The 223129-nt window shown below is 38.0% G+C and overlaps 2 protein-coding genes across 5 annotated transcripts; one reads left to right on the forward strand and one right to left on the reverse strand.

The window, feature by feature from the left end:
* Nucleotides 1-235: 235 nt before the first annotated feature.
* SIPA1L2 (signal induced proliferation associated 1 like 2) lies at nucleotides 236-141334 on the reverse strand. Of its 4 annotated transcripts, none has more exons than XM_052702196.1 (23): nucleotides 141105-141334; nucleotides 108744-108816; nucleotides 81820-83527; nucleotides 75987-76120; nucleotides 73634-73822; nucleotides 67892-68066; nucleotides 65147-65250; nucleotides 59036-59193; nucleotides 56991-57567; nucleotides 50542-50816; nucleotides 35214-35471; nucleotides 32089-32172; nucleotides 30465-30565; nucleotides 29960-30063; nucleotides 28021-28409; nucleotides 24006-24230; nucleotides 21458-21611; nucleotides 18375-18594; nucleotides 12478-12609; nucleotides 6004-6057; nucleotides 4942-5065; nucleotides 2323-2404; nucleotides 236-1478 (listed from the first exon to the last, which is right to left on the reverse strand). In XM_052702196.1, the coding sequence occupies exons 3-23, from the start codon at nucleotides 83282-83284 to the stop codon at nucleotides 1332-1334; spliced, it is 5151 nt and encodes a 1716-aa protein (XP_052558156.1). In that variant the 5' UTR covers nucleotides 83285-83527; nucleotides 108744-108816; nucleotides 141105-141334; the 3' UTR covers nucleotides 236-1331. The 4 variants fall into 4 exon arrangements, with proteins under 4 accessions (XP_052558156.1, XP_052558238.1, XP_052558304.1 ...); XM_052702278.1 differs by lacking the exon at nucleotides 141105-141334 and adding an exon at nucleotides 125070-125104; XM_052702344.1 differs by lacking the exon at nucleotides 6004-6057 and having other exon boundaries at nucleotides 141105-141333.
* A 64986-nt stretch (nucleotides 141335-206320) lies between these two features.
* On the forward strand, nucleotides 206321-209331 carry MAP10 (microtubule associated protein 10). Its single transcript, XM_052686528.1, is given in 3 exon segments — nucleotides 206321-206689; nucleotides 206691-206778; nucleotides 206781-209331. Coding segments are annotated over 3 exon segments (2766 nt in total). The 5' UTR covers nucleotides 206321-206516; the 3' UTR covers nucleotides 209286-209331.
* The last annotated feature ends 13798 nt before the right edge of the window (nucleotides 209332-223129 follow it).

Below are 223129 nucleotides of genomic sequence, written 5' to 3' on the forward strand. Positions count from 1 at the left end.
CAGTCAATACAACTTTTACTCCTTGACCTATGAAGCTACCTGCTTAGTTATAGGATAGGATACACCAAATCAACTCTCATAATGGTGACAATCCCTCATCAGTAATAAGAGACCGTAAGAGCTATGGGAGCTTGGAGTGATTCCAGATTGAGAACGTAGACTGAGCTGAACAGAAACCTGAACTATTTGTGATGACAGTAGTTGTAGATGATACAAGATAAAGTAATTTTTCAGGTTTAGATTTTGAACATTTATTAAAAAAGCAGGATGTATGTTCATTTCAAATTAAACAGTTAAAAATGTTAAAGCATACAAACAAATCAATTGTGTACTAGCAGCATCCAATTGTTAGAATTTTCTAGAACTCCTCAGTACAGTCTTGGCAAGCTAAAAATATTACAACTTGCAACCAACTGACCTCACCATAGTGCAGATAAAACAAACTTTATAAAATCAACAATTTAAGGTTAAATAAGCTTAAATAAAGGTGTTAAATACAAGACACTTGATCAAAGCTTCTGTACAAAGATAAACAAATTTGGCATTATACAATTGATTGGCTGGCTCACACCATACATGTTTCCAATAGTTAAGCAGTATAACTGTTTAGCTGAACATCAACTATACAAAAGTAATAGAAGTTGGGAGTGGGCTAACCCCTGTGAGCCATTTACAAGGCATGTGTATCTTTAGAAAATCAAAACACTGTTTATATTCAGGCACCATTTGTTCCTGCAAATAAATAATCTCTAATGTATCTGCATCCAAACTAGTGTTAAACACATCAGTGCTAACATTTTATAAACACAGCTTTTTGACTATTCACTATACCTCCATTCTTATTGCTATGACGATGTGGACTGGGGAAATAAAACTACTGTACATACAAAAAAATAGAGCACCTTTTAAACATTAAAGTATATGTCTGGTTATTCTTTTTATCTTACAATACTGAAGCCCAAGCTAATGTAAATTGCTTTAACATCTTCACCAGTGCACCTGAAACGCAGGAACTAAAACCCCAAATATTCCTTTTCAGGCAAGCCCTAGCCAGCACATCCTCTAAAAATGTCTAAAATGACACTAGGAATTTTTTTACATTCATCTTCACACAAACAAATATCTGCTATTCTCTCCTTTCTTCATACGAGCTTAAAGACAAGTTACCACAGGTCTCTCTCCTTTTCAAATGAATAAAACTGGATAGAGAATGTAGCAGAAACACCTACAATGGATTGTGAACACAGTGAAATTATTACCCCGTTAATTCAAAAAAATACAGCTGCTACATTACAGCTGTTACAAGTAAGTATTTTCCAAGGGTTCAGCCATTAGGATTTTTTGTCGATCGTATTGAAGAACCATTCTGTAAATTTCCTCAGTTGAGCAGCTGCTGTTTGAGACTCCTCTTGAAGCCTCATGTTATCTTGCCTCAGATGCTGTACCTCTGCTTGGAGAACTGCTTTGTCCTGTTTTTCCTGGTTAACAGAGATACAAGTTGAAGAAAGCAAGCAATTGAGATTCAAGGACCTATATAGTGTTACTGTTAATATTTCCATGCAAACCATTCAGCTATATTCTGTTGAGCACTCTAATGTATTTTGACAACTGCTAACGGTAAGTTGATTCCCAAAATGTGTTTCAAGTGCCTCATTCCTTCTCAGTACATTGTTATGAAGATAAAATGATGCAAGCTAAAAAGAAAGCTAGACCCTATTTCAATATCAAAATCATAGAAATTCACTCAATTCAACAAAAATTCAAGGAGTAAAAAATAAGCAGATTTTGAGTATTATAAATGATATGTGAAAGTCCAGGAAGAAAGAAAATTATCTACTTTCAAAATCTTCCCCATAATAATTATTTTCTGACAAAAAGCAGACTCATTTCCACCAGTCCTTGGCATTGTTCCCAGCTCAGGAATTACAGCAAATGAGATAAATCAAGTCATTGTTACATGATTGAGGCACACATGAGGCAAGAAGGGTGACAAATCTAGAGTGCTAACTTCTTAGTAGCGCTTGTGTGCATAGCCCTATGCTTTGTTAAATCTCAAACATCACAAGATAGGGATTAAGTACATTATTTATTCTAGAGTAGTATATATAGGATAATTAATTCTGCAGTAGTCAGCGACCTGCAAACTTGTTAGCCTTGCAGCAATTTGTTTGTGTAGCCACTCCCACACTTATCACTAGACCCTAATGACCCTATGACCCATAAGCGTCATTATGTTACCTATTTTAACTTACCTTAATGACCTTCACACAAAAATCTATCTATTAAAATTAGAGAGCAATAATACCAATAGCATACTCTTACCTTTCTCAGGTCAGTCTGTAGTTGCCGAAGGATCACTTCCAGCTGGTTAACTTTTCCAGTCAGAGTAGTTGGAGCATGCTCCCTGTAAACAAAACCACTACATTCAATTTGGGTTACTTAAAAACATTTCAACCCCTGTTTTCTCCACCCACTTTTGCAAAATAATACTTCTAGTGATAGCAGGGGAAGCAAATCGCTTTAGGGACAGTTGGGAAAACCAAGATAAAAGCAGCAACAGTGGAAGACTACTTACTATCAGTACACAAACCCACTGCTATGTTATTTGAATTATGACACTGTGTCTCATTCAGGTCTCTCAGGAATCAAAATGATTTTAAGGAGGAATGTTTCAGGTTTTATTTGCACACACCTTCCCACTGCAAGTCAAACTTGCTGGTAAATGGTATGCTGAGCACATTTGTTAACAAGCTACTTTCAGATAAGGACTGTACTAATCTGAAGCAAGCTGCAGCAGTAATTTTTGCAAATTAAAGGATCCATTTGAATTCTTTTGTCTGGTTTGCAGTTGTGTCATTTCCAGCAAAAGATAAACCTACAGCTTCGTGGAGACAAATATTTTGTTTAAAGGTCAAAACATATGAAATATTGCTACAGGTTAATCAAATGCATGACTGGAGGAAAATATTGAGAATAGCTACTGTTCCCTGTATGACACTGAACACTGGCAGAGTTTCATAATATGTTATAGATGAAATTAGCCATAATGTGAACTATTATCTAGAAAATCTGAAGAGAGAGCAATTTTTTTTTAATACAAAGCTGAATCAGTTTCTTCAAGCAAGTGCAAAAATCAGTCATTTTCCAATGCTTAAAGATGAACATTTTAAAATCTTTTTGCAGTCCTTACTGATCACTAGCTGGTGAAGGATGTGGACTTCGAAGTAATGGAAATAAACATATTCAATCATGTAAGTTAATTTGTTTAAAATGTGTTCAAAATTAAATGGGACATTCTAACAAGCAAGAAGACTAAACCCTTTCTTATCCCTCCATTTCCTCTTATCCATTCCTGTTGCTGAAGAGCAAAACTAATCAAAGACGTGTTTCCTTTCTAACATGAGCTAATGGACAGAATCTACTCCCCACAACAGAGAAGACAGGAGCACACTTAGATTACTGGGGGTGAAGAATTTGGGCAGTTTTGGCACAGAAGTTTCCCGCAGCCCCCAGTTATAGGTTCTCTTGATTTATTTCTCTCCTCATAAATGAAAAAGTAGCAATTTTTCCTTGAATGTGAACAGCTGCAAAAAATAAATAGGAACACCTGCTCCAAGAGTTGAAATGTTTGCTGCAGATAAGAGTCTTGCATCCTACTGAGCTGAGCTCCTTTTACCAGTTCAGATGAAAACAGAAATGAATGTAACACAAACTACTGTTGCAAAGGAGGAACACAGTGAAAAATGCGGCTTTGAGGTGCAATAGATCAGTTCAGGTTAATTGGTTAAACTCTGCATATACCTTTACTGTTCTAATGAGAGAGTTTTTCCTGGCTATGCTACAAATTTCCCAGATGAAAATGCTCTGAGTTTGATTCACACTGAAACAACATTTCAAAAGTAAAGTGAAGATGTGATCTGTCAAGGCAACAGTTCAGCTATGAAATAATGAAACATTCATGTAGACAGTTAGACATCACATGTTTTGAAGTAAAACCCTAAGAGCCATTTTCACTGATAGTTCATATACTTGGCAAAAATACTATTGCAAAGACAAAGGCAATGTTCACACAAGCAAAACTGTGTGCACTATATACAGATTGCTTTGATAGATTGAAACTCAGAGAAGCAGTCCTTGTTCAGTAAATTCATGATCTAAATTAAGACTGTAAGGAACTGTTAGGATTTTAATTCTTTATGGCAACTATTATGCAAGGCAGTGCCATTGAGAGGACTTCCGAAGTTAAAAATTGTGTCATTTTCCTATGGTTAAAATCTGTCAGCTGAAGAGCAGTAAGAAAACATTCTTAACTTTCACAAAACAGAAGCTGGACGAAGATAATTCCATACAATGTCATATTTTCTTCCTCAGATCTTATAATGTGTTAATTTCTGAATAGTTTAAACAAAATGCTAAAGTGCCCATAGCCAAAAGGTAGGTAACATCAGGATTACAGCATTCATTCCAGAACACTGACCTCAAAGCAAATATCCAAATGTATCTCCTACCCTTTTCTCTCTCTTTTTTAAAAAATTTAATAATAAAATACTAAATTTAATTTTGAAACTTGCATATTTTCAGAGTACAGGAGCTCTGCTTCCTATACTCCTCTGGTTTCTTTTTTTCACATTTAATCACATGATCAAAGAATGGTTTGCATTGGAAAGGATCTTAGCTATCCACTAGTCCTAAACCAACTGCCGTGGGCAGGGCTGACACCCACTACATGACATCCTGACTCTTATTTTCCTTCTTTACTTTTTGGCTCACAAATTATTCATTTTGTCAAGTTTTTTCTTTGCATCTCCTTCCATGTCCCCTTCCCCTTTACAGCATTTAAGTTAAGGAAAAGGATATGTAACAAGCAACACTAGGAGAAAAAAGAAAGCAACTTTTTTGTTTTGCTTTGTTTTAAGGAAATGTGCTGTAGTTTTGACATACCCAGCAGCATCAAGAAAATCTTTTCCATCTGTGGGACTCTCATCCAAAGGTAATTCTTGTGCTCCTTCCAAACCCTGAGCATGCTGCATATCATCCAAGGTGCAAAAAGATGCTACTCTCTGATCTGTAAAAAAAAGTAACGTAAGGTTATGTTTAAAGATGTATATTCATATATATAAAATAAAAGGCTCTATTACAGCCATTGTTCTTGCTCAGTTCAACAAAAGGATGTAGATTTCTACATCATAGCTTCGAAGATAGTCAGCAGATGTAAAGTATGTTCTAATTAGTTGGCTTCCCCACATCTGCATCCAAAGGCAACCTCAAAGCAAATTTTTTGCACCTCAGATCTGTTTGGACTAGTTAAAACTGATATGATCAGTAAATTGGTCTTGATGAAATCCACAGAAAACTGCTTGAGAACTCAGGGCCACAACCAGTGTCAATATGAATTCAATGAAAAAGTTTGTATTTTCTATAGACTTAGAGCCCTTGGATTCCTCAGAAATCTTTACTGCCAATTTTGTACTTTTTTGCAGTTTACTATCATCTCAAGCATTTGCAGAACCTTCTGGTAATCTGCAGACTGGAAAAAACAAATTCATGCTAGTTTTATCAGTTGAGGTTTTTGTTATACATATTACAAAGGCACACTATTACCTATGTTGGATTGCACTAGAGTGTAATCTAACAAGCACAGGTTTTACCTATGGATATACAGTGTGGTTGCCAAAATACATCAGTTATCACGTAATAGAACTATGCCATGCAGATCATAATTGCACAGAATGGGAGTAAATTATGCATTCATTAGGATTTAATTTGTCTTCTATAAAAATATAATCCATATTCTGTGGAGATTCATTTAACTTATTTCTCTTAAGCAAAATCCAAGTCCTTAGGTTTGTTTAAATTCTGGTGACAACATGCCTGCCTCGCCTTTTCTCCCCTTGCTCTACCACCCCAGAGACCCAAAGCTTGCATTATCATGCAAACGTGCAAACACAGGAAATATTAAAGAAAGTTTACAAAATATAAAAGTCATCAATCCCAGATCATCACCTAGAAACGGCGTATGATGACAGAACGGCCCAAGTTCTTCATCTGAGTCAAAACCTGGAATAAGATTTAGAATGTTCCTATAAACAAGACAATCCATCTCCACTAAAGTAGCTGTGGCCCTTATGTAAAGTTCACAAAATGGGATACTCCCAGTGCAACTCATGCTGGCTCTCACTGCCAGCCTTACAAAACCATTTTTGTACACCAACATTACAGTAAAGCATGCGATGTCATGCACAGTGTCTCTAACAGCAATATCCAATGTTGTGCATGGCAACTTGGCACGACACAAAAAAGACAATCCTCCAAACTCTAAGCACCAAACAGCAAAAACAGGTCAGAACGCTTTAAATAGGCAGAAAAACTTGTTTTACAACTTGTCCCAAATAAAAATAGGAAATCATTCAAAAGCCATTTTAAAGGCATTTCTAAATGAACTTTTTTTTTTTTTTTTCAGAATAGCAAATATTAACCATTCATTTATTATATGAAAAGAGAAATCGGATGTCATATTTTTATCCAATTTTAAAGACCACAGCTCATTTAATTTGATTTTAACCTCATTTCTAACTTATGATAGACCTCAGCAAATTTGAACACGATGCTTTCACATGTGTTGAAAATAAGGTAACAATATAATTTCAAACACTAAATCAATTTGAAACGTATTAAGTGGATAGATTTAATAAGTACAGATAAAAAACCAAAAGGAGTTTCCCAACTCAAAAGCAGTATGTAGGCCAGAAACAAAACTGAATAAACAATCAGACTGACAATGGATTGGGTCAGAAGTTTGAAGTACATATCTAATTATCAATTTCACTTTTATACTGTTTACATTTTCATTGTCTCTTGACAGAAGAAACCAAAGTCAGCAACAAATGTTATTCTATGCTATTGCTATTTTTTCTATGGTCACTAACATGTGATGCGTGACATTGCATCTCAGAGGCCATACTGTCTGTAAGATAAAAACCTGTGTTTTTCTTCCACTGCAAAGTAAGCTTAATTAAAGAGAATGGCCACTCATTCATCATGTTTTGTCAGCTGAGAACATGTTTTGTCAGTTTGTTCTCTCTAACAGTGTTTTGAAGTAGCTTTCTCTTGATGTGTAAAAGCAGCTGTAAAAGTAGATGCATGCAGCTGTTAATGAAATCACATGATACAAGTTTTAAGCCCAATATTTTAAAATATCTTCATAATACGTCAACACACAACAAAACAAAAATACAAAAAAAACCCACAAAAAACAACACAAAAACAGGTGCTTGCAATTTAGTATAATTTGTGGATTGACTTTTTTTTCCTAGTATATTCCATAATAAATTTCAAATGCATGTCATTAAAAATAATAACACTTAGAGTAGGAAATAAATTATGAACCCTTTTCTGTTTACATAGTATAACTTTAAAATATTTTTGAAACATTCCTATATTCATAAAATATGAAAACATCTCCCATTCCTTAGATGAGGAACAAAGTCACTGCATGGCCATTAATAACCAGAAGTCTCCAGTTATATAGCATACTATGAAAACTCCTGCATTGCTCTTCAAAATAGGCAATTTTCAAAACCCTGGTTGGTGTCAAAATCATTCTCTGAACAAGTTACTGACACAATAAACTACTATATCAACAAGATCCCTGAGTACTAAAATATTTTGATTTTGAATACTTTTCAAGTACTTTTAAGGATGCATTTTTATATTCAATAACTCCTACCAAGCCTCATTGATCTCTCTGAAAGCATTCACGCTTCACAATAGTTTCACCAACTTACTATTTAAATCAAGATGGCTTTTAAATCTGAACTATGGTTAAAATTGAACTTGTGTTTCAAATACTAAAATTTTCCTACTGATTTTGTTTCTATTTATTCCCAACAGAACTGACTTGACTGTACTCACAAAAATGAAATCAGTGCCACCTTTGTTGATCTTGACTTTTCAACAGAACAATCAAGCATATTTCTGACTATTATACTGCAGGTACTGCTTCCTCAAAATTATGAGGACATCCCTAACTGCTAAAATATCAGAATTTTAGGTTTTAGCTGGGACATTCTTGCCAAACTATACAAGGACCCAAGTGCATAAACAATTTGAGAAAATACTGCAATGACAGGCTGAGAGAGTTGGGATTGTTCAGTCTGAAGAGAGAAGGCTCCAGGTAGACTTCATAGCAGCCTTCTGGTACCCAACCAGGGACCACAGGAAATATGGGTAAGACTGTTTATCAGGCAGTATAGTAATAGCATACGGGGAAATGACTTTAAAGTAAAAGAGGGAAGATTTAGGTCATTAGGTCATTAGGAAGAAATTTTTCACTGTGGGTGATGAGGCAGTGGCACAAGCTGCAGAAAGAAGCTGAGAATGCCACATCCCTGGAGGCACTCAAGGTCAGGTTGGACAAGGCCTTGGGCAGCTGAGCTGGTAGAAGGTTGGAACTACATCATCTTTAAGGTACCTTCCAGTTCAAACCACTCTACAATTCTACAGTGTATCAGTGTTTGTACAAAAGTTTAAAATTCTCAAAACAACTTTTACTTATTGGAGAGCAGAAAAGACTAAAATAAGCATGGAGCATGAAACAGCCCTTTCATTACAAAGTAAAGGCTACCTACAAACATGCAATGAGATTCTCATGGAAGCAAAACAGAGCTACACATGCATGCATTAGAAATGACCAAATCGTCGCTGAATATTTTCAGCTTTTATCAATCTAACAGTTTAATTTACTAATTTGATTTGAATAATTTTCTCTTGTTGAATGCTTCACTTCATTCTCATTATGTTGTGAGTAGCATTATTTGCACTAAGCCAAAAAGATTTTAAATGGAAATATTAAAATTATATTAATTATAGTAGCACAGATGTTTCTGCAAAGATAAGTTGGCATTAAGAAACACTACATTCTGATTGGCATGGCTAGTAGATGATCACAAAAATAACCTGGGAAATAATCAGAAGCTGAAACCACCTATTTAAATGAACTAAATTAAAGACATCACAGAAATGACTTCTAGGTTGTTAGTCCCATAATATTATTTATAAAACACTAACCTTTCTAAAGCAGACTACAATAAGTTTAAACAAACAAAAATAGAACAAAGATCTATTAATAATAATAGTGTTTATGTTTGGGCCAAACCTTTTCTATAATGGCACTAGCAGTTATGGACATCTTGAAAGACTTTACCTTTTATTCCACAAGTTCTCTAATGAATACAAAATGAAATATCAACTACATAACACATATTGAAAATCTGTCCTTCTTTCCTTACTTGGAGATCTATCAAAAGGATAATAAAATAATAATAAAAGAAAGAGAATTTAAAAAACAAAACAGAACAAAAAACACATTCTCTCATTTATTTATTTATTTTGGATTTCTTTGTTCTCCTTTTTCTTGTTCATCTCTCAACTTTATTCTTTAAATCTCCTCAAAAAGTTGCTTTACTTCTCTTTTCTTCTTTAACCTCATTTTTCTCTCTTTTGCTGCACAGTCATATGCAGTTCTGTCTATTTTTTTATGTTTTATTTCAGGTGTAGATACAACAGTATAGATACAAAGATACAGCCACAATGAACTTCCAACATGTCAGCTGTCTTACCTATAGCTATATCTTAGCTCTAGAGCTGTCTCTCTATACCTTCTACCAAAATAATACACGGGAAGTGGAAGTAGTGAATCTACATATGGAAGACATTGAATTATACTCCTTGCAACTGACTACATGAATGCTAAAAATGATCTCTGGATAAAAAAGTCAAATCTATGTCCTGCAGTGGAAGGTAGTGCAAATACTTAAAATAATGTTGCACTGAACTTTTTAGATATTAACCCTCAACACAAACAGCTCCAACAAAACCTATTACAGATGCAGCTTCTGGAGCTTGTGGAGGTAAACCCTGCGCAGCTCTTCATTGCACTGTGGAGACTTGTCCACGTAAAACTGGATTTTCCAGCAAAGTCTGAAGTAAATATTCAGCTTCTCGCAAAAGTTCTTGCCAAGCAAAAGTATCAGAAATGAAACTCTCACAAACTAAAAAAAAAAAAAGCCCTATCATGATAATTTTAATTTAACAAGTTATGACTTCCTCATACTCTTCTTCTCAACCATTTCCTCCACCCTCATTAGACTATAGATGAGAAACTGCTGCATTAATCAGAATACAACTGCATTTGCATATGGACAGGTAAAGGATTGTGGGGCCCACAGGATGTATGGATTTTTAACAGAGAAGAATGTATGTTCTTAGCATACAGTCTAGAAAAATAACTGAGGAAAAACTATGACCTTGTAATCAGTTTGGTCATTCTAATCAAAGAATACTAAAAGACCTTCACAAAGAAAAAAAAACCCTCAAATGAAGACTTGCATCTAGGTTCTAGAAAGGAACATAACTTTTAAATATCAGGTTGATAAAGTCAAACTAGAAGTCAACTCTAACATCAATTTCCCATCTTTGACCCTTTTTCATTGGTCTTTTTTGATCGTCCTATTTAAAATGTGATCTTATTTCCATTCCACTGAAAGAAAAGATCAAAAGAGTTTTATATTCATCAGTTTATGATTTTTAGAATTATCCACTCTCTCTTTTTCACTATGAAGAATGCAGAAAAGTAGTTCCAAGTTATTTTTGAATACTTAGATGAAGCAACTCCCCAGTTATCAACATTAAAACACATAAGGAAAAAACATCTGTCAATTCATATCCAACTCCCTCCCTCCTAATGAATTTTTTTTTTATGATATCCCTATCAGTTATTCTTTTTAAAAATGGTTTTCCAATTGCAGGAGATAGAATAGAGGAAGATGAACAAGTCAAAATTTTTAAGTTGCAGTATTATGAGTAAAGTCCAAATATATTACAAATCATCTTGCACATATGTGAATGTATCTACTGCAGAGTTCTAAACATGAAGAATTACATTCATTCACCAAATTGTATACATATATATATATATGTATATAATTTTCTGCCTCAAATTCTTCTAAAAAATCAGACTTAAAAACTTTCCATCTTGCAATTCAGCCAATCAATTCTTCACCTTAATTACCTACTAAGCTATTTGCAATTAAAATCCAGCAATATTTGCCCTCCCTAGAACAGGGCACTGTGGATAGCTGTGCTTCTTCTACATTTATCTCTTAAATGGAAATGGCAATTGCACTTATGTAACACTTAGCAAAATGAAGTTATTTTCACCAAAATATTAAGCAGTAAAAGTAAAGAAAATTGATTCCAGTTTTCAAAGAAATAAAAAAATGTAGAAGCATAGCCTATATGAACAAGCTTTTAGATAGCTGAACTCAAATGTTGTATTAGTATTAGCATTTAAAAATATTCTTAGAGAACCAAGTTATCAAATATATAATTCACTGTTGTTTCAGTTATTTACTAAAAGAAAATACTAGGATGTTTCCTGAGTGTAGATAAAATAAACAATACAGTTCTCTTGGATGCTGATCATCATTGTTGATCTGATTATTTATTTATTTTTTTTAATACTGTTTGTTTTCCGAAATTTTAATTATGCCAACTAAATTAGTAAAGTACTTCTGAAGAGCTTTTGAAATTTAATCACTTCATACTCAGGGAGGAAATCAGTACCTGAAGTCTTATTACCATGGTTGCTTTTACCAAAAAAAAAAAAAAACCACAACAAGAGCCAAACAAACCAGCACCTTATTACTAACTTAACCCATTCAGCTGATAAAAATGGGACCTACACATCATCCTTACTGATATCTCTGATTCATACATTCACCAGTGAGAATAATACCAGATAAAAAATGTTGCATGTTTTAGGACAGTCTTGTGACCCAACCAAAACTGGAAACCAAGAAACACAAATGTACAAATGGATAGATGATTAGACTCAAACACACATCCATCTTTCTGTGTTTATACATTACGAGTATGCTTGGCTGCCACAGAGGTGAATGAGGTTTTTCTTCATTAACCCAGTCTTATAATTTAATAACGCAAACCTAGTTTATATCCCATGCTTCAAATTCTGGTACTGGAAAGTACACCATACATTTTTGCTGTTTTCAAGAGCTTGTAACATCTCTTTGATACAAAGTTTTTGAAGACAACACAATAAATCCAGAGAAATTGTTACTCCCAATCACTTTTTAAGCATCTAACTCAAGTGCTTTGAATCTCTCCTTCAAAGCACCTGCTTTTTCCAATAGATTACAGAGAGCACTGTGTCCCTAAGAGATGAATGTTATCTAAGACAAGTACTGAGAGTATTTTAGAGAATACTCCAAATTTTCAGTGACAATCTTCATCACTGAGAAAGCACACCACTAAAAGAACAAAGGGGCTTCAAAGGTAAACACTGGATTTTTGTTAATTCAAAATGTGTCTGTATGTGTATGTACATATAAATATATATTCTTTTTCCCCCAAAAATGTTTGAGTAGTGAACAGTGATCTTTATTCAACTTTTCCTGTTACCTTCAAACGCTCGTGCAGCATCTACCAGGTGGGACCAGTCTAGCCCTGTGGCAGTGTCTGGCAGGGGCATCAGGCCAGGATCATTGAATTTGGCTTTATCAGATAAGGACCCATCTGAGAACCAGAATTCATCTAAACAATAAACACAATAATTAGTCTTCCTATAACAATGAAGTGCAATTAATTTTGAACCTGTTATAATGAACTGTAAATATATATATAAAATTAATGACTGCTACCTTTGTTTTTCTTTTTCCTGTTGTTTCTTGTTCAATACTCAATAAAGATGGACACAACTATTAACTCGAGAAAAATGAGCTGGCAAGGGTTTCTAGAGGTTTTTTTGTCCCTCCATACAACACGTGGTCTTTGCACTTTCCTGTAAATTCTGTGAGTAGGCAGCACTGATTCTTAAAGCATACTATATTAAACCTGGGCACTGAGCAGAAAAGTTGCTAGATGAACAAAGGTATGTTTTAAATAAAGCTGGGAATCAACATATGAAATATTTGCACACAGGGTTTTATTCTGGAATGTAAACATTTCAATTTCAAAAACATCACCTACTTCTATTGCATTTGTAAGTTCTAGCCTGTATCCAAGACTCACTTTCACACTGAAAATATTACCTATTAATACTTGTGTATCTGAGAATGCAAGATTTGCATGTCAATACCTGAGCTCCAGATTAAGGTGTAACATGCTGTACACTGAAGATTAGTGTATGCATTTCAATTAATCTACAATGTTAGTTCGTGCAGTTATGCGGTCTTTTAGAAAGATACCGTGAACATACAACATAGTAGAGGAGATGTTAATTTTCATAACTATCTTAAATAGTTTAATATTTTCCTTATCTTTCTATAGCAATCTTCACTGTGAATGAATATTGTAGAATAGACACAAAGATGATTTAAAACTACATTAAAAACAAATTTTAAACTGAATTTCATCTAAAGATACTGATGCAATCACTTTTATTAAACAGTACAGTCAAAAGAAAAATGATTTTTGCTTTTAAGATGTGTCAAAATACCTATTTTTTTCATTGAACACTTCAGAAGTAGAGGTCTCTACCATCTAACTATTCTAGTGCTTTAGATTACAATATTTAAAGTGATGTTTTTTCTAGCACAATACCATACATAAAAATCACTGAAGGAAAAAATGCACACGCACACATGGAAGATTATTCTAGTGTAAGGAAGTGGCACATTGTCATTGTCCAGAACCATAACAAAGAATACTGAAGTCTATTTGAATTAAATATTTGACGTAAAAATCCCAATGCAGAACCCTTATTCAGAACCCTTTACAGAACATTCCACTGCACAAAGCAATGATTTGAGCATGTAAAATTAGAGCTTTGTAAAAAAAAACCTGGGGCTTTTTTTGTTTTTATATCTGGAACATCAGAGGAAACGAGTTTTGCAATTCTCTATCAAGAACTGGAAGTCCCATGAATCAAAATCAATGCCTGTGAAGTAGAAATCCTATTTACTACGGACTTCATCTTGTTCTATGACTTACATGAAAATATTGTTCTACTACAAATGGAAAAGATTTGACAATTCTCTGTAGAAATGTATTCCACAGTAACCATTTTTGGGATGCCAAAGTAGATGATATATGAAGTGAAACTACTCATACATCTGTAATAATATAATATTATATTTTCAATTTCTTATAAACACAAAATCTTATCTAAGGTTATCTTGGAGTAAAAGTGCTTTGTAAGCTCAACAGTAGAGAATACTCTAAACTTCTGTATATGATTTGGGAATTGTAAGAGCCATATTTGTGCTAGTAGAAATGTTTTATATATTGCTGTTGGGGAAAACAGAGAGAAAATCTTATTTGAAGGCTGGCAAGCCAGCTTTTGGTTCTAGACCAGCAGGCAGGCCCTAAAGGGCAGCCCTTGCTTTTACACAATCAAGCCTACAAAGGCTGGTTGTGAAACCTGTCAGAAAGATGCCTGTACTCCTTACATTCTGCTGACTTTCCAAAGTGAAGTGTAGGAGTGATATATTCACCAGCAGTCAACATTCATTACACGCTGTCTTGTGAGAACCTCAGTTCACCTTAGGGTGGATTCTATTTGGTCCCTGACAGAGCAGCTTAACTGCTGAAAGCCTCCTGGAGTAGGAGATTTGAATATAGATAGTTCTGAAAACTCAAGTGCTCATGTTGATGGCTGATACTATAAGCAGGATAACTGAACAGGCATCAGTGTGCCACTGCAGAATAAGGAACTCTAAAGACATAGGCCTTTTTGTGCATCTGAACCTCAGAGAATACTATACTTTAGGAACCCTCTGGCTAGGAAGAATTATTTCTAGAGCAGTGCATTTGCATTGCCTTCCAGTTTCTCTTACCATCCTGTTGCCTACACATTTTCTTTGTATGAATACAATACCAGCAGCATGCAGGCTGCTTGCTGTTTTCATTTTTGACTTATGCAAATGTGACATGCACACCTTTGCATTTCCCGGAAGGCATGCAGAACCTCAAAGGTCATCATCTTCATTGCACGCAAGTTTGGTTTTGAACCAATGCAGACTTATTCCTTTATTTCCTTGAGGAAATAATGCATGTTATCTTTCAGTTTTAAAGATTACTTTATTTGCTCTACTCCAATTTGGCACAAAATCATTGATCTCCTGGCTTCTGGTCCTTTCATTCATGCCCCTTACTTCCTGTACTACAAATTTTCTTTATTTTTATTATTGCTACATTAAAGTAAAAGCATTTTCAAGAGTTCTTATTTTCACCAGAATAATATGGTAAACTCAGTTTGCAATAGAGATCTCCTGAAATTGACTGTTGTCAGTCCCACCCCTCCTGTATTCAAAGAGTAACTAGAAGGAGAAATTAAAAAAAGATTCACCTGGCTTAACCCTTTTTACTTCTAAGATAAGTATCTTGCTTCAGTCAAAACTGCTACTTTTATGTAGAGATTGTAGGCAGTGGAAGAATATCTGCTATGTACTTACTGTGTTCATAAACTAACACATTATTTAATAAGCAGATTATACTCAAAGGATGTTACAAGTGAAGGAACATAGAAAGTCATATGTGGACAAAAATCCCAGTGCCTCTTCCAGTTCTTTTTTCCTGCAATTAGTAACTATCTGCCTAGCATCTCCCCCCTCTGCATCATTGCCTAGGGTTGACAAAAGTCTCCCTTCAAAGATGCCAGCTTGCTAGTAGACTTTCTCATGGAATTATGTTTATATTACTGTTAAAACAGTGGGCATGTGCCCCAATAACTACCTTTATGCTGAACTTCTCACAGGCGTTTCCTACAATATGGAGGAAAACATTCAGAATTTGCTAGTGTCTTATTACAAAATATTCCCTTCTTAACGACCCTCATCAGTGAAAGTATCCTGCACCTTGCTCCTTTTCTCAAAGCACACCATCCTTCCTTCCATTTTTTTTTTCATTATAGGAGTGGACCACGGTCTCAGTCTGACTGCCTCTGTATGTCTTCCTGGATTTCTCTCACTTACTTTTGTATACTAATTCTGTATCTGTGGTTCTTGTTGTTTTCACTCCTTCACTGCTAGTTCAGCCACCATGAATTGACAAGACAGGGATACATTTGTACCTGCAACTGTGCAGGGTATGTGAGAATCACTCAACATGAAAAGCACTGTGTCAGGGAATCTTCAATGTCCCCAAGGTAAAATTTAAGAGTTCTCAGCTACAAAAGTTCTGCTTTTTGGTTTAAGTTAAAAACTAAGATAAAACAAATCTTTCTGGAGTTGAGTACTGTGTGCAATCCACAGTACTCATTTCAAGCTCTACTGAAAGCAACATTTTTTTTCAGTTCACTTCCTCCAGTGATAAAATGATAAAAAAGTCCTACAGCTTTATTTTCTCATCTCCTTCCCACAGTGAACATCACACAGTTTAAGTTCCTGTTTCCATATTTGCACAGTCATTTTGTCTGATTTTCTAGTAATCTGAAACCCTTCAGGTTGCCCATTATGCTCTGCTTTTGCTGTGGCTTTGCTTCGCTATTAATCACAGTCTATTTCTTGCTAGAGGGGTCTCACGAGACTTGGTGCTGCCACAATATTTCATGGAACACATGCTGGGTAATAACATGCAAGAGCATATCTAAAAATGAATTCTGGTCAAAACCACAGTATTTTTACTGATTTCTGTTAACATTAAATATCAGTAAAATTAAAATGTTTTAAGATCACAAATGGATTCATTTTATGGAAGATAGTACTATCAGAGCTCGGAGTCCAGGTATCTGAAACTGAAGCCTCCAACTATTATTATAAATGCAATAGAATGGAAATATCTGACACATGCTAATTATAAAATCCTCCCTAACAAGATTCAAGATTAGTTTCTTATAACTAGATACTGACTAGTAGTATTTTGAAAATAATGGTGGGCAAGTCATTATGTGTTTGTCTTCAGATGGCAATTACAGATAAACGATTATAGCTTCCTTAAGACAGTCATCATAACAGATCTTTTATCACTGGCTTTGAAAGGTACTTTTAAAATACAGAACCAGAAGCAGAAAATAGGACCTGTGTATGAAAATAACAGGAACTCTCTTGGCTATTAACAATCAGCTTCACACTGACTGACAGGATACTAATTTCATATTTTTTCCCCACTATGCACATAAGTGTCTGTATCTAAGATGCACCAAGAAGGGAAAATAATGTAAGACAGTACCAATACACAAAACACTGAAATTCCACAGCTGGAAGAGCAGTATAAAGCCTGAATGTGCACCATTAGTTGCTGTGTACCAGCCTCCAGAATGCTGAAGCCTCCAGCCTGATGAAGGTTTGATCGCTTTGCAGATTAACCATCCTAACAAATTGCTCTACAAGTACAGGTCTAACAGAAAAAAAAAAATGCAATCAGGAAGCCATTTTAAAGCCCTTAACACACTACAAAATTTCGTATTAGTCTCAAACGAAAGAAAATGGAGCTTCCTATTCTGAATTTATGCTAAAGAGTTTCATGCTGATGGAAGAGGAATAGTTTGAAGTTTGGCAAAAGGTACATAAAGCTTGCATTTCCAGCTGAAGCAGGAGTTTAGAAGTTTGTAATAGTTTAAAATGAAGCTCAGTGTGATGCACCTCAGTGTTACAGGAAAGTGTTTTTTCATATAACTTCATACTGAAAGCAAGTGATTGCTAGTGCCTTAAAGACATGATGAATGACAGAAGCCTATCATTATTACTTCAGTTATTTGTCCATATTCTCTCTGGACATGGGTTTACAAGCATCCTCAACATTTTCAGGAAATCCACCCACAGCTTTTCAACTATCAATTTCAGACTTCACAATTGTTCTATTTTTGTAAGCTGCAGTCAGTTGTGATACAATATTAAGGTAGCTAAGTATTTCTTTATTTCTAGATTTCATGTCTCCTATGGCCGGAGTGAAATAATTGAGCAGCATTTAAAAAAATAATAAAATTACCCTTATTAAATATATAAAGATGTGGCCTACATATATGCATCTGTGTGTGCAGATTTGGGCTGTGGTATATAAGCATTCATGTATTATATGATGAATGTAGCATTAATTTGAACGTACACAAAGACTGAAACAAAGCAGGCCAGTTTGCCTTGATTGGGGCACTCCTGGAAAATAAAATTATAACTAGAAATATCTTCAGACAATTGTTTGTTGTCGATTACTGATCATCTGAAAACTTCATAGGAAGTAAACACCATCTCCAAACATAATAAACCTGAACTGATCACCAAGGTAAGCATAAGCATGTACTGATGACCAAATATGCTTTTACCAGGATACCCAGAAGGCTGATGCGACATTTCACAATTTCCCCTCAAAAGTAAATTCCAACATATATTCCGAACTCAGCAACAACAATGACAATCACTTACTCCTCAGATTTCCCATTCCAGGTGTCAGGCTCATTCTGGGAGGCAACGTGCTGTGATATGGTGGAGTAGTGCTGAATAAGATATCATTTGGGAGAGCCTGGTCTAGCATTGAACTTCGAGAGCTGGCATATGAAGATCCTCTTCGATTGCTACATATACTTTCATCTGACAGGGTACGATAAAGTGTCCTCCGTGGAGAAAGGTTTCCATAAAATGAAAACTAAACATCAAAATATGGAGATATAAGAACATATATTACAGGTTAAAATAATTTCCACTAGCATATCCCATCATCAGACTGCTGGGAGTATTCTTCTGGGCAGGCATTCTGAAATTGTTGAGCTAACACAGATCAGAGATTTGTTCCATCACATCAGCTCTGTACTGAGGCCTCAGAAAGTTGAATTGGATTTTCATACTTCTTCCTCTCGATATTTTGGAACAAATTTCCATGAATTAATCAGATTTTGTGCAGCTTTATTAATTCTAAATGTTAAATGAAATCCCCATAGCATTATGACAGCAATTTTTTTTCCAGAAATATATGTATCTAAGACTACCAGCTTTTGGTAAAATTTATTGAGGACTGTACTCTTTGATTTTAATTTGAAATGGCTATGCTTTAATATTTAACATTCTGAACTGATACATGGTGCAATATAATTCATTGAACAGTAAGAGTGATTTTAGAGACTGCATTTCTACAAATATCATGAAATAGGCTTAGTGAATTGGATAATAGAGGTTAGTGGAAACTGTTACGTATTTCAAAAAGTTATTTAACCAAAACCCAAACATCTACAGCAGAACAAGATGTTACTGTAGTGTAAAACTGGGCCATTCCACTTCATAAGTCATTCTTCAGCACTGCAAATCCTGTTACTTCTCACATGTACAAAGGTCAGTTATTTTAATTATTTTAACTGGTTTCTCTTGCATGTAACAATTTAATATCTAGCCCTATTTGCCATGTAGCTAACTAGGAAAAGCATACTCTCTATGAAGAAAGTAAGCTCAGGACCAGTAACTCTTCAAAACAGTCAATCTAGCATAGAGTTAAAAATATCTACATTGTTATATTTCTGAACAAAATTCACTCACTGATGAATGCGTCTAAAAAGAATAGACAGAAACGCTCAATCATGCCACAAAGAACAGTCTTTGCAGAACAGTTAAATGTATTTCATATCTTTAGTTCAGGAAAGCATCTATCTTGAGGACAATACAGAAAATGCTGAATTCTTAGAATGTTTAACTATGTCCCAAAGAAGATTAAGGCAGATTCTCAGATTCTAATCTAGGAAAGCATCATAATATCAGCAAGGGGAAAAAAGAAAGGGGGGATGATCAGTTCTAAAGGTTGGAAACAACCTATATGATCATCCAGTCTAACCATCATAGGAATAAACATCAGGCCAAATCCTTATTTTAACACATGTAAAATAGTGGTATCAACAGTCATGAGCAGCAGTACTGGATAAAAGACATACACAACATCCATAAGTATATGGACATTAAGTATATGGTATCCTTTTATAAACAGTGGTTAAAGAACACCAAGAGCTGCTGAGTCTTAATAGGCACCACACTGGGCAAAAGATTAAATACCTTCTTTCTGTGAATTAAAAGCATCTCCAATCCTCTTTAACACACCTGAGATTCAGCAAGCATTCTGCTACAACTCTTCTATGTCTCTGAAGTCTCCCAACATCACATTACATTTTTATCTAAAAAGATTGGCCAGTAGCTCTTCAAATATGTTAAACTTTAATTGTCGAAGCTTTACAGAGTTTCAGAGCATGACAAAAATTAAACACTACACATTCTAGAGAGTTCACTATTCCCTGCTCTTTGAAGAAGGTGAGATAAAATGAAACCGAAGATGTGATTCAATTCTGTTCAATTTTACATACTCAGAAAAATTACTTTCTGGTTTGCTGTCAAAAGCAACTGACTAAGCTACAGCAAGATAACTACTCTCTACGAGGACATCATCAAAGACTGGATAGTGCTAATTCCTGTGGCTTCCTGTGGGGGTCTCTTGCAAATCAGAGCCCGTGGTCTCTCTTACTTAGATATCTTGAGGGGAGAAGGGGACAGTAGTAATAGATCTCAGAACGGCCACACCACCTCACTCCTTATGTAGGCAGCCTTGAAATGACAGAAACGTTGGCAATTCTTGAAATTGTCACACAAAGCCAAATTTTGCACTAATCATAATTCATAAAAACCTCTAGGACATTATTCATAAGAATTCAACTACATACTTAATGTACTTAACATACTTAACATATTGCACTTTAAAAATACATATAATCTGAATTCTAAACTCTGCACTTAGAGGATTCCCATGCGTTTCTTTTGTTCAGACGTGATTACGTTATTTAGCACACTGTATCAACACCAGGGGTTAAGAGGGCATTCAATTTATATCTAAGTGTGACAATTACTCAAGCAATTCAATTGTTTTGTGCTTTACTGCAAATTAAGCCCAAAAAATCAGAATCGTGTATACATGAAACCTACAAAATATTGAATTCCCTATACTCTTCTTGTGAACTTTTTAATATTCCTGATTGTCTTCATTCGGTATAGAGTTACGCTCTCCTCCAACACCATCAACTATGTACTTCCAGCTACTGGTTGGAGTACTTCCAACCACTGCCTATGTAAAATTGTGATTCGGACAGAATTGTCTGTACTGAGTAGCACAAGACAGGGGAAAAGCAGGCTTACTTTTATTCCTCTGCCTAAATATAATTTGAGGTGAATAAATGTAACCATCCAACCTTGAAAATGTTACTCTTAACCTTTGAAATTATAATTAACTTACTCAACCTTTACAGTTAAGCAGAGTCATACTTAGACAAACGCTGTATTTCATACATAATCATGAAGTAGGTATGATTTTCTTGATGTGGGAGCTGATGTTTTGGGATTTATGCTGAGTATTTAAAGCGTTCCCAAAGAATATACTTCGTTTACACAAAATGTTGCTGCCTTTCCTATAGACATTTTCGGAATGCCAGAAGATCATTTCTACCATAACTGTGTCTGAATTATATACAAAGAAAGTAGCTAACCTTTCTTCTCCCCTCCTCCGCAGAGATGTTTTCTGGAAGCATCAACTTCAGAAAATCTTCTTTGGACAACACTTGCTGGCTTTCAACAATGGCATTCCTCACAGCAGTTTGAAGTGGACTTGATGCAGACACAGCATCTATATCATCATATACTCTGTTGAAACAATTGCAAAATAAGCAAGAGTGCTCTTGGATTTATTTTTAGTCACAAAATAAAACTTGTTAGACTTATCTCCTGCTACAGCATGCTTTTATTCATAACATTTTCCAGGCATTTTATATTAAACTGTTTGTGGGTTTTATGGGTCCAAGATGAAATTCTTAAGTCACTGAAAGATCTGAAGAGGGAAAAAAAAAAAAACAACCAACAAACAAACAAACAAAAAAAGAGCATAATGCTAGTTCCTCCCAACTCGCCTCTCTCCTTTTCACACACAAGATTTCTGTATTGTTGAGGTTTTACTCATATCAACATTTTCAATAGCTCCTCACAAATCAAAACAATTTTTAATTCCTTAGCAAATAAGACAATCTAGATTTTTTAGTGTGATATTGTATCCAAACTGAAAAAATTACTATGGTCATCAACAGCAACATTTGAGGTATATTTGTAATCAATTGTGCCATGTGCCAAGTGTGTTTCATTATCAGCAATTTCATACAGCTATTTAGACAAATAAACAGCTGTCTTCTTTAATTATCAGTATATAAAAATGTATTTACAGTCAACAAAGAACTGTCAAGCTGAATTATTATTTTTCACCCTCCTTCCAGTGAGAAAGGAGAGAATTTTAGCAGATTTACTCTTGAAATGCAATCTAAGGAACCAGAGATTCCCAGTCACATAGAACATGCATTTGAATCCATTACTTACTGTCAAGTGCAGCATAATCAGTGACTCTGTCCTCAGCGGAGAGAAAACAAGCTTTGCTATGGTAAAGTGTAATTCTCAGTGAATTATATCCTATAGTGGCACAACATTCAGCAATTGACCTGATTTCCAACATCATTGCTAATTAGAGATGTTATTTTATTTCAACATAATTATCCTCAGAGGGATATTTCCTCTCTGTGATGTATAGAAAGCTTTCCTAGAAAGAAAGAGGTGAAGAAGTGCTCTAAACCATGGAAAAACCTGAAAATGTTTTCTGGTATAAGAAGTGCTGCCATATTCAATTAATATTTCATAAATTGAACTAGCTCTTGAAGATGCTTTTCAAAATAGCTGTGGTTTCATTCTAAATGCCATGCCTCATTATGCAATTTTGTTTTAAGGGTTCTATTTGAAATAAAAAGAAATTATTTCAGAGGTTCATTAATTTCAAAATACAAAAACTTGTAGGAATCAATGAAGCTACTACTTTCCAAATGCAAGTACTGCTATGACTGAGCAATTTAATATTTGAAAGCCTAAAATAAATAAGCAAACAAATAAACAGATCACCTGTACAGTACCACAGAGAAACGTAAATAACAAGGACAGGAAGGTAGTAAAGTTGTATTTTTAAATTTTGAAAATTAAAAATGTTAGCAATATCATCAAGCTTTTATCTTACAAATTTGTACACACATCCACTACAAAGTATTAGATGGAAATATCCCATTCCTATTAAATGGAGTAATCCTGTTTTAGGCATTTGAAAATCAGGGGCTGCATGCCATATTGTAAATTTATCAATATATGTAGGGCCAAGTATGATTTATTGAGATATAGAACTAAACAAATTATGCACAGAAAGATATCAAAGAGGTTATCAGACAAGATGATTCTCACAGTAACAGAAATTTGAACATTTGTTCTAAACAGCTGATTCAAGTATTAGTTATTGCTGCAGTACTTGGAAAGTTTCATGTCTATTTGAACTGCTGCATCTTTTCCTTTGAATGCAAGTGTTTTCCTTCCACCTAAGAGTAACACTTTCTTAATGAACTATTCCTACATTAAGTTGTACATGCAGCTGTTGACTAGAATTGATAAGATTATCTTTGTCTAAATGTTATTTGCTAAAATAAATTTAAAATGCACTGCTAATGAATCCTGCACATTGTGCTTAATCTCTTGAGCATCAGAGATTGGGATTAGAGACACCTGATCTCTGTCTTGTGAAGTCCTATCCACCAGTTCCCATCTATTTGTTAAAATACATCAGAAAAAAGTATATGGAAACCATTCAAATATCTCAAGTGGCATTATTTTTCCTAGTTACCCACATAGATGTGTGCTAAATTCATAGTCACCTCTCTCAAACTCTAATGTATTAGTTGACAAAATATGCAACAAGATAGAAAGGTTTAATACAGAAACATTAAGAAGCAAGCTATTTTCAAGTAACTGTAATGTTACTGAAGATTTCTAGAAAAGGCCTTTAGACATAATACAATTGTGGCTTTCCAATTGTTTCCCAGAGATTTGAAAAGGTCATACATAAAGACACAGGAATAAACCAAACATTTGAAATGGAATCTGTAATTTTTCATCTTTCTATCCTATTTTAAAATATATTTTCCTTGCCCTTCTGCCCCAAACATAGTTGAAAAGAATTCTTACTCGTGGCATTCAGAAATTTCAGATTCTTCAGGTGTAGGACTTCCTTCTGATTTCTTCCATCCAATCACGTATTTACTCACTGCTCCTTGTCTGTGGTATGGTTTTGAAACTGACCCAGAAATCTGTTGACTACTATTCTGCGACACTATATAGACTTTGGAGGTATCTAGAGAGCCACTCTTTTTAGAGCAATGTGTTGATGGGCTTCCTGAATGATGTGACCCACTGAAAAAGCAAAGGAAACACAGAAAACACCAAATCAAAAATTCTTCCCCATGTACTCAGATATAATTCTCAGTGTTCACTTTTACTCAAGTTAAAATCAAGGCAGCAGCATCAGTACAATAATTTTCTACATACTGCTTATATATGCGTATATATATCAAATGTCTTTGATGATAATAAAATAATAATGAGTTTTTAAAGCAAATAATGTCCAATTTAACATGCTGAAATGCCAACACAAACCATGATGTGAGCCAAAATTAAAGACACAGGCTTAATACAAATACATGGATTTCCATTTGCTTTTTTCAGTAAATATGTACATACACAAACATTATTCATAGTATAATTCAATTTATGTCAAGGCTCTATATAGGGAATTATCCCAAATATCTAAGAATTCTATGTCTCTTCCACTTCACACTGATTTTTCAAGCTTATGACAGTTTAAATTCAGTCCTTCATCCAGTACCAATCTGGATGATTTTAATAGTTTCTTTCACTACAAATAATAGCATCTAACCGACAACTCTCAAAATGATTCAAAACGAGCTAAATCAAACACTTCCTCGACGAGTAAAGTTGTTCTTTTCACCTTGGATGCGAAGCAACCAACGCATTCACAAACCAAGAGTCTGAGCTTAAATTAGAGACTGGAAACTGAAGCAGCAGCTCCTAACATTCATTGTTGATTTGCAAATACTAAACACATTGCTACTTTTTAATGTACAGGATTCATTCACAAAGGACCAGAAGAGGTTGTTGAGTCAAACACAAGCAGTGCACATGCACAGATGTCATTATATCTGATTAAACTGCATGATATGGAAGAAGCTTCAAACATCTCTCTTTTTCCCCACAAATGCAGAAACAAGATCAGGAGTTTTTGAGGAAGACAATAAATGAGGTGGTGTTAATAGCAGCATGATTGCTCTCATGCTTGTTATCCTTGCAAAAGTGTAAAGAAATTATATCAAGACATTTATATAAAGGCATAATCAGAATAATTCAGTTACAAAAAACTGAAGTCTAAAGGTGAAGAAAGTATTGAAGCATAACGTAAAAAACATATCAGACTGACAACAAGGACACTATCCAGAGTATTTTAGATTTTTCTATGTAACTGAACTCCAGAAAAACTGAACATCCAGCTTCATTCTGTACTTTTTAAATAAAAGGACATTTTTCTAAGAAATGAAATACTTATAGAAAGTTGCTTTTAAATGAGTTCAAAGCAATGGTTAGAATAAAAACTGTATATTCTCAGCGTCCAAATGGTACTGATGGTCTATGCGAGGAAAAAAAAACCTAAAGGCAACGGAGCTGTTTCAGCAACAGTAACCTAAAGGCATTTGATAATTCATGTGTGTACTTAATATAAAATAGGAGAGAGAAAGCCATTAACAACATAGCTGCAAGACATAGTGTTGTGCATAGCTCAAGTCAATCTTGTAGTTTGAAATAGTGTTTCACACAGCAGACTTAATTCTCAGAAATCAGTTAGTTTTAAGTGGTTCTTTATCTGATCATGTTAGAGAATCAAACCAACTGATGGCCAATTGAACTTAATTTATTCATAGAATCATCACAGAGTCATATAATCATGTTTTTTGCTCAATAAATTCAATTTTAATAAGGAAATAAGGAAAAAGCATTTATAGATCTGTGACTTTCCACTAGTCTGTGGACTTGCTTTTCAGTTTTATGCTGTTTAGCCATTGTAAAACAAGCTCACTGTTCAACATTTATAAACTAATTTTGAGTAAAAGTCTTGTTTAAGGTAGAGCTTCATCATTGCAAATTATGAACAATTAAGAACTCAATGTCAGACCAGTTGGAAAATATACATGGGATGTGGCAGTAGATAGCACATAAATATTAACATTCTTGCTTCTCTTTGAATGTTACAGTATTGCAACATCACAGTTATATAAAGAGATTTTTTTAAAAATAATATAAGCCTGCAGGTGCCATATAGGGGATGTCAGCTTTTAAAATGAACTGTAAAATCATTTATCACTCCAGGATAATTTGAAGGATGCTGAAGAAAAGTTTGAACAATACAGATGGGTTACATAATGCAAGTCTGACATTTTCTTGTGGTGAAAGGATTTGGAACACAGATTAGAAGCTGAACATCACTGTTGCAAAGTGGAATTGGTCAGTCCTAACAGGAGTTGCCACCTCAACTATAATTGCTACTTTGTAAATCCCTGGATAAACTCACAATCTATTTAATCTATGTATTTTTAATTGCTTTTTGAAGGAATCTATGGCATATTTATTCCAAATAAGTGATCAGCATAATACTTAATAGTTGCATGGAACCTTAATTATGAAAACAGTCACACAAGTGCTGAAAATACATATTTTAGCCATCAGAAAACAATTACAGCCCTCTATGATGAAGTCGCAGAAAAGAGCATATTTCTTCCTAATCTGTAAAACTAAATTTCAACACATACAAAGCAGAGTAAATCTGAAGCTTCTACATTATCACAGATGTGGTAAAAGCTTAGTGTGAAACTATGTACCTACTTTTCACAAAAAGAACTATTGTACCAGTCAAAGCTATTCCCCATAAATTATAAAGAAAAATTCTAACACTCAAAGTAAGCTTTGAAGACTAATTCAATCAAGCATATGAAGAAATAAGAATATTATTTTGTTATTTTCCTGTCCTAATTGACATTCAGAAGAAAAACGAGATGAAAAGAAGAACAATTTCCTTCCATTACTTTACAGAATAAAAACTTCCACACATAGACCAAAGTCTCAAATTTAAAGTCATCATTCAATGGGAAATGGGAGATAAAGACAACCAGCTGAAAAGTGTACTTTCACAGTTTCCTTTTAACAGGTGTACCATACATACATTCACTCCATTGGTAACAAAAAGAAGAGCGCAAACACAGCTAGAAATACAGCTCAAGATACAAAAGCGTAAAGTATACACCACAACAAGGCAAATTAGAGTTGATGGTATACAATGCAGTTTCACTTTATGTAAAAATTGCCAATTTTAATTTCTTTGATTCTCTTCATCATTTATCTGATGTAATTTGTTGCCCTGTACTAAATAAGTCTGTGAAATAAGTTCTAGGGGAAAAAAATATAGGGGAAATATAGGGGAAAGTCTGATGTCAAAGTAACATGACTGGGGTGTTTGGACCTACAACCCTCCTTACAACCAAGAAAGATGAGGAAAGACTAATTTTAAATTCACATGAATGACACAAAGTATCATGAAAGCACCTTATGTTTCCTTCGTCATCAACGAAAGTAAAATTGTTTTCTAACATTCTAGCTCTCAATCACTTGTAGAATATCATGGGATTGTCAAAGATTAAATCCAAGAAATTTCAGTAAACTTCTCAGTAATAGCACATGGTGAATTCCCAAATAGAAGTGAAATTACTGTCAAAACATATCCTAGAAATACATTGAGAGAATGACCTTCACAAATACTACAAAAACAAATACAACTGAAGAATTCAATTTATTATACCACTTCATTTTTAATCAGATTTTTCTCAGCTTTGAAAACCTAAGCAATTTGTACAAAGCTACACACACATTCTTGATCAGATCTGAAAGAAGGACTAGTCATGCTCCTTAAGCAGACTCATCAAAAATTACCTCCTCACAGGTATTTGAATACAACAAAAATCAATACCAGGTATGTTTTCAAAGAAAAGTGAGGGAAAAAAAATTCAATAACAACAACAACAAAAAATTATCTGAACATCAATCTATAAACCCAAATCCCTAATTTATAAGAAATACATACCTGGAATGAGAAGAGATTTCACTGAGGTCTCCCATACTTCCTTCAGCCGTATGACTGGCAGAAATAGCAGAGGCATAGCTATGAACAGCATATATCTTAGCTGGATCCTCATCTAGCCCAGCAGTTTCAGAAGACTCAGTCCATTGCTCAGTACGACAATGTACTCCAGACCTGCTGCCAGCAAGATGCAGAGGGGCCAGAAGAGGTGCAGATATACAAGGAGCTGTATCAATTCCACTGTCAGTTGAAGCTCCTTTTATATATGTTAATCCAAGCAGCTCAGGATCCATAAGATCTCCAGAACCAAAGTGCTTTTCATCACTGTTGCTGGATGTATTGCTAGATAGGGTATTGCTGCTTGAGTGGCTTGAACAGCTTTTATCTCCAATCTTAACAGCAAGAGGAAAACAAAAAAGAACCACCTCAATTTAATTATAAAATCTTAATGTAAATTACTGAATTTGTGCCATTCAAAGATTACTTTATTATTTTTTTATGGAATGCTATAATTGCAAAGTATGAAAAAACAAATTATACCACTAGTTTCTATTAAATAATTGCATAATTGCTAAACAGACTAGGATAGGACTAGAAGGAATGGCCTCAAGTAGTGTCAAGGGAGATTCAGGTTGGATATTAGGAAAAATTTATTCTCAGAAAGAGTGATCAGGTGCTTGAATGGGTTCCCCAGGGAGGTAGTTGAGTTATCGTCCTACATTTAGATGTGATACTAAGGGACACAGTTTAATTGGGAAATATTGGTGGTAGGTGGACAGTTGGACTAGATGATTTTGGAGGTCTTTGCCAACCTTGGTGTTAAATTGAGGCAGCAAATAAAAGTGAATACTAGGCTCTATTTCCATCTTATATTGCAAATCATAAGATCTCACTTGAATTTTTTGATTATAGGACTTGCTTAACATCCATAAAATTGAATTTCTAGAGAGTTGAAACAAGCATTTGCTACAGCTAGCAGCATTCACAATTATTTGTTTAAACAATTTCTGCTGCAAATCTGAAGATCACAGGAGAATGAATTACCCTTGGCTTTTTCTCTGTGTGGGTGAAATACACTGTTTATTGAATCAAATCCAATTGGACGTATGGCCGCTTGAATTCCAGCCAAGTGCAATGTATGTGTACCAGATGAAAGTAACTTAAGTAATACGCCTCCAAACTAAGTATGGCAACTGAAGTGGAAGAATTATGTCATGCGTTTGTGTCAATAAAGTTTTTGTGTTTTGCTTTGCTTTCCTAAATAGAGATTTTATAGAAAGCTGAATTAACTTATCTTTGTAACATCTCTGAGTAGCCAGAACAAAGGCAGATGGGCTTCTACTAGGCAGAATATAAATGGGAAGGGAGACCCTTATTTTTTCAATCTTTTATTTTTTAATGAGATTTCCCTCCTAGCAGATGTATATACACATAGTTGTTACTAATACAGTAAAGCAGTTTGAAAAACCAGACTCCAGAAATAACATTCCCATTCCATATAGGAATTAACGTGCCTCAGAATTTGAGAAAATTATTTAAAAAAAAAAGTAGGGGTTGTATTTGCATTTCTTCTATCCCTTACAAAATGGCCATGACCTTAAAAACAACAGACCAACTGATAAAAATACAAATGAGCAGTTTTCCCAAGGAGCTACTTTGGTAAGTGTCCAGCAAAAAGGACTCTTTTTCTATTGTAAATGTAAAACAGAACCAAAGTGGAAAGGAACAGGAAAAGAAAAGGTCAAATAAATAAATAAATAAAATAAACTACAGGATAGACATTTTCTATAATACTTAAAGAATCCACAGAGTATTGTATGTTTACAGTGTGAATTTCACTGGCTATCCCAAAGCTAATAGCTATTTGGCAAATCGAGTTGAATAAACAGGGAATGCACAGAAGAATGTTAAGGTTCCTTTGCAAAGTGAGGTAAAGACTTACATGAGAAAGTTTGTTTGGCGACTCCTTGCCACTGCCATCTTTTTGTAAAGCCCGGTCTTTGTAGGAGCTGAGGATTTTGGTCGATGGTGCATGCCACTTGGTTTCTGCCATAAATAATTGTGTTTTAATTTCTGAATGCTAAAAAGATGAGTATACTGTACAAAGAAAAGAGCACATGGCTTAGCATCAGGTTTCAAACCTGTACACTCTTTGGAATCAGAGATGTGCAACTTTGCAGAATCATTAAAATCTAATTTTTCAAACATAATTAAGTGAAATTCAACCTGTTTTCCATCATTCATGATGCTTTCTGATGTTCAGGAGCTCATTTGGATATCCAGATATCCCACACCATATTCTATTAGACTGTCTGTAACAGCTCCGGCTTTCACTGTCATACAACCACTTTTTGGCTATAAAACTGTTACATCAGAAAGTGGCTGCACTTCTGCAAGTATTACAGTGGAAAGAGCACTTATTTTTGAGATTTGGTATTTGTTATTACCAGAATGTCTAGTTCCTTCCAAAGTTTCATCTCGTTCTCTGCCACCTTCAATCTCCAGTGAGCCTGAACCTTGGTGTTCATGAAGCAAAGGGGATTGGCACCTTTTAACACAAGCAGAAAATCAAGCCATTTGTTTTTTTTTTCTAGAAAAATATTTACATGATAAACAACACTTTCTACTCTTCAAAGAAAATATTTTGTAAAGCGATTTGTTTAAACAGTCATTATTTCTCCCACCAAGCAAGTATAGTAACATTTCCAAACACTGAATAGACATATTTACATACAATTTTCTCAACAGCACACTTATGTCCTTCAGTGTGAATAGACCACTATGACTTTGAGCTTTAAAAAGAAATGCATTCTTGGAGCTACAGTAGCCAAAGGGTTTTGCAGAGGATAACTATGGTAATGCATACTTAACTGCTTAATAAACTAAGCCCCACAGAAAATAATGGTATTTTTGCAAGGTTTCACACTCAGAACGTGTTTGCTAGATAAAATGCTTTATATTTTGTAAACTTTGTTCCTTCACTTTAACATAACATTATGAATGATTGTCTGCACTCATTTTAGAATTAAATCTATTTGAGATTGCAATCTGAAATACAAATTCTACTGTAAAAATTGCAGAAATTAAGTTATTTCACAAAGCAACATAACAAAAATAAAATCGCAGTTAGTAATCTCTATGCCAGTAAAAAGACACCAGATAGATTTTTATGCATATACTGTGGAGAAAAAAAAAAAAAAAGTTTTGTTTTAAATATTTGCACATATTTAGCTGTCAGAGATTTCAGTGAACAATCTCCAAGATACAGCATTTACATCTGCACACACAAACAGCTATGCCAAAGGAATTTTTTGCATAGGCAAGACGATGCTTTCAATATTTACATTTTTTTCTTACAGTTTCCAAAAGCCAAATGCTTTTTCATTACACTGTCTAAATGCTGCCACATCCCAACATTTTATAAGCATTTCAGCTAACCTTGTACAACAAAGTGATTCATTTAAAGTAATGAACAGATTTTTTCATGAAATATTTTTAAAACTTGAACAGCATGTTGGTTTTTTTATTCATGGATAACTAATTTCTAAAACTTTCAGCACCAAGGGATTAACAGGCACGCAAACATAACACCTACATATTGCAATAGCCTTAAAGGGAGATGATACTTATGAAATACTGTTACTTTTTTGAGGAGAGATACTAGGGAATGGATACCACTGGAACAAGAACAGTAGGAAATAAAACCTTACAAGTCTATAAAGATCATTTGTAAATTAAATACTCCCCCGGTGAAACTAAAGGAGGAGAAATCACTATATGGTCTCAGTTCTGAGTTACCAGCTGATTTCTGTCCTGTCCTGGGAAAGCAGAACTAAGAACTGTTTGTTATTTACCAAAATTGTAAAATAATAGTTTGGTCCTAAAGAATTAAGTAGTATGAGTAAAATTTTATTAGCATACAGATTAAACTACAAAACTCAGGAGTCCTAAAAGTTTACTAATAGATTTCCCAAATAAATCTATGACATGGAACATCCATATGAAATTTGTTTCAGAAAAAAGATGCATGGGAGATTCAGAAAGATTAGAAAAATAAAATAAAATCAATACCCATCATATCCCACTTGCTGTCTCCATTGGCTGCTACCACTGGGACCTGGGTCACTGGAGGAAGACTGGTTGCTTGGAGAACTTCTGTAATGTTGACTAGAGTCATTAACAGTGCACTGAAATATTCATAAAGTTTCAGACTTGAACTATTGGTTTTTTTTTGTTTTTTTTAAATATACATTCACTTTTAGAAACAAAACAGATAAAATATACTTCATGTACATTCTTTTTCAGAATTTTCTAAATACATCACTTATTTCATGATTAATCACAAATTTTCATTTTTTCCTCTGAACAAGTGGGATTACATACAAGTCTGAGCAGGTGGATTAGACCTCTAAATTCATGCATAGGAACCTCTGCCTTTCTGGGCAGCTGAAATGCACTGCTGAAATTTGTTTTTGATCAGTCTCCAACTCTTCACTTCTGTACATATCAATCCATAACTCTGCAATTTCACTCAGCTACATTATCTCAAGTTTTTTTCAAGATAATATCTAGGAATGAATTTATATACTCATGAAAGTAGAGTTGGAAGTTGGAAAAAGGTTGTTTTAGATTTAAGCACCACAATTTCCCAAGGACATGAAGTTCAATATGCAACTTCAGAGTTCAGCTTGAAAATTTCAAAGACATTTGCTTTATATTTTGTCTAACCATCAAACACACGTATGATAAACATGTAGACGGTTGAGTGCCTAATTCTTCAGCATATCCCATTCTGATAAGCACTGACAGGATTAAGCCTTTCACAATCAAGCAAATTATTCTGTAGGCTACAGTTGAGTTTCAATTGTGTGTTCTTTCCTCTTATTGCCAAGAATGCAGCACTTCTTGCTTAAATGAACCAGCTTTAAAGAAATGCTAAATTATCATCCCACACATTTCGAGCCTTCAAACTAATATTTAGGACATTATCCTCAAACCTTGGATATTGTCAACCTATTTCCCAGACAAGTGCCTACTTATTAGCCTGCTACACAAAAAGTAGCAACAAAATCAGGACCACAGAAGTGTATTCTGAGGATGCCTCACTGCTCGTTCACAGAACAGTTGCATCTGTCTGATACTTGGAATGGATTCTGGACTCCAGGTGAAAGAACGTGCTCATCTACCACTGTGACTCAAAGACTAAAGTATACAGAATCTTCTTGGTGTGAAAAGCCAAAAAAGTGAGTCCAACTGAAGCTTCACTTTTAGACACTAATTAGGAGAAGCTGTCACAGAACTAGGCGAATTGTAAAAGAAGTAGATTTCAAACATATCTGTGTATTTCTCAAGGACAAATTACAGGCAAAACTTTGCTCAACACAAAGACATTTAAATTGCCTTCTCAAAGAACTCTCCCCAGGAGGAGATCTAGGAGTACAGGCATTCAGCTCCCAGTTTTTAATTTCATCTTTGGTCTGGGCACCTAACTTGTCACATGTCACAGTAGTTAAACTGTGTTTAACTGTAGTTGCTGCTGATGCCTTTTGCTATATCTAGCCTTTTAAAGCTTTTTGCTGTATCTATAAACATTTCTGTTGTTTCTTCCTCTTTTTATCTGTAAAAAGAACCTCTTTACCACAGACTTCAACGTTAGCTCATTTTCAGATTATCTGCGATAACTTCCTTTTTTTTTTAATCAACCTACTTTTCCCTGCCTTCACTCCTCTTCAGTTTGACTAAAATGGTATTGCAGCTCAACCCTCTAAAAACTCTTCATCATTTTCCTAGTCTGAGTACACATTTTCACATTTACAAGACTATAAGTACTAATCAACCTCACTTCATATTCTTGTTTTAATCACATCTCTCTGTCAAGCTATTAGCTATGCCTCTTGCTATGTGGAAACGACCTTGCCGATTAGAAACATTTCATGTTTCAGGACCCACATATCATAATTGATCGTTTCTCTCCTTTTTCATTATTTATATTCTGTATCATGCCTTCCCCAGAATAGCACTCATGCACTGCACTTGATTTGTTTAAGTAATCTAGAGATTGCTTCATGAGAAGAGAGAGCCTCTGTATTCCAAGCTTTTTATGTGCTTCATGGAGAGTAAGAATTGAAATTTATGTTTGTGAACATTTTTTGGAAATGAGTATTTGGAAACAAAATTTGGAAATTTGGAAATTTCAGAAATTTTTCATTCTTTCCCTATTCATTCACATTTAGTATGCCTAACAAATACTCATCAAACCTGATATATTTGAGGAACATTCAATGTATTTTTTCCTTATGTTAGATTTTACCAAAAATATCTGTAATGAGATGTCAGAGCTCTTCTACTAAATAAGGTAGACAGTATAGCAGTAACAGCATTTAATGATTTCAGCCAGAAATTTTAAGGATGTACAAGAATCGTACTTCAGATTTTTATATAATTTAGCTATTCCAAACATGCAATATTATATCCTTGAAGATGAGAACTACATCACTCCAGAGAGAAGGACATTAAGCAGAAATAATGCGAACAATAAGGGACAGAGAGCACAAGACCTAAAGTTTTCCTAAATAATTAAAGATGTATGTATTTACAATTTTTAAAAAGAAATTCTTTTGTTATGATTACAATTGAATTAGAACAGAGCTAAGATTTAAAGATACCATCCCATACTCTAACATACATTATATATTCAAATCACAAGCTCTGCTTTGTTTAATTAAAAGCAGGGGAAAGCATAAGGACTAGTAATGAGTTACACAATCCTTTGAAACTATGCAAATAGTGTGGTAATGAGATTAAATCATTCATTTTTAGAGGGATGGGTTCATTTTATTTACACTCTTAATTGCTTAAATAGGATCCCAAAAGGTGGAGGACAGGACATTGTTTAGATCAAAAAGTAACAAGGGTTTCCTACTTTATTGATTTGGGACTAAAGGGGAATGTTGGTGTCCTCATCAGTAGGATCCTCTTAGAGTACACTCTTATCACGAACAACAGAAGTCACTTGTTTCATATAGAATGAACTGTAATCAATTAATTCCCTCTGATACAATCTCAGAATTACTGTTGAAACTCAACAAAATAGCATGAATCTTCAAAAGTTGTTTAAAATCAAGTACACCAGAGTTCTACAGAACAGAGATATCTAAGGCATACTAGGAAAATGATGGACATTAAAGGTATACTACCTTGCACCATCTGGCAGTTTCCTATCAAAAGAAGTGCTGCGAGGAATGGCTGTCTGAGCCTGCTGGAGAAGCTGCTGGCACTGCAGTCTGTCAGATGTTCCTAGGATTGGAGAGGCACGAGAGAGAGGCTGCCCAGCGGGAGTCGGCACCCGATGCCAAGTGGTATTTCTTCTGAAAGGGGTTTTATACTCACATGGGGTGCCTTCACTGTCAAGTTTGTATTCCACCATGGGTATACGACAAAGTTCTGAACAACCCCTGTTGGATGAACAAAAATCATGATCAGCCTCACTGGAGAGAACAGAAAAAACAATCTTGTAGTCAGATGTACAGGCATTTTTTTTCTGGGTGCTTAGAGGCGTTCATATAGCGTTAAGCTGTCCTTTGCATGCTGCAAAGCTATCATGCCAAGCAGGTGGGAAACGTCAAAATAGAGGACTCGCTCTCCTGTGCTCAAAAGTTTTGATCTCTCTCATTTCTCTTCAAAAAGACGAAAATATTAAGCTTTAATTTATATATTAATGTGAAGAACACTTCTCCTATGAAGACAGGCTGAGGGAGCTGGGATTTTTCAGCCTGGGGAGGAGAAGGCTCTGGGGAGACATCATTGCGCCTTTTCAGTACTTGAGGGGAGCTTGTAAAAAGCAGGGAGAGATCAACTTTTTTCAGAGTGTGATAGTGATATGGCAAGAGCGAATGGCTTCAAACGAAAAGAAGGGAGATTTAGGCTAGATTTGAGGAGGAAATTCTTTACTCAAAGGCTGGTGAGGTGCTGGCACAGACTGTTCAGCGAAGCTGTGGATGCCCTATACCTGGAGGCATCCAAGGCCAGATTGGGTGGGCCCCGGGCAGCCTGAGCTGGTGGGTGGCAGCCCTGCCTACAGCAGGGGGTTGGAACTAGATGATCTTTAAGGTCCCTTCCAACCCAAGTTATTCTATGATTCTATGACCAGAGTTTCACATAATAAGAACTAGTAGACATAAGGCATTTAGAAATCAGCAAACATCAAGTTCTTCAATCAAAGTTTGTTTGTTTAAATTTGGTTTGTTGGTTTGTTTAAATTTCATAAATTCAAACAATTTCTTAATGTAAAATTTACATATCTGAAACTACAAAACATGTTTGATGCTTTCCAGCAATCCAGACAATCCTTAGTGATATTGAGAAACAGCCTTTATAATCTGTCCTGTTCCCACTGACTACACTGTGATGTCAGTGATTAACTTGTAAATAAATATGTTTTTCCATTTATTTCTAAATAGTACTTCCTAATATTCCTCTGGGAGTCTCCATGCTGTGAAGACAAATTGTGACGCAGAAGAAAGAGACAAGCTGGAAAGCTTACAACTTTGGTTTGAATCTTACAGCATCATTAAATACTACTAGCATTCCCAGAAAGCTCAGATAACATTAGTGACACTGTTGCCCAAAAGATCAGTCTGCCTCTAGGGTATTTTCTGCAGACTCAAGCTGGACTTGTGTTAACAATAATTGTTTCACCAATTCATTAACAGAGATTACCAATGATTACCACTGCATTTATATTTCACATTCTCACAATAGTACCTATTGTTTCTCTGCTTGATAGATAGTATGTACTAATTTAATTCTGTGAACAGCCTAAAAAATTCTATTGATGCACACCAAGTTAAAGCAAGAAACAGTCAAATTTCACTACTCTGTCCTTGAGCTCAGTCCTAATCAAAATTTGCTTTTGTTGAAAACTCAACATTCATAATTTCTGACTAAATTAAAAACGCTTAGAGAAATTGTTATAAAGTTGCATAAAATGTTTATAAAGCGTGTACAGTCCTAACCTTGAAAATACTTTGGGACAAATGACTTAACACAAATACACAGTGCATATTCGTATAGATACTATCCCTCAAGGCTTCTCAACAAAACCTTAAAGTAATACCTTCACTCCCAGTGTTTCAGTAAGCAGATCAAAATTAGGTATTATAAAAATGTTAACAATGCTATTCAAGGTTGCTGAAAAGAAGACGTGTATAACTTTAACAACTGCACTCCACATATTCTGTACCTACCCAGTGTAAACCACCAAATGCTTCTGGCTGCTGAATTTTATGGTACTTGAATAGGAACAGTGTTTATCATGTAGCATAAAAACCTCAGACCCCAAAAGAGGTAAAGAAAGAATTAAAGCCATAATACAGAGGATAAGCATTGTGGGTGCATATTCGTAGCTAGTGCAGGGCATATCGTGATAAAGATGAGATAAAGAAGGGTCACGGGAGTACTCTAAAACAGAACTCAGAATTCCTGATTTTTCAAGCTTATTCTATGGCTAAAGCAAACAAACGAAACAACAACAAAAAAAAGCCAACAACCAAGCACAACAGAACAAAAACCAACAACAAAACAAACCAACAAACAAAGGACAAAAAACTCAACAGTAAAATCTAATGAGTAAACTCTGATGATGTAGTTGGACATAGAATTTCTTGTGTTATTTTAAACAAAATCTAAGGAATCATGCTAACACTGTAAAAGAACATTATTTCTGCAAACTTAAGAACTCAGAAGGTAAGAAATCTCAAAATTAATTCTGCATACAACTTCATTTTACTTTCTTTCTGTCAGTGGAGTGAAACAACATATTTAGTATTTTGCTTTTAGCAGAGTTCTTTATCTCATTCCATGCATATAAAGATCAGAGTTCGCTGGAGAGATGCTGCTTAATATGAAATTATCATTATGATTGAATATGTTAGATATTAAGTTGTATTTCTGTACTGATTTACGATGAGAAATTATTTGATAGGTGCATAATTTCACTGGGTATAAAACTCATTTCCTTCCAGTTCCTCTTATCACAAAGCATCAGAGAATGGCTTTCTGTTTTAGCATACCTACAGAGGTAAGAAGACCTTAACGGTCTCCTATCACAGAAAAAAAATGGAGCTACAGAAAAACCAATATTATAAAATTATCAATTAATTTCAGAAGATCAATTTGGTCTCTCCCACCTCCCCTGCATGAATGTCACATTTATTCAGACTGCCACTTCAAACCAGTTCATTTATGAATATTTCTAACATTGTTTCACCCTTCTGAAAAGTCATGGAGCACACATATTGGATTCCTAGAATGAGGAATCATGTGGCAAAGGCAAGTTAAGCAAATTGCACTGAATTGCACGAACATTTATACTGGAGAAGCCTAAATAGAAAGAACTTCTCCAGTGCAACATTCCACTTCTTATAAGACCATCTTTCTCTTCATAAGATTCCACATATTATTCACTATGTGCAACAAATGAGACCAATGTCTAAGGCACAATAGCCTCTAGCAGTGCAACCTTGATTCATTTCCAAAGCAGGCGATAACATTATGTGAACACAGAAGGTTCTCAGAGGAAAAAAAAAAAAAACAACCATAAGATTGATTATTCAATTAAAGATTTTCATAAAACCTTATATACAAAACAAACAGAACAAAGAGTGTGTAGTTGATAAAGCAACGTTAATATTAGTTTAGCACACTGTGTAATTCTTCAGGCAGTCATATTCATTATTTGAATAGGAAGTTCAACAATTAAGCTGGCAACTATTTCAATCATTCTTCTGCTGATTTCTATGTATTATTTCATTCATTCCTTCATTCTCATAAATCTTAAGTGTTAAAAATAAAACATTCCCTCTCCAACTTTAATTATTAGGGTATTGATTTCACAGTTTGTCTTAGTAATTGAGAAAGGCAACTATCATTATATCCCTTATTAATTACTTTGTAGGGGTTTTCTAAAGTATTGTAAGAATATCCATAGGCTCTAAAAGCAAAATAGATTGTTACTAACATCAGTTTGACTTAGCTTGCTAACTAAATCCTTATAGCATGATGTAAGAACAGCCAACAAACTCTCCATCAAAGAAAATTATTTTCAATGCCTTTAAACAAGTATTTTTACTGTACTAAAATATATTCCCCTCGAGGACAAATTACAATGAGAGAGGAATAAAAAAAAAATTAAAAAAAGCATGAAAATCTAAAAATGTTACTTTGGAATCCAAAATGGACCCCACCTTCTTAACTGTCACAAAAATCCCACGATACTCCATGGCTAAACTGAACTACTTTATATGACTTCCTTTGTCACATAAGATTATTTATTTTAATGTAAAAGTGCCCAACTATTCAATTCAGCATTTATATGGAAAGTAATAATTTACTGCTTCACAAACACTGGCTAAAGAACAGATTGGCAGTTTACTGAGATACATAAGACCATAACTGTAACTCTGTAGATCAGAAACAATGACAACAAATTATTTCATGCCTGTAATCTAACAGGGATTTTATTTATTTGTTTATTTAGCTATGGAACTGTTATCTTGTATGAAAAATAACTGATGAAATTAAATGCTATTTCCTATTAAATACTTGGACCATTATCTAGCTTCTATTTATAAAATCACAACTTATTCCACTGGATAAAGATTATAGAATTTGTGCCAGTACACCATGATATATTTACTTAATTACTTTTTAAACTTTTAAAATTCAGTTCAAAGAATATGTAAAGATAAATGTGTATTTTAAGATCTTAAAAATTTATTTAAAACTTACATTATTGGGCTCCATAAATTCATATAATGAGAATGTTATTCTCAGTTTCCAAAGTTATGAAAGTCTAGAGATGAAAGGACACAAAAAGCATTGCTTGATCTAGTAAAGCAATCATGCAGACATCAGTTTAACTATTTAAAAAACTGATTTTAGGTGAAAGTTATTTTACACTGTGGCATTTGAGGTTGTCGAGAGCCCACAAAAACATGATTTTTAATTTTTAGATTTCACTCATCCTTACGAATGATTTGTTAGCATAACAAAACCGGAATAACTGGTTACAATTCAACATTAGGTCGATGTGTTGCAGATCTGAACTACTAAGGGGGGCTGTAGCGATAGAAAGGTATTTATGGTGATCATCAATTTTATTGCAATTCTGTTGTTATCACCATTTCAAATCAATATATATCATCCTGCTCAATAAAGAGCTATTATCTACATGTGCCAGTACAATAACTAGTTACATTCCTCCAACTTAAACTTTGAAAGTAATCTCTTCTATTACTGTATATGTTTATTCTTACTCTCCAGCAATTCTCACAAGGTGTCACAAGGAGAACTCGCCGTGCATCTATTAAATCCATATGATAAAACAGATTGATTTCATATAATTGTATAGATTTGATTAAAAAGCAGAATTTATTAGCTTAGTTTTTCTTAGACTTGTGCAATTAAGTAAGATAAACATACATTTTCTTTTCTGTGACTCTCTGAAGTAGCTCCCAGAGATTACCCCTGAACTCTATTGACTCTCTACGTCAACTACAGAGCAACCTCAAGATATTGGATAAAATCCAAATGGCCTCAGACAACTTATTTGGTAAAAAATGAAAAGAAAAACATTCCCAAGTTATGACATCTAAGTAGTCCAGACATGCATCAAAGAAGGGAAAAATATCATTTGAAAAATATTAAATGTGTTTTAGTTTAAAACAATTTCTTTACACAACAGATGTATACAACTGCTTAAGGCAAGCTCAGGTCACAAGGCTGCTCCCACTTTTTCTCTCCTAGTTTTAGGGGGATAATAACTGTCTGTCAGGTCCTTCTCTGAAGAGCTGAAGCTGACAATCTCTCCTTTATGAAAGAACCTTTGTTGTCTTTCGATCTTTATTACAGAATCTTGGCATTAGCAAGCTGACAAACAACTTGAAGCTTCTTAAAAGCCTCTATGCCCACAATGTTGTATGAAAAGGGCAGGAGGAATACAGGCAGGACACATGCATTAGATGAAAGGAACTAGTCGGGAAATAAAAAAAGGGAGAACAAAAACACAAAACAACCATGGTGTTTGACTTCACAGAGCAAACAGTGAGGCAGTAACAATCCTTGCAGTCTCCACTGATGGAAAGTGGTACTCAAGAAGAGCAAGGCACATCTCCAATTCCCAGTCAATATGAAGACAAATACATAAGAAGATTGTAATTGCAGGGGTAAAGGCTTGAGAAGCTACAGGCAAGAAGTAAGAATTACTGAGAAAACAAATAGGATGGATTTTTGTGACATTGAAGAGAAACACTTTCAAAATTAACCAGAAGTCTGCAAGAAGACTTGAAAAACCCAGGATTGGGAAAACCAACATCTAAGCACTCCAGACTAAGATATGGAAAAGGTAAATAACAAAGAGAATATAACAGAGACAATAAATGAAGAACCAAGTAAAGACATAAGGATTTGAGTTCTGAAAGAATTGAGTTCAGAATGAAATCTGATTCTGAAATAATCTTAAAGATAATTGAGAGAGAGAATTAAGATGAAGATCTCATTTCAGAAGATACTTGAATCAGCCATGAGCAAGTAGCAGGTGAAAACGTTATTCAGGACCCTGAAATTCAGGAGAGCCAAGTTCAGCTCAACACAGAGATAACCAAAAGATATGGATCTTGTCAGTCCCAAGGTGCCAGCTGGATGCTGTCACACTGCTCCTTTTCTTCCATCTCTGGTACCCAGCTGGAGTTGGGAGAGCTGAACTTGGCTCTCAATAATTGTTGGACAAGATCCCCTGGGAAACTATCCTGAAGGACACAGCAACAGAACAGAGCTGGCAAGCACTTTAAGGATGCTTTTCTGACAGCCCAAGAGCTCTTCATCCCCCTGAATAAGAAATAAGACAGATGAGGCAGGAAACGAGCAAGGCTGGTCAGGATGAGGGAAAAGAAAAAAAAAAGGAAAAAAAAAGGAAAAGTGTAAGCAGTGGAAGTGGGTGGCTTAAGAAGAATCTAGAGATGCTGTTCAGATGCGCAGGGATGGAACCAAGAAAGCCAAGGCACAGATAGAATTGAACTTGGTAAGAGAATGTGAAAAACAACAAAAAGGGATTCTTTAGAGACGTTGGGCAGAAGAAACAGGCAAATGAATTTGAGAAATGAGAAAAAAAAAAAAAAAAAAGAGCTGGCCTACTCACATGTGGAGAAGACTGAGGTACTTATGTTCTTTTCCTCAGGCTTCTCACACCACTTGTGTCCTGGGAGCACTAAACAGGGGTCAGGGAGCAAAATTCCTCCCATTCTAAGAGTGATCTGAGACAGCCAGCATGGCTTCACCATGAGAAGATCATACCTCACCAATCTGGCGGCTTTCTATGATGGAATGACATCATCAGAGGATAAAGAAAAGGCAATTAATGTCATCTACCTAGACTTGTGCAAGTCCTTTGACATGGTCCTGCACCACATCCTTATCTCTATATTGGAGAGAGATGGATTTGAAGGGTGGGTTATAAGGTGAATAAAGAACTGGTTGGATGGTTGCAGCCAGAGGGCTGTTGTCAATGGCTCTATGTCCAGGTGGAGGTCAGCCATAAATGCTGCTCGCAAGGGGTCTGACTTGGGACTGGTACTCTTTCAATATCTTTAATGATGACACAGACAGTAGCATTGAGCACTCTTTCAGCAAGTTTGCCAATGACACCAAGCTGACTGGTACAATTGGCACAATAGAAGAGAGAGATGCCATCCAGACAGACATGGACATGGCTGAAAAGTGGGCACTTAAGAATCTAATGAGGTTTAACAAGGCCAAATGCAAGGTGCTGCACTTGGGTAGAGGCAATCCCAGATATGAGTACAGACTGGGAGAAGAACTCTGCAGACAAGTACTTGTGGGCCCTAATGGACGAAAAGCTGGGCATGAGCCTGCAGCATACTCCTGTAGTCTGGAAGACCAACAATATTCTAAGGCTGCATCAGAAGAGGGAGATTATCGAGAATCCTCCAACATTTTCATTCTTTACTTCAGTGTGAGGATAAATGATATTTTTCAAAGCAGTTTCCCATACCAGCAAAAAGACTTAAATTAATATCTCCTGAATTCTTTGACACAGAATAAAGACACTGAACTACAGATGACTATGAAGCTATCAACAAGTTTCAGCAATTGCACACGGCATAGTAATCATCTAGACTGATAGTACACCAATCTTAAGATCAGTTCAGTGAAACATAGTTCTGAAGGTGTATTTTAAACTTTGCTACTTGAAACTTTCATCCATTTCTTTAACAAAAGAAAAATGACAGACTGACTATAACTTCTGATAAAGATAAAAATCTTTCAAGCGTACTCTAAATGGTTATGCATATATGTATTTTACTTTGATTGAGGGACCAAGTGAACAATTTGAATACCCGGGGCTTCTATCAGCTACAGTACATACATAAAGTGTGATCTAGATGCACGCATAGTGATGTTTGGATTGAAAAGTGTCAGACTCACAGAGATATGATCAGTGGTATGGTTGAGCTAGATGACAGTATTCAGTGGTGAACCCCAGGGCTCAATACTGAGTCCAATCCTGTTTTAACATCTTCATTAATGATCCAGATGAGGGGACAGAGTATGTGCTTAGAGACTGCTCATGATTCAAAACTGGAAGGAGTGCTTGATACCCCAGGATGGTTGTGATGACATTCAGAGGGATTCTCAACAGGCTGAAGAAATGGGCAGAGAAGAAACTCCTTAGTTAAATAACGGAAAATTCAAAATCTAAGTGAAATAGAACTTCTCAGCTCAAAAAAGATCATGGTTAAGGAAAGGGTGGAATTTGATCAACGCATATGAATACTTGATGGAAGGATGAGAATTGGACAGAATCAGGCTCTTTTCTGTTGTGCTTAGGTTCATTGGGCTCAAAATAAACAGAGAAGGTTCACTCTGAACATTAGAGGCACTTTTGCATAAAATTTGTATTTATTTATTTTACTAGTGAAATGAGAACTGTGAATAAGTACATCAGGTTGCTCAGAGAAGTTGTGAAGCCTCATTCCTTGGAAATATTCAACCTTCTCTAGGTGGCCCTAATTGAGTAAGGGAGGCTGGACAAGATGACCTCCAGAGGTTACTTCCAACCTCAATCATTTCATCATTATGTGAATGCGTAAGTTTACTAAGTCAAACATAGGAGAAAATTGTATCTTTGCATACAATTATTCTTTGCTGCCATGCTTACTGTTACTTGGAAAGAAGAAAAAGAAAAATTATCTTTATTAAGCAAAAATCAATAACAGAGGTGTGATTCAATGGCAGGATTTTGCAAACATTTTACCCGAAACGATAATTTGCTATTACTTTGAGTTGTACAGAATGTAAGCAAAGGTCACTTATTTTTAATATTCACTTCAACACCTAACCATGAATTTTTTTCCACTAATGCACTTCCCTAGAAATGAAAGCTCAGTTCTAAAGATAGTAACAGAAATTATTTCCTTTTAAGAAAGTTGGAGGAGTTTTTTGTTTGTTTGTTTGTTTTGTTTGTGGTGGCAATGGTGATGAGGAAATGGTTGGACTAGATGATCTTGTAGGTCGTTTCCAACCTTGTGATTCTACGATTCTATGATTCTCATTCTTAATGCATACAGTTCTTGCCTTAGAAGATAAACAAGCATAACATATTGAATGAGCTAGAATTGCGGTCTCAATTTGAACAACAATTGGCACTGTAAATATCTCATTCAACTCACACGATTAGGTCTTCTGAAATTTAGGCATACCAATGAACTTGTCAAACATGAAGAGTAAAAAGAGGGGAGCTAGAAGTTGCTTCAAATTAGCGAATAATCTGACAGAAGAGATAGAACTCCTGTCTGATACTGGTAGACACTGTGGTATTCTTTCCAAATGATAATAAAATGAGAAAGCTTTAAACCAAATAAAAGAGATACAATATAAATCAGCAGTAGGATACAGTTTTACCTTGAGTCACTAAGATTTTTTTTAAATTAAGGAAAAAGGCTTAGTTCAGCATAAAAAAAATACCCAGTGAAGTTGTCTAGTAGATCAGCTTATAGCATTGAATGATACACTAATATTGTATAGATACATATAATTGCAAATATTGAGCTGGAGCTTCTTAAATAGATGTTTATATCATATACACACACAGATTGACATTTTTTCCTCTATTCTCTCTAGTTAAAATAAGTTAAAACCTACCAAATACTTTTCTTGATAAAAAGCAAGTGACTCTCACTGAAGAAAAGAAAGTATTACGTGTTTCCTAGGTTACATAGTTTCCATCCTTGGAGTTTTTGAATCTATGACTAGATAAAGCCCTCAATAACCTGGATTCACCTCATTGCCATTGCTATTTTGAGAAGGTTGGACCAGATATCCCTGGGATCCATTCTACCCTGAGTTATTCTGTGTTCCCATAAATGAAAAAAGTTTTCAATGAAGATAAAATCAGTCACAATTTCTGTAGACAAGTTGCATATTCCAACCCAAATATATTATATCCATACTGGATCCTTAAAAAATATCTTGTGTAATATCAGTTACATATGCCCCAACGTATTTACAACCAAAAAATTCTCTGCTGAGCCACAATTGAGTAAGCAATACATTAAGTTTCAAAACACAAACATTTGGCACTCTCAAGGATTTTTTCAATCACACTGAATAACAGAGAAGAATTAAAGAATTTTGAAGTCCATCTCTCCACAGAGCTCTGTATGTTAGTATTGCCCTTTTTATTGCTTGCCTACAGTAACTGTACAAAACTTCAGCAATTATAAATAGCTCCTGCTATGAGTTCAATTCATAACTCAAGTATGAGGAAAACTCAAATATGTTTTTTCTTGGATCAAAAATATGATAAGCACTCACAATTGGTTTCAATTTTGCACCTTATTATCTCTACTTTTTTTGTTAGATTATTCCTGGGTAGAGTCCACATGTTATATATATTGCCTAGATTTTCCCTTATTTTGATGCACATCAAAGTAGAAAAAGATGCTAGTTGAATAAAGTTTCAGCTCACCAAGGATTACAGCAATGCTGCATTTACTTATCCCCACTTTCTCAAGAATGATGGATTTAGAGCAAGATCTTAAAGTGCAAATTGTAGGTACAAACAAAGGCCAACTTCACAAATTCTTTTCCATGAAAATTATACTGAGGGCGATGAAACAAAAAAGTGATTTTTTTTTTTTTTTTTTACAAGGAAGTATTTTTCCTTTTTTCATTACAGAACCATGATCATCTGTTTATTTAGACAAGAGACAGAACACACTTTTTTATGGCCCAGTATATGGACAGTATGGGATGTCCCATTCTGTATGTATAAGCTCTGTGGTTTGCTGCTTTCCGTCACCTTTCTGAAGGCAGGAGTGGCAGGCACTTCACAGTGCTGGGGAGAGCCAGAAGGTCTTACTGTGACACTGTCTACATTATTAGGAAAGAACTCAGTCCAGGGACCAAAAAGAAAAAAAAAAAAGTGGCCTATAAACTATCCCACCAGTTTATGACAAAAAAACCCTTAAGATTTGAACTCTTCCACTAAGTTAACTCTTTCACACTTAAACTACTTTTCCAAACATTCAATACTCTGCTGGATATCTGTTACTTAAAGAAGCCTTAAAAACATGATTGTCTGATAAAATCACAACCATTTAAGAACAAGTAACAGAATTGGAAAGCACTGAAGGTCATTATGTTTACTTTGCACATAAAAGTTTGCAAAGTTTATGAGAAGAAAATCTCAAAAGAAATGCAGTTGTGTTTAATAACAGCTCCAAGGCAGTTCTAGTTGCAGGTACAAAAATATTTCCATTTTCAAAATTACCGGCAACAACAGGAAAAAAAGCCTGTTCACAAACAAGTGGAAACTACCACTGCCACTTCTCCTACAGTGGTTGTACTTGGACTATTGCTTCCCATCCATCCTGAATATCTTACTTTAAGCTTCATTCGCTTTCTAAACTTTCCAGAAATCGTTTAAGCATTTTTGATACATAATTGAACTCAGACACATAAGGGTTGATGTAGTACTAAAGATTCTGAACTGAACGCAACAGTCTAGAGTTTAAAATGGATTTACAAGTACTTGAATTCTTTGATTGGATTTGACTGATTAAGGAGATAGTGTTCTTGAGCATTACTGTGATAACACAGGTGAAAGCAAATTGTAAGTGAATTGTTATTCTCTTGTTAAAGTCTGTATAGTTTTAGCTACTGAGCTGCAGTAATATTGACAACAGAAGAATACATCAACAACTCTGAAGGGAAAGACATGTCAGAAATAAATATGACACAAAGATATTTATTCAGATCTGAATGTACTGACAACCACGTTTGTTCTCAAATTCTTTAAATTACAAAGCAGTATATTTTTCTAATACCCATTTATCCCTTCTAACTAAATATCAGCTTGGTGCCATGTAAATAATTACGATTTCTCTATTTGTTCATGATTATTTAATTGCTGGAGCAATCTGAAAAGAGTAGGAGCTTTGTCTCAAATTCATTAACTCCACAGGATAGCAAGTCCTGGAAATCCTTACCCATGACTGGGGCTTTTGCATATACTCCTATCAAGACGACAGGTAGAGGGATGTACTTTAAGTAACGGAATACATTTAGCGAGTAAACTCTCCTTCCATTTTCCTAACCATTCTGTGACACATTCATTTCTAAACACTTCAACAATTCAAATAATTTCATGCTACCCCCCCCCCCCCCCCCCCCCCCCACACACACACACAAAACAGAAAATATTTAGTAGCCAAAAAAAAAAAATTTGTTAGTAGCTCTTTGCTAATTTTCTCAGTGAATATTTGACTACAGAGATTTAAGCTTTTGGAGTAGCAAATGTCTCATGGGTAGAAATGTGTTTTAGTTTTGTTGATTGTTTTGAAATAGAGGTGAATACTGAGAACAGACAATTGGCATGCAATTAGAGAGCGAATATAACCTTCATCAGGGCACATTTAATCCTGCAAAAGGGATGCTTTTTGTTTTGTGGAACCACTGATTACACTCACATGCCAGAAAACTCTACAGGTGGTCCCTGTAGAAGTGGTAGAATTATGATTCAATTATAATTTGAATATCCTGCCTTCCTTAGCTACAAGAGAAAGGTTTCCAAGCCACACTCTAGATTATGTTTGTAATCCACACCACTTAGTTCTCTCATACAAGCCATTAGGATTTGTATTAAGTTTGATAGGGGTCCCAGGATTAGTGATACATAACTGTAGGCAGTTGGCACGTGTAATTTGGCACAAGGATTGAACTGAACCTCATGTTATTTCATCTCTTAGTAAGGAAATGAAGGAAGTGTGACACGGCATTTTGCAAAACTGACTGGTAATAGATTATTCAGATTATTGCTTGAAGCATAATCATGGTTTTGTGGGATGCACTATTTTAATAAATCCAGTGAATAAGCAGCCATAAAAAATGATCTTAATCACACTGTAGACATTATTCAATACCACCAACAGAATGATGGTGGAGGGTGGTAAAATTAAACCTCAGCTGTTTTTGGACTTTTACTCAAAGGATGTATTCAAAGAGCAGCCTCACCAGTGCCAAGTACAGAGGCCTTCTTTTCATCCCACAGTGTCACAGGTCACATTTGCTAATTGAAACTGTCAATCCTGTTAGTTAGTATCTATACAATTTTCTGTCTGCTCTATATTATAAACATTTGGGTCAGGCAAGCTCAAAACTTTCAGTTTATCAGATGCTTTTCAAACTAGGTGGCCAAAAGCATTTTACGTGTTTTTGGGAGTCAGAGGGGGAAATGAGCGGCTTTCTGTTTCAGTGAGAAGCTGGAATTTGAGAGAAAAGAAGCACTGAAGAACATTTCTATTTTATACTACAGAGATATGCTGAAAAGAGCTGAAAAATATTTCCATGTGTTCTTCACATTTTAGAATAGAAACACTTTTTTAAAAAATCATTTTCCTTAGTAATTAGTTACAAAGTTGACAAAAATGCAAAAAATTTATAAACAAGAACAGCTTTTGTAGGTCTTTCCCAGTTTGATGGCACTCCTTAGTTAAAACTCCTCCTACACACAGTGTGCCATGTATCTTAAGCTGATGTGGAATTTTAATGTTTTATTTTTAAACATGTAACTAAGATAACAACTCATACAGTACGTATTTTTCTATCAGAGACTATAAAATACACACTACCTTCAACATAATACGATCAGCTCATTAAGCTCATGTTCTGCAAACAACTTGGAAATGTATACCAAACAAGCCAGTGAAAACTCATACCCAGAAGCAGATGGTGAGAACAGCAAAGCTAAGCAAAGAGATGCTTAATTGCAAATTCTATCCAACTAAGCAAAATGATAGTATTCTACATTCACAGACATTTACTTCAGAAAGGAACCCAATGCTTCAACGTGCAGGTTGAGGCAGGGAAGGGCACTTCTGTGTCATTCATCAGGCCAATGTCTACTTGGATAATTGCCACCAATTAAACAGTATTCATGTACAGCTGGCACCAACTTCACAGAACTGTATGCTGTGTAAAATTTCAAGGATTGTTGTCTTGCCAAAAGCAACACATCTATTTTTTTTTCTGTTAAATTAAAAATCAACGAGAGATTTAAAGATGGCCTTTTACAAGTAGACAAGTAATCCAATTTACTCTAGTACAGTTCTCATTCAGAATAAGCCAAATTAAAATGTCTGAAAAAGTGCGTGATAAAAGACATTATAATAAAGTTTTATATTTTACCTACTTTTTATCTACCTCAATAATATTAATAGAGAGAAGAGCAGACATACTTGTCACAGAAGAAAAAAAGTAATGCTGACACAAAAACATTGCACTTCATCCCTGAGAACAACTGCACAGTCACCATAACTTCTACTACAGTCTTTTCCCGAATGCGTGCGACCAGTTCTTTCATGCTCCAGTAAGGGTTTTTTTTTTAAAAAAAAAAATTGCTTTAAGAGATGATTTCACAGGTTAAAAACAACATTTAATAATAATAAATTAGATTTCTGTGGAAACTGAGGAGGACTCTAGGAGTTGGTATTCTTTATGTACTGTTTTCCTAATTTTGCTAAAATTTCAATGCAAGAAAATAATAACAATCCTTTTCCATAGTCAGCACAGAAACTAGAAAGAAATAAAAGCTATAGTTGTCAGAAGATTCCAGGTTTCAATTAGCACTGAAATATAAAATCAGCCTGTGGAAGGAAAGAAGTCACACAGGCTTTCATAGTGGCTCAATCATTACGCAATAAAGTTTACTTCTTGCTCTTTCAAGCCACATAAATGTAAATTTCCCTTTAAATTTCTTACAAGATCTCACTGTATCTTCTGTTCTAAACCAATAACTGTTTTGGAAAACACTTTTGGGAAAAGATTGTTAAGAGTCTCAATAGTATTATCTTTAAACATCAATATCTATTTCCAGAGAAACTGTGTAAGCAGTGTCAGAGGAAAAACAAAACAGATGCAAATATCACATTGAGGACTGTTGTTCCTTACCTTCTAGGTGCTCCATCCTCGTGTGGCTGAATAATCACCACTTTTACAGTTACTGATGTCCGTAAAAGGTCAATCATTTGTTCATGAGTCAAAGTTGCCACAGCCACTTTACAGATTTCAACCAGGCGGCTCCCCTGCCTCAGGCCTGCTTTCCATGCAAAACCGAAGGGCTCCACATCGGCCACTATTCCTTCAAAGTTCACGTGAAATCCAAGCTGGCCCAACCCATTCCTCCGAAGGGTCATTTCTGTGGTTTCGCATCCTCTGGTCACTATCTAAAAAGGTATCAAATTGTTAGGACACTCATTTCTTTGAACACACAGACAAATCACTTTTGAAGCAGTATAAAGCCATGTATTGTTCACAGAATCATTCTGGCTGGTGGAGACCTCTAAAATCATCAAGTCCAACTGTTAACCTAGCATTGCCAAGTCTACCATGTCCCTAAGCACAAGATCTACACATCTTTTAAATACCTCCAGGCATGGTGACTCAGCTACATCCTGAGCAGCCCGCTCCAAGGCTTCACAACTCTTTCAGAGAAGAAGCATCTTCTAACATCCAACCTACACCTCCCTTTGTTGCTTGTTGCTTGGGAGAAGAAACAGACCCCCTCCTTGTTACAACCTCATTTTACGTAGTTGTAGAGAGCAATAATGTCTCCTCCGAGTCTTTTTTCCCCTAAGCTGAACAATCTCAGTCCACTCAGCCACTCCTTGTAAGACTTATTCCCTATACCCAATTGACATTAGATCATAAATACATAGGTCACTCCAAGATAATACCTCCTGTTTTATTTCCACAGAAACTATAACAGATACAAAAAGCACAGTAACTTTGATAAATTCTCAGCTACAAAACACTATTTTTCAACACAGACACCACCATTAGCTATAGATTTACACATGTGATAAAGAAGAGACTGCATGCTGTGCTCTTAACAGATTTGTACCAGTGAAGGTGAAACACCATCGCTGTCACCACTGCTGAAATGCACCACTCACCACCTCACTGTGCTCACATCCATTGTTTGTTCTCCATTAAATATTCACTAAGAATAAATGAAAGTCAATGGGTGCAGTTTTTTCAACATGGAGAAATTTAGTGACACACCTTTGCTTCATACACACTTCTATGATAGACACCATTTTGTCACACTCTACTGGCATCTGTCACACAGTAACAATTTAACAGAATATTGGTGGGAGGATTCAACCTCTACTGCCATACCACTAACATACATCTCTGACATCATGGGCCAACATAATAAAATAGGAGGCATTACTTTCAGAGCAGCCCTCATATTTAATTGCCATTAAATGTTTAATATACTAATACTAATCATAGTTCTGACATCTGTGGTTGTTGGTTTCTTGATAAGTTAAAATGAACAGAACACTTCACAATATTAAAATCTTACATGCCCAATGGAAGCAGCTGTCCTGTGTCAAATTCCTTTCCTTCCCTCACCCCAGCCCAACATGAACTGAACGCCACTTATATCTTATTAAAACATAACAACTGCTTTAGCTTCAAAATTCAAAATAAGCAAAAAAGTAAAGTCCTCTCCTGTCAATTGCCTCACTCTTGTAGGCTGACTGATTGCAGGTGCACATGCATTTTTTCTTCAGTATTAGACATACTGAAGATACAACATGAGCCAAATTAAGTCAAACATTTGACTTCTAGCAGCAGCTCTTTTTCCAGACTTCAGCAATGTAGATCATTTTGATTTATTTGTACTTGTAGTCAGGTTCCTAGCCACCACCACCTCCAGATGCAGACCTCTAAAATGGGATAAGATCTGCATGTCACTAGGAAAGTTAGAAACTTTATTCAATTAAAATTATTTCTGTCCCTATATAGAACACTCAAAAACTTTTAAATGCAGATTTTGCTAATTAGGCTCATTTTTATATATAACGTAATTAATCTTTGAAGTTTTGCTCAGTAAACCTACAGCAGTCTGTATGCTGTGCTACTTTGCCAGATTCCAGGGACCAAATCCTAGCTCACTTCCAAGATAAAATCATGAGTTTCTCTAACATTCCTCTTTGTTTTTGTCACAAAACCAGTATGCATGTTAGCGCCATTACTACAATTACAGCAAAAACTTAATCACTAGCAAAACATAGAATCACAGAATCACCAGGCTTGGAAAAAACCTCCAAGATCATCCAGTCCAACTGTCTGCATATCACCAATATTTCTCACTAAGCTATATCCTTCAGTACATTATCAAAATGTTTCTTGAACACCTCCAGGGATGGTAACTCCACCACCTGCCTGGGCAGCCCATTCCAGTGCCTAACCACCCTGACATTATCAAATCATATTATCAAAAATGTTTGTTCATAATGTATATCATTCTTTCTCCTGCAAGGCAAATATTTTCCCTTTACAGACGTATATGCTAACAGCATAGGTCAAGGGATCTTCCCAAGGTCATAGTGAATGAAGAGCATGCCTTGTTTCACTGTCTGCAGGTACACTGTTTGCACTTTATTTTAGTAATCATTACAAAGGCATGCACATTATCCAACTTTTGACATCTAATTTAGCTACCTTAAGTTAGGAGGCTGGTGTCTGTATATCATTCTCCCTCTCCATTTTCTACTTGAGCCAGAATTTGGGAAGAGTAGCTCAGTAGCTTATTGTGTGCATCCTACAGAAGCATGATCCAACCTAATTCAGGGCTTTATGGGAAGGGCATGGAAACACACAGCTGTGGACAGTGCAATGTCACTGAGACTGGCTAAAGCTGTCACAGAATCCTTTCACCACCTGAGCCAGATGATTTGACTAGGTGCAATTTCATGGGAAGTTTAAGCAGATCTAACACCTTGTTACCTTTCCCTTGCATTACACTACGTCTTGTGCAGCCATGCAGACAAAGATATGACTCATCTGAAAAACAGAGGCTTTTGTTTTCCTTGCTTGTTTTTCTAATAATATTTCAAAGGAGTGGCGGGCAGAGAATGAACAGACTGTCCCTTTCAATTACAGCTACAACCAAAGCATATCAACATCAACAAATGAACTTAAAGCAAACATTAAGCTGCAAGTTACCTTCACAGCTTCCTTTTTATGCTTCCTGTTTAGACAAATCTTTGTCCATGTTTGTTTTAGAGCCTGGAAGGATGGGAGGCCTAACTTTAATTCCTCCTCAATCCAATGGTTGGTGGGAAAAACTATAAAGCATTTGTATAACTTATGCCTGCAAACTGGCCAGCTGAAAGTCAGCATTTTCAATACCTTAGTAAGTTTCAAAGCATTAGCACTATCACCTTTAGAAATTACTTTCTATACAGATATTTACTACCTATTAGGAAAAATTAGAACGTATGCATACACACAAAGAGCTACTATAAGGCTACTGTTAGGGAGCTGATCAACCTAAGAAAATCAAGGTAATCCCCTCATTCATTAAGGTCTAATCCTTACCAATCTGTGAAGCATCAGAAAGATCTTGCAAGGATCAGATATTTCAAGAATCATTGTCTGACAAATTTAGGCTATGTAAGCTGTAGCACATTGACTTCACAGACCTTCTGAGGGTGTCAGCTTCAAAGCTAAAATGTGAAAGGCATTATTCAAATGCCCAATACATATTCTAAGGTTTCGTTTACCAAATCATGTTCTGGATCTTCCCATTGAAATTATTAAATAATTATTTCCCTTGTCATTACTCAGCAGTAAGTTATTTACGTGCATGTATTATTAGAGTTACTCAGCAGACTGAAAACACTAAGCTTTAACTCTCAGCTTTACCTTCAGTCCTGGCTAATTTTCAGCAAAACTTCATAATTTATAGCAGAGAAGTGCAAATTAAAATTTTCAACTCCTCATTACTATCCTTATATTTCTGCCACAAACTTCTGAAACGTATATACAATATTTAGTCACACAATGACTATTACAATCAGGAGCTGCTGATGGATGAAATTTTATTCTCTCAAAAGCACACAATACGATGCTGGGGGGAGCAGATACATGTTTGTTGCTATGTCCCAATTATAGAATACTGCATAACAAATGCACCAACGTATATGGACTTCCTCAACTCAGACGAGTCAGAATCTTCTTCAAATTGGTTAAATATTTGGAAGGTTAAGAGAGATGAAAAGCGATCAATTCTGCTTTAGATTCAACGAGTCCTTAGCAAGGTTAAAAGATTTCCAGGAGATCAAGTGCCCCACAGGCACATCCCCTAAAATATGGCATGGCATCATACATAGTAATGTCACATAAAACAAAGTACTCTCCACTTTAAAGCAGATCTTTCTGTTTACTTGGCTACTGTTTCTGTAAACACATGGCAGTGCCTGAAGGAAGAGATGGCTTTGCTTCTCTGGATACACTTAATATAGATGAAATTAAAAAACAGATCTTCTAAATCCCATGAAGGAACCAGGAAGCATAGAGGCTTCTAATGAACCCTTGTCTACTGAAATTGTTATCCAAAGATCCATTCAGGGTTCTCATTTAATCCCTCTCTCTGCTTTGCTCTATTATCCTAACATCCAGGTCCACAGCTTTTCTGCCTTAAAAGACAAGTCTGTCAAGTTCATCTATAGTTTACTTTTCCTCCTCTGCAGCGTACCAGTTAAAATTCCTCCTCCAATACAGAGCTGACTCTAGATTGAACAATTGCAGCTCTTTCTTTTAGGCCAGAACTCATTCTTTTGGTTCAACCTGAAATCACAGACCACAGCTTTTCACTTCTTTGCTTAATACAGGTATTCAGAGAGACATCCTATTCATTTTGATAATTCAAAGTCAGACAATAAAGTTAATTCTTTGACAATCTCAGTTTTTAAAACCACTGAATGAAACACGCTACACTTAAGAAATGTTTGTACTGGGGCCTAGAAAGATTTAATCATCCAGTCAGTGGAGCTTGCTAATTTGTCACAGTTAAAGCTTACAAGTTCAGCACAGTTGTCAACCTTAGATGTGTTCTGAGTCAACTAAAAGGGTTTTAAAGTATATATATATATATATATATATATATGTGAAGCACTGAATCTGTTTTAAATGCTTTTTTAGTGGTTTTAAGTGCCATCTCTGGAATTCTATACAAAAATATAGATAAGGAACATTCAACATCATAAAATGACTAACTGAAAGTATTCAAGTCAATTAAGCAATATTATTATGACAGATGCTTACTTCCTCATAAAACAGAACACCATTCAAATTAAAAGCTGAAGCTGTGGCAATGATCATCTGTGTTATCATAGCATATAGATTATCATTTTGTATTCAATTACTTCATTTTACAGATCTACCCTCAGAAGCTGGCATGTTTGCATATTTTGTAAAACCAAAGAAATGAAGAACAGCAAAGAAAGTTGTTACAACTGCTGACAGCAGAAGTTTTCATTAGAAATCTGAACCATTTTCCCATCTGTGTTAAGTAGGTGAAAAGTTATATTGTCCATTGTGGAATATATAATAGCAGGGGACTAAGCATACACTAATTTTCAGAAGGAAAATATCTGTGCAAGGAAAGTGAAGCTGAATGCCCCAATGAAAACAATAATAGCAAGAAAAGGAGTCCAAAGGCCTCCATCATTGGAAAAAAAAAAACCAAAAAAAAAAAGATGATTATTTAGAGTAGAATATCATGCAATGCTACATGTGAACGCAGAACTAGAGAAGCCCTGAAACATCAGCTGCAATCCAGCATGAAGAGGGTAAGCATAACAATTCCTGTTCAGTACAAGGCTTTTTAATATAAAAAAGCTAACACCATATATAGGGCACTTAATTTAAGATCGAAGAGGCAAAAAGTGTAACCACATGTAGGAGATGTATCAGCGGTTTTACTTTGGAGCTCCTGTCAGTCCTTTCACACTAACTGGAATAGGTACAGGACAGTTAACTAAGGGTCGTAAGTACCTGAAAATCTTTATCCAGTCAGGTGTAAAAACTGGCATTGTTAGGTCTAGTTTTCTTCACTCCCTGCAGTTGCTTAGTATAAAAAAAAGCAAATCTGCAGAACTTTCACAACTTTTTCTGCTAAGATTCACAGTTTGTTTTTTTGTTTTTTTTTTAATAGCAAATTCAAGTGAGAATATTTTATACACTTGAGATTTTGTGTATTTTTAATTTAAGGTATATTTCTACCTAAAAAGGTGTGAGTCGAGAATAGGCTACAGCAAGGGAAGGCAAAAAGTTAGCTTTTGGGTACTGATTTCAATATTGAAACCATCCATAGCCTCAAGAAGTCTATCAAGTTACTGGTATTTGTTTTCTCATCCCTGAAAATGGTTTGATAACTTATCTCATATGCTGTGTGAGGATTACTTTTCGTAATGCTCTCTGAAGACTGAAAATGGTACTGAAGTACAAACAGAGGACGTTTTTAATTATATCTCAAAGGAGCTGTAGAGAAGCAACTCTTCATAAAAATTTTGGTATTCCAGTTTAGTAATTGTACTTACTTCAAGTCTTTGAACAATTTCTCTGATGTCTTCAGCACAGTTATCCGCTGCAGACAGAAGAATACATTCGCCTCTTTCGTAAAATATTTTGATGCTCATTAATCCAGATGTCCATCCAATAACATCCCTGCAGGAGCAGTTAAACACAACGTTTTTTGACTCCTTTTCAATCAGCATGATAAATTCATTGGAGATTCCAAGGAGACATTCAATGTCAGAAGACTGGCCAAAATCTCGTGCAATCACATTCCACATAATTGCTCCAACACTGAATAAATGGGCATCTTTCCTTGGTTTCACTTTCTCCTTTTTTTTTGCTCCTAAAGTAATAAAGCTAAACTTTGCTGAAGTATCCACTGTAGCTGTGGTAACAAAGTTTTCTGCCAGATCTTTCAAGTATTCTTGACGTGTCCTTGTGGCCATGGCTCGAAACTTTTCCGACTTATGTGCTGCATTTTCAGCATTAATAACTTTGGCTAAAAGAAAGTCCCTAAAGACTGCTGACTTGGGAAAAGTTACTCCTTTGGGAATGGGTGGACCAAATGGAGGTACATCTTTTGATCTTGAAACACCAACACTAAAAACAGAAAAAATGCAATGGTCAATTCCGTAAAAAAAAACAAAAAACAACACAACAACAAAACATCAGAAAACATGCAGTCATCTATGCAGACCAGTTACAACGATAAGTTTAGTTTTAAAATGTAAATGTTCAGATATTATAGACACAAAGAAAACTTATTTAGCCATTTGTTTTAAAAATGTATTTTCTTTCTAAATACGTGACACAGTGAATGTATCCTTATAACACAATGGTTATCGAGGATGAATTCTTAGGGTGTCACTGACTCCCTTCTTTAATGGAATAAATTTATAAATTTTTTGCAAGATATAAATGAGATCTAAGCATTTTTTAAAACGATTTTTTATTTAAAAAAATCACTTTCAGTTTTCATGTAATTTCATTAGATCTAAGAAAAATATAAATGTAAATAAAGTTGATATGAATCTTCAGACATCTTGTAATGCTAAGATGTGAAGACAGAAAAGGTATCAGTTCAAACTGTCTATAATGGAAGCGCTGCCACTACTAAATTCATAACATTTCTTAATATCTACAATATTTCATAGAGAAACTTTACAGCAAAATGTAAAGGAAATAAAAACATTTTTCTCATTGATACTCTAACTACAATTGGTTGCTTGGAAAGGTATTTAATCCATAAAAGAATTTCAAAGTAGCATGCAAACTACATACAACTACTACGAGATTGACTGAAATGCAGGCCACGTTTGCCACCATTTAGTAACAATAAAAATGAACTTATGAAATATGACATAAGAGTATGCACAAAAGAGCTACTAAAACAAAATCAAGTTTCTATAACACATCTTCTCCAGCAATACGATCCAACCTCATGATGCATTCTGAATTTCATATTAAACAAAATATAAAATTCACAAGTGTTAAATCTGTGCCACTGTTCTTGAAGTCCTTCTCATTCTTTGCACACTTCCCAATCAGTTCAGAAATATGCTTCCTCCTTGGTAAACTTGTTAGAATTTATGATACTGTAATTCAACTGTGACAGTTAAGATTAACTGAAATTTGAAATACTACATTCCCCAAAAGCCCTAATTCAAGTGCTTAGACAAAACTCAGGGACTCATATACATTAACAGCATTCTAAAATACTTTATTTTAAACCATTTTCCTACTTTAAGAAAGGAAACATGCAATACAAATTCTGAACTAATTTCTATTGCTATGATTGGAAATCTTACTTTCAGCAACCTGTCATAGCCCCTTTTTGTGTTCATAAATCAAAATGCAGAGCTCTGCAAAAGTCATTTAAATCTTACAGATTGTGCATTGTGATTCTAGATATGTGCAAGGAAGACAATGGTGTTTCAAATTCATGCAAAATGAAGTATAAATCTTAAAACTGTACACATAATACCTCTAGCATGCATAAAAAGGTTAGAAAGGCCAGTTGCATTGTATTCTTAGAAGCAAACTTAAATACTTATAAAGCTCTACTCACCTATAGCACACATTTTCAGTGCAAGGATTATGCACTTTGACTATGACAAATACATGTTGAAAGTGGGAACGAATATTTTTTGGAGTAAAAGGAAGTGCTCCTGGCTCTTGGAAGACAATGGTAACTATATCATTTCCTATATGCCTTTTTCTTAGCAGCTAGACAAGAAACATGCATTGAAAAATTAGTTAAATTAAATAAATCACAATTTCTTCATTTTAGCAAACAAAAAATAAATGATTTTTTTTTTTCAGAAATAAACTTTCAAGTTATGATATTTTGGATGCTGGAAATAAAGGATATCAAGCTGAACTGTAAAATGACAGGAAAAACACCACAACTGGACTAAGTTCACAAAAATACTAATGAGTTTTTCCACATCCCCACACTAGTTCTGCATAGTTTCAGCTCACTTCTCTCTTCTTCTACAAGAAAAAAATTATCTTATTTCAGTGTATCAGAACATTAATTAAAATCACTTCCCCTTTTACAGCATAATATCTGTCTTAATACAAAAAACATTTGATTGTATTTCTCAATGCAATTTCCTCTTCCATATTGCATTTTTATTTAGTATCATCCTTAATGTGATCATCTTAACTTTTATTTTAATAGATTATCATGAGTATCATCACAATCTATACATAGCTGCATACTTCAAGAGAGCCAAGACAAAATATTTATGGAGAAACAATAGCTACTAGAAACTGTATTATTTTAAGCAAGACTTCTGATGAAACTTTAAAACATATATCAGAAAATAGCATTTGATTAAGTCATGTGACTTGATCATCTTATCAGATTTAAGATCAAAGTGAATGTAACTGCCTATTTGAACCAGTTACAATGTGCATCCTTTTGCACACAAATTATGCTATAAACTCACCATGTGGAACTTATCACAGAAATAAATGCATCAGGTAAATCTTAATTTGCTGAGCTAGTGAACCATATATTTAGATCACAGTAGTGAAACAGAAGTTCATATTAAAGAGATTATTATTATCTCACAGGTTGGAATTTACACTGCAGTAAAGTTTCTAGGACACTTTCCAATTACAAGGTACAAGGTGATTCATTACTGTTTTGGTTATGTAACTGCATCTGACCATTTACTCTTTCTTGCCACAGAAAATGCCTCATGCTTCTGCCTATACTTTTCCATAGACAAAATTACAGAAAAAATAGAAAACCGTAACCTTTTAAAAATTGTATTTATTTTTCAAGGCAATCACTGCTTGCAAGTATATTTTCTGCTTTTGTAGAACTCTAAGAGATTCTGCTTGCTGCCACAGGTTACTTAAGCAAGTTCCTTACTAAGAGGCAAGTTTTAGAAATGTTTGAAATTGTACTATAAAAAAAGTCCTTTACGCAACAATGGCCGTTCACACATCCTGTGTCTTGGCTATTATTTCAAGAGCTTAAAACAGTAAGAGACACAAAAACTGTAAATATGAAGTCATCATTTTTAAGAACCTTACCAAGTTTGCTGAGATCTTCAACATTTTAAAATAAAATCAGCATATCACTATTATAAATAACTGTCATGCATAAGTGGTCAGTGAACGTTAACACAATGCAAAGCGCAGTCATATGTCTGTCCACAGAGAGTCAAAATGCAAGGACGTAGAAAGGGAAGAGAAAAATTGGGGTGATCTGGAACATGGAAAGAAGTGCTCTGGATAGGATAAAGGAACAGGAAAATAAAGTACTGAATGGAGGAGGAGGAGGGAACACATACTTCCCCGAAAAATGTGAATTAAGGATAGCATACTGAAAATGAAAGAGGAATTGAAAGAAACTGGAACTAAGCAAGAAGAATTGTAAGAAACTCTCTAGTTTCTATTCTGTAACTCATATATCCCTCCCAACTTTCACATCCTTCCCCAAGCCCCCGGTTCTCAGTTTCTGCTTCCTCTCCCATTTTGAGGTCTGCTCAGGTGTTGTTTTCTTTCCTTTTCCTCACCCCCTCACCCTTCTGCCTTTCTAACATACTCTAAAGATTCTCATGCCAATGCAGAGCACAGTAGGAACTCTCAACAGGGTACACGGGTCACAGAGAATTACTTACAGTAAGGAGATACCAAACACTCTGACATCATTCCAGTATCAAAATAAACTGGCATGGTAGAATTTAAAAATGAACCCAGTCAAGTACGATAGGCAGCCAACAGGAAACCAGCGAAATTTTATTTGGGAATGCAAGACACACAAAGGGGAGTCCAGTAAGGAAAATATGTTAGAAAAGCAGAATCCATTTGATTAAAAGTACTTATACCAAATAATAATTACACTAACTTTGAGATTTTTACTAGAATACACAATTCTTAATTTTCAGATATGCATCTCTGAAGCAAAGTATTAGCTGTCATACAACTTAGGACATTTACAGGCTATATACAGCCATAAATATCTATCCATTTGTGCAGAATTTTATCTACCTCAACAAACTGAGAAACAACAATGTATTCTTGTTGTAGTTGCAGTGAAAAAATACTCTCTTCATTAAATTAAATTCCAAGAGTAAAAAAAAAAAAACAAAAACAAAAAACCCACAAAACTTATTTTAGCACATTTCTAAAATAAACGGCTTTAAAAAATATTAATTTCAATCTGTCATTAATCTGCACCAAAACCAGAAAAAATATCAAAAGATATTTCATCAGATCTGGTAAAAATTAGTTTGACATAAGCATATGTGTGGCTATCTCAAATGTTTCAGCAGTAGGTTAAATTCAAAAACTTCATTTCACTCTTGCATATCTGTTTCAAGTTTTCATTAAACCTGGTGAAAACTGAATTGATTTAGATTATTCAGCTCTTACTATGTGTACATAGGCAGACTGCAAATATGTGAATGGGAAAAATGCAAAGGAATGATTTGGAAAGGGACTTTGCAAAGGTAAAGTTTAAAGGAGATGGCCTAAAACCATGACTTGAAGAAAAGGTCACTGAAGGAAAAGGAACTAGCCACACCAGGGCTGGCATTCTTTTCTGTCCTAGGGAAGGAGCAGCTGACCTGGAAGTTCTCAGCCTATATTGCAGCCAAAGTGAATATTACCTTGGTTTTTGGTTCTCCTGCTGGCTCTAAAACTAGAGGGATGTCCTGATCAGTGACCAAGCAGGGCGTAGTTATGTCCTGGAAGAAGCAACAAACAGTTCTGGTGTGGCCTGGTTTTGGCTCACAGGTATTCGGAATCTAAGAAAAGTTCAGTGCTTGTTCTTCAAAGGTCTTATTTCGAGATGATGAGGAGTAATCCAGTATTTTGTTCAGTCATTGTCAAACAAAGGATATAGGGAGAGGGTGTGATAACCCCATTGCCAGTAAATATACAATATGCTAATAAAAAGTAACTATTGAATGGAGGACTTCATTACTAATAGAATCCAAAAGGAAAATTACCATAATCCCTAAAAAATTCCCCTTTTTTGGCTACGTAGAATTAGTGTGATGACTCCTGAAGAGACGAACAACATCTGCATTCCACATCACCTGTAAGTGTCTCTCTGTTCTGTTTCAAGCACAACTGACGTAACTGCATTTGTGGTCTTCAGCATCTAAAATGTCTCAAGGAAAAAGACCTAATCCAATTTTAACTTAGTTTGTGAAAGCTAGGTTAAAATCCTTGATAATTTTTTTCACAGTATTCATTTTGTTGATAGAAGAAAATTTAATAATGATTGCAGATACTTTTTGAACATTAAGGCTGGCTAAATTCTGGTCATTTGGGTGAACTTGTTGTCACACTTCATTAAGACAGTGTCCGTGCTGCGCAAATAGTACTAGATTCCAGCACTTAAAAATAATGTGGGGTGAGGTGTCTTCAGATAGACATGGTATTAAACTTGGAAAACTGACGCATTATTTTGATCCCAAGAAAGCAATGAATAAACAACATGATGCTTCTACTAAATACTGAACCTGTTAAAGTGACAATGAGTGCTTACTGAAACACTGTGGGAAAAGAGTGTTTGTTGCTGGGGAAAACCATGGAGTTAAAAGGCTGTTATTTACAACAACTGGCACCTGTCGATAAAGAGACACTTAAGGAAATGACAAGAATGTAAGGAAAGTAGAAGAAGAAGTGAAAGGACAGGAATAGGGAGTGGCTGAGCAGAACAGCTGTACAAACTGCAAACAATAGTGAAAATGAGCGGACCAAGTCAAAGGATATCCTTTCCTCACAAACAAGGGAAAGTCATGAAGGATGATAAAAGTAGTAAACTCCAAATAAGGTCATAGTTACTGTCAGTGCCTGTGATTAACTGTGAAAATGTTTATTTTTTTTCTTTAAAGCAAGCTCATTCAGTGCATTATATCATAATAAAGAGTACAGTTTTTCCAATTTACATGTACTTTTTCCAGGTCAACATATTCAGAATTTTTCTATTACAGTTTCTTCATCTGTGCCTTGCTAACTTGTAAAGTTCTTGCAAATACATTATACATATACTAATAAACTGAAATATAACAATGTTTTTGGAGTGTTTCAGGATTTCAGAACCTCGGCCTTGAAGTTATTACTGAAAATGTACAGTACCGTAGGAAAACTTGGGCTATTTAACAAAAACGAAACAGCCAAGTATTCCTGTGTGCAAACCAAAGCAAACACTTCAAATGAGAGTTAAACCATTATGACAGATTACAGAAACAACAACTCCTTACTAAATTAATCCAGTATAGTAATTAAAAATTCAGAGAAGTGAAGATATTGATAACAATTTGTTACCTTGATTACTAGCTACTGTCACAGCTGAGTGTGTGAAGCAGCTGAACATTCTACCCTCTAAAAGGCACACACTTTCATATATGATTTGTCTAAACATGCATGTTATTCACATGATAGAGAATTTTTATATTTTTATGCCTAATTCAGTGTAAAGAAACTAAATTAGGCAAAAAAAATAAAAATTTTATATCATGTGAATAACATGAATCCTAATCCTAACCACATCCTAACCCTGTGTCATACAGTAAAATTCACAGTCGTCTTAACTGTTTAGATGAAACTGTTCTTTAAAGAGTTCTGAGTTAAGAGAACTGACTACCTGAGTCACGTTATAAACCACCATTGCAAACTTCATTTACCCTATATTAAGAATTTTTATTTTTTTTCTTGTATCCTTTTGTTGCTGCCTTGATACATCTTTTTCCTTTCACAAGTCCTATTGACAGGGCAAGACACTTAAGGTGCAAATCATATGGTTTAACAATAACTAACCCAACTTCTGCACACTGTTCACAAAGAAAACTGAGATAGCATCTTCATTTCATGACAACCCTCCAAAATAACCCAAGTCTTTATATCTCGCACCAGAGGGAGATAATATTCTATAAATAAATACAATATTTATTTCTGCAGAGTTAAAGAAATGTAGACTAGTAGTATAGAAAGTCAGAAACTATCAGTAGTCTGAGCAGTAATTCTGCTGTTAAGTTATGATGTTGATATATTATACCAAATGTGCTTGTAGTTTTTCAGTTGGTTATAAGAAATATCTGAGACAGGCAAGACAGAATAACCTTATTGGTGCACACTTTGGCTGCTGTGCTATTGTTTAGCCATCCTTAATGCTTTAAAGATATTTTGAAAATCAGGTAAGCAAAGAGAATTATCAGAAATAAGTACACGGCAGTTTTCTGACTTCACAAGCAGACCCATTGAAGGATACAATTAGACACTGAATATTAAGCTGATGCATCAATAAACGTTTTAAGATCTGCAGCATGAAATAGAGTCATTTAGAAATCTTATCACATGCACATTTTTTACCATAAGACTGTTTTCAAGCTTTATTCCAGGCAACATTTAAAACATATGTAAGATATAAACCAACTCCAAATTGAAAATAACTGATTGACCATGGGCAACTATACTGTGTAATAGCACTGTGAAAAGCAAATATAGAATCAGTTAATAAAGTATAAAGATATTACAAACATCATTTGATTAAGAAAAAAAAAGCAAAAAACCAACATAATCACAAGATTATGAGACACACTTCGTATAAAAACAATTCAGCTCAATTAAAATAAGTACTGTTTGAGAAACAGTAACTCTGTGTTAATATCTATAAAATAAAATCATACAAAAATGGTAAATAACATACCTGTTGCCTGTTACTGGGCATGTATGGAAGCATTGTTGATACATGAAACATTAACTCATAATCTTTGTAAGTAGTATAGAGGGAATGAGTTCCTGTTGAATCAGCTGAAAATGAATTTAATCATAAGAAGGTCAGTAAAATAGAACATTCATATGACTTTTTTGGACACCACTCTGTACATGCTATGATTTAAATCTGTTAATGCAATTTAAAACTTTTTTCAATAGAATAAAAACAATTTGTATCAGCTAAAAATCTGTTCTCTAACTTCATATTATGACAGACAGATTCTGCAAGAAGTTACTCTTAGGGATTGCTGCCTAGGGGATGAACAAATTTTGTATAAGCCAGTACTGTAAGATTTTAATATTTCATGGGATAAGTAAACAAATGATTTAGTTTTGTATTTTATATATATATATTATTATTATTATTTAAAATCTTAATAAAGACAACCTACTAATCCTATTCTTTACCAAAAATAAAGTACTGGCAATGACACTTCAAATCTCACAGTAAAACACATACTGCAGATCAGACATTTTAAAATCACAGAATTTGTACATAAAACGTTGTAGAATGATGTAAAGATAATTTTGTTGGAAATTTTCACAGTTTTAAAAATTATTGAAATACACTTCATATCAGATATGACTTTTTATTAGGTAGTTTAGAAATACAGTTCACATTTCAGAACATTTACAGCAAATTAGTTGGGATTTACTTTGTAGTCAGAAATTAATCGCTGTTATTCATTTTGATGTCTGGATTACTTAGGTATGACTAATTACCTTCAAAGAAAGAGCTTGGGAACTCTACTCTGCCAAGGCAGTTTTCAATTTTTCTTCATTTTTTCAATGTTCGCCTGTTTCTTTTACACAATTTTACATCTTTCATAAGCAATAAGTAATAAGCATTCTCTATCACTCTTTTACATAGTGTTTATTTAGAAAATAAATATTATTTATTTAGAAAACAGTGACCATATGTTATAATTGTTTATGAATACTTATAGATATTTAAAGGGTAGGTGGGGGGGTAGACTCCTTCGGTGCTGCCCAGCACCAGGACAAGGAGCAATGGACACAAACTGGACCCATAGGCAATTCTAAACCCATCTGGATGCTTTCTCAAGCAATCTGCTGTAGGGAACCTGCTGTAACATACACCTAAGTGTACCATTCAGCAGTAACTACACTGTATATCCATAGTCCTAAATTTGAAAGCATTTAAGTGTGTTTATAGTTTTGAATACATTCACATTAAAATTGGCTTAATCAATTATGTGTGCACAAATTAAGTTCATTTACACAATATGAATTAGTTTGATAACAAATAGGGAGCATAATTTCCACTTAAGTTTCTTATTTAGATTTTATTTTACAAAGTAACCATTATTGCATTCCTCTATTGTAAAATCCTTAATGAAATTAATTTCATTATAAACTTTATGTCATTTTAGACAGGCAGAGTTTGGAAGATGTAGAAAGGGGAAAATCAGCTAAATCTTACAATGTAAATATCTGCTTAAACTACTCTGAGCGTGGCAACTCTAGTCCCCGAATCCTTTTACAATTAGATATTAAAGAGGGACAAAGTATCTTGAAAATAATCCCTTTTAAATACTAATTATAGAAAAGCAGATTGTTTAACTTAAAAAAAAAAAAAAAAAAAAAAAAAAAGTTTCTTATACAACATCCTACTCAGTCAAGAGATTTAAATTTAGTACTTTGACTTTGAAAATAAGCCAGAAAGTTTCTTTGGAAATTCAGTCCCTTATATTAAGTAAGCTGAAATTTTCTAACTCAGCAGATGCTCCACTGAACATTTCTTAAGTACCTCTCTGTCTGAATTTACAGAATGGCTGCTACTATAAACTTTTCTCTGCTAATAGTTTTAGCAAACAGCATACCTGGACTATGTTTTTCTGCACCTTGTTCTTTTCTGAATACTTATTTCACAAATTTTGGGGAAAAAAAAACAGCTAAATTTCTTTGAGTAATGAAGCACATCTGCTTTTGTGCAGAAAAGCATTTTTACCAAATGAAATAACACTACTGGTCTTAAATAACTTCATACAGATGAGAATTGCAGCTAGATTATCCTACAAACCAGATTAGATCAGGTACACAGCGGTAGGAAGAACAAAGAAACTTGGAACTTATCTATTCCTAGATCTCTGTGATCATCCAAAAAGACAAAAGATTTCACACAAGACAAGAAGGTCTTAATTTCCTTTAATAATATCTTTCTCAGTTTCCTTCTTGGCAGCTTATCTTTAACAGTTTAAGCAACTTTCCCATTAATTATAAGGACATGTTGCATACACAGGACAGCAGGATTTAATAGCTTAAAATGATGTACTTGGCTAACTATGTTTCTCTTTCACTACACACACTCATATAGCATACAAAAACTGATTTTTTTTTTCCAGGATGTAGCTGACAAGCTACAGAAAAGATCACTGTTTATCATGACCAGTTGACAAAATATTGTTAAAATCACATTAAACTAAAAAAAATGAGTTAAGCTGAAGTTAAGGGCAGTGATGAGCAAAGCTAATAAAGATGTGTGTCACTGTATTGTTAACACTGCAATTCCTATTTTTGCTATACTTCATCTTCCTTGTCTACCGTATAACATTACTAAACAAAATTCAAAGATATGACAATGAAAAGATAAAATGATATTTGCAGATTAACTTGAGAACAGCAGTTCCTACCCTAGATCAGAAACATAACTTACTTTTGTTATCTAGCTGAGCTCTGTATTTACTAAACCCTTTTAGCCGTACTCTCTGGCCCAGCAGATCAAGGAACTCTTCAAAAGCTGGTCCTGCCATCTCATTGTTATACATTTCTTCTTCTGTGCTTTGGCCTGCTTTGCAGTAAAGGATACCAATCTTATGTTGAAAACTCAGCTGAAATAGAAAAAAAAAAAACAAAACCAATTACAGAGTAAAGGAAATTAGTATGAATGGAAAATTATAATACTGACACTGTTAATGTCTAGCAGAAAATATTTGAAAATGCAAAACTGTGTGTTCTTATTTGAGAAATGAAGTCACCATATAAAGCAAAAAGCAAACAAATATACTGAAAGAAAACTGGATTGTCACTATTCAAACAGCTAAAAACAGTGCAAGACAACTTTTGTCTGAAGCAACCTCTACTGCATGTTATAGTATTGGAATTTTAACTGGTAAATTTTGTATATTTGTCCAAGGTGGGTTTATTTTCCCTTAGTTCTTCTATTTAAGATTCAGCCGAACCATTCCCTATACGTGAACTTTCCCCTCCACAACCTTCTAATTCAGTAATAGCAGCCATTCAGAAAATGTGCTTCTCTCAAGCCAGCACCAAAACAGACTCACAGAACAATAATTTCCATTTTATTGTTCAATAAATCTTGCGTCCACCCCATAAAATTGCCCGTTTAAACAATAACAACAAAATATTCAGGTTCCAAAGGTTCTAACATGTAAATACAAGTTCTATAACAACATACTTCAAGCTAGAAATCAAATAGTAGTTGAAGTTTTCTTAAACAAATCATTCTCAATGGTAGGGTATTAATATAAAAAAAGTTATTTCTTGAGTGGAATATGGTCCTGTTTTCTCAACTTCTATGCATGCTTAACATGACAAATTGGAAGCTCTATGCAGTACTCCTAATATTCTTAACTGACAAACCAGTAGAGCTTCACAAACTGACAGACACCATCCGCTGTCTGTATACACACCACTCAGCTCTCCAGATGTTCAGACCAGATCTAATTAAACTTCAGGATTAGTGTCCAAAACAGGAATTATATTTAGACAGTTTCTCACATTAGATCAAAGGTGACAGGAACGGTCTGCTTCGCCTCAGTCATTTGTAAAACAGTCTATATTGTTAAGTATATTAAATTCACAAAAAAGCTACTGCTCTCATGTTTTATCACAGCAGTTTCTAGGAAAAGATGTAAAATTAAAATACTAATAGACTGAATCAAGGAAACACACACTATACAGAAGAAAAAGCATCAAAAATATAATTCCAAACTTCAAATGTTCCTTATCTTTCCTTCTTCATGTAAAATGGAGAAACGTTACCTTTATTGGAGACTTCTATGCAAGGCAGTCACTAAGAATCAATTAGAACAAACAAAAAAAAACCCTACAGTTCCCCAAATCACCCCTGAAGGAATAGAAACTCTCACTATGCTTTTACTAACCTAATTTTTTGTGCTTCATGATTTTAAAATTGAGGTTCCTTGTGTCCCGTGAAATTTAGGGTCTAACTTGACAGCATTCTTGGTTTCATTATTTACCTTCAAGCACAACCAATACACAAATAGTAGAATATCCTAAAGATGTCCAAATCAATGTAGGTTACGGACAGAATCACTGACACTATGAATCTCACGCTCCAAAGCTAAATGTATCGAAATGAAGTACTAGGATAGCAGTAGACTACTAAAATCAATAGCAAAACCCTTCAAAACATCAACTAGACTGAAGTTCATTTTGTGTAATGAAATTAAAGTATCAGTGGGACAATTTATTTCCATGTAACCTTGTATAAAATGCCCTACTCTGCAGTTTCAGCAGATCTATATACAGGTAAAAGCACACTACAGGACTTGATCTACTAGTATGTAACAGACTGTAATAATACACAATGGCAGCCCTTTCCCCTCTCTCACAAGTCCCAGTCCATCCTCTCCATTTGATATATGCTTTTCATAGGGTGAATGTTTAAGTGCTCTCTACATATTCTGACTGAAGGTCATTAACCAGGGATCAGTTAGGAATATAGAATACATACAGGCTCAGTAAGGAAAGGAACGAGGAGTGACACTGCAACAACATTAAGCCTAGACCACACAGAGCACAGATCAACTAGAAACTACCATAGTTTGAAATGAAATGGGTCATCACATAGAAGAAGATTCAGGGGTATGGATGTGTACACTGCTGAAGGTGCCTGAGTTAGACCTCTAATCTCTGGGGAAAGGCAGGGTTAAGATCCCAGTCTGCTCTTGCTATTTCTTCTTGATTGCCATATATACTATCCATCCAGAATGCCTCTCTGATTGATCTCCACATTGAAAGAGTGCCTGGGGAGAGCTAAGGAGCTAATAAAATATTCTGGACTGCATGCCAGGAACTTTTTATTCAGTGTAAAGTTAGCATGAACCCTAAATGGAAGAAAGTGGAAGAACTGCTCATATAAATATCAGATTATAGGAAGCAGTTCTGTTACTTGACACTTTTCAGCAGAGAATGAGAGTGCTTGTAGCACATTGCCACCTCTACCCCAGCTCAGTGTCTAATACTTCAATTTAAAAAACAGGGAACTTAAATTAATTTCCTTGACTTTACGATACTAGTGGCAACAACTAACAGTGCAAGTGAATGGCAAGTCAGGGAACCACTTGGGTAAAATATACAGTATAGAAATTTGCAGTGATGCTCCTTCATTCTTTCCCAGATGAGTCATTTTTGAATTAGATATAGAATCATTAGTATAATTCCAAACAGAAGTGAAGTATCCTTCAAAATGTCCTGTCATTTCATGGTTAAAACACTCTCCTTCAGAAATAGTAAAGACAGAGATTTAAAACCATCCTGCCCATGAAGCACTTAATCCTGGGTATTCAATTCATGGACAAGAATTGCTAATTCTAAGTGATCCTATACAAGGTTGACTCTATCAATACCACTATTCCCTAACAAAACAGCAGCTGGAAACATGCTTGCAATAATCTGAGCCTCCCACCCATGCACTAGGAGCACTCATGTCCACAAGATTAGTAGATTTAAGCAAAGTAACTCAGCTCAGAATCATTTGGCCTGTGTAGAGGCAGAAATCAAGGTACCTGTAGAAAGTCAATGCCTAAGAAAGAAATACATAAATGAGCTTTGAGAGTATCTTAAACAGGTGATTCAACTGATGTGAAAATATCAGAATATCAGAAAATTTAAATTGATAAAGCTTGCCAGTATTGGAATGGCATTCCATGCTTACATAAGTATACGTAATTTCAGACATGGTTCTGATCTCATGATTTCTAAACAAGAAATACTGTGTTTAGTGTAATTGAGAGCTATTTAATAACATGTAATCAGAAAATAATGTCTAAATTCATTGACATACTTGAGTGCTTTGTGTGATTTATTAATTGTGCATGGAACTCCTCAAAATGACAACTTCAAGTTAGAATCATTCATTACTGAACCTTGGTGCCTCGTCGTCTTAAACAGCATAGATTCTTTACCACATAACAACAACTTGACTTTTACCATGTGGAGATTTCAGAATTTTTCTGGAAAGGAACCTCAAAAGCAGCTAAATATCACCACATTCGAAGCTCATATTTTCTTAGGGCTTTTTGTGATCTCAAGCTTTAGTTTGAGAGAGAAGTGAACATTCATAGAGTGATGACTGGTATCAAAAAGTATATATACCATAAATCATTAGTAGAAATGTGGAGTGGAATTAAAGAGAAAAGAAATCCTGTCAAGGTTGTAGATAAACTAATGAATTTTCCTGTAAATTTACAGTCAAATCTAACACTGATCAGCACGTGGCAGAATAACTGGGAACTACTTACATTCTCAAATCATGTCAACCATTCACTTTGCATCAACTTTCTACTGTCATTTTAAGGACAATGCTTTAGCCATGCTTTCTCCACAACCCACTTTAGATTTCACTGGTACTGATTTCTTTCACTACCTGCTTCATAACACTGAAAGAACTTTCAGTCTGCTGAAGAACTATGCACACATGTAATAGACTGTTATACAAAATACTTATTGTTCTGATGACAGTACTAAATCTCTAGATCACGATTCATATTTTTAAATTCATGATATTTCAGGCACTTGTCACTTTCAGCTACAATGCATAACTTTTTATATTTACTTAATTAATAAACTGAAAGCATAAAGTACATAAGGGGATTAAAAGCATAAATGGATCTCATGCCTGTTCTATGCACAGCTTTCTGCTTATATCTAAGTAATTATCCCATAAGAAGCAGTATATAAAATAATTAACACTACATTTTGCATGGTGACAGTCAATTTAAAAGCAAGACTGAATTTTCAGAACCAAGTACTAAGAATCAGTAGTGCTATTACCACTGCGCCTCAAAATTAAGAGTTGATGTTTAAAACTACACTACTCATTGAAGTTACTGATCTCCACAACTATTTTTCAGAAATACTTCTCGTGAGTTTGGGAAATATCTCACTGAAGTCAACTAAACAATTACTCCCTGCTCTCTAGACCATCCAGTGCCTTTAGGAAATGAACATTATTTATTAGATCTAAATCTAAATTCATTCTGGAACTAGAAAAGGAAATCCTGAGAGCAACAGGAGATCAAGAACTCTCATATTCAGAACAGAGCGCTACTGATTTCCTTTGTTGTTTTACCAGAAGCACTGACAAAAACAGTAAAAAATATGGACCTTGGACAAAATTAATTTCAAATTAGAAGTTTTCTTCAAAGACTACAGCAAAGAGAAATAATAAAACATGCACACAAAACCAGCTTAATATTCTAAACCAAAAAGAAATACTCCTCACTCTACCTTCACTTTGTCACAGGAAAAGATTGGTAGACACTAATATGTTTGACGCAACCATGTTTGAAACTGAATTAGCATTAAAAAAATTTATACCACTGCTATAAACAATAGAATCCATCAGCTTCAACGGACAGATATTGACTTTTACATAGAACATGTAAACTTTACTTTAAATGTAATAAAACAAGTTTTTAACACTTCAATGAAATCCCTTCGTAAGTTTGCCCTTCCAAATTATTCATAAGCTATGAATTTACCTACAAGCTTTTAGAGAGGCTGATTCTCTTTATTGAACACAAATTTCATAAACATAAATTTTCAGGGGAAAATGGTGATTATTTCATTACTGGTGCAGTTAATTAATTACATAGTCTCAATTATAATTTCCATTGTTTGAACCAAGAAAGATTCTATTCAATTTACTGTAAAAGTTAATCAGAAAATTAGTGTTAAAAGAAATAAAAATTTAAGATATAGAGATATGTTATATTCTTTTGCATTCTTACCTGTAAGCAGTATTAAGGAAACATATTAGAGGTATTTTCATTTTCATACAGCATTTGTACACAGTATATACAGGACAAAAAAAGATCATGGAAATAACTCAATATAGACATTAGAAGTTTAGTTATAATCCCACTCACTGGTCTAAAGAGGATTGCAATAGCCTAATCATTTTTCTCAAGCTGAAACATATTTAAAATAATTTATTTAGAAAAGTTAACCTCATTTTGTCAATAGAAATGCAGAGCTCATAAGTAAATATTGCCAAAATAAAAAAATGTGACTGATCTGCATTACAGATCCAGGCTTATCAATATTATCTGCAAAATATTTTAAATCCCCACTGCCACCAATACATTCTAATTGAATTATCTTTAAATAAAAGTCATACGTTACATACCCCTTGCTCATCCAATTTAAGTAGCTGTTCAGGTACTTTGGGTGAGTTGGATGCTTGCCTCAGGCACTGAATGCTCAGCTCTGGTATTACATATTCTAGTACTTCTTTGAGAGGCAGACCTCTTGCTGTGCCATGCCTTGCAGTAGATGGTATAGCATCTTCTAAAATTGCTCCTCTAAGTGTAGTAAGCTTCAATAAAGACACAAAGCATTTTTAATTATAATACTAGAAAGAATTTTAGATAATGTGTTCAGGTTTTACAAAAAGCATGAAACAAAGTATGAAGAAAAATATCAATGTATTCAATTTTCTTAAATGAGTAAAAAGATTGCTGGATAACTTTTAAAGAGGACACAGGCTCTTATTATCTCAGTTATGTATTTATAATCAACATGACAGGAGAAGTGACTGCTTCTTCATATGTGGAACAGACGAGTTCACACCTCGCATACTGTGTTCAGTTTTAAGTCCCTGTAACAACAGGAATATTGAATTGCTCCAAAGCATGCAGAGAAGAGCAATGAAGCTGGTGGAGGGAATAGAAAACAAGAACTTATTTGAAGCAATACAGGAAATTGGGCTTGTTTAGTCTGGCGAAAAGGAACCTGAGGAGAGACTTCATTGTTTCTACAACTGCGTCAAAAGAAACTGCAGCAAGGAGAGTGCCAGTTTCCTTTCTTACATGGCAAGTGATAGGACACACAGACATGGTCTCAAGTCGCACCAGGACAGGTTTAGATTGGACATTAGGAAGAATTTTTTTATGGAGAGCTTGGTTAAGTGTTAAAAGAGGCTTGCCCAGAGCAGTGGTGGAGTCCATATCTCTGGAGATATTTAAGATATCAAAACATCGCAATAAGGGAAACAGTTTAGTGATGAGACTCAGGAAGTCAAGCTGATGGTTGGAATTGGTGATCTTGATCTTCTCCAACTGAAATGCTTCTATGTTTTGTATGCTTCTATGTTTTGTTTAAAGAGATTTACTGATGAACTTACTAACTCAGTAAAATTCTGAAGATTTATTTTTTTCTAAAATAGAATTTTAAATCACTAGGAAAGCTAAAAATCATTAATTTTAATGTCATATTACTCCAGAAAATATGGTACTTGATTGTGAGGTTGGACAGACAAGGTAAGCCACGGCTAATGGCATCTTCATTTATCTTATCCATTTTTTAAGCCATGCTAACTTGTCTTTATTGGCAAAAAGAAACATTACGTAGAAGTGAGTAACCTAAATCACTACTCTCCATAAACAGAGGCACATCTTTTTTTGGCAATGAAGGAAAAAACTAGCCATAAAAAAATCTGTTTCTGCATGTTTGTTAGAAGTGCATGAGCCCAGAGATATCAAGAACTTGTTTTAATAGTAATAAAAGGCAAGCAGTCATAGGGATAATAACATTTTGCATTTTCATGCAAATCAGACATAGTTGCTGTCATAAACTATTTTTGCAAGAGATACTAATTGATTTGAAATAAAAATTAAGAGAAATGTCCTTCCATAATAATAATGAAAGCTATTCTTCCAGTTAAAGTAATTATCTTATTAACATATTAACAGAATAGAATAAAATAGTTCCACTTAGAAGTAACCTACAAAGACCGTTAAGTCCAACTGTCTAACCATTTCAAGGCTAACCAAAAGTTAAAGCAGATAGTTGAGGGTATTATCCTTGAACTCTTTTGAATCTGTCAGGCCTGGGGCATCAACCACCTCACTGTGAAGGCCGTTTCGGTATTTCACTTCTTAATACCCTTGACGCGACCTTCTGCCAGTCACACACATCCTATCATTGGTTACCCCTGAGGAGAAGAGAGCAGCACTTCTCCATTTCTCTTCCTTAGGAAGTTGTAAAGTTCTTTCCACAAATTATTTGAAGTGCATAAAGCACGTCTCATAGAAAAAAAAGCTTCTAAGAAAATAGTTTGAAATAGAATACTCAAAAGTACACTTAAGTTTTAGTACTCACTTTCATATTTTTCCCCCTCTTTTTTCCCCTGCATTTCTTAATCATTTTTTCCAATCCTTAGAAGTATAACATTTATCAGTTTGGTCCAAATTTGCCCACAGGTTTGTTCTTATTACCTGATTCCCTGTTTACCTCTTGCAGATATATTAATTTCAGCCAACTTACCTCCTTTTGGATGCCTATCTAAAAATACAAATTGTATGTAGCAGTGAAGAGAAGAACTTCGATCTAGGTAGCGACTACATTTACTAACAGTACAAGAAACATTACTTTCCCAATAACAGATTTACTTTCCAAGTTAGCAAACAACTAGCACCCTAAGTTCTAAGTCAGCTTTCCTCTGCAGAATTACTGAAATAATATTACCAAAATAATATTACCTCACTTGTTCTGAAAACTATACGATAGTTGAACTGAGATCCTTCTTTCTCCTTAGCATCTTCAACCTTCTCCCTCCGGATGCTGACTGCTACAGGTCCAAGATTTTCATCTATTCCAAAGTAGTTCTGATGTTCTTTTGCACAAAATTGAATGAAGAAAGAAGAGAATAATGAAGTGTGAATCTCCCAGAAAACGTTCAAACTACATTAAAAAATTTTGCACCAAAAGAAGTACTGTTTCTAATTGAGTGCAGTGATTTGTAAATACATTGGGTGTACTCTGTACTTACTGTACAGTAAGCATGTAAGTCACAAAATATGAACTTTGATTAGTAGAATGATACCTCATCACACAACCCGTAATTAAGTTCAACTTCTGATACAGAAATAGTTATTTTTTTACATGACATTGTAAGAAACTAATTTGAAAAAACTTTATCTAGATAAAGTTTCTAATAAAAGTTAGTAGTCTCCAAACAAATAAGGTACCATGTAGGTTCCTTCATTCCATTCAGTTTACTCTTATTCTTGCTTAACACTTTACATTCAGTAATTCAGTTTCAAGAAGTGAAAATTGAGAATAGTGACTCTTCAATCTTTGTGTAAAGTTAAATTGGGACTCTTAGGCCCTAATCAGATTAAAGAAAAAATTATAATGGAAGCCAATAAAAAGATGCTTGGGAATAGCCTGAATAGATCTACTAAATGCAAACAGCATATCACCAAACCAATTGCTTTCTACAATGAGATAACTAGTTTAGTGGATGAAGATGCAGCAGTGAATGCCAACAACATGTATTTTTGCAATGCTTTTGATAGCCTTCCATAGTATCTGTGTATGTAAACTGAAAAGACTTGCTTTGGACATAGAAGTTACAAAGTAGACAAAGTAACTGGACAACTGTCCTAAAACGATTCTGATACGCAATATAAATTCCATTTAGTGGCCAGTTGCTAAAGGAGTTGTATCAAAATTATAGTAGACAGGAGCTGCTTCTGTTTAATACCCTTTCTTAAAGATTTGAAGGATGGGATGGAATTTCACAAGCAAGTCTAAATTCAAGGGAAAGAGTTCATGTATTGGAGGTTATAGCTGCATTTCTGAGGGACCTCAGCAGTCTAAGAACACAAAGACTGACACAGACCTGCATTTCAGACAGAGAAAGGTCATGAAATGGCATGGGCTTGGGACAAACTAGTTCAGAAGCAGCTCTGGCCCAGGTGAGCACTAAGTTCCACAGCAGTCAGCAGAACAGCCTGGTAGGAACGAAGGCTAAGCACACTCCAGGCTGTGCTAGTCGGAATATTCTAGTAGGTCAAAAGAAAAGATTATTCCTCTTTATCTGGCACTTTTGAGACCACACATGCAATGTTGTCACCCTCTGTCCAAAACTGGATACAAATCCGACAGACAATTAGAAAGAAAACTTTGAAGACAACAGGAAGTTGGAGCATGTAACAGACGAACCAAAGCTTGAAGATGAATTTTCACAGCCTTAAGAAGAGTAGAAGGAGAGCAATTGTCTCATCCCACCACCTGAAGGAGAGCAACAGTAAAGAGAGAACCAGACTCTTCTCCAAGGTAAGAAAAGAAAGGACAAGATTCCTCAGTTACAAAATGCTGCTCCCCATAATGGAGAATCAAACCAAGGAGCAGAATGCCAGGAGAGTTTGTGAAATCTCTATTTCTGAAAATAGAATGAATCTAGAGAGACAAGGTTCCGAACAGGTTGCTCAGAATCTACTTTTAAAGGTGGCTTTTAATAGTGAATTGGACTGATGATCTTTGGAATTTTCCCCCAGTTTATGCTATAACTCTAGGTTTTAAATAGTAACGATGCAGTAGATTAATTTGTTCTTTTAAGATTACCTACATTAAACTAGTTTGATGAATGAATAAGAAAGCTTTCAGAAATGAATAAGGAAGTTTTCACAAAATTTCTTTTGCTGGGAAGTCATCCCAGAGATCCCACGCTTGGAATGGATACAAAAAGATGAAGTTATCTCTAATTATGTAAATGACAGACTTATTTGTCAAATCAATTTTAAATTATACTTCCAGTAATTTTCCAAAGATCTGGGTATAAAGTGGTGGTTACAGTCCATCTCCCACTGGAAAGAAAACGAGTAGCAGCACATTATAGACAGAAAAATTCTTTTTCAAGGAACACCTGGGATCAAAAAGGCACAGACAAACCTATTCTTTCATGCTCACCAGCTACGCTACATTCTTCTCTCCATCTCCATCCTGGCCATTATATCTGCATGGATTAATTATGGCTCATACTTCATAGTGTTAAGTCAAAACTTTGAATTTCAATTAGTAAACTTAATGAATCAGTGGAACAAGATTGTACAGATTATCAAAATATTAATTTGTGTGTGCACGAGAGAATAAAATTCGTAGGTAAAACATTCTGAACAACATAACTCCCCATAGCTGCTTAGTCGGGCTTTGACAATGGGTGAACTTGGTTTGTATAGCTCTCTGTTTCGAGGTAGAGAAAACTGTATTCCACATTTACCAGGCACCTTGGCAGCTATATTACTGAGCAGAAAAATGCAAGCTTGGCAGATATGTTGTACAAGACGTTAGTGGATAAGAGAAAAAAATTAAAATGTTATGAATGTATATATTTCAATGTTTAGAGTCAGTATTTTTAATTGTAAGTTGTTGTTTTGTTTCTTAGTTTTTTTAATCTCAAGCTACAAACTCATTAAGCTCACTAAATTTATTTACGTTGAATTGAAAGTATCATCTTTTTGAAATGAAAGAGGAAAATGCTATTTTCTAGCTGTTTGAAGAGAGACAGTAAATAATCTATCTGTCATTTTGAGGAACAGATGTCAACATTCCTTCTTACATGAAGGTCTTATAGAACTCTGAGTTAATACCAAAAGTTTGCTAAGCCTGCACGTTTCTTTTAAGACATTTTTTTCCACTTTGATATCAGTTCATAAATCCAACAATTGTAAAAACTGCTAGCAAGCATCCCACAAATAAAAAGCATAGTAATAACAGTCAAGTCTTGAGGTATTATGAGGATAATCACACAAAAGGAAAAGGACAACTCAATGACAATAACAGCATGCTTCAATTATCCTTTTTTAAAAAAATCAACACAATTTTCCCCCCTCTCATCTCAGTCCATCACACAAAATTGTAGTTCACTGAAGGACACAATTAATAAATCAAAACCATTAGATAAAATAAAATGTTTTAGCTTTTGATAACCTTAACTGGAAACTGAAGATCTTTTTCATAAACATTAACATATTTTACATCAGTCTTGTTGGATTTGATTTTAACAATAGTTACAATGCTTATAAATATGCAATATAAAACTACAGCTCATTTCAGAAGATTGAATTCCAAATCTTTCATTTCTTCAAAGGGAATGGAATAATTAGTGCTACACATGCCCGGGTGTTTCTTCAATGCATCTTAAAACAGAAATAAAACTTGTATGCTGACAAGTGCCAATTATAAAACTGTGAATTAAATCACATATGCAGAAAGTTGTTTCTCTATCACAGATATGTTATTGAAGGCAAAGAAAATCAGTAGCATTACATATGTCTCTACATGCAAGTGACTATTTGCTACATTTTTCATTTCATCCTTCCATAATTATTTTGCTAAATTCAACTGTGTTATTAAATCTACAATTCACTGAACAATCAGCTAGGATAACTCGGTGTCACAGAATAGGATCAAGTCTCGGTACGCATATAAATGTCATTTTTTCTTACACAGGAGATCAGCACAACAGCAAGACATTTTGGCACTGAAAAATACCTGTTCTATATCCTCTATGTGCTTTTTTTTTTTTAGGTAAAACTGCACTCAGCGGGAGGTAATCTGGAGATTCCACACATGCCTGATCCCCTCAGATAGCAGATACCAAAAACTGAGTTTTTGCTATGTGTGCCCTGACTTGCTTATTCTTTTATTCCTAAGAGTTATCAAATAAAGGTTTCTCTTCTACAGCTTCTGTTACTGTCCCATGGAAACTTAATACGGGAGAGGGCATGGCATATATATATGATTTTAAGGGTGAAACCGCAACAGTTTCTTCCTGAATACTAAATGTATCACGGTATTTACTTTTGAAGAACATTACCCACAGAGCACTTAGTAACAAGGACATTAACAATTCACATTCACTAGTATTACACCATATGGAGTACAATTCTCAGATACTATTTAAGTTTTCAATATTACACTAACATAAATACACTATTTTTAATCAAGAGATCATTCATCATCAGAACATTAGTTACTTAAAAACAACTTCACTTGCATCAGCTTTCAAGAAAAAACATTAACTTTGTTTCAGGTATCTTAAAGTGTTTTCTCTTTGTATTTTCTTTCTCCTTCCAACACTGTTTTTATTGCAAAAACAAAAACAAAAACGTTCAGCTCTTTGGAACCTTTAACACCTCCACTGCAAAAGAATTTCACAGACAAGTCATCTTTTATTTGGCTTAGTCCTTGTCTTTTTTTCCTTCTTCCTACTATACCATAACATTTCTCCATTGACAATTATTTCTGTCTATGCCAATCCTCTCTTCTGCCTTTCAAATAATACACACTACCCTCACAAGTTTCCCTTCATTCTCTTCCACTCTGACTCCCTCAGCACTTTTTGGTCCATTGCAACCTGCCTAGCATAGAAGCCATTTTGAATGCTTGAATTTACTGCCCATCCTTGCTTAGCTATGTGCCTTTTTCTTTCTCATACATGACAGTTCTAGATTTTTCCCTCCTTTTCTTTTAAATACACCATTTTTACAATCTGTATGTCCTAGGCTTCCACCATGTTATTAAACCTTACTGGACTTTCTTTTGAGTCTCTCATGAAGGGTCACAGGAGTAAGGAGTACAGGAAGGAATACAGTATAGAGCTTATTTCCTGCTGTTCAAATACAGTTAGAAGACAAAGGAAAAATGATTTCAGGAAGTCTTAGGTTTGGGTGTCTGTTCTTTTTTTGTTTGTTTGTTTGCTTTGCTTTTTGTTCTTTGTTTTGTTCTTTTTTTTCCGTTCTTTTAATAGCAGCAAAAAGATTGAGCGGGAACTCAGAACAGATAGGCCAGAGAGTATTTCGGGTTTCTGCCTCTCACAAAAACAGGGATTAAAACAAACTGAGAGCAAGGCAGAGCTGAATACAGAGAGCCAAAGCAGATCAGAGTGGAAATTTCCTCTCTGAATAACAATTCAAGCCAAGTTAGTTACTCTACTGAGAAGAGCACCCTGCTACTTTGCAGTTTGATGATACCCAAAAGAGTAAAAGGACAGGAGAAAAGCATACAACAATCTTCTTAAGGCTCAAAAATTAAATACTGTCAACAGCTCTGCGTTTAATCAGCATACATATGTATGCAAAGTAAACACCCTAGGGACACAAGAAGACAGTTTAATTTAGAAGGCAGTCATGAGCTTTGATAATGAAATGTTTTCTTCTGGAAACACCTTTTAGGAAATAATGATTTCCATTCTGAGTATCGGTATTTCCACAGCTTTTTCTGGGTATAAAACTGATCTTTTTTTTCCTGCCCTCGAAGAAAGTCTTGGAACAGAGAAGTTACTTCATCTACCAATTTAAGTGATCCAACACTTAGCGAATTTAGGCAAGTACTGCATATCTTTACACATAAGCCACTGGACTCTTGCTTACCCATAGGGAAATATTAAGAGGCTTAACTTTAGTAGCACATTTCAAGATCCCCAGTAATATTTAGGTCTTCCCATAGAAAAGAATTTTATTTTTTTTCCTAAGCAAGTAAAATCTAATCCATGGTTTGAGACATGCACACATTAGAAGAAATTACCTTTTCCATAGAAGAATTTGCGGTAATAATACGCTCCAAGATCAATGTGTTCTATGATGTAACGCTTCACTTTCTCTCTGTGAATCGACTGGTTTTCTCTTGGTACCTCTAGCACTGAAACACCAGCATTTGTGCAATGGGAACTCAGAGACGACTCAAAAGAACAACTTTCACCTGAAGAAAAAGATGCTGAATTTGCCCTGGAAAGTGCAATCCGTCTGTCTCCTTCCCCACCAGTTTCATTCCTGAAGTAAGGACAACTTAATACTAAGTCATTACTTTTCCCATCACCCTCATCAGCATCTAAGTTCTCTTTTGAATTGAGATCTTCTTTGCTTCCCAAAGGCGATTCACAGTTTCCCGTTTGGCCTGCTGGCATCTGAGTTTGTGATGCAGCTGAAGCCCCAGTGGTTATATTTTTCCTTTTTCCCACATTTACTCTGGTAGCCATTGCTTCATTTATGTTAAACAAAATGCTCTGGACATCGTAATGTGCAAAACACTTCTGACAGTTCCAGGAGCGAACATTTCTGTCGAGTCTATCATCCAGATCAGAAGAAAACTTAAAAGTCTCATGTTCACTTTTAACTGTTCGTAATTTTCTAAATAGAGACGTTTCTACCGTTTCTGATTTTAGTCTCCTCTTGAAAGATTTCTCCCTTTCTCGACCAATAAGCAGGGCACTATCCATATAATCCAAGCCAGAAATCCTGACAAATTCTCCCCTGGAAATCTGTGCAGCAGCATGTAGACTTGGAGAAACTGAAGGATCACAGTGGAAAAACTCAGGAAATCCAAAAGGAGCAAGGGCTTTATGTTCAAAATTTTCCACTCTGTATCCTCTTAGCATTGCAAAAAAATTTTCTCCAGACAATCCTTGCCTGTCAATTGAAGAAGTACTGCCATATTCTCTATGAAGTGCTGCTCCAGTATTTGGGTTGACAGCATTCTGGTCTAAAACATCTTCAGCATCAATATCACTTATTGTCACATCGCTGTTGCTTCTCTGCCTTATGGGATGAAGTCCCCTTTGAGGCGAATGAACAAAAAGATCCCCAATAGAGTATTTTCCCTCTGCAAATTCCAGTTCCAGCTCTTCTTGCTGCCCTTCATTTTGGTCATTTTGTCCATTTGGATGTACTGATCCAACGCTTTCATAACTAGCTGGTGGTCTGTTTTCCCAAGCAGCTTTACTCAGCTCTTTAGAGCAATCCTTTTTAGGGGGCCATTCAGATACCCTTGCTCGAACACCCATTTTAGGCACAGCTGGTGTACCATTCGATTGACTACTCTCAGATTTGCTAGATGCATTTGAAGGAACAGGAGGACCCATGCTACCATTCAAAGCCTTAAGTTTTCTAGCAAAATAATCATCAGATTGCATGCTTCTTGAAGACTCCCTGAACTTTGAAGAAGTTCTGCTGATTTTGTGCTTATCTTCTTGCAAAGACCTTTGATCACTCATGTCCAGTCAGTGGGAGGGGAACCACTAAAGTCACATAAATGTACTGTTAGTTTTATTATTACATTGTTTTTTCACGGGCCAGTAAACCCCAAAGTAAATACACAGTTACAGTCTTCCCACAAGAGTAAGTAGAACTCTCAGTGTCCCATTTTTGTCCAACTTCTGCCAGGAGAGCAATCTTAAAACATTTCCTTCCGTTCAGATGCATTCAGTTCAGTATTAATCCAGTCAAATGTTTTTTATCTGTTTAGAAAAGAAATGAAAACAAAGCGTATTAAAATGTTTATAGTCAACAATGGTAAGCTTTCAGTGTTCTTTGTATACATACCATCACCCATGAAACTGAAACTAATGAGAATGTTTCTTGTGGTTTTATATGCTCTGACACTTAAAACACAATAAATGCAAAAATTCCAGTTTCCTATATGATCCCCACAGGATGTGAGTAGTTTGGACTTGCACACCTGTTCATTGGCCAACCAGTACATGTACACTGTCTAGCCAGCTGACAGGTTCTGACAAACATATCAGCTATGTACAATTCTGTCCTTTTCTTCCCTCCCCCCAATACTGACAGTAATAATAGATGCCTAATCTCTACTTAATCACTGTTTTTTACACAACATGAGAGTACAGTCATCTCCAAGACATCTTTTTAATGTTTCCTTGAGACTGATTAATATAGGAATTACTGAGGCAAGAGTAGTAAAAATGTAAGTAAAACATATGAAAACAGAAAGGACAATAGACAAATCAAATCAAAATTTTCCATTTAAAAGAGCATTTTAAGAATTAGTAAATTTTCTATGATAACTCAGTGAATAAATGTATTTTTCCCCCTCTCCCAACAGATTTCCTTATCCTCCTTTACTTAGAGTGCAAAACAGCTTTGTTTGTTACATTAACATTCCACTAGCTGGAAATGTGGGTCGTTAATGTAGTTACTATACTAGAGAACACATCTGCTGCCTTCCATAAACCAGACAAGAGAGTAGCCCTATTGATAAGTTTCAAATTACTTACAAATTTGGAATTTCTAGGACAAAAATATATATATATCTTTAAAAACTTTAATGACCTCAAAGAAGATTATAACTCATGCTGTGAAGATTCATTCACAAGCAGAGCACATACTTTAATGCATCACATAAAACTAGACTAACAAACATACATGCCTTTATGAGACTTAAAGAAAGCCAGGTCAAATTAGACCGAAATATGAATTCTCCATTTACTTCAGTTAAGATAAGAGATAATGAGAGGAGCTCAGAAAATGATTTCTTTTTCTCCCTATATTTAATGCCACAGAAACTCCCAAAGAGAAAAAAAAAAAAAAAAAAAAAAGTGTGAGGCAGGGAGGAAAAGGATTAATTTGAAATAAAAGTTCAGAGTTTTTTTTCTGGATGTCAGAAAAAAGAAAAAAACAACACAGAGATGCATTTCATACAGCAAACTTGAGGAGTCTGCTAAAATGAGTCAATAAACACAAGCTAGCATCATGAATATGATGGTTTCTATGCAACTCATTGTTACTGCTATCTATATCCAAAGATATGTTTATATATTGCAACTTTAACTACATATGAATTCCTCAAAACTTGTTTGATGGCTAAATACATTAAGTAAAATAAAGTTCTGGTTTTGTTACCAGACTCCAAAAATTCTATACATTAACTTGTTTGGAAAAACAATCATTCAGAAAAAATAGGTAGGATTTTTAAACACAGACTTATAATAATACAACATAAAAAGAAAAGTACCCATCAACATACTTAGCATTTTTGTGGCACAACTAATATTGTAGTGGTGAGATACATTAAAACTTCCGTGAGATTCACATTAACATGAACAGCTGACAGCATTTTTAGTTTTTATACAAAATATTTATTGGAAGTGTTCTTTATATGAATAGTAAAGTTTTCACATTAAGTCAACTTTACCAAATAAAAAACAATGAAAGAAGACTAAGCTACTCCAGAATCATCTTTCTAATTATGCAAGAAAAAGAAGTATTGAGAATAAATAGAGTGCAATTTTTCATATCAGGAAGAATATTTAGCTTCTTACTGAAGATTAATTTTTTTAATTATAGAGAATCACTTCTTCTAGACTTCTTGTCTTTTCCTACACAAATCCATTCACAGAAGTTGCTACTCTGTGAAATTATTTTTAATAAAAAATAAGCTCTTACAAAATGGAAAAATATATGTAAGGCCAATACTGTTTATTCTACAAAAATTCAATTCTTTTCTTCCCTTCTGTTAACTTTTTTCCATGATACGCATTTGTGCAAAAGTTGTGAATTGGGACAGGAATGTAACTGTAGGTCAAAATTAAATTGGATATGAAGTGGTGGGAGGCAAAAAGGGGTAGTAACAAATAAACTACCACCCTAGTTATTTTGAATCCAAATCCATAGTGTAATTTTACCATTTAGTCTCACAAAGTCTCTATTTGCAAATAGCAGGAAAGAACCCAGAGGCAAGACAATCTTTTCTGGTAGTGTTGCCTTAAACACTTCATGTAGCATGGCCTGAGCATTTTAATTAAAGGTACTTTACAAAAGGTAACATTTAAAGAGTATTATTCTTCTTTACAGAGCAAAGCTGGAAAGACAGAAGAAGAAATGCCTGTTTTAGAATTCATGGTTGGCATTTTATTGAAAATTTGATCACATCTTCAAATACTAATATTTGTTTAAGATATACTAGGAAACTTAAAAAAAAAAAAAAAAAAAAAGAACTTGGCATAATAGATAAAATCTGCCTGTTTTAAATGTAAAATGTGTGTTATAGCACTGACCATTTCTGTAAATTTCCAAAACTTAGCACAATAGCATGCTTTGATTGACAGCTGGTCTATGGTGATTAAGCTATCCTGTACTTGTTATTTTTAATGGTTTTCTCTCTCCATAATAAGAACTGAGCAACTCACAAGCATCTAGAGATGACGTTGATACTATCTGATATAAACTTATCTTATTTGGTAAATGTAATGAACTATCACTTCCACCAAGAATGCTGTCAGTAAGATCATGAGTACTCGCTTGTCCCATTTCCTTCAAAATCTTCAAGTCTTTCTCTTCTCATTTTATGACTTAAGAACGGAATCACTAACAGGCAAGTCAGAAGATAAAAAGCTCCATGCTGCCTACCCTGCTGTTGTCCTCCTGCCAACTCTTCCCACTAAGGCTGCTGGATGTTATGCAAATAACCTCAGTTCCTTCCACACTGCTACAAAGACTTCCTTCTGAGCTCAATACAGCAGCCGGTTTGTTAGCCACAGTTACAGTTCTTTAAAATGGAATGTTTCCAAGTTTTCTGGGGACCTGGATATATGCCCACAGAGGCTCCTGTGCCAGTAGCAGAGCAATGAATAAGAACTGTACTACTGCTCTATCCTGTCAAAAGGAGGTTGTTTGGTAACCCTGCCTCATGTCAGCCTTGATAGACGGAAATGAATTATTTAAGAAGTCTTTCTGTAACCATTTTGTTGATCAAGAATTTGGAAATCTGCCCCTATTATTATGTAATGTTATCATCCTAAAAAGGACACATAATTTGGATGAAAGCATTAATCTCTACTATTCATCAAGATGACAATTCTACAAATCATGACTCTCAAGATCTACTAATCTTAAAAAATGGGAAGTGCAATTTGATAAAATAGGAGTGTGGGAAGAAAGAAGATACAAAAAGCTGAAGACATAATTTGTATTCACATAATTCTACGCAACATTTTATGTGTGCTCAGTTTCTGCTTAGTTTCCACTCTTCAAAGAAATATATGGAAATATAGTATTCTCTCTCATTTATTTATTTACTTATTTTTGCCACTATTGCAAAGTAGCAGCTACACAATGGCTACTTTATGGAAATTTAAAGCAAGTCTGCAAGAAAATTCCGTTCAATGAAAATGAACAAAGCAAAGGAGAAATGTACGTAGTTTTCCAGCTACCGATATTCTCAAAAATCCTGAACATAATCCACTGAACAAATCTGATCCAAACTATTATTTCCTAAAACTAATCCAGGAAAAAGAAACAGTACGTTTTCAAAACAAGAAAATTCATATGAAAATATTTTTAGTATACATATTAAAGGCATTTATTTCTTAACCCTGCAGCCTAATTCCAAGTTGATTCTGAAATCAGAATTACCCAATTGTCATTAGCGAAGTAAGGGCTATGCTTGGATTTCAAGCATGTGTCCGAGGTAGAAAATTCTGGTCACACAGAACTGTGATCTCATACCATATGACAGTTGACTACGATATCACAGGAGAACTATTACTTAAGATTGTAATATGAAAAAGGAAGATGAGCTCTTCAGGCATTTGTTTTCATGCAAATGTCTCTAGAAAGCCATGATATTTAAGAATAATTGTCTTTAAATAGAACATTTCTTTCAAAGTTTTCTATGAGGCACAGTGAATATTAAAGGATGACACTAACTATAATTGAGCTGCTTATTCAGATTGCAGCTGTGCAAAATGGTTTGGAAATAATAAAATGAACAAATTATGAGCACAGTTCATGAAAAAGTGATTCAAGTTATAATATACCAAATTTACAATTAAAGCTATAACTACTAGAGTATAAATGGTTACTTCTCATACGAATATTTCAGACACTTGATTAATATGCAGACATAGATAAGAGACAGAGGAAAGATGGGAAGTTCTTCATTTGACTACAGGAAATACATCTGAGTCGCTATGTAGTGAATATTTGTAGCACACTTCCTTAGTTGCTTTGTCTTTCCTTACAATTATCATAATTATTGCAAGAGAAAAGTAAAAGAAGAAAGTTACAAGAAACCCTTGTTGAAATGATAGAGTTACAGAAATATATTTTCCTACAGAATAATCAACCAACAATCATATCACAGCTTAAATTATTTAGGATAGAGTGGCAGGGTTGAGAGGGGAAAATAATAACTAAGAATGACAACAGCGTACATGGTTCTCAATACCAGTACAAGAGCACAGCATTTCCAGTCAAGGCAGTACAGTTGCATGACTTTGGAACACATACAAGATTCATAGAATCATATAATGGCTTAGGTTGGAGGGGATCTTAAATATCATCCAGTCCCAATTACCTGCCATGGGCAGGGCTGCCACTCACCAGCTCAGGCTGCCCAGAGTCCCATCCAACCTGGCCTTAAACACCTCTAGGAATAGGGCATCTAGAGCTTCTCTGGACAGCCTGCGCCAGTGCCTCTGCACCCTCTAAGTAAAGAATTTCTTCCTAACATCTAATTTTAATACCCACTCCTTTAATTTAAAACTGTTCTTCCTCATCCTATCACTACCTGCCCATGTAAAAAGTCGATCTTCCCTCCATCTTATAAGCTCCCTTAAGGAAGGCAACAACAAAGTCTCATTGAAACCTCCTCTTCTTCAAAGAGAGTAAGCTCCCTCAACCTTTTTACGTGAGTAATGCTTCAGCCCCCAATCATCTGCACAGTTTTCTTCTGTACCCACTCCACATCTTTCTTGTGCTGGGGATCCCAGGCCTGGACAATGTACTCCAGATAGGGCTTTACAGAGATAATCACATTCCTTTTCCCTGCTCTTTCTATGTAGCCCAGGATACAGTTGATCTTCTGTGCAGCAATCACACACTGTTGGTTCACGTCAAGCTTTTCATCCTCCAGGATGCCCAAGCTGTCCCTCTGCAGGGCTACCCTCAGTGAATTCTTCACGGTCTGTGCACATACCTGGTGCCAGTCCAAGTGCAACATCTTGCACTTGGCCTCATTGAACCTCACTCAGTTCTCATGGCCCCACTATTCAGGCCAGTCCAGGTCCCTCTAGATGACATCCCTTCCTTCTATTGTATTAAGTATACCAGTCAGTTTGGTATGATCTGCAAGCTCGCTGAGGGTGTACTCAATCCCACTATCCAAGTCACTGATAAAGATGATGAAGAGTGTTGGTCCCAAGACAGATCCTTGGGGGACACCCACTCATGACCGATCTCTATCCGGACAAAGATCCACTGGTGTAAATCATAATAACAAAGTACACCTATCAACATATCTTCTATTACTTTCATTGAACATTCATTTCTTATTAAAGATCAATTGATAGTTTCACTGAAAAACATCATTCAAGATTTTCAATCAAGCAACCTAGGTGATCTCTCAGTGAACATCAATGTTCAAAGGGCAACAAAGCTTGTGAAGGCCAAATATACCCCATGAAGAGAGACTGAAGGAACTGAGGCTGCTCAGTGTGGGGAAAAGGAGGCCGAGGGGAGACCTTATTGCTCTCTTCCAGTATCTGTAAGGTGCTTACAGTGAGAGTAGGATTGGTCTCATCTCACTGATGACATTTGACAGGACAAGGGGAAATGGCCTTAAGTTGTTCCAGGGCGAGTTTAGGTTGGATATCAGAAAACACTTCTTTACAGAAAGGGTTGTTAAGCACTGGAATAGGTTCCCCAGAGAGGTGGTTGTTTAAAAACCATTTGGATGTGGTGCTCAGGGACATGATTTTGCAGAGGGTTGTTAGAGTTAGGGTAGTATGGTCAGGTCATGAGGTCATGGTTGGACTCGATCTTTAAGGTCTTTTCTAACCTGACTAATTCTGTGATTTTATGTTTTTATCTACAGCCGTTAATGACTAAAATATTAATGTCACTGATCTTAAAGTGTCTTAGAAATCATTTTCCATCTGATGTTTTATCATTACATTTTCTTAAAACACCAACATCAATATTCTATTGTTCCACTAGCATAAGTTTTGAAACAAAGACACATAAAGGTTAATTCAATTTCCAAAACAAACCGGAAAGCCTGCTATTCTTACAGTTCTATTAAAGACTGTTCAGTTATGCAACTTATGCAGAGTTTAACTAAAAAATTCAGATTGGAATTACACATAGCTCACGTAGAACCATGCAAAGTAGCAGAGTGAAATCACAACTGTGTTGAAATCAAAAGCAAATGATCACTAGCAAACACACTAAGAGTCTTTGAACTCTTCACATTCAGTTGCACTATTTTTAACTTAAATTGTGTAACCTCACAAAAATACAGTAAGGCCTACAACATAATGCTATTAATGAAGTAAAGAGGAAATGTCTTAATATTACATTCTTTTAATTCTTCTAGGGAAGAGTTGAAAGTACATCTACCAGCACTGACCACTTTTTATCCCATGAGAAAGAATAAAGAAGAAAAGAACACAAACACTAAACTCTTCACAGAATATTGTTAACCAAAACATTTTTTTTTTTTGGCAGTGTGAATCTTTAATTGCAAATAGAATCTACGTACCTGTCAGTCAAGTTTTTCTATCAGTACAAATTTTAAATAAACAGAAATCACCAAAGAGTCTTTGTTCCCTTTCTTCTTTCCATTCATGAATCTACATGTCAAAGTACAGGGGAAAAAAAAAAAAACCTCTGCTTACTGAACATTAAATAATCTATTTTCTACAGAGAGACTAAAATGACATCTGGAACACATTTTACATTTATGCATATTATCTCCTTAGGACAGAAGTATGGCAGACTAGATGACTGTAAGATATTTCCATATCTTGAAGTATTAGGCATACTTATCTCTCTGCCTGCAACATTTCATAGCGATTAGAATTTTCTCATAAATATCTTTATCCTTAAAAACAAACAAACAACAAAAAAACAGTAATACAGAATATTTACTTCAGGTTTTTATTTTGGGGGTTTTTGTTTTGTTTTGTTTTTTGAGAATGAAGATTCTTTAATACATAATGATACAGATACAAACCAGAAATATCAGACAGCAGATAATTCAGGTAAATTTTGTATAATACTTCACATAGCCAGTGTAGTTAAAGAGCTTCCAAAACAGAAGTAAAAAGCTGCTTTTATGGCATGTATTTTGCCTCAATCACTAGAAATGACTTCATAAGAGAGGTCAGGCTAGAGCACGAATGATTCATCTTTTAGAAGAACTTCCAGTTACAAAACTAAAACATTTACTCCAGCTTCACTCAAAACCAGACAGAAGTAATTTTCAATGGCCTCCTAAAGCAAGCAGCACAACATCAGAATCCTTCATTCCTTTGTAAAAACAATGATGTCTACAGGCTCAGAAATGGTCACATGTTCATGTTTTCCTGAATTGCCCTTTGCTGTTTGAAGGCACGTATTCTCATTTAAACTGGATAATCCCCCAAAGGCAGGGAATGTTTCTTGGTCCTGATCCAACAGGACCCTCATATGCCAGCCCTATTGTACAGGATGCTAAACACTATGATAATCCTGTTGGTAAAAAAACAAATGTACTAAATCATTTTCAGAGGCAAAGCTTAGAAAGAAAGACAGGACTTGTACACCACATTTTGATCATTCAGACACAAGGGAAAGGACTACTACCTTGCAGTGAGCAATTTTTTGCATAATGCAAACAGAAAGTCACTAGTTGCTGAATAACCTGCTGCATGACAATTTTACATGTTGGGATAATGCTCCAAGGAAAATTCTGCATCTGTAATCTGACTAGCTGGTGATTACAGAGGAAAATATTCCTATTATAATCAAGACATGTATTACATGTGATACATTTCAAAGCAAACTTGTTACTCTCAGGTTGCTCACAAACACTACTAAATACAGGAGTTAAAAGTTCACAATTGTTGTAAAACACTGGCAGAAAAAAAAAAAGCAAATCACCATTTAAGAAATAATGGACATGTATTCCATTATTCTGAAACAATTAAAGAAAAATACATTCTACCTATTTCCAGAGTTAATCATAATGTCCTAAAGTATCAATTTTTCTTATTGTTCTAGCTCAGTGCAATAAGTAGTATTGGAATTCCATTAGAAAAACACTGAGCAGCAGCAGGCACAGGGAAAAATTAGAAAAAAGAAAAAGACTGTTAAGAAATGTCCCGTCCAGTTTTATTCGAAAAGTAACAGTAAGAGAGCTTTCACACTCAACATACAACAAATTTCTGCAGACAAAATGATATGATAGAAAAATTACAAGTAGTTAGATAATATCACTAACTATAAATAGTGTAGTTAATAGTCTGAATGTTAAATCTTCAGGAATACAGCATGAGTTCAAACAAAAAATACCTAAATATTTTAAGACTTCTCATTGAACATGTTAGCAAGTGTCATACACTTTCTGTAGAAAACACGTTCTAGGTTTCTCAGACCATTTATGGGATGTTCGTAAAACTATTTTCACATACTGCTTATAATTGCTTGCTATTATTGTGAATCAAATAATGAATACTGGATCTGGAGACCCTCGGTGTGTCTGAAGAAAGGGCTTTTAATGAGAAGTTCATAAGAAAGAAATGTTAACATTTTGACTAGAATTTCACATTTGGGAGTAGAAATTCGATAGTAGGTTCAGAGGCTGTATTTCATTTGAATAAAGAGTCAAGCACTGAGAAAAAAGTAAATTGTTCAGTAAGGAGAATAGATTGCAAGCTTTGAGTTTCACAAGTCAATGTGCCCCAACAGTTTATAAAAGGCATTTCCATTTTTCTAAGTGTACTACAGTGAAACCCAAAATCAGGATGGATTGTCCACTCAGTAAAAAGACATACCAACAAAAAAACAAAATTATTAAATAGTTACAGAATTGTAGGGGTTGGAAGGGACCTCCAGAGATCCCTGAAGTTACCTACTCCATAAAATAGGCTTCTAATTCTGACAGAGTACTCAGAAGAACTCTGGAAATGTATGAATCCACTGTTTCACTGTCAGAAAACAATACAATACCTTGAGTAAGAGGAATTCCTAAAATTCCTAATCAATTCCAAAAAAACGTTTTCTATTTTGCCAAATTATCATCAGTGAGAGCGTGAGCACCCAAAGGAAACAGATCTTATAGACTGGATTCAAAGGTACAAAGTCTCCAAGTGGTAACTGAGGAAATTTGACCTCTTGTTCTGTTGATGTTCATGAGAATTGAACACGTCATCTTAGAGGTCCCCATATATTTTCTCACAGTGGCTCAAAATGTTCACCTCTTTAAGATTAGTTCAACGCCTACAGGTAGCGCTGAGAAGCTGCCCATCAATTGTTAAACTGCCACACAGACAACCCTTCCACTCATCTGCCCACTACCCACACAAAGTTATGGGAAGTGCAGAATATCTGCATGTGACATTAACATTCAATTTCTATGAAATGACATTACTTCTGTTATTTTATGCGCTGTGAGCAAATACTGTGTGACAGTACTTGAAAGAGATGCAAAAATTAAAATAAAACCTTAAAAACTTTGCTAAACATAAGCTTTGTTTAAATTTGTCTTCGTAAGATCTGTCTAGTGTATGAAGAATAAAAAACACATTCTGGTTCTTTATGAGTTGTCATGAAACAAAGCTACCTGGTGATACACGAAGTTCTTCCTTAGGACTCCAATCCTTAGATGTATTAACAACTCACACAAAAACAATTCACACAAAAACAATTATTCCAGCTTCTTTTGAAAAAAAAAAAATGGTTCTAGAAAAAACAATACTATTTTGGTGGTGATCATAGGAAAACCTTACAACTCATTACCACAGAGGATAATCCTCTGTTCCTACCCTATTATACTGAAAATGCACTACACAGCCACTCTGCATGTATGCATCATCCAGTAATTCCTCAAACATTCTGCAGTGTCTCAACGAAACACACAAAAGCAATGTTAACTCGCTTTTCTTCTGTTAGACCAATTGCATTTGCCCAGCATGTCCAAGTACAAGTAAGCGAGCCTATATCTCCTGTCACCAAACAGTGCTGCCTAAAGAAACAAATGCGCCTCTGAGCGTAGCCAAGTACAAGGACTTGTTCTATAGCTTCATACTGTTACTACCCAGGTATCATCAAATGAATATTCACAATAATGAACACACAGTTTCTTGAAATTTTTTTAGACTGTGACTCCTGTTAGAAGGACTGTAAGCTCACCATCAGCGTTCCCTCAGGCTGGATGAAAAGCTATCTGTAATTACTAGAGGCAACTGCAGACATTCACCCTCTGTACTTTTCAGGAGCTGAGTTGGCTCCACAAATTAGAAGTCATTTCAGCGTTACTTCAATTCAATTCATGCACCACAAACAGTGACCTGCTGTTGTTAACAGCACTTTTTCTGATATTTTGAAGCCTCTGGAGAGGTAGGCAATCACAAAGTGGATAAATATAGTTTTACAAATTCAAGCTAGCACATTTTTAGGGAAGGAAAAAAAAAAGGACCTTAGGCCTACTTCTTTAAAGCAAAGGAAAAATCTGAATAATCTTGCCCAACACAAAAGAACAAAATATTGAAAAAACAAACAAACGAGTACACCTTCATTAATTGATAATAATTAAAAAGTTGACTATTGTCCATGATGACAGATGGACTACTGAAAAATCTAAACATATAGTGTGGAACAGATCTACAATTTTCACTAGAAAGAGAGTACAAAATGCACATAAAAGGGCATATTTTTATGAAAAATAGAAATTCTAGCTTCTGCACTACTCCTTATGTTTTCAAGGCAGTAAAACAGGAAAAAAAAAGTTTTATATCATGTCACTGGCAATAGAATGGCTTTGATAACATAGCTCAGAATTACTTTCAGCAGTGAAGAATGAAGCAGTTGATTAAAGTTTTTAAATACAAATAGAAACATTAACCTTTATCTTGATTACTTTTTTTTTTTTTTAATGGAAACTTGGCTCTTTATTGACTGGTACAGACAGTGAGGTGGCATAAACTGAAATACTACTGGCCAATTTCATGCACCTTTCCAATTGACCCAGGCTCCGTAATTTCAGATATCAACAAGTGCCTTCTCATGTACTCTGAAGTAATATTGCACATCACCATATATCAAGAACTTTTAAATAAGTTCTTACTGAGAACATACACTTTCATTTCTTCTGTCCTTTCAATCTAATCAAACAAGTTAAATACAGAAAGAAAGGATGTTGAAATCTATGGTGATTAGAATACACTTAATTCATACAATCTTAGAAAGTAAAAACAATTTTGATTTTAATCCTACAATGTAAATGTGGAAAGCAGATTGCATAATATTAACAAAATATTTTAGATTACTCTTAGCTACCAAACAACTTGGCAACTTTAACAGTCACAGATCTCTTTCAATGAAGGAAACCTTTTCACATACACTAAAATGCAAACAGAAGAACAGTAACAGAAATGAGAGAGTTGCTAGCAGAATATTGCCCTTCATTTCCCAGCAGTCCACTCAAATTCAGTACAACTTAAGAACAATAAAAAGTCAATGCCATTTGTACAGTGATCATTTGATATCTTATCTGGAATGAAATTGCTCTCAAACTGAAAAATAAAGTTATTGATGAAACTTAAGATTACAACTGAAACCAATTTTAGTAAAATGAAAGTTTTAAGTAAACAATGTCTTACATCCCACCCCATCCTACCTATCTTCTTGCTCCTTTAAAAAACAAAAGCAATTTAGCTATCTTTTATCTGTCTCTGGCATTGCTCTAAAGTTTTGCCTTTAGTTTGTTAGGGAAAAGTATGTGACAAAGAATTACCATGAATTGTCCTGCTGCAAAAATTTGCTCTATTTTCATTTTAAATAGGAACAAAAGTGTTTTCAAAACTACAGTTTGGAAACATATTTCAGAAATTCTGAGCCAGATGAGCAAGGACCTCACCTTCCTAGCTCTTCTAAACAGAAGACTTCTCCTACAGTAGACATATTTTTCTGACAGAGTCACTGTAACCAAAATTAAGGAATGAAGAGTCAATTTTATATTCCTTCTTGCTTGAGAGACTTTAAAGGGAACGTTTATAAGCCTGTCTTGATTCTTAGTGTGAGGACAATGGAGTAAACTAGCCTTTAAAAGGTACAGTCTTAAAAATATGTTCTTAACAATACAGAAATCTTACTACTTTGCCCTCCACCCTCTCAACTCCCAAAACTTATCTCTTTCTCTGGATCCTGTAAAAAATCTCTTATGAGATTAAATGATGATAGTTTCAGGCATTCATAACTCTGCTGTTATGTCCCTAAATTTGTTGGATAAAGATGACTTTAGGATACTTTTTGAAGACACTTTAAGATGACTTACCAAAATATTTCAGTAATTAGCAAATTGTGTAGCTTAGTGACCTTATGAACAAGTCATATGATGAGGGGGAAAATAAACACCCATATTCAACAGTTTCAGTAACTTACCTTTACATATCTATCTAAATAGATTAATATTAACTGAATACTGAATACTACTGGAAGATACGAACAATACAAATGTGATTCACTATCAGGCATAGGGAATATGAATTAAATTCCATGCTTATCTGGAATGGTTCACATTTATAGGTTCTTTTTTTTTGCTTTTAAAATTCAGATTACATAATTCCTCATCCAATAATTCAGACACTGAATTTTACATTTGTTTTATCAAGTTCTGCTCATTATGTAAATGAAAGTGTTAAAATAGGAGGGTATAATTAACTGATCCAAACCATTCGTGCATAAATGTAGCTATGAACTTAAAGCACTGCAAAAAAAATCTGCTTTTGAATTTTATTATTGGCCTCAATTTAGCACAAAGTTTCTGTTCAGCCAACAGACTTTCATTCATAGAGAATGCACATTTCTGGAACTGCATTTTTACTTGGTATCAATGCATATTTCTCTCTTCCACAACACATCTACATTAAAGAAATGACAGAATTATTGCAAAAATCAAGAGTTTTGAAAAGAAATAATCACTTTTGCTAAGCTTCTGACTCTTAGAAAGCTCATATAAGATTATTACACAAACTACATTTTTGAAACATCCTGATGAGATTGAATTTCTTTTCCTTCTCAATTCAGATTTACTATCTTTATCAGTAAAATGAACAATAGATCCCTCCACTCTTCCCAAATTTAGAACATTATCACATTCTATTTTCTTTGTAACATAGAGAAATGTCCATCCCTAAAGTGAATTGCCTCTGCATTTGTCAACTAATTATAAATTGCTTATAAAAGGCTTTGGATATTAGCATCACCATTATGTATAGCACTGATAAAAGTATCTTGACCTAGGGTAGATTATGAAGTGAGTGATTTTAACAGATTTTCTACAGACTATGCTCAGCTGATTTTTCCTCGTTTTTAAACAAATAAATGCTCATATGTATTTTAAAAAAAATTACAAAACAATTAAATAAGCACAAACAATGCAATAAGGTAACAAAAATTTCTACAGGCTTGAAGATCAGTTTGATAGAACCAATAAGATTAGCCATAGCAAAAAGTAGTAGACCAATTTATTACACTTTACAGAAAACTAAGATCTATCATCACATTTCTCAGGTAAAACAGTGACCTTTCCCCGTTTCCCTAGTACAAACCCCTGACCTCTCCCCCATCCCACTTCAGATGAAGGTGAACCTTTTCAAATGGACTTGAATAAACTAGTCTACAACCAATTGCACATAAGAGATGAGACAGTTTTATGCAGAAAAGTTAAAGTAGAATTTTAGAAGAGAATAGTTCTTTTCCTGTTGTGTAATGTATAGGAATGTAATTTCCTTTCAGATCCCTACTAGCAGTTAAAATTATGGCTGTCACAGGGCCATGCATTTTGCCAGACATACCTGTCAAATCACCTGGAAATAAAGTAAAGAATCCAATTAATTCCTTTACAGCTACTTAAGAAACTACAATAAGTAATTTTAAAAACACATCAGTAATTTAATGTCTTAAGGCACAGTGAGAACTGATTTTGTAAGAAGAGCAATTAAAAGATACAAAAAAAGCCATAAAACCCAAACTAACTGCAAGCCATTCTCATGCAGCAGTTCTTTTAATATTAAGGATCATATAATCATACAGGTTGGAAGGGACTTCAGGAGATTGCTTAGTCCATCCCTCATGCTAAAGCACGTTCCCTATAATAGGTTGAGCAGGAAAGTGTCCAGGCAGGATTTAAATATCTCCAGAGAAGACTTCACAGCCCTCCTGGGCAGCCCACTTCAGTGCTCTAGCACTCTTACAGTAAAGAAGTTATCCTGTATGTTTGTGTAGGACTTCCTCTCTTCCACTTTTCGCCAGCTGCCCCTTGTTCTGTCACTGGGTACCACAAAAAAAAAAGCCCCATTCATTTGACATTAGATATTTATAAACATTGATAAGATCAGCTCTCAGCCTTCTCTCTCCTCATATGGAAATGCTCCAGGCATTTTATCATCTTTTTGACCCTCCACTGGGCTCTCTCTAGATCCCTACATTTTTTGAACTGAGGAGCCCAGAACTGGACTCCAGACGTGACTTTGCCAGAACAGAGCAGAAGGGGAGGATTACTCCATCAACATGCTGGCCATGATCTTTTTAATGCACTTCTGGATCCCATTGGTCTTCTTGGCCATGGGGGAACACTGCTGGCTCACGGCCATCCTGTTTTTCACCAGAACCCCTAGATCCTTCTCTGCAGAGCTCTCCAGCAGGTAAGCCCCTAACCTGTACTGACGCACGTGGCTATTCCTCCCCAGGTGCAAGATTCTGCACTTCCCTTGTTGAACCTCATCACGTCCCTCTCTGCCAAACTCTACAATCTGTCCAGGTCTCACTGAATGCCAGCACAGCTTTCTGGTGCATCAGCTACACCTCCCAGCTCAGCATCATCAACAGACTCCTAAAGGTGAACTCTATCCCTTTGACCTGGTCACTGATGAAGATGTTGAACGAGACCACAGTCAGTGCTCAGACAGTGTATAGCTCAAATTAGTATTGTTGAGTCTTAATTGTTAGGATTATAAAGATGATTATTAAATTAATATTAAAATGAATTCAAATTAACCTATTTTTTATTAAGCAGGCACCAGAGCAACAAGTGCATTACAGCATTTGGAACTAATCTTAAAAAGTGGACTTGCACAAAAAAGAGAATGCAATTTAGAGATAAATAGTTAATTGTTCCTACACACACAATGACCCAATATTAGTTTGCATGGTGCACTGAATTCCATCTCATTCTGATATGCACATAAAAAGTTGGACAATACTACAATGGTAGCATATTGTACTTAAGCTAAACAAGGCTGGCATTGTTTCCATTGAGCTCTACAGATCCTCAGTGACATTTGTAAAGAGACTGATGAAAGAATACACATTAGCATAAAAATTCTGAGTCAACTGGAAAAAAAGCAGCTTTATGGAAAACTGTAGAACTGAGGTATAAATACAGAAATGATTATCCAGAGCAGCTACAAAGTACAATGCACTGAACATTTTCCTATCCTACTCTGAAATACTATGCAAACAGGTTGACTTGTACAGTCATTCATTTAACCTACAAGGAACCAAATTTAAATTTGGGGTTTTCTGGTTGTTTCTGTGGGGACTTTGTTTCACACTTTAGAAAGCAATTTTGCTTTATACATATAATAAGGGGGGAAAAAGAGAGTAAGGTTTATCCAATATTCAGTTCTCACTCTAAGTTACATCAGTAACTATGTATTCCCACTGTGTTGAAATATCATTAATATTCCAGTAACAAATAAGTTCTCACTTCTCTATTTGAAACAGAGAAGGAAATTAAACATTTACTGCAAAATGTCTACAAGGCTGAACCTCAGCAATCAACATTCTAGTGAAATACTATAACTACCAAGCAATCCTCTGAAGAGGAAAAGCAAAAATGTTTGACAGATCTCCAGTTCATCCTCACCAAATACATGATCACTTTGAAAATTAAATATTAATGTAATAGGAAAAAAAAAAATAATTTCCCAGTTCAAGCTGTCTTCCACATTTAATTATAGACACAACAACAAAAGTAGATACTGAGTCTGAATAGTCAACATGTATGCCATACTATTTTGGAAATCTATACTTCTAGAGAAGGAACAAATAACATTTAAGAATATATATATATGATCAACAGAAAGATTCTTTAAATATGAATAAGAATCAAAATCTACTTTGCGAGAATGGAAAACCTTATTTGTAATTTTACTACTTTCTGTAACTTAAACATAAACAGAGAAATATCTGTTGCCATTGTGCTTAGCTCTTCTCCTCCATAGTATGCAAGAAAACATGCAATAAAATTATTCTAGTAACATCTTCACGGAGTAGTATACCCAACATAGTTGGACAGTTGCTGTGATAAATACTTGACGAAACGTAACTTTAAAAAAGGGCAGACTATTAATATGCTAATATGCAAATTAAAATAATGAAGGTACATGACTACATGATAATCACCGTAGTGTATCAGACACTTAGATGTAAAAGCAACAAAAACATAAATAAAACTGATTTTTTAAAACAAAAATCTATCAGATAGAAACTCAAGTACATACGTATGAAAAGTCAAGGTATAGAATTGGGAGAAGAGGGGAAGACGTGTTAACAATAAGAAGAATTGCTAGAGAAAATATTTTTTTAAAAGGATTGGACAAATTAAACAGTACCAAATCATTGCTGACTAAAATTAAAATTTCCTTAGTAGCTTTTCTCTCAGTCTCTACATCTGTGCAATATCCAAAGCCACTCAGTTTCTAGGCCTCCTTCTACATGGAGACTGAGCAAGACTGGATTGCTCAGTCCCTCAGGGTACGAAGCATATGAACACACGCATACAATACATAGCATATATAAGTTTATGTAGCAGTATGGCCAGGAAGGTTGCATATGTTAGCTGATGTCAGTTCTTTCCTCTTTTGCAACCACATGGACTACACACAAGCAACCTTGTAGTTTTACTAAGGAGCGAAGAAAAAAAAAAAAAAAAAGTAAAAGAAAAAAAGCTGGTTGGGAAAGGGAAAAGGAAGTAATGCACAAGTGAGCAAAACTCAGAAACAAAGATGGAAGAGTTGAAGAGCTGTGAGCATGTAGCAGATAAGGGACATGCAACAGAATGCATTTCCCAAAAGAAAACACACGCCAGTTCTTCATCCTCCATTTCGTTTGCAGACAGCACTGAGGTTAATGAGAGAATGATTTTTCCAGCAAAATAAAAGGTTCAGTTAATATTTATTCATACATTACTAAAGTAGATTTAAAAAACAAACCAATCCACATGTAAAATACATAAATCAAACAGATTAACACTAAAGCACTCACTTCAAGTAGATATTCACAAAGAAGGGTGGCAAGATAGGAAGCCTTCACAGATGAAATTCCACTTTTTTCCCCGAGTATTCTAAAATATGCTATTTCTGATCACACTTTACAAAAATATCTAAACCTTGTGTGACCATAAACAAAGCATCTCCTGTCTCTCCAGAATTTTTATTGTGTTTCTACAAGATCTTCCTAAAATAAAGTTCTAAACTAGTTGAACTCAAAGGCACTGGATGCTGGCTTTAAAAAAAAGAGAAGTTAAGTAACTATTTATCCGTGAAAAGTTGTCAGCCATGCTCTGCATCACTGAAACATCAAGACACAATATTCACTTTTTATTTTTCACCCCAGAAGTACAGCCGCAGTGATAGCGTCCCCGAGCCTTATAAAGTCAGTAGACCTGCAGCTGTTACACAGGCAACTGTGACAATGTTCCTGTATGTCATGAATGTGCCTGTTTCAAAATGTGCTTTAATTCAATTCTACTAAATCAAAAAAGCCAAGTTTCCAATGATGAAATAATTATTTCAGTATATAGTTCTAGAAACAAAGTTTACAGCTCTTCACAGAATCCTCTACTCTGCTTCAGTGTGTGGTTTAGCTATTTTAAGTTCCTGGGTGAGCTTAATAACAAATACAAAGGCAACAGGAATAGAAACATAGGGCTTAAAGACAAAATTATCTTTACATTTCATAAAGCAGACTTGCCAGCTACAATGTAACTTCAGTATGCCAGTTTTTATATTTCACATTTATATTTTTATAGTCCTAACAAAGAAAAAAAGAAAGCTTAATTTAAGCTTAGCTGTTAAGTTTTTAACTAGATCACTTCACTACGTCCATACAGAATGACAATCCCAACAACTCACTATAGTGGTACAAGTTTCCTTTCTTCTTAGCCAAACCACTGCACTTTAGTAACTTAGAATCTATCAAGGTTACACACGCTACACTTTTTCCTTCAAGAAAAACAAAGTAATTCATTTATCTTTATTGTGTTTCAAAGCACATCAAAGGCAAAATAAAAGAACCAAGTTCACTTTGCTAAACCTAAAAATACCATTAAATGCTGGCTGCCCTGAAAACTGAGTTAGCTGCAAAGCATACAGCTGTCATTTAATGCTCACACTTCCTCTTCCTCTATATAAAACCACCAACTGCCAAATGTAATATAATAATTAGCATATGTAAAGCAAAAGGCCTGAAATATGACATGAAGTTATTGCTCCCTAGAAGATAGGTTCTGAATTAAAGCTGAAGATGCATCTGACCTTCAAATTTTTAGAAGTCTTGACAAGAGCAAAACAGGAAATACATATATGCATGTTTACAAGTGCATTCTAAATTTTACAATGAGCAAGAAACATTCTCTTCTTGGGAAAAAAAAAAAAAAGGAATCAGAGTCAAAAAAATCAAAATCACATTCCTTGCATCTAATTTCTAAACATGTTACAGGCAGAACACTCATCATTGAGTGGCAAGTAAATATCTGTGAATGGTACTTTGAAGCCAACTAAAGAATTAAGGAATGTAGAAATAGTGTATCTAATCTGTCAGCCTCCTGAGCATAATTAGCTGTTATCATCATTAACAAGAATGAAGATCACTTGTCTTTTGGAGGTTGTAGAAAAACAACAAGCAGCATGCCACATACAGAATCAGTTCAACTCCTCGTTTCTTGTAAGCAAGCCGTTAGTATAGATGTTTAACAAAAAGTATATGAAATGGAAACGCTTTCCTGTCCCTCTTATAAATAACCACTTCAAAAAAAATGTTTAAAAAAATTTAGTTTATATTTTTAGGAAAACTTTGTTGCTACAGCAGACTTTGATCCTCAGCATTTGCTGGCATGTAGCCCTGCCCCTCCCAATGTTGTCCAACATTTGCTTTCATGTATGATAACAAAGAAATCTCAAGAAATTTATGAAGAAAATTGTCCTTTCTTTCCTCCTCCCTTCTCCCTGAACTGTGATTTTTAGCCATTCATATCACTTCCTCCATTTGCAGCATGAACAAAACCAAATTGTGTACAAGCTGACAGCAGATGAAGTAGAGTATCAAGGGAACTTTTGTAGCACTCCCTCCCCCACTCACCTTGGCTGATATACGTGACAGATTACACATTACATTCAAAATGAGGAATCTGACAAGCAAATCTAGTTACCAGGCTAAATGGCATCAGAAGGCAAGACAAAATTGCAAGTCTAGCAGGTAAAAACTATGAAGTATTGTTCAGAGCAAACCAATGCCTTTCTACAGGACTAAGAAAGAAAAAAATACTTGTGAGATTTCTATTTTTGAAACCTGATACTTCCTCACCTCCTCTACCCTCCCTGACCCCATTTCTCCTCACTCCAGTCTTCACAAACAGGGTTCAGGGCATGCCAGGTTAATAAGTAGACCAAGTCAGCCTGCAAAGAAATTTTAAGTTGTCTGCATTTTTTAGATAGAGAGTGGGTGCGATACGGTAACTAAGAGAAGACCAAGCATGATGAGAGGCCAATCTGTATCACATCATTGGTATTTTAAGATGAAAGATAAGGACTAGAACTTATTCCAAACAAATACTAAGACACTCTGCAGGCAGAGTAAAAAATATTATAGCACAGTCAGTTTCACAAGATCAAAATTGATCTTTGTTCTTTCCATTTAGATCCTGAAAAATACTTCCAAAAGCTCTATTTTTTTCCCCTGTGAGGGAAGAAAAAACAACAACACCAAACACTGAGCTGAGCCTAAGAAACATATCTTTTCTTTTACTACTCTATCACCTAAACTTTCTAATCAGGGGAAAAGTGGCTTAAGCACCATCCCTGCTTATCCATAGCTTGACTATGAAAGAAAGAATTGCAAGCAACCTTGTGTCCCAGGCAATCATGGAATGTATCAGTATGTTTTAACTTTTTTCTGCCTGAAAAATACATAGTGTTTCCCCTTTTCTTATAAACTGTCAGAGAATGACATAGTATCACTGAGTAGGTAAATTTGGAAGGGACTTCTTGCAGATTATCTAGGCCAACACCCCTACTCAAGGACAGTCAGCTACCGCAAGTTACTAAGGACCACAGGTCAGGGTGCAGTCATGTTTTAAATACCTTCAAGGACGGAGAACTTGGGGACTATCCTAACAGCCTGTTCCAGTACCTGAGAGCCTTCACAGTGCTCAGATGGAATTTCATGTATTTCAGTTTCCACCCACTCTCTCTGGTCCTGTTGCTTTGACTCTACCAAGGATTTCATTTCACTTTCTTGATTTGCATCATCAGGTATTTGTATACGCTGATAAGAACATTCACCATGTGTGATAAGCACAACCATCTGGGGTATAGTGCATTCTTCCCAGTTTTGTATCATCAACAAACATGCTAAGTACGCAATCAAACCAATCAACTGGATCACTAATTAGAATGTTAAACGATACTGAAGCCAGCATTAATCTATAGTGTACATCACCAGCAACTGGCCTTTCGTAGGACTTTGTAGTGCTAATCACAACCTTCTGAGATGGCAGTTCAACCAGTTTACAGTCTTTCGGTCTCTCTTGCTGTCTGTTGTTCAGCCCGTACAGATTGCTTATGACAATACGACAAGAAACAAATTGGAAAGTCTTGCTGATAGCAAGATAGACAACATCTACTGCTCCTCTTCTCATCCACCAAGCTATCCTTCTGTGATGAGATAGCTATCAGGTGAGCTAAGCATGACTTTCTCTTTTTAAATCCATGGCCATTATTCCCATTCATCTTCTTGCCCTTTATCTGAAATTACAGGATTACACATTCTTTCACTATCGCAGTGATCAAGACAAGGCTAACCAGCCTGCACTTCTCCAGATCCTTCCTAGAGGGTGTGATCCATGCTTCCTTCCAATCCTCAGGAACTTTTCTAAATTGCCATGACATTTTGAAGAAAATTGGTGTGCCCTTACACTGCTATCAGCCATCAACTGAGAACTCGTGGATACATCCCATCAATGCCATGGATTTCTTGACATCCAGATTAAGCATTCATTACCATAATCCTCCTCTTTCAACAGTAAGTCTTTCTTACGCCAGGCTTAGCCTCCCTTCTTAAGGGTCTGGGATACCTGAAGTCCGCGCTTATAAGTGAAAACAGAGGTGAAGAAGGTACTGATAATCTTAGTTTCTTCTGTGGCCTTTGTTATTCCCAGACCTTTGTAATCACCCAATTCAATTAATCAGCCTAGCTTTTCTTTCACTACTTACAGTAGTCTTTTTGTTTTTGTTGTTCTTTACATCCCTCACCATCTTCATAATCATAGATGGTGTTTGGCTCTCCCTGAACCTTTTTCAAATTCTCATTTCTCACATTACTCATTCTGTTACATACTTCATTTCACCAATCTTCTCAGAGAAGTCTTTCCTTCAAAAACACGTAATTATTTTTAACCTATCTTTTCACACTGCACAGTGCTGGTAACAACTGAAAATAGGCTCATAGCATATGTTTCTGACCAATTTTTTAGTTGATAAACAAGCATATTTGCATTAATTTTTCATTACTTCAAATATTTCTTTAGACTTTTTGCAAGAGCCAGAAACAAAGGACTTCAATTAATTTATCATAATCCTTCACTTTGTATGAAAGAAAAATATACATTCTAATTTATTTCAGTATAAGGAATTGTATAAAGTAAGAGATCAAGATAGCTTACATTCTCATATTTTTGGTTTTTTTCTCCTTCTCATCTTTTCCCAAGAACTTTCTTTCAATTCTTTGTATTTGGCTACTAGGGTGTAGTAGGTTTCTTCTTAGATCAATTTAGTTTGCACTAGTGTTACGTCAGCCCTTTGCTCACAGAAAATAAATTTATGGAGGGCTGTAAGACAAATCCATATTAATTGCTCTCAATTGTTAAAAATAGCCTCCTTTCCCCCTTCCCGTCTAAAAGTTATCACTCTTTAGCAATTGATCTTAGATCTTCTTTCGTTAAATCCAACCTGCTCTTTCCTTTTTCCCTATGCCTTCTACAAAACAGACAGCACAAACCAAATTAAAACAGGAGATCTTATTATTAACTTGCACATTAATCCAGCCTAATTCGTAACTTTATTGAACCTCACCAAAATCATATTGTATGTCTTAAGTGATCAGTTAGTGCTTCTTACAATTATTTCTTATTTAGAGTATCACAGAATCCTAAATCCTAGAAGGGTTGAAATCAAATGGGACCTATCTAGAAAAAGAAAGAAGAAAGAAGTTGCTTCTGTTTATCTTATTTTCCCACCCCAATATAGGAATATTTTGAAAAGAAACATTCAAAGTAAGAACAGAAGTTTCTGATTGGCTTCAGTAATTATCTTTTACTTAGGAAGTATGGAAGAGAATAGTAGTGAAACACTAATTTACTGCAGAAGTACAACACTTGAATATACAGGAAATAAAAGAGATTTGAAGGAACGCAGTGTCAGGAGTCATTTAATATAATTTGCTTATAATTATATAGAACATGATTTGTTTACATAAAATTAACCTAATAGTACAAAACCCACCATTTGAATTTTACCATTAATTAGAAAAAAAAAAAAGCTAGAATAGAATAGACTAATATCTCAGAGTATCTACTTACTTTCCCAAGTCTAAATATATACATTTATTTTGTGCTTTGCATTGCAGAGATACAATAAAGTGACTAATACTAAAGAAATCACAGAAGCTGTCTTAGAAGCAGAGTCATTACCAAAGATTCTTTTTCTGCTTTTGATACAGTTTGATTGCACATTCATCTTATCCTCCTAATATTATTCAGTTAGAAAGAAGGGAGGTAGAAAGGACTCATCTCTTCCCCCTGTTCCACCAAATCTGTCCATTACACTGAAAGAAGAAACAGGAGTACATGACTTTTCCCTCCAGTACCCACTAACAGGTTAACTTCAGTGCTAATGCAAATGTGCAAAAATTGTGAGATCTTCCCTTAAATCAAGCTCTTCACAACTTTATTTTCTCCTACAGAAGATGTTGAATTGTAAAAATCTTTAATTATATCACAGTACACCTTAATTCTGTAAATGATTATTACCTTCAACTTTGTATTTCTCATACACATTTGATATATGCTGTATGTTAGACTGGCCAGTAATTGAATAAATCGTAAGACACATTGTGGCTTTGTACTATTTTATTTCCTCTCCACAAGAGACATCACCTACAACTACTTTACCCTCCATTACTTCTCTTTATCTGTAATATGAGAAACTTATATTGCTATTTTCCATATATTTCACATTTATCACTGCATTTACTTCAAGTTAATTTTCTTCATCTGAACTTATTCAACTCCCACACAATTATACCTAATATATCTTCCACTATTTGCCATTGCCAATACTACAATATTCCATTCTTCAAAACAAAAACAGTTGTAGCACATATTTACAAATGCCTGACAGCGACCAGATTGCTAGAGCCAATCACTGAAAAAAAATATTGATATGGCAGATTCCTCTTTATGTTACAGCATCTTGGGGAATCCATAGGATAACAGTACGTAGTATGAATTTGATCAAATTGATAAAATTTGTATTAAAATATTCCTCAAATGACTGTATATTGTTGATAGAACCCTATTTCATAAAAAAAACAAAAGCAGTTTTTATTCAGAAGCGTGCATTCACACACGTTGTCAGGTAAAGCACTCAAACTCTAAACAAGTTATTCATCTCTTCACTATGATGTAAGGAGCGTACCTTTGTTAGATGACAGTCTGACTGTACTGAGCAAACATGAAGTGTTTCTAAAGCTTACCTACTTGCTAAAGCTATAAGCAATCCAGTTCGACTAGATCAAGGAGCTTGCAGAATTAGGAGCTTAGAAAGATGACTGCACCTCATAATTCCTGTCACAGAACACATCAAGGTAATTTTTGGCAACTGTAGGCTCAGAACTTTCTACAAACAGTTTAATTCGCCCTTAAAAAGACACTAGCATAACATACTAGAAGAGTGCCACATGGCTGGTCATATCAGCTTTCCAGAGGAAGGCCAGGCTAAGAGTTTTCAAATGACCAAAATTTAAAATTAAATATATATTTATATATGTATCTGCACTTATCCTATGCATTAAGGAACGCAAGAGTCCGTCTGTATAACATCTGTACGATAACTTTAGCCTCAGTGCCGGTACCATGTGCTCCAGTATTAATGAGAAGCAACCTGCCAAGTTACAGATTTTTGAAAAAAGACTGAACTTCACTTCTATGCTGAGCTTTATGAGCAATTCCCTTCAGACCATCTAGAAGCATTTTAACAAATCTGTAAGAAATACAGGTTTTGACATGTCGAACATCAAGACAGACAAAAACACAGATGCTAGTTTATTTAAAAGGTGGGCCATAAAACAGATACACCAAAAATATATTTGTCATGAGTTAAAAATCTTGCTTACCTTTGGTTAGAAAGCTTCTCAAAGGATGTCTACTCGAGTCACTTCTTCTCTAACTTAAATAATATGGAGATACCTGCAAGTGAAGTGAGACAGGTCAGGTTGGTTGTTGTTTTATTTGTTCATTTGTTTCTTAGACGAAGGCATCCAGTTACAATATTTAGGCATAAGTAAAAAAAAAAAAAGCCTACCACAATAACTTCAGAAGAACATTAGTATGAGAATCTAATAGCATATGGAAATACAATACAAATAAACCCTAATGGCTTAAAAATTCAGCATAGTGCAACACATATCATGTTTATGTGGTGCAACAGAGAATTTAAAGATGTTATTTGTTCAAGTTCCGGGCAATAAATTGGGAAAAAAAGCTATGCTGGGGAGGAATGTGGGGAGAAGGCATAATAAACAACTAGCTGCAGAACTATCAGCTTGTTTCCTTATGGCTCTGCTTCAATGGTCATGATAAAAGGTGCACAGTAGAACTGTATTTTTTGCAGCAAGTAGCTCAGTAATATTTTCAATTACAAGTCAGAAAAATTCATTATGTTTCATAAAATATTTTGAAGGAAGATTGTAGTCAGTTCTTTCCACAAAGTTTAAAAAACATTCTGCTACAACTTATGGAATGAATTCCAGCTAACAGAGCATCAAACACTCTAAACTTCACATTTTACAGGCAAAAAAGAAAGCCTTTAAAACATTAACAAAAATGTCTAAACTAACAACTAACAACTCTAGCTCAAACATACAGAAATATTGCTAATTCAGAAAGAAGTAAAATTTACTTAAAACTATTATTATTATAGAGAATCCTGAACCTCTAGGTGAAGGTGTGGGGAGTGGATTCCATTCCACGGTAATAGTGGAACAAGTCTGAGAGTTCCGCATGCAATTGAATTTATACAAGTCTATGGGGCTGTATGATATCCTTCCTAGGGTTCTGAGAGAGATGGCTGATGTGGTTACCGAGCTTCTCTCCACCATATTTGAAAAAATCATGGCTGTCTGGTCAAGTCCCCAGTGACAGGAAAAAGGAAAACTCCCATTTTGAAGAACAGGAGAAAGGATGACCCAGGGAACTACAGGCCAGTGAGCCTCACCTCTGTGCCTGAGAAGATGATGGAGCAGATCCTCCTAGAAACTATGTTAAGACACATATGAGACCAAGAGGTGATCTGAGACAGGCAGCACAGCTTCACCAAGGGCAGATCATGCCTGACCAATCTGGTGGCCTCATATGATAGAGTGACAACTTCACCAGACAGGGGAAGGGGGACAGATGTCATCTACCTGGGCTTCTGCAATACTTTTGATATGGTCCCTCACATCCCTCCTTCTCTCTAAATTGAGGAGTTACGGATTTGAAGGATGAACTCTTCAATGGATTAAGAATTGGTTGGCTGGATGCAGCCAAAGAGTTGTGATCAATGGTTCTGTGTCTGGGTGGAGGCTGATCACAAGTTGGATCCCTCAAGGGTTGGTCTCGAGACAAGAGCTCATCAACATTTTCATCAGCAACATAGACAATGAAATTGAGTGCACCCTCAGCAAGTTTGCAGATGCCAAGTTGAGCAGTGCAGTCAGTACAGTGGAAGGAAGGGAAGCCATCCAGAGGGACCTGGACAGGCTGGAGAAGAAGGCCCTTGAGAACCTGATAAGGTCCAACAAGGCCAAATGCAAGGTGCTGCACTTGGGTATGTAAATACCACAAATGGTATTTACATAAAATGGGGGAAGATCTCCCTGAGAGTAGCTCCACAGAGAAGAACTTGGGGGTCCTGGTAAATGAGAAGCTGGACATGAGCCAGCAGTGCACTCGCAGCCCAGAAGACCAGCTGTGTTCTGGGCTGCATTAAAGCAGGAGTGGCCAGCAAGGAGAGGGAGGTGACTGTCCCCCTCTACTCGGCTCTTGGGAGGCCCCATCTGGAGTACTGTGTCCAGGCCTGGAACCCCCAGCAGAAGAAAGACAGCTCTTGGAATGGGCCCAGAGGAGGGCCACTAAGATGATTAGAAGGCTGGAGCATCTCTCCTATGAAGAAAGGTTGAGGGAATTGAGTTTGATTAGCTTGGAGAAGAGAAAGCTCCAAGGAGACCTCATTGTGGCCTTCCAGTACTTGAAGAGAAGATATAAACAGGAGGGGGTACGACTGTTTAATGGTGATAGGACATGGGGGAATGGTTTTAAACTGAGACAGGGGATGTTTAGGTTATATACTAGGAGTAAGTCTTTCCACACAGAGGGTGGTGATGCACTGTAACAGGTTGCCCCATCCCTGAAGGTGATCAGGCTGGATGTGGCTCTGAGAAGTCTGGTCTAGTGGTTGGCAACCCCGCACAGAGCGGAGGGGAAGAGGGGGGTTGAAATTAGATTATCATTGTGGTCCTTTTCAACCAATGCCATTCTCTGATTGTATTTCAGACAGGTCTCTTAAATCAACATATAGAGATATCGTATATAAAATCACTATCTACCATTATGGTTAACTAGCTACATATGTTATCTGTGTTAACACAGTTTCAAAGGGAATTTATTTTACCATAATCTCAGATAGTAAAATCGAGCTTGAAAAAACACAATGCTACATTCATTTTGAAAGAAAGGAAAACACAGCAGGAAGCTATGCTATTTCCTCTACTAAACAACCACCATAAGGATAAAAACAATTCTAGAAAGTATTTTACAGAATATGAAAATGAAAATGCACAAAAATACAGAAAATGAAAAAGCACAAAGAGTTCCAAGATTCTAAGTCAACTACAAGTCTAAATATTATGGCCCTTTCCAACTCTAAGGGTTCTATGTTAGATAAAAATAAAAAATTTAAAAACACCCTGTCACAAATGATTCTGATCACCTATTTATGAGTGTAGAATGTAGAATCCACTGGTCCATAAAGCAAAGTAACTTCAGAGAATTACATGGTTCTTTCAAGAGACAGACAAATTGGAAAACACTAGCCTTTGTCCACATATTGGTATTTTTTTAATCCAGAGTTTGAAAACAGTGCACTGCACTGGGAAAAGAAATTAAGAACTGAGAAGAAAAATAAATTGGCATATGTAAGAAGAATTAATGGCTTTACCAGCATTCTAAGAGTTTTCTTCACAGTATCTTGTCCTACATGCGCGAAGATATGCAATTTAAAAATTATTCAAAACACAGGTTGCTTTAAATTCATTTCAGGTAACAAACTGCATATCAGAAACAAGGGGAAACCATGCTTATTTTCTTCAATATACCATAAAACTTGATTGCAATATTAGACTTCAGAAGAATCCTCTGAGTAAGAAAATTATTATATGCCTGGACATCCATTCACTATTCCCAGAGAACAACCCAGATTGCTTTTTTTCCTCCACGAAGTAATACATGTATCTACAGGTCTTTCAGTCCTCTCTTTCTGTTTTTCTAAGTGCCCCCTGGAATCAAAAACCAGGACTTTGCTTCTACAGCAAATGTCACTGAGGAAGCCAACTTGGCCAATGACAAGGCAAAGAAATGCTCGTGTAAGATACCTAAAATGTGAGTTTAAGAAGGCCAATCATCATAATTCCCATTTGGCAAAAGGTCAGGCATTCAAACTGTTGCCTGCCATATACTGCACACCATTTCCAAAGGTTAGAAATACACTGATCTTGATCTCAAATTCCTATAACCACAACTAGTTGTGCAAGAAACTAGCAGAAAAAACAAGAAGAAAACAAGCAGGGGAAAAAAAAAAAAAAAAGGCTGGAATACAAAGCATATAATGCTGGACATTAAATCACTGTGAATTCTTCCTTCTCAAACCTGATGTGAAAATAATCTGCCCCTGAACCTTTGGTGTTATTTACGCCCAATCTTTTAATATTTTCTCTTCCTATTTTCCTATTCACAGGAAAAGCAGAGCATTAGTATCAGACATCTAATTATTTTCTGGCGAGTTTTCTTCCTCTGAAAAATGAAAGACGTATTGTCTAGTATGAAAAGGACTGCCCAGAAAGGATGGCCTAGATGGACAGCATCCAGGTCAGAAAAGCCTAGTTCTAAAGTTGGCTTCCAAGTGCCCTGAACACTGGACAGATGGTCACTACATGGATGAGCTCCATAGCAAGACACCCAGAACAGCTTACTGCATATTCACTATGATCTATATAGCAAGTCTGAAGTTGGAAATCTTGGACACGCTTGACTACAGTAGAAGAATTATAGATAAAATAGAGGAAATATGCATACGATATAACTTGTCACTAACTGTTTATTTTTAACTATTTTGCCTGTTTCCTAGGCAAATCTGTTGCCTATCCTATCAGCTTATATACACCTGTCACACTGAAAGAAATGCCTCCTACTTATTACCATGGAAACTACAACATATACATAGAGTACAGTAATACTGTTTGATAGAGCAAATTCTCTGCTAAAAAAAAAAAAAAACAAAACAAAACACTTCTTCAACACAGTCACCACCATCAGCCAGCTCACACAGATGAGCTGAATCAAGATGCTCTTCACTTTCTGGTGTGATAGCTGTGCGTGGCCAACCAAAACATGGTTTGTTTTTCCCCATGTCTGTCACCACTGCTGAAATGCACCACCAAACAACCACCGCACTGTGCTCACATCCACTCTTTGTTCTCCAGAAATCTTCAGCAAGCATCAATAGATGTCAACAGGTCAGCAACTTTTCCTCACAGAGGAATTCAATGCCACACCTTTGCTTCATCCGCATTTCTATGTCAGATGCCAATTGGTCAGAATGTCCCTCAGCTGTTATCTGTCAGACAACAATGAAACAGAATGGAGTATCAGTGGGAAGATTCAATCCCTGCTACCATAACATCAACATCTGTCTCTGACATCATAAAATAGGAGGCATTACTTTCAGAACTGCTCTCATATAGACACAGAATCAGAATCACAGAATCGTAGAATGACATGGGTTGGAAGGGACGAAAAGAATCACCAAGCTTCAACCTCCCCGCTGCATGCAGGGCCTCCAACCTCCACACTTAATACTAGAGAAGGCTGCCCCAAGGCCCCATGCAACCTGGACATGAGATCTCCATACAGTCAACAAATGTACAGTTGGAAGAGTAGCATGGTTAAGATGGTACTTTACAGGTTTTATAGTTGGAAAGATTATCATGGTGGAAAAGAGACAATCAAAGAAGAAATGCTCACCTGTACCGAGCATCTAGGCTCACTAAAAGGAGGGATCTCCAGAAAGAGATCCTTCCCCAGTGGCAGTCAACCCTTACATGGGTCAAGGAGGAGTGAAGCCTGGCCCCACCACTTCCGGTCACACAGCTAAACTGCCTTCACCTGTGCTCCCAGGGCTGACCAGGTCCTTTCTCCAGGTGCTCAATCAGTGGTTCAGGCCACAACTCAACAGTTCCCATACACAATGAAACCAGATTATTCTGAAATGTTTGGAGACAATTAGAATGCCTAAAATTCACAGTTCTTATCAGTTATAAAAGGTTCCTGCTGGTGCTAGAGAAGATGCATGAAAACCAAACAACTAGCCACAGAAATTAATTTCACAACATAAGAATAAAACAACATGATTCATATGAGAACTATTGTTAGTATATATCACAAGTCAAGTAAAATTTTGAAATGTACGTGAGGACTGCACATATTCTCAATCTAATTATGACATTTCTTTAGGAATGATGATGGTAATTCAGCAGTGGCTAATTTATAAATCCAAATTCCATAAACTCTTATCTTTTATTCTGATGCATAGCCTATATCTGATCAAGTTCTTAAAATGATCATATAGGATTTTCAACTAAACCAAAATGTCTCATGTTCTAACTCCTGCTTTGATTTCAGCAACTAAAGGGGTTATCTAGCACTTCTCAGGGTCAAGACTGAATTGATTACATGTGTTTTCCTGCTTGTTTCCCCTCAAAAAGCTAAACTCAATTTATCTCCATATAAATTCCAATATTCCAAACACAATAGGTTGATCTCTGTAAAGGCACTTTTCCTTCCTTTCATACAGAAAATATCCTGTAAACAGCCTATTCCCCACTCTTCAAGTGACTGCCTTTGTTTACAGGAAGGAAAGGCAACAGAAGCCTTGCCATGGAACAGCAAGAGCTGAAAAGTTCTGCTTCATTTCTTACTGTGCAGGTGTTTCAGACATGAAATCTATTGTAATTCTAATTCTTCATTTCAGAAAGAAAACATGCTGCTTCTTTTTGAAATACAGACCAAGAAACAGAAAACAAAAGAATAAGGAAGTAGCAGCATGCCTCACTGTGGAACAAAATAAAAATAAAAAATGAACAAGCCATAAGCAAGATCCACAAGGTGCTTTCTTTTCTTAGCTCTGGGTAATGAGACGCAGGAAGACAAGAGTCACCAAGATTTAGAAAGAGAAATGTAGTAAAAAACCATGGACCCAAAGATACAACTAATAATCCCAATTAAGCATTCACTTGATTTGTTTTGTTTTTCAGCTCTTCCAAATCTCCACCCTTACCATTCCTCTTTCCACGCAATACTTTTATAATACTATCAAATAAAATATTTATTCAATGTTTGGGAATGTACTTGCTGCACAAGCTAGTATCTATGCTTTAAAATTTGTAAAAAAATCTGGTTTGGGACACCACTTTTTCTTTTATGCTGACTTATTAACAAGGCTTTTCCTCTGAATACATAATTTTTCTTGATTTCATGCTGCCCAGCATGAAATAAGCAAAGTCAAAGATGGCCAGAATCTTGATTTGTACATTAAAAAATAAAAAAACCAACACTCTCTTATTTTACAAGTTTCAATAGTACAAATGCTGGTTGCAAGTTGCAAAGTATATTTACAACTCAGGCTGATACTCTTCATCTACAGAGTTTCTTCCCAAGCACAATCAAGTTTCAAAGAAGTCATGAGCAAAAGGAAAAATAACTCACGTTGGTTCAAGACAACTGATAACTCAGTTTGTACATGCCTGTGAGTTTCAGAAATACTTAAACCTATTATAGTAAGAGTTACATTCTAAGATCAGTAAATATTGCACATCAAAGCGTGGAAAAACACAATTCAAAAAACAATCAAGCAGATGACTAATGTAGCAGTTTATCATTCCATTTGAAAAGAAATCTTGGGAGTTAATGCTATCACAAACTACCTATGCCAAAGATACTTTATTTGACCCAGGCTGGCCAAAGTTCATCAGCTACAGACCCATTTAGTTATAGTAAACCCAGTGACCACTGGGGTTCCACAGACCTCCATTTTATGGATAGTTTTCATCAGTAACTTGGATACAGGACTTAAAGGTTATGTTTAATGAACTTAACATCCTTTTTTTTTTTTTTTTTTGACAAGTTACCCACCTAGTTGACCAAGGGAAGTCAGTTGATGAAATCTTTTTGAATTTAAGCAAAGTTTTCAATACTGTACCATATAGAATCCTTCTGGACAAAGCATCCAGCATGTAGCTAGACAAAAAGATAATGTGATGGGTGAATGATTGCCTGTTGAGTGGGGCTCAAGGGGAGATATTAGACAGGCTTATATCAGGCTGGAGGCTCATCACTAGTGGAGTTCCCCAAGGCCCCAATTTTAGGGCCAGTTGGGAGAATTTAGACAAGGGTGCCCTGTCAGGGAAGGGGTGGGCAGGTGGGACTGGGAAAAGTTTCTTCACCAAGATGGTGACGGTGCTGGGCACCAAGTTGCCAGAGTTCAAGAAGCATTTGGAGAATGTTTTCAAATATAGGATTTGAATTTTGGGCGGTGCTGTGTGGAGTCAGAAGCTAGGTTCTATCATCCTTTTAGATCCCTTCCAACTCAGAATATTCTGATTTCACTGTCATGGTAAATATTGCTCCTAGTTCTATGAAACAGTGCCTATGCGTGCAGTGAAGGAATGATATGATCCACTACCTAGATGGATGCAATGCTCAACCCTGGACATGTAGCTGAATGCTGAACATGGAACAGAATTCAATAACCAGAGACAACACTGACCCAAACATCATCTCACAGTTCAATGCAACAGGAAGCCAACTACAAGGACTAGGTGGGCTGAACAATTTGAAGGTTAACACATGGATCACACTGTTTCAATCATAACATTTTCATTAAAACACGCAGTTACTTAGAGCCTGTTAAAAACAACATGACAGTTCAGCTTGAAACAGAATGCAATGTGATCAGTTACCTGGGGAAATAAATTAGATCACTGCAGTCTGAATACTTAAGGAAAGATTTGCTAATTAGATGCAATTAATTACTCAGCAGTACTTATTTGAAAAGTAATATCCATTCTGTTTTTGTCTACCTAAGTCTCAGACTGACTGGTGAGAAGAATTGTTTATGGAACCTGCTGAGCTACCTATAATTTTGGATAATCCTTTCTCTGAGATGGATAGTAAAGAGCACTCGTTATAGAAGTGACATAAGGTGGACAGTGCTCTTGGGAGCATAAACAGGTTTACCTTTAGGACTTGCTAATTTTCCTACTACTTAACAGCAACTCTATACTTCTCCAGAAGGAAAAAAAAAATAAAAAAAAATCAATTAGCCCTGCTCTAACTTGAAAGAGTTCTTTAAAATTCAGGAGTGCTGTTCATCAGAAAAACAGGAAATGCAAGCTAGAGAAAAGCTCTGCCTTTTGAAACTCCTTTTTCAACTGGGAAATGGTCTGCGCACTATATTGAAATTATATTAGAAATAACCTATCATGATACCTTCTTACCTACAATACGTGTGTGTCAATTTATTTATATTCATTAAAAAAAAAATAACAGAGCTAAATCATTACAATCTACATTTTCAACACGCCACCTCTCACGCTGCCATTCTTGTGCTTAACATGAATATCATTTTCATTCCTAGCTCTTCCCCCTCCCCCCTTTTTCTTTGAAACAATGCTCAACTCCAGGCATTTCTTCCCCCACTTTGCAACACCTCATACTGACCGTGAAGCAAAACCACATGGTAATCAAGACCACAAAGAAAACATGAAATCATATCAACTTTGACACTCTAAGTTACCACATTTGGACTATAAATCACAGCAGATGCAGTACAGAGCAGATAACATAGCCAATTTCTGATCTGTTCAGTGACACCTTGTCTTGAATGTCGGCATAGGTTCTTTGATCTCTGCCAGAAAGGACTCAGCATTCACTCCTCATATTTACTTTAATATACTTTGTGCTCTTCCATACTTCACCACAAAATTAGGTGAACAGCTTAATTACGAATGGCTTGGTATAATCACAGCAAAGCTGAGTATCATGCCATACAATTAGAAGAAAAAAAAAAAAAAAGGCTTTTAACATCCTGTGTTGAGTAACATGAGTCTCAAATTGAGAGATCTGCAGTGTTTTTGATACCCACTAAATAAAGAGAAAATACAAAAATGTAAATGTTAAAATTTTAATGACGAAGATGAGTTATCAGCCCAAACTGAAGTTACTACACAAGACAAATCTCTGCCTAAATCCATTATAAAGAAGAAGAAAAAGGTCAACAATAAAGATGAAGTAGTATTGATAATTTTCTATTAAAAGAAAGTGGAATGGAAAGCAACTGACATGGGATAAGTGCTTAGAAAAAGATGCAAAAATTATTCAGAAGTTATAAAAGAAACATGCAACTCACAGCACAAATTTAGCTAAGTTTGTCATTCACACAGATAATTTTAAAATTTCAAATTCTGAAAAACTTTCTGCTGTTCCCATAGGGCAGCTCAATATTTTGTCAGTAACTTTTGTTTGGGTAGAGAGGATGCTTTGTTGTTCTTTTCCTCTCTCTGTGTGATACAAAGAAAAAATAACTCTTTATCAGCTCTGTTTTTCTTCAAGAGTGAGAAGTAGGGCAGGTTTCAAGTATCAGTGGAGAGGATTTTTTATTCGTATTTGTTATTTTCTCTCATAAACAGGATTAGAGCTTTGGGAATAATGCCTCACTGTGTGTACAGTATGCCATCTTGACAGCGTTGCTTGCTTTTTCAAATAAAAATGAGCCACAGTCACTTCAGAATGTGGTAATCAAAGATAGGGAATAGAGGATGAGCAGAAACCTAATCAAATGTAGGTTTTTATAAGTTGGTACCACTGCTCTAGTGGCAACACAACCACATAAGTACAGGCAGGAAGCTGAAACCTCAACCAATCCACAAGTGATTGAATGAGTTTAATTGTATGTTTTTGAGCACAGATCATAGAATCATGACAGTGACGGTTACAAGAGACTTCAGAAAGTCACACTCCTGCTGAGATCAGGGCTGTCATCAGCACTAGAAAAGGTCAGGTATGGCTTTATTTCATTGAGTCTTGAATACCTCGAAAGATGTAAATTCAGCAACTTCTCCAAGCAGCCAATTCCTGGGCTGCACTACTTCCGGTAGTTCTTCACATCCAGTTCTTCTTCACATCTAATGGGAGCCCTACCAAATCACTGTCCATGGTCATTGGTCCACTGTTGTTTTTGTAACTGCTCTTCAAGTACCTGTGTGATGCTCTCAGGTCACCTACTAGTCGCTGCTTTGCCAGGAAAGCCAAGCCTCGCTCTGTCAACATCTTGTGACAGGTCATGTGCTCCAAGCAGTGGAGCTACTACCCAAGCTACTGGTGCTCCCCACTTCCCCAACATCTCCCCTGAACTATGGGGAACAAAATCAGATATTTAACATCAAAACATTTAATATACCTTCCAGATATCCATATTATAATTCTGCACTGAAATAACCAGTTAACAGTTCACTAAATTTAGCAATTGATTTCATCTTTTCTTCAGTCAACAGAATTATATCACCATAGCTCATTTCATAGAAACTTATACACTTGATTGAAAAACCTACTCAAAATTCTGTACAGTCCTCTTTCAACCTTAATTCTAGGATCCAACACTGAAAAGACAGACAAAGCCTCCAATTGCATTTAAATGTCTCTCACTTCCCTTTGAAGCACAGAGACAAAAATAGCATAACTGGTCATCAAATTCATTTCAAAAATATGAGTCTCATAATTTACAGCCATTGCTTTTAATAGTCAGCATTCAATTACATGGCAAAATAGTAGAATGGAATAAGCCAGATCAAATGCACACACTAAGTGCAAAATATAATGGAATATATAAGAAAAACATTCCATAAAACATAAGGAATTAATAATGACCCTTCTATGAACTGCAGAGATCTGGGCTAAGAAGTACACTATAACACACTAGCAAAAATACTCTTTCCATTCAGATTGACTAATTTGGAATCAGTCAAAAATTTCCAGCACCTAAATAATATCAACTCATATCCACAGATCACCATTTTGGGGACAGATTTCAGCTGCATCGTAAGTCTAGTATCAATTACAACAAAGACAAAAATAACCATAATTTTACCCAACAGGTGAACTGAGGGAAATGATACTCTTTATGGAAGTTGCAACACAGGATATTTTAAGCTACAGTAGTTATCTTACATTAAAAAAAAAGCTGAAGCCCATAAAAGCGTAAACTTGACATAACAATGAGAATGGAATCACAATACATTACATATATACACACAAATGGAAATGAATTCTGCAATTACTTCGATAAAAAACATTTTTCTAAGTGTTTTAGATTCCCATCATCACTAAGGCCCTATCTACATACTTATATTACAGTCCTGCACGTATTCTACTTGCCAGACAAAAAAGAACCTATACACCACTTTCCATGTGTTTTAGTGCAAAACATTTTGATTTAACTAATTTTCTCACCACTGTATTTCACTCATCCCTGATATAGATGCAAGGATTGTTCATTCACAAGCAGTTCTAATAAACAAAGCAAATGTGCAGCATTGTGAAATCTTTCATTATCTACAAGGGATGCTTTGAAAGTAATGTCACCTGTTTTACTATGTTGGACTACAAAACCATAGGTGGATGTTGTTGGTACAACAGTAGAGATTGAATCTTCTCTCCAATACTTCCAGTCCATTCTGTTGCCACATGACAGAGAGGCAGCCTGAACAAAAGGCATCTGACAAGTGCACATGAAGTGAAGGTGTGGCACTGAAGTCCGCCATGCAGAAAATTTGCACCTCCTAACTTTTATCTACACTTGCTGAATGCTTATGGTGATCAAACATTGGACATTGGTACACTGAGATGGTTGGTGGTGTGTTTCAGAGAAAACAGCGATGTGAAAGACAAGTCACATTCCAGATAGCTGTGCACAGCTGTCACATCACAAAACAGAGAGCGTATTGATAACGCATCCGTGTGAACTGGCTAATGGTGGTGACTACATTGAAAAATAGTGCTTTTTTAGTGGAGAATTTGCTCTACTAAATAGTGTTATTGTACTCTTTGCATCTGTTGAGGTTTCCAAGGAAATAAGTAAGAGGCATTACTTTCAGAGCAACTTAAGTATCTTATGAAAATCAGACACAGTAGAACTGTGGAAAGAAAACAGAGCAAGAAAATTTAGCTTTGTGTTCTACAGAAATTGGATCTATATGATAAAACTTACTTACAGGTAGAGATTCATGTTTCCCTTTTATGACAAGTGTGTCCTACACTGCTGCTCTCCATTCCTTTTTTCTTTACTAACTGGTTAACAGAATAGTTAGCAACTTCACATTTATCTTAAAATTAAAATTTGGTTTCTAGTCAGAATTGTATTGTTTGGATTCATTTTCCATTTAGGGTTACAAGATGCGTGTTATCTATTTCCTTTAAATGGGTTGTTAATGAAATAAGATTTCCAGTTTGCATTTTTAAACCCATTGTTCTTGAAAACAAAACTTCAAGAACATACTACAAACACAGCATAGTTTGTCTGGTTCCAAATGAGAAATACACAACATGTACTTCAGACATGTCTAAATAAACCAACTTGACAATCAGACTAGAAGCATCCCATAGCCATTATGGTATGAGAAAAGAAACAAAGAAAAGGAATAGATAACAGCTTGCAACCAATAAAACAAAAAATCACTAAGACCAAGTTTGGTGTGCTGTACCAAGAAGTATGCGAAGGCCTTATTTATGAAGGATTTTTACAGACCCTAATGTCTGAGGAACATAAAAAATACAACACATTTGAATTACTGAATAATTAGCAAGAATGACAGTTCTACATTGCCATGTGCCATATACAGTTATTTTCGTTCCATCTTCAGTTAAAATATTCTCTGAGTTTGTATTTCTAAAGAGGCCATCTGCTTCTGAACTTATACAAATGGCCTTAACTGTGAAGCAGTTATGGCTATGAGTATTTGTGAAACAGGAATAATGGCTGCCTATAAGTTGCTTAAAAATAAAGGTTTGTCACAAGGCTGTTCATGCTCCATATTTTTGGGCAGAGTTTAGAAAACAGCAAGGCTTTGCACCTACTTGCATTCTGCTAAGTAGCCCAGACTGAACAGCATTCAGTAGATTTGGCACCACATCATGCCACATCTTCTGTCTTAAAAGTCTACTCATTCAGTACACTGACCTCCAGTCTAGTGAATATAATCTTTGGACTCGTTAAAAATACTCATTAACTACAAGGAATTTAACCTGACTTGAAACAGACTTTTAAGGCTGCCAAAATTCTAGAAATATACAGCCTTTATCTCAGCCACTGAGTCAAAACTAAACCAAGACAAACCCCTCCATTACAAAGTTTCAGTTGCTATCAGGAGGAAGGTTGGGATAAAATAGTGTCAGAGTGCTTTGTAAATCAGTTACTTTGCGTGCAGTCATGCAGTTTTAGCTCAGTGATGCACTCGTATAACAATTTATACCCTCTAAGGACATTATCTACCATAAATTCAGTTCCAAAAACTGCAATAAAGAGTAACAAAACATAGTTGTCAAGCGATCCACCATTTCCACATAAAGCTATCAAGCATCCAAAAGAACTCCAAAACTTAAATATCAGATGGCTTGAAAAGTAATCCCATTTTTGTGACAGTGATATTCTAATACAATTTTAAAGTTTAACAGGATACACAAAAACAAAATAAAACAAAGCCCAACAAGATCTTGTATTAAGCTGATTCTACAGGCCAAGAATAACTTGTTTCTTTCTGTTGAGTTGTAAACCCAGGATCACTGAAAGAACAAAAGAAAAAGTAATCCACTTCTAAGTGATCCACTCTTCTAAGAGGAGTTTGCTTTTTTATGTTTGTTCATGGAACAGAAAACAAAACTGTTAGTCACATGCTCTGCCCTTCTGCATTTCTGCTATGTGCACAAGCACATACACACACACCCATTTACTCAGTCTCTCCCAAACCCAACAGTGGGTTCTGTTGCATTTTATTTCCTTTTAGTAGAAGGTTACTCCCAAGAAATTCTAACTACGCTGCAAGAACGTTAAGAATGAGACTGAATGGTACTTAAAAAGTGCTTGAGACAACTGTACAATTGCAATACATACACTTAATAGTTATTAGATCCAAGTATCTTAAATATCACCCAGCCTTCCTCTTCCAATAAAGTTATTTGTGTTTATTGTCTCTGTCATGATTATTAGCTAGACAGTTTCTAAACAACTCATTTTTAAAAACAAAATAGGTACAAAGATGCTTTTTATTGAAGACAGAAGTATTTTCAACTTAGTGTATTTTAAATATGTATGGACTACAAGAAGAACAGAAAACATACATTATATTTCAGAGTACTCGGAGGGAACAATATTGTTGTCTGACATGCTTTTTTATTCCCCAAAACAGGAGAAACAGTATCCAATGGTGATTTCTGAATCCAAGAGATACTGAAAAATTTTCAGTGAACTTTTCTATGCAAACACAGAAGAAAAAGAAATCACAATTCTGGACCTTGGGACTACAAAGGGAAAGATGAAAAATAACCTTCATCAGAACTTGGTTTTAGAGAAACAAAAAAAAAAAAAAGATGAGTGCATGGGATTAAGTTTATACCCAGGCTTTGATTCTATTGTACTGAAAGCGACAGGTGAAAAGAATCTGTATCAGCTCTGTGGAACTGTGACAGTTCTATACAAAGACAGGCTCACTTTGCAGGGCTTTTGTTTATCTCCTATCAGTTCACTACAAAAATAGCATTCAGTTTTCAGACAGATCTTTATTTGTTCCATTGAGACCATAGGGTTAGGCCAGTAAGACTGGCTAGCCAAGTTACTCACTTGTGAACTCTGATATTAATAGGTTATTTTGTCATAAACTGCTCTCGATATAGTAATGGAAAAGTACATATGAACCAAAAAAAAAAAAGGTTTGCAAACCTCAACCTTGCTTTGTGTGTCTTTGTGCTGAAAAACATCAACACTGGCAAAATTTAGATCTACAACTCCATTTGACCTAGTCAAAGAACAGGCAGATGGACATGAAGGGGATTCTTTTGATATAATAAAAAATTTATAACAAATGATGTCATCTGACGCAGCAATTAATATATAAAATATATAAAAATAAATCTAAAGGTTTTTTTCCTCCAAATAAATATTAATTTAACAACAAAATGGGAACATTTTGAACATATTTGTATGTATGGAAGTTATTCTTAGTAAACACGTGTTCCCACTCGCAAGGCCTCCTCATTCTTCCTGCATCTAAGATCATCATGAAAGCAAAAAATACCCATTTTTCCTTGATGTATTCAAGTACAGAGAGCTAAACAAATGAGGACCTAAAGCCATCAATTCATTGAGAAATCACTGTTTGATGAGACAAACTTACTTGATTGCAAGTATTATATATACATACATATATAACTACTCTCTATATATTTTAGATTTTATATATATATATAACTACTCTAATAATATGATGTTACCTTTTTTAACCTACTTTCTTCATCTGCTAGTACTTTGCAAGTTGCTCATCTTTGATTATAAAAACGTTATCAAAACAAGCTGGTGGCTACAATAGTCACAAGGAGGGAGGAAAAAAGAAAAGTAAATTAACAAGGAGCCTCTGTTAAGGTTTCCAGAGCTCTCAAGTCTTCATACTGACTGTATGTACCATGCAAGGTGTTTAGAAAAACATCTAGTTTTACAGGACCATTGGTCAAATTATGAGATGTTGATGATACAGAGAGTGCTTAGAACTGCAGAGTATCCAGAGAAGGAACACACCGAGATCATCATCAGGTCCATCTCCTGTTTCCAAACAGGACTATTTGAAAAACACACAACCTTGTGTCTGAGAGCTTTGTTCAAATGCTTCTTGAAATTTGGCAGACTTGGTACAGGATATCTCAATTTGGAAAGGACTCACAAGGCTTTAATTACCATCATACTTGAGCACCAGACTTTACTTAAATATCATTTAAATGTATAACCCTCAGAAGGATCAACACAGTGGAATAGCAATACAGGAGGTGTAATAAAGCACAATAGAAAAGCACTACAAAGAAGTGCTCACCTGTCTCTAACAATCTAGGCTCATAGGGAAAACTCCACAAAGGAGGGATCTCCCCACTGGCAGTCAGCCCTTAAATGAGGTCTAAGAGAGGTACAGCCAGGCTCCACCTTTTCCGGTCACACAGCTAAACTGCCTTCACCTGTGCTCCCAAGGCTGACCAGGTCCTTTTCCCAGGAGCTCAATCAGTGGTTCAGGCCACAACCCAACAGTTCCCATACTATGTGATAAAGCTTGCAGGTACTTGCAGGTACCAAACAGAAACAAAAGGCTAAGATTTGTAGCTTAGAAAGCATGCAGGCACTTAAAATCCACTGAGTTAAGAACAAACATACAAGACCACTTTGCGTTCTATAGGTTGACTTACCCTCAAATTGATGAGAGAGAAAAACATTCATTTCTAACTTGCTTGAAAGGATAGAGTAAAACCATTGTCTATTGATGAAAGACCACTGCATCAGAGGAAAGAATTCAAAGCCAACAAGAAATCTTATTTTGCCCTAAATTTTCTACATTAGGTGCTGTACTAATACAAGATGTACCATACAAGAATCTCACTTATTTGCCAGAAGTCAATGGCTAACCTGAGCTTTTGGCCTAATCAAAGGCTGAGCATGCCCCCTCGGCAGAAGTAAACATGAAACCTTACAGGCATGAGCAGTCAGGAAACAAATCTGGGTACACGCTTTCCAGGCAGAAGTTGTGAGCTAACAGCCAGCTGCCTTTCATCAGGATTCATGCTCTGCCTCCAGCCTCTGGTTAGACAAACAACACACTCTGCCCCTCTGGGTACAGTAACATATCCAGGGTTGGAGTGAGTTATGCTGCTGTACCATAGGCCTACAGTTATTAAACAAAGAAAGGTGATTGTTATCCCACAAGTGGATAATGGCAGTCAGTAGAAGGGTGTAGGAGACAGAATAGAGCATGGAGTAAAGGCCATAAAGAGTTTCATTGTAGAAGGAAAGATTACGTAGGAAGAGGAGAGTATAAGAGTAGAAATTATGTTGTTACAGTTTAAGAGAAAAATGCATTCTGAACAGAATTTTTCTTAATTTATTGCCAAAAAGGTTGAAGGTCATAAACATTTAATTAGAAGCTGAAGTTTTATGTTTCATAACATCTCACAACTGCAAGGCTTTACTGCGGTCAGTTCAACTGTAAGAGTTTTTATATTGTTGCTATAAATCACCTGAGCTACTGGTAATTAGTTGCAATTTTGTTTTAGTGCTTCTGAAGCTACTGTCTCCAAAAGGCTCAGTACAATTGTTTCTATCAGTTTATTCCCAAGTAAGTAATCCCATTAGGATTTGAGCTGACTTTGAATTATTAGTTTCTTGGGGAAAGGTAGAAGCAAACTAAGAGCCAGAACGCTATGGTTAAATAAAACAATTTGAAAGCAAAATAAAGCATGTGTGTGCTGAATTCCTCCTTCAAAGAAAAGGTGCAGAAAGGAGTTTCCTGGGGAATAAATGGAAAGTAGAGGTCTGACAGTTATTTCCTTAAGTCATCAACAGCAGAACAGAAGAACACAGTTCAACCCCATACCCTCCACCCAACCATTCACTACCTTTTCTCCACAACCAAAGCTTTCCAATAAATGAAAATGTCTTCAAATTCCTTTCTGTATCTTAATCTCCAGAAGTGCAAATTCATACACAAAGGTAGGGAGAAAAAAGTAGTAACACAAAAAGACGTTGTTGTACATAACAGCAATTAACAGCTAAAATAAACAATGTCTTACAAGACAAAAACAAGACTACTGTCTTGGTAATAATTCATTAAAGTATCTGGTACTGCACCAGAGATCACAGATGGTTTGGGTTGGAAGGGACATTTAAAATCATCTGTTTCCCAACCCTCCTGCTACAGGCAGGGACACCTCCCACTAGACCAGGTTGCTCACATCCCCATCCAGCCCGGCCTTGAATGCTTCCAGTGATGGAACATCCACAATCTCTCTGGGCAACCTGTTCCAGTGTCTCACTGCCCTGACAGTAAAGAATTTCTTCCTAATATATAGTCTCTCACATCAGTAATATTATATTTTAAGCTTTAACAATGAAACAAAATGTGCATGTGGGTGTGTGGTGGTGGAGAGACAGACTGTGATATGTTCTAAGTATCTGAACACACATTTGGTATCCGATCAAGCACCACAGTTCTTTTGCAAAGAAAGGAGATTAGCGGTAGAGTAGGACTTCTCTCAAACTTGTACAACAGAAGCTAAAAATGGATCATATGTAACTTATTAGATATAATTCCAAACCAAAACAAAGCATAAAGAAAATCCATTTTTCCACCCTTAAAGTGATCATACATCTGAGGTCTTGTCTTCAATTTATTTCCACAATTCTTTTGTAACTTCAAGTGAATGGCATAAAATTGCACCAAGAGCCCACTCCAGCAGTAATCTTTCCTTAAACACAGGCATATCCTGAAGGACAGTCATAATCTTGAAAGAACAGACGTGACAGTTTGAATAAAAAAAAAGAAAGCAGTTTTTGTTTATTAAGTAAAGTGATGAATTAGCAGTGGTACCCTCCAAATCTTTAACCATAACTTGGCACATCTTAACAATCAGTTCCATTTAACAGAACACATAAGATGATCATAACATTCACAGGTTTTATTGGCTTTTGTCACAATTTTTAGTTCCATTTTGTTTTTTAACTTTAAGAAAAATTTAAATGATGAGAAAGATCTACTTTATTTAACACTGAAACATTGACCTTTCTTCAGGTTAGATTTTCCTGTTACATTATATATGATTTGCTATACAAGTCTGAAAATTGCAGCAGCTGATTTAGAGCAATGCCTTGTAGCCATGAAGCCAGTGTCACAAAGCACACCCATAACACAGCACTGAATGGTATCTAGCTGTATCAAGGGCAGGAGTTCTTTCCTCATCTCCAGAAAAAGCCCACACCAAAAAGTAGATCCAAATCACTTTATTATCCATGATTATATAACTATGTCAGAAGGCACGAAATTGTAACAATTTTCAGTCCATCCTGAAAATTTGATTTTGTCCTCCTGGAAGAACAAACTAGGGGATAGACCATCATAAATATTAAGTCTTCTGGTGTCACTTTAGTCATCAGTCTTTTGGCAACGCAGAGCTATCATACTCAAGCTCCAATAACAGAACATGAATTGCTTTCACAGTTTTGAACAGTTAGCATCAAAGCCTTCCTTAGCAAAACCTGTTTCCAAAATGCTCAACACTTTGGCTTCTGTCTGTATTTCCACTTCTGATTTTTTCTGATTCCATTTTTCTGAAAGATATTTTTCTTCATATTGTATAAGCAGATGAAAGAAGTTAAGCTACCTACAACACAGCACTACTCTTTCACGGTGTGCTACTAAGAAATGCTAGTAAAGATTTTTCAGAACATCCATCAGGAGAGAAAATTGACTCTCAAGGTAGGAGATGGAGTTACAGCAGTTCAACAGTTTGCTTATTATAAATATATAGAGGAGTAAAAAGATAGGCCTGAAGACTAGTATAACCAATAAAAGTCTGTCACCAAAAGCTTATTCAGATATTACCAGGAAAATTTAACAAATTAGTATTTTTTACAATTTCATATGTTCTATCAACTTCAGTGGAATTGAACAATGATTCTGGTAAAAATGAACAACCACAAACAAAATCAGTAAAGTGATCAATATAAAGCAAATACAGGAAGCTGCATGCTTATTTTGGTGTTTGTAACAAAAACATTGGTATATAGTCAGCTATGAGAATGCGAGTAAGACCACGGCAGCAAGAAAAAGCAAGAAAATAAAACATTAAGGAAAAGAAAAAAACCACACAACATCCACAACGCAGTAATCTGTGAATTCTCTTGTCAGTAATGTAGAAGACAGACATACTGCCTTAACAAGGAGGAAACTGAAGATAAATGAGGGGGAGAGAATTGGCTCAGGGGATACCTTTTCTTTCCCACCTTAAACCTCAAACTGAACCTGAAAAACAAAGCAAAACTGTAAAAACAAACAATGCCACGCAATTAAAGAGTAAAGTTTAGGTAAATCAGGGTGCAGTGCTGCTACTACTGCATTTTAATTTACTGTACTGTCACTATCTGATATGTAAGCCACATCATTTACATTCATTGATGTGTTCATGAATACTACTGCTTCAGCTGGGACCCTGTGAGCTCTGCATAGCAGCGTGATTTTCCTAGATCAACTCATCAATGGTATTAAAAGAAAAACAAGAAAGCTGTTCATACAACCTGGAACAAAGAAAGTACCTGACACAGTACCATACTGAAAACAGAACAAGAGAAAACACACTATCCTGAAAAATGCAAGAAATAATGTAGTTCATTAGATGAAGCCAAAGATCAATAATGAAGCCAGTCTTAGTTCATATTTTCAATAATGGCCTTGACACTAAATGGAAGCTGCTAATGAAATCTGAATATAACACAGTTGGAAAACACTCGCACTGTGAAGGAAGGTCAAAATGTTACTGAAAAAGAACAAAGTGAGATTTGAGGAATAATTTCATTTCACTTTAGTGTGTGCAAAATCATTCATTCAAGAATGAAAGGAGAATTTTTCCATCTGGTAGTTCATCAGAAAGAATAACCGTGACATTGTACTCAACAAGAACACAGAATTGCACAACATTTCCAGTAGAAGTAATGCTTCAATGCCACTTTATTTGCCAGATAATTTTTCATAAAACACTGCTTAAATTCTTCTTAGGCATAACCAAAAAAAAAACCAAACAACCCACAGAGCAAGTACAGAGAAGGACCTGTTTCCCAGTCAACATACTGCATAAGAAAAACTAAATGTTTGTCTTATTTAAAGACTAGTTAAATTTTTGACTAGATTAACCTCAGAAAAATTAGGTCTGACAGTAAAATCAGGAAGAAAGGAAAAGTACATAAGCTAAATAAGGATATTGCTGTGCAGCATGGTTGAAAAACCTCAAGGGATGAGATGCTAACCAGAGAGACCTATACAAGCTTGAGCAGTGAGCCCAAGGTAAATCTCATGAGGTTCAACAAATCCAAGTGCAAAGTTTTGCACCTGGGTTATGGCAACCCCCAATATCAGTATAAGCTTTAAGAAGAAAGGATTAAGTGCAGCCCTGCTGAAAAGGATTTGGGGGTACTGGTAGACGGCAAGCTAGACATGAACTAGTAATGTGCCCACACAGTACAGAAAGCTGGATCCTGGGCTGCATCAAAAGCAGCATGGCCAGCAGGATGAGGGACATGATCCTGCCCCTCTTCTCCACACTGAGGTCTCATCTGGAGTACTGCATGCAGATGTGGAATCCTCAGTACAGGTGAGACACAGACCTGTTAGAGCACATCCAAAGGATCCAAGGGATGGAACACCTCTCCTATTAGGACAGCTGGGGCTGTTCAGCCTGGAGAAGAGAAGGCTCCCAGGAGACCTGATAGCAGCCTTTCAGTATCTAAAAGGGGACTACGAGAAAGAAGGAGACAGACAATTTAGCAGGATCCATTGTGATACGACAAGGGAAAATAGTTTCAAACTGAAAGAGGGGAGACTTAGATTAGATATAATGGAGAAATTTTTTACAATAAGAGTGACGAAGCACTGGGACAAGCAGTCCAGAGAGGCAGTGGATACCCTGTCTTTGGAGACATCCAACATCAGGCTGGACAGGGCTCTGAGCACCCTGTTCTAGCTGTAGTTGCCCCAGTTCATTGTAGGGGAATTGGACTAGGTGACTTTTGCAGACAATTTCTGAGAACAGGATCTTTAATCTCAGCATGTCTTTCATATAGAGGTTAGAAGAAAAAAAATTCCAGTCCTCAGTAAAGCAAGTCCCTGAAACAGCCTTCCATCACACATGAGATGGATGAAGGAAAAAAAAAAAAAAACAAGCAAAAATACAAAAAACCCCACAGGCAACATCAGTAAATCAAAACTGAAAGGAACTGGTTTAGTAAAGAGATCCATGATGCAGTTGTTTAGTAAAGCAGTAACATTAACAACTATGCAAATACTTGAGTTCAGGATAAAGAAAGTTCCAGGCTAGGACTGCCCATTTGTACTTACCATCAGACTTAGAATTCAACAATTTTTGAGATCTGACAATTTTATAAATCTAAAAAGTTTTGTCTCCTGTTGAAAATATGACTCAAAAGGACAAACTGAGTTTCTCTGTATCCTTTCCAAAAGGTGGATAAAAAAAAATTCCTTCCCATCTTTAGCAAATCATCAGAAGCAAATCTGTAGCCCTCTGCCAACAGAGGAGAGCTATCAGGATTATTTCACCTTAAAGGAGGTTTACACTAAAGGAAATTCTTTCCATTCCCTTTCCTGTTTGTTTTGCTCAACTCAGCACATATACACATCGTCTCTCATACCGAAGCTGAATGCTACATAAAATCTTGATTTTTTAAAAAACTCAAACATATAAAAACATATAAAAGCCAAAACCAAAGATCTGTTTCATGCATTAGTAAGCGCAGAAATATTTTAAAATAAATTACTGTGGAGCTGGATGACCAAGAACAGAAGTCATCTCAATCTTTTGAGGTATTCCTGGCTTTTCCTTATGGTTAATGAACCTAAGAGGTAAGACTAAACATAAAAAGATACAGGCAGCACCTCCCTTCAGAACTGAACGCTTTATTTCAGTTTTTTGAACTAAGACTTATCACAACCTTTTCTTTTTTAGCAGTTGTACAGGTAATTCCAGCATAGATTATTAGAAGTTTGACAATAATAAAATTAGTAATCAGAACAAGAGTTAGATACAAATTCAGTTTTGACAGGCTCAGAGTCAATTTCAAACTCAGCTTGTCCTGCTCTTTAACAGTAAGACAACCTTTTTGGAAGAAATCCAATTGAGTAGTTCAACAGATGTTCACACATTCAAATTCTAGTATTGGTAATCATGTTTTAGAATTCAGTGACAAGGTTAGCGATATATATCTGAAGCAATAACTGAAAAAGATGACATTTCTCAAGAGCTTATTCCTTTGTTATGGATTATAGTTATAACATATTTTAACTGCCAATAACTTCTTTGGGAATACTTGTCAACTGGTTTAAACCAAGAATACACAGTGTAAGTACAAAAGACTATTTATTGGGCTTAAATAAAAATCTTTCCAGTATCATAATAGAGAAATACTTTGTACCACAATAGACGAGGTACAAACAATTTAGTGGAACATCAACTAAAATTCTCAATTATCAGACCAACTATCATCAGTGAACGTGGTATTATATGGAATAATTCACATTAGAATGCTCTTGGGACATCATCTAACCCAACTCCCAAAGCACTGAATTCACACCAATATTTTGTAGCTGAGAATTTACTCCATCAAATAGTGTTACTGTGCTCAAAGCATCCCCTGCAGTTTCCACAGAAATGAAATAGGAGGCATTACTTTCGGAGCAATCTGCATGGTTTTACAGAACAGAGGCACATTGACTCATGTCCTTCTCAGCAAATCTATTTCCCAGCAGGCAGTCCCCAGCATGTACTACTGCAAGAGATTCTACAACCCCCACCCCAAGCATAAGACCTTACATTTATCCTTCTTGCAGGTCACGATGTTTATTATGGGCCATTCCTCCAATCTAAGTCATAGAGCACTGTTCTTGACCATATCAACTTCTGTAATGTGATGTCACATTCTAATTTGATGAGGACAGGCCCCATTTCCTCTTCTAGGTCACTGATATAGGTACTAAACAAGATAGGTCCCCAGCCACTTCTAACTGGTCTTTGGGCAAAGTATGAACCACTGACTGTAAACTTTTTAAGCCTGACAATCCAGACACTTTTTCCATTCTTCTACTCCTCCCATTGGAAAGATAACATTGCAACTTGATTATACAGACACCGTGAAATCATGCTAAAAGCCTGGTTAAAATCGAGACAGATGATGAACAAACTGCCATAAGCAATATTAAATCTTAGCTAACAGAATTTATTGTTTAAGCAATATACAGAAAGGCCACAAACTTATCAATAAGCAACATGTAAAAAATACTCACAGACTTCACTGAGGGCTATCTAATGATAGCTTAAGTTTAAAAAAAAAAAACAAAACAACACAACAAAGAAACAATTGCAATAGATTTCTTCCTCTAAAGGAAGAGGACACAGATGAAGAATGTTCATACATAAAACAGAAAAGATTCAAATTTTAGCATCTGCAGATATAGCCCATGGAAAGAGATATTATTTCACCACCAAAGCAAGGAAACTCAAAAGTATCCCTTTATACATGAATTATGCAAAGGGAAAGATTTCATGCTTTAACAAAGAATGAAGAGCTACTAAAAAGGAAGTTATTATTTATCAGTATAAATTATTACTCCTTCATACACAAATGCAACAAATATGTTGACTTCCACTTGGATTTCTAGTTGAGTAAGTTTTCACAGTGACCCAAAGGTGACTTGCAGGGTGTCCATGAAGAACAGTTTGGTTTTTGGCAGGTTTTCCTTAGTTGTGTTGTTTTTCCCCCAACCGTGTAATCTCATATTAAGTCACAGTGAGGAGGATCTAACATATTTGAGATGCGCATTATTACTTTTCCCACAGTTATTCCTGGAGCTGTCACAAACAAATATCATACTGAAAGATGTGGCTGAGACAGCTGGTAAAGAAAAGAATTGGCTCAGGAGAAGCTTAAATTGCAGTTTTAAACACCTCTGACCTACAGGCATCCTGAACATAGTCAAATGAGCAAATGCTAACACTGCTGAGTATAGTCTACATAAGAAAAAGGAAAACATGACATCCAACATCTACTTCCTAGGAGAAAATATCACTATGCATATATGCAAATGTTCTGTTTTAACATGCAGCTACTGTATTTCCATAGATATAGAGCAAGGCACATATTCAGTTAACTGCTTGCACATACAAAGACAGTTTGTATGCACATTACCAGGAACAACAGCACACTCCATAATTGATAGTATACTATTATATATTTAGCAGTACTTAAAAGCTAAAATTTTACAAGAGTAAAATTAAAAATAATATTATGAATTTAAATACCTGTTTGCTGCAGGGCAGTATGAAGCAAAAGAATAGTCAGGTGCTTCTAACAACTATTTTACAAGGCAACAATCTTTATCCGGTCGTACAGTGAAACTCTTCCCTCTGCCACAATAATTTTTGAGCCTGTCGTTTGACTCAGCAAGATTTGATAGAGAAGATCAAGGGTAATTACACCTACAGAAACTTCATTAGTAGAAGTTACATAACCACGGAGAAAAAGTCCAAAGCACCCTGAGAGAAGCACTGACATTAGCAAAATTATCAAGTCTCAGAAACTCACGGGCTAATGAAGCAGTGCTTGCCCTTTATTCAGAAGGCTCCAATGACAATAATGATTTTTCAGGGAAGAGGTTACCAAAAGTTCAGGCTCCCAGCAACTCCCTCTACCCTAACAGTAGCAACCTCAACTCATCTAGAAAACATTGTTGGAGCTCAGCAGATATTTGCTTGTCTGTTTTTTGTTGTAGCATTCTGAACTACCATCTTCACAGCTCTTCACCAATCCAGTTAACCTCATCTGATCTCTTTCCCTTAGCAAATTGGTTAAATTTCACACTTGAAGTAGAAATAAACCTGTTCTCAAACTGCTATGGATTACAGCAAGCACTGTTTACCCCACTAGTCTCATCATCTTCAAGTAGATGAATTTGTAATGGTTTCCTATGCAAACAAGGCTGTGTGACTGAAAGAAATGTACAAACATACCAAGAAAGTTGCAGAGTAGCAGTGAATCTGAGAGGAGGAAGACAACCACCTCCAGACTAACTGTCAAGTAAGGGAGAAAACATTTGAGAATTCACAGGTTTATCCCAATAGTTTCTGATTCTGTTAGGCAGTTTCTACAGCTGTCTATATAGTTCTGTCAATTTACTCTGTGAATAAACTGTTGTTTCAGTTGCCCAAAAAAAGGAATTTGCAGTAGAATGTTACTGTTCTGATGAGGGATTTTAGCTACTTGGACATCATTTAATTGACTTATATAGATCAATCCAGATCAAAGACTTAGAGGATCAGACTAAGGGATATCTTTATATCAGCAGTATGAAGGCAACTATGGAAGTGTCAAAACAAATCCTGTGTGTTAGCACATTAACATTTAAAAAAAATAATCTCCACAGTTATTTGAAAGCCTTCCTCATATAACGGTTCTGGCTAAACATCTCAATAAGTTTCCCAGTCCTAGACATACTGTAGCAATTGGACAGATAAACATGGTGGAAAGGCAATACAGGAATGTAACAGCAAGGGGACCAGCGTGGATAAGATGATATTTCACAGGTAAAGTAAAGGTGCTCACCCATCTCTGAAAGTCCAGGCTTGCAGAAAGGACTCCACAAGGGAGGGATTTCCAACCAGAGATCCTTTGCCAGTGGCTGTCAGCCCTTAAATGAGGTCTAAGAGAGGTGCAGCCAGGCTCCACCCCTTCCAGTCACACAGCTGAATTGCCTTCACCTGTGCTCCCAGGGCTGACCAGGTCCTTTCCCCAGGTACTCAATCAGTGGTTCAGGCCACAACCCAACAGTTCCCATACACATACAAATAACCTTTAAGTTATTTCAGCCAAAATTACTGCCACTCTTGCACTGCGTGCTGAGAAGCACCTTTCAGCCATTCAGCTTGCCACCCTCATTTACTGCACAATGAGATTAGTGTTCCTTCAAAATGGCAAAATTAACACAGTAACTGTATAGTTTCTCATGGAGCACCATTTGCATACCACATTTTTGTGAAACATACAATGAAGTAAACTAACAGAAATTCCCAGTGGTTTCACTTATTAGCTTTCCAGTGTCAGACGAGTGCATGCTGACATAAACTAATTCCTATCTTGTCTCAGCTCATATCACAGGTTCCATACTGCCAAACATAAAACATTTTTCTCTGGGATTCAGATAGAAGAGAACAGAAGAGTAATAACAGTACTGCTGAGAAAAAAGGCTATGGGTTTATAAATACAATGGGTTGTTTTGCATTAGTCCAATGAATGAAATTGTTCTCACACTGGGTTTGCATTCATCATCAATTAGAATTTTTACATGACAAACCCAGAGCATCCTGCTGAACCCAAATCACAGCTGGCAATCCTCGCGTGGCAACACAACCACTCTTTGAAACAGCTCCCTTCATTGCTATAGAGGGGGAAAAAAAGACACACAACACACTAGGACTAAAAATAATAAGCTGTTGTCCTGACAACCTCACAAAGGCTTACTTTACTACAGCAGAGCAGCGAGATAACCTGATCACCTTAAGCTGCTCCTAATTCTTCTAGAGCAGCTGGCCACTACAATAAGAGATGTATGCTTGCATACACACTATATACGATAACACATTATGCATTAGGATGTATGCATATACAAAGACACATTGTTCCCACTTTTTTCCCTCCACTTTATGTCACACACATTTAGTGTGAATTCTCATATTGCAGTACATGTCAAGTATTCATTTTTCAGTGCTGAGAGCCTAGAAAAATACTTAATACTTACTTGTTCCCTTGAATGTTCTTTAGGTATCTAAAAGTAGGAAATAATAGGCTTTGAACTGAAAATCACAACAGAAAATAATCACAGAGGAACTGTGAGATTAGTTCTTAGATGAATAAATATATAAATGAATAAATAAACAAGTAAAAGAAAAACAAAAAAAAAAAACAAGAAAAAAGAGAGACCACAGAGTAGGATTTCCTATCTTTCACAAATGCCTCCTCCACAAAATGTAAGAGATAGAGAGAACACTCATTTGCAGTGACAGTTTTGCTAACTATGCATTAATTGCAGAATTCATTTCTACTCCCCCAAGAGAACGGAAAAAGAAAAGCAGCAATGATTTTAATACTACATGCATTTGAAAGCCATATTCACTTCTTACTCCCCCCTTATGTTCTTATCCCCCGTAACTTGCCACTTAATTCTCATAGCCTTATCAGATGTGATGGGAATAAGTGTGAAAATCCAAGTTGAAGGACAAAATAGGGGTAACTGCATGGTAGTTCAGAATTTCCTTTCCACTCTCACCATACAGAATAAGCGAGTGCCCCAAGTAAAAAATAAAAATAATAATTAAAAAAAAAAACAAAAACAAAAGCAAACAGCTTCATAGGCTCTATCAGATTTAAGATAGAGGTTAGTAAACCAAAAGGGAAACAGCAGCCCAGATTGTTGATTTGTATCACAGCCCTGTATCTGTATTATGTATCCTCTAACATAAAACCCGTCAAACCATTTTCATATCACTTAAATCTGGGAAGTTATATTTTGAAATTCCTGTGATTCAAAAACCTACCTAGAAGATGAGGCAGCAGGAAGCATCATCAAAGTCAATAGGCACCGTGTCAGTGAGAAGTTATGGGGCAACGGGGAGTGAAGGGAGAGGGGGAAGAATGAAGGAATGGCAAAAGCTATGGGAGGATTATAAAAATGTCTGCAAAGCTGGATATGTCACACTGCAGGATTCAGGGCAACAAATGAAGACATTATGTAAGAAAAGAATCAAAGTCAGTAGCAGAACTCCAACTCCCGTGCTCAGAATTTTATTCAAGCATCTGAATTCACAGAGCTGCTGAGGGGGAGGGGAAGTCAGAACAACTTCAGCTACTGCTGCCTTCCTAGCTACTACAGCAGAGCTTGATACCTCTCCTACAGAGTTTTCTAGATTCCCTTATTTCCAAGGGATTCCCTCCTCCCACTGCAGCATCTTTCTTCATTATGTCTCTTAGTTCTAAACAAATAAAGAAAACCATTCTTAAGCACGTACAGGTCATTTTCTTCAAGAATCCAAAACTCTCCAGATAACAGTAGCTAAAACAATGTCTACTTCCTTTCAAACACCTACTATTCTTAAAATGTTTCACAACAGATCCAGGAAGGCTGTTTGCTTGTGGGTTCAAAAAGATGGAGCAGCTGCTGATTACATTCATTACACATTCAGGAGATTAATTAATACAAAGTCCAAACATTTCTTAAGAAAAAAAAAAAATCAAGTCATATGGCACCACTGTCAAGCATTATGAAGAATTAATAGTATTCTTAGCACAATCTACATTTAAAATAAATAGTGTTTCTTTAATAGAAAAGTGTTAAACATGCTTCTCCACCTACTGAATGCAAATTCCATAATTGGAGCTTGGTACTGGGTTCTCAGATTTGTAGACAGTTATTACAGTATTTGCCCAAATGGGGCAGAAAAATATTGAGGTGCACCCCAAGCCTAAATTTCCTGAACCATTCAGATTTATAAGAGGATGAAATTCCTCTTAAAAATAAAGAGAGCAAGTGATACTTAACTTTACAGGAAGTAATGTTTTAAAGACTAAATACAAATTATGCTGCTCAGCACATTGATATTTTTTACTTTAAGTACAGCACCACAAATAAAGTCAGCCATCTCCTCTTTACTTCACTGCTTCACAGTGCTCCTTGCCCAAATCACCACCAAGCTTGAGCACAAATGGAATATAGAAGTAAAACACTTTAAAGCAAAAAATTGCAGTGAAAGAGAAAGGAACATTCATCAAACCATGACTTCATTTCAAGCTGTAAGGATGGCCACTGTTAGGTAATTTTGGATGACTAATGTGAGAAACAAGATAACCCAGCACTCCACCCTCCTTCCACAACCAGGAACTTGCAACGTTAGTAAGAAAATATAAGATGTATTTCTCACTCCTCTTTACCAAACTACAACACTCATCATTAAAATGCATGAACCTACTGGTAATATTTTAACAGCCAGCCACCTAACCGTAATCTTAGTTCCAGCTAAGGCAAGGAGCAAATACTTCTTTCTGCAGACAGAACTGCTGCTCTGCATATAACAATCTTAGGGGCAATGACCGGCTACCATGCCCAACGTGAAGCTGACAGTGATGAAAGAACTGCCTCAGTTCACTTGTAAAGGTCATCAGGCAGTAAAAGAGGCTTTGCCTGTGTGACCACTGCTTTGCTTAGTTCCTGGTTTCACTCAACATCTGCAATAATATTTCACAATGCATTTGGGTAATAGTGCTTATCAGTAAGTGCCCACAAGAAAGACTGAATTATCTTTCTCTTATGATAACAAAACAGAAATCTGAAGTAGTCTGACTGGCACAGTAAGCAAATGCCAGCTAGAAACAAATAAATAAGGTTTTGTTTAACTCTGGGTTTCACATCATAGCCTTGGCATATATGAATGACACCTTTAATTGATCCAACATGATTGGTGAAACAGCCTGGCATCCTTACAAGCACATATTCCTTCTTGTTACATCTAAAGTGCTGCATGACCTGATAAACACAATGGACTTACCAAACCAAGACAATACACATTCAGAGCCTTCCCCATGATCTTGTTTTTTATGAATGCTACATAAATTATAAATAAACTGTTGTGGAGCTTAAGTGGTGTTTAAACATCCCTAACACATCATCGCTCATGATGATTTAAACATTTCTGCATTAATAATGAAACATTTCAAAGATCAGATTTAAGTATCTCAGAGATAGTAGCAAAGATACAAACAGAGAGGAAATGCTGGAGTCCACTGCTAACAGGCACAGTTTTGGAAAGACTAAAGAACAAGACGAATAGAGCATCAGGCCTATGCATTCCTATCCCCAGCAGGTTGCGATGCCCTGTGTTCCTGAATCCAGTCTCTAAAATATTTCTGTCTAAAGCAGTTATGGATAGGATCTGAAGAAAAATTAGCTGACAAGCGTACTGTGGCCCTTTTTAAAATGCAGCCTGACTCAGTAGTAATAACTGAGATTGAATTGTTGTTTCTGTCAATTTTCAAACAGCCTTTCCTATGCAGCTGCCTTCCTTTAAAGAAATGCAAATATTGTTGAGAACTATCTTCCAACCAAATAAACTTCCTTTAGCTGTTGGTAGCAGCATGTAGGAAATACTGTCCATAAGCATGAAGACAAGCAGGTCAAATAGCTGAATGATGTCAGCCAGTAAGCAAACTAAATTCTGCTCTGCTCCCATCAGCGCCGAACTGATGCAGAAGGCAGTTTACTATTCACACGAAAGAACAAAATAGACAAAAACAGAAATAGTAGGCTGCAGAAACAGATTACACGCTTCCCTTCTCCGTGGGATATCTGAGATAAGAAAGCCATCTAGCGTTAGCTCGTAGAAGTGAAAGCCGCACACAAAAGAGCTTGGGAAAATTAATGTAAGCAATTCTCTGTTAACTTCTAGTTTTTATGATGCAGAAAACACAAACTCACTTCCCCTAGCGAAGCCGGACCGAAAGCAGACACTGGGACTACCAACGCATTTAAGCGACCCGGTACCCATCGCCTGCCCAGCTCCGTGTCCGCTAACAGCCGCATTTGACATTTGGCAACTTCGGAGTTGTCTTTGCCAGGAAAGCTGCCTCCGCACCCGCACCGACACGCGGCCCCCAAAGCGACAGGGCCGTAAGAACAGACCCGCGTCAGGTCCATCCCGAGTGGCTCTCAGGTAGCGAACCGAGCGGTGAGTTTGGAAAACGGAGCGCAGCAGCCACCCCTGAGGAATACATGGCAACAAAGAGTGCTGAAGGATACAGATTGAAACGCAGGCTGAGGCTCATACGCGGTAACTAAGTAAAAAGCACGAAATCCACTTCAAGAAGCAGCAGGGGCTGAACAGCCTCCCACCACTCTCCTCGACGCGAGGTGCAGCAGCGGCCGGCCCCGGAGCAACGCTCTGCGGGCAAACTAACTCCACGATTGCAACGATCCCTACAGCAAGCTTCGAAGCTCGGAGCCCAGCGCCGGAGCAGAGCTGCTCCCAGCGGGGCAGGACCGCCCCGAGGCGCCGGGCGTTACGTATGCGGCGGATCGCGGCGCCACTCGGAAAGCGAGCGATCCCCTCCAGCGCTCCGCCGGACCGCTGCCGCCCCCTCGGCCCGCAGAGCCCGAAGCGGAGCTCCGTCGCGCGCAGCACGGGGACCCCCGAGGCACCCGGCGGGGAGAAGTGCTCCCGCGTCCCCAGAGATCTCCCCGCCCGCGCCGGCTCCGCTCCTCCCTTACCTGCAGCCGCCGCAGCCCTCGCTCCAGCCACGGGACCCCCATCGCACACGCGGGCACCACCGCCCCCTCGCCGCTCCTCCCTCTCTGTCCGTCTCTCGGGGCGCGGAGCAGCGAACGAACGCGGCCGGAGGATGACCGCTGGGATCCCGCGCGCCGCTCCTCCGGTCTCCTCCGGTCGCCTCTCGCTCCCTCGCGCTCTGCCCGGCGCTGGCTCTCGAGTGCGCTCCGTCGCCGGACGGGAGGGGAGGCGGAGGGAGGGGCGGGATCAGTCCCGCTCACGCCCGCTCCCTCCGTCCCCCGCACGCACTCAAGCCCCGCCTCCTGCTGGTCCCGCCTTCATTGGCTCCGCCGGCTCGGTCCCGGGGGAGCACGAACTCCCTATTGGCAGCTCGCGCTGTCGCGCAACCGAACCGCCAGGCCCCACCCCACGGCGTGCCGGCCGCCTCCTTCCCCCGGCGGGGGTCGCGGGGAGGGGATGGCGGGGCGCCTCGGCGTTGGGTTGGGCGGCCGGCGGCGAGCAACAGGTGGGGCCGAGGGAAGGAGTATGGGAGTCCCTCAGTCGCCGTAGGGCTTGAGCAGAGCCTCAACGGAACTCCGCTCCGTGTCCTCGCGGCGCCTTCGCCCCGCGTCAAGTCCCTGGACGACGCCGCCCGTTGGCTCTTATAGCTGCTGCTGTCCCCTAGCGCCCGCGGCTCTCACCCAGAGCTCCGAGCCGAGGAAGCCCGTATCGATGGCTCGTGTTCTTGGAGCTGCCCCGCGAGGTCTGCTCCTGTGCACCGATCGCAAACTGCGGGCGGTTAGGAACGGAGATGTTCTCCCCCTTTGGCACAGCCCTCAGCACTCCTGGTTTGCCTCCCAAATGAGCCTCGGCCGGGCAACCGCATTTTCCGCTCCCTCCTCCACGCGTTCTGGTAGGCAAACCGAAATCAGGTTTGGGGATTTGAATTTCCCTATTCCCGCTCTGCGGCCAGTTCTGCAAGAGGCCGTGCGCACGGAAGTTGCAAAACAGAAGACACTTATCAGCACCGACGCGCTCGCTTCCATTTGCTACCTGCAACATCAGTGGAAATAAAGGCTGTTCCGACAGAACCCAACAGAACAACCCATGGCTGTTTCATTTTTTCAGCCCTCCTGCTCATTCTTCCCTCCACCTGCACCCATCTCACGCACAAGTACTGTTTTGGTTGTACCGGTTGGCGCAGCACGGGCGGCCGGCTGCCTGCTGCCCTGCAATGCCGCTCCACTACCCCGCAAGCTTCTCCCCGTGCTGAAAACTGGGGAAGGTTTTAATAGAAAGGAACTGCCAAGTGTATGCCAAACATCCAAGGTACTCAGGATAAGATACATTTTAGATGACAAGGAAGTCTTTTACTGTAGGGGTGGTGAGGCACTGACACAGGTTGCCGAGAGAGGAGGCGAATGTCCCGCCTCCGCAGGCACTCAGGGTCAGCCTGGACGGGGCTCTGAGCAATGTGATCGAGCTGTAGGTGTCCCTGTGCATTGCCGTTGGACTAGATGGCCTTTAAGGGATCCTTCCAACTCAAAACATTTCTATGATTTTGTGAGACTACTATCCATTAAAAATAAAACTCACCCAACAACTGCAAGTGAACAAAACTGTGTTTTCCATTTGAATTATATCATAGACCATGTCCTTCCTGGAAGGTTCACTTCTTTAAAAGCTCTCCAGGAAACATCAGTGGAATGATGGGGAATTACGGGAGGTGCAAGGAACACTCAGTGAGACTGTCAGCACTTGCTTGTGATTTCACTGCTGCCCAAGCTTTCCTCACAGCACTGCTTACAGGGACGCTCACTGCAGCGAGACTCCTTCACCCAGTCGGCTTCCTGGAGCTCCTCACAGCAATTGCTGACTACACCCCCCTTGCTGACAGCCATGCTTTACTCTGCAACTCTTGCTCTGAAGGAAAACTGGATCATCAGAAAACGTTGCTGCCTTTTCTCGACGAGTGCCCCCCAGCAGCCCAAGCGCTTTGCAGGAGCAGCTCCTCACCTTAGCAGCCACCGCTAGGTGTCCTCTGCTCGTTCCCTTTGAGGGAGCCGCCTGCTTAATGACTGAGCTGCCTCCACCGCGGCTGGTTTCTGCAGCCTTTATCGTCAGCCCGGCTACACTGTTCTTTTTATGAGCTTGGCTGCATTTCCTGTGCAAACGTAGGAAGCTGGTACAATGCTGTACTAACAGGTTACAGAGCTGTAATATTTTGTGTGCTAAGAGCATTTGCATTTACTTACTGGGTTTTCTTTTAATGTCTCGTTTTATAAAGCACTTTGGATACGAATCAGCTTTCTCTGAGAATATTTTGGGGTTTCGCTTATTATGCCAAAAAGCACTATGCTAAAAAAGTAAACAAACTGACTGAAGTTATCTGTAAATCACGGCATTTCCTTATCCTCTGATAAAATGCTGGTTAATCCCTACCAGACTGCAGTGGTGAGAATAACTCCTTCCTGCACACAGGTTGAATTCAGCCTGTGTCAGAGGGCTTAATGTGCATGTGAGAAATGCTGAAGCATTCTGTTGATGTGGTGCCCCTGAGGCTGACGTCCACAGGGTACCTATGGCACTGCATGTGGATGGGCAGATCCTTCTCAGCTGACAGAAAGCACTTTGGGATGGAATGGTGCTAGCTCACTTAACAGGTCTACATGGTTACAGCCAACAAGCCAAATGCGTGTAGGTTGCATTCACAAAATTATTTATTACCTGCATCTTGACAAGATCCAGCACACTGATATGCACCAGGGTTTTGCTGTTAGAAGAGTCTTTGAGCACAGCTTTTCAACCCCCTCCCTTTCTTTTCCCTTTCTTTTTTAATTATCCCTCTCTCAGTCCCACAGTATCACTCCATTTGGCTTCCAGGCTACCATCTGTGTACCCTCAGGGAGTCAACAAGAGAAGAACAAGGGCCAGAAAACAGAGCACAGGTGAAAAGAGGTTAACAGGAGCTTCTTAAAATAGTAAAGGGCTGTTCAAGCCTCTAGAGCACAAAAGCATGTGACTAAGAGAAACACCTTGCCCAAACTAAAAACTAACATACATAAAAATGTAATCAAAAAGAGTGGGGAGAAAGAATAAACTTCAGCTTCTAATTCATTCAATATTTCACTTGAATTGTCTGTTAAAGGCCATTTGCCTCAGATGTGGGATAGATCACTTGCAGCAGAACAGTCTGGCCTTAGACAATAGGGATGCATACAAACAGAAGTCAGACAGAGGACATTCCACAGGCCACAGCCCAGATACCTCTGATCAGAACAGATGCCAACACTTCTCAGCAACATCTTCGCTTGCCCCTTCGCATTTAATTCTGGAGCAGGGCAAGGCCTACACAGCTCAACCATGTTTGAAGCCAGCCTTCAAACACTTAACACACAGGGAGTTGATCCAGCATCTCCTACAGGCTGCTGCCAATGGCAATGCTACAACCAAAAATGGACTTTCCCATTCATTTTGGTGGAAGTGGGCTGGAGTGAGAACTGTGGAAGTGGTGCAGGAGGTGGAGAAAACATCCGGTAGCCACATGACGAGGCATGTTTTGCTGACACAAGGCACACATGAATAGGCAAGCTGAAGAAAATTTAGGTTTGTTTCCTCAGTTTTGGGCACAAGCCTAGAATCTTGCTGAAGTAAGTAGGCACTGAGCACAAGGCCTTAATAATGCTGAAAGATGTCATCTCCCTCACAAAACCTCTTCACTGACATTGCTCAGTTGAGTTCTGAGGCATTTAATAAAGTGAGGTGCACTGCAAAGCCTTTAAGGCAACCTCACCTTCCTCTGGCCACACTGGAGGAAAGCTGCAAGAAGCAGCCGCTGGCTCTGTGCTCCCTGTGAGTCACCAAGCCATCCACAGGCTGGTGCTACTGTTGGCACTGCAGGTAAACCTAAGGTTTTGGGCTCCTGCAGCTCCAGCAACCTTGGAGCCACATGTACAGCCTGGGGACACACGAGCCCTTTCTCCAGTAACCACAGCTGTTTGGTAGTTTCTTGTTCCAAAGGTAGGCTGAGGGTGGATTTTGCTCCTCTAATCCCAAACTGCCATTTCATTTGGACATTCTGAGGGTGAAAGCAGTTACTCACATTCTGCAAGGGACCCATTTCACACGCTTCTCTTAAAGCACAAGCATAATTTACCTCATTGCTAGCATTTTGTCCCAGTGACTTTCCTAAAATATAAGCAATTCTGTGAGATAAAACATCCTCTGCTACTGAAAGCTCAGAGAGAGGGAAATACTACTGGTTTTAATTAGCAATATTCTTCAGATGAGTCCCCTACTAACCAGAGGAGCAGGCAATATTTCATCTCACTTCCTCTAGTTTACTTACTACTGCCTCCCTTCGCTGTGGTTTACCAGCAGGAAACCGCTGGAGGGGATAAATCCAGATGAGATTAAACAACATACAATTATCATCTTTACTATTACCAGGCTGGCTGCTTTTCTGCTAGATGCTGAAATGAGATTCACAGCCATTTTGGCTTCCACTCACTGTGGAAAGAAGCCACTCTTTAACTCCACACTCTCAGCCCCTAACTATTTCATTTGCTAAAAGCTGTTTTCTCTTTGGCTGGGTTCACCCTAACCAAAGGTAAATAAGAAGCATGTCCCAGCAGTGGGCATCTCCAGGGATACAAGCGTGTGCAGCACAGCAACTGTAGCCTCTCCTACACTGAGCTGGAAGAGAAGCCACCAAAGGGCTTCTTCCAAGTGGTGGTGAGACAACCACCTGTGTGCCTGACTCAGCACATTCTACTCCAGATTCCACCTGAAGATCTTACAATGGATGCAAAAACTCAAGGGTACAAACATGGAAAAAGAGAGGAAGACAGAAACAGGAAAGGAAAAAAAAAAAAGAAAGAAAAAAAAGAAAAAGCAGATTTCTCTTGAGCTCTGCTGATCTCACTGTACTGCAGATAGTCTGTCTGAATTTCTTACACGTTGCTGTGCTGGGTAGCACATTACCACTTCACTGCTGTGTGGGTTGACTCGTATAAAGCCTAAGAAATATGAAGCCATCACACATATCACTTTCTATGTGAATAAGGGCAATAATAACCAATACCTAACACAGATGACCAGTTTAGACTCACAAAAATCTTCCATAGTCTTTTATGGGGTCAGTACTCTTTCGCACTTCCCAAAGAGTGCTGCTGTGCTCTTTATCAGGAGCCTTCAGCAAATTGAAAAGACATCTCTAATCCTTTACCTACTTCACAGATAGTGAGACTTCATTCATTCCTGAGGAATTTCTTCTGCCAGGTAAAAGAAAGTTCACCCAAGAAGGAAATCTCCTCATTGCAAATAAGTTACAACACCTGATTGCTGGGGAGGGATGGGAAAGGACTGGAGCAAACTGGCATGATGAGGCTTGTGAATGAAGTCAGCCAGGGAAAAAAAAGCTCAGGCACCATGAGACAGGCTGTTTCAGCACATCTCCCAGGCAACTTCTGCTGGCAGGTCCCTTAATGTTTGCATCTTACTTCAGGCAGGTTGATAATAGGACAAGATTTCCATTATAATAACCACTGAATTCAGTTCTCAATAAAATCACTCCTCTTTCTTTGGTTGCCATTAAGTTGACAAGCATGCTTTCTGGGACTGACATTTTCCAGATTTGGTTTTAGCACACATCAAGTTTGGGATATTTGAAAAGTGAAAGAAAATCCATGGAGCTATTAAAGTATGCAAAGATTATTTTTCATGTGGTCTAACTCAAACTCTTGCATTGACTAACCCAGAAAAAAAAGTTAAATTGAGAACGTAGACATAATTATTTTGTAAAACTCCCTAGCCCTTGATAAAACATACATCCAGAGCTAATTTTTAAGAAGTTTTGAAGTTGTAGCATTTCTTGGTCGGTAATTTTACTGTGTTTGTTAAGACTTCCTTATGAATTATTTTAATATTCTGTAATGAGATATAATTGGGCATCTTTTTTCAAAAATGGAATAAAATATTTTTTTATGTTTTGACTAGACAGTTTTTTCAGTAACTGAGGCAGGCTGAAAAAGTGAAGACACTATGAAATCACTATTGATCTCGCTACACTAATCTAATTTATTTGGGAAGGACTAAAGGCAGTGATGCAAAGTATGGGAAATCCATCCACAGACAGAGAGATTGATCTTTGTTAAGGGCATCCTACTAGAAGAAAATTTGTTAATACCTTTTCAATCTCCCAGAAAATTCTTGGACTTAAAAGCTCTAATGGCTCATTTGTGATAATCCAGTCTGACCTCCTCTATATGACATGTCATTGAACTTCCATGAATTAATTCTTGTTTCAACTAGGTGTCTTCTATAAAAATGTCCTGTCTTTCTATATGTGTTCTCATTGATGGAAAATTTACTGAAGTCCTTGGTAAATTGCTTCAATTACATTTGCTGCTAAAAATGAGTGTCTTATTCCTAATTTGAACTGTCTGCCTCTCAGTTAATGCCCTTGTTATACTTTTGTCTGCTATACTGGAAAATCCGTTCACGATATGTTTTCAGTGCTGGTACATACTGATCATAGCTAAGTTATTTCTCAATCAGTTCCTTGATAAAGTAAATACACAGCACTCTCAGAGTTGTTCACTATGAGCTGTTTTTCATTTCCCACAATAGTTCTCACGTCTCTTCTCTGATTTTACTTCCCTTCAAGCTCTTTCAAAATTCCTTCCTGAAATAGAGGAGGACATAGGTGTAGATAATGCTCTCAAGAACCCCTTTCTCAATCATGTATCCTTGTGAAGTTCCAATTGGATTATTTGTTAATTACTTTTCAGATTGTGCCAGTAGAATCTAGGCTCCTCTTTTACCTTGCATCTCCCAGTTCTGTTTTTAGGACATTCAGCTGGAAACAGCAGAATGACAAGAAAAAATCATGATTTATCCTGTAGACCTCTTACATAATTGCTCTGCTGACCTACACTTGAAGTTGAAACAGAACATTTTAATTCATAGGAAGATTCAAAATCTTATAGAAGTCATTTGTTTCAGTTTCCTGAAACATATCTAGTGCCATGCCAATTCCTGTACCTTTGATGGCTCATATACGTGGCCCAAAGCTGCAATTAACTCTTTATCTTTGGGGTTAAGTGGTAGATGATAATGCCTCACTTGGATCATGTACACATGAAATGAATTTCTGGTAAGTGGGGCTCCCAGGAGACAAAGGTGAGTAACCCTCAGCCTGGGCCTCATAACAACCTCTGAGCTGCCCTTGTTCTGTGTTGTGATGCTCAACCAATAGTGCTGCTTTCTAAAGCTTCCCTGCAGAAAACACATTCCCCACGGGAATTCACAAAAGATGCAAACTGAGGATTGCTAGGCCCAAAATGTTTGTCTTCCCAATGGTGCCATTTACAACACATCCTTTGATGGATCCACTAGCGGTCTCTGCAGAATGAACATGCTCCTGCCTACTGAAAATAGACAGAATGTAACTTGGGATTTAATTTCTCAAATGTGTGCCTCCTGATATTTTGGAATTGCTGAATCATGTCTTTCAATTACCTTGCAAGCCGTGGGCATTATTTCAAAAATGATCACTTCTTTGTAATCCACAGCTCCATCTTCTAGTTTTGCAGCCTGCTAAATGGGTAAGAGTGTAGCAGGAAACAAAGAGTTTCTGACTCATCCATTATGAGACATCTTAACAGTTCAGTGAGTTTTTATTCTTCTGCTATGACTCTTCTCTCAGCACTTAGAGTAGTATCACAACAGTATCAGTATGTTTTTTCTGACGCTGCATTAAAACTTGCGAATTCACTGAGCATTCTGCTTCAGAAATGAACAAGCCACAAAAGACACGTTCCAAATACCTTCAGTTTTCTTAGTGCTTAAGTTGTGATTCAGGCCAAATGTTCTTAGACTTGATTTCATCCCACACCAACAAGTAGTAAGCATAGCTTTGACACAAAGGCATGATACCCCAGAAAAGCCAGGCAATCGCAGCTTTGCTCAGTTGCATGCCCACTCCAGGCAACATTCTGCACAGGGGCAATGCAGTTTTGAGCAAGAAGTTTGGGATTTTCGGTCCCAGAAAGGACATTACAGCAGAGGCTTTATTGCTCAGCCAGCTGCTGTCAATTTGAGCAGCTTGGCTACTCACTGCTACTCTGGTGGCCAGAGTCTGCAAAGTGGCCCAGTCACAAAGCAGACAGGTCCATATTGCCAACCCTGGAGAACTGGGATATTTCAGGTTCTTAGACAAGCCAATCACACTGGCGAGACAACACAAAGAGTTATGACAGGCACACACGGCATTAGCTGAGTCCTGCAATTTTCTATTGCAGTTATTTAATCATTTAACTACTATGTGAAAACTTCAGAACATATCAGCTTCTCTTTATCTTTTCTGTTTTTCCAATTTTTCCTGTTTTATCATCTCCATTTGTTACTGTTGCCTTTTCCATTTTATGCTCTAAGGTCATTTTATATGAGTTATTGGATTTGACAGCCTGCCACTGTGGACACTGGAGAACTGGAGGAGACAAGCAACCATGTAACCTTGCTCTTTTGGCCTGACTGAAGGCTTCCTGACATTGTAGAAATTTCTTAGTTTTCTTCAGTGAGTTTTATTTCAGTCTTCTAGCACAAATTTGGTACAGTGTAAAGGGGAAAGAGTTAAGGTGAGCAGCTTTCAAATGCCAGAAAACAGTGCTCTCTCTCTCCTCTCCCTCCTGACCAAAAAACATTGTATTGCTTCAGAGCTTGGCTGTTTACAGATCACCAGGAGTTGGCTCCAGCCTGAACAGCCTTCAGCAGCATCAGAGAAGAAGGTGCAACAGCTGGGCAAGCAGTACAGCACCCCAAATTGTGAGCCCTGCTGAGGGATAGTCCACAGAATCTGGCAGCAGAGTGGTCACAAAGCTGTGCTGCTTTCAGGACATGAAGGTACACACAGTGTTAAAATTAGCCACATGAATTTATCTCTGTAAACTTGGTCAAAAGTGGCTGTTTGCATGGTGCCTCAGAACAACTCAAACATCCCCATTATCTTATTTCATGGTTTGATTGCTGTTCTTGTTTGCCTTCTATCCTTCTATCAGATGCAGAAGTAAAAAGATCATTCATCCATTAAATAAATGGGTGGACACAATAACATTCACCATGGTGTTTGCCTGTTCTACCGGTTGGTTGATAATGTAATTACTCTTTGCATAATAGCTAAAAACTGAACAGACATGGGGATCATGTTTCCAGAGTTTTGCACAGATTCTGTAAATGAGATAGTGACACTCAGGTAATCTCCTGATTCTTATTGCTTTTGAAAGGCTGGTATTTCTGTAGATACTATCTTTCTAATTTTGTTGAGTGAGCATGTCTGCACTAGGTGGGAACTGTTTCTGGCCTGCTTTCCTTTTCACACACATTATAAAGGGGGACTGGCCACACGGATTTTTCTCTCTCAGCACAGTGAGATATGTTACCTCTCACCTATCAAAACAACGTCACTTCACAGTGAGGTACAGGAAAGCTGCAAGTTGGCTTTCATTTTTGCACTGCTCTTCAGTTCAGGTTACTCCAAACTCGAGAAAAGTTGGGAAAACAGTTACAAAGGACCACATAACTCCCCTCAGCAAGGAACAAAGACAAAATAAAGGAAAGGAAAATGCATTTAGTCTAGTTATTTGTTTGGGCAGTTGAAAGTTAGTTTTAATTATGCCTAATGTCTCATGAAGTGCTATCTTAGAGCCAGTTGAAACAGGCCACTGTTGAAATAATGAAGATGTAATAATGTGAGATAATGCTGCTGTGCATGCTGCTAAAACTGACCTGATCTGTGAGAAGGATCCATTCTTTCTCATGCAAACTGGGGATCACTCTAGTGAAACATTAAATGCTGCAAAGCCAGCTTTAGCACCACTATCTGTAACTCCTTGAGCACTGTTGCTTCCACTGCATGCAGCATGGCAAGTCTGCTGAACCTGCTTTGCAGAGCAGTGAAGAAAAGGGGAGAGCCAGCACCTTTTCTACAGGGGCCAATCCTGAGGAAGTCAAGCATGGTTGCCAGCCCTACTCACAAGCATAGAACAAGGCATTCCACTTGAGGTAGGACAGTGCAAGGATCTCATACTGATCCACAGGGGACTAGTCTTCTGTGTGCTTCTTGGAAACAGTCCAACGTTGGGTTCATAAGCAGCCTAACAGCTGTCATCCCTTGGGCATAAAGCACATTTCCCAGCACCCCCCAGCAAGCTGCCAGCTCTGTAGGGCAAGAAAGCAGCAGCAGCATGGCAGCAGGGCTGCAGGGAAGTACTGGAAATAGTGCTGCTACAAGCAGGTGGCAGGATGGGTACTGAAGTCCAGTGATGAGCCCTGGGGGCTAAATCAAAAAGTCTAGCACAGACTGCAGCCCTGAGATTTTGAGGGAACCGGCAGTGATCCTTTGGGAAGGAGCATTGAGAAAGATAAAGCATCCCGAGGGAAGTGAAGTTTTGCAGAACAAGTGAGTGAAGGCCAGCATGGAAGACATGAATTTCTGCAATCTGGCTGTGTGGACTAGTCAGAGTACAAAACTTTTTTGCTTTCCCCAGAAAAGTGACTTCCTATTTGGCACACTTTTCTCTCAAATATCACTCCTGGCTTACTCAGCCCAGACCTATACAGGCATAGCTGGAACAATTTGCAAAGTCCAAGAGCAGTAACAGTAAGATGTTCCAAAGGATAGTATCTGCTTTTGAAACAACGACTAAAAGAAAAACAGAGAAGGAGGAGAGAAATTAGAAGAACCTGTAAGGAACAAAACAGAGCGTACTGTCTGAGCCAGGAACAAGTTTACATAAGGTTTAATGGTGATACTCATACTTAATGGTACATTAGCATATGTGGGGTAAATTATTACTGACAATGAGGCATAAAAATAAGATCCACTAGGCTCTAGAAGCAAGAAAACTACTATCTGGAAACATCCATAGTCAGTGAAACTACAGGTCAAACTACTCCAAATCTGTTGAGCAGATGATGCTTTGAAATGGCCATGGCTGATGCTTCTAAAAGTGATTCACAGACGTGCTTTAGAAGCAGTGCTTCAATAGAGAAAGAAAAGAAGCAGCACACTTAAAAAACAAAACAAAACAAAACAAAACAAACAAACAAAAAAAAACCAGCGTCCTCAAATTTAGCTCTAGTTTTTTTTTTTCAGTCATCTGGCAGATACAGAGAACTGTGGCTGGTACAACCATCTCGTATAGCTGAAGTTGTCCAATAAAGAAAAATGGAATTTGAGAAAAAAGCCAAGGTAAATATTCCAAGGTAAGGTAGCAGATGACACTGGTATCTGGACATCTGTTATGCTGCATGTGATGGTTCCTCCAGTTACAAAAAATTAATTTCAAGGAACTCTCAAAAAAGTTAAACCCTTTGGCATCTCCAATGACACGTCTTTGAGTTTCCTCAGATGAACACTCTTTTGCCAGGAGGCTGCAAGGAGTGGAGAAGGTAGATAAGAGATATTTTGTAAAATAAACCACACAACTGGCATTCTGAAAAGAGGAATACATATTTCAAAAAAAGACTAAAAATCAAGGATACGAAATTATCAAAATTTGTTATCTCAGAAGCTCTCAGCATGAAGGAATGTATGTTCCTGAAAAATAATTTACACAAGGACTACAAGCTTATTGCCATTTTACGCTACTTTATGCAGAATAATAAATCACAGTCTACAGAGGATCTTTTTAAATAATAATTAAGTGTAGGTGTGTTTGTGTCTATATCTGTATGTGTGTACATGTGTGTGTGAAAGATTCAAAAGGAGAGATCAACTCATTAATACAAAAAACAGAATACTCTGAGTTGGAAGGGACCCACCTAGAATCATTGAGTTCAACTCCTGGTTCCTCACAGCACCATCCAAAATCCAAACCCTCTGTCTGAGAGCGATGTCCAAACGTTCCCTGAACTCCAGCACTCGGGGCCGTGCCCACAGCCCCGTGCAGCCCGTTCCGTGCCCACCGCCCTGTGGTGCAGCACCTGTCCCCAGCCCCACAGCCCCTCCCCTGCCGCAGCTCCATGCCGTTCCCTCGGGCCCTGCCGCTGTCACACAGAGCAGAGCTCAGCGCTGCCCCTCCACTCCCTTTGAAGAGCTGCAGCCACCATGAGGGCTGAACAACCCAAGGAGCCTCAGCTGCTCCTCGTACTTCTTGCCCTCCAAACCCTCCACATCTTAACAGCCTTCCTTTGGACACTCTCTAACAGTTTTATGTCCTTCTCATATTGTGGTGCCCACGCCTGCTCTGAGTGCTCAAAATAAGGCCACACCAGTGCAATACAGAAAACAGAAGCCACTTACAAATCAGTGAAACAGGAATTAAAAAGGACAGCTCATTTGAGAAAACTCTTGCTAGAGAGCATGTCACTACAGACAAGTGAGTACAAGGCATCCTCTCCCACACTGCTCTTGAGGCATCATCTATCTGCTCTCCATGGCTACACATGAGGAAGGCTGCCAGTCCAGTTAGCAGCACTAGGAGCCCTCTGTTCCTCAAACAAAGACAAAAAAATGATATTAAGACCAATGATTGTCACCTGGAGAAAAATTAAACCATCCCAATCTGCCAAAGAAGATAACACAAGGAGAAGATCAGGAAAGCATTACTAAAATGGCTGGGAATGCTTAAAGTGAAGAAACTGGATAGTTATCAATGTAAGACCTGATTCTCCTGTTATTCTGGTTTTATAACAGTATAACTGCTGACTATGAAAGATTTGCTTCTGATTCAGAGTGAACTAAGCACTTTGTGAACATAGTGATGAGCATCACGAGAAAGTCTTGCTTGCATGCTGCTGATCCTGGTACACCTCTGTATATCTGAGTCATGAACAGGCATGACAGCAGGGCTTGAGAATCCTTGATTCTTTTTCACCCACTCCCCTGACCAGATAAGCCAAGCCTGCACTCCACCTGCTCTCTGCAAAGGAACTAGTTAAGCTACTTTTGAGAATACACATGACCGAAGCACACTTTACTCTTTCCAACCCAGAAACAAGATCATGGGCAGTGAGGTCCTTCTGGTTCTATGCTCTTGGTGCCTCCTTTGTACCAGCACTGGTATTGACCAGGCCCAGACAAATGATCCAGCAGATCATATATTCAGATGAGGCACTATTCAGCTGGATCTGTTCTCACATACGATTCATCTTGAATTATATCAGTGTTTATTTCACTGCAGAAGAGGCAGCAGCAGGAACAAGGGGTCAGAAAGGACAGGGAACATAAACACCTTTAAAAGTGCCTGAACAAGTTTATGCCAGAATAGAGCAACCACAGCAACCATGTAAAGTGAGAAGCTTAGTAAAACACAAACATTCTTTTTTTTTTCTTTCATCAGGTTTTAAGAGAATTTCTACGGCTGTAATTTTACTCATGTCTTAGAGACATTGACAAATTCTGCCCAGTTTGGAAATCCCACAGCAAGAGCTCTTCCTCTGCTTGTCCTTGCCAGGACAGCTGCTTGTCTTGAGCAGCAATAATATCTACTCATAGCCATGCCATACTAGTAGTAGAATTGCTAATGAATAACACTTTATTACTCTTCTAACTTCTCTTTTCCTGGTTCTGTTTGATTGACCATAAATTTAAAGAGGTAGTCAGGCAGAAAGTGCCATTGCCAAATTCTATTTTAAAGTTGAATTTCCTTCAGGAATATAACACGAACTATTCTAGTCTGCTGTGTCTCTTCACCAATACATCACATTAAACAACACCTCTGGCACATGCAGCTTCAACTGAAAATTAGCACACATTGAATGTGTCACATATGAAGATGACCAAGTTTTTCATTTCAGTTTTAAAAAGCAAGAAATTCTATGTTTTTTCTATTTTTGCATTGCATGCACATCCCATGGCAAATAAGAAAAAGATTTCCAAGAGATGGCTCTTACCTAGAAAACATGAACTGGAAGTATTAATAGCACCAATATGTGGGTGTCAGTGTCACTGTAGTGATTGCACTACAAGTCAGGGGCTGACACTTTCATAAAAGTTGAAACTGTAGAAATCAAGGCTATGAGATTTTCTTCATTTATGCAAACTGGTCTGTATTCAAACTGCTGAAATTTGCAGCTATACTTAACATAATTAAAGCTGACCTCTCTTCACAACAAGGAAACTGTCATGTCAGCATAATCAGAACAAAAATGAAGGGAATAAATATAATAGGTTAATCATCTCCGGTGATGGGAGCTCATGTACTTTGAGACACCTGTTGCCACAGAGAGAAGGATTTTTCTCACAAGAAGACATTTCCAACGTTTAAGGTAGAGGTATATGGAGAGCAACATTTTTTTGTAGTAAATAAATACAAAAGAATTAGTGGTTTCATAAGTGGAACATTCACACATATGTAAAATGCAGTCTTCTCAAAGAATAGCATTCTAATTCTAAAAAAGACCTCTTTTATCCCCTTCTTTTCCCATTTTAATCTCCATTATTCTTATTCACCCTGACCAGACAGCTTTGGATCTCAGAATGCTTGTGTGAAATTCTGTGAATGAGCAAAAGCAAGTGAAAGGAAAACAAAAACAAAATTTTAAAAAACTGTTTTCACACAGCAGTAAATTCAGTAGATGCTTCTGCCTGGCATCATCAAATCTTTCACTAAGAACTTATAGTTTATTTTCCATAAGACAAAAAAGAAATACTGTCAGACAAGAACTAGTAAGTAGAAATGAAGATCTTATCCCATTTTGAAGAACTACTGCTAGCAACATGACTAAGTATCTGTGATCTCCCGCTCTTCTCAAGGCAAAATTGACATGATGAACAGTGATAAACTTTCTGTCTGATCCCTTACCTTGATCTTTGATGATATGCTGACTTCTCTCTGGAACTCCCCTGCATTCAGTATTTTGTTCTCCAGAAATCAGAATTCAAAACAACAGTAATTGAAGGGAAACAAATCATTGGGCAATTGGGATGGTCAGACACGATCAAAAACTGAAAGCAGAAAAAACTGTGGAAGTATTTTCACACTCTGCAAACAGCTGCTGAGAGTAAGGAAGGGAGCTTCAAATTCCCCTCTTAATTCTGCTCACTGGAGTTGCAAGCTGTAACGGCTCATGGGCATGGGGCTGTCATCTGAAATCCCTTCCCCATCACTGTGCATGGTGCAAGGAGAGTGCTTGTGAAAAACTGCTCTGTAATTTAAGAACTTGAACACTGAGGCCTTTCAAAAACTGAGAGAATACCATTGTAGGGTAATTCAGTCAGACTGGAATCTAGGATACATCAATCTTCATTTAAATCTCACCTCTGCAATTACAGAAATCAATGCCAAGATCTTTGATTAATGTGGAGATGGTAGAGTAGCAGAGATGTGGCACATTCCCAGCCTCTGCACTGTGTCTGATGCTTTGTGTAAGGGTGACACCTTCAAGACCAGCAAGGGAGAACTGCAAGTTCAAGGGTGGCCATCACCCTGTAAACCAGCTCTGTTACTGCACGGGTGAAGTAGGATTTACTTCTGGATATAATTCTGAAATGACAATCTGCTCCTATGTTTGAATATATATTAGAAAAGAGAGCTGAGAATGAAAAAAATTCCTTAATGTGCCCCCACACTGTAAATGACCTCTATATTAGCTTCCAATGACGCAGTTAAATTTCAGCTTGGTCTGCTTTATATAAAAAAATTCAATCCAGTAGTTTGAATGTAGCCTTTTTTCAAAGCTCTGAGTATTGCACTGTGTAAAAATAAATGCCGGAAAGAGAGGACCATAGTCCAGGATTTCAACTTAAGAATTGTTTCCCCTGGTAAAGAATCAGTGAGGCAGCAAAGTATAGAGGGAGAACATTATGAGGTAATGTGCCAGGTGCTGGCTTTACCCACACCTCTCAGCCAAAGAAGAAGATTGTGAATGACCACAAAGGCCACACATTTTTTGTCTGGTGTTGCTCCAAAGCAATAAACTCAACCCATTTTTACTGCCACAGGCCTATACCATAGAATCATAGAGTAGCCTGGGTTGAAAAGGACCGTAATGATCACCTAGTTTCAACCTCCCTGTTATGTGCAGAGTTGCCAACCACTAAACCAGGCTGCCCAGAGCCACATTCAACCTGTCTTTGAATACTTCCAGAGATGGGGTATTCACAACCTCCTCGGGTAGCCTGTCCCAGTGCATCACCTCTTTCTGTGTGAAAAGCCATATGAAGCCTTGCTTTAAATACACTGGTGGTATCAACCCAATACAGAGTATGTAAGTACACAAAAGTAGGCAAAACGCAAAAGATACCATCACAGCCAGTGCTTGCCAAATGCTAGCACGGCCAAATGCTAGCATACAAGAAAAAGGGAGCGGTGTATAACACAGACTGATCACCATAAGCAAATCTCCAGGATGGAGCATGGAAGCTTGCACTATGCAGCCAGTGTCACAGCTGTTCTGCCAATAAGCAAAAATAGGAAGCAAGAGCAAAGTTCTACCCATCAGTAAAAGAAGAACTGAAGAACTGAAAGAAAGAAACTGAACGAGACAAAGCAAAGTCAGTCAGTGACAGAGCTAGCCTGTTTCTCAAGAGAACTTGAGAATGCAAAGATAGCCAGGCACTGGGAATGCAAAACAGCATTAATTTCTTGAAAAATCATTTGAAAGCGAACAAATGTTCTTTAATCCATAGAGTGCAGCTTCCACAATCTGTTTGTGAAATATACAATTGATTTGTACTAGAGTAAGCAGTTTACACTTTGTCTTCTTCATAAAAGGCTGTTCAAGGCTTTCTAGACGGAGTCCAAAATCTGAGAATTACTCTTGAGTTCAACATATGCCCTGCTGATGATCATGCATTTGTTTCACATGTTGTTTTTCAGTTTCTTCCCACCTTCCTTCCTTCAAAACTTGTAGAAGATACATCATCAGCAGTGGAAAAAATCTTTAGCTAACTCATTTGTTGCAAATTATTACTATCCAAGTGGATAGTGATAGTTAAATCAGTGTGAGATCCATTGATCACAAGAAAATTACAATTTCTACACAAGCTAAAATGCAGTCTGTCTTTTGAGACAGTATAAAATACACTTTCCAAATCAACACAGCATTTAACATTTCCTGCCTCAGTTCACATATTTGACCTACTGTGTTGTGACCTGAAGGGTTGCAGTTCAAGACTTAATGTGAATTTAATGTATCCACGCCAAAGACCTTTGCTACAATCAGGATTCTGTTCTCTTTAAATATTCTTTTTAAATGTATTTAACACAAAGGAAAAAAAAAAAAAAAAAAAAAGGGATTGAAAACGAGTGGGCAACACCATCAAGCTTATTCTAATGAGGGAACTGGGAAGCGTACCAACAGTTCATGTTAAGTTTGAAACATCACTCTCCTTGGCAAAACAGGAAATGGTAGAAAATCTGCCAGCTCTTTTAAGCAATCTTCTGGGCTTACTCAGGAACACAACTTTATACTCGAAATCTACTTACAAAGTAGAAAATTCTTATGTATAAAAAGGTAAAAGAAAATATTTCCTCACTCTAGAAATGTTTATTTAGTTTCTCATGAAGAATTGCCATAGTGAAATAATTGTAGCTGTAAATAAAATTTTGTATTGGTGTAAAATACAACAATCTCTTATAAGGCAAGTATTTAGATGGGAAAGAGACATAGAGGTGAAGGAACAGTCTATGATTATATGTCAGGTGCTCCCTGGCATGGTCAAGATGTCCAGCTATAACAGGCAAATACAACAGCACCAAGATTTATTCTTTTTAAAGAGGTGGACTAGAAAGTCTAGACAGTCCAAAGAAAATTGTGCACAAAAAGGCTGCTTTTTTTCAGGCACTTTTCCTTGAGTGCAAGTAGCATCAAGTATCCATGCAGTTCATCCTCACTGGGCAATAAAGCAAGCAGGTGATTTTCCTGTACTTAATTTTGCGTGTCTATGTATCTTGATTTATATATACAGAGGAAACAAGAAGACCATTAAGGATGAAAGTAATTGAACAAAGGGCAATGAAGAGGAATGATGTAAGCTCACCTGACAGCGATTTTTCTTCTTACAGTCCTTACCTCTTGCATGAGATTTACAGGCTTGAAGAAAGCATAAAACTAAGAGCATGAGCAGAGTCTACTGGAAAGAAAAGCAGGAAGATTTGGATCTTTATTTTAGCTTTTGCACCCAAAGGATATGGGAAAAACTGTACTATGCCTTATTACATATTTTCAAAGGGATTTGCACTGTTGCCTAATTTATTATCATAATTACTCTCAGAGAAAATAGTAATTTTGTAATGCAGTTACAACAAAGGCTTTGGATGATTGGTCTCAACAGTTTTTCCAAAAAGTAGATAAAACTACCAGCTACTTATTGCCTGTAACAATTCAAAATCATGCAATTGATGATGCAATATTTTATACATGTGAGTGTTTGATTGGGTTGGGGTCTGAGTACTTTGCCCCACTGCTTCTCTGTAGTCAGTGAAGAAACAGATTGTTATACATGCATTCATGATTAATCTTCCCCAAAGGAGAAACGCTTATATGAAGGCCTAGAACAATCATATCTATTCTTCTCAAAATAATTTCAGACCCTACGTACACAGCTAGTCATCCATCCTACAGTTTTCTTTCTGCTCCTATGCCATTAAAGATCCCCAGAGCTGAACCTGACATTGGCAATGTGCATTTGCTCGCTTCTTTTGTGACAGCAGCTGTGACTGCTGACAGCAGTTGCCAGAGCCAAGAACATTCCTTGGGCTCAGCCAGAAATTCTGCAACTACGAGAAAACTCACTAAAATATTTAGGACCAAAACGAGTGTTGAAGCCAGTGAAGTGCATCATCACTTGCATGGAACTATATTCTTCTGTACCAAAGATATGATTACGTTTAAAAAAAAAAAAAAAAAAAAAAAAAAAAAAAAAAAAAAAGCCAGTTTGACTCCTTCTGTGTTATTTATTCCTACTTAAATTCAGAGTGTTTAGAAAAGTGTCAGTCTTGAAGACTTTTGTCCAGGGAATTCAAATTGCTCAATGCAGTCACACAGCATACTTTTCTTCTGAGTTGTGATTCATTCCCCAAGTGACGTAACAACCTAGAGCTGAATGGAAACTAGAACCCAGCCTTTGGGGGCTCAGTGCTGTATTTAAAGTACACATTTCTCAACTTGGAAGCTGAAACCCCAGTTGTTCTACTGCATGCTTTGTATCTGCCTCCAGAGACGTCAAGAGGATTGTGCACAGTGCGTATTGCTAAGTGTGGGTATGAATCTTGTCAGGTTGAGATTTAGGTACTAAATGTATCAAGGTCCTAGGCATTCAGGCCCCATGTGATCAATAGCACAATTATTCCTGTCATCTACTCTTTTCAGAAAAGTAATAATGAGCAAGTCAATACCAAAAAGTCTGTGATTTGAAGTATGGAATGGTTTTCTGTGTAGTCAGACAGTAGCCATAATGCCCATTCTTTATATAAAAGATTTTCCTTTTGCAACAGAAAAACTGAACCACATGAAAATCAGGTGAATAAAATGATAATTTGTTAGCAAAATAAACTATGGACAACAATGTTTATTTCCCAGAAGAACTGCTCAGCAAGAGAATTGTTTTAAGTGTGCACATATCAAAAAACTCTGCAATTCTTTCTGCATTCATTGAGTTGAAAATTTCATTCTGTATTCTGATGAGTTCTTTGTGCCATAGCTAAAACAAGTTTGCTATGGTGAAAGCACGTATTTTAAAGACAACTTTGTTTTTCTTCTGCTTTGGTAGGTATTAGCTTGCATCCTGCCAATTTTAACATAACTCAGCAGTTTCACCATGTGCAAAGTACGTAATAATATGCAGGTGCATAACTACATAGATGCTGAATGTGTTCTGTAAAAAAATAGAAAAAAGGAAGGTCAATTGCAGGCGTGGGAATTTCCTTTAAACCTATATAAAGCATCAGCCATATGCAGTCTTTGGTGAGAATTTTTTGTTATATCAGATTTTCTTTTTCCCTCAAGTCTAAAAAAGTCCATGGAGAACAGGAAACACCATGTTCTTTTTGTGCTTAGTGTGATGTTACTAGCAATTCACTGAATTCAGATCAATTTGTCAGTTGTGTCTAATTTGAACAACTACTCCCTTGTTCTAAATCTGGGGCTGACGCTTCCTGCAAATGCTAAGTATCCTCAGCTCCCCTTTCCATCCTCACAGCTATCAGTGGTGAGATTCACCAGACCTTAAGACAACTGCACTGAACTAAGCTGGGTCATCTTTAGAGACTTTGCAGAGAAATCAACAGTTTCAGAGAAAGAGCTGTCTAATTGGTTTGGGATACATGAGAGGAAAATACTTCTTCTTTGACTTTGAAGATAACTTAAGGTATCTATTCAGGGTAGCTCTTCCCTACCATGGGTTACCTGACAATTCTCCTGCTACAACACAAGCTGAGATTGATCCACTGTAAGACAGGGTTTACTTTCCCATAGGCAAACATGGAATGATGTAGATTGAGGGATTATAAGAACGAGCATCCAATTTACATGAACAATGGCAAACAAGGCTATATCCAGCCAAAGTAATTAAGAACTGACTAACAAAAGTCAGATAAATCTTTCATTTTACTGCAAACTGTTTCTCCTTCCCTTTTTTTCAAGACGATTCTTCATTATGACTTCCAAGCTCTACTTCTTCAGTTTTCAAGAAAGCTGAAGGTTTCATAAGCTTCAGATGTGCATTTGCCCAATAATCCTCAGCCTCAGCAAGAAATGGTCAGGACAGAAAGTGAACTGAGCTTGCAAAGTGCAGAAATGTTCTAGTGACACCAAAGGTCAAGCCAAGAACAGGGAAGTGATGGTGTTCCTATCTAAGAGAAAGGCAAAATCATCTCCCTACATGCATAAATAAGCTGCACTTAACAACTATGCTCCTGAATGAAAATGAGCTTCCAAACAGAGTTCTATTCTAAGCTGTTATCAGTAGTTACTTCAGTTTTTAATTCTTCCTTTTTCCACATGTGCTTAGAATCTCAGGAAATTTAAACATAAGAGCACTCTGTAAGAAATAACCAAAGGCAATGAAAAGTTTATTCTAGGAGTCCAGTGTCAGCTTTGGAACCAATGAAACAAATGTTGAATTATTCTTTTTTAAAATATAAATATCCTGTGATGCAGTGCAAATTAGAGCAAATACCATTCAGAACGAATGCCAAAGACAACGAGGCCTAACACAGTAGGCACATATTTCACAGAAAGAAAGAGAAAAAGAAGAGGTGAGTCACAGAAATAGTTAACCATCAACAGCCCAGCTGCTGCATGACAGAGGAGATACTTGCCTCTCAAGCCAAGAGGAAATCTGAGAGGTAATAAAAATGAGGACTATCAGGCAATAACAGAGTTACTACACATTTTATATTTCATTTAAAATTATCTTTCAGCAATGATCTCTTTCTCTTATTGACACAGAAACCCATGGATACACCAGTTGAAGCCTGGCCCCAAAGAGCCAGCTGTTGTGCAAAAATTTCCAGTTTTCTCTACCCAAAGATACAGATGCACTTCCCACTTGTATATGCATCTAATTTCCCTGCATATTCATATTAATATCCAGGCACGGCAGTTATTTCTGCAGTGTTTGTTTCATAAGGTCGTTCTTTAAAAGCCATCTTTTTTTTCCTCCCCATTTATCATGGTTTGCCTGCAGGGAATCTGAGAGCAAGGCATGGACATCTGTACATACTGTAAGTGTGGCAAGAGCTTCTGCTGCAGAAGTAAGCAATCAGAAAATAAATAAATAAAGCCAACTGAGAAAACATCCAACTTACAGACACATTTCTCTTTGTTTGCACAAATCTGTACCCCAAGTACAGAGCTGCCAGGGTAGGATGGCTTTTTCCAGCCTTACATCACCATAAAACAAGAGTGAAACCTGGAGTCCAAAAAACGTCTAAAAGTGAAGCAAGCCTGTGGCTTATGCAATGTGCTGAATTAATAGAATACTGCACTTTGGAGGCATTGTACCAAAGCATACCAATAATAATCAGCCATCAATGGGGAACAGTCATCAATTTAAAGCTTTTAAGGCCTCAAACTGAATGGCTTACTGGTGTAAATTACCACAGCTCCTTTCCATTCAGTGAAATTACACTTGCTTTTGCCACCTTGCAGGTTTAGCCTCTTCTTTTTTCCAATATTACTGATTCTTAGCTAAAAGTAGAGAAATAAGGCAAATTACTGAGAGTAAGTGAGCTCCATAATGCTCACAGGCCCCTACGTTCAGTTTTCAGCAGCTCTTTCAAACTTCCTTGCAGTTTGGCTGGCAAGAATCAGCACGCAAGTCTCCTCAGAACAAGCTTGCTCTAGACATTGCAGTAATTTCCATTGTGTATTAGTGTGAAGCTCTGGATGCAGAGACACAGTCTTTTATTATACCCCAAAGGAGACAAACATGCACAGGCACCAGCACTCAGCCTCCAAGCTTCTGTATGCTGAGTAATTTGGACACAGATCACTTACTGTCACCCACAGCTCTGGCACCATAGGACATCAAACTACCCTGAATCCTGCTGTTACAGGATGAAATGCACCCTCCCATGTCCTGCTGTTAGTAACTAATAAAATGAGAAAGGTAGGGGCCCCTCAGACATCTTTCCTTTCTCAGCTTAGCTCAACCCACAGCCTTCCCAACTACAAAAAGTACCTGGAAATTTAAAGCAGACAAAGCCCTACTCATTTTAAGTGAGGAGGAAATACAGATCTACAGATAATCCTCAGTATACACTCAGGCAGACGTGGGGGATTACTTAGGAAACAAGTCCTGCCCATCCAAATTACTTCCAAATAACAACTTGCAAGCTACTAGAAACCAATGGAGCTTATAAAGAGGTCTAGAAATATATTTTATACTCATGACCATCCTTGAAAGAATCAAGTGACAGATAGTTGTCAGCAAATAATTCCCTCAGGGTTGTATCAGGATACAGTAGAGGCTTCAGGGGACTTGTAATAGATAGCTGGGATCAGACAACTGACTGCTACCATGGATATGGTTCAGTATGAGCACTGCTTCAGAACACTTGCCCTGGAATTATTTCCAAGAGGACAGTACGTTAGGGTAGCTACTCAGCATCGGCTGGAGCCACGTAGATCCTGTTTTGATCATCATCAGCCTCGTATTTTCATCATGTGTGAAAATGTCGGGCCAGCTAAGACAGCCTAGTGACAGTCATAGCAATGCTGACTCAAGACCAATCTTGGTATTCCAGTTTCTGAGTCAGTGGTGACAGGACACATTGCGCGAGTAATGGGCTTCTTATCTGAGGATGAGCTGCTGTGCTATTGCAGCAGCCTGGTGACTCATCCAGGGAGTATCTGCACTACTATTTGTCTAGCAGGGAATGCTGATATTTAGTTAGGGGAAAATGGCCCTGTTCCAAAGGAGTGAAGTAATGGTATGAAAGTAGTAATAATTTACTTCTGCAAAGCGCCTCTTATTGTGAAGAATCACTCAACAGATTATACATGTGTACATGTAGGATCAATCAGTCTCCTCTGCAGGGGACTTGCCAACCATTCTGCATCAAGAATGCTGCACAAAAGCATTTTAGAGAAGAAAAGAACAGTTTCTCCAAAGAAGTACACAGAAAGAGGATGTTGTGCAAGGAAAGACACCCAAGACATGTTTATAAGTATTTGTTCAAACAGGAGGCTCTCTTGTCTTCTACTTTACCAGTGCCAGGGCAATGCCAGAGCAAGGCTTTGTATGAGCTTTGAAAAACAAACACCTAGGATGAGAGAAAAACCCAAAGCATGAAGGAAATCAATATATGAGAGAGATGGAAGCCCAGCAACCTACCTGCACTGTTGCATTCAGACAGATCCACACAGATCCCCTAGTCTCTGCACACACAGAATGCACCACAAAGCCCTGCCAAGGCATCCCAAAGCACAATGGTGTTGTAGCTTCCCCTGATGAGGGGACCCATCTAGGCATGGTCAAGCTAACATGGGTGAACCCAACAGGGGAAAATAAGTAATATTCTCTTGTGCAAGAGGAGTCACCACTCCTGCTTTGCATGCTTACCCCTGCTGCTCAGCACTGCTGGGTTTTATACAAGCACAAAAATGCCCATCTTCAGCTCACTGAGGTGGAAAAGCTTCTCTGAGCTCCACAATTTCATCCCAAATTAGGCTAGCTGTGGGTGTCATCTGTCAGTTCCCACCTACTCTCTGCAAGGGAGGAGTCTGAGAGGACAGGAGCCTTCTCACCCAGAGCAGCCTCTGCTCTGCCCAGAGCAGCAAGCAGTGCTCATGCTCTGGGTCTGCTCCACAGGGATCGGGATCCTTCTTGGCCCTCTCACATGGCATCTTATGCCCTCACTGGTCCTCCAGTACTTCTACATTTCTGTTGAACTGCATTTTTGCCTCCAGCACCACTATAAAAAGGGATGATCCCATCTTCTTTCCTACCTTACCACACTGCCTCACTTTCTCCTTTCTGCTTCTATCAGCAATCATCTGGACAAAAATAAAATAAAATAAATCAAAATATTTTCAACTCTTTCAGCTCCCTGACCCAGCTCAGAGCAGCAAGAGTACTCATGCTGACGCAGTGCAACCTTTGGTACCTGCCTTTGTTCCTGCTCTCCATACACAAGTAGATCCATAAGCCTTGGCCTAAACCTTACCCACACCAGAGACATCTGTGAGGATATAGCAAGTGGGCACAAGTGGCCTCTTGGCAGAGAGATGGAATGCCTCAAAGGAGGGTTATTTCATATCTTCATGGCAAAGTGTTATTATCTTGCTCTTTTCACAATACTCTTGCAGGTAAGAACAGGAAGGTCCAAATAACTGTGGTTATTAACTCTGCATGAGGTGCTACATGAATGCTTTGCAGTGCTAGCAGTCTTTGGAAATACAATAGGGCCATGAAACAAGTCACATACAATTAGGAGAAAAAAAGTTGTCTATTATATGTAGGTTTTAGTATAAGAATGACTGTAGTTAATATATGTAAGCAAATCAGAACAAAGGGAAAAAAGCCAGCAGGTTTTTCAAGACAATGCAAGCCAAGCAAACAATACTCTACTTGGTGTGGGATTTCAAAGACAACTAACAGTGACTTAATTGTTCCCCTATAAAAGTCTGTGGAGGTTCTGGGACTGATTTCCAGTGTAGCTACCCTTAGTATAGGCTGGATCTTAACAGGACTGAAAAGACCTCTTTTCCACCTTCAGTTTTACAAACTATCTCTCCCTGTTTGTAACTGCAGAGTTCTTTCCACTTTTTATATAGAAAAATCATTAAAAATTCAACCCTATTGAATTTTTTCATAGTGTAGTTTGGAAGTAGGAAGCAAGGCAGGAAAAGCAACATCACAGAAGCAGAAAAAAAATCTGCAAACATTGTGGAGTCCCTCTGCAGCAAACCACAGCTACTGTCTGGTGTGTGGGTTTTCTTGGAGTGTTGCAAGAAATTTTAATCTGGGAAGATATGAGGTAGATTCTGTGAGTGCCTGACTCACTGCACAGAAAGAGTAGGTAAGAGCCAGACTGTAATGCTGTTGCAGTCCAGGAACTACTGAGATCGAAATCCTATCAGATTGCTGGTATAATTTAATTAAAATTATACACATACACACTTGCATTTATGTATATGGAGCATCCCAAACCTCCTCTGAAAGCAAATTAAATATTCGTATTGCAGTAATAACCAAATACCATTGCCAGTGATGTTTTTAATTTGTTCTCTACCATTAAGACCCTTGTGCTAGGTGGCACACAAAGTACTCCCCTCATTACAACTTCATGCAGGGAAAGGGTACCTGAGAATGGTGAGCAAATTAACTACACATTGGTCTGGTGCTCTGCCACCCCTCTTGTTTGCACGGTACAGCTCACCACCCGCTTGGCAGTTATTTTTCATGTTAGTTATTTGGAATGTCAACAAATACATGTTTATGTATAAATGCCGATTATGCCCATGTAAAGGAAACCAAGATTATATTAACGATCCTCTCTGCACTCTACTTTGATTTTGTTTTCATTTGATTCATGGAGCTGGCTTCACTCTGCGTTGCGGGGTGGCTGAGGTTTAAAAGCACACATGATGGATCTCTCCTGCCGAACTACCCAGCAGCCTTCAGAGCCAAGGTCACATCTTAAACCATTCCCTTGCTCGTAATCATGTCAGAGTCAATAAACATTTATATCTGAATACCAAATGTAGCAGTGCTGGTGGTTTAGATTAAGGAGTATGGAACGCAAGTCAGGAAAAGAGACTACTCCATTGGTTTTCTCCGTCAAAATATCTTTGATCAATACCACTAGTATCTCTCACCACCTGTCCCATCTCTTGAGGATATCCTACCTGCAGGCTCTGGTAAGAAACACGATTATTCCTTCAGTGTTTTTACAGAAGCTTTAAATTTGATCGGTTCTGGTCTTCCTTCAAGGCGAGACCCGATCTCCCCTGCCATGAATCTGCAAAGCTAACAAAACAATTCAGTTACGTTCACAAGGGTGTTTCCAATGTCATCAGGACAGATCATAAATTGCACCTCTTCTGCCAAAAAAGGGAGATAAGCTCTAGGCTAAATTGCAAACTCAGCTCAGTCAGCTCAAGGCTGAGCCCAAATGCTTCTGACACCCCCGCACATATGTTGAAGTACTTGCAGTTAGCCTCTGGCTTTCAAAATTGGCATTTAAGTAGATAGAGTTTGTGCTCCTCTGGGTCTAAAATAAATTCTACTGAGTGGAAAATAAAGTATGTTAATTATTAGTCTCAAGATTGGGGTAATTAGAGGGTTAGTCGATTTGTATCGGCAATTGCAACAACAAACAGAATGCTGCAGCCTGTTTCCTGCATCCCACTGGACCGATCGGCACTTAATGACAGGGAAATTCAAAGCACACTGCTGAAAAGCCAGCCCTCCAAATGGCAGCTGGGCTTAGGAACTGCCTTCTATTATTTTTCTGCCAATGCTGTGTGCAGGTTGCTTGAAAATCTCACCTTTGTGGGAAACTGGGGAAAATGAGGGACTCATGACTGACCGAAAATTCACCGACAAAATTCCATGTGGAACAATGCTTGTTTGTAAGTGGCTTCAAATGATCTATTCAGAGCAATCACCAGAGGAATGGCTTCATGGTGGCAAAACAATAACAGTTCAGGAAATGTTTTCAGTACACTTCAGTAAATTCAGAATACCCTCCTGTGCACCTTTCCTTTTTGAGCAACTTTTATGATTTAGACTGTCTAAGAAGAGAGAAGTGGAGAAAAAGGAACAAGCGGAGTTCAAATCCCCAGCCAAAAGCAGAGCCTAATGTAACAGGCCAGCTGCAACAGGCCTAAAGCAAATGCTACAGACAAATTCCTCCTTGTCACGCATCTTATCCAGACATTCATGCCAAGAAAACCATGTAAAAACTCTTCTCTTGCTTTGTAATGTTGTAATGTCACAGAGCTGCATTGATCCAGGCTGGTCAGAGTAATGGTTACCCACCTGAACCCCAAGCATGGCTCACCACGGTTACACAGCTTTTAATTGCTGTTTACACATGAAAACCTACTCACCTTAAAGCTTGGGAGCCACTGGGAGCACAGATCAGGGCTCACTTTCCCACTCTGGCAAAGGTACCCATAAGGCTGAAGGCTGGTCTTCCACAGCCTTGAAAATGCTCCTGAAGAAGCAAGGCCCATTCCCACCCATTTCTGATGGGTATAACTCGCAATGCCCTGCAGAAAGTTTTGCCCATCATCATGCAATACCATGCAGTTGAGTTAAGCAGTTCTACATGGTAAGTAGCAAATTTTGATGCTATAGAAGTTCGTCATGTTCTGACATATTAATCAATAAACAGTTGCTCTTAGGGAAAAAAAAAATAGAGAAAGAGAGAAATTAGAACTCCCTAATTGGTTCGGAAACAGAAAGGATCAAAAACATTTTGGATTATTTATTCATGGTTAACAATTTATCCAGCCCTAATTATAGCCACTAGAACATTTTCTTAGCTGCAATAATAACTGTACTTATTTCATGGCTGCTATGTAAATGAACAGAAGATGAAATATGCAATTAGATGATCGGATGCCTCAAAAGTGTCACTGATAATTTTTTTCACAGTAGGTATTATCCTTTCAAAACAATGCTAAAGACTGTGCATAATTACTGCCAGTCATTTAAGTTGGAGTTACTGAGACTCCCACAAGAGCCCTTATAGAGTCAGAGAGTGAATCCAAGGCATCTTCTGCCCAAAAAACACCTTTACACTGCCTAAAAGCCATGCAAAACAAAGGCACAAGCAAGCAAAAAAATGTTTTCCTATTTTGAAGGCTCAATTACAAACAGAAACAGAGGAGTCCAGAGCTGCCAAGAAACATCAAAACCAGGACAGCGCAAGGCATGAAGTCCTCAGAAGAGTTAAGCAAAGACACTTCTGCTCCAGCATGCTGAGCTCAGTGAGGTCTCAACACCACAGGCAAGGACACCAACCAAGGACACTGACCAGCTGCAGTCCCCAGACTGCCAGAAAAGCAAGACTGGCTTTGCAACAAAGAAGAAATGCAAAGCAAACCTTGATTCCATCACCATTTTCTCCATCTATGGAAACAATCCATCATGACACTTTATATTTAGCTGAATGTTTGCGTCAAGAAAGATAAAAACAGGAAGAGCACTGATGTTTTTTTGTTTTGGTTTGGTTTTTTAATGCTATAAGTTGTATACTGATCTTCAAAGGGGTAACATTTTATTCCTGTTCTGGAGGTAGTAAAGCTGAAGTGCATAAGAGACAAAAAATATGGAAAAGGGCAGACACAGCATATTTCACAGAGCCACAGAGTATATTATCAATAGGAAAAGATCCATACTCAAATTTGACAAAGTACACACTGGTGTTATCTTTGCTAATGTGACACCTTAGATGCTTTGTTCCCATTAAGGTCTTCTTTCATGGAAAAGACTAGAGGAGGGCTACCTTGGGGCTTCGATTTTCTCACTCACAAGTCAGAGAAGGAGAGTTTTGCAAACTGTCTCTTCTCATTCTCTCAGCAGGAGTCTATTTTGGTCAGTGCTGTGAGCTCCATTTGTAAGGTTAGCTGACTGCTTGCTGTTTCTTTGTGGAATCTGCTACCACAGATTCAAGGATTCCCTTTTAGAAAGAGAAGTATAAAGATAGGAGGATTAGCATGCAGAATATTTAAATCACAGCAACCTGCGTGATTTATTTTTGTCAGTCCTGCTAAGTGCCATAGCCATAGGAAATAGTAAACTTCAACTAACAGGAAGCTCTTCTGCTTCTGTTTTGCTAGAACACAGAACAAAGCCAAGCAGTCTTGTAATGATTATAACTTATAGAATTTTGAGGGATTTAAAAGTGATGTACGTGTGCAGAAACTGGAACACGCTGGGTTGTGATTTGCTGTGGGCGGTGCAGCCGTGCGGCTGAACCTCAGAGCGGTGAGATGTCGCCTATCACACAGCCAGCAGTGAGAAATGCCACTTCACACAGAACTGGTGAGGAGCAGAGTGCTGCTCAGAGCCTGCCACGCTCTGGCAGGATGAAACTGTCACCCAGGATTGGCTGAAGACTATGTGGTGGGTGGGAAAAGGTATCTTGAAAGCTATGGCAGAAGGCAAACTTTTAAAGGGACTGCATTGCTCTAGGCCAAATTATGAACAGGTGAAAGCTTAAATAATTTCCATCGCTTTTCACATCAGCAGTTCCCCTCTCTTAATGCCAAGCTGGTTTTGTGAGGCAAACCTGTTCCAATCAACCCAATTAGTTTGACTTTTAATTTTAAATACTAAGATATCATGTTTAATAATTGATATTAAGGTGACCAGAGTGAAATGATTAAATATTCTGAAATGAGTTTTATGGAGGAATTTACTTTTCAATATTCTTTTCTAACTTTTACTCCTATTCAGAACAGACTATCAATTCTAAAATGCTTCAGTCTTCATTTTCTAACCAGCTTTTGCTGGTCAATGTGCCTTATGGTTTTGCAGTTTGACCTAATTTTCATTGTTTCTTTGTCCATTTCATAAATAATATTTCTTCCTACAGCTCACTTGGATTTCATCGCTGGAAGTATATTTCTGTAGGGAGTTCTTTTTTTACAGCCATGACACATTTCCTTCCAATCTTTAACTCATTGAACTCTTGATTTCCTTAGCTGACCTGGGCTCACCAGAGAGAAACACATAGCTTAATCTATTGAAGGCAATAACAGCCCTCCTATAGCTGATGAAGCAGCACTGGCTCAGGTTAACCTGGAGAAATGCTCCCTTCAGAAGATGCTAGGTGTGCTGCCCTAGAAATCAGAACTATCTGGTTGTATAAATAAGGCATTTTTCTTTAAATGCAGATCTTCAAAGCAAACTGAACCCCAGCTCTGTTCCTCAGAACCGTGGCCTCTCTTGAGGCCTAAGACATATGATGGATGGCCCACATTGTCTGAAAACAAAGCTGTTTATAAATATCCCAGCCTACAACAAAAGATCTGATGTCACTTGCACCAACTTCAGCCCAGCTTTACATTAACTTATGTAAAAGAAGATCCATAACATATAAACTCTGGAGGGTGAAATTTCCTCCAGAAAAGCGTTCTGTTTCCTGTATTTAAAATACATTTATGCTTCCTCCCTAGCACACTGAAAACCGCAGGGATATTCTTCTGAGGAAAGGTAGCTTTATGATTCTCTGCTCATATTCGTATGTAGTTAGCCCCCTCTATACTTAGAAACTGGTTTGGGGTGGGTTTTTTTGGCTTTTTACCCTTTTATCTTCACCATCAGGACTTAGCAGCAAATGCACAGAGAACAAAGGGATAACCAGTAGAAGATGGTCACCCGACAGTGTAAGAGCAGACATAATGTCACGAAGATTTCTGCATCTGATAACAAAAACAGTGAAGACAGTGGCTTCAAAGATTAGCTATGTAGAAAAACTATGTCCTCCCCCCATTTTGATAAGCGTAATTACACTATCTAACTCAGCTCCTCCTATTATATAGCCTTGCAGCACATCGCCTGTTTGCCTTCCCCTTCCAGGCTGGGTGAGAATCATGCAGAATGTCTCAAACACATACCACTCAAGCTGATGGACTCACGTGTCTGAAAAGCAGTGATGAAGGCAAGCCAGAAGATTAGAGGAATGCCGCAGTAGGTCATCCAGAAGAAACAGCTCTGGAGGGGAAAGTAAAGTGAGGGCAGGCACAGTCCATTAATAACAGACGTGCTTCTTTCCACTTCAGAGCTCTCGAGGTGCAAAGCTTCAGATGTGCAAGAACTGACAGGCCTGCAGCACTTATAATTAGGGTGTGCAGACAGCGGCATTTGGCACCAATGAGATGGTCTGTGGAGAAAACATACCATTTTGGTCCAGTGAAAATATTTAGACACATGTCAAAGGCAGAAATGGGAGGGAGACAGCAGAAAAATGGATGTCAGGACATTGTGGCCAGGGCAATGAGATGCCCAGAGGTTAGGCAGTGGTGTATCTCAGTCACCAAATACCCAGAGAAGAAATGTAGGTGTAGAAAACAGCAAGGGGGAGTGGCAGTGCAGCTGGAGGGGTTCAGTAGTGCTGAGCAGAAAGACAAGGCTCCCCAGCACCCAGAGAAAAGACTCAGTGAAGCCAAAGATGAAAAACAGCAATCTCCACTGCTGGGAAGCTCCCAAAGGTAAGGAAATCTGCAAGGGCTCAGCTCATCCATGAGTGAGTCTGAGTGTATGTTCCAGGAGGTGAAGGGCTCACATCATAGGTACAAGCAACAAAACATAGACTCCAATCTGAAATACACTGCAGAATTCACTTAGGAAAAACTCACCAATATAATCTCCATAATTAAAAAGAAATGAGAGCACTCATTCAAAATCAACAAACACTTTGAAAGTGAAATTGCTTTTCTTATTGTAAATTGTTTTCCCCTTAAGTTCGTGTTTTCTTAGATATGTTGTAGTTTGACAAGAACTTAATTTTTTTTTCTACTCTCCTTAGAGCTAGATTTTGATATGACCATCTGCAGAAGCAAAGTTTATTTTACAAGGGGAATCTAGTCTGACCATGATCCTTTCATTAATATTAAGACAAAGATGTCTTCTCTGAAGTTAGCCATCTGAAACTAGTGAAATAGAGTGGAAAAATAAAACCTGTGTTTCCGCTCTACAACCTCTAAAGAGGTCAGCTTTCTTCTTCATTTCTGTTTTGCACAAAAAAATCCTAGTCACACTCCTAAAGCTTAGCATTATGTTCACTTCTTATAAACTACCTCACCTCTGTAATCAGCTTGGAGCATAGTCTTGCACAGCTCCCCAAGAATGCCAACTTGAACAAACCTTGGATGTGAAGTTTGAAAAACAACCTGTGTCAAGGAAAGCAAACTGCGAACATGAGCTGGTGATTTCACCCATGCTATGAGTAAAGATAACCTACATGGTAACTATGTATACAAAAGCACTTGGGACAGAAAAGTGGACTATAGGGGGAAAATAAAGGAGTACAGCAGAATGCTCAGCGTGAGGAACATACATAGATGAACAGTGTGCTTGGCCCTCCTGTCATTGTGGTGTAGTGCAGATTTACTCCTGGCTTACATCAGTTTAAACTTATACTGGCTGTGACTTTTTGGTTAATGTGGCTGCAAAGCTCACCAGTCACTGATCTGAAATACTTCCCTGGGGCATCTGTGGAAGGGTGATGACTTCAAGAAGGCTGTCATCATTACAGTCATGTCACTTAATTGCCCGTGGAACTAAATGAGCTTTAGAAACCTAAACTGAAGCATTTGTTAAATCAGCTCAGTTCAGCATGGAATAGGAGGGGGAAAAAAAACGTGAAGAAAATAACACAGGATAAAAGGCCTTGCATCTTCATACAAATCCTATTTCTGCAAATAATGCAGGTGTATGACAATATAAAACCAGACCTCTCCATCAGTCTAGGAAAATGACAGCTTTCTAAATTGTCTTTACGTTCATTTTTCAATGGTGAATCACTTCCTGTGGCTGTTCTTGACACTTATTCTTCAATAATGATGACGTAAACTACTGCTGTAAATGATAAAAGCAAAAATATTTCCTTTCTTTAGACAGGAAAGTTGAAGTTCCCATGGAAAAGGAAAAGCTCTGACTAGTTGGCACCTGCAGCTATGGCAACCAGCCAGCACAATCATCTAATAAAGTTTGGAGCAGCAGCAAACTTCTATTATAGCCTTCCCAAATCAAATAGATTTCTGGCATAGAACAACATGTACCTAAAACTCCACAAAGTGATGTGGGATTGCAGTGACAAGCAAAATCAGTGCAACATGTCACAAGCAATCACACATCCTGTCCAATCCTCCAGAAGACAAGGAGACATTTTACCTCTCAGAGAGTAGCAGTAATGAAAGAGTTTCATTCCTTTGTTCATTTCTCAAAAGCAGGGCCCAAATCTGGCACAACCTCATGAGCAGCATCTGTTTCATGTTGGCTATTGGACATTTGCCAGCATTTAGGCCATCATAAATTCATCAGCCTGAGGAAATCCTAGGGCTGGAGGAGCAGGAATGCTGCTGGTCCAGATGAAGACACTGACAGCTTGAGCCTGGGAAACCCCCGAGCCCCACCTTGCAGCCTGCTCCCATGCATTTCAGGTGCAGCATGATGCTGAATGGTGAGTCCCTTTGGGAGGTTACTGCAACACTGAGTGTTTCTGGAAACACCTAAGAATCTCCAATCCTCACAGTTAATTTTTACACTAAATCAAATACAAGATGCTAGAGAAGTCCTGGAAGGTTTTGTCTTATTTCAAGGCTTGTCTGCATTCTTTTCTGCACCAGAAAATCCACAGTTTTCCCATATATTTGTGACACTCAATGAAGACACATTTGGTGTATACAGAATACTTGATTTAGAATTTCTGTCTGCAAAAATTGAACGAAGTCACAATCTCATATACTCTTTTTAACACAAGAAAACAACTATGACCATTATGCAAGATAGCAAACATGTGAAAAGCACCTCATGGGTGCTATATTACTGTTTCTTTGACTCAACAAGGGAACTTCAGATTTTTTTCTGTTTGGGGACGCAGAAAGTATGCTGGACATACCCAGCACCATTTGAGATGTCCAACCCATCTCTGTCAGTGGAGTTCTGGGATAATGCTGCCCACTGGAGGAGGAGCTAAGAAGATAAACAGAATTCTCTCAGAGCATCTCAAATGATGCTGAATGCTTGCAATTTGCTGAATTGTTTCCTAAATTTTGGGGCTTTTTGTTTGTTTGTTTTTGATTTGTTTTGTTTTCCCAGTGAAGAAGAGCAAGCAGTATCCTACCTTAAAAATTCTCTGCCTACAATCTCAGCAGACTCCTCACCCAGCTCCTCTCCCCCTCTGCATCATTTTAAACTCAGTTTTCCGCTAGGGATTGAAGAGCATTTCCTTAGCTGCTACGTTCTTTTGTGCATTCAAAATCCCTCAGTCCTCATCACTCAGCTCTGGCCTGCCACTGAAGGCTTCACCTTCAGAAACAAATGAAAACTCGTAACAACCTCAGACAGATAGGTCATCATGATCGTGCCTTCTCACATTTATGGGTACGCATGAAAGAGCTCCAATGGGTCTTGCATGCCCCCATGCAAAACAAGCCAAGTCATTCAGAAAACAAGCTCTTGCCAAAACTGCTGATGGGTGACCCCATGTATTGAGTGGTAAGCCTCACAGACCTAGCTAATTTTACTAAAAAAGCAAAACTGTGTTGAAGCTGGAAGCAAGTATTTGTCTTGCATAAGGTGACAGTTTCTGGATCTGAGATTCTCATATTCACTGTGATTAATATTCTTTCAGGCTACGAGTGTGTCATTATGTGTCTAACAATGTCAATGTCTCAATGTATAACAAGTAACAAACCAATTTCAACCAAGCATTAACAATGATGGATTATTACCAGTTTTTAAATAGTTGTCATACTTCTTTATGTCTGGAGTAAGGTGATCTCTTCACAGGCTCCCTGACTAATGTAACAAAACACAGACCTTTGCCCCTGAGATAGCTGCCTTCAATCTCCTCACAGGCAAGGGGCAGAGCAGACACTTGCAGGCATGATGCATGCATCTCTATGTGGGAAAGGGCAAATGCATCGCACCATATACGGGCCTTCTTCTTCCCTTAACGACAAAGGGCATACAGGGTGGCCAGCTGAGTTTATGGAGACCACAGACTTTCACATTTAGCAGGACAGGTCCCAGCCAGAGCACCTGCCTCCTTCCTTCTGATAATGGCTCCAGGTCCTGCAACAGATTGAAGGGGAAGATAGGGAAACAGGAGGCCAAGGGCGTGACCTAGATTATCTGAGAGGTTGAAAAAGAACATGCTGCTCTTTTGACATGTTTTCTCATTTTGGAAAAGCAAAAAGCAGGTATTGTTATCTTCTAGTATGGGCCATTTCCTATTACCTTCAACAACATTGAGGATAGCTCTTGGTGAGCAGCTACACTCAAATATAGGCAGATTTGCCACGCTTTGCCTATTCAGTAGACAGGGCAGGCATGTTTGTAAAAAGAAAAACAGTCATAACTTATGCTGGTCAGGAAAAATATCTTTGTCCTTATAACTGGAAATGCAGCTCTTCCTAGTCAAAATTTCTGTGGGTAAAAGTAATTTTTCACTTTTTCATTAGAGCATATAAATGAAATGCTTCTGAATCACATCAGCCTAAATGCAAATGTGTCAGATGAGTCTGCGGTGTCAGTTCAGTGCTAAGCTTGCAGTGCCACTCACTAGAAAGTCCATAACAACATAAGCCTTCTCAAGAGAACAATTGTTCAGATAGCTCAACCGCTGAATCATTGCACCTAGAGGTGCAGTGCATGACTGTGGTGTGGCCAAAAAACTTCAGCCTCACTGAGGGGATTCAACCTGGAGAGGTGATGGAAGTGAAAGTCTCTGATTCTCAGCTGGAGATATCAAAATTTAAAATAAAAAAAAAAAGAGAGAGAGAGAGAGAGTGTGAAGAAAAGAGAGAAGGGAAGGAAAGAGAAGGGGAGGAGAGGGAAGTGAAAAAAAGAAAAAAAACCTATAATTTCAGTTTAACAAGCATTGTGAGTAAGTGCATGACTGCAAAGGCTGTAGGATGTACAATTTTTTTTTCTAAAAAGAAAAAAAAAAAAAAGGTATTTCACAAGATTTAAAGTATTTCCAAGTCATAAGGAATTAAAATTAGTCTTATTTCCTACCTATCAGAATGCTCACAGGTATTTAAGAAGGTTGTGGATGGGAAGTTAATAAAAAAAGGGGGTGGAGGCTCTTTCTCAGCAGACTCTACTGATACATTCAGAGGCAGCCTTTTCAAAAATAAAAATAAGCAGGTTTTTTTTAGATGAAAAATTATATTTGTCAGAAAATAAAATATAGAAATCTTACACTACGTATTTCTAGGAGCTATAATTATAGTTCACTCTTCTCGTGGCAAATTAAATTCCTGACTAACAATGCTTTTGCTCAGAACCAAAATGATTATTAGTCAATTCTATGCCTCAAACTTCTTTCTTATCTTGTTACGTTTCCAATGACAAGAAATTGCCACAAGTGAAAAGTTCCCTGAAGGACAGATGTTTATAATGGATATAATGAGAAGCTGATCATTTCATTCTAATTTAACAAATACTGTGAAATCACTTAGCAGTAACTCTTCTTAATTATAAAAAGAGAACACACGTTTTTTCTGACTTTCAAACAGCACAGGTAGAGCTGTTGCTTTAAATTGATGCTTCAGGCCATTGCACATGTTCCCTGATCGCCTTATCATTTTACATACAGGTAGTGTACACTTGCTCTGTATGCCCAAGGGTCAAAGGATGGTGTAGGCTGCACAATTAGAGCTATCAAATATTCATGCAGATGTATAAGTGTGTTAAGTGCTCCAATGCAAGTAACAAAATGCGGGTGTGGAGGAAAACAAATGGTGCAATCAAAGGCTATCCACTTGCAATAGTTGCTGGGAACTTTGTTCGAGTAATACTGCCCTCCTTCTGCATTTTAATGCAGAAGCTCATTCATAAGATGGCATTACCAAAGTAAAATAACTATCACTGCTTCATTTAGTAGAACTGCTTCTCCTAATTATGTCCTTTCTAAATATCTATATATTTCAATATTACAGCAATCCTTCTCTACTTCCTCCAGTGGTAACTTCACACAGCAATTACATATATAAAGTATTTAAGAATGTATTGCCTTGATCAAAGGTAACTTCATACATCTTGCCAAAAGGCAATAGGTTTCCCCCTCCGGGATGCAGACTCAGCCATAACTGTTTCCAGATAATTCAAGAAAAAATTTTATACTCCCAGGATTCCAAATTAAGGTGTAATGAGGTGGAGGAGATCTATGGGCTATCACATCTCATGATAAGTAGCCTTCAAAGGAGTGTTACATGAAATGGGCAGATTCATACTTGAAGTGCATTGTTTCTGCGACGTAACTCCAACCCTGCTTATCTAGAAAAAAACAGTTTCCAAGTAACTTGTAAAAATGAGAAAGTTTCACAATGAGTGACTCCAGCAATCCTGGGAGCATGGAGCTGCTTATTTGAAGGCAAGTCTTCATGCATGACTAAAGGACTTCAAAGTAGTACTTCATCCTACAGGGGCATGCTAGGATTCTTTCCAAGGTGTCCACAAGGAAAGACTGAGGAAAGCACTACTACTGTATGAGGCTTACACACTTCAGTATCTCTACTGGTACTGGCCCATCAAACAAAAATAAAAAATCCTCAGCCTGCTCCAAGGCATGTGCAGCACAGCTCAATCTTACGCGCACACACACAAAAACCAAACAAGTAGAAGGATTGCCTCCCACAGTTGGAAAAAACTGACATTTAATGACAGATGCTTCTAACGTGTTCTCAGAAATAACATAGATCTCATCTTTTAGATTGCATACCATTTGTTGTCCTGTCATCTTGTTGCTGTTTTCCTTTCAGAATTAACTGTGTAAATTAATTCTTCATCTCAGGAGGCAATGGACGCTTCATTCTGGTGTCTTGCTGTGAATGTCAGCTTTTTTGCCTAAGCAAGTGTCACAGATCAGTCTGAGTGCATGTCTCAATTTGCAAGCAGTAGGCAGACTTTTCTGTGGCTACAAAGTATGCCATCAGCCTTGGATATTATCCATACCCACTCTATTTTCTAAAATGCACAGTGACTAAACATTGGACTGCCTCTGAAAAACCCCTGAACATTCAACAATTGGACTCTTCCTCTGGACTTTACATACAGAATGGTGTACACTCCTACGCCCCTTGAGTTTGCACTGGCTTGCTTAAGAGTTAATAGCCACCTTGTTGTCTGCAAAGAAAATGGATGTGTCAGGAAGCACAGACAATAGTCTGAGGATACAATAGCTCTGTTAATTACTACTAACCAGGAGCTGTGCTTGAGGAGGCCTTTTGTATCCCTGGGGGAAAGTGACTGGTGTGACCATGCCAGAGGAACAAGGCTTCATATAGGACTTCTCACAGCCACAGCCAGACAGAGCACGGGACTGGTAAGGGACAGGAACCTTCAGCATCACACCCACTTCCCCTCTTCCTCATAGAGTACAGAAAGAGATAACTGCTACTTCTGATAATTAACTAACCCAAGGCACCACTGCAGAACAAACACCACAACCAGCTCTGGCATAACCTCACTCTAATTGCTTTTGCTTGGGTTTACACTGAAATTGGCTCTTGCCTATCTCTACGGGACCGGTGCCTGAGAGGCACGACTTAAAATGCTGCACATATCTTTTCGAAGAATCAACACTTGACAAAGTATCCTGAAATGGGTTTTGCTGCCAGAAGTTATACAGAACCAGGTTGAACTGAAAATTCCTTGTTGCTATGGTTGCCGCTTGCTCTAAATCTCTTTACTACTCCTTGATGAACAGCAGCAGAGGAGAAAAAAAACATAGGCAACATTTGTAATTGCTTAGTGCATATTTTAACATTTCTCTTTGGTGGCTGCTTTAAATTATGCAGTAATATTGCTGGCATGTTTCTTCAGTCCCCTTTCCTTAAGAGAATACATTTTACAGTGCTGAAATTGGACACCGGCTGTAAGAATCACACATTTGAATTTTTTTTTTCAGTAGCAAACGCGTCACATGCGATGTATTACAACTCAAGCTGTAAAAATTAAGTGGCATTTGCATTCATTAAGCATACATGAAATCTAATTCCATTAGGTCCAGCAGCATTAAGGTCTGTCTGTTGCTGGTGATGTTACAGCTTAAGGACATTATACCTTCTGGCTAGATTCTGCTTCATAACCCAATAAAGATAGGAATTAGATCCTGGCTTGATGCCTTTGCAAATCCAGTTCGATGAACATGTAACATGAAAGCTGTAAATGAAAATTATTTATATTCATCATTGTCCAAAATACATAAAGCTGAACTAATTTAAAAGACAACAATACGATTTGCTGAAGCCAAACCTCACATATAATCTTCCAGCTCTGTTACAGATACGGCACAGAAGAACTGCTAACATTTCATCAAGGCTATTTAAAGACTGAAAAGCTGCTGTTACATTTCATTCAACTTCCCAGAAACGTTGATCTGCAAAATCCTCCAGGAAATTCTGGAATACTTCAGTTTTTCAATTTGATGTTTTTAGCTGACATAGAAATTAGATAAAAAGAAAAAAGAAGAAAAAAAAAAGAAAGGCATAACATGACACAATTTGATTTTCAGTTTCTGAGAGTTATTCTGCCGAAAGAATAATTTGGGTGCAGTATTGCAAGTACAAGCTTCAGCTCAACAAATAACCAATATGGAAAAATCACTTTGTTCTGCATGTAGTTTCAAAGAAGAAAACATATGATCGAGAACACAGGACTGCCCTTCCTTACTACTGAAAAATCAAATCAATTTAGAAGCATGAAGATAATTTTTCCTGGCACTTGCTACGAGATAAGCCCAAGTGCCAGCAAAGCTTTCAACCACAGTCCTTAGTTCTAACTACCAAATTAGCAAGGGTTCATTTAGTAAGAGTGCTTACCTTCCAAACCCTTTAATTTCTTCTCTAATTCTTAACATCATCAAGCTAGTGTACTCCTGCTGGAAGTACCAGCAAAACGTTTATTTCTAATGAGCTGAACAACAAATCTATTTCCATGGAGATCTGAGAAACAGAAAGATTTTACTTCATTATATACAAATGATGCCTTATTTTCCTGTAAGTAACTTCCAAGCAGTCTCAGAGGTCATTTTTAAGATAACAAAGTTCACAGCTGTACCTACAACATAATATCAGTGGCATAAGAGTCCATTGCAAGGAAGAAAAGCTGATTTTTGTTATTTCAAGGATGCTTTACAGACAATCCTATCTTTGTTTTACCCTAAACCATGCCAAGTATACAATTTTTTTTATATAAAATATATATATAAATAAATGAAGTATAAATGAAAATATAAAATGAAGCCATTGCTTTACTTCCATTTTCAAACCATTATATCACCTGGTAAAAAAATCCCCCAAACTACCAACATAGGCCTTGAAGTTTTTCAGAAGGTAGCATTTATTCTGCTACTGATACGTGGCATAGAATTCATTGAATGCAACAAAGACATCTAAAAAGCCACAGTCCATATCTAATGCAAATCACCACAGTCAATGAAGAGAGATATGAAACCTCAGAAAAAATTAACATTACCTTAATATAAGTGTCCTGGATAAGAGACTTGAGCCATTTTGGAGGTCACAGTTTTGTCCTATGAGAGGATACACTGGGCAGCTTAGGCCATTAACTCCTAGAATGTTCAACTTCACCAAGATCTCAATCAGTATCTACTTTAACTTGAATCTACTTGAAGGCCACAGTCTCAGAAGTACGTTTCCTATAAATTTACTGCAAATCTGTAGGAAAAGGCTGTACATCTCTTTATATGAGTCAACATAAACTATTTCATATATAACAATAATACACAGGGGATGACTTAGCAACAAATGGTCCAGGCTGCCTTGTATCCAACTGGAAGAAAAAAGCCATAAAGTTAAGTTCCAGCAATATCTAAAAATGAATTAAATATTCTGGAATGAAGTTGGAAAAAAAAACCCCCAAAGAACAGTATGGCAGTATTTCATGTTCTGTTTTCTAATTGTCATGTTTTCACCTTGGTGTCTGTTTGAAACCTAACACAAAAAATGAACTTACTGCTATGATGCCCACAGCTGGAGAAATGCAGAAGGCCTTGATCAGAGTTCTTGTCCCTGTCCACTTTGCACTGCAGCAGCAATAGGGCTCAAGTACAAAAGGCCCTTTGCAGGAAGCTGAGATCTCTCCAGCTCTCAGCTTCTCTGCAGTGCTGATCTGCACTATTGGTCCACACCTGGCCATTCCACCACCATGCTCTATGCCAGATCTGTGCAAAAACATTCACCCCCATGTGCTATGGACTCTGAGTCAAGAAATAATTCTGACATGGATTAAAGGTATATTTTCCATGGGTTTTCCATGGCCCAAGATACCAAACTGACCTTCCTTTACTACGGGCACTCATTCTACTCCTTCTGTCTCTAGCATAAAGCTCCCATTGGCAATGCAAGACAAATGTTTTCTGTAAATCATTTCTCAATGAAATCTCATTATTAACGCAGACAACTAAAAGGGAGAAACCTATGGCATTTGGCAGTAAGAACTGTTAATGAAAATGTTATTAGAGAAGTCAATTTACTTCTCTAACGTCTTCTACAAGCCAGCAAAAAACTCCTCTGAATTTTTTTTTTCTGCTCTCTACAACTCTACACCTTTAGAGAAAATTCTCTTACATTAATCTTTCTTGGCACCAAGTTGCAGCTATACCTGCAGACTGATGACATTCGAGAGGAGGGTCTCTCTTCAAATGCTATAGAAATGTGACAGAAATCTATGAGGATGCATAGGACTAAGTTGCAAGACTAAGGAAGGGAAGACTCCAGTGACTGGCTGTAGGTTAGGCAATTTCTAGCAGTAGTAATCTGGAAGTAATGTAGTCCTTGCTTTGCTGTGTATTCAGTAGAACTGCTCTCTGCCTTACATCCTGAAAGTTCTTCATGCTTGTAGCTCCAACTGCTCACCAGAGCATCATTTTGATCACATCTATGTTGTGGAATTTCACTTAGCTGACTGGGAAAATTGAATAATTTTGATAAAAATATTCCCTGCTCATTCAAGCTATTGATTCCTCAGCATAATGCACTACATAACCTGGAAGCAACCCTCTGATAAACTGATTCAAATTGATAATGAATATCAATTTTCTCCCAGTTCCTTGGGGACTTCCCATTGCCACATCTGACTGATAAGAGGTTTCATTTGGAATGAGCAACTACTGAGATCAGTGAGAGGTCACTTCTGGTCTGAGTGTACTTGTGCTCATCACGGCTCAGGTTCATAGGGGAGCGAGGTGCCTTTCTCCTGAATCTTGAGGTCTTTCAGAGTCAGTATTGTATGCATGTGTTAATATTAAGCCAAAGCACTTTATGGAGAGCAGTATCTTTTATTAAAGTAGCTACAGCATTTAGAAAAATACTCAAGCTCTTAGGCACATATAATATGTCAAAAGCATGTGTGCCAACCTGCCCTTCCTTTTTCCTAACAATATTATTGGTCTATTAAAAAATAATACTACCTTACTCACAAACAGATCTTCTTATATATGGCAGCCTGAAGTCCATCACTTTAGGATCACAGCATGACTGAGGTTAGCAGTGACCACTGGGTCTATCTGTTCCACCCCAGGCTCCAGCAGGGACACCCAGAGCAGGGTGCCCAGGGCCACATCTGAGTGGCTTCTGAAAATCCCCAAGGAGACTCTACAGCCCCTGGGCAGCCTGTGCCAGTGCTCTGTTACCCACACAGTGAAGTGCTTCCTGACAGTCAGACAATAGCTTCTGTTTAAGTATATTGTTTAAAGTGTGTTCATTGGTCCTCATTTGTGCTTGGTACACACTGCCTAGTTTTTTTCAGTACATTCCTTCACCTGTCAGCTTAGAAACTGGTTCATTATTTTACACTGCAGCATAACAACCCACTGGTGGCAAATAGGAAAATCATGAGTCTATTTCTTGTCTGCATAGTGTGGCAATGAAAAAAAAAAAAAATTCTGCAAAGAAGTCAAGTTACAGAGAAACTTCCACATAAGACTGCTCCCCTTTCTCTGTTACTGTACTAGGAAACAAGAAGGCAGGAGTGCTGCAAATGATTACACCAAGCAATAGTAGACAGCCAGTCATGGGCAGAGAAGAGCAAAGCAAAGCTGTTTCTTGCTGAAGTGTTAAAAAATAAATGAAAGTCCAACAGACAGATAAAATGTAACCAGTATTTGCTCTTTTTGCCTTGGAAACTTGCACGTCAGTTTGGCAGCTGGCACTGAGAGACGCCAGTGGCACAACCTGACTACTGTGGGATGCCCATAGGACAGCCAGCAATGCCGTGCTGTAGCTCATATTGATTTGCTGCAGATCATCCTGTAGCCAAAATGCTATTTATTGTGCAGGACACATAGAACACGATGCCTCGGTGGATATACTTCACTGTCATGCCTGATCAAAAGTGTTGCCTTGGAGCAATCTTAGCTTGAGAGAACTCCTAGCAGTTTTATAAGCAAGAAGACACCCAAGGTGACACTTGAGAGGAACAACATTAAAGTGTACTTCTCTCTCTTGTGTCTCTGGCTATTTCAGAAGCTGACAAACAAAGCCAAGCTCTGCTAGCTGATACTTGGAGAGCAGAAGGACCCCTATGCCCTTGTTCATGCTTTATCACTGCTTCCTAAGTAGGTAACTAAATAAAAATGCTGACTCTACTACAGAACATTGGATTTTTAAGTGAAGATATTCAACAAAAATATCTCCTTTAGGGATATTTAAGTCAGTAAGGTAATGAGTTCACTCTTTACCAAATTCAGGCAGAATCCAATGGCACAGGCACATCTCCTGGATGCAGGGTCTGCACCACTTCATCTCTGCACCACACTGCTACTGACCAGCCAAGAGACAGCCTTAGTGAGAGCAGAAGGAACTGCTCTCCCCCTGAATGCACTGGTGGGCCATGCAAAGAGCAGATACTCCTTTGGAAATTCTCTGGCTAGTGCTTATAGAGTTACTGCCAAGATCATGCTTTCTCACTCCTCAGTTCAGCCTGCCTACAGGACTCTCACTATGCTACCTAAAGGGATTTTCTCCTCATTACTACAGTACATAAAGAAGACAAGCGGATCAAATTCTCTTTCTGCTTTTGTCTTTTTTCTGGCCAGTTTCATTCATAAAAGTAAGGGCCATGTGTTGTTTCACAGCCCTATGTCAACTCGGCACCCAACTCCTGACAGCAGAAGCACAGATCCCAGATGTGATGCAGCAATCAGCCAAAAATGGGTTATGTGAGTTTCTTGGATAAAGTGAAAAATGCTACATCTCTCTTAGTAGCTGAGATAGGAGCTAGGAAAAAAAGCAGTTGGGATGGGACTGCCAATATGATTTATCTCCCCAGTCTGACAAGCAGTTGGAGGGCAGGATTTGCTCAGAATTCAGCAACCTTTCTCATTTGGTTTAAGAGCTGAGAAATCCCATGCAGCAACCTTCCCAGCAGCCCTTCCTCTAAAGGAGGACTGCACAGGGGAGAAAACAGGAGAGCAGCCTGCTTTGGAGAGACAAGAGCAACATTCTCACACAGCACCCATCAGAAGAAAGCAAGGCAGACAGCTTCTCCTTCCCCAACCAGGTCAGCAGGACAGCCTCAGGTCCATGCCATGCTTGAGGTCATGGCAGACACCGGAATGCTCTCTTGGTTTTCACAGTAGCCACAATTTTAATTTGCCTACGTGGATTCCAGTAAAGCCACTAAATGTATCTTTTGGTAGCAGTCAGCCCCAAAGTATACCGTAGCATCAAGGAACACAACACATTTCTCTTAATTTGCTCTACATTTTTTCATTCACATCGAAGTGTAAACTTTTCCCACTCTGGAAATTCTCTTTGTTTTACTATGTTGTGTGCCAGAGTTTCATGCCCTGAAGTCCTCTGAAGGGACAAGTACCAAAGGTACATATTATACATTACCAAACCACGTAAAATAACAGAACTACAGAACTGTAGGGGTTTGAAGGGACCTCCAGAGATCATCAAGTCCAAACCCCCTGCCAAAGCAGACTCCTTAAAGCAGGTTAAAAAAAAAAAAAAAATCCACCCTTAAAAAAAAAGGTTATTTGAGACCTACAAAAGGTTTTGCAATCCCAGATCAGTAAAATTCACTAATTTGCAGAGCTCTTTGAAAGACCCAGTATAGCTAAACAGCTAGAGATAGTTCACAAAGCTCTTCAATAAAATGATTTCTTATCAGAAAGCAGAAACTAACAGAAACAAGCATTTTGTAGGGAAAACACAGAAATATAGTCAGAACTTTTTGTCAGGAAGTATTTCTCATCTCTAGGGTGTGATTTATGACCAAAACCCAAAAGAGGCTTAGATTTGACAACAGCCCTAAACCCTGGGCTCTCACAGACCTGAACTCAGGATCCTCATGTGCTAGATAGGTGCTATAAGTCACCAAAGTATTAACTACCTACCAAAGTCAGCATCTCACTTCCACTTGCTGGCACCAATCCATTCTGCATAAAAAAATTAAACGCTGCAAAGGAGATCCCTGATATTTCCGTAGTCAAAGCACTTTTCTGGAGTGTGGGAGGCCGGCAAAGCTGAATCTTTTGCACCTGATGTGAGTTGATTAATGAGCTGTTGGTTATGCTCAGTGAGGATCTTTCCTCCTTTCTGCATTTTTTTCCTGATAGAAATAAAAGGAACTTGGTTTCAGCCCTGTAAGTAACAAAAAGAGTGGTAGTTTTCTTTTCAAACTAGGAAATCGTCTCTCACCCAGCTGTTACGGATGACTCAACCTTGGGAGATGGCTGTGGTTTTCTTTTGGGATACTCAGCAGCTGCCAGGTGAGCAGCAGTGCAGCACTTGCTAGGCACATCCTTAATTGTGGAGGCTTCTAAAGCAAGTCTGAGTTAAAAGACTCAGTTTGGAGTTTGGCAGCAGGGACCCGATTTTAATACAGAGTTAAGATGGTGAGAGCTGTAAGACCTGAGAAGTTGCATGGTTTATACTTTGCTTGTCTCTTTACCAGGTTCTACTGCTTCATGCTTGGAAATATTAGAATTCAGGAATTATGTAAACATTTTTTCAAAACAATCTGGAAATGAGAACAGAATTGAAACATTTCTTCCAGAGGGACCACAGAGTTTTGCAGTTTGTTTACATCTAGGTCCCATTTCAGCCCTACCTCAACACCAGGATGTAACAGTTCATTCTAGTCTAGTGCTCCTGCTTTTACCTTACCACAGATTAACTGGGGACCATCACGCAACTAGCTGTTGTTCCATGTAACCACCAATAAAACTACCTGTCTGGATCACTGCACACACACATATCAACAACAGGATGTGATTTAGGAGTCCTTGGTCTTGCCATTTTGGATATAAAACAGCAGTGAAGCAGAGTTACCATATCAAAAGCTGCTCCTGGGGTCAGGGATTGGGCAAAGTGGAGTGTGTCCAGGAGATTTCGGTTTCACCTCCACAAAATAGGTTTGTCCGAGCTCTGCTATTACAAATACAGTGTGCATACATAAGTGTATGCACACTGTGACTGAGGCAGCAGCAACTGCAGGCAGTCTAGAAGTTTTACCTTTGAGTGACCCAGAATGGCTAAAAGGGTGAGCAAGAGAAGGTGGCAACCTGTTTGATAGCAACAAAAGCTGCAGACATTTAGATATTCATACAGTCCAACTATGTTTTCCCACATTAGCAGAGCTGGAGCAGCATGTAGCATTAAACTTCTTACAGGTTTTTTCCAGAGCAGCTGAAATCTCTTTTTCCTCCAACCTAGGTGAACCTTACCTCCCAAACCCTGAGCAGACTGCCTCTTAAGTGGTCATTTCTCACCAGCTACAGGAGGGAAATGCATCACTTCTCTTGCAGTCACTCAACAGTCATAAAAGCATATCAAGCCTGGGTGTACATTGTCACACTCATCCCTTTACCCTTGCACTCATATTTCCTCAAATAGTCGCAGAGAAAAAAGAAAAAAAAAAGAAACAACAACAAAAAAAGTAACTTCATCAAAACTACATGTTTCACCTGTAGCAAGAGTACATTCCACTGAGAAAGTATCCCCTTTGCAAACTGAAAGTCAGCTAGTCAGATGCATAGTTCCTCAGAACAGAATAAAAATGAGTTAGTCTCCTGCAAGCAAACATGTACTTGGGTGTCTGGGGATCTCTTGAAAATCTCCACCTTGTCTTAGCACTGGAATAGGTACAGAGCTGGGGAAAAAAAAAAAAAAACAACACGATGAAAGTAGAAAGTAATCTATCTTTTCCACTAAGTCTCCACGTTCATCTGCCCCAAGGAAGAGCAGATCACTGCCCTACCATTTCTCCAGCAATTATTTATTTTCCTTCTCTTGAAGATTTCAGATGGCTGAAATCCCACCATCCCTCTGAAAAGCCAGTAATGGTTGTTCTTTCCCTTTCAACCCTCCAAAATAACAGTTTTAGACCAGCTCTTGTAAACGTGAAATACCAGATTTCTTCCAAAAACATGAACATGCACTAACTATCCAGATTTGGGCAGAAATCCACTGGGTTGTAACAGTGCTGTCTGTGTTCCAGGTATGCTGGCTGGCAGCTGATGTGTACTGACTGTAAACATGAAATAGTACAACCACATTTACCTGTACATACCACTTGTGTTGTGGCTATCATCACATATGGCCCCCACATCCCATTTGACGAGGCAGGTAAAGATTTTGCTTAAGAGAAGAATATTGAGCACCTATAGTTTTTCCTGCATGACAGACTACGTGTGTTTGTGCATATGTGTATGATGGACAGCACTGAATGTTTTTAACACTAAACTGCTGCATCCAGAGATTGGTAAATTAAATAATCATTCATTAGTTACCATAGTGATGCATGTGCAGTCACAGTGAACAAAGGAGTGAGGCGGGGGGGAGAAAACAGGAACAAATGCTGACAGGAGCAGGGCCCAGCATTGATTTCTGCTAATACATTTTTATTTATTAAAATCCCCTGGCTGTTCCATATTCATTAATGCTTCACCTGCCTGAAAAGGGAACACGCAGATATCTTGATACAGCCATAAAGAGCTGGAGTAAATTGGTAATAGTTCTATTGACTTTGGCAGAGAGGAGCTGGCTCTCGGCAGCTGGGGATCTGGCAAGAAGCACGTCCAATTCTCCTCAGCTTCTGCAGCAACCGAGTGCTGCCACAGCCTCTGCTACTTCACAACTCCTTGCAGCAGCACTCTCCAGTAAACACAACCAGGCAGGGAGAAACTGCCTTTCCCAAAGCCAGTTGGTGGCTTTAGCCATCTCACTGTCATTAATTTCAGTAGCAGCTACATAGCTCAGCCTTCTAGTCAGCCTTCAGGTCCTTATCAGTAATCCCTTGGCCGCTGACAGGAGAAACAGCATGGGGTTAAGTGCCCCTGCCCACGGGTAGCACTGCGCCCACCTGCCATGATCCCTGTGGCATCCAGGCATGTCCTGCCCTGGGGAGCAACAGAGAGGACAGGCCTGCCCACCTCAGGGGGTAAATGCACTTACAGTCAAATGCCTGATGATAATGGCAAGTGACTGACATGCTAAAAGGCCTATTAAAAGTTCTTCTTCATTTCTTTCTGCACAGACATTTAGATAGAAGAGTATTAACATACTAAACACACGGGTAAGCCAGCTGGGAACCACTGCCCTGACTCTGTGTTTCATGCACAGCTGTTTGTAGCTGTACATGATTTTGAGGAGGGTCTGTCTACACAGATTTAAGATGAAGCAGCTAGAGGACAGAGTCTTCCTCAAACCAGAGCAAACTGGGAGCAAGATTAATCGCTGATGTGAAGTGGAACTGCAGCCCTGCCTTAACATGTGTCCTAATTATACATCATTGAGCATTTTGTTTTCCTCAGCTCATTAAGTGGGATCCAGCTCTGTTCCTCTGCCACACACCCCCTTGCTTGTGGCAGCAGGCAAAAATCTGGCCTTCAGTCCTGCCCAGGAAACAAGCAGCAAAGAGCAGTTTGCACCAAAACAGATCAGAGCAAATCTTTGCCAAGCCCCAATTATGTTACTCTTTGGGCTTCTGACACTTGGCCAAAACCAGCGTAAATCTCTAGAGAGGTGGGATCATAGACAGCTTCTGGCTAACTATTCTCAATTAAGTCTGTGCACAATGGGTGGCCTATTTTGACTCTTTCAGGAATTCACATATATCTCCCATACACTGTAAACACTAAGCAGGTGCTCCTAGAAAACACATTAACATCTTAGAGACAGAGGAGAAGAAAGGAAACTGAGCTCAGATGCCCATCTGCACTTCATCCTCACAGCATCAGAATGTTTCTGACCAAAATTACCGTCAGTGATCATCGCAGGAGTTGTGGCCAGCCATCAGGGCCATCTGTATGAAGCTGGGTGTCCTCATTTGGCACAGTCAGGATACTCATGGAAAAGTCAAGTATTCCCAAGCAACTAGCAAGCAGAGAGCCAGGTGGAGAGCCCTTCTCCCAGCTCTACATCTATGCTACAGAAGGAAAAGGCTGCACAGGCATAAAGGAGGTCCCAAAACATGCAGTGGATACCAGTGACTTCACCATATCCACCAGACACCTGCCCGCATGCCCAAAGCTGGAGGTGCAGTACATGGTTTTGCTGCATGCGGGGAGTTCATGAGTATTGCTAAGGTTAACACAACAGAGAAAGAGCATTTACAGTCAAATGCATTACAGTAACTGCTCCAGCAAACAACACAAGCAACATTTTGCAAATGGGCCTCCATCCTGTGTGCTTTCACTGTTGCCATCACCTACTTTTTCCAGTGGGTTGAGTTGCTCACTCTCTCTGGCCCTTGAGGGACATGATGCTTTCCAGCCAGACTCTGCCTATAGCTGCTGGTCACACACAGGATAAACATGGTTGCTGTAGTTTACTGGGTGCCTTCAGGTCTTCATAGTTTTGTAGCACTCAGAGGAGAGGTGATGCACTCTCAGCACAGCATACTACCTTGCTTTAGATTTCCCAGCCATGGGACTGAGCGCAGATGAATATCAGTTGTTTGGCAGCAAGAGCCCAACGTGGTTTTCCTTTCTTAGCACCACCAGCCCAGGAGGCAGAGCGTACACTGTGATGGAATCAAAGGAGTCACCTCCATATCCCAAACCCAAGGGGGTCTTTGGATTTCCCCACTTGTTAATCCTGTTTCAGGTTCTCCTCCATAATGGATGTGATTTTTTAAACTTTTTGGGTGGTGAAAGCTTTTGACAAGATTATTTGTTGCAGAAAGCTCAGCTGTGAGCATGGCTTTCATATATATGTTAACCAGCCTCAATAGAAGAGCCTGGGTGACACAAGAGTAATACAGCTAAATCTTAGTGAAGTATCAGGTTCCTGTGCTATACATCAGGAGATGATGGAGCCTGGGACTGCCAGCTGAGCAGCCATGGTTTCAAGACAGTTCTGCTGGCATAGTGGCACTAGGAAGGCATGCAACAAAGAGAAGCCTTTACACCCAGACAAGTGTTTACTCACAATTTAGTGCAAGAGGGAAAATTAGGGACAGCTGGAAGTGCTAAGGAATATCACACTTCTGCTGCAGATAGCCAGACTTGCCCACAAGCAAAATTCACGCAGTGACATTTGCTTTTCCCTCTGATGATGTGCCCCCACAAAAAAAAAAAATCTCTGCCTGGTGTAGAACTGCCTTAGAGATTCATGCCTGCAATCTCCTTAGGAGCTCTTTGAAAATCTGACTTGAAGAGTCCCCGTTTCCACTAAGATAACAGTTGCCTTTTTTACAAAAGTTGTCTTATTGTAAGTTGTCTTATTTATCATCACAGATTCAGCATATGTCCACATTTGTAATCTCTAAAGAGAGCTTGCAGAATAAATGCAAGCATTTCACTTTGTAATTCTTTTTTTCAATTTAATACTTTCAATGGAGACTTAAAAAGTATCATCTACTATAACGCAGAATCATGAGATAAACAGAATAGAATAATACAAATTCAAATGTTTCTGAGGTTAACTTAGAGCCACTTAGTGGATTTCTATTTCTGGGCTTCAATTAGAGAAACATAATTTGTAAAAAGCTGAACAGGTAATCAAGTTGCAATCAGAAAATCTTCTCTAAAAAAAAGAGATACAGAGAGAAAAGATTTAAGCAATGAGCTACAGATATGGGAATAAAAGTAAATTCACTTCTTCAGCCCCATGGGATAATCTAGATGTAATCAATGCAGGGGAAAATTTAATTAAAAGGGAGAGCAATGAGATGGGGACAAAATTCAGGTATATAGGAAATCTTTGAGAAATACTCCTGTGAGAACACAGTGAGATCATTGTTATTCTGCTCATACAGTTGAGTCATATCAGTAAGTAATCTACACACATGCATCACCCTGCTTACAGAAAAGAGAAGGTAAGGCTCATTTGCTCTCCCTACTCAAGTAACTCCCATCTGAGAGGGGTTAAAGGACCATAACAACTTCATAGCATGTCAAATATTTTGGTGCCCATCCGCAGAAAAGTAACTGGTTTGTCAGTTCTGCTTTATCTAAATTGCAGCTCCTCACTGGCCTGCCATGTAATTTTGGTTGAAAATGACCTAGAAATTAAGCATAATAATAATTACAAAAGGGAGGGAGAAAGATAAGGGAGAGTGAATGTTTTCTTTAAGTAAAAACCAGCATTAAGCTCCCTGAGAAAGAAAACCTATTCAGTAAGGCACATAATTCATTATTAAACGCAGTTTTGTAACTCATAAGAAACAGTAAGGTAACGTACATCACAAATAGAAAATTATGTAAAACTGCACAAACCATCATATATTTGCTATGGAAGGAAATATTTACTATGGAGGAAAAGAAATGAAACAATGAAAATGGAAAAGAGCACGATGTGGCTCAGAAAGTGTTACGATTGATTTGAAAAGCGTGCAAAAAAAAATCAAGCATTATATGCTGAGAGATAAATTACTGAAATTCTTCACTGCCTGCCGCATTACATACTGCATTTCCCTTGGCAGACTTCTTCTGCTGGGTGCTGCGGAGTGCAATGGACCAGACCTCAGCCAGCAGCAGGTGCAGCCATGCTGTGACCCAGCCGAGGTGGCAGCACTGCCCAGGGGGATGCTCCGAGCGGGCCGAGTGATAGCAGAAATAGCTCAACAACAGCTAGCTGAAACCTCAAGCACCTGGCAGGTTGCTCAGGCACTTCTAGAGATCTGGAAATGGCACCGCAGTGGCCATGCTTCAAGCTCAGGCAAAGGTCAAACAAAAAAACCTGAGCCTTTCACAGCTCCACCAGAGAAGAATTTTGTCAGGACAGTAAATACGTACTTCCTCTCTCACACAAGTGAATGTGCAGGATGATTTCTGGGAGGCCAATCAATTCTACCAACCCCGGGACGCCACTCAGCACGTGCTACCAAGGTCTCTTTCATCACAGAAGCAAGTACAGCCAACGGTCCCAACCCGCTCCATAGGGGACTTCTGTGGTCACTGCCCCAAATATAAGCAGGTCTGATTCATCACTGTCACTCTTACAGACTACTTACACCTCAGCACATGAATTACCTGCTCCTTCATTCCTCCTCTGTCAATGTATCTCTGCCTTCAGCAAGGCATCCAGGCCCTGCTGCAGCCTGTGGCTGTGGGAGGAGGAATCTGGGGCTAAAAACTAGCTCTGTCCACACCAGACCTATTTTCCAGATAAATAAAGGGTTGTCAGAAGAAAAGCTGCCAAGATTTTCAGATAACCTAAAAGAAAACAATAAACCCAACCCTGATTTCAGAGCAGCTTTATGGCTATACACTTGTAACTCCTGCACGTTTACTGGAGCTCTGCACCTTCACCCTTAAAACTGTGGTGTGCCCTCGCTGTGATGGGATGGGAGCCTGGAGATGGGCTGTGGGGAAACTTGGAGGCTAGGTACAGAGAAAAATGTTGGAAGCAAAAGCAGAAAAGGAAAAATAAATCTCCCTAAGCTCTCAGTAAATTTAATGCTGTCCCTGTAACACAAGGAGGTAAAATATTTCAGCAGAGATGTAGTCATCTAAGCTGACAGTGTTCCTTTAAAGTTCTTCATTATGATGGCAGCAAGAGTCTCCTGTTTGTATTTATTTTCCTGGCAAAGATTCTCAACTTTCAAAAGGAAAATGAGAGAATTTGCACAAAAGAGATGAAAAGGTCTCTTACTGATAGATGCAAGGAAGACATTGTTCTGACCTGTTTAAATGGCCTTTATAAAATGTTCATCGCTTATCAACTGACACATTAATTATGAATAGGGGAAGCATCTAGGCAGCAAACAGCACCGTGCTCAGTTTGACTGAGAGTGGGGAAATGCGCTGCCTTGTATCACCAATTGCAGAACGTGTCTGGCCCACAGGATGCTGTCCCAAATGCAAAATCATTTTCAAAGGGAAAAATTCCACATGAAGGGATGACATTGGTATGAGACCTCTTCCACTCTCAATCTTGCTTTCTCTGAGTAAATAGGTATGCCAAAGGGCTTTTACCTCCACTGAAATTGTGTATCACACTAACATGCTTTTTAAAATTTGTATTCTAATCTTTAGGAAAATAAAAGTGAAAAACAGGTTAAAAGCAGCCATAAAGACATGAACAGCAAACCCCTTAACAACCAGCAAGGATTCTAATACAAAGCAGAATAAATACATACATCATGCAAAAGTAGACAGCACTTGCTGGAAGCCAGCAGGCTGCTAGCTGGAATTGTGGATTTGCTAGAAGAGCTGCACTCAGGTTTTATATAAAACCAGATTGTAGTTCAGTGTATCAGGGGTTAAACTGTGTGTTACAGAGACCTCCTAGGATTTTAGGTCTAAATAGGAAAAAATCATGACACCAGCTATTTGCAAGAAATTTTGTCATCAAAGAGCATGGCAAAGAGTTCAGTTCAATAAAAGTCGACGTGTATCTGGAGTGTGTGCTGGATGCACAACACATTTTGCCCAAACTAAGATGCATTTTGAAAGGTCACTCTAAGAAAACATTGGGATGGTGTTTTTTCCAGCCTAAAAATTCCTCCCACTGATTTTCTTCCCTTGAAAGAACTCACATGCCTACCACATTTCAAAAGAAACCATCCATCTAGGAAAAGCTCTTGTTTTTCTGCTGTTGCTTTTTCCCCGGATCTCAGTAGGGGTGCAGCTACACACTTGAAATGTGTATACAGGAGGCCAGCACATTGCTCACCCAGTGCATAGTCAAAACCCCTGCAGGCAGGCAGGTCTTGCTTCTAACAGAGCAACTGCAGAATAAGAGATTTAGAAGTGCTAAACAAAGTCCTGCTGAAGAAAAGGAAGACTTTTTCAGACACTGTAAGAAAGCAATCTGTAAGCAGGTGTATAATTACTCACCACGGTTCCCACATGAACCCTACCTCACCCCAAAATCTTATTGTTTATTTTTCCTTTCTCTCTTCTCTTCTTCTTCTTCTGCACAAACTGTGCTCTTGGCCCTCTAAGTATATACAAGATCAACTCCTGACCTACTTTTCTACTGTTACTCCTGTAGCTCTCATCAACAAACTTGGCAGAAACAAAAGGCCTACAAGCAAAGCAGCAAAGTCCTCCTAAGAGCTGTGTTAGTGAGCAAACCTTCCCCAGCCTCACCCCGTCCCTGGTGCAGTTTCTCATTGAGAGGAAGGAGCCTGAACTTCCTCATGGAGTAGACTGCAGAAACAAGCTCTTCAATTTAACCACCTGTGCAGACTCTAGGAGCAAGCAAGGACATTCTGAACTTCTAGGGAAGAAAAAAAACTCACTACTTAAGTCCTACTTAAAGTCTAACCTACATAAAATTGCCAAGGAGCGATTTACAGCTTTGAGCAGAAACTTCTGATTTGCTGTACCATTATTGGAAGATAATAGCATGACAAAATATAACAGTAATTGCAAAGACTCAAATGTATAGGTTGCTCCAAAAGTAATGATTCCTGTTTATTTCTATGCAAGCTACAACAGATACAAAGTGCACAATAACACCACTGGATAGAGAAAATTCTTAGCTACAAAACACTATTTTTCAACATAGTCAGCATCATCAGCTGTATATTTTCACCTGTGATGAACAAGGGCCTTCATGTCACATTCATGAAAATCTGAATTATGAAGGTGATCCACTGTCACCGTCACCACGGCTGAAACGCACCACCCACTGCCTCACTGCCTCACTGCACCCACATCCACTGCTTGGTCTCCATCAATGTTCAGCAAGTGTCAGTGAATGTTGATGGGTGCCATTTTTTCTCCATGGAGGATTTCAATTCCACACCTTTGCTTCATACACATTTCCATGTCAGGTGCCGTTGTGTCAGACTGCCCCTCTGTTGGCATCTGTCACATGGCAACAACATGTAATGGAATGTTGGTGGGGGAGATTCAACCTCTACTGCCATAGCATGAACATCATAAAATAAGAGGCATTACTTTCAGAGCAGCCCTTGTACATTCAAGGATAAGGAGAAAGAACAGCATGGTTAATTTGAATATTGCATTTGTCCAAAGATGGCAACAGAGAAAGTGTCAGCAAAAATGAATAGCTTTGCTTTTCCTTCTGAGCATTTACTTTCAGCATCTGGCAAATCTTTGTTGCTTTTCACTCTTTCATCTCCCAGCTGTTCTCCATCCCTGCAGGACAGCCCATCCAGCTGGAGCCCATGCACATGCACAGCTTCCCCAGAGCTCCAACATGGCTGTGCACCAGCAGAGAGGCACCCCATATGCCAGCAAGCAGGATTTGGGGTGTGATTAATGCTTCATCCTTGCTGCAAAGGCCCGTTAGAAAGCCTAACCAACCTCTACCATTCCCAATTAATAAAGGGCAAAAACCCTAGGAAACTAAGGAATTTTAACAAGTTGATTCAGTACATGCTTTTTCTTTCTTTTTTTTTTTTTACAGGGTGTTATACCAGAAATGGAAATTTTCTGCAACTTAAAAAGCAGCTAGACATGGAGCATAACCAAGAACACTGCTAACACAGGGGAAGTTTCAGTTGCAGATCTGGAGCATTTCATTATCTCTAGCCTTCATACATGCCATTATAGCATCAGGGCTTCAGAAGCTGCAACCACTGGCATGATATAAAGGAAAGTTTTCAGTTGTCTGGGCAAAACTGGTGTTTGCAACTTCCCCAATATTCTTGCTGGGCTACGACTCTGCACTGTTCAAGAGAAGCCTTTTATTCAGGGCAGTACAGCACAGTTTATTTTCTTCAAGCAAACAAAGAATATGTGAAAGTGGCCAGAATTACTGCTGTAGAAACTAAAGTACATTTTTATCCTAAGTAGGAGTAGACTCATCAACACCACTAGCTGCACTTGGTTCCCAAATTATACTAATATGCATGTCAGCCCTGATCCAAAGGGAGTACCTCTCCACGGTGCAAATTTTTCCATTCGAAGAGTCTAGTGTGATAATGTAGCTTTGTCACTTGAGAATGCTGGCAACATCCATTTATTTGCAGCTTCTTTCAAGTATACCAGCAGAGGAACCAATTAATTTTGTTTGTGAGGGCAGAATGCCACCTCTCGCCTACTGATGACTTCAGACCAGCAGCTCCTCTGGGCCCCCAGATACCAGCAATGGAGTCATACCACAATGTGACCCAGAGCAGTAGTGACCAAAGGCCGTGACCAGCATGCTTTCTCTCAGATGGCTTTGAGTATCTGCAAACTCTGTGCTCTCCCATTCTGAAAAGCACACACAGGCACTGCTGAGCTGACAGCCTCGCTTATTCCAGATAATAGTGTCTCCTTCTTGCCTGTGAGATTTCCAAGCAGTTTCCAGCAAACCTCACCACAGCTATGCAAATAGCCTGCCACCAATTATACTAATGATATATTCTCCAGCTTGCAGATCAGATAAGATCACAGCACACTGTTTAAAGATCTGCCTTTTACACATCTAGAGACTGTGCCAAGCAGCAGTACATTATAGAGCACAGCCTTTGTTTGTACAACAAGAAATAACCCTCTACTGGAGTATTTCTTGTTGTGTACATGGGACATTATAGAATTAGACCAGTATCGTTGAACAATTAAGATTATTTTTCCCAGGGCTGACAATTTTCTTGAATAACATTCCTTTTCCCTACCCCCTCAGTCTTTTCTCATAGAGTATTTTACTTCATGCTGGGGCAGTTTTGGGTGTAAATATGGCCACTGAGAGCTCCTTGCTGACACCTCAGTGCCCCCCTAGGTTAAGGCACCCATCAGCTGTTTGCTCTTGTTTGCACGCTTAGGATTGAGTCAATCACCAGATTTGGAATAGGAAAAAATTATGTTTCAGACCAGTTCATCAGAGGCTGATGCTTTTCGTGTCTCCCTCTGCAGCACTACACGTGGTCTGGAAGTGACTGCAAACATCATTTAGCAAATCTGCTAGTAAGAAGGACTTCAAAATGCCCTCAAGCTCTCATTACACCTCCCATGGCATAACGGTTGTAGCACTTAGTCTTTTAGCACAGACTGTTGTGAGAAGCACGGAAATGTCCATGCAGCATCCTGGGGTGAGATGAGCTACAGTGCACAGGTGTGTAGCGTGCCTTTCTGCAGCTCCAGAGGCACTGCCTCCAGGATCTAGGCGCCGTCCTTTGGCCCCATATGTGGCTGATCCCCTGCTCCAGAATGACTGCCAGGGAGGGAGCTCTGGTGGCTCTGTGGATGCAAATTAACACTACAAGAACATGATATGTAGAGCTATTGTATCTAGGTTCATTTACAGTGTGAGAGGTGAAAGAAAGTCTTTTGGGGGTGGGGGTGTAGTTTATCTCTGTGTTCAGTTTCCAGATGGTCAGATGAGTTCCACCTGCAATACCATATCAAGCTCAAGTCCTCAACTCCAGTGGCTACATAAGCAATGTGCTGGACTTTGCTTTGCTTCTCTTCTCGAGAAGACTCTTAACATTAGCATAAGAAAAATCAAACAACTGTTCCTCCGCCAACATATTCAAACAAAGACTGAAGTGTAGAGATCAAGAACAATGCTCTCAATTTTAGACATTCAACAAGCCTTGGTTTCCTATACAGTCATCAGACAAAAAGAGGCTGTCCCACACAGCCAGCTATTGCCATACCTCTCCAAGTTGCGGTGCTGCATTCCAGGTGCACACAGAAGAATGAACCTTTTTTTGCCAGCCCACAAAAGCTCAGGTGAGTTTTCAGAAAGTATTTAACCCCCTGCCTGTTCGCAATGGTATAGATAGCTTTCAGTAAAAGTGAGAAAGTATTGGGGGGAAGGAATCCTCCTCAGAGAATTTCCAGTGTTAAAGCCTTCACGAAAGATGTCATTATAAAGAAATGAATGAATGCATTTGTCAGCCTCTGGGAGGTTTCAGAGAGGCTTCTATTTTTATCTTTTTTATCCCTTGGAGGAGCTGAGAACTAATATTTGCAATGCCTGACTGAGGATATTAATGTTTTCAAAAAGCTGCCATTCCTTCCAGGGAAGGAAATAGAGTAACCTGTTTGGATTTTTTCACTTGTTTGTCTCTTGAAATCAAATTTCTACAACTGTATTTCCAGTAAGATGTGCCTGCAGGACCATCCCAACCTTCCATTCCCCTCTACTTATCTGTTATTGAATCTTAACAAATCTGAATGATGTGTGAGCAGCTAATACACGTCCCAAATACAAATCCTTTCTTTTCCCATTCTTTCTGCAATGCTATGCTACATGCTATTGTTTAGCCTGGATTTACAGACAGCGCAGAGAGACCACAGGCTTACGTAAAATCAGGATATGTGTTTACTGAAGATAAAATGCTGAGACAGAAAAAAAAAAAGAAAAAAGAAAATAACAATGAAGAAGATGTTTTCAGAACAGACTAATATAAAGTCTGTTATATCAGTACCAAACTCTCCGAGCATAATGATCTGCTTGGAGCAGAAACATTTCTATTTGTAGTTAGCAAAGCGATAAGTCATTAATCCAGTTACTGGTATTTTCAGCCTCGTACAAGCAAATCTGAGAAGGCTTCTTGAAAAACCATCACCCGCTCCTGCAAGTCCAGATGAGACTTCTCAAGAGACAGTAGATGTTGCATTTGATGAAGCAAATGAGGCAGTGCTGAGCACACAGAGGCTAGGTCTGTTGTCAGAGCAGCATTTCTGGCCTCCTTGGCCCCCAACAGCAAATGATCATGAATGGAAATTGAAGCAAGAGATCCCATCAAAAGGAGATGGCGAACAGCTCACTGTATGAGGTTGCATTAAGGACCCTCCCTCGATGGAACAAAGGTTTCATATCTTTTGTCATTCCTTACATTTTGAATTTCACTCTTCACGACCAGAAGCCATTCCCAGTGTAGTCACATGATCACTGTGTTAGGACTTAATCATGAGAATAGGATGAGGTGCAGCAACTTCCAAGTGCCCTGCCACAGAAACAGGGTGAACCTGCATTTTCTAGAACTTTTTCTTCTTGATTATTTTCCTTGCAGAATTAAAATAAGCAATTTAAAAGCGAATTTGCATTAGCATATTGAGGACAGTTTATTATTTATGAGATGGAAATCAGGATCTTGGATGACTGAACTCATTAAAGACCATTTGGTGTAGTTCCCATCTATTTCCTCCACGGCACCCACACAACAAATAATTCACAGAGTAATTAATGCCATGTCTTCCCAAACAATGCATGCTTCCGACAGGAACAGTTCAAATAGGAAATGCACAAAACTGCACTGAAATAGCAATAAGCTTAAAATACACACCAGCAAAACAAGGAAATCATGTGTCAGGGCAATCACGGCTGCTGTAACAGACCTTACTGGGCCACAGACATCCCAGAATTAGCTCAGAGAAAGCCCATGGAGTTAGACAAGGGGGAATGTGGATGACCAGGCCTTGGCCCTGGCACAGATCTCACCTGCAACTGCAACAGGCAGCACTTTGTCTTTTTTGCCCACGCAGACTACACAGCACAGCAGGAGAGAAACAAGCCACTTTTCCTCCCCAGCTGTAGCCCACTGTTTGTATAGCAGTGAATTAAATACCTTCCCAGTATTGCTTCTATCTGCAAAAGGTTCCTAAATTCACAGCTATGCTCTGCAATGGAGCGTCACCCTGGGATTCCCAGCCAGGGCCAGCTGAGGAACTGGTTAGCAGGGCAGCTGTGTCAGCACAAGCTGTGCCTGGGCTAGCCCTCGAGGAGGTGGGCAGATGATTAGCTCAGACAGGCTGACACGGTTTTGGAGCCTAGAAGCACGCATGGCAATGCAGTGAGCTATGTGTATGCATCGTCCTCTCTGAGCTCCTTCCCATGTGCTGCAAAACCCGCTCCTAAAATGAGGGAAGGAGGGAGATGCGTCTCTCAGTAATGAATTGCTCCCTTCCAGCCTCTCTTCATCTCCTGCAAAGGGCTGGTAGCCCGACCACGGGGCTGTAACTCTCTGACTCAGGAGTGAGCAAAACAATCCTAATGGCCACTCAGCAGATCTGTGGAACACTGGCTAGAACTTATAAGAGGAACTCAGGCACAGAGAAATAAGATCTCCCCAAGAAAATGCACAGCAAAAGAGGAAGCTGAAAGCAGATCTCTAGATTCCCATGTTTAGCAGCCTAAAACACAGCTTATTCTTTCTCTGTAATCAGTAGTGATGTAACAGGGCAAGATTTCGCTATGTGCATACGTTTAAGCTTCACATCACAGCTACTGCCATTGTGAATACTGGTCAGCAAGTCAATGGGATCAGTAGAGCATCAGAGAGAGATACCCCTTGTTTACTAGTTAAGTGTAAGGACAGAAGCTTGAAGGGATGGAGCCAGTTGAGATCCCTGAGCCAAAGCTGTTATCCAAGAAAATGAGCTTATGTTTAGAACTGAAATCACACTGCCAAGCAAGTCAAGGACAGATGCTCATTAGAGAGCCACCTCTAACATCTTTCCACCTTACTGAGCCATGCGTTTGCCTGCACATCTCCTTGGAAGACAGGAAGGGATGCGAAGAATACAGAGGTAATTGGTTCCTCTTGTTACCACTTCTACAAGCAACTTCACACCTCCTGTTCACTAAGTGGGATGGGATATTCCTATCCCCTTCCTAGCAGGCACAGGCCCTCAGGAATCATGCAGCCCTCATGCACAAACAGAGAGGGGGGTCTGGTCCAGCTCTGCAGCTCAGCTGTAACAACATTCTTGGCTCTTTTTCTTTTGCTTTCTCAGAAGAGTTCCCAAAACAGACAAATTTATATTAATTTTATCTTAAAGGGAAAAGAAAAACAGTATAGATGTTGAGAACGTGCAGTAAACAAAACAGCTGTATTGTAAATCCTTAAAAAAACCCATACTTTATAATGATAATTATGGCAGATTAAACAATGAGTGTCATCAGTGTGATGGTACAATGCACACAGTTTCCTACTCAAACTAACCGTTTCCTACTCAAATATTTACAAACGTCTCCAATTTTTTATTCTAATGAAATCTCATCTCACTTTTGAATTGGCATCAGAAACCATCCTGAGGCTCAAAAGAGCTTTCACTGTCAGAGGCTCTGTCAGATATCTAAACTGCAATTTGCCCTTAGTGTTCCCAGAAGAGTTGAGCCAGAAGAGTGCTGTAAACGTGGCTTTGTAGGAAGTGATGAGCCTGAAAAATCATTGCCTACAGTGAGAACTCTAAACCTGGAGAGAGGCTGAGGATTTACCCTCCTGTACCATTACAACACAAATTGTAAGGATCCCCACACTCTGAAGTAAAGTTTTAGTACAGATTTTTTCTGCTTCACAAATACATGCACACACAGCTGTGCAGTCATGATTAAGTGATCCTCCTCAGATGGCCAAGCACCTGGAATCTTGTCATCATTCAACACACGTGTGTGACAGGTATGGGCTGAAATCATAAAGCCAAATAAAATAAACCAGTCTCTTTGAGAACTTTCCAAGAGCTTCCCAGCTATTGGATGGGAAATAGCATAATGTAAACTATCATACATTAATTAGTGTTGAACGACAGCATGTGAACCCACAGGGCTTCGATTAATACCAAGTGAGTCTATGATGTTCATGTTTTATAACGAATAAGTGGAAGGCTCATGGTAAAGCCTTCATGTGCTAATGACACCAGTTAAGTAAATTTGTTTTGTACATTGCTGGGCATTATGCAAGAAATATTCAATGGGCTGAGTCCTAAGGTTGATTCTTCACTGTTGTTTAGTTTTAAGCAAAATGTCTATTGGCTTTAATAAGACCTTTGTTTAAATAAAGGAAATCACCTCAGGCATGACCCTTATGGATATGTCTCATTGTCATGTTCAATATAGTTGTCTAAGCTCCTGTATTTGTGACATCCTGCTTCCTCTGGGCTCTTACAGCGTCATTCTCCCTTAAGTACTTGCCAGATTTTTGGATGTTTTCTCCAACTATTTGCTTAGGCTGAGTTTGCCCAAAGCCAAGAAAGATGCTGAAGACTTCTCAGTGTAGAAAGAGAAGCTGTGTTTTGCCACAGTCCCATTAACTGTTGAAAAGATTTGGAACCAGAAGGCGAGTTGGTATGGGCTGCATTTCCAAGTTGGCTGTGAAAGCCACAGATTCACACATGCCTTAAAAGCCAACCATTTTCCCAGCCCCAGTGTAATGAGAAAACAACCTGGAGTGCCTCTCCTGCTGACTTTGCAGAAGTAACTAAGCCATGAGCTTTAACTCTCACCACTCTGGGAAAGTAAAACACGAAAGGCAGCAATGAAATCGTTAAAGGGATAGGAAACAAACTGGTGTTTGCCAAATGGAGAAGGGCCATATGACTAAGCCAATATTGTTTACTTAAACACTTCCCAAAGCCTGCTAAAGATAGTAAAGCATAAAAATAAACATGAGAGCTATCAAACTGAACTAAGAGTAGTCAACAAGCATCTTTAGGGTAGCAACATAAGGAAGGTGGTTTGGAGCTGTACATCTGATTAGGTTTTGTGCCAGCTTTTCTGGCCACTCTATATGAGGGATATTTTACGGACAGGAGAGTACACCCTGGGAACTGTGGAAAGATCCCACTATCCTCCATTTGAAGTAGATTTTGTAAAGCACCTGTCCTAATAATACCATTACAGCTCTTACTAGACTGCTCATACAGCATCAGATCTGAGTCAAAACAAAATTAAGGAGCATGAAATAGAAGAAAAAGTGGGAAAAAGAAAAATCCCTGCAAACTCTGCAAAATATATATGGAAACACACACAAATAGCAATTTCTGACTAGGTTTAACATTTCCATCTAACCTCATTCCTTTTGGAAACATTTTCTAGATTATTCAAGAGAGAAATCTAAAGTATTTCTGGGGAAAAAAATGCTTATGTAGTTTATAATTCTTCATTTTCTTAGCTTTCTGAGCAAAAACTAAGAGTTATCAAAAGCTGCACCCTTATTCCTGAATTTCTTACTGTTTATCGCCCTTTGACAAGTGGCTGACTCAACAGACAACTGAGAAAAGACTGAATAAATCTTCTCTGGGCGGTATCTTAAGTTGGAGTATTTTAAGAACTGCTGTTACATTGCAGCTGAATATTCCAGCAGACTGTCTGACCCCTTTCTGAATCAGAGTGCCATCAGGCTAAATATTTGCACAAATTCCAAGTGTAGGCCTACAGATTCTGCATAGAGAAGAGCTGTTTTGCATCCAAGTGAACAACTGCTCTTTACTCTGGCATTTGATCTGTAAAAAGTGCAATCTGCAGAAATGACACCAGAATGGGTACTGTCACTGTAGATTCAGCATAATCCATGTTTTCTCAAGTGTTGCTTTTAATAGTCATATTTCTTAACCCACAAACTGGTATACAACTGTACAGAGAGACCACTCTCTATGCAGCAGGATCAATACATCTGAAATCCTACAAATGTTAAGGGCAAAGCAGAGGCATTTCAGAGCATTCAAAGGATTTGAACAAAAGTTGCTGAGCTGCTGTTAATGATACCAATTGTCTGGGTTGGAATTTTTTGAGAGGAAACGTTAGTACTTCAAAAATACAAATAAAGTCATTGAAAGACTTCACCAACTCAGCAAAATTTCTCACTCTTCCAGACATTAAAAAACCCAGACAAATTGATGTCTAGTCTGAGAGATTGCACTGAAAAGAAAGAGAGCTATTCAAAAAAGTTCGCTGAATGCAACTGAGCTAGATTATAACAGGTATCTGCTGTCCTTAGGGCAGTAGCAGGTAATGAAATTTGGTTCTATAATCCTGCTTTTCTGAAGCAAGCCCAGTCCCTAAAGAGCTCCTCTGCGACATGCAATCTAAAAGTGTGTTATCACAAGTCTCCTTATAAAGGTGAGCACCAAACCTCAGGACTATTGGAAAAAGAAACAACTTCTTTTTTTCTCTAACTTGCAACAACAGTGAAATGTAGTTTTCTGTTTATTTCGAAGTGTGTTCTTGTGATCAGAACACTGAGTTAATAGAACACATCAATGGGAACAAACTTGAAGTCTATACCTTTCTGTTTGAGTACGTGTTCTGTTGCTAACTGACACCACTTATTCACACCTAAAGTTTTCACAAAAGGAATTTCATTTGTATTGCACGTATAGAATGAAATACAGGAGTAAGGCTGATCGTCAGATTCACATGGAACTGATGAGCAGCTGTTTGACCAGTGCCTGTTGCCCTCAACGTATCTGTGGTCTTTTGTCATCCTCTCTTTACAGAGAATGGCAATTAAACTGTCAAGCCATCCTGGGATGGGAAAGGGCTGGAGGAAAAGGAAACAGAAGGAAAACAGACAACTGATGACAGGAGACAAATGTGCCATGGACATGGGCTGGCCATTTGTTTCATCTGTCACAATGCCAGTACAATGGGAATACCTGAACACTAGCAGTGTCAATGGCAAATGACTTGCCTTAGTCCTTAGACTCACATGCTCAGAATAGAGGCAGTAGAGAAATTGTGAAGAACTTAATTATTTACTACTGAAGCACTGGCCACAATTCAGATAAACTCCTTAACTGTCTTCTCAGAACAGCTAAGGAAAGACATCCTTTAAATAACAATGATCAAGGGAACTTACGAACTGTGAAGAGTTCTTTATTCAATTCTGTTTCTTACTTTTCTAAAAAGCATTTGTGATTTGATAGAGGTTAGGAATGGGGGGGGGGGGGGGGGGGCGAGGGGAGGGGAGGTAAAGGAGATAATAAAAGGAATAAAGGAAGAGAGGACTGTTTTTTTCTTTCAGGTACCCTCCAGCTGGTGAATGGTGAGGGCATACTGTGACCTTAATTGAACATTAGGATACATTTTCAGCACAATTACTAATTGAACAGAATAATTATCTCCCCAGCTAGGCAAATATTTCTTGTGCCTGCGGTGAGTCTCGTTTAAGGGAAAGGCGGTCCGCGTGGGGAGCGGTCCCTTCCCCACACACGAGCTAAGAGATGCCGCTCCCCTATTCCATGCCGCTTTACTCAAGCGGGTCCATCACAGCTCCTCGCGTACATGGAGCTGGGAGAAAAAATACGAATTTAAAAACACATCTCCAAGCCTCCGCTTGGACACGGGAGTCCTCGGAGCACCGCTCGTCTCTCCACCGGCGGAGTCAAGGGCTGACCGCCCGGACTACAGCTCCCAGCGTCCTTTGCAAAGACGCGTTGCCGAGACAACGACCAAAGGGCGTCCTCGGGGCGCGGGGGCGCCGGCCACCCTCTCGCCGCGTGAGCCGCGCTTGTCTCGCGAGAGCCACGCTTAAACTGCGGCAAACTCTCGCGAGAGGGGCGCGCGGGGCCGTCATGTCGGCGGCGTGCGGCGGCGATGGGCTGTTCGCGCTGGAGGTGCTGGTGGAGGCGGTGCGGGTGGCGGCCTCGGGCCCCGCGCTGCGTCCGGCCGTGGCGCTGCGCCTCCTCGGTTTCCCTACCCTTCTGCTGCGCCCCGCCGCCTCCGCCCCGCCGCTCCGGCCCGGCCGGGCCTTCCCCTTCGGCCGCGGCAAACGCTGCCTCTTCCGCTGGCGCCGCGACTCGCTTTGCGCCGCGCTCCACCGCCAGCCGCTCCGTGCCCTGTTGCTGGCGCTGCCAGCCGGGCTCGCTCCGGAGTCCCCCCGCCTCCTAGGCAGCTGCAACGTCTCGCTGGCCCCCGCCGCCGCCGAGGTGCCGCAGCGGCCCGAGGAGCCCGTCCGCTGGGGCCGCCGCGGCCGCTTCCCGCTCAGGGACGCGGCGGGCCGCACGGTCGGGGAGCTGGTGCTGGGCTTCCGCCTCAGCAGCCTGGAGGCCGGGGAACGGTCGGGCCCCACCACGCCGCCCCGCGCCTCTCCTGCGCTGGAGGACGAGGAGGAGGAGGAGGAGGAAACGGATGAGGAGGAAGAAAAAGAACGGGGCGAGGAGGACGGCAACGTCATCTGCCCTCCCGTGCTGTATTACAGCCGTGAGCCGGCTGAGCCTCGTCTGCCACCAGCAGCAGCCATGGGGTGCTGGCAGCATGTGGTACAAAGCCCACAAGAGCAAAGCGAGGTCCAAAGCCCCCCACGCCCCAGTGCTGGGCCCTCCTTGCTACAGCCCAGCAGCCCCCAGCAACTCCACAGCACCCTGGCGCAGTTGCCGCTGCTCAGTGCCTTGCTGGCAGAGCTGTCTGTGCTCACCCGCTCTGCTACACCTGCTGCTGTCCATCCACATCTGGCCTGGCTCTATCAGGCCCCAGGGGACTGTGGCAAGGGTCCACGGCCATCCAGCCATTCCCCTGCCCTCAAGCCTACAGAGGTGCCGGTGAGGCCAAGCAGGAGCAGTGAAGCTACCAGCTCTCAGTTCAAGCAAGGCCAGCAGCAGACTACCTTACCAGGGTCTTCTCAGGCTAGGAAAAGATCTAAGAAAGCTGCACCCCGTGAAGAGACAAAATCTGAAAAAAACTTCAAAACTAAGGAAAACACACCTCCCAGAAGGAAACTGTTGTATGGGCTGACAAATACACTGAGGTTACGGCTGCAGCAAAACAATCCCGATAAGCTGATACAGCTTGAAAGGAGAGAACAGTACAGAAAAAAGCAAGTAGAGATGTTGAAGGTGAGAAGCCCATTATCCAAAAGAAAGCTGCTCAAAAATGCTGAAGAACAGTGTGTGGTTTCTCACAGGCAGTGTTCCAAGGGAGACAGTTCAAAGCAGAATGGTCAGGTTGATGAAACTGTTGAGACTTCATTACAAAACAGTGCTCTCAATGAGTACTTTTCTGGTACAGGTGTTTTTCCTGACCTACAGAAGCAGTCTGCTGAAAGTCCGTTGAGGAACAATGGGTTTGCAAGCAAAGAACATCCATGCAAATCAACAGTAGCCTCCTTACAGGAGAAAACTATATTAAAGTTTGCTCACAAAGAAAAGAACGTGAAAGTTCAGCTCCCAGAAGCTTTCGCATCAGATGCTAGTGTGAAGGGAAGCAATGATAATGAGGAAGCAATACACTTCATCCATCCTAAAATCATGGAGCACGATAATACCTCTGTTGCAAGTGATCAGAAACGAAGCCCTAGCAGAACTGCTGAAAAAAACTCTGAATTCATATACTCAGATGACTTTGTTGCCAGTCCTGACAACATAGTTTATTCAGAAGATTTCACCAGTGCTGAGTGTACAGACAGAGACTTGGAAGCTCTTGACAGCAGTCCTGAACCTCTCTGGCTTGAAAGCCCAAACCGACCTTGGTCAGATACAGAAGTGGAATCCAGCAGGTCCAGAGTTTCAAAAGCAAGTGAAAGAGCAGAAAGTACGTCAGATCTTCTGCCAATGCATTCATCTTCATCACCAGTCTCTTCTTTGAAGAGAAACCATGGCTTGAAAAACAGCAAAGGAACTGGTGGTGAATCTGTTGATTTACTTAATGACACCTCTCTCTGGGCAGGATTATTAGATGAAGAGCAGGAAGCCCATCAGGTTGATAAGGAAGAGAACAGAGTTGATGAGCATATTAAACAAGCATCTATACTGAGAAGTGAGCAAGTTAGCTCTGATACTGATCTGAATATAGGAAAAGGGCAGACCTCTGCAGAAAACAGTCAGTCAGTAACTGAAGTGTGCTCCTACTTACCACGTAACTTGTCTGGTCTTGAACTTAGTGATGTGGAAAACAGTAGGTCTGGCAAAGACGATGATGTTTTGGGAGACCTACATACTCAATACAAAGATATCAGTGAACTTGTAATAAACAATCTTCCAGGATACACAGTGTAATTTTAAGTTGTCACTCTCTGGATTAAAATATGGTGTATTTGAACTATTTTTATAAAGTTTGTTACATTTAGTTATAATTAATACAAGTTAAGGCTATATCATGCATATTTATACATCGGCCAGTTTACACACAAGTTTTTCAGGTAAACTACTAGAATCTCTAAGTGGATCTTGATCATTATCTAGAGGATGACTTCAGTGTCAGTATAGAATCATTGAATCATAGAACCATAGAATCACAAGGTTGGAAAAGACCTACAAGAACATCTAGTCCAACCATCCTCCTATCATCATTACTACCCACTAAGCTACTAAACCAAATCTCGTAGCAGCTAAACCATATCTTGTAGCAGACATCCTAACACAAAAATAATCTGATCAGCACAGGAAGTATAATATACTGTCAAAAGCAGAAATGAAAACAGAAGCAGAAAATGCAGTACTCAGAACTCGCCCAAGGTAAAAATAATAACGTTACAGAAACAGCCAAGTACAAAATGCATTTCTAACTGAACATTAAATTTTTATCCCTCATGAAAATAGTTCTGTGCTTCATTGCAAATAGTTACTTAAAACATACCGTCACAGCTAATAACAGCACATACTTTTATCAACTAATCTGTCTAATGAGGCATTTTTTCATTGTTCTGTCTCTAAATATACAGACCAGAAGTAGATGAGCCCTTTCCCATTACTGTAGGTTGAAGTTTCTCATTTCAGTTAGATTTTCATGATTTATTATAAAATAGCTTAAGAATTATTGATGACTGTAAATCTATATAATCTGGGAAAGCTTTAAGGAGTTGGAGAAAGTTACTTGACCTTGAAGAGTAAGAATGTGCAAAGAGAAGGAATAAGTGCAGTAAATTTTCCATGCTTCACAACTCCCTGATTGCATTCTCTGCCAGTGGGGAAGGGGTAGGAGGGGCAGGACCCACAGTCAAGAAACTGAACAATTGAGTGTATTACGTCTTGATTTAAAGATTCAAGTGAGAAATTTGCTATGTCTCCTTTTCTGTTCCATTGGCTGAACTCCTATGTGCTACATCCCCTTTTCTGTTAAAATGCTTGAACTATCATCTGATGTTACCTTTTTGGTTTCTTACTTCATTTCTATGACTTCCAGTTTGATCATTGGACTTGCATCTTGTCTTCTATTTTACTAATTGTTGCCTGGTTTTATTTTTTGTTTGTTTGTTGTTGTTGTTTGAGTTTATTCATACATCTGTTAGAAATTTCAGAGATAGTCTTTGAGTTGAATCTGAAGAGAGCTCAGAATTTCTGCCTTAGCTTTTAAGTCTTTTTTGTCCTCCCTTTCTGCTCTCAGTCTAGACCATTTCTTTTGCCAACCTTACATTCCAAACTCACTCATCGTTTACATCATTTATCCTTAAGACTGTTAAATGACAGACTTGCCAACTTCCATTTCCCCTGTAATTTACAACAACTTTTTCCATTTCTGTGCCTTGATAATATGACAATGAGTGCTCCATGTGCTTCTTACAAGAATCTGTGTTTACACTTGAATATCTTGGAAGATTTTTTATTTCTATCTTATGTGTTTATCTTATAGGAATGACAGTATCTCCTTTACTTAAATTACAAACATCTGTGAGGATTATTCAAGTATTTAGTGTTGACCTCTGAGGAGAATACAACTACTATTTTTAATCTAAAGGTAAACAGCTGAAAATGCCCATGCATCAAAGGAATCTGGGCAGAACAGTTCTGAAATGTTATTTAGGATTTCTCTGCTTCATCAGCTCCAAATCCAGACAAAATTATTTCTTTATTGCCATGGATCTGATACAAGTGAAATCAGACTGTCACCTACACATGGCAGTAATTCTGATTTCATTGATGGAGTAAGTTCTGTGCAGCTCCCATGTCACTGAAATACAATGATGCCCAAACATTTTTACTGTCTGGCTATATATAAATGATCTGCTAACACTACGAATCCAAAATTTGAAAGTCATTACTTAAGAAAAGTTTATTTAAAAAAGATTTCTCAGCCCCAAACTGATTGAAATTCAGGGGCAAATTCCCACTCCTCTATCTATTCCCTACCACATCTTCATTTTTCAATTTCCAGTAGTGAATATGGCAAGGATAATATTTCATTGGTTTAAGTTACAAAACTCCAGTCTCCTTTTAGCTAATTTTATTTGGGATAACTTTAAGAGAGTTTATAATAGAATTTATAATTTAATCAGGACAATGATGAAAACAACAGAAAATGTGCACTAAGAACATAACAGGAGACGTGACACAGTAACAGGAGGTCAGCATAATGCTTGTGTTGGTTGCTTTGTGTCTTTTCAGATACAGACTCACGTTAGTTACTGTTGCACAGAGAGGTTCCTATCCTCAGAGATAATAATCTTTTCAGATGTTATCTGTGTTGTCATGAAAGTAAACAATATTTTATTTAATATTCAAATAACATCCCCTCAGCCAACAAAAATGGGAAGGAACTTCACGTCACTGATCACTGAAAATTCAACTCACAAACCAAGAAGTACCTGCTAATGCCAAGAAGATTCTGTACTTCAACCCAGCAGGATAAAACAGAGGTATTAACTATTAGTACGAAACATGAAGAAAAAAAAAGCCAGCAACATGTACAAAATTTTACAGTCATCCACATTCAGACACATTATGTTATCCAGACAATTTTGTCATTCTGACTTGCATTCTATATTCCTATGACCAAGTTGTTAACATCAGAAGTTTAACAAGATTTCTCTACCTAAATGGAGGTACTCATCCAATTTTTCATAAAGACATCATTTCTAAACTGTAGGGGCCAAATTGCACGGATTATGATTGTGCACAGGACACAGCAATACACTGGGCAAGGAAAATAATAGTAGCATATCTTCCACAATACAGCTGTGGTGTCTGAGTGAAATAGCAGGAGAAAAGAGAAGTGCTGCTACTCTGGTAGTTCTGCGCTACATCTCTGCACTAACAGGCCTCATCTAGTCCTAAAAAGTCAGTGCATTGGAAAGCTGCTTTCCTAGAAACATCTCAACTAAAATTGCTCATTAGAAAAGGAGAAGAAAGCTGAAGAACCCCACCCCTTCTGCATGCTGAGACTTTGAAAACTCAGCTTTTTGAGCAAAAACAGCCAATTCTTCCATACACATTCAATCCCTGGTTGTTTTTCAGAGTTCCTGGAAAAATTGTTAATTTGTACTCATTACAGGATGTGCCCCTGTCCACTGGGAGACGTGCATAAAGACACACTGGTTTCTTAAGTGCCCCCATCTGTCTGCTTATAAGAGCTTTCAATAGTTACTGAACGCTGAGCAATCCACGTAAACAAGAGGTCTGTTACATGTACTGTGCAGACACAGAGGCAATGGCTTGTCACAGTGTAAAGTGTGACAAAACCAAAATATTTACCTATTTCCTACTTTCCAGTAGCCCTCAGATTTTACATACAACTGTAATTTGAATTTGCTGTAGTTTTCATTTTGGCCTCACAGTCTGTATTGCTCCATAGTATTAAGTAACAAACTATAGTTACTTCAAATTATATAGTTTTCAGTTACACTTGGCTACAGCAAAATTAAAATGTTAAAATTATTTACCTAAGTTTATTCTAGCTTATGACTATGGAAAGCCATCTAGTATCTTACTATTGACTTGCTACTATAGCAACTGATCTTTCTCTAAGTCTGTACCATATTCCAAGAATATATTCTGTAATACTCGTATGTTAGTATAGATGGGTGTTCAAAACTTGCTTATGGTAAGGGTAGTTAAATCAGCTAAAATAAAATTGAACTTAATGTTTCACTACACAAGTCCCAAAGTGAGTAATAAACTCATAGACATACACATTAATTTCTCTCAAAATTTATGATCCTATAGCAATAGTTTGCTGTGTCTGTCTTTTAAAAATACATTTCAGCATACTACTTACTCAAACTTAGATAGGTAGCACAATACAACTGATGGTGAGATGGGAATAGCAGGATGCCAAGTAGTGACAGTTTAGGTTCTTTTGTTGTGTTTTATTTTTCTTTCTTTAAACCTCTTCTACTGTAAAGTTTTGCAGCTGTAGGGCAGTTCTGCTCAGTCCTATTACTCAGTCTTCTGTCCTTGTTGCCTAGGAATGTTTTTTAAGAAGTCTCAGCCAAGGATCAGTTTCATCCACTTCATTTTTTATTCCTCAGCTCTCAGAACCCTGATTAGATGATACAGTTTCTTCTCTGTGATATTGCTGGTTATAATTTGTAATTCCTTCATTTCGGAACTCCTGTTCCTCAGTTTTCTGAGATTGTACTCAGCTTTGTAATTGCGTAATTTTAATTAATTTATTTTTTTACAGAGTTTCTCATTCTTACTGCCTTAATGTTCTGTGTCCCAGTACTTTATGATACCTGTCATTGCAATCATTTTGTTTCTTTTTGTGAAAGTGCTGCTCCAAGTTAAACGCTCTTCCCATCTGGACATCTTTGGGACTTCTGCTTTCATTTTCTCAAGATTTGTCACCAGCAGATACTTTACTGTTTACTAAGCTTTGATTGCCTAGAAATAAGTGAAATCATTGAATCTTACATTCATATCCTTAAAAGGTTTTGTTGACTTTAACTGCAGCTCCCGTGAAATATAACGCTGCTCACTCAGAGCTGCAGGATGGCTGCCCAGAATACTGTGGTTGAACATTCACCCACTGTTATCAGACATCAGGTTTCTCTACCTCTCCCAAACAATCCTACCTTTAATCCTTTTCTGAAGTTTCCATTTGCAGAATAACCTTATTTCAGAGAGCCAAGGCCATCCTTGTGAGAACATATGCTGACTGTAATTCAACACTGATTTGGAGCTAATGGCAATCACATCTGCTGTAGCTGATGTTCGTTACCAGCTAGCTGCTTGCACTTTCCATCCTCCCTTTTAATCAGTATACTGCTGGATTTTAATTTCTAGTTTGTTCACATTCAGATTCTTCCTGCATTTAAACTCTTATTATGTATGCATTTCTGGTATGCTGAAGTCACCCAGATGAGCTATAGCTTCACTGCCTTTTTCTTGTTTGGCATTGACATTCACTTGTATTAAGTGGTATTTGTTTGAGGGAGGAGTGAGGGGGGTTGGGATTGTTCTATGATTCTATGAATCTCTTGAATTCTTACATGAATTTTGTATTGCAGTTTAATGTAAACCTCCCTTGACAGGACAGCTTGCATCTTCCTAGAAAAGCACAGTCAGTGTTCTCCATTGGTTTCTAGAGGATGAATTTGAGTGTCTCATGCTGTAGAAACTGGTATTAATCTTTAGTTCTGCAGAGACCTCTTCAAGTGACTCATTTACCAGTTGTTCAAAATAACATGACTTGGCAGAGGAAATGTTTCAATAACACCTGAGATAGTTATAACTCCTAACTAAATTAAAATTTAAAGATTGATTCAGTTACTGTTAATTACAAAAATACCCCCAAAATGGTAATTTAAAAAAGAAATAGTTGTCTATTATTTTTATTTATTCTTATCATAGACATTTTTCAAATATTTTGGGTGATAACCTAGTAGCCTTTACATGTTCAGTTCATCTGAACTAAATCAGGTAAGAATGCCTCTCTATGTATCCATTAACAGAAGGTAGGTAACAGGTTTTCAAAAGGAAGTAAAGGTATTTACATGGTGGAATCTGCTGCAATTCCATGGGAATTAGTCATCTTGAAAATAGTCACAGAATGGAAATCCATGCTGAGGGCTCTAACACTATTATCTCTTGGAATGCAAAAATGTTTCTGAAAGAAGATAACTCATCCTTCAACAAATATTTTCAGAGCCATTTGGAAAGTTTAGTGGTGTCATGACTGTAAGAAACTCCGTTGGTGTCAAGGAAATTCTAGCTCTTTTCTCTTTAATTGCTGGCAGATTCAATATTTTTCCTGTCCCTTAGGCTTATACTGGGAGTAACTCCTTTGACTTTCCCTAAGTTTCAGTATCATAACAGAGTCTTGCCTGTTATTGCTCAGAAACTTATTTTAGGAGCCCCTCAAGTTCTTCTTGTCCCCTTGACTGTGTCTTGACTGTTCCAGCTTTTCCTCATCACTTATTTTACCCCATCTCTAGAACTCAGCTTGTCCCTGTTTATCATTCAAAACCATCTCCAAACACTTCTCAGGCACCTTTTCTGGTTTCATCTCATCTTTAGAATCAAACTGAAGTTCTGCCTGCAGTGCTCAGCGTGATTTATCCCCTTCCATCCACCTTAGTTTCTTACCCTCTACCTACTTCTATGTAACCTTATTTTTTTCCATTTTCAGAAAATAAATATCTGGAAATCGCTGTACACCCATTTCCTACCTGCAGCTCAGTCCTGCCCTTTTTGTGCTCACAGGTAGCTGTATTCCTTATGAGTTTTTAAACAGGAACACTCTAGACATAGAATTTCAGATAGACAGAAACCAGCACATCACACTCTCACCTTCTCTACACTGTGATCCTTGACATTTCATTTGCTTACTTCTGGTGTCAGTGGGACAAAGCTGTACTAATAAAACAGATCAAAATGTAATGGCTTAAATAGCGAAAGAAATGCTTCATGGAACAAGGTTCAGACACTGCTAGAGCACAATATAAGGAAAGCTCTGGCATATTCTGGGGTACATTTTTAATTTTCTTTTACACAGCGCTGAACAGGTTTTGCAACAAAATCATTGTATGTAAGAAAATCTGCTTTCTGACTCACAGCCATGACTCACAGCCATTGCTGTCCTCTTCTGAAACACAGTCAGAGCCTTTTGATTGCTGCATGTGTCATCTCCTTCTGCTCCTGCATTGACCACTTTATTTGTAAAGAGGAATAGATGAATAAAGGTTTTCTTCAAAATCTAATCATTTGCACAGGATTCTTCTGCACAAAGGCGAGGCCCCAGAAAGCACAGTACTTCAGTACCATTTCCTGTATACCTCTTTCTAATAACAGAACACGAGTAGATTCGCTGTTATCAAAACCTTTATCAACATGACATTTTGATTCTTTTTCAATGAGAGCACTGTTTGCCACTATTTCCATGGTACACATTGCTGTTATAACACCATTTTTCCAAGCTGTTAGTTGGCAATTAAATTCTATCAAATTACGTATGTTGCTTCAATTTAATTTGGGTTGACACAGTCAAGAGCTGCATCTAGGAAAGCACTGGCAGCAACAGAGTCATAGCTGATGTTTGCTTTCTGTTTTTCTGAAACCTTGTAACTGTCTCTACATACACAGAGAGAGAGAGAGAGAGAGATTTTGCCAAAGAAACATTCTTTGTCTGCTGCTGGCATCACATTCATATACCCAGAAAAAAAAAAAAGTCACGAGCAAACAGATGTTTGGTGTAAAGCTGGGGACCGCGTTCCAAATGTTCCTCTCAATCTTTATTTGCTTCTTTTGGAGTTTTAAAATGGAACTGACATTTTGTTTCCCCAGCCTCGATGAGATTGCTAACAAACCAAAGACAAAAACTCATCTTCTCAAAAGTACTCCTGTCTTCTTAAACACACAGCAAACCTTTACTCATGAAAGCTATTTAAGGAATGTTTATAGAAACCATTTGAGAAATATTTTGAACTTTCCCATTCAATTTAACATCCCAAATAAATTGAGAATGGCTTCCTTCACTGTATTTATCACTTCTACTTCTGATCCCAAAAGGAAGGACTGTGAAGATAAGTATTTTGTTTTGGTTTGAGTTTAGCAATAGTTTAGATCCCAGCAGTCCTGCTTTTACTGGAGCCACCTCACACAGGCCTGCCAACAGTTCAGCAAGTGGAGTAAATACCAAAGCTATGGGTCAGATGTACAGCATAAAGCAAAATAAAGCTGTGTTGATGCAATATTAACAACAGGAGTTTGCTCCCCACACTACTGGTCAAAGAAATAATATCTTTCTGGGACAGCCCATCAAGTCTTGCATTTCAACTGGCAGGACATTAAAACAAAGACAAGAAGAGGAAGGAAGGAGTGAGTTTTAGGGAAGAATCCTCTTCATTTCGCTTGTTCTCCTCAGGCTAACTCGAGCATCTTAACTGTTCTCTCAGTTACCTTTCTGACTGTACAGGGAAGAATTTGTCTCTCAAGGCACGTGGATGAAAAAATATTTATACAATCAAAAGTAAGTAACACATTGGGTTGGACTCTAAATGAGTGATAGTCCATCCCTGCACAAACCACAAACTGTATTTTTTCTACTTTCTTTTCAGTTTTCAGTCATTCTAGACATAGACTTAAAAGCAAGCAGTACACACAGAAACACATGCAACAACAAACACATTTTGCCACCCCTATTGAAAACAATTAAAATAAAAGCAACAGAAGAAGCACGGAGGAATATATTGCCACCTGACATTTAGAAATTGCTGTAAAACCACCAGTGGTGACAGGGTTTACTTGTTTCCTCCTCATCCTCCTGACATCTGTTGGGGAACATCAACAAGACTTTTAGGCACATCTGGTGGCTAAGCACAAAAATGGCTCTTGATGCAAATGAGTTCCTCCAATGCATCAGCTAGGAAACCTTTCATTCCCAAACCTGCAAGAGGCCTGGGAACCCCTCCAGCACCATACCATCTACCATTACACAGTATTTTCCAAAAGCTGCCTTTGTGCACGACCCCCATTAGTATGCCTCAGTAGGCAGCTGGTTCTGTCATTCAGTATCTGTCTTCTAAGTGCTGAAGAGTCCTAAATAGTTCTGTTTCCACATGAGGGCTTCAGTCTGCTCAGAGCAAGCCAGATTCCTGCTCTTGTATTAATTCTTTGCAACAGCGTTACCTCCTAGTGCTTTATTACTCCCATGTGCAGCCACAGAACCAGCTACAAGGCAAACTGCCACTCCTTCAGGTACACAAAAAAAAAAAGTTCTTCAAGGACAGGAGCCAGGTAAGACACCAGGGTTCAGCCCGTATCTGTGACAGTAACAGACTTCAGTGATCATCCTTCTTTCCTGATGTGGATAGGCTTGCTCTACTGCAAGGAGCGAGCTCATGACATGTACTTAGAAAAAGCACAGTACAGTGAGTGCATTTGCCAGTCCAGAAGGTCCAAAAAAGAGCTTGAGTGATAAAAAGTGTGTTTATGCACATCCTCACAATATGTATCCTCTCTTGCCTTTCAAGAACCTAACGTGAGAGACAGATTTTCATCACTTGTCCCATTGACATCTCCAACTCTAAATTCCTACTTTGGGCATTCCATCCTGGGTCCTGGAGTACATCTGTAAGTCTTACTTATGTTGCATATACTGATATGCTGGGACGGTGTGGCTTGAATCACCTCCCAGATTAGATCCCAGCAAGTCTAAATTTTGAACAGGAAAATCATTGTTAGGCTCTTATTCATGATTTAGAAAAAGCAATAGCAACAAAAATAAACAGCTTTAAAAATTCCACGTGGAAGTGTATTACTTTACACCATTTGCACAGAAGCCAATTATTTTTACATTATTTAAACACTAAGAAGATATGTGTATTAAAAATGTGCAGAGTATATGTAGTGCTTGTCCTGGTGACGTTAGAGCAAACAATGTATGCTGCATTCCAGCACAGAATATGTGACCATAACAATTAGGAACCATCTGGTGACCTGGCACTTACTGGTATAGGAATGAAATTTCAATTAAGTTTTATTATCCAAAAATGTAAGTGACAGCTCCCACTTGAAACCCCAGAGCCACTAAGCTGTCCTAATAAAGAGAAGGATGCCACCCAGTTAATGTGTTGTATCACACAGCTTGATGGCATACCTTGTAAATAATACGCTCCCTTCCCATGTTCTTGGGCACAAATTGCTTGTACAGTTGGATTTTTGAGAAGATCTGTCTGTATTAAAGGTAAATTGGGAGTCACGTTGCAGTTCATTGAGAACCAGGTAATACAATAGAGGGGTCAGCCATCTCCCAGGTTTTACAAGCCAGGATTGCATCTTGTGCAAGGTAAGAAGAAAAGCCCAACTGAAAACCTGTATTCTGGCGATGAGGTTATGTCAGCTAACACTGCAACTGTGTTCAGTTTACCTGGACCTGTGAAACAGAGCTCAGGAATTCTTCTCTCCCACTCCAAAAGCACACCTCACTGTCAGATTATAAGCAATTCAGATGATATTCTTCAAGGTCTCAGAAGAGAACCAACGTATTAGCAAGTTTCAAAAGGGAGGCTGTTAACACTGTAGCAAGAACATATTCACAGTCTTTTAGCAATGAAATATGTTCCCATACTGAGTGAATAAGCCCTAATTTTATTTATTTATTTATTTGTTTTTTTCCCCAGGGCTGTTCTTTAATAGTTAGTGTAAAACACTACGGGTCTGTCAAAAATAAAATAAAATAAAATACAAACAGTCGCCTCATCCAAAAATTCTTCATCTTTTCCACATTACAGTTAAATTATTGTTCATAGACTCTGCAGCTATCGACCCATGAAAGTTATCACAGATGTCAATTTTGTAGTCAATATATCAATCTGTGGTAGAGACCTGGAAAAGTCTGTTAGGTTTCATCCAGTCACCAGTTCTCTAACCAGAATCAGAATTTACCAATAAGGAAAACTGTCGTGGTTTAACCCAGCAAGTGGCTGAGCACCACACAGCTGTTTTCTCACTAACCCCCACCTTTCCCGTCTGATGCAGGAAACAAACAGTTTGGGGAAAAAATAAAAAAAAAGTAGAACTCATGGGCTGAAATCAAACCATTTACTAAGATAGAGAAAAGGAAAATAGTGATGACAATGCATATATACGTGAAGGTATATAACAAGTGATGCACAAGCAATTGCTCACCATCCCTCGACTGACACCCAGCTAGGCTCTGAGCAGCAGAAGAGAGTGAGATGAACTCCTATCCCCTTCAAAACTCCTTCCACATGATGTCACATGGTACAGAACATCCCTTTGGCAAGTTTAAGTCAGCTGTCCTAATTCTGTCCCCTCCCAGCTCTGTGGGCCCTTCGCTGAGCATGGCCTTGGCTCTGTACAGCACTGCTTAGCAGCGACTATAAAGATCAGTGTGCCATCAGTGTTGCACTTCTCCTAGAAGCAAGGCATAGCATTGAAGCAGACACTAGGAAGAAAACAATTCCACCTCAGCTGAAACTAAGACAAAGGTAAACCTAGATCATGACCCACTGCGCTTTAAGTTCATTCATGAAAAACTCCATAGACCCACACCTTTCAAACAGGTTGAAGCCTCTGTTTCTGGAAAATTTCTCTAGTGTACATTCACAAATATACACTTGACTTTGTAACTCATTAACCTTAATATCTGCCATCATATCAAGATGAATAGCAGAGGATTTCCAGGCATTCATTAAGCTTCAGTATTCTTCTCTTTCAGCAAAGATGACTGCACAGATATCACTGCCACCAGAAATTGGCTACCACATATATTTATGCTTTTTGAGCACTTTATATGAAGTATTTCTGCCTCTTAAAATGGTTTCTTGCAGGCCCTGTATTTAGTAAGACAGCAACCTTTGTGCAGACAGAAGCTATTCAAAGTTTTGAAAAACAAAATTTACTTCTACTCAAGCAAAATATCAGTAGCATAATCCTATTCTCAGAGTAAGCTCTGCTTGGAAACTAAATGACCAAAGTGCTCCCAAGTGTAGCAATTAGTATTTTAGCCAGTGGAATCAGATGGGGAGACTCTTGTAAATTTAATGAATTCCCCAGTAGTCACTCCATCATCATCACTAATACGTTGGCAATACTGCTAGAGGTAATGTTGCCAATCCATTATAAGTCCTCACTTATTGCCTTAAATTTTAAATTAATGGATTTTGCAGGTGAACTCTTCTCCGATGGTGATACTTTGTGCTAATGCAATCACAGAGGGGCCATTTGGGAGCATAACAAGACTGAACTCAATACACTTGGCAAGACATCACTGGGAAGCTCAGGCAAGGCATTCGTCACTGAGTTTCTGTTCTTTATCTCTTACCTCCCTAAAACTTGCGCCTCTAAACTAGACCATAATTAGATCTACCCCTTCTGGGATTCATTTTCCAGATCAGAATAAGACACAGAGAGTGAAAACTCAGGCTTGCTATGTATTCAGCCAGCATTTGGATGTGAATATGGAAGTGCTGAATACAACAATGACATGCAGCTACAGAAAGCAATGCTTGAAGGACTCAAGACTTCATCTAACATATCCCCTTGCCCTCAGGTGAAAATCAACATGCAGCTACATCATTGCTGACAGATTTTTCGTCTAGCTCATTCTTTGAAACCTTCAGTATGAGAGATTCTGCATCTTCCCCAGGCAACATGTTCCAGTGCTTAATTATCTTGAATGTTAAAAGTTTCTCCCAGTGTCAGACGTCAGTGTCCCCTGGTGCTATTTAAGTCCATTATTTCCCAACCTCTACACTACAGAAAGAACAAGTTATTCTCTTCCTCTTTAAAGCTGCTTTCTGTGCATTTAAGACTTGCCTTTTTGCGTGGTTTCTTTTCTCTTGACTAAACACCCTCAGGTCTTGCAGCCTTCACACAATGGCCAAGGCTGGCAAAGACCTCTTAGTCCATCTGCTCCATCTCCTGCTCAGGCAGGGCCACCACAGTAGGTTGCCCAGGGCCACGTCCTGGCAGCTTTTGAGGATCTCTAAGAAGGGAAACCCCACAGTATGAGGAAGCCTTCCTTCATAGGCCACAGCTCTCTGGTCACGCTTCTTGCTTTGCTGTTACAGCCTCATAACATTTTCCTTGAAACAAATTACCCTAATCTATGCACAACCACACCAGATGAAGTTTACACAGGATCTACTAGACAGGAAAAACTACTTCACATGCCTTCCAGTCTCTCCCTGTTTGGCATCATCTGCAAGTGTAATACATCCTTCCTCTTTCATCAATTAGTCAATCAGTTGTGAATGAAAATATTGACTATGCCCAGAGCCATTACAAACTCTCACAATGCCTTACTACCACTTATTTCTATTTTCACAGTCCTACAGAGAACTGTTCACTGAGAACACAAAGCCAACTGCACTAAAAATTTCACATCCAGAGCACGTTCCCCAGCTTATCTGCAGGAATGTCAGAGCATCCTAATGTCAGGACACATGACATCTATGGATTCTTCCCTATCCAAACAGCCTGTTACACTGTCACAAAAAAGAACAGATTAGTCTGACATGATTTGTTCTCAACAAATCCATGCTGACTGCTACTCATTTCCTTGTTATCTTCCAAGCACTTACAGAATGTTTATATGATTATTTGTTACAATATTTTTCCTCTTGGATCTCAAAAAGAAAAGTCAGACACCGTGCAGGTAAACAGTGGTAAAGACAATCTGTCCAGAAAAACAGATGATGAGTAAGTGAGCACAACATACCTCAGTGGTTTATGTTTACAAGCAATCAAAACTCTAATAGATCAAAATTCAATTTTGATAAGGTGGGGGAAAAAAAAGGAAGAAAGAAAGGGGAAAAAAGCCTGTAAAGTGAGGTCCTAAGTCCTTTACTTTCCTTGCATATCTTTGTTCACTGTTTAGGCAGATCAACCAGAGTCCAGAGAAATTTAATAATGATAGCATTAAGCAACAGCAGCATGATCAGATTCATTCAACCCTCTGAAAAACTTTGACTTTCCAAGCTGACTTAACTGTTACAAAATAACATCCTCAAGATGTCTTGTTCAAGATGTTCAAGGCTGGAAATTACTTATGGTCCAGATTTCTCACGATCAGTGCATAGGAAGAAGTTTCCTTCTGGAAACAGGAGGGCCCAAATCCCAAAGACATCAAACGCTTATGGGAAAGAGTGCTCCATTTACACCAACAACTGGTCTTGTCTGCACCTAGCAGCCTCATCCTACACTTGCAGGCTTGGTTT

Source organism: Tympanuchus pallidicinctus, unplaced genomic scaffold, assembly GCF_026119805.1.
Source record: "Tympanuchus pallidicinctus isolate F22 unplaced genomic scaffold, pur_lepc_1.0 scaffold1, whole genome shotgun sequence".
Lineage (NCBI taxonomy): Eukaryota > Metazoa > Chordata > Aves > Galliformes > Phasianidae > Tympanuchus > Tympanuchus pallidicinctus.

What these genes read in the sequence shown, in the direction of transcription:
- SIPA1L2 (XM_052702196.1), bottom strand. Translation starts at nt 83,284, where the DNA reads ATGAGTGATCAAAGGTCTTTGCAAGAAGATAAGCACAAAATCAGCAGA. An exon ending in CAAATTCTTCTATGGAAAAG is followed by an intron (nt 76,121 to 81,819) that starts GTAATTTCTTCT and finishes TTTGTGCAAAAG; the next exon opens with AACATCAGAACTACTTTGGA. An exon ending in CGGAGGAGGGGAGAAGAAAG is followed by an intron (nt 18,595 to 21,457) that starts GTTAGCTACTTT and finishes TTTGATGTTTAG; the next exon opens with TTTTCATTTTATGGAAACCT.